General features: G+C 32.2%; 30 protein-coding genes, 2 long non-coding RNA genes and 1 pseudogene across 49 annotated transcripts; 15 read left to right on the top strand and 18 right to left on the bottom strand.

Moving 5' to 3' along the window:
* Nucleotides 1-23,056: 23,056 nt before the first annotated feature.
* Nucleotides 23,057-26,344, bottom strand: LOC112736630 (putative E3 ubiquitin-protein ligase XBAT31). The gene is made up of 8 exons (XM_025786163.3): nucleotides 25,885-26,344; nucleotides 25,718-25,777; nucleotides 25,507-25,578; nucleotides 25,293-25,414; nucleotides 25,037-25,177; nucleotides 24,820-24,927; nucleotides 24,307-24,562; nucleotides 23,057-23,821 (listed from the first exon to the last, which is right to left on the bottom strand). The coding sequence occupies exons 1-8, from the start codon at nucleotides 26,065-26,067 to the stop codon at nucleotides 23,408-23,410; spliced, it is 1,356 nt and encodes a 451-aa protein (XP_025641948.1). The 5' UTR covers nucleotides 26,068-26,344; the 3' UTR covers nucleotides 23,057-23,407.
* Nucleotides 26,345-32,255: 5,911 nt separating this feature from the next.
* LOC112736629 (U-box domain-containing protein 13) lies at nucleotides 32,256-35,877 on the top strand. The gene is made up of 4 exons (XM_025786162.3): nucleotides 32,256-33,172; nucleotides 33,268-33,384; nucleotides 33,481-33,936; nucleotides 34,538-35,877. Exons 1-4 carry the CDS (start codon nucleotides 32,894-32,896, stop codon nucleotides 35,651-35,653), a joined length of 1,968 nt encoding a protein of 655 aa, XP_025641947.1. The 5' UTR covers nucleotides 32,256-32,893; the 3' UTR covers nucleotides 35,654-35,877.
* Nucleotides 35,878-40,660: 4,783 nt separating this feature from the next.
* Nucleotides 40,661-42,536, bottom strand: LOC112736628 (dof zinc finger protein DOF3.6). The gene is made up of 2 exons (XM_025786161.3): nucleotides 42,224-42,536; nucleotides 40,661-41,959 (listed from the first exon to the last, which is right to left on the bottom strand). Exons 1-2 carry the CDS (start codon nucleotides 42,272-42,274, stop codon nucleotides 40,979-40,981), a joined length of 1,032 nt encoding a protein of 343 aa, XP_025641946.1. The 5' UTR covers nucleotides 42,275-42,536; the 3' UTR covers nucleotides 40,661-40,978.
* Nucleotides 42,537-56,120: 13,584 nt separating this feature from the next.
* LOC112736627 (uncharacterized) lies at nucleotides 56,121-57,719 on the bottom strand. The gene has a single exon (XM_025786160.3). The coding sequence runs from the start codon at nucleotides 57,440-57,442 to the stop codon at nucleotides 56,492-56,494; it is 951 nt and encodes a 316-aa protein (XP_025641945.1). The 5' UTR covers nucleotides 57,443-57,719; the 3' UTR covers nucleotides 56,121-56,491.
* A 6,547-nt stretch (nucleotides 57,720-64,266) lies between these two features.
* On the bottom strand, nucleotides 64,267-65,521 carry LOC112736626 (uncharacterized). Of its 2 annotated transcripts, none has more exons than XM_025786158.3 (2): nucleotides 64,928-65,521; nucleotides 64,267-64,844 (listed from the first exon to the last, which is right to left on the bottom strand). In XM_025786158.3, the coding sequence occupies exons 1-2, from the start codon at nucleotides 65,271-65,273 to the stop codon at nucleotides 64,498-64,500; spliced, it is 693 nt and encodes a 230-aa protein (XP_025641943.1). In that variant the 5' UTR covers nucleotides 65,274-65,521; the 3' UTR covers nucleotides 64,267-64,497. The 2 variants fall into 2 exon arrangements, with proteins under 2 accessions (XP_025641943.1, XP_025641944.1); XM_025786159.3 differs by having other exon boundaries at nucleotides 64,267-64,817; nucleotides 64,928-65,415.
* Nucleotides 65,522-70,997: 5,476 nt separating this feature from the next.
* On the bottom strand, nucleotides 70,998-74,003 carry LOC112736623 (heat shock cognate 70 kDa protein 2). Its single transcript, XM_025786156.2, has 2 exons — nucleotides 73,521-74,003; nucleotides 70,998-72,904 (listed from the first exon to the last, which is right to left on the bottom strand). Exons 1-2 carry the CDS (start codon nucleotides 73,732-73,734, stop codon nucleotides 71,169-71,171), a joined length of 1,950 nt encoding a protein of 649 aa, XP_025641941.1. The 5' UTR covers nucleotides 73,735-74,003; the 3' UTR covers nucleotides 70,998-71,168.
* Nucleotides 74,004-76,516: 2,513 nt separating this feature from the next.
* Nucleotides 76,517-81,918, top strand: LOC112736624 (inner membrane protein PPF-1, chloroplastic). The gene is made up of 12 exons (XM_025786157.3): nucleotides 76,517-77,107; nucleotides 77,732-77,842; nucleotides 78,095-78,169; nucleotides 78,301-78,361; nucleotides 78,614-78,687; nucleotides 78,794-78,898; nucleotides 79,185-79,292; nucleotides 79,376-79,479; nucleotides 79,819-79,968; nucleotides 80,096-80,219; nucleotides 80,956-81,068; nucleotides 81,254-81,918. The coding sequence occupies exons 1-11, from the start codon at nucleotides 76,775-76,777 to the stop codon at nucleotides 81,052-81,054; spliced, it is 1,344 nt and encodes a 447-aa protein (XP_025641942.1). The 5' UTR covers nucleotides 76,517-76,774; the 3' UTR covers nucleotides 81,055-81,068; nucleotides 81,254-81,918.
* On the bottom strand, nucleotides 81,785-82,562 carry LOC112736625 (uncharacterized). Its single transcript, XR_003168804.3, has 3 exons — nucleotides 82,366-82,562; nucleotides 82,203-82,261; nucleotides 81,785-82,113 (listed from the first exon to the last, which is right to left on the bottom strand). It is a non-coding gene; the product is annotated as an uncharacterized lncRNA (long non-coding RNA).
* Nucleotides 82,563-85,674: 3,112 nt separating this feature from the next.
* LOC112736622 (osmotin-like protein) lies at nucleotides 85,675-86,599 on the top strand. Its single transcript, XM_025786154.3, has one exon. It carries the CDS (start codon nucleotides 85,675-85,677, stop codon nucleotides 86,440-86,442), a length of 768 nt encoding a protein of 255 aa, XP_025641939.1. The 3' UTR covers nucleotides 86,443-86,599.
* Nucleotides 86,600-93,724: 7,125 nt separating this feature from the next.
* On the top strand, nucleotides 93,725-97,310 carry LOC112736620 (ubiquitin-conjugating enzyme E2 7). The gene is made up of 6 exons (XM_025786152.2): nucleotides 93,725-94,078; nucleotides 94,219-94,321; nucleotides 94,846-94,943; nucleotides 95,013-95,113; nucleotides 96,241-96,318; nucleotides 96,906-97,310. Exons 1-6 carry the CDS (start codon nucleotides 94,036-94,038, stop codon nucleotides 96,981-96,983), a joined length of 501 nt encoding a protein of 166 aa, XP_025641937.1. The 5' UTR covers nucleotides 93,725-94,035; the 3' UTR covers nucleotides 96,984-97,310.
* A 455-nt stretch (nucleotides 97,311-97,765) lies between these two features.
* On the bottom strand, nucleotides 97,766-98,655 carry LOC112736621 (uncharacterized). The gene is made up of 3 exons (XM_025786153.3): nucleotides 98,421-98,655; nucleotides 98,174-98,336; nucleotides 97,766-98,040 (listed from the first exon to the last, which is right to left on the bottom strand). The coding sequence occupies exons 1-3, from the start codon at nucleotides 98,543-98,545 to the stop codon at nucleotides 97,903-97,905; spliced, it is 426 nt and encodes a 141-aa protein (XP_025641938.1). The 5' UTR covers nucleotides 98,546-98,655; the 3' UTR covers nucleotides 97,766-97,902.
* Nucleotides 98,656-98,784: 129 nt separating this feature from the next.
* On the top strand, nucleotides 98,785-103,077 carry LOC112736618 (uncharacterized). 2 transcript variants are annotated; one of them, XM_025786150.3, is made up of 7 exons: nucleotides 98,785-99,151; nucleotides 99,773-100,136; nucleotides 100,587-100,738; nucleotides 101,160-101,255; nucleotides 101,763-102,019; nucleotides 102,166-102,386; nucleotides 102,530-103,077. In XM_025786150.3, the coding sequence occupies exons 2-7, from the start codon at nucleotides 99,798-99,800 to the stop codon at nucleotides 102,896-102,898; spliced, it is 1,434 nt and encodes a 477-aa protein (XP_025641935.1). In that variant the 5' UTR covers nucleotides 98,785-99,151; nucleotides 99,773-99,797; the 3' UTR covers nucleotides 102,899-103,077. The 2 variants fall into 2 exon arrangements, with proteins under 2 accessions (XP_025641935.1, XP_025641936.1); XM_025786151.3 differs by having other exon boundaries at nucleotides 99,138-99,417.
* Nucleotides 103,078-108,608: 5,531 nt separating this feature from the next.
* Nucleotides 108,609-109,055, top strand: LOC114924944 (uncharacterized). Its single transcript, XM_029291162.1, has one exon. It carries the CDS (start codon nucleotides 108,609-108,611, stop codon nucleotides 109,053-109,055), a length of 447 nt encoding a protein of 148 aa, XP_029146995.1.
* A 1,833-nt stretch (nucleotides 109,056-110,888) lies between these two features.
* LOC140177409 (serine/threonine-protein phosphatase 7 long form homolog) lies at nucleotides 110,889-113,750 on the bottom strand. The gene is made up of 4 exons (XM_072210502.1): nucleotides 113,673-113,750; nucleotides 111,570-112,309; nucleotides 111,429-111,519; nucleotides 110,889-111,341 (listed from the first exon to the last, which is right to left on the bottom strand). Exons 1-4 carry the CDS (start codon nucleotides 113,748-113,750, stop codon nucleotides 110,889-110,891), a joined length of 1,362 nt encoding a protein of 453 aa, XP_072066603.1.
* A 7,896-nt stretch (nucleotides 113,751-121,646) lies between these two features.
* Nucleotides 121,647-125,010, top strand: LOC112736617 (uncharacterized). The gene is made up of 3 exons (XM_025786149.3): nucleotides 121,647-122,243; nucleotides 122,508-122,669; nucleotides 123,199-125,010. Exons 1-3 carry the CDS (start codon nucleotides 121,701-121,703, stop codon nucleotides 124,954-124,956), a joined length of 2,463 nt encoding a protein of 820 aa, XP_025641934.1. The 5' UTR covers nucleotides 121,647-121,700; the 3' UTR covers nucleotides 124,957-125,010.
* Nucleotides 125,011-125,461: 451 nt separating this feature from the next.
* LOC112736616 (UDP-glucuronic acid decarboxylase 6) lies at nucleotides 125,462-129,413 on the top strand. 7 transcript variants are annotated; one of them, XM_025786144.3, is made up of 14 exons: nucleotides 125,462-125,700; nucleotides 126,113-126,164; nucleotides 126,334-126,436; nucleotides 126,929-127,015; nucleotides 127,133-127,220; nucleotides 127,330-127,421; nucleotides 127,553-127,617; nucleotides 127,703-127,791; nucleotides 127,980-128,057; nucleotides 128,171-128,264; nucleotides 128,438-128,504; nucleotides 128,603-128,666; nucleotides 128,747-128,787; nucleotides 129,058-129,413. In XM_025786144.3, the coding sequence occupies exons 3-14, from the start codon at nucleotides 126,359-126,361 to the stop codon at nucleotides 129,241-129,243; spliced, it is 1,029 nt and encodes a 342-aa protein (XP_025641929.1). In that variant the 5' UTR covers nucleotides 125,462-125,700; nucleotides 126,113-126,164; nucleotides 126,334-126,358; the 3' UTR covers nucleotides 129,244-129,413. The 7 variants fall into 7 exon arrangements, with proteins under 7 accessions (XP_025641929.1, XP_025641930.1, XP_025641933.1 ...); XM_025786145.3 differs by having other exon boundaries at nucleotides 125,462-125,729; XM_072213039.1 differs by having other exon boundaries at nucleotides 125,468-125,700; nucleotides 126,100-126,164.
* Nucleotides 129,414-131,394: 1,981 nt separating this feature from the next.
* LOC112736615 (UDP-glucuronic acid decarboxylase 5) lies at nucleotides 131,395-134,658 on the top strand. 4 transcript variants are annotated; one of them, XM_025786141.3, is made up of 14 exons: nucleotides 131,425-131,532; nucleotides 131,782-131,834; nucleotides 131,950-132,061; nucleotides 132,453-132,539; nucleotides 132,621-132,708; nucleotides 132,844-132,935; nucleotides 133,046-133,110; nucleotides 133,190-133,278; nucleotides 133,371-133,448; nucleotides 133,539-133,632; nucleotides 133,831-133,897; nucleotides 133,988-134,051; nucleotides 134,138-134,178; nucleotides 134,284-134,658. In XM_025786141.3, the coding sequence occupies exons 3-14, from the start codon at nucleotides 131,975-131,977 to the stop codon at nucleotides 134,467-134,469; spliced, it is 1,038 nt and encodes a 345-aa protein (XP_025641926.1). In that variant the 5' UTR covers nucleotides 131,425-131,532; nucleotides 131,782-131,834; nucleotides 131,950-131,974; the 3' UTR covers nucleotides 134,470-134,658. The 4 variants fall into 4 exon arrangements, with proteins under 4 accessions (XP_025641927.1, XP_025641926.1, XP_025641928.1 ...); XM_025786143.3 differs by lacking the exon at nucleotides 131,425-131,532 and adding an exon at nucleotides 131,626-131,700; XM_025786142.3 differs by lacking the exon at nucleotides 131,782-131,834 and having other exon boundaries at nucleotides 131,395-131,532.
* An 8,695-nt stretch (nucleotides 134,659-143,353) lies between these two features.
* On the top strand, nucleotides 143,354-148,478 carry LOC112736614 (uncharacterized). Its single transcript, XM_072213038.1, has 11 exons — nucleotides 143,354-143,933; nucleotides 144,097-144,181; nucleotides 144,988-145,184; nucleotides 146,695-146,777; nucleotides 146,957-147,002; nucleotides 147,120-147,176; nucleotides 147,286-147,340; nucleotides 147,417-147,517; nucleotides 147,642-147,705; nucleotides 147,796-147,929; nucleotides 148,033-148,478. The coding sequence occupies exons 1-11, from the start codon at nucleotides 143,850-143,852 to the stop codon at nucleotides 148,204-148,206; spliced, it is 1,080 nt and encodes a 359-aa protein (XP_072069139.1). The 5' UTR covers nucleotides 143,354-143,849; the 3' UTR covers nucleotides 148,207-148,478.
* A 4,466-nt stretch (nucleotides 148,479-152,944) lies between these two features.
* LOC112736613 (histone H2A) lies at nucleotides 152,945-153,888 on the top strand. Its single transcript, XM_025786136.2, has 2 exons — nucleotides 152,945-153,305; nucleotides 153,425-153,888. The coding sequence occupies exons 1-2, from the start codon at nucleotides 153,093-153,095 to the stop codon at nucleotides 153,662-153,664; spliced, it is 453 nt and encodes a 150-aa protein (XP_025641921.1). The 5' UTR covers nucleotides 152,945-153,092; the 3' UTR covers nucleotides 153,665-153,888.
* Nucleotides 153,889-162,632: 8,744 nt separating this feature from the next.
* On the bottom strand, nucleotides 162,633-163,827 carry LOC112736612 (histone H2A). Its single transcript, XM_025786135.3, has 2 exons — nucleotides 163,274-163,827; nucleotides 162,633-163,095 (listed from the first exon to the last, which is right to left on the bottom strand). The coding sequence occupies exons 1-2, from the start codon at nucleotides 163,742-163,744 to the stop codon at nucleotides 162,853-162,855; spliced, it is 714 nt and encodes a 237-aa protein (XP_025641920.2). The 5' UTR covers nucleotides 163,745-163,827; the 3' UTR covers nucleotides 162,633-162,852.
* Nucleotides 163,828-169,953: 6,126 nt separating this feature from the next.
* Nucleotides 169,954-170,848, bottom strand: LOC112736608 (probable histone H2B.1). The gene has a single exon (XM_025786131.3). The coding sequence runs from the start codon at nucleotides 170,614-170,616 to the stop codon at nucleotides 170,167-170,169; it is 450 nt and encodes a 149-aa protein (XP_025641916.1). The 5' UTR covers nucleotides 170,617-170,848; the 3' UTR covers nucleotides 169,954-170,166.
* A 7,969-nt stretch (nucleotides 170,849-178,817) lies between these two features.
* Nucleotides 178,818-182,786, top strand: LOC112736610 (glycine-rich RNA-binding protein 4, mitochondrial). Of its 4 annotated transcripts, none has more exons than XR_011870161.1 (5): nucleotides 178,818-179,055; nucleotides 179,177-179,245; nucleotides 179,348-179,454; nucleotides 181,141-181,264; nucleotides 181,357-182,786. XR_011870161.1 is itself a non-coding variant. In XM_025786134.2 (4 exons), exons 1-4 carry the CDS (start codon nucleotides 178,944-178,946, stop codon nucleotides 179,587-179,589), a joined length of 339 nt encoding a protein of 112 aa, XP_025641919.1. In that variant the 5' UTR covers nucleotides 178,818-178,943; the 3' UTR covers nucleotides 179,590-180,076. The 4 variants fall into 4 exon arrangements, 2 of the variants coding, with proteins under 2 accessions (XP_025641919.1, XP_025641918.1); XR_011870162.1 differs by having other exon boundaries at nucleotides 181,354-182,786; XM_025786134.2 differs by lacking the exons at nucleotides 181,141-181,264; nucleotides 181,357-182,786 and adding an exon at nucleotides 179,539-180,076.
* On the bottom strand, nucleotides 180,953-184,461 carry LOC112736606 (UPF0481 protein At3g47200-like). The gene is made up of 2 exons (XM_025786130.3): nucleotides 184,236-184,461; nucleotides 180,953-182,460 (listed from the first exon to the last, which is right to left on the bottom strand). The coding sequence occupies exon 2, from the start codon at nucleotides 182,453-182,455 to the stop codon at nucleotides 181,115-181,117; it is 1,341 nt and encodes a 446-aa protein (XP_025641915.1). The 5' UTR covers nucleotides 182,456-182,460; nucleotides 184,236-184,461; the 3' UTR covers nucleotides 180,953-181,114.
* A 3,223-nt stretch (nucleotides 184,462-187,684) lies between these two features.
* LOC112736607 (monooxygenase 3-like) lies at nucleotides 187,685-189,293 on the bottom strand (annotated as a pseudogene).
* A 204-nt stretch (nucleotides 189,294-189,497) lies between these two features.
* LOC112736609 (probable histone H2B.1) lies at nucleotides 189,498-190,177 on the bottom strand. The gene has a single exon (XM_025786132.3). The coding sequence runs from the start codon at nucleotides 190,175-190,177 to the stop codon at nucleotides 189,731-189,733; it is 447 nt and encodes a 148-aa protein (XP_025641917.1). The 3' UTR covers nucleotides 189,498-189,730.
* A 14,060-nt stretch (nucleotides 190,178-204,237) lies between these two features.
* Nucleotides 204,238-206,862, top strand: LOC112736605 (ras-related protein RABE1c). Its single transcript, XM_025786129.3, has 8 exons — nucleotides 204,238-204,618; nucleotides 204,721-204,793; nucleotides 204,868-204,968; nucleotides 205,736-205,801; nucleotides 205,916-206,013; nucleotides 206,121-206,183; nucleotides 206,275-206,367; nucleotides 206,578-206,862. Exons 1-8 carry the CDS (start codon nucleotides 204,546-204,548, stop codon nucleotides 206,653-206,655), a joined length of 645 nt encoding a protein of 214 aa, XP_025641914.1. The 5' UTR covers nucleotides 204,238-204,545; the 3' UTR covers nucleotides 206,656-206,862.
* A 491-nt stretch (nucleotides 206,863-207,353) lies between these two features.
* On the bottom strand, nucleotides 207,354-210,627 carry LOC112736604 (uncharacterized). Of its 2 annotated transcripts, none has more exons than XM_025786128.3 (6): nucleotides 210,439-210,627; nucleotides 210,092-210,183; nucleotides 208,220-209,248; nucleotides 208,068-208,133; nucleotides 207,779-207,977; nucleotides 207,354-207,697 (listed from the first exon to the last, which is right to left on the bottom strand). In XM_025786128.3, exons 2-6 carry the CDS (start codon nucleotides 210,092-210,094, stop codon nucleotides 207,645-207,647), a joined length of 1,350 nt encoding a protein of 449 aa, XP_025641913.1. In that variant the 5' UTR covers nucleotides 210,095-210,183; nucleotides 210,439-210,627; the 3' UTR covers nucleotides 207,354-207,644. The 2 variants fall into 2 exon arrangements, with proteins under 2 accessions (XP_025641913.1, XP_072067196.1); XM_072211095.1 differs by having other exon boundaries at nucleotides 208,068-208,140; nucleotides 208,221-209,248.
* A 2,775-nt stretch (nucleotides 210,628-213,402) lies between these two features.
* LOC112736603 (zinc finger protein ZAT18-like) lies at nucleotides 213,403-213,855 on the bottom strand. Its single transcript, XM_025786125.3, has one exon. The coding sequence runs from the start codon at nucleotides 213,853-213,855 to the stop codon at nucleotides 213,403-213,405; it is 453 nt and encodes a 150-aa protein (XP_025641910.1).
* A 2,731-nt stretch (nucleotides 213,856-216,586) lies between these two features.
* On the bottom strand, nucleotides 216,587-221,064 carry LOC112736602 (protein ALP1-like). Of its 2 annotated transcripts, none has more exons than XM_025786124.3 (3): nucleotides 220,937-221,064; nucleotides 220,577-220,773; nucleotides 216,587-218,224 (listed from the first exon to the last, which is right to left on the bottom strand). In XM_025786124.3, exons 2-3 carry the CDS (start codon nucleotides 220,716-220,718, stop codon nucleotides 217,179-217,181), a joined length of 1,188 nt encoding a protein of 395 aa, XP_025641909.1. In that variant the 5' UTR covers nucleotides 220,719-220,773; nucleotides 220,937-221,064; the 3' UTR covers nucleotides 216,587-217,178. The 2 variants fall into 2 exon arrangements, with proteins under 2 accessions (XP_025641909.1, XP_025641908.1); XM_025786123.3 differs by having other exon boundaries at nucleotides 220,577-220,776; nucleotides 220,937-221,039.
* A 6,059-nt stretch (nucleotides 221,065-227,123) lies between these two features.
* On the bottom strand, nucleotides 227,124-227,735 carry LOC140177820 (uncharacterized). Its single transcript, XR_011869304.1, has 2 exons — nucleotides 227,680-227,735; nucleotides 227,124-227,531 (listed from the first exon to the last, which is right to left on the bottom strand). It is a non-coding gene; the product is annotated as an uncharacterized lncRNA (long non-coding RNA).
* Nucleotides 227,736-229,856: 2,121 nt separating this feature from the next.
* LOC112736601 (protein SOSEKI 5) lies at nucleotides 229,857-234,375 on the bottom strand. Its single transcript, XM_025786121.3, has 4 exons — nucleotides 233,628-234,375; nucleotides 233,474-233,543; nucleotides 232,501-233,382; nucleotides 229,857-230,544 (listed from the first exon to the last, which is right to left on the bottom strand). Exons 1-4 carry the CDS (start codon nucleotides 233,875-233,877, stop codon nucleotides 230,397-230,399), a joined length of 1,350 nt encoding a protein of 449 aa, XP_025641906.1. The 5' UTR covers nucleotides 233,878-234,375; the 3' UTR covers nucleotides 229,857-230,396.
* Nucleotides 234,376-250,623: 16,248 nt separating this feature from the next.
* LOC112736600 (uncharacterized) lies at nucleotides 250,624-252,420 on the top strand. Its single transcript, XM_025786120.3, has 3 exons — nucleotides 250,624-251,273; nucleotides 251,362-251,491; nucleotides 251,699-252,420. The coding sequence occupies exons 1-3, from the start codon at nucleotides 251,159-251,161 to the stop codon at nucleotides 252,180-252,182; spliced, it is 729 nt and encodes a 242-aa protein (XP_025641905.1). The 5' UTR covers nucleotides 250,624-251,158; the 3' UTR covers nucleotides 252,183-252,420.
* Nucleotides 252,421-252,873: 453 nt separating this feature from the next.
* LOC112736599 (uncharacterized) lies at nucleotides 252,874-255,894 on the top strand. Of its 2 annotated transcripts, XM_025786119.3 has the most exons (10): nucleotides 252,874-252,987; nucleotides 253,496-253,595; nucleotides 253,685-253,770; nucleotides 253,940-253,987; nucleotides 254,095-254,183; nucleotides 254,305-254,358; nucleotides 254,585-254,652; nucleotides 254,793-254,842; nucleotides 255,006-255,103; nucleotides 255,389-255,894. In XM_025786119.3, exons 1-10 carry the CDS (start codon nucleotides 252,906-252,908, stop codon nucleotides 255,491-255,493), a joined length of 780 nt encoding a protein of 259 aa, XP_025641904.2. In that variant the 5' UTR covers nucleotides 252,874-252,905; the 3' UTR covers nucleotides 255,494-255,894. The 2 variants fall into 2 exon arrangements, with proteins under 2 accessions (XP_025641904.2, XP_029147210.2); XM_029291377.2 differs by lacking the exon at nucleotides 253,940-253,987.
* The last annotated feature ends 8,627 nt before the right edge of the window (nucleotides 255,895-264,521 follow it).

The raw sequence follows: 264,521 nt of genomic DNA, 5'->3' as shown, positions 1-264,521 counted from the left end.
GTTCGATTTTGCGATAATTTTCGGTCTGGTTCGATAACTTACATCCCTAATTATACCATAATGTGATCCCAAATTTAGGGTTCATAGAACTAAAATAGTTACATAATATATAGCATGAATGTGATCGTTAGTTTTAATTAGGTGCATTGTACACATAAATCATGTTGGTAGATGTGATGAAACGCAAGCAACCCATACACATATGGGTCCTCCACTACTACTCTATCTTGACTACCAAAGAAAAGGATCCAAGTAGCTAAATTACAAATTAGACCAAACACATGTGGCGGTATCCCGTTTATGTTTTCTTATCACTCACTTTATTTGTGCCTCATCGATCATTAAAATTAGTATCCCCCCAAAAAACGAAACTTACCTAATCTCTTAACTTCCCTTGATGATGTTTCACATTCAAGTTTAGGGAATCCTAAGTTCAAGTGCCTCCCCAATTTTATATATCTACATTAGAAAATGGCCGGCAGTAGGACCATTTTTTTTGGGGGTGAACGAAATTCACCTGCTAAAACCCTTCGATACAACCAAGGCATACTTACTAATTAATAATATTAATGCTGGAATAATCAACAGTTTTTTTGTTGCATCTAAATTACATTCTAATTAATTAATATATACAGCTTTTTCAACTATTTAAATAACATTAATCATAGTAATTAATAATTTACATTGAACATTAATAAGTAAGATATGGCTCTTCACAGGAATAACGGTGCAAAACTACAAGCACTGTTTTAACATCAACATTCAACAGGGTGTACATGTATACAATGTATAATTCAACTGATGATGATTTGACGTTTGCTATCATTGTCAACCATTGTATTCAGCAATTTTTTAAACATGAAGGAATCTAACATTGAATTGTTTTCTCTCTCTCTTGGTGGTCTTTCTTATACAATTGAAATTCAGCAGTTAGCAACCCTACCCTCCTCTTTCTTTTTTTTTTTTTTTTTTTTTTTTTTTTTTACAAAATTAGGAATGAGACTCGAATCTTTTTAGATAAATATAAAAAAATTATATCATTTAAATTATAATTTATCAGTACAATTCTACCCTTCTATTCGCATAGAACGGAAAATATCATATCGTAATAAATTTAAGCTAAACAAATTGAAGAAGATTTAGTATTAGTTATTGTATAAAAATAAGCAATAATTAATGTAATTAACCAGGTCTAAGATGCCAATAAATTAAAAGAGATTTATTATTTGATCACATATTATTACCTAATCAAAAATGTTTGATAATTAAAATAAATTAACTAAAAATAAATAAAATTTATTTTATTTAATATTTATTAATTATTATAATAATTAATAAATATTAAATAAAATAAATTTTAACTGATTTTTTTTATATTTTTAGTATAACCGTTACTTAATAAGGAATATGTTAGTAGTTAAGAGAAAATATAAGTTAGTTACTAACAATATAATATGTGGCTATAATTAGTTGAATTAGTTACTAGAATGGTTGAAATTCTATAACCAAATAAAATTGTTGAAAGAAAGTAGTAACACATTTTAAAGGTGACTAGAGTCTTAATGTTTCAATCAAGCTTGTTAAAAGGTCTATGGAATTTCGCAGCAGCATATGTAATTTATATTATCAATCGAATATCAAATGAAGTGCTGTAAAATTTTACTCCATATTGTTAGGTATCAGAATTAATACGGACAAAATAACACAACTAAAATTTGTGAACGAGAAATAGATGAAACTGAACAAAAATTTAAACAATAATAAAAATGATATGATAAAGTATTAAAATTACAATCTCTTACAGTACATAAAGAAATCTATAATATTTTTTTACATATTATGGAAATTCATGCAAAATGATCGTACATACAAGAGACCTTACTACTTTTATATTTTATATAAAATATGGCATACATTAACAAATGTATGCCTTAACTCCTTATATATAGTATTTTGTGGAGGTGCATTTGGTTGACAAGTTCATCAAATTGTGCACAAATTGTACAAGTGTGTGTACCACAGTCTTTTATCACGTTCATTTTTATCAAGTTGTATGACAAGTTAATAAATATCAACTTATGTAACAACTCATTCTTTGACTAAGTTAAAAATTGCAACTAAGCTAACTTACCTTCAAGTTACAAATTTTGACTCGAACTTTGACTATGCAAGTTGGATAACTTATAAATAGTTTTATGAGTCTTCTAACTTGATAAAAACCATTTGCCTCATACTTGATTCTAGACCAAGCTTAAGTTCTATAATGTTCTTTAATTTTCTCAAAACTTCATTATGCACTACTATTATCGAATGTAACACCTAACTATTTTTATTGACTTCAAACCAAAAGAAGATTTTTATTTCTTTTTTTCACACATATCAGATTCTAAAAAAAAATTATCAAATATTAAGTATCTTAAAGTGTTTGGGTGCTTGACTTATGCTTTAACTTTATGTACACAAAGAAAAAAACTAAACAAAAGAACAAGAAAATGTGCATACATTGGCCATAAAGCAGACACCAAGGGATGTGTTTTGTATGATTTGGCAACTGAATATAAGAGCTTATTAGGAGACACCTCTACCTTATAAATACTAGACATGAGATATATTATGCTGTGGCCAGGTTGAGCCAGTTTTTTTATTACGCAACTGACAAGCATTTTGTAGCAGCATTGAAAAATCTGTAGTATCTTAAATGCACACTAGAAATATATAGGTTTATTTTTTTCTTTTACCACTAATCTAACACTATCTGGGTTTCGGACAGTGACTTGAATATTTGTCCAGATTATAGGAGGTCAATTACGGATTATTACTTCTTTCTTGGGATTTCTATCATCTCATGAAAAAGTAAAAAACTGAATATTATAACGGCATTTTCGTGTGAAGCAGAGTATTATCGTGCTCTAGCATCGGCAACAAGGAAAGCTCATTAAGTGACTTACATGTTAAAGGAGTTGAGAGATAAGTAATTGGAAAAGTATGAGGAGCCAATATATATTTTATATAATGTGTATAACGAGGGTTAAATTGAAATTAGAATTAAGTTAGAGGCAATTAATTAATTTTGAGTAGTTTCTAATTTAAAATTTGAATCAAATTGTAATTCTCATCAGTTATGGAGTCAAATTAGGATTACCTCCCTTTCTTAATACGGTGTGAATTTTTTCTCTCACTCTCTCCTCGAAGTAAAAGCTGGTATAGTGCCGCCACGGTTACCAGCCGCTGTCGGACATCGTGCCAACACTCTTCCGATTGGCGCTATCGTCAGCACAGACCACTGTACGTAGGAAGGACGCGCATATTGTGTGAGTCGAGCTCGCGGCACCGCAGCAACCCAGACGTCCAACGCCTCCGTCGCAGCCGGTTTGTGCCTTCTTCCCGTCGCCGGATGTTTACCTTCTCTGTGAACGTGGATGATTATTCTTGGGTGCTTAGTTGTAGACGATGATTGCTGGTTATGATTTATCTGACTATCACGATTTCAAAATGTTTTTTTACACGGTCATTTGGTTGGTAGCTAGTCGTTTTATAAAGTAATTACATTGTTATTTATACACGTTCACGTTGGATGTTCGTTTTGTATGATTTTGGATGTTCACTTTCTCAGTTTTCGTGGATGTTTATTCTTCGAGTAATTCAACAAGACCCAGGCAGCAGGCTGGCGCTGGGATGACGCGAGCGCGGGGGTTCAGGGCTGCAACTCACGTGACAGTTGCAGGTCACGGATGTTCGGCCGCGTGAGGAGTGACGAAAGTTCTTCTGGCGAGGGCGTTAGCGTGAGGAGGCGGAGCGCGACAGTTCCGGTCGGCAGGAACGGAGGCTACACGTCGCGCAGAAACAGAGCGGTGGGATGCAGGTTGCTGCGCACACGACGGGGCAGCGGAGAAAGGGGGTTTTTCTGTAGAACAAACAATGGGATTTTTTGGGGGTAGAGTAACGGTGGGTGATAAAGAGTTAATGTAAAAGAATTTGGGATAAATTGGGGGGTAGATATCACAAAACTGAACAGGCAACTAGAAATTAGGGATAATGATGTTTAATTTACATTATTAATATATATTAGGCCAAATAAACAGTCTATTGTACATATTGTATAGATACCTCATTGTCTCTCTAGCGGAATTTCAAGCAATTACGACCTATGACCATATATTGTAGTAGTAGTCAATTGACGATGTATATTGCAACCAATTTAGTATTTACTGAAAATATATGCCAAACACATTGAAGTTGATTGTCACGTTACAAAGAATAAGTGACAAGAGAATATTACAAAGTTGCTAATTCTTACTAAAGCATTGGCTCCCGTTCCATTTAAATGGTGCCATTCCAAATTAGAATTGCAAGATATAAGTGATCCTAATTTAAAAGAAGCTATTACCTAATAAAAAATCTGTTAGAGTTAGTTAAGAGAAAATAGTAGTTAGTAGCAGTAGAATATATGTAACTATAATTAGCTAAGTTAGTAGAGTGAAGAGAGCTTGTATGGTGTGATTCTCATTTTTCTGTTTGAATAACACAAAGCCAATTTCTCCTCATGCAAAATTCTCTCTTTTCCTTCTTCATTATTTCTTTTTCTCTTCATCTTTCAGCTTAGCATCTGAATTCACACCATAGAGTTGATGAGAGTTGTTTCACCTTCATACTTATCTTTTTTACACATATACCGATTGAAAAGGCAATCATTTTTGAGATTCTGCTTTTTCTCAATACAGTTTGTTTTTTGCCAACCACCATCGACAAGAAAAAAAATTAACTCTTTATTTTAAAATAATATTAAAAAGATAATAAATACAAAATTATTTTATTTTATTTAATTTAATACTCATAATTATATATATATATATATATATAATAATTACATGTTTATTATATTTAAAATTATTTATTTATTTTAATATAATTAATAAATGTAAAATAAAAAAATTACACTATTTTAGATTATTTTTTATTTTTCAAATATTTTTGTATTATTTTATTATCTCATATATATTTTTGTATGTGTATAAGTTGAAGGGAAACGCTTAAATAAAATTTAAATAGGATCGTTATTAGTAGTTGTTTATTAAATATATTATCTACTAACTTTGTAGAATTCTTTTATAGCAAGCTAGCTAAATCTTCTTCTTCTTGCTAAGAAAATGATGTATTAGATTGTGAATGAATTGGAGAAATATTTTTTTTTTTCAAAAATGTTTGATAACTAAAAAAAATTAATAAAAAATAGTCAAAATTTATTTTATTATTTAATATTAATTAATTATTACAATAATTAATAAATATAAAAAAGAGTTCTAATTGATTTTTTGTCTTTTAGTATTATTGTTTTTTTTTTCTGAGAATGATTATTTTGTTGGATTAGAAGAAAAACTATGACTCCAATTGTATTATAATGTATGTTTCCAATAATAATGAAATGTAGAGTAAAAACGGCATATTCTTCTTTAACCAAGTATTGAAGACAATTTAAGTTTTGTATAAATTATCCTACCTATTTAAGATGGCGTTTGGAAGAGGGACTGAGATTGAGAGATAAAAATTAAAATAAATTTTAATTTGGTATAAAATAGGAGATATAGGCTGAAATAAGAATGAACTTCTAATTTAATTTGCACAAAAAAATAAAATTAGAATTAATTAATTAAAATTGGAGTATTTTAAGTATAACGTGTTATTAAAATTTCAGTCTCAGTCTTAAAAAATTTTAGTCCCTTGTGTCTCCACTTTTTAAAAATATTAAAATACTGAAATTTTGGAGATTGAGACTGAAATTCTCTGGGCCACCAAATATGATACTGAAGTCTCAGTCTTTCAATTTCCGTCTCAGTACCTCAAAACAAATACTACCTATAAGTGTTTACAAATTAATGAATAATATAATTAATTACTTTGAAGAATATATATCATAGTTAAAAAAATCAAATAAAATGAATAATGAACAAATTAAATTGAATATCATATGGGGGTAGGGAAAAGCAAGATGCATAGATATAGATGGTTATGTAATTATGTTTATTTATTTGCATGGTTAAGAAGAAAAGCACGTGAATATATATACAGAATAAAATGCATTGAAATGAAAGAGGATAGAGAGTTAAGAGAGATTTTATACTAGTTAGTTATTATTATATTTTTTAAAAACACATGGAAAACCATATATATATATATATATATATACATAGCTAGAGATTAGAGAGAGAGGTGCATGATGATATAGAATTTGTTAGCATTGGATCCTTGCTTTGGGCCTCTCTCTCTTTCTTTCTCTCTCTGCCTCCTTTTTCTCCTCCAAATTGAATCCATCGTCCTTCCTGCTTCATGGATCTATCTCTATCATCTCTTCATTTATTTCTTCATATTCAACACACTAAACCCCTTTCTTTCTTCTTCAATTCTCATATGGCAAAATCTTCATCCAATCTTTTACAAGTGTTTCTCCCTGAGAAACAACACCTCATGATCATGGAAACAGTAGAAGAAGAGGTGCATGGAGCTCTCAAACCCATCAAGATTGTTCCAGAAGAGGAGGACAAAGAAGAAGAAGAAGAAGGGTTCAAGACTCCAACATCAGAAGAACACAGAATCCCAGCCATGGTTGAGTGTCCACCTGCACCCGCAAAAAACAAGAACAAGAAACGCACCAAACAGTCTTGTTATTTTAGCCGCCATCATCATCATCGATTCCAATCTTCTGTTATTCATTACTCCCACCAAGACATCGACTCTTTGTTTCCCGCGCTTCATCATCTCCATGGCGGTAACAACAAGAAAATCAAGCTCTCATAGATATCCATCTTCACTAATTATTAATTAATTTCTAGAAAATTCCTACCATCATTCAAATTAAAAACATATATACTTCTATATTGGTACGGTTTTAATTTTCATATTATAAGAATTAAGATGTGTATGCACTTAGTTATTGTTATTATCAGCATAGATTTCATTTCAATTTTATGAGTGCTGAGGATGATGATGATGATGAATTTAGGGTATTTTAATTTGGATGAACAATGCCTTTTACGTACATAAATTTCAGCGAACATAATAATGAATTGAAGCAGTTATTATGAATATTTTTGTGATTGGAATTTGGAAATGAACTTTGGATTCCGAGAATGATGAAGAGATGTTGGTGTGACAGTGACACTTGATGATAATTTATAGGCATTGACTTTCTTAGTTTATGAAATTAAATGAAAAATGGGAAGCATTGACTTCATCTCACAAACAGAAACCCATGCGGATGTTTCCCAATTCCCACCAAAAGTAGCAGGGTTTAATTAAAATTAATTATTAATCTACGTTACTATTTTATTATTTATTGCTCTACCGTTACATATAATAATCAACAAAAGTGGTTTCGCAACAAAAAGCTGCCCAAAACTTTATTCATGTAATTAGTAAGAAATGAACTCTAATGTTATAACGTTTGATTTTTCATCATGTCAATGTAAATAAAAACTAAAAAACATTTTAGTACATAATTCTATGAATAATTCTCTGTATATATGCATTTAAAAAAGAGAGAGAAGAGTTCTCTAACTAACTTATGCATTAACAAATTCATTTCAAAGAAAAATGCTGGTTCATACAAAAAATGATTGGTGGTATTATACAAACAGATTTTCGCCATTTTTCACAAACTCAAGTTGATCTGCTGCTATTTAATTTCATTGGATAAAGAGTTTATAGGAAAAGAATCCTTTAAAATAAGGAAACTGGTTGAGTAATAAAGCAACTATTAAATTTTTAACTTTTATCATATGTGAACCTACAACCTGAATTAATTTAAAAGTGATTAGATTCTAGATAAACTTGACATGAGTATATAACATGCACATTGGCTCTCAACTTGAATTACTACATTTTAACAAACAGCATGTGCAATTATATTTTTGTTTTTCTCTTCTTTTTTTTTTTTTTTTGGTGAACTGTTTTTCTCTTTTTACTCCTTTTTTTTTTGGTAAATCTCTTTTTACTTCTTTTACTCATGCCATGCTATTGTGTTGGTTCAATGGATAAATATCTTTGGGCCTAAGATTAGCCCATTGGAGATTTGATCGGCCCATTCCAAGAGAGATAAAGCAGAAAGACGCAAAATAATGGATCCAATCTGGGTACTATGATTTTTTGGTCTACAAAATAATGGACTGGACAAAATAAACAAAAAAGTAATTATCCATATTCTTTTTATTATAGTAGACTTTTTAGAACATAATTTGGAATGTAAAAAAAAAAAAACATAATTTGAAAAAATAATTATTAGTCCATTTAAATCTCGTGCATGCAACAATCTATTGGCTAATAACAAACCTTTAAATGAAACTTAGTATCAACGGATTAGTCATTGGCCTGTCGGGCTATGAGATACTGTGAAAAACTAAACAAAAAAATGAAAAAGAGAGAGATCAAATTACAATCCAACCCTTAACTTATATCCAATAAAAAACCTGTTCACATAATACAAAGGAGGAGTTGCTTAAGGGTTACAGATTATTGCTTAGATGTAATTGTTTATAGGGTGAGGTTTAATTTTTAATTATATTATAGTTATACAACAGGGATTTTCACAAAATAATTATGTAACTTAGCACTCAATTGAATGCATGCTAAAATTTCCATACTACTCTTCAACTAGAACAGTCAAACAAATTTATGAATCGTCTAATCACTGAATTATGCCTCCTTTAAATACGATAAAAACTTTAAACATTAGACATAGCATGGCAGGATTAATTTATAGATAATTTGAATTTTAGTTACTTGTAATTTTGTGTGCTGCTGACACAATAATTAATAAAAGGGAAGTAACCTGTAAATAATTTTGTTTACTAGGGCCCTTGGCTTGGAGCATTTTCAGTGTACAATACAATAATAGCGTTACGCTTTTTTTTTTTCCTTTAATAAAATAAATAAAAAATTGTCGGGCATTGAGCATGGTTGTTCTGAGAAAACGACTACACGTCTACACACATTACTTTTGGGGACACTCGTCGTCATCTTTCTAAATTCTAACACTTACTCAAAATAATTTCTCCTTCTAACACTTTTCACAGGATCCTTCCTTAATTAATTATTAATACAACACCACTTTATGACTTTAACAATCCCCTAATCATATGGTTTCTCCTATAATTAAGGTGATTACTCTATTCTCTAAGTCAAATGAATCCCACCTTTCTCTTATTTCGGGGAAGAGATAATTGCACTACTATATATATATATGGGACTTGATGACTGAAAAAATGAGATATATAATTTGACTTAACATTCATAATTTGATGTATATAATATTATAGTTATATATTTATTATATTTAATATTATTTATTAATTACAGAAATAATTAATGATAATTACTAAATACAAAATAAAATAATTTCAGATTTAAACTAATTTTTATTGTCTTCTAAAAATGTATATAAGTTTTAATTAATTAACATAAAAAATTTATATAAAATTTAATTATGATTATAAAATCGATATTTTTCTGTCAATTTATCAAAATTATAATGAAAATTGACCAATAATAAACAATTAAAAATTAATTTTCGATATTTCTTCTTATAAAAAATAGAAATTTATTTATCATTTCGGTAATATTAAAAAAAAATAGTCAGAATTTATCTTATTTAACATTTACTAATTCTAAGTTAAATAAGACAAGTTATAATTGTTTTTGACTAAACTTTTTTTATCAAATATTTTCGTTATCCTTTATTCTTTATCTTAATTAATCTTACCGGAATGAGTAAATACGAATGTAAAATCAAAATCAACAGTCTCACAAAATATATGTATGTATGTATATTTTAGGAAAGTGCTTACTACATTTGTGAAACTTCCAAAGTGGCCATATAGGGAATGGATCCTTTCTAGTCTCTACAACTATGCAACTGGAATTCATACCTTACTCTCTTCTTCTCTTCTTCTTGTGTTCATTTGAAGTACGGTTTTGCCAAGGACACCCTCATTTACATGAAAGCAAAGTTTTACCCTTTTTACCACTACCTACTAATCATGAAAACCAAAGCAAAAATTCATGATTCCTTCTTCTCAAATCTGACACCTCAGGTGTCGTACCCACCTTGCTTTTTTTCTAATATTTTTTTTAAGGAAATTATTTTTATTCTTTTATGGGACTTTAATAAAATTGAGACCCTTAATTAATAATTGAGGTGTGTGTGCCAATAATATCAACATCCTTGTTTATTTCACTGAAATACATACATAACATTATCATTATTCAATTGATTGATGTTTAAGAAAATCCATGTCATTATTCAGCACGTTACATTCTGCTTCATCTGATGAGAGGTCGGTGAAAAGTTGCATAGATAAAATGACTTTTTAAATAATAATTAAAAAAAAAAGGAATGGTATGGTACGGTAGGTGAATGTGTGTTCCCATATCCGTAGTAATTGCTGAGAGAATTCATGTGGCTAGACTGACATTGATTTGAATAGAATATGCCACAAAATTTCTCTAATTTTTGCACTGCAATTGCATGCTTGTGTGTGTGGATCAGGTTGAGGACCCTGCATCAATAGTGTACAAATTTATCATCTTCTATTCTGCTTCTGTGCATGCCACTACTACTCATACTCCTACTGCCACAATTCAATTATCAAAATGCAGTTAATTTGCTATTCTTATTTACCCTTATAGCTTCAAGTAAATAATATAGTGTGCATATATAATATAGTTTTGGACTACGATTGGTTAGGTCTACTTGCATTGTCTGAACTATTAAAGTTGAAGGCTGTAGATTCTAGAGCACTAACTAGTTAAATAAATGAAAACAAAACAAAATTAGGATGACATAAATAAACCTTTTAATGGGATATATCATATAAAAAATTTGTGTATTCAATTTTAATTGTCATTGAAAGGTATCAAAAAGAAAGGAACTAGAAGAAGAAGAGAACAAAGAATGAATGAGAGTAGAAAAAGATATCTGAAGGCATTGTATTTATCACGGTCAAAATCACACCCTACATGAGTTTTCCTTATGTTATTTATAGACCTTACTAACATGCCATATCACACTCTCTAACAGAATCACTAACATAAATGTGCTAAGCCATGTGCTAACCCACTTGCAACTAACTTCTTTGCTGACTCAACTCAACTCTTCTAGAATTTGATGGTCTTCTGGATTCTTCTGATGATCTTCTGGACTCTTCTCACATAATATGCCAGCCATACTATTACTAGCTACACTATCATTTTCCCTCAAACTCAAGGTGGAAAGAGTTTGCACCTTGAATTTGTCTCTAAAGTGCAAGAAAGAATCAGAAGAAAGAGGCTTAGTAAGAACATCGGCAACCTGCACCTTTCCTGGAATATGCTAACCCGAACAAGCCCAGCTGTGACCAAATCACGGACAAAATGCATGTCCATCTCAAAATGCTTTGTTTTGGAATGCAGAATCGGGTTAGCAACAAGCAACACAACACTTAAATTGTCGTAATAGATCAGAGGAGGAGTAGCAAGAGAAAACCTGAGCTCACCAATCAGATTCTTGACCCAAATGAGCTCTACAACAAGGTTAACCATGCTCCGATACTCTGCCTCGGTACTGGAGCGAGCGATGGCAGATTTTTTTTTTGGACGACCAAGAGACAAGATTCTTCACAAGAAAAACACAATATCCTCCCTGAGACTTTTGATCGTCGGGATCACCTCCCCAGTCCGAATCACAGTAAGCAACAATCTCTAGAGACGGGTCCTTGTCCAATAATAAACCAAAAGTAAGAGTACCAGCTAGGTACCTCAAAATACGTTTTACAACCAGCAGTGAGTTTCTAAAGAATTTTGCATATACTGGGAGACCTTGCTGACACTGTATGCCAATTCAGGTCTATGGATAGTTATATATTGCAGACTCCCCACAACAGAGCGGTAGAGCCTGGGATCCGCAAAGGAGGCACCGCCAATGCCCGTAAGCTTCATGGTGGAAGGCAAGGGGGTTTGTCATGGTCTGCATTCCTCCATACCAGCCTTTTTCAACACATATCCAATGTACTTTTGTTGAGACAGCAGCAAGCCACCCATTCCTGTTCTTTTGACCTGTAGCCCAAGAAAGTACTGCAGCTCACCAAGATCCTTAAGAGCAAATCGCATATTTAGTTTTTGAATCACATCTGTAATGACACTAGCACTTTCACCAATTACAATAATATCATCAACATAGACAAGAATAAATGTTCGAACCCCATTTGAGAAATTAGTGAACACAGAGACATCGAATTTGATAGCTACAAAACTGAGCTCCCTGAGACCTCCTGCCAGCTTATGGTACCAAGCTTGAGGAACTTGTTTGAGGCCATAAAGGGCCTTGGTTAGCTTACAAACCAGAGTTTTATCACCCTGAGTATACCCCGGAGGCTTATGCATATAGACATCTTTTCCGAGATCACCGTGTAGAAATGCATTGTTCACATCAAGTTGCCATATGGGCCAAGCATTGGCAAGTGCTAAAGTTAAAACAACCCGAATGGAAGTTGGCTTAACCACCAAATTTGGAGGTTTCAGTAAAGTCAAATCCAGGGCGCTGAGCGAAACCCTGAGCAACAAGCCTTGCTTTATACTTTTGCAGGGAGCCATCTAAATTGAACTTGGCACGAAAGACCCACTTGCTGCCGATAGCCCTCTGGTAATGTCACTAGTTTCCAGGTATTATTCAGCATAAGCGTATTGTACTCAGCATCCATAGGTGCCTTCCACTGTGAATTGCTGAGGGCCTATCTAACAGTCCGAGGTTCAAGTTTGGCATGAAGAGCTCGAGATTTGCGGATGCCAGCTTTGGCATGAGTCACCATCGGGTGAGAGTTATAGGGTTGAGCATGCTGAGTATCAACAACTGGTAGGACAATTTCAAAGTCGGACATAGGAATAGGGACAGAAGTGGAAGACACTGAGTGTAAAGGAGAAGGATGAGAAGAAGGTGAGGTGCTAGGAGGATCCATTGGAATATAAGAAGGTGGTGTAGAGGTGTGATCATGATAAATTGGGACTCTAGGAACATGTGAAATTGTTGGCATTGTAGGTGCAGCCTCTGAAGGAGGATTAGGAACCAGCAACTTGGCAAAGGGAGAATTACTATCTTTGAAGAGAAAAATAGTTTCTGAAAACACCACATGTCTAGTGATAATAACCTTGCCAGCAGTGGTAAGACACTTGTAGCCGTTATGTTGAGAGCTGTAGCCAAGAAACACACAAGGAGCTGAGTGAAAATCCAACTTGTGTCTGTTATGAGCCCTCAGGTGTGGAAACATAAACACCCAAACACACGCAAACTATCATACTGAGGCTTTGTGCCATAAGCCTTCTGATGAGGAGAACAATGTTGTAGAGTTGGCGTTGGAAGATAGTTGATTATTCTTGTAGCTGAAGCGAATGCCTCTCCCCAAAATCGGATGGGCATACCTGCTGCAACTAACAAGGTTAGGCCCATTTCAACAACCCGCCTATGCTTCCGCTCAGCATTTTCATTCTGTTGATGCACATGAGGACACGAAAACCTGTGAATAATACCCTTAGCCTGCAGATCTCTAGATAAAGACAAATATTCAACAGCATTATCGCTTTGGAAACCTTTCAATTTTTTATTGAATTACAATTCAACTATAGCAAGAAAGTAATTAAAAACTGATTTGAGTTGACTTCGGGCTCGAATTAAGTACAACCATGTATACTTGGTACAAGCATCAATGAAATTAACAAAAGACCTATTACCACAACTATCATGGATAGGAGCTGGCCCCCATATATCTGAATAAACCAACTCCAAAGGTTCTTTATATACTGACTTAGAACTAGCAAATGGCAGTTGATGTGATTTGCCAATACAGCAAGCATCACATACTGTCTTATTTACAACAAAAGAAACATTACAACTCCTAAGAACAGTAGCTATTACATGATTATTGGCATGTCCTAGTCTTGCATACCACAGTAAGAACTTATCTGCATTAACTACTGAAATCAATGATTGAGGACTGTTGTAAGTAGTTGACACATTGAGAAACTTATAAAGGTCACTTTACACTTTTCCTTGGATGATTAACTCATTGGTTTCCTGTGATTTCACACAGCAGCTATCAGCATAAAATTCGAAATAAACTCCATTATCACAACAAAATTGATACATACTTAAGAAATTCTTAGTGATTTTAGGAACATGTAACAGTTTGCTTAGCAAGAAAGCTCGAGCACTCAAATCAGATTTTAAAACAGACTTTCCTACATGATGAATATGCAAACCTGAACTATCACCGACTATGACTTTCTCTGAGCCTCCATACTCTTGCTGTTCCAAGAGATTATGAGAGTTTGATGTCATGTGATGTGTTGCACCACTATCTGGATACCAGCTAGGATCATCAAGTGTTGCTAGTGTAGCATCAATCACATTATTCAGATTCGCACTTACTTGCGGCATAGCTCTATGATTATTGTTGTTGTGGTGGTAACTGTTGTAACTATTGCTCTCAGCACCTCTAAAATTGTCATTGAATCTATGTCAGCAGTTTAGAGCACTATGACCATATTTTCCACAGACCTGACACTGAATCCTCTCATGTGAGCCATTTTCTCTTCCTCTGAATTGAAATCGAGAGTCAACAACATCTCTGCCTCCACTAAAGTTATTATCCTCATGAAAATTATCTCTAGCTGCACTGAAGTTGCCTCTTCCTGCATTAAAGCCTCCTCTACTAGAACCTGCTTCACCAAAAATTCCTCTATCAGTGCCTTTAATACTAGATCTGTTGTCAAACATTGCAGATCTGTCATAGCTTGACTGAGTTCTTCCAACACGTCCTATTCTTTCTCCTCTATTCTGATAGCCTCCTTTGAAATTTCCTTGTGTATGCTGTGTTATATTTGCCTGAATAAACTGATCCGGTTTTCTAAACCTTTCTAACATACTTTTATGTGCCATTAAAACTGCTTCTAGCTCACCAACACTGATACTCTGAGGTCGTGTCATCAGAGATGTAATCAGAGAAGCATATTCTTCAGTTAATCCATGAAGAATAGTATTTACATGATCGCTTTCACGAACAGGTTCTCCCACTGACGCTAGCGCATCTATCGTACTCTTGATTGCTAGTACATAGTCACTTACGGAGGATCCAATTTGAATATTGCTCAATCTATTTCTCAATTGCATCACCTTAGCCTTTATCTATGATGTGAAATAATTCTCGAGTCTCTGCCATACTTCATGAGTAAACACACATCCAACCATCCTTGTGGTGAACAGTTTTGACATAGACGTAAGGAGCCATGACTTCAATAATGCATCCTGCTTTTTCCACGTCTTGTACTCAGGATTTATTGATCTTGTAGCTGCATCCGCTGTTGTGAAGTATTTTTTTCGAAAAATTTTCGCCCATAAGTTGATTCAGCAAATCATTGCCTTCAATGGTTGATTCAGCTTGATCCTTGTATTGTAGATCATTCTCATCGTCAAGTTTCATTGAGATTGGAGTAGACATGAAGCTTGATTGCATTTGAGCTGCAAAACCTAGATCATTGAACCAAAGCTCTGATAGCATGAAAGGTATCAGATCCAGGTTCTAATTAAAGAAGAAGAAAGGAACTAGGAGAAGAAGAGAACGAAAAATGAATGAGAGTAGAAAGAGAGATTTGAAGGCATTGTATTCATCATTGTCAAAATCACACCCTACATGAGCTTCTTTTATGCTATTTATAGACCTTACTAACATGCCATATCACACTCTCTAACAAAAATGTGCTAACCCATGTGCTAACCCACTTGCAACTAACTTCTCTGCCGACTCAACTCAGCTCCTCTAGAACTTGATGGTCTTCTGGATTTTTCTGATGATCTTTTGGACTCTTCTCACATAATATACCAGCCACACTATAAATAGCTACACTATCAGTCACTACATACATAAACTTTTTCCAATATATTACATGCCTATAGCATGTGTAGCTATGGTGTGTTCTATTAATTCTCAACATACCATGATATATTTGAAAGGTTTTTTCATGCTTCTTCTATGGACAAGGACACCCTATATCCATCGCTAATTAACTAATTAGTCTCATAATAATAAGTAATAAGAATAATACTATACATCCAAGTCCAACTAAATTAAACAATAAGATTTAGAATAATGATAGCTGTAACTGATTTTTGTTATGCTATATCAATTTGGTTGGACTTGATTAACAAAAAGACTTAGATATATAGTATTATTCAATTAAAAAATATCAGGAAGTCGTCACTTTTAATAAAAAAAAAATTAGTAAGTGTTAACTTAAATGTGAGAAAAAATATTAATTATCTAACATTTGTGATGATAATATCTTAAATAATCATCAATTTTGCTATTCCATTTTTTTAAAATGCTAAAAGTAAATAGGGTGTAGGTCTAAATTACTATGGCCATTTTGAAAAAAAAAAAAACGTTTTTTTTTTCTTTTTGTGTTCCTCTATCAGAGGTTGATCATTTTTCTTTTAATTACTATCTTTTTATGTAGTATCATTTGAGATCTTATATTCCCTCAATATTCAACATTACATTGATGCACCCAAATTTTTAAAGTTAGTAAAAATAAATATTAAATAGCAACATTAAATTTCAATACTATCCTTCTGAAAGAAATGTACAATAAGGGTATCCAAAAATTGTAAGATTCAATAAAAAAATAAATTAATAAATTTATTCGACCCAAAATGTAAAGATAGTACTGTACTAATTAAAAGAAAAAATTCTATACATCTTGGTATAAACTCTACTTTTCATTCTCGATCCAAACATATTGATGTGAGGTATTATTGGATACGTGATGTTTTGGATGCTGAATTGTTGAAACTTAAAAAGGTTCATAATGATAAGAATAGTTCTGATATGATGACTAAGGCATTACCAAGATGGAAGTTTGAAGTTTGTTGCTTAATCGCCAGATTGGCGGTTACCTCCACATAGTCGTGAGGGGAAGATTTGTTGGGTTTTTTTTGGGCTCCCTTCCTATGTGGAGAAAAAGTCCAAATATTAGTATCCAATCCCATGAATAGTTGAAGTGGCTGAGGTGAGTTAGGGTTGAGTTAGAGAGGTCTCATTTTGCAAGAAGAACACCAAACAATAGAGAGAAGAGAGAAAGTCATTTTTGCACCTATACAAATCTATCTCTGTAAATTGGTCGCTGCAAATTCGTTAACCGTTGGATCGATCTCAAATTTAGATAGTGTGTTCTACACACCTGATTCTTTGTTTTTACTGTTCGGATCTTCAGTTAGATGTCTGTAATTGGAGATATTGACCACGCACAACAACTCTATTTTGTGGTATTTTTCATCTTTTTGTTCTTGTTTTGTAAGTTTTGAAGCTTGGATTATTTGGCTTGTTGTATGCACGTTTTGTGCAGTAATTTGTGACTCTCTTGTACCCTATTTTCATCATAGTGAAGCTATTTTCTGATCTTGGTGACTCGTGATTTTTACTTCTCTCATTGAGAAAATTTTCCACGTTAAAAATATTGGTGTGTTAACTTGACTCTAATTTCTGGTTTATGTGATTTTTTCGTTGCTATTGGGTATTATTGTGCTGGTGTTAATACTTGTTGTGAGTGGATATTGTTGCTCCTCTAATTCTTGCAAGTAGAAAATTGTGTATTTTATTCCTATCAATTGGTATCAGAGCTCAGTTTTGGGTATTTGGTTATAACTTATTTGAAAGATGGAGACAAATAATTCTACTAGGATGATAAGTTTGAATAGCACTAATTATCATCTATGGAAGGGCAAAATGAAAGATTTGTTGTTTGTCAAAAATTTACATTTACTTGTATTTTCTACACAAAAATTAGAATCTAAAACAGATGAAGAATGAGAATTTAAACACCAACAAATTTGTGGTTTTATTAGGCAATGAATGGATGATAATGTTTACAATCACATTGCTAATGAGACTCACGCTAGGGCTTTGTGGAATCAAATTGAATCCTTGTATACTTTCAAGTCTAACAATAATAAATTGTACTTGTTGAATATGTTGATGAATTTGAGATACAAGAAGGGGTCACAAGTATTAGATCACTTGAATGAATTTTAAGGGGTTCTGGATCAGTTGTTAAGCATGGGAATCAAGTTTGAAGATGAGGTTCAAAGATTGTGGTTGCTAAATACTCTACCAAATTTTTGGAAGACATTTCGTATCTCTCTTACTAATTCTGCTCCGAATGGTAAAGTGAGCATGCAACTTGTCAAAGGTGGCATTTTAAATGAAGAGATGAGAAGAAAGATGTAAAATTCTTCGTCACACTCTGAAATGTTAGTCATTGAAAACAGGAGAAAAAATCATAACAGAGTTCAAAAGAATAGAGGTAAAAGCAGGAGTAAATCCAAGTCAAGAAACAAGAATGTTGAGTGTCATTATTGTCACATAATAGGTCACAAAGGTTAAGGGCTTTTTTATTGAAATAAATAATCAAAAAACATTATTTCCCTAAATACGCATCCCTGAAAATTATTATCTAAATACGCAGCACCACCTCTTGATCATCAGCCACAAAATGGGTTTAGCCTCCATTTCATAAATGCCATCCACGAAATGAAACCAAGACTCACATGAGAAGCATTGACCACCATCTCAATTCTGTCACCCACGAAATGGAGAACTGCACATCATTGGAGGCAGCAGCGAAATGGCGACATCAAGGGCGGCGCATGCGAAATGGAGCATCGAAATGGCGACATCAAGGGCGGCGCATGCGAAATGGAGCATCCCGCTCCTGACATACTCGAGTTGGTGTAGTTCTACCATTACCGTAGCATATTATATCATTTTAGGAAAATGCTAATTGTAGAACAAAATTTAGTGTTTGGTCAGTCTTTAATATTATTTAATTAAAACATATTCCTATTTTTTAGGATACACATTTATAATTAAAATTAATTTAAATTTTAAAAATTAAAATTTCTCTAACTTCTTACCTACTTCATAATTAGTTATTATTTTCTTTTTTTACGTTTTTTCTTTCGTCTGTTCTGCTACAATATTCTAATTTGTATCTGCAGAAAAAAAGAATTCAAAGTCAGTGCATTTAGAAAAAAAATTAATCCCTTACTTATTGTACCTTTGATAAAATGCAGGATCTGTTTTACGATTTTGTAGTGATGAATGATCGAATACAATTATTTATACAAACTAAAATATTTTCAATTGTAATTTTTTTTTAATTGTAACACATCTAAAATTATTAAATTATACAAAAAATATTTTTAAAACACATCCAAAATCATAAATCTAAAATTATGAAGTTATATAGAAATTATTTTTAAAACACATCCAAAATCATAAATCTAAAATTTAAACTTAAACATTAAAAAATAATTGTAACACATCTAAAATTATAAAGTTATACAAAAAATATTTTTGAAACACTTCCAAAATATAGAAATTACACAGTAAATTTAAAATTTCAGTTTTAAATCTGAAATAGAAATTTAAAATTTAAATTTTAAATTTCAGTTTTATTTAGTTTGTATTTTGAATGTGTATTAATTTTAAAAAGATAGTAAATCTATTCATAATTTTTCGATGTGTTTATTTTAATTTTTTTAATTATTGTAATAAAAGGCTGAATATTGTGTCATTTTTAAAGGATACCTAGTTGAAAAAACATATTATTTTTTAAAAAAATATCTATTAACAAAAGTTTTATTTTTCTTCATTAAATTTTGCTTACTAAAATACTTCTTAATAAATTATCCTTTTATTGATTAAATTATATTTTTAAAAAAATTTAATAATTATATTATTTTTTTTCTAAAATATCCTTCTATAATGTTTTAATTATTAAATTATAATTTTACTAAAATACCCTTTAAATTTTTTTTTATATTTTACTATTAACTTTTGATATCTATATATATTATTTTAACATTAAATAAAAAATTTTAATAAGATTATTTTTTAATATCAATATATATTAATTGTTATACATATTAATAATAATAAAAAAACTTTTATTTAATGTTAAAATAATATATATTGATATCGAAAATTAATAGTAAAATATAAAAATAATTATTAACAAAAATTTTAGTAAAATCATAATTTAATAATTAAAAAATTATTAAAAAATAGGTATTTTAAAAAAAATAATTTAATTATTAATTTTTTAAAAATATTTTATTATGAAGTCTGGTGATAAAAATATTTATGTGCAAGGGGGTAAAATGGTGAAACTAAATGGAATGGGAGTGAAAAAATAATTGTGTGGTGGGAGAAAAAGGACACTTGGCTCATGTCAGCTTTGGCTCCATTTCGCGGGTTGCAGGATTGAGATGGTGGTCAACACTTCTTATATCAGTTTTGGCTCCATTTCGTGGGTGGCATATATGAAATAGAGACTAAATTCATTTCGTGGGTGGTGACCAAGAAATGGTAGTGCTTATTTAAGTAATAATTTTCAGAGGTGCGTATTTAGAGAAATAATATTTTTTGTTTATTTATTTCAATAAAAAAGCCAAGGTTAAGCATGCAACATACCATGATATATTTCAAAGGGTTTTTCATGCTTCTTTTATGGACAAGGACAACCTATATAACCGTCGCTAATTAACTGATTAGTCTCATATATAATAGTAATTAAAAAGAATAATACTACACATCTAAGTCCAACAAAGTTAAACAATAAAATTTAGAATAATATTAGTTGTAACTGAATTTTGTTATGTTATATCAATTTAATTGGACTTGATTAAAAACAAAAAAAACTTAAATATATAATATTATTCAATTAAAAAATATCAGGAAGTTGACACTTTTAATAAAAAAAAAATAGTAAGTATTAACTTAAATACGAAGTGAAAATATTAATTATCTAACATTTGTGATGATAATATCTTAAATAATCATCGGTTTTGCTACTCCAACTTTTTTAAAAGCTAAAAGTAAATATAGTTTAAATCTAAATTACTATGACCATCTTGAAAAGAAAAAGATTTTTTTTTTCTATTAGAAATTGATCTTATTTTTTAATTATTATCTTTTTAGGTAGTATCACTTAAGATCTTATATTCTCTCAATATTTAACATTACATTGATGCACTCAAATTTTTTAAGTTAGTAAAATAAATATTAAATAATAACATTAAATTTGGAAACTATCTTTCTGAAAGAAATGTATAATAAGAGTATTCAGAAATTTTAAGATTCAGTAAAGAAAATAAATTAATAAATTTATTCGACCTAAAATGTAAAGATAGTACTGTACTAATCAAAAGGAAAAAAAAAATGATGCTGCGTGACAATTATAATACAGGCATTGACATTTTATTGTGTACTACTCCTACCAGTCCACTATTCATTCTCAAAATGTCACCATGCATGATAAACTAAGAAGCATGGGCAGCGACACAGACTTAATTTTTTATAAAACAAGAAGACAAAGCATATATATATAATATAAAATATTTTTTAAATAAATTATAATAATATTTAATATTTTTTAATTATATAAAATATCTAAAATAATTTTATGTATTAATAAATAATAATATATATGATCTTTAAATTAATTTCAAAAATATAGATTACCAATAAAATTAGACACAACAATTAATTTATAATAGTATTTAAATATGGTCAAACATATTTTAAAAAATATTTTGTATTTTTTATTAAGATCAGTTGAACACAAAAAATATAAATATTAGATAAATAATGAATAAATATTGTGTTTAAAATATATTAGATACATGCCAATGAGTTATAACTCAAATGACATAGTCTCTCCATACTCAATTAAGAGGTTGCGAATTTGAATCTCCTATCTTTGGTAAAAAAATATATATATATATATTAGATACACAGATATAATAATTCAACAAAGTATTGGTGTTTCATATACGGTAAAGCTTGTAATATTTAAAAAATAAAAAACAAAAATAAAAATTTACAGTATGGGAAGCAGATAAATAAATAAATAGTACTGTTGTACTATGTATAAATAAATAAAGTAACCTGATCTCATGTGTTGGCTAGTGTGACGCTCGCTTACTCAAAATTTTCCAAATCTGTGAAAGTTGAAAACGTCAATGTTCAGGGACAAGAGAAAACGATGCTTTTATTTTTCAGACCCTTTTTTCTTTTTCTTTTTTTTATCTTGTAAAATTTCGAGAAAAAGAAATTGATTGATTTGATGGATATTCATATCCACTGACTTCTGAATTCGTTTAATCATCATACATACATATATACATACAAAGATACACGTATGCACCTTTTTTCTTTTCTTTTTAGTGTTTAGCATTATTGCATTATATCGTACATTGTACGCTCCTACTTTGATTTTTGAATATACAACCACTTTGATTTGGATTCTAATGGCTAGATTACCAAATTCTTAATTATTTCATCTGTGACAAGGTCCCATGTGTGACCCACTTATCTAGATATTTTTGCATCTTACTAGTAATATATCTTGATTTGAGTGTGCAAATTCATTCATATTTTATGTATGCAGCAGACACATAGACAAAGACCAATGCAACTAAGTAAAACCCATTTTATATTATATTGATTGATGTTGGTTTGAACTGAAAACTGAAAACTGAAAAGTACTAGTAGAATATTAGTTATTCTCTCAGCTTCAATTTATTGGTTAATTAGACATTAACTTTTGATATTTTGAGTGAGAAAAAGAAAAGTGTGATCTTGAATAGGCAAGGCCCTGGATGACAGAAGTGAGTATGTATTATCCTTTTCAGTTTTCAGATTATTGATGTCTGATAGGAACAGTGTCACTTGGCATTCAACCCAAAATTATTATTGATCCTATTCTGTATTCTGTTCATTCATTCATTCAGTATTGACAGTTATGGGATCAATGATGCTAGTTGTGCATGTATATCAACATGCATGTTAGATCAGATGACTTTTTCTCTGCCACCTGACACATTAACTTGTCCTCATTCTTTCTCTGTTAATTCAATTCATCACATCACACCCAGCCCCTTTTCTGCTTTTCCTCTCAAAATTGTATTGAAGGAAAACAATAAAACAATTGCCACGTGATATTATTGAATATTTTGATACACAGAAACAAATAAGAAGCAAATACAATACATTTTCATATGATCTTAGACTTTCTGGCTACTTTGCCGAGAAAAAGAATTTCTCACTTCACTTGAATACTTAATTATACACAATATCCATTTGATTTGATCATGCCCAAAATCATCGATGCAGTTGATGCTTCTTCATTCTCAAGTAACTTTGCTTACTTCCCAATATATTACATTATACAGTATATCATTCTTTCCATGCTTTTCATTTTTTCTTCTTCATCAAGCAACTTGTTACTTCAACATTTATCAATTTGGTGAAATATTGATATCAACAATGCATCACTGTTGCTTGTTATCAACCCACTCGTTTTCAGCAACAACCCTTCCGGAGCTTCGGCTGCCCACCTTTCCGAATGAACCGACTGCAGCAGCAGGTAATCCCTTGTTGAAGCTGCTGCTACTGCACTCATTGAAGTTCCAGGACTTCCTTGACTTGCTGTGCTTGGAACAACTGATTTCGACACTGTCTGGATCAAAGTCGTCGTAGCAATCTATCTTGATAACTGCCAGCCTGGCTATGGTGCTTCGGCAGAAGGGACAAACTGGCGCGGTAAGGGAAGCCGTGACAGGGTTCGGCTTATTGTGGCAGCAGAGTGCTAGTGTGCATTGTGCACACATTTGGTGGCAACAATCTTGGACTTCAATTGTGCAAACTTGCTCAAAGCAGATGCAGCACAATTCTGTCTCACTCATCTGAAAAACATTACAATATCCCACAAGAGTGGTTCAAACCAAAAGCTATAACAAGTTTCTCTCTCACTAGAGTGTAAAAAATGATTGTTGCTGTTAGAAAAGTGTGTCGACTTGGTATACGAGGTAAAATGCATACACAAAAACATTTGCTTTATTTGAATTTCATAATTGGGACATTAAATAGGACATCTAAGTGTAGATGCAGAGTATAATGGTGTGGGACAGCACAAAACACAATGTCTAGAAAGGCTTTGATTTTTCTAAGGTGTCTCCTTTGGTTTGTTTTTATGGTCAAAAAGCAAATCTCACATTGAAAATCCCCCATAATGGCCTTATGCATGATTGAACAACTTAGTAAAGAAATAAAACTTAAACCTTAAATATTTGGTGTATTTGCAAACTATCCATATCATTAGCTACCTGGTTTGACTCAATTCAAATGAATATCTAAGAACTTGACATAGATTTAAAGGGTGTAAAGTTACCTCTGAGATATTATCATCTGCTCCATCAGAGTCCGAAGGAGATGGAAGAGAGTACTCACTTCCCTTCAAGATGTTTTTCTCCCTTTCTCTGTTTGCATCCATCAGTGCCTGCTCTAATAGCGCTTTGGCCTCCGGATTAAGCTCACTTATTACCTTCAAGGGTGATGGCCAAACTAGAGGCTCTGCAGATGCAGGGTTTAACAATGCTGCACATGCACCATGTTTGTGTTTCAGAGCAACCACATGAGGTATTCGCCTGCATCAACATGCCGTACCGCATGAAAATATGAAGGCAATTCTATTCACTTTGAGAAGAACTAAAACTTATAAGAACATGGACCGTTAGATTATGAATCCATTCTAGTAGTCTATTTATGAATGCCAACATTTTTTAAATGAAAGTATAAGTTTAATTGGGCAAACCCGTCAAAATAAACAACATTCGCTTTGACGAGACATTTTCACACACACATCTCTAATAGTAACATTTATGTTAAAGAAATGAAAAAGTACCCAGATGCATCGCGCTGAAGACGATCTGCACCCCATGCCAAGAGTTTCCGGACACAATCAAGGGACCCTGCTCTAGCTGCCAGATGAAGAGGAGTGCTACCAGGACAGCTGCAAGTATAGCAAACGCCAATTCATCATCGATTTCTTGCGAAACAAGCGAATTGATCGAATTCAAGCCAATAATCACAAAAAAAACTTTGTGAACACCAAGTCATACCTATATCTTCCAGTTGCAGCACAAACAAGAGCTCCACTATTCAATAGAATATGTACACATTCAGCTCGTCTTTGACGTGCTGCTAAGTGCAATGGTGTTGCACCTCTACCATCTCTAATATTCACAAACCGTGCAAACCCCCTACAAAGTTAAATGAAATTAGTGTCAACTTTTCGATTTCAAATTCTTTGAAGCATCATGAGAAGTTCCCAATTGAGGAAGAAATTGATGCCTAATAGAGGAAAAAGAGACCAACCAAGATGCAGCCACTGGACTTGTTTGAGCAGCAGAAAGAATTGCCTTGAGGCAAGAAGAATGACCATAGTAAGCAGCATAGTGCAAGCATGTTCTGCCATAATGAGTATCAAACAATAACACCTGAAATTCAAAAATTACCATTTAGTTTTTTCCTTTTCATCATAATTAAAAAAAAAATCAAAATCAAGAGAAATTTGGGAAATTTCACACACATTAGCACCAGCTTCAAGGAGCTTTTCCACACAGGCGATCTTGCCGTGCATCGCTGCCAACATAAGTGGAGTCTGAAGCGGAGTTCAAATGCACAATGCAACAAAAAACAAGTAAGACAACATTAAAAAAAAAAAAAGAAAAACCTACATGATGAGAGAACCAAAAATAAATAAATAAATAAAATTGAGAATAGCATTTATAGAAAGGTACCTGCTTTTGGCGATTCAACACATCTGGATTCACAGATCCATCTAAAAGCCTAGACAAAATCTGAAACTCAAAAACAGAAACGAAACATTGTGAGCAGAAACTTAGAAAAGGAGGAATTTTGAGAGAGAGGCAGAAAAGAAGATCGAAAAGGGTAGGTGAATCTAGACCTGAAAGTGGCCATTGGCAGCAGCAATGTGAAGGGGAGAGTGGCGGTCATAGACAGTGGTGTGGTGCATGAGAGTAGGGTGTGTTTGAAGCAGAGAAGAAACGGTTCCAATGTCACCATGCTGAACTGCACGGAAGAGACCATGTTCATTGCCACTAGCTCTGCAACTCATCCCCTGACCCATGGCAGAGAAGAGAAGGTGGTGGGTGGGTGGTGGAGTTGGGTTTAAATCTAAGAGGTGGAAGAAAGTTTTCACATTTATGGAGGTTGGGGGTTGTGAGTGAGTTTGAGTTTGAGTTAGAGTTGGAGACAAGAGAGAGAGAAAGAGGGGTAAGTGTGTCAGAGCAGTGAGTTGGCTTTGGAGATCCCTCAGAAATTATTACATCCTCGTAGCTCTTAGCTCACTCATAGGGTAAGCTCTTTCTTCCTATCTCAAAATATCACTACTAACTTACCACTCCGATCATTGCCCAATCAAACTCATCATATTTTTCTACTCTCTTCAAATATTATTTTACAATCAATTATTCTCAGTAGAAATTTAAATATAGTTGCCAATGAATTATAGTTCAAATAATATAGTCTTTTTATATTCATTTAAGAAATTATAGGTTCGCCAATGAATAATAACTCAAATGATATAGTCTCACCATATTCAATTAAGAGATTGCGGATTCGAGTCTCCTATCTTTAGTAAATAAAAAAAAATGATGGGTTCAAGTCTCCCTATCTTTAATAAAAAAAATTTAAATACACTTATCTTCACCTGAATTTCTATAAGATAATTTGATATATTAATAAATTTTAACTATTAATTTTAATAAAAATAATTAAAGCATACTTAATAAGACTTTTGTATACTTTGTTTTTTTTTTTGAATTTGTTGTTTTTAAATTTAAGTTTTATATATATGAAAAAAATAAAAGTAATGTTAAGAGGATTAATTTTTAAAATTGGCTGTACCTCAATTTTTATCTAAATTTATTAATAAATAATTTTTTATACACTTAATTTTGACGTTAAAAAGAGGGGTTATGGTTAATTAGAGTATGTAATAAGATCTGAGTTATAATAATCAAGTAGAAGGTTAATCAAGTACTTATAAAAATAGATAGAAAATGACATAAGCATTATTATGTAATAGATTAAAAGGGTGAAACATAAAGCAAGTGAACATGTAAAAAAGGAGACCCAAAAATGGGGTTTGAACTTAAAATTCAAAATACGCGTCTTTCATTTAGTTATTTTGAATGGGTCTTGGTATTTCTTTCAATTTGTAATAGTCTTGGAAAATTCTTGAGTATCCATTCAAGTTGTAGTCAAAACAGCAACCTTCGTTGATGGATCACATCATATTACGAATGTCTTCCGTAGACCATTGAATTCAATTATACTATTAATCCCTTTCTTGGATATATAAATAGAAAATGAAAAAATAATTCATTCATTTTATAATAATTCTACCAGCCATTAGCCACTTGAAGTGTTCAATTGAGCCCATATTCATTAGTTTTAGTGTTCTGTACGATGTTACATGTCGCATACACATCAAATTATGCAAATTTCTTAATAATAATAATACAAAAAAAAAAAAGACTTTTGTTCAGCTTTTTAGTTAACCTAAAGCGTTACTATATCAAACAATAATTAGTTTATATTGTATACTAACTATAATTACAATGAGTAATGCTATAGGTACACTAAAATCAGTTACCAAAATCAGCCATCAGTATAAAATATATGTTAAAATATAAATACACATTAAAAATAAATTAAATCACACATATATTTATACATAAATATATTGATGACTGATTTTAGTGACTAATTTAATATACAAATAGTATTTTTGTTACAATAATATAACATTATTATTTCTGAACTGAGATTTCAACTTTATGTCAAAGTTATTGCTTCAAGGTACAAATTAAGTGCCCTTGAAATCAATTATCTTCTTGAAGAAAGCTTATTAGCTAGTTAATTACTCACCCTACTATCACCTCATGAGAGAAATCATTTTTATGCTTCAAGAAACAGTAGTTTGCTTGATAATAGATCAGATCATCGAATAACTAAAAAAGAGAAAAGGATAAATAGGTGCTTGACTTTTTGTCTTGTGGACATTTTTGTCTTTGACCATTGAAAAATACTTTTAAGTCTCTGACCTTCATAAAATTTGGACGGATCAGTCCCTTCGTCTAAGTGCCTCCGTCAGGGACTGATCCGTCCAAATGTCTCCGTCAGGAACTGATCTGTCCAAATTTTGTGAAGGTTAGGAATTTAAAAGTATTTTTCAATGATTAAAGATAAAAAAGTCCGCAGAACAAAAGGTCATAAACCTATTTATCCTTTTCTCAAAAAACAATTAACTAATAGGCTTAAAATGTAATATATTTAAGCTATGAATTTCTTTCGATCCATCCAATATAACCGACCCCACTCTCTCATTCGATCGATCGACAAAGCTACTATCTCTAATTCTCTATATGTCTTTAACTTTCTTTTCCTTTTTCTCTTTGTATGTGTATGTTTTCTATCTATCATATTCATATGCTTGCGTTCCATAACTTTCACTGTTGTATAACAAGAGGCAACTGTGGATAATGGAACACAAAGATGTGCAAGCAATGTCATTCATGTTTCTATGCTTCGCAATCCATTACAACAGTTCTAATGCTTCATTGGTTGGTCAAATTTATAATTGCTTCATCACTGAGCTGTCTACGTTGGGAAAACAGAATGTTCTAAACACATATACATACAGGCATATCCACATTATTGTTTCTTAATAATTTTAGTTCAACCGGTTTGGTTTAGTGATCCGTCCGGTTCAATTGTGGAACCGAACAAGTAGCACAAGTTAGGCACCAACATTTAAGATTACACACTTTTTCCTAACCGGCTATATTTTCGGATATTCCAACTTGTATCTTTATCTTTGCAGAAAATCAAGCTGCTTACCGCTCGTCCAACATCTTATTGGTATTAAGGCTTGGTACAAAGTTGGTTAGTTGGATTCCAATAATATATATTTCTCTTAACTAATAATTAATTTCAGTTATTATTATTGTTTAGTTGAAAAATACAATGCACATATATGGAGTGTGTTCTGAAATATTTCTATAAATTCAATGCTAAAAACGGTTCGAGTCTGAAATTTTTTATGGAGTGTGTTCCAAAGAGTATACTAACTCCTCATAACTCATTCTAATGCTTAATAACTCAATTTTATGAGATTAATTATTATATTGTAACTGTCATTCTACTATTAACAGAAAATGTTATAATATTTACTATATATACTAAGAGCCATCATATGAGAAGAAATTACAATAAAGCATCAAGCATGATAAAGAAATAAATGATAAACAAGAAGATAAGAATTCAAACTTAATAAAAAAATTATTTGAATTCTCTAAATTTTAAATTTTACTTTAAAAAGTAAAGTGTGATCTCTCACCATCTATTTTATAAGTGGGACCAAGAGTAAATATGAGAGAAAAATTATTCAATGGTAGAAGATTACACTTTACCATCTAAAGTAAAAATTCACAATTTAAAGGATCCAAATTCTAAAAAAATACATTAAAATTGAAATAAAAACAAAAAGGATAAGTTGAAATTAATATAAAGAGAATCACTCTACTTTCTATCTAATCTCTTAACGCACCAAGAAATGGACTCTTCAACCTAACTTATCGACGCCATAGTTTGGGAATTGAATCGAAGGGACTCCTCAACCTTCTACTCAATTCCCCAATGCAATGAGAGAGGGACTCCTCAACCTCAATTGTACGCATCATGGTTTCATCACGAAACCAAAAAAGGGGTTTTCAAAACTTCTAAATAATTCTATGCTACAACTACAATAACTAAGGAGGTATTTATAACCTCTTATTAGGTTAAAACAAAGAAAACCCTAAAGCACATACACATAAGGCCCAATCTAGTAATTAAATAAACAAAATCAAAATACATTAAATTAAAACATTCTAAAAATGTAAACTAATATCTTCTAAATAACATTTGAACTTTTCATATCACGAACATTTGAAGCGTGTATCATTCTCCTCCTCTTTAAAAAATATTCGTCCTCGAATCTTGTAGGTAAATAAAATAATATATAAAAAGGACAATAATTACAAAGAAGATAATTTTTTATTTTTTTTTGTTTTTTTTTTCTTTTTTTGTAAATTTTTTTTTTTTTTTTGCATTTTATGCTTTTTTTTTTATTTTTTTAAACAATAATGGAATGCAAACAAAAAATAAGAACACAATAACTTAAAGAAGGACTAGACAAATATTGGACTCTTTTTTTATGATAAAAAAAGAACAAATATAGATTAATAAAAATTAAGCTAATACTTGAACTCTGATACCAAATGATAAAGAAATAAATGATAAATAAAAAGATAAGGATTCAAACTTAATAAAAAATACATTAAAATTGAAATAAAAATAAAAAAGGATAAGTTGAAATTGAGTACAAAGAGAATCACTCTACTTTCTACTCAATTCCCCAATGCAATAAGAGAGTGACTCCTCAACCTCAATTGTACGCATCATGGTTTCATCACGAAACCAAAAAAGGGGTTTTCAAAACCTTTAAATAATTCTATGCTACAACTACAATAACTAAGGAGGTATTTATAACCTCTTATTAGGTTAAAACAAAGAAAACCCTAAAGCACATACACATAAGACCCAATCTAGTAATTAAATAAACAAAATCAAAATACATTAAATTAAAACATTCTAAAAATGTAAACTAATATCTTCTAAATAACACTTGAACTTTTCATATCACGAACATTTTAAGCGTGTATCATTCTCCTCATCTTCAAAAAATATTCGTCCTCGAATCTTGTAGGTAAAAAAAATAATATATAAAAAGGACAATAATTACAAAGAAGATAATTTTTTGTTTTTTTTGTTTTTTTTTTTTGTATTTTTTTCTTTTTCTTTTTTTTGTATTTTATACTTTTTTTTTTTAATTTTTTTAAACAATAATGGAATGCAAACAAAAAATAAGAACACAATAACTTAAAGAAGGACTAGACAAATATTGGACTCTTTTTTTATGATAAAAAAAGAACAAATATAGATTAATAAAAATTAAGCTAACACTTGAGCTCTAATACCAAATGATAAAGAAATAAATGATAAACAAGAAGATAAGGATTTAAACTTAATAAAAAAATACATTAAAATTGAAATAAAAATAAAAAAGGATAAGTTGAAATTGAGTACAAAGAGAATCACTCTACTTTCTACCCAATATCTTGACGCACCAAGAAAGGGACTCCTCAACCTAACTTATCAACACCATAGTTTGGGAATTGAATCGAAGGGACTTCTCAACCTTCTACCCAATTCCCCGATGCAACAAGAGAGGGACTCCTCAACCTCAATTGTCCACATCATGGTTTCATCACGAAACCAAAAAAAGGGTTTTTAAATCTCTAAATCATTCTATACTACGACTACAATAATTAATGAGGTATTTATAACCTTTTATTAGGTTAAAACAAAGAAAATCCTAAAACACATACACATAAGGCCCAATCTAGTAATTAAATAAATAAAATTAAAATATATTAAATTAAAACATTCTAAAAATGTAAACTAATATATTTTAAATAATATTTAAATTCTTCCTATCACGAACATTTGAAACGCGTGTCAAAGCATCTTATAGTAAAAGTAGCTTATGAAAAGAGCAACGCACGTAGGAAAAACTTGCAATATCATCACCTCATAATATATACACTGTTTTAAATACGTGCACCTAGGTATGATTTCTATCAAAGTTTCTCTTGCAACTCATGCTAACTTGAGCGTTAAAGTCCTTGCAGGTATACCTCGTTATTGGAAATGATGAATTCGGGACATTAAAAACTTGAAATAGGAGAATGACAGCAATATAGCAACATCGTATTTCTAATTTATTCTCTGAAATTTTGTTCAAGTAACTTCTAAACTTGAACGAGCAAAAATATTCTTGAATCGAATGGCAGTACTTAACTATTTATGTTCTTTTTATTTTCTTTCTTTTTTTGGCTGTTACCTGCTAAGGATTTTTGTTACAAGCCCAATGGGATAATCCACAATGAATTTCAAAAAACGTCTTATTTATCCTGGTTCCTAGAAATATCTATTTTTGTTTCAGCCCAATAGTAATCCAGAACCCAAGAGTGAATTCAAAGTTCAAAATTAAAACATTTGATGATTTCACTTATTGCAATACCCCAAAAATAAGATCATAGGCCCGAAGTTAAGTTTCATACGAGTTGTCCGATTCCAAGACAGAAGGAAGAAAAAGAAAATTTGTGGAGACCTAAAACAGAAAAGAAAAAGAAAAATTGTTGATACAAATTAGTTGTGGATGAGGATGAGGCATAGTGTTAAAACTTGAAAGTTTTCAACTTTTCATATCCTATGGAATATTTTGAATTAAATATTTCAATTGCATTAGTAGTGCAAAAGAGGTTTTAACCAAAAAGTTATATGCTACTATTTCATTAAGCATATACTACTCATGATAGTGTGTGTGTTGTGTGGATGTGTGAAACATGGATGTACTGCTTAAGATTGGACTGTCTAATCCGCTTGACAAAAAAAAAAAAAAAAGCCATTTCCACAGGCTTCACTAAGCAGCGATGAATGAAAAACGGTGGAGGGTGGTTTCACATGGAGACTAAATGAGTGTGGTTCAGTCTCCTCTTTTACATTTGCAATTAGTGCGGGCCCCACAAACTTGCTTGGTCTATTTCTGTCCTACTAAACTACTTTCACTACTACTCATCTCAATGCCTTATTGTTTGTTATTATTAGGCACACTATGTGGAATTTCACATTTCTTCCATTATTAAAGATAACAAATAAATTAATATTTTATTCTTTTAATAATTTGGAAAAAGTCATTGAGCATGTTTTGTTTTTCCTTTTCCAATTTGCACTAATTCTTATTATTAAGCAAACTTAATCATCATCATCATCATCAGAACGCCATGGGGGAGGGGCAGCAAGACGATGGAGTAGTCGACAGCTTGATTGACTTGGTCAACGAGATTCGTTCCATCTCTGATTTCAGGCCTATGCTCAAGAAGCACTTGTGCAACTTAGCCAGAAGGCTCAATCTTCTCACCCCTTTCTTCCAAGAAATCAGGGACTTCAACCCTGCTCTTCTCCCTCCCAACACTTTCAAAGCCATGCTTAGCTTAAGGGACGCTCTTCAAGCCGCCAGGGATTTCCTCACCTTCGCTGCTCATTGCAGTAAGATTTTCATGGTTTGTTATTCTCATCTCCCCTTTTATTCAATTCTTTATTTTTATTTTTTTCCAATAATCCAGCAATTTTGAGAAAAAGGTTTAATCTTTTGCAGGTTCTTGAGAGGGACCAAATTATGACTAAGTTCTATGAGGTCTCGGCTAGGTTGGAGCAGTCTTTGGCGGCGGTTTCATGTGATCAACTCGACATTTCAGATGAAGTTAAGGAGCAGGTTTGTTTATATTTGCATCATACTGATCTTACTCATTATTCAACTCAATCAATGCCACTTTTTGCTCATGTTGTTTAATTCTACCTATGAATCAAGGTTGAGCTAGTTCTTGCTCAGTTCAGAAGAGCAAAAGGGAGGGTTGATGAACCTGATACCAAGTTGTATGAGGATGTGTTGTCCCTCTATAACAATAACACTGATGTAGCTACCAATCCAGATGTTTTTCGGCAGTTAGCAGAGAAGTTGGAATTGATGGGAATAACTGATCTCACACAAGAGTCACTTGCGCTGCACGAGATGGTGGCCGCAAGTGGTGGCGATCCGGCCGGACGCATTGAGAAGATGTCCATGCTATTGAAGAAGATAAAAGATTTTGTTCAAACTGAAAATCTAGTTGTGTATGATACTGTAGGAGGAAAGGACCATTCTTCAAAAACCAGCAAACAAGTCACAAATGAAAGGAATCATCAGACGCCTGTTATCCCTGATGATTTTCGATGTCCTGTTTCTCTTGAATTGATGAAGGATCCTGTCATTGTTTCAACAGGACAGGTATGTCTGTATTCTATCATTCTCTGTAGGGATATTTATAGTTTGTTTCTGAAATCTGAACTGTGCCTATGATGTGCTTTATTGTTAGATACACAATGCCAGCTTGGTCCCTAAAAGATCAAAATGATGAGAAATTAGTTTTTATAAGATATTTTTTTTCCAGCTTGTGGTACCTAAATGATGAATTCTATACTTGCCACTGAGATCTTGTAGTGTTAACAAAAGATGTATTAGGAACTAATCTGTCAGTGCAATGATTATTGGGATATCTTAAGAGAATATAATATCTTTTGGAGGCTTGTTACCATTTTAATCTTTCGGGAATCAAATTGGTGGTTTTCTTGTAAAGCTTATTGGGATTCGTAGTTATTTGCAGATGAGGATACTCTTGTTTTACTCAGTACTCACTACCATTTGAGCATCATGTTATCAGCAAAATTGTTGGATATTACCTTGCTTCCTTTGTTTTCTAAAATCAAATGCTATTGAGCTTCATATGTTTTGAAGTTTGCAAGTTATGCATAATGGATTTCTGTAATTTTGAATACTTTAGAAACCAGTCCTTAATGCAATACAATTGGCATTTTATGATTGTGTGCAGACTTATGACCGTTCTTCTATTGAGAAGTGGTTAGAAGCAGGGCATGGTACATGCCCAAAAACACAGCAGAGCCTCACTAGTACCGTCCTCACACCCAACTATGTCTTGCGAAGCCTCATAGAACAATGGTGCGAAGCAAATGGCATGGAACCACCGAGACGACCAAGCAATTCCGAACCTAGTAAATCAGTGTCGGCTTATGCCCCGGCCGAGCGAAGCAAGATTGAAACTCTTCTCCAAAGGCTGACTTGTGGCAGTCCAGAAGAGCGAAGAACAGCTGCAGGGGAGATCCGGCTTCTTGCAAAGCGCAATGCAGATAACCGTGTAGCCATTGCAGAAGCCGGTGCAATACCTCTCCTTGTTGGTCTCCTCTCTGTGCCTGATTCCCGCACTCAAGAGAATGCTGTTACCGCACTTCTGAATCTTTCCATATATGAAAACAACAAAGGAAGCATTGTATCTTCAGGGGCAATTCCAGGCATAGTTCATGTGCTCAAGAAGGGAAGCATGGAAGCTCGAGAAAATGCAGCAGCAACACTTTTCAGCCTATCAGTTATTGATGAAAACAAGGTTACAATTGGTGCTTCAGGAGCCATACCTCCATTAGTAACACTTCTAAGTGAGGGTACTCAGAGGGGTAAGAAAGATGCTGCAACAGCACTCTTTAATCTATGCATTTATCAAGGGAACAAGGGAAAGGCAATCAGGGCCGGTGCCATTCCCACATTGATGAAACTTGTAACAGAACCCAATGGAAGCATGGTGGATGAAGCGTTGGCCATTTTGGCAATATTGTCTAGCCATCCAGATGGAAAAGCTGCCATTGGTGCTGCAGAGGCAGTGCCCTTTTTGGTACAGTTTATTGCAAATGGTTCACCCAGGAACAAAGAAAATGCGGCTGCTGTCTTGGTTCATCTTTCTTCTGGAGATCAACAATATCTGGCTCAGGCCCGAGAGCTCGGTGTGATGGATCCTTTGTTGGATTTGGCTCAAAATGGCACAGATAGAGGAAAAAGGAAGGCAGCACAATTGCTAGAACGCATGAGCAGGTTCCTTGAGCAGCAGACTCAAACTGAACTGCACCATGTTGCACATACCAGCATTGATAATACCTGATATGTTTTTGTTCTATGCTTTTTGATCATTTGACATTTTGTCCCCTTTCTTTTTAAGTGTTAGAGGAAAGGGTGGAAGATCACCAAGCTACTCCATTAATTCATTTGTTTTGTGTAATATAATACCGAAAATAACAATGGCAACAACTCTGAAAAGGGAGAAGAAACATATATACAAGAAATGGACCAGGTGTGCCTGACCTATAAGAGTGTCAAATTATAACATATATTATCCTCATCATCCTCAATGTTCATGTAAATAGGCCTTTGAACTTGCAATCAGATTTATGGATGCTTTTAATTAGAAGCAACGCCATATTAAAAAATAAAATAAAAAGTGGTCAAACATTGACCACTTTTAAATATTGTTGAGTATGAACAAGTATAGTCTTTTTATATACCTGGATTTTATTATAGCTGCTCCAATTGACTTCTGGTTCCCATATGATTTATCTAAATCTAAAAGATGTGACACTTCAATTTGGTGTTACACATAAAAATGTGTTTCCTATCAAAACACCCAAATCGGCTTTCTTGAGTTTTATGTTTTAACCTACTTGTCGTTTTCCTATAACTGACATTTATAGTCCTTTCTAATTTTGAGGTGTTTGGCCTGCATCATTCATGGTGGTTGTTTCTCCCAAATGGTGATGTATGCTATTCTAATATAATTAACTTTCATATCTTTGTAGCTTACAAGTGTTTATATTGTAGAACTCCCATATTTGATATTATACAGCTCAAGATCTCCATCATGCATTAAGAATGTATAGTATTAATCTTGATTAATTAGTCTTGTCATCCTTGTAGACAATTATTTTTACTAATCTTATTCCATATATTGTAAAATGAAACCACAAATTAAATAATTTACTTCAGATATTTTTTCTTTAATTTTGGTACATATAACTCTACTAGGAACTTTTTTTTTTTTTTTTGGTTGCTCACGGTATCCTTCAGCCCGACAGACTAAGCTCTATTTAAGGGTCTGCCCCTGGCCAATGGGTTGCTGCTTGCACAAAGCGAGATTCGAACCCCCGACACTTATTTAAGCGGACGAGTGAGCTGATCACTCGGCCAACCCAAGTTGGTTCTCTACTGGGAACTTTATTAGAAGAAGTACATTCATATATATTTGCATGCATGTACCTTATTATTGTTGGTAACGGCCTGCGCCATTGACGGGTGGATTAGGTCCCCAACCTACTATGGAAAAAGAAAAAGAACAAGAACATGCATGCAAATAAAAGAGGGCAGCGAAGAAGGGTAAAGCAAAATATATAAGACAAACCAAGCATATTACTGTGTGTGTTACAAGATTGAAAAATCTAATATTTATTTTATGTTTGTTGTAATAACTTTTATTAACAAATACTAAGAGTAGTAATAACCAATGTCTTTGAAAATCCTTTTATATTTGGAGAATAAAAAAAAAAGAGAGACTAATGATTAGAGGCACTAATGTTTTGTGGATTAATCATGGTTGAAATCAGTGTCCAAATACAGACAGTCACAAAAGCGAAGTTCATGAAGCATGCATGAGTTTCTGAGCCCTCTTTCATTTCTTTCATTCATTCGTACCATGCCACTAGTAACTGCACATTTACTCATCACACTTTTCTTTTTCTGTACTCTATTTTCATTACTACAATCTAAATTAAATCTTATGCTTATTAGTCCTAACCTAACTAAATCAATTCCAAGTTTGTGAGGGTATGTCTTTTTAAACACAATTTTCTCATTATGAATCTAAAAAAATAAAATAAAAATAAGACGTCAATTAAAATTTGATTAGTTACTACGACTCTTAATCTTATCGTTGCATTTTATTTTTATTTATATAATTATTTTGAAAACTTTGAACAAACTATTAAAAAAATTAATTGTTTATTGTTTATATATATATATATGAAGTAATTTTTCACTCAACAAATTAAGAATTATTTTATCATGAATTTAAATTTTATTTAAAAATATCGTTAATCAATAAATTACAGTATACACAATATAAAATTCGAATTCTCAATCTTACTTAAGCGAATGAACAAATTTACCACTTATCAATTCACTATCAACTCAAGTTAGTTATCAAATCTTTGTTTTTTTTTTTTAAAACTAGTGTCTTGAATATTTGTTGTTTGAGACCCACAGGAACCGACATTTTAGGAATCTTGGTGCCCATTATAGTGCCTACGTCCAAAGACACAGAGAGAAAGAGCTTTATTCGTTCTTCAAAGGCAGCATTGGTCCTTACAAAAGTTATCATCTTCTCAATCATCACTATTCTTTTCCATGACATAATAAATTCATAATAATAATTCTTCAATTCCCCTACTGTACCTTTAGATTATTACAATGACTACTTAATAAAGTTTCTAATTATTATTGTAATTTAATATTTAATTTGAACGGCACTATCACTCGCTTCAACCTACAAATAATAGGCTAATAGAGATAATGAGAAATGACCACATGCATATATGTTTAAGAGAGAAAAAAAAAAACATAACAAAAGGTTGCTTATTTTGACCACTGAACCTTTTTCTTTCCCATTCAAAATTCAAGTGCGCAGTTAATAATATACATATGGTCCAAAAGGATTTATATTATATTATATTATATTAATTAAGTAATATTTTTTATTTGTTCTGCTGAATAACTTCTAGAAACACTTTCACACGCAGCAGTAGTTTTTGGTCCAACATAGAATTGCATGATTTCGAGTGGGATTTTGGCGTCTTCTTAGAATTGGTTACACTTTGTTTCTCCACTTTCATTCTCATATCCAACAAACACTAACGTCCCATCTTTTGAATCTAATATCATAATAATAATAATATAACTACAACATCGTAAGTTTGACCACTCTTGACTGATGATGTATGTCCAATATATTTATATATCAAAATCTCTCACCTTTATTTGTTGTCAAAATTTTGTTTGTGAAACATTTCTTTTCAAAGTATGTATAAACTTTTTAAGTAATGACAATTAAAATATATCCAACATGGATAATGTTCATATCCCTTGCATATTTTATACTAAAATAAATTGATTATTAAAATGTTCTTAATTTGGGGGTAATATAATTAAGAAGGAAATTATAGTAAATCACAATAATAGAAACTCACTTTAGGTCTTTATTTTCTTTAAAGTAATAACCAACTCTTTCTAGGTCTTTACCATATTTTTACCCTGCTGATGATTTAGAGATTCCAACAATTACCTTCTTCAGAATTTAAATCTTGTTACTTTTTTTTGGGACTACAACTCGCTTACCAATATTGCATCCAACTTTACATGGTCATATCATAGTCACTTTAATAATATTTTAGCAACTCTTTTTCTCATTAAAATTTGAAGCTACTAATTAGTAGTCAAAACCATGAATGCATGATATATTAAATGTCTCCCAAGAGTTTTGGATGGCGGAAACTCAATTGCAGATATAACTTTACGTGAAGTTGATAGGTGAGAGTCGTTAAATGATTTGACAAATTTAACTAAATTGTCGTCAAACAACTCTCAACTATCAACTTCACACGAATTAACTGAAGAATGAGTTTTTACCGTTTTGGACACTAGTTTGCAATATGTTATTATCATCACTATAAGTTCTTTTTATGGAAACTACGAATGTGTTGCGCTTGGTTATGGATTCCTGGGATGTTAGACCAATGTGTGAGGCAGTTTTTTTTAACTGCAATGTGAAGAACTCGGATCATGCGAGTTGTGTGTATAGAAAAGGTGATGATCAAGTCGGAAGGTCCGAGTTGTAAGTAGAGAAATTTTGAATCTTCGACAAAGTAAATCGGACCGTCCGTGTTTTATGTATAGTTAATTTTTTTTAGAAATCCGTGTTGTTGGAGCAAATCGGACCGTCCGACAAGGCCCCTCCCACTTGCACTGTCCGATTTCTCTTCTGCTGACACCACATGCATATAAAGTACACCTAAACTCCATAACGGAGTCCCACCCCATCCTCACCTCCATAATAAAATTAAAAAGTGCTAATATTCCTATGTAAAAGTACTATATATATGAGCCAATGAGTTATAACTCAAATGGCATAGTCTCTCCATACTCAATTAAGAGGTTGTGGGTTCGAGTCTCCGGTAAAAAAAAAAAAGTACTATATATATGAAATCAAGGAGCTTCCTTGGAATGCAAAATTTTCCAAACATTATTCAATTAAGTTTCCAAGAAATTGATGACATTATTATGGTAAAGAAAATAAAGGTTGGAGGCAAAGCTTATTTAACTCCAGCTTCTAGGTCTCAAAGCAAAGGCTGGTGAAAATTGAAGTACTCATCACAGTGACTGAAGTGAAAGAGAAAGATCCGCAGAAAAAGAAAAAGTACATGTATAATTATAGATAGAAGATAATAACGAAGAAGAAGATGGAAGGAGTGAGTTACAACAAGTTAAGGCTTCTTTGGCCTCCGAAAAATGTGTGTCAGATTTGTCACCTCCTTTACCTTCAAATTTGTCCAACTTGTGTATCATCCTATCGTACTAATAATTTATAACTGTCTATCATAGATTCATTATTAATTTAATTTTAATTATTTATTTATAATTAACAATAGCATTTGTATCACATGCAAACCAAATTCATGCCATGCATGCATTATAATAAGATGAAGTAATTTAAGAGGGTGTCACAAACTAATAAAATTAAGATGATTTAAACTTAATTAAAGTAGAGAAGCTAAGGTTGAGGTAGATCTATCTAAACAAAAAATGAAACATGTTATTTCCGACAAACACACTGGCTTGTTCAAAAGCTAACGTGGAGTGGCACATTCTTTAGTACCATATCAATGTCACTTTTCTTCTTTCCTAGTAACCCTGCTTTATCGTGTTATAGCAGAATCTCTTAATCTCATGTGAGCCAAAAAAAGAAAAAAAAAAAAAAACGGTGCAAGCAGTAGACAATAGTGTGATCTAGCTAGCATGAATTGAAGAAGATATATCATCAGAGTGTGAATGAAACTAAACTTAGAAATTAAGAAATGAGAGACAATAATATATATATATATAGCATACACACAAAATATTACATGCACACACACACACACAAACAGAGTTAATAATAATAATAATTATACAAAATAAAAACACATCAAGCCCCATATATATGTAGTACAGAAATTACTCGACTGAATTAAATTAAAAAGAGAAAAAAAAAAACATAAAATAAACAAAATGAATAATGCCCAGAATATGGAGTTCTACCATTTGTTTGCATTAATTTTCTTGGTTGATTCATCAGCATTTTGGCGAATTAAGGGTGAAGAGGTAGGTTTACATATGAAATCCAAAGTTATAAGAGATTATGAGGAGTGGAAGAAGAAGCAGCTAGAGCTGACATATCAGTGTTCCAAGAATAGTATTGATGATTTTGATGATGATGAGAGACATTCAAGTTGGTTGTTGTTGTTCTTGATGACAAATTCATGGCTCCGTTTTCTTCCATTTTCACTGGTGGTTGCATCTGATTATTATTAACCCTAGAATTTCCAGCTATGTCAACACCAACAACCAAGCCTGAAGAACCTACTGCTTCACCACCACCAATACCTTGATGATGATCATTTTCATGATGAAAAGTGTTAGGGTATGATATCGACGATGCTACTGCAGCTGAAGAAGAATTCGAATCAAAACCGTTTAAGAACGGAAACTGCTGCAGCCGCCACTGATCCACTACTCCTCCATTACCAACAAACCCCATGTGAGGATGATGATCCGTTAAGCTCAGACCCATGTTTGAAGCAACTCCTCCTCCCCCACCATAGCGGCTAAGATGATTCTGGAGAGAAGCCATGAAAGGAAGGTTTGGTGGTGGTTGATGAGATAACTGATGATGACCAATCAGCTCATGAGGAGGGATGTTGTTTGAAGGAATTGCACTCGATGATTGTTGCTTTTCATTGTTATTGTTTGGTGGAGATTTCGACCGGCTACTACTCCTCTTGTTCTTCTTGTTACGGCGGCAACCACCGCCCACCGGAACGTTCCTCAGAGTGCCACCTTTTGTCCAGTAGCGCCTACAGGCCTTGCAGAAGTGGCGGGGCTGAGACAGGCTGTAATTGTTGAAGTAACAGAACTTGGTGTTCGTGGAATCGCAACGAGGACACTTGAGGGCAGCCTCTGGAGGTGGTATCTTTGCTAGCCTGGCTCGATCAGCCATTGACCCAGGTCTGATCGAGCCAGCAATTGCGCCGCCTCCTCCCACAGGTCCTGCCTGAACCTGTGGGGGTAGCGGCGGAAGTAGGTGAGGGTTATCATTGACATTCCCTTGCTGAAAATCAATAAATCAAAGAGAAAAAAGAAAGGTGAAAAATAAAGAAGAAATTATCATTGAGTTATATATACATGATCTTGGTATATTCAAGAAGATATTACAAAGTTAGGAATAGGAATAATTTTTATCTTTTGCATAAAATTAAAGAAGGAAAAAAAAAAAGGAAAAATTGCTTTATTTATCTTTAGGGTTGAGAAGCTGTGGCTGAAAATAGAGGAAAATAATAATAAAAATTAAAAAAAAAATGGTTGAATTACTTACCTGCTGCCAATTGGGAGGATCTACATAGACTGGAATAGAAGAGAAAACCATGGTGGTTGAAATCCTTTTTATGATATTTCTTTTTATAAAGTTTGATGGTGGAGAATCACACTAAGGGAATACCAGAGGCAAGAAAGAAAGAAAGGGAAAAAGGAGCATTGAATTGAAGAGAGAGGGAGAGAAGCTTAGGAGGAATGAAGAGATGAGGTCTTCTTTGCTTTAATTTCTTTTACTTTGTGCTTATATTCCCTTATTCATTCTCATCTCTTTTTGTTTTATTATATTTTTAGGGTTTTTGGGTGGACGAAGTTTCTTAACCTATAAGCTTCTTTATTTTATATATGCCTTCTTATAATTATTATTTAAATTTCATCCATCCATCCATCACCATATCATATATCATACCTAAGCTTGCTAGTGGCTCCCATGCATGGAATAATAATAATACACACAAAATTAAAATTAAAGCAGATTATGATTACACTGTATTTGTCTACCTACAATTACTAATTAATTATCACTGTCTATTCAAACATGTTGGTGGAATGAGCTCACGTAATCAAAAAGATTTATGCTTAACCATGTAGCTGATAGAATCACCTGCTTTGTAGGGTTACAAACGTACTTATATAGTATTTGGTTTTTATCCATACCTTCATAAATGCTTAATTAATTAATTAAAGTGTGTACCACCTCACATGTATATATGGGAGTGGGATAGAATAAAATGATCTCTTCTATTCTTATTCTTGTTTATGCTGTATTTTTGTTTTCTTACTTTCTCAATTTGACAAATTTTGGGTCTTTTGATTTGATTTTTTTTTTTTGATAATTATGTATGAACGTTTAACTTCTTAAATCAAATATTATATATATACATAGTGTTTAATTTATTTTTAATATGTATTTTATATTTTATATAAGAATAATTTATTTAGTAACTGATTTATAATATAAGCATAGTATAATTGTAAAAAAAATATTAAAAATTATATTGCCCTTAATGTAAGGTAAAGATATATACTTTAAAGCTAAATAAAATAAACGCACAAACCATCCAAATTTTTAAAGGTTTAATATTGTTAGTAATATAACTATTTATATACTTTTTTTATTAATTTAAATTTAAAAAAAAATCATAACATAATATTAGAATTTCTACGTCTAAAAGATCTAGACTCCAAAAGAAAAAAAATCAATATAAGACAAATAAAAAAAAAGTTAATACAAAAATTTAATTAAATCTAAAGGAAACTCTTGTTAGAGAAATAATTATTTACGCGTGTCTCTTTAATTTATATTAGTTTAAATTTTTGGAAGAATTAATTTTATGATAAAAATATAAAATAGTAAAATGATGATAACATATCTAAAAAATGGAACTAATTTGATTTTTAAGAAATTTTAATTGATTTTTAATTTCTAAAACTTTTATTGAAGACTACTAAACAGCATATAAATTATGTCTCTCAGGTAAATATTGACAATTATATAAAAAGTTATCCTTTTTTTAATCTTAAAAGAGAGCATAATTTATTTTCTAGTTGTCAGTTTATTTTCCTAAATTGCAAACATAATTATTTAAAAAAAGGACGAGGAAGGACCATTAATACTACTATTATTGACTAGAGACTACTGCTACTTGAGAAGGAAAAGATAAAGGTTAAAATTAATTACCCGACCCATTTAAGAAAAAAAAGCATAGGCAAAATGGAAATGCGTTCAAATTTTCAAGCACATGACACAAATGTTGGTCTTCTTCCAATTATTGAAACAATGTTGACAGTGTCTTTCAAACTTTGTAAGTTTATGCTTCCTGAACGTGAAATCCTTCTTTAACCTTTTCCATTTGTTTTTTCCTTCCAATTTTCCATTTACGTAGTCTATATGAAAAGCACCCAGGTAGTGGTCACCATGCAATAATTAAAAATAATAATAATTATTATTATACATAAGATTTATTTTGAAGAAAAAAAATTCTTCAAGGATGCGGCAAGTTGAGCCAGAAATTATAGAAAAGATCATGAGACAAGTAATCCAGGAGGAAAAACATTAAAGGGAAAAGGAAAGTTTGCAAAATTGTCATATATCATATGTATTATATATTAATAATAATAATTGGTACTATAGTCTTTAATTGCCTTACCTTTATTATTTTATTATTATTTATTATAGTGATGAAGACTAGTAAATATTGAAGGCCTAAAGTTATGGTCAGATCCTTTTTGGGCACAACACCATCACTTGTGACATGAGTGCATGAAATTGCTATGTTTATCTAACTTTATCATGAGTATCTTTTTAAGTAGCTAGACAAAATCTTCTAGTTGCCTCTTAACTTTAATGGCTCAATAATTAATATACTTCAACATTGAGGGCGCCATATTAAATAACTTGTTTCTTTTGTCTATTTTTGCTTTCCCTTTTTCTTTAAATGTGGTAGAGAGAAAAACAAATAATTAACACATATATTAACATTAAAATTAACATATTCTTTTTGTTAGTGGGTCGGAGTCACACTCAGGCTTCATTCTATTGGGGTGAGTAGTAAATGGAGGGAATGATATGATATAAGCTAAGCTAGCATCGTCATTTGATTGAGATCAATCTTCTCATTTCTTCATGGATAAGTAATTTTGGTCTTCTACATTATTATGTGCCACATCTATGCACTTTTTGTGTATATACATAATTAGCTTTGCAATGTTAGAAAACTCTTTCTTTTTTTGTGATTTCACTTCATCAACGTGTAAATTGTATTTATGTTTTCAAAGAGAACTGTTATATATATATATATATATATATATATATATATATATATATATATATATATATATATATATATAAAAGATGAATGCTATTTTACCCTCTCTAAAGTAACATGTAAGTTATCTTCTCTGACGTGTCATATTTTAATTGGATGTTTATTTTAACCTGAGTTACTTTAATTTCATGAAAATTAATAATATATTGGAAGACGGTGACGGCCTGATAAAAGAAGAAAATTGAACACCCAATAAGACAGTGATACTTAGAAAGCACAAGACGACGACAAAGGAGTGGGGTGGAGTAAACGCAATTAGAGAGAGCTTGAGTACCTTTTCTAAAAGAATGATTTAAAAAGAGAAAACAAGACACCAATGAGACGGTGATGCTTGGGAGGCGTAATGACGACGAAGGAGTGAGGATGAGTAAATGCAATTAGAGAGAGTTGGAGTACATTTTCTAGAAGAATGATTTAGGAAGAGAAAACAAAATACCAATGAGACAGTGATGTTTGAGAGGCGCAACAACGACGAAAGAGCGGAGAAAGTAACTCATGTTAAAATAAATACCCAATTAAGATATGAGGATAACTTATATGTTACTTTAGAGAATGTAGGATAGCATTCACCATATTATAAACATGACTTATTTTTCTATATACATGTGTTTGATCTCAATGTCTCCTTAATCCTATTTTCAGAGTTACTTACGAAAAATAAAATTGAAATTAAAACAAAATACAGCATGTTATTTATTAGATATTGACGCATTTTTAATCGGTGATAAATTTTCTCCAAAAATTTCAAACGTTACCAACAAAATTATTGACAAATTTTCGTGTCCATCGATAAATTTCGTGAAAGTATATTTTCACTCCCATAGTATAGAATATAGTTTCTATTTTTTATTCAGATTTGCACTTTATTTTATGAGTTCAAAATGAGTATATAAAAAATAATGATCCTATCGCTACTCCATAACAAATAATTATTTTGAGACTCTGTGTCTGTAACTATTTATTACTTGCTTTTTGACTTAATTGCTTTTGTGTCTATTGTAAAGTAGGGAGTAAGATTTGATAAATAGAAACAGACAACATGGGGGGAGCTCCTGACATTATATATATATTAGTTTCTACTGCCAACGAAATTATTCTTCTCATTTTCATTTTTATATATTTGTCTTAAAGTAAGATAATTATTGTATGAATCTTTATTTATTAGTTTAAATTTTGAGATAAAAATAGTTTTATATAATATTGTAATTTTTATAATCTAAACTTCTAAAATTTAATTATTATTGGTTCTGGAAAAAAATCAGTGTAAAATAAATTAAAAGAGAAAAATAGTTATATAAAAAATTTTACATAAACCTTAAAAAAAATATTTGTATAAAAAAAATAGGTTAAAAATATAATTAATGTATAAAAAGTATATTTTGAAAATTTATATTTAAAAAAAGAAAGGTAAATATAGTATTATTATTTGGTGTCATTCCAATTTTATTTTGGACCCTCATCCAAACCAACAATTTCAAAACAAGTAGAATTTAATTAACAAAACAACGAAAACAAAAGAATCTAAACCTGGGAAAATGATGAGGATATATATAGGAAAAAACATCAGAAGTGGAGAATGGAGGAGCTGGTCATGATAATGATGCAGAGCAAATAGAAGCTTAGAAGTGTGGCCATCGACAAATTAAATTCATAAAATAAAGGAAGGGTTATGCTTCTTCTGCATGGGAGTGGAGTCGTGGGGCCCAAGTCAAACATTGTCATCTAATTAATGTACCTTAATATCTCACACTTATATATATATTACCCTTCAAAATTAAAATATGAATCTATTATTGATATGTTATGTTGGAGTCACAGATTTGTTTTTTATTTTGCTAATAACTCGTCTTAATTAAATTCGTGTCGTAGCTACGTGTAAGAAATATCGGGGTTAAAACAACTTATTATTGTTCCCCTTTCCTCAAAATTTAAATACATGAAAAAGCATCACTTATAAAAATTAAAAATGAGTTTGGTTAATTGCTTCTATAATAATTTTTTAAAAAACGAATCTTAAAAATAAAACTATATTTTATAATATTTTTCCTTAAATATCTTAATAAGTGTACTTAAAAAATTAGAAATTTTATGATTTTCGTATTTTTAAAATTAATGTATTTCTATTTTAAATTATGAATGAAAAAATCATTTTAATACATTATCACTATAAAATAAATTTATATATATATTTAGTTATGTAATGTCATGTTAATAAAATATAGTTAATAATTTTAATAGCTAATAAGTTATTATAACTCAAATGATATAATTTTTTTATGTTTATCTAAAAATTGTGAGTTTGAATTTTTCTATCTTAAAAAAACAATAATTAAAAAATTATATAAAATATTTTATATTATCAGTGTTTAAAATTAAATTCTTATAAATATACTAAAATTTTAACATTACAAATATTTTGAATAGAAAATATATTTTGCTCATTATTGAGAATACAAACTAAAAATATATATATATAAAAAACAATACTTTTAAAATATTATATTATTAATTAGTGTAGTCATAATGAAGAAATTTCAAATGAAGAAAGGAAGGAAAAAAAAAAAGGCATAGCTAGAGGGAGGGAATCAAAGGCAATGATTTTTGGGATGAGATGCTTGCGGTCGACAATGGAATCCTGGGTGCCAACTCACCACTTTGTGGGTCCCACGAATGCACCACTTTCCTTACATTTGCCTGCTTCGGAATATATGCCCTATTTTAGTGGATATCATGGAAATTTAAATTTTTTTTGGAAATAAAGATAACTATGCCATTGCTATATTGCTATTGCTACAAATCCAACACCAATTAATACTTCTCAATCCCCACTATCTCATCATTTCATTTCCATGCATCTTCCTTACATACTTCTCTCTATCTTCTTCCTCTTTTCTTTTCTTTCTTTCCCCATTCCTATCAAGTTTGTTCTATCATTTTCTAGCTTTTAAATTCCAAAATATTTTTTTTAAATCTAATTTTGATACACTAATAACATAAAATATTTTATACAATCATATAATTATAATTATCTTTTTAATAATTATTCATGCGGTTAATGTAAAAAATTATTATTATTGCTAATGTGAAATTATATAATTAGACTAATGGAGCAGAATTAATTTTTTTTAATTCTTATATTTTAACTTGATTATTATTAGGTAAAAAGGATGATATATATGGTTTTATTCGAAATAAGGGAACCGGGGAAGTACATAAAATGAGGACTAGTTATTATATGGAAAATGAAAATAAATATATAAATAAATGGGCCAACTTTTGTTCTTTTCAAGAAAAATCCGTTCATGTCCTTTTTTCTTTCTTTAGTTCCGTTGATATAAGTTATTTTTTAGCAGTGAATAAATATTAAAAAGAGCGTATAAATTAATTTTTAATTAGTTAATATTAATTAATTTTTTCTTAGAAAATTTAACATTTACGATTATAATTTAAAATAAAAAATTAATTAAAATGACCGAATTGAACTCAATATTAAAATATTTCGGATTATGGTATGTCATCCAATCCGTAGAGTTTGCTTGGTTTATTGGTATCTATTGTAGAAAAATCCGTAAACGTACTGTTTTTTTTTTTTTTTTTTTTGCATGAAGTTTACTTGAATCACGAGTCTCTTTCAAATCAAAATGTCTTAAAGTGGTTTAAAAATATTGCGACTAAAAGAGAATTAAACTATAGCATAGGATACCCTTACAAATATTATTACTCGCGTATATATCAAGATATACTATAGTTACAAATACACGTTATTTTTCTTTAATTTATTCCTATGCTATTTTTTATCAATAAAAATTGAACTTTAATTATATTTTTTTATCATAAAAATTATGATACTAACTCATAATAAGATTTTTCTTAATAAAAACTTTAAGTTAATAGAAAAAAATATATAAATAATTATGTTTATAAATTACACATTTAAAATAACATTATTATGCGTATTGTTTAACTTTTAGTAATAAACTCTACTGATCGAATTTTGTTACCGGAACTATGAGCAAGGGAAAAAAAGATTAGAAAATAAAATCCAAACCCTAGTAGAATGGATAATATTGCTATAATAATTATAAAATTCAATCGTGCAATAATCACTTTAGACGCAACTCATCACTGATTAGAAATTCCGTCCACTCAATTTCTCCCCTAAAATGTCAAGTAGACGTAATTACGTAAAGCATTTAAATTGTCATTCTTTTGCAAAGGTAGTGTGCTTAATTATAATAACTTTTGTGCAAAACAAACTCTTACATCATTATTTAAAAATTATGAAATCGATATATGTTGACCATGCATGAATATCTATCTATGTATAATTAAAATTGTTATTTATATATTAAAATCAGTTATCGTAAATTCGTGTATGAATATATATATTATCTAATTTATTTTTAGTATATATTTTATATTTTAATATATATTTTATACCCATAATATAATTGATATATAATTGAAGATGCAACTCCACCCCACGATTAATTTGAAAACAAAAGCTAACAATATTTTCCCGGGCAATATATATATGCACACACCTACACACAACACACGATGGAAATTCGTTCACATAAAATTAAGGAAATATATTGATCAGTTAATAATCCTAAAAATAAAAAAATAAAAAGAAAAAGGAGAAGAAGAAAGAAATCAGCTAATAATTGCTTGAAATGAGCCTTCTAAGGGAGCAAAAAAAAAAAAAACGCTACACCGATCGAGGCATCTAATATATTTTCTCGTTAATATAATTATTCAATTCGTTAGTTTGTTAAACATATATATTATATAATTTTTAATTAATATTGTCACGTCTCAAAATTATTTAGCATTCTCAATATCTCTTCATGTATACAGCTTAAATTTATTAGTCATTTCTCATTTGATCCTAAATTAGGTTTAGACAGGGTGGACACGTTTAATTTGTGATGTGTTAGGCCTAATGGTGTAGTGTAAACATCACTTAAGAGTTAAATGTAGATATTAAATAAGAGTAGGTGCCACTAATTACGTTCAAAATTTTAGTAGTTCAAATAGAAAGATATTTCTATTATCTTTCTATTTTGAGTGCAGATTTTTGTCAATAAAATGTTTGTCTTTTGAAAAAAAAAGACAGTCTTAATAAGTTAGACCTATATTTCGAGTTATTTTATGCTACAAATAAATTCTAACACTTAAGAAATTTGTAGGACATAACAGATTTACACTTCTTACAACTGACAAATCCTTTGTTTTTTGGGTAGAAGTTATTTGTTTAGTTTTACACCCATCCCAAAATATCATTTATAATATTCAAGTAATTCGATTAAGTAAGTATTGAGAGATTGAAATTTTACTTTCTGCATACATTAATCTATTGGCTAACAACAGGCCGATAATTTTTTAAATGAAACTCCGATAATTATTGACTTGTTAAGTTGAGAAATACAATAGAAATAAAATTTAAAAAATATATATGTGATATAAGTTTTAGTTTTGGCCACACATTTTATTATGAATTGATTTAGTAGATAAAAAAAGGATTATCTCACCAAAAGTGGAAGTGTATGCAACTTTTATTAACGGTTGAAGAAGAAGATTGGGTGAGAGAGGGGTTGGTGGTGTTGGAATCTAATTCCCTATCTGTTTTTGACAGGTTCCTGCTTTTTTGCTCATTTTTCCTGGAAGAAAAAGAGAAAAAGCTTACCACTTATTAATTAATTTAGCGAAATTATAGTTGTAAAGCCACCAAAATTGCAGCCTTAATCCTGAGTCCATTTGTCCTCTCTCAGTCTCTTGCAATTTAGAAGTGTAAGAGAGAAATGGAAAGTTAGAAACTAGAAAGAGAGCCATGCACGTGCATGAGATATACAGATCAGAGTGTATGGGACCAACCTCTCTTCTCTACTTGCATCAACCAAAGTGGGGGCGTCAAAAAGCATTCCCCTACCTACTTTATTTTTGTCTCCTCCCTTAATTATATTAGTGTTAATTATTCCCATCATTTGTGTAATGTCACATTTATATAGTATAAATTACACACTTTTGTGCTTACTACATTCCAAGCCATCTAATTATTTGAGTTGGATTACAATTATTTATTTTTGACGTTAATAATTCTTTTTCAATAGTATTTTTCAGTTGCTAACTATAAATAGAATTTAAACCCCTAACCCTTCATTATTTAAACAAAAGAATAAGTTGAATATTCGATCAATTTAAATTTATTTTTAAAAAAAAATTATATTTTAATTTTAAGACTCAATTTAAAATTTTATTTTTAAAATATATATATAAAATGAATTAAATTTGAAGTTATGTATTAAATATTTGTCATAAATTAAAACTATTTAATCCAAAAGTTTAAAAAGATAAATAAAGGGGCCATGTATATGAACGCTTTTTAATTTGATTATGGAGGTAAAGATGGTGCTGGACTTGGATATGGGGAGGAGTGGTGCTTAACATTGGTGTGGTGTCAGGTACAACTTGCACCCAGCGACTTTTTGAACTTAATTCAAAAAGCAAATTAACAGAGAAAACGGACCATCCGATTTCATATAAATTGTCAAAAAAAATTTTGATCATGGAAAAATCGCAGAGTCCGATTTACTTTATGTAAATTTCAGATCCTCCCTCCATACAAAACGGACCCTCCGATTTACTTCCAAAAACTTAAAAACAATGAACTCGGAGGGTCTGATTTCTTAACACCAAATCTGAACAAAAAATTGTCCCACAAATTAGTATAGCACCTCCATCATCCATAACCCGGCACAACACCTTCACCTCTTCCATAACAAAAAAAATCAACCGTATATGAATGGCCCCTCAATATTTTTGAATTTGTCGTGTGAATTCTATATATAGATAATTTTTTTATGTTGTAATTTTTGTTTTTCTGCCAAGATAAAAAGATGGAATTCTAAATTTTTGATTACTTAATCTACAAATTTAAATCAATACATAAAAATACATAAATATATCTTTAAGAATATTGTAAGGATAATATATAAGTGGATTACTTTCCGAGACGGAGACTGAAAAATGGAAAAGGGGTATTACGTAGCAGTGTTCCATGAATTGAATTTGCCACAATATGTGGCCTCATGGGCTGCAATCACTTGAATTGTATATCTAATTAAATATAATAAATAATGCAGCAATCACACATCCACCACACTCCACTCTCCATTCTCAACCATACATACATATTTCATATTTCCTTCCCATACCTCTCCACCACCGTATGTATAATTGCACATTATTCATATTTCACGTTAATATAATTAGATTCCCTTATATCTATCTATCTATCACTACCTTCAACCTTTATTTTTTCAAAAAGAATATTCATGATGTATACAACGTAACACTTAGCTTATAGAGGAGAAGTTGAACAACTTTCTTCGGTTTCTGAGTTCATTTTGGATGAGCATAATAATTCTCTCTCTAATCAAGTCTTAACTTCATAAAATACAAGAAGACAAGTCAACCAGTCACGTTGTGTAGAGCCCAAATTGGGCCCAAGATTTATATTTTTAAAATTCAACGATGATGAAAGGCTAACCAACACGTATTTACAAGCAGGTCCGGGTCGTTCTGTCTTATCAAGCGTGAATATATGGGCCACCAATCCAACATCTGAGCCCATTTTAAAAGAAAGCAATTGGACAGGCCCATACATGTACTTACCGAGGGATCAAATCAAAATAAAAATAAAACAGTGCCCGACCAAAAAAATAAAAAATAAAAAATAAAACAGTGCTGCTATACACGATTGATTTAGGAACAGAATCATATGTATTTCCATTGGCGTGACATGATCATTTTGCTTTGAAATCATGCAAGATATCATCATCACATGCGTGCTTACTTCATTATATATATATATATATTTGTGGAATAGCACGTAAGATATATAGTTACATACACCTCAAGTGTCATCAAGAGAGCATGAAATGCATGCGTTTAGTGACTTGTTTGTGTTTTCTAATTAATAGATAAAGAGTTGAGAAGTTATAGGTTGTTGGGAATTTAATAATCCCGAAAAGGGGTAGTGGCAATGTGTAGTAGGGCAAGAGAATATTAATGAGGATGCAGAGTAAGGTGCATGGAATGGGAATGGAGGTTGAGAGTAGGTATTATTAATGATGAAACTATATATCCTGCAAGCAATGCAAGAAGTTGAATAGATGAACAACTAACACATATTGATGCATGGTAGTAGACATTAAATTTAGCTGCTACTCATAGTTAGTAGTTACTAGTTAGTATCAAGGAAGAGCCTGACATCATGCACATGCCTACTTTATAGTCTATGCAAAAGAGACCTCTAAATAATTAAGTATCCCAACCTATTCAAAGTAAGTCTTAACTATATATAGTTGATAGAACCGAACCGATAATTAAATCGGTTAGATTATTAGTTTATTAATTTATTAATTCAATCGGTAAATTACTAGTTGAATTATTTAAATAATATATAATTAATAAATATAAATTTAAAAAAATATAATATAATTGATATATTATATATTTTTAAAAAAATAACAAACGCAATGAAAAGCAACTTGATCTAGTGGTAGTCGCACATGATGCAAGAGCATCCAAGTTTGAATATAAAGAAGGGCTTTCTTTCGTTAATTGTTGATATGCAATTCTAATCAATTCTATCCCATTTTAATTCTTTTTTATTTGAATGGTCAAAATATTAGACTGAATCGATTTATAGTTCAAATTATTGATTTTCCAGTTAAACCGGTCAGTCTAATCAATTTTAACAACTATGGCTCTAGCATTCTTCTTTTCTTTCCCCTTTGACACATGCAAGTTTAATAAGACTGAGATGTAGCAACATTTTTAAATTAAACCTATTATCATGATATCCTTATTTTATCAATTTTCAATCATTAATTCACACCCGAAATAATCTCCCAAAAAAATAATAAATGAATCAATTTGGATTTTAAAAGATACATAGTGAATTATATATATTGGTCCTTTTTGTCATTTCGAACGTTACTGATAAAAAAAGTTGTTAATAGGGATTATCATGCATCAAATTGACTCACAAGTTACATTGTCAATAACGTTATGTGTATACCATAAAGTGTTCATTAACAAATTACATTAGTATATATACACAAATTATTTGTTAAGTAGAAAAGTTAAAAAAGAATATTTTTGTTACATCTATAAATATTTTGAAAATTTGTTTACCGTTTATACTTTCTCGAATTATTTTTATCAGTAACGTGAACTTTTAGATACCATTTTATGGTTTACTCAATCGAAATTAATACATTATATGTAAAATTTTTATACAAAGCAATTCAGTGTAATATTTATGTGGATGAACATTAGAACGGATAACACGGAACATGTAAAATATATAATAAGACAAGATTGAAGTGGACCATTCTACATTTCTACTAGCTATTAGTTATTACATCTCAAAAGTACAACATGTGGGGAAACAAAGAATAAATGGGAAAATTACAAGAGAATAACATACAACAAAATACCTGGCCCAGCAAATTTGTTATTTCTAATGTCGTTTGGTTTTTGTGGTTCCTTGAACCCAAAATAGCCAGTTTGAATCCCAAGCCAAGTTAATACAGTGGACCCAATAAAAATTGACTCCAATATACAGGACCACATGGAATCATGCTCAATTTCTCAATTTAGTGCTATCTTTAATTTGTTTTTGTTGAAAATCTTAAGAACGTTATGCTAGCACTCACTTAGAAAATCAACTTCATTTTTTACCTACGTGTAAGGTTGTAATGCAATGACAATTGTGGATTCGGTAACCTTGCATTTTGTTTTTCTTTCAAGTTTGAAAAGGTGGAGCTATACTTTGTAGATCTAATCTTATAACTTTCCGCCAAATCGCGTGATTAACAACGACATAACTTGTTTGTGGGGGGTAGAAAGTTCACTTGCTCCACGCGCCGTTTTCTACTTTGTCACTTATATGCTTCATTAATCATTAAGTGATTATTCTAACTTGAATGCTAGAATTTATTCATTAGATGAAGGTTTAATTTATTCATCTATTCAAGTAAATATGTAACAATTCATTAACTATCCGATAAATTTTACAATAGAATATAGATTTATAACACATTAGTCCTTGACATGTTAGATTAGAAAAATAATACGAAAAAAGTTATGATGCATAGACACAGACACTGACACGAACACGTCGACACGCAAATTTTAAAATCTTGCATGATACGAGAACACGCATACATATAAAATATAAACTATTTTTTAGATAAATTGTAATGATATTTTGATATTTTATTGATATTAAAATATAAATTAAAATTTTTAATTATTTTTAATATCTTATTTTAATTATATCAAGTATTTAAAATATTTTTTTGTTTTAATAAATAATAATATATACTATATCTAAATTTATTTTAAGAATATATGTTAAGAATAAGACTGGATACGCTGACACGTGATGGTATTTAGGTGTGTCCAGGTGTGGCCGGAGAAGAATTTTTTATTTTTTATTAAGACACGGTTGAACATAACAAACACGCGTGTCGGACGAGTGTCGGTGAGTATCGAGTCCGAAATGTGTCTGATACGCGGATACGACAACTCAGCATAGTAAAAAAAAGAAAGGGCTACAACTTTGAGGTAAAGAAAAAGGTGAAATTCTTTGCAAAAAAGTCTTGGCAGAGCCAGAAATTTCGAGATTCTACAAGAAATTCCAAAGTACTTATCTGTACACCACTTTGCTGTTTGCTAATATAAGCAATGGCGTTTAAAAGTCTTAGGTACATAATAAGTACATAAGACAAGTTCAATATTACAACTGTCATTTGAAATTTGGACATGGTTTGATATTTGCACATGAACATTTAAATTTGAAAGGAAACTGTTCGAAATTGGTGTCCAATAATTAATGGAGATGCTCAATTTTTAGCCTTGGGAAAAAAAAAAAAAAAAAACAAAGGGCCACAGTTAGGTTCAGATGAGCAGTGTGTGCATATCAAGAGTAGTAATTACTAATTAGTATATCCTATCCTTAAATATGCATAAATAAATGCATCGATCAAACCACCATCATTCACATGAATCATTAACTGTTTTAACAGCATGCTAATTTGCACATTTTGCAGCACATTGTTGTCCATCACAATCATTTCAAAAGTACACAAATTATTAGAGAACAGAAAAAGAGAGAAGCATAATTACCACACTGTCAATTAAGACAATTAACTTAACATATGGAGGGAAATTAAAATTAAAATTAAAAAAATTAAAACTAAAGACTAGTAGTATTTTTACCAAGGGTGTTGGTGAAATAATAACAGCACACTACAACCCTAGAGAGAATTCAAGTTCAGAATATTAATTAGTCTAAACTACACTCTAAAATGGATTAATCACATTCTTGAAAAAATCCCGGGAAAAAAAAAAGACTAGTATTTGGAGATCTAATAATGTACCATGGATGGCTTGTGAACTGGTGTGAGTGTTGTAGGAGAAGATTCCAATGGAAGAATCTGTGATGAACTTGAAGGGAAGTGTGGTAGATTCTTCTGATGAAGCTGTTTCTGTTCTCTTTCTCTGTTGTTGTTAATGACACTAAGCATTGTTGTTGAATTAGGGGAATCTTTAACTTTAACCTCAGTAGTTTCAGCTACAAGATTCTGATTCTGATTCTGTTGTGCCTTCCTCTGAGCTTCTTCCATCAATCTTCTGTACAACTTCTCCTCAGCATCTCTTAAGAACTTGAACTTTGGAGGAGGTGATGATGAAGGCCTAATAAACCTGTTATTGAACTCTGAAGAAGATGGTGGTGAAGATGATTCAAAGAGAGGGTTGTTGAATCCTTCAAGGTTCTCCAAAGAGTTCCTCAATGGTGAAGAAACCATTGAATTAAGAAAAGGTGTGTCAATTGCAACCATCAAATCACTCAAACTCCTTGTTCTTGAACCTCTTCTGCTCCTACCATCACCACCACACCTTGATTTCCCATCTTCAGATTCCAAATCTTCCTTTGTTTCCTCCTTGATTGTGAACAAGAATCTTGGTGGACCAGCCAGATTGTGAAGCCTCATCAACTCAAGTTCCACACTTTCTTCCACCCCATTATTACTAACACCATTGTTCTTCAAAACCACATCTTTGGTCTCCAAATCCAAATCAGCTTCACCCTTGTTGTTCCCTTCTTCTTCAGATGCAACAACAACACTCAGAGAATTGTTGTTGCTGCAACACACACCATAAAGCACACCCTTTTCAAGCTCTTCAACCTCAGTATTCTCCTTCTCCTTCTTCTTCTTCTTCTTCCAAAGCAGCAAGTAGCAGAGTTCAGCAACCAGAGCCAACAAGAGGAAACCAAACACAACGCTTAAAGCAACACCTAACCCAATAAAAGACATGATGATACCCTTCTTCTTCTTCTTCTTTTTTCTTCACATCCTTTTAACAAAAGGCATATACTTTCTCTCTATTTATGAAACTCACGGTTATGTGAAAGAGAGAGTGTAATTTATAGTATAGCCTCAACCACACACATAAGATAGTTCAAGTAGTGGAACACAACACAACACTGCTTTGGGTAAAGTCTTACCTTCTAAGCTCAACATAACACAAAACAGCTTAGCTTATATTGTCTAAGGAACTATAATGGAATTTGTGTTTGGATTTCAACTTTTGAACAATGAGGTTTGGAAAACGATGTCAAACCTGTTTTTATACTCTTAAATTTTTTTTGATATTATAATTTTAGTTTAATTACTTTGTTTGTTAGTCTCTATAGTTTTGCAAAATTTTTAATTAGGTTCCTATACTTTTTTTTCTTTTAATTAGGTACCTGCACTAATTTTTTTTTCAATTGAGTTCCTACACTATTTTTTTCTTTTATTTAAGTCACTGTACCAATTTTTTTTTTAGTTGGCTATACAATTAAGCTAATTACTACCAAGAGGGACCTAATTGAAAAAAAATTTGGTACAAGGGCCAATTAAAAGAAAAAAAAGTATAGAGACTTAATTAAAAATTTTATGAAACTATAAGGACCAACAGAGTATTTAAACCTGTAATTTTTTATAATTTAATCAATTCTAAAAATTTTACTAGATCAAAACGTTTTTACAATTCAAATCTTGTTATTATTCTACATGCTAAATTTATTCTTTTAATTTTATGTAAAATCTCAATTTAATCAGAAATATGATGTGGTTTATATGGTGCTAATAAAACAATTTACTCATAATGGAACCTGTTTTTATACTCTTGAATATTTTTTATAGGATAATCTTTAATGATTTAATCAAATCTAAAAAAATTTAACTAGATTGAATGTTTTTACAATTTAAATCTTGTTATTAATCCACGTGCTAAATTTATTCTTCTAATTTTACATAAAATCTCAATTTTTATTACAATGAATATGGTGCCAATAAAACACCTTTGTCATGTTATAAATATCAGGAATGAATAATATGTTGTGGAAATTTCACTATCACTAATTAAAAATAAGATCCCAAAATATCTAACTAAGGAAAACAATTTACCATAATAAAATTATGTAAGATTTGGACATAATTTTCATATATTGTCAGAGATATTCAATTAGATATTGTAAAATCAGTAAAATAACTAATTTTGAGGGGTAATGCTAGGTAGACAAAAAAAAACAGCCAGAATTTTGTCTTATTTAGCATTAATTAATTGTCGCAACAATTAATGAATGCTAAATAAAGCAAGTTATGGCTGTTTTTGACTGATTTTCTTTGGTTACCAAACATTTCCGAATTTTGAGATAGGAAGATTATTTATGGCAAATATCTTGATGTATTTTTGTGGGTAAAGTGTGTGTGAGAATGGTTGGAAAGCACCTCACATGGGTGTCATATGTTACTATGATTTATCATCAAAGCCAAAAACATAAACAACAATTTCACTTGACCAATCCGGAAAGAAGATTTGGAAGGAAACAAATAAAAGAAAATAAAATAGATGCTTGATTTATGGGACGGGTTAAAGGGAAGAGTTATTTTATACCAAATTCAATTAATGGGGTCACCAGAGCACACGCAATCTGATGTGGTTAGAACTTAGAACATAATAAAAACAGCCGTCATCCACAAAGATTTAGCTGGTTAAAGCATCTAACTTTTCATTTTTAAAAGATATGTTGTATTCTTTTTTTTTTAAAGAAATAATAATTAAATTTGATTAAAAATTGTTTGTGATTTGTGATAAGAGTTTCATTGCTTAATCGCGTGATTCGCGTCTTATTTGATCAATATCCAAATCTATAAGATCTCGTTTACTTGATTCTCCAATAAATTGAATTTAGCCTATACATGAGAAGTTGAACATTTTTGCATTTAATGTGGGTTATATTGCTATCTTAAATGTCTCTTTTTTTATTATGTATAATTATTAAATTTTATTAAAATTAAATAATTAAAAGAAAATAAAAATAATAGCATTTTAATATTATTTTATCTCTCTATTAATTTCATATTTTATAACTTTAATTTTCGTTGTCACTGTTACAACTTTCAAGTAGTGTAACATTTCTTTTTTTGTATATAATTTATCTGGATAGTTTTTTTTTTTTTTTTTTTTTTCTTTTACACATCAGACACCTACACACTCACACACACCATTATTGCTATGGGTTTCATTATTTCGCGAGCTTACTCAAAATTTGAACCCTTGTCCAATTCTTTTTGAGACGTAGATTCTACCAATGGTTCTAAGATTTGGCCATATTTGAGTAGTATTAAAAATACCTGGATAAATTTGTTTTTAAGAGATTATTTATTTTTTAAATTTTGGTTATTAAATTTTTTAAATAAATTCATTTTTTTAGATATTTTAAATTAGTCGAATTAGTTTTTCTATTATTATTCACGTTTTTCATGCCATCAGAATTTACTTATATGACACCTTAAGTTATACTACATTACATATTTAACAATTTTAATTGAAAACTAACATGATAAGTTTATAAAATTATATCAACTTAATTCTAAATTGAAAAATTTTAATACCTGGAAGTCTTTTAATTTGATATAATTTCATAAACTTATGACATTATCAATTAATTAGGACTATTAGATGTGTACTGTAGTCAGTGTTGTGTCAATATTAGTAATTTTTGACACCGTAAATAACGGAAGTGATAAAATGACTAATTTGATCAATTTAAAATATTTGAAAAACGAATTTGATTAAAAAAAATTTTGAAACAATTTTTTAGAGACGAATTTGATCATCTATTTAATTCTTTTTATCTTCACGGTATTCTCCAATTCAGTAGGCCAAAACTTAATCCACAACGTAGATTGAAACTCTATTTAAGAGTTTGTCACTAGTTAATAAATTATTATATCACATATGACATATATACACAAAATTAAATTCAAACCATTTATTCAATTCCTAATATCTATAATAAAGCCCAAAATCTTATCTTAAAGCCCAACCTTAGAGCTTGAATAGGGGCCCACATGGGAGCACTCAGCTGTCAGCTTGTGTGTCGAACACAAAATGGCACTGGGCTGAAACAGTAAATATCATTTAAAATATGTCTATTTTTGGATTGAGAAATATTTAAATCAAGTGCAATCAAAGGAACATGAATGACCCGTTTGGTACGATAAATGGGCCCCTTATTGTGACGTTTAACCTCTGATGTGTATCCTTAGATCCATCACTGCTCAATTGGTTATCATTGCCCAATTGAACTTAATCACTTAGCATTTGTTTTATTATTGTTTTATAAAAAAAATTGCACAAACGACTAATTGTATATTGTCAGTAAATATAACTAACTTTTAATTTTATTACGTCAAAAACCATCTAAATGATTAGATGACCTAAATTTTTTTTACATGTTATTTGTACATCAAAATATAACATAGTAATATCAGAATATGTTTTAGTGAAAGTGATACTATTGAAATGTGACTAGGAAGCAGGAACTACCAGTGAAGATAAATACTAGATATAATGGATCATTAATTGCAATGTATTTGGTTACTTTGGTTTGACTTTAGAAAACTTCTTTTGGCATTTGAATCAAACTAATTAATTCAACTAATATTGTCGCAAATAGAAATTCTGAACTATTTTTCCCACTTTAAGTTTAATTATCCAACCAAATATAATTAAGTCATGAGTAACAACCACTAAGAAATAATGGGTTGAAAAGATAAATATCACTTAAATATGTATGGAGAAAAAATTGTGATTAAATTACAAAAGTTTAAGAGCAATCAAAAGCTTAAACATAAAATTTCACATACAGTTTATCTATATATATATAAGAGCTATTTTCCCTTTTAATCCACAACTAAATATACCAAAAATCAACTATCAAACCAATTTAATTTGGTGGAACACCATTAATCCGTTTATTTTATTTTTAAAGAAATACAAATATTGAAGAGTGTTTAAAGTTTAAACCAATTTTATTTGCTTCAAAAAACAAAATTCCAGAGGTTGTAGGATAGGGTACTGTTGAAAGTTGAAGCTATTCTGAGCACCCTGACAAAAAGAGAGCATTATATTAGAGCAATACTAGGGAGCAAGATAAGTTCGAGGAGTTACTTGTTTTGTAAGAGAAGCCCCGTTAAACCTTTTTTTTTTTTTTTTTAAAGATATAGCATAGCTATCAATCATATATATGCAATTGTAAAGAAAGAAAAGGTTTGGAATGGGATTGGACAAAATAAAGGAATCGATCACCATCCAATATATAGAATTATATATTTAGATATGTTGTGTATAGTTAGGGGGATATACATGACACCTCAGCATTTGTCCATGGATATATAGGGTTAGGAGTTTGGAGTTTAGAACGATGTGGGGCTTTGCAATTGTTCGACCTCAAATTAGGGGTTGCTTTTGTTTTTATTCTTTTTGCTAGAAAATTTTTGGGTTGAGAACTGGATTTTTTGGACACAAGATCAAAAGCAAGATTGAAGTAACTTTAAGCGGATTAATAGCAACAACATGGCAAGTCACCTGTGTAGTCACTATCATTGGGCTAATTAAATTCATAAACTAATATATATAGTTGGAAAAAGTTTGGAATGTACTTTATAACGATGCTTATGATGAAGTTCTTTTAGTAGAAAAACCTAATTAGCCATATAATTGTAAAATCCCCCTAGCATTATTCAACACGCTTTATATGACTATGAGTATGATTAACTCTCAACATACATCTTTCCACCGCGTACTTCCTTGGCTTAAAATTTTGCAACTTAAGTAAAAGTGGGCAATTTTAAGAAAATAAAAAGTTTTCAGCAGACAAGATAAGTGTAGCTAAGGCAGAGATGCTATGAGTGATTTTATTTTTGAGAAAGGATATGGAATTAATTTTTTGTTAATTAATATTATATTAGTTAATTTTTATTTTCAAATTTTTATTTTTTTAAAAGATTGAGATTAAGATTTATAATTTAGAATTTATAATAAATGGTTAATAATTTACTGTTTAAAATTTAAGATATATAAAATAATTTTAAAAAATTAATTCACGTCGGTTAACAAAAAATTTATTTTTTTTAACATTATTCTTAAATATTATTTTAATTTTTGTATTCTATTTTTATTTTTAAAAATATTAGACAACTAATTTTTTTTAATCAAGCTTAACCAAATCAAATTTATGTATGTGCTTTTTACGGTTTTTTTTTTTCATTTTTTTCTTCCTCATACCCCTTTTTTTTTTTCTTCTTCATTTTTTTTTCCTTCTCCTCATAATCACCTCATCATTTATCATCATATTCTTCTTTTTAATTTAATATCATACAATTAATTTAACGTTAATAAAAGTGGCACATGAATTTTTAATTAATGACACAAGAAATTTATTGAAAATAACACCAAAATATCTGATAAATGACAAAAAAAAATTTAAAAAATCACAAATCTAAAATGTTAACTCACTCAACCAACAAATATATTTTGAAACAAAAAAAAATATATCAATTTATTATAAATGACATAAAAATAGTTAGACCACTTATATATGAGGTTTAATACCATTCAATTAGTTCAATTAATAATAAAACCAAATCATTCAATTGGAAATGACAAAAGAAATTTTGTGAATGACACAATAAAATTTTAAAAGATCACAAATTAAGAAATTTTTTATAACTTCTAATTGGTTAAGAGGTTTTTTATGTTAGGGTTAAAAAATTTTGATGTGAAACTTAAGAAATTTAATGTGTCATAATTAAAAAATAATTAAGAAACTTAACTAATGTGTCATGATTAAAAAATTTTGATACTATTTTTTTATATAATTCAAAAAAATTTTTCTTCGTCTTCTTAACAAGAACTTGTATGACAGTTAAAATTTTTCAATGTCAAATTTAAGAAATATTTTATTTTACCATTAAAAAATTTTGGTATTATTTTTCTAGTAAATTATGTACCATTTAAATTCTTTCTCCTCCTCTTCCTCTTTTTCATCATCGTCTTATTCTTCTTCTTTTTTTGTTATCTTCTCCTTTTTGCTGCATCTTTTCATAATTTTTATTGTTTCACTTTCTTATAAAAGATAAAACTAAGAAAAAAGAGGAAAAAAATTACATAAAAAAAAAAATAAAAAATACTACGATAACTAATAAAAGGAGAAGAATAAAAAAATATAACAACAACAATAATAAAAAAAATGTGAATAAGGAGAAAATACGCAAAAGAAGAGAAGCTAAAACAATGTGAAAAAGAAGTGTGATTCATCATGTGCAATCGTGTAAGTGATTTTTGTTGTGTTTAGAAAAAAAGTTGTTTAAATTTATAATAAGACCGTTTTTTTTTTGTTTGTAAATACTTTATCTTATATATTTCCAATGTGTTGATTTATGTACTTTTTAAAAAATTAAGAAAAATATATAAAATTTATTTGTGTCATTATTATTATCAATAAAAGTAATTGTGCAAAAAATTTAAATTAACGAAAAAAATAATTAACTAATTCTTTACATAAAAGTTTATTTTGAGCTTGAAGTATATGATTGTAAATTTTTTATATAGTCCATCTTATACTGAATTCTTTTTTTTGCGAATAACAAAAAAGAAAAGTTTAAGCATAGAGGTGGAAGCATGTTTATATTTTAAAATTATAGATGATAAAATAATAAAATATTGTAAGATTTGATGGTTGCTGAAGCTATAAATCACGAATAAAATAAAGTAATAGTAGGTAGTAATATAAGAACATAGATGGTGTCATGGAATTCCTCATCTAAAATTCCTCGCCCTTCTTTTCCAACAAGCTAAGGTGATAGCTAGCTCACAAAATGTTATGATCAATCTCATCAGTTTTCAATGAATAATGGATGCGATATGCATAACACCGACCAACTTAAAATATATATATAAAAGTGTTAATAATTAAAAACTACATTAATTATTATACACGACATTGCATGCATGTTAGTTTGTTTGACTAATAAGATTAGGATCCTTGTCCATGTCCAGAAGTGACGAAGAAATCAAAGAAGGGTAGTTGTTGTTGTTGTTGGTGCCTATAGCCATGTCCATCATCAGTGGAAAGTGATGACGATGATGAAGAAGAAGGCGCCATGAAAGAGCACATCATGGTCATCATGTTGTTGTTGTTGTTGTTATCTTGTGTTTCCTTCTTCCCTTCCAAGATGCCAGTTGGGTGAAGAGGGAAAAGATCCAACGTTCTATCTTGTTGCTTATCATCATCATCATAATCAAACATTGTTTCTTCTTCACTATGATTATTATCGGGGATTCTCCTCATCATACCTACCATGCAATACGGACCACACATAACTGAAAAAATAAAGCTATTCAATTTGTTTTATTTATATATCAAATAATTAAGAATGAAGAAGAAGGAGAAGGTGAGTAGTGACCTGCAGGTTGATGATGATGATGATGGAGAAAAGAGCGATTGAAGTAAGCAAGAGTGTGTTGCTTCTGCTTCTGCCTCTGTCTGGCTTTGTGATTCTGAAACCAGTAGAAGACGTTCTTGCCTTCGATGTGACCATAGGCTCTCAACCTGGCTGTTATTTGCTGAATCTCTTCAGCGCTTGGGGTTCTTATTCCCTGCTTATAAAGATTCTCCAACATGCTTATCTGCTCCTTCGTAGGGTTCCACCTTGAACTCCCTCCGTCCTCCATTATAATCTGAATGTGATGGATGTTGTCTTTTAATTTATGGTGGATACTACAATGAAGATGGCAAAAATATCTTCTCATGAAGATGCTTTGGTTAAAAGTGTGGTTTATTTATTTAGCCACACTTTAAACAAAAACAACACTTTTATAAATATCAAAATCTAACCATACAATCCATCATCCAAAGGTCAAAAAAAAATATACTCATATGAAGACAATTATGCCATCTTCATTGTAGTATCCACCTTAATTTATACTAGTAGAGTTTTGAAAGAGAGGATTAACATGCGTATTGTTTTTGGTGCACAACATCTCTGAAAACATGGCTTGTATTATAGGGTTTCGTCTTCTTTCAATTATTATTTGTGTTTCCCATAAGGCCCCCCCGGTTGCTGCAACATAATCTCGGGAATGAGAGTGAAGGAAGGGCACAAGAGTCATTGAGAAAAGACAGGCGGTTGGGTTGTAAGGTTATATAGTATAGGTAGTGAGGGCTATGCTTTGGGAATTGAAGTCATAACACAGCTATATATACAAGATGGAAAGGAAAGAGGAGTCAATCGAATATTTGTGCAATGTTTACAATGAAAGTTTATGAAGTATTAGAGATATAATTATTAGTGTTATTTTTTTCATTAGTTAAAGATTTTGTAATGAGTGGTATTATGACATAGTATTAAAGCTCTAGATCCAAAAGCTCAAGAGTTCAATTTTTGGTGAATCCAAAATCAATTTAAACTTTTAGGAGGATGTTTATTATCCCTACTACTTTTGGGAGGATGTTTATATATAATGTGCACGGTTTCTATGATGATGATCATGATCACGTTCACTACCTTGGTGAATACAGCTCATTATTTAATTCAGGGGAATAGTAGAATGTGTGGCAAGTGCCAAGATTAGAGAAACATGTTGGATGGACTGTGTGTTGGTGGCTTCATTGTTTGTTACAGCGAGCTATGATGAGGACCACCCTCGCTCCTTCCTGGACAACCACTTGTGGTCCTATGTATTATTCCTCAATGTCTTCAATTGATATGACTCAATCAAAAAACATATCTCATGCATGCTTTTTGTGTATACCACATTACTTATTCAAATTGGAATAGTTCCCTGCGTGATCATTTTTTGTCATCTTCCATGCATGCATTATGCATACTCCTCCAACAAATAAATACAAACCAAAAAACATATCATATTAGTAATGGTCAATTTAGTCACTCAATTTTAAAATTATCAACCGATTTTAGTTTTCCATTAACATGATCAATTAACGGAAGAATTAATATGGTTGATAGTTTAAAATGAAGAGATCAATTTAATCACTTTAAAAATTGAAAGTTCATTTTAAATATGAGAAAGTCTAGGCGGCCAGCAACTTTTGTGTTTTGTGACCAGCATTTAACCATCAAAAGAAAAGTGAGTGATTTTCCACCATTGAATGTAATCTCACATCATTAAAAATATTATTGATGACTAATTAATGGTTACAAAACACAAAAGTTGCTGACCCAGCACTCCTCTTTAATTATTGCATGAAAACTAAGATACCATACAATTAGTAACTATTACATATGTAATATCATTTATGTACGTGCCTTCTCTTATTAGCTTTAAAAAAAGAGCCACTCAAATAAAGATGCATAGAACGTCTTTTTTTAAAGATTTTTTTCAGTAATTAAAATTTAACATATATAATCGATTAAATCATGTTATTTTTGTCAAAATTAGACTAGACAAATTGATTTAATCGAAAAAATGGTGAATCAAATCTTGAACTAGTCTAAATTAATATTATTTTTTATAAAAAATGACTACAATATCCTTATTATAGAGAATGATTAAAATACTCTTATATCATAATTTATATATATAACCAAAAAATATAAAATTTAATTTTTATTAGATTTAAAAAAATAGTTTAAGACAAATTAAAAAGAGAAAGAAATTTTATAAAAAAATTTAAGTAAATTCAAAAGAGATTTTATTTAATAAAATGTGTTAAAAATATAATTATGCATATATTTTTTTTATCAACTTAATTTTTTTTTTAAAAAAAAATAGCATTATTATGACAATATCTATATATCTGTATACAACAAGTTATTGCTTAATTAGCTGATTAGCTGATAATGAATATTTATTTTTCTAATTTCAATTAATCAACATTCAGAGACGTCTAAAGTGATTATAGTGATTTACTGTTTAGTGAATTGCTTTTTGCCTTTGCAACAATATTCACTTCCCAAGAAATATTACAATATATAATTCAAAATAGTTTTATATGTTCATTGAAAGATAGTAACTAGTCCAAGGAGGTCCGGACAGCATGAAAAGCATCACCATAAGTCTAGTGAATTACGAAACATCCTGCGGATTATATCGTAGAATTCTTAATCATGTCAACCTGTAATCTTTATTAGGTTAAAAGTTCTTGAAGAAAAAAAAAATAGAGTAAACATGGAACAAAGAAACAAAAGCTAAAGTTCTTTTTTTAATTTAAAAATGTTTAGATGGGAGGTATAACTAAAGTTTTGACTTGCCTTCAATTTCAATAATTAGTTGCGAGTTATTTATCAACGGAGCCCTCATAATATTCTTAAAAATATAAAATAACGAAAGATATGTATTTACTCAAATAAAAAAATCGCACAACATACTCTCTAAAAAAAAAGGTGTATACCTAGGAAAAAGGTTACTCGCTAAGATTTGATTTTATATAGTTGGCGGAATGTTCTCTTTGTAAGTTAAGTAGGTAGGGTGAAAAGCTGAAAGGCCCATCCTTAAAAGAAGGAAAACAAGAAAAGGAGAACCATGGCTACAGATAGAGTACAGACACAATGCACAACGTAACATACATACAGGATCAGAGAAGATCAAACATATGATACTACACAAAAATTGAAGCCGTAGGAGAGAACCCTACAAGTAACCAGTTACATAAAGGCTGCTTAATTAGCTTCAAACTTCAATACTTGAAAGAATGCTGCAATTCATTATCAATTAAGATGATAGGAACGCCAGATAGGGATCAGAAAGTAAATACACAAGGTTAGTAGAAATGTTTTTTTCCCTTCACCTAAAAATAATTTTTTTAACAATTTTTATAGTAGTGTTTTTTAATACTAAACAATCAATAAAAATATAATATATATCAAAGTTTAACACACACACACACAATATATATATATACATTAAAATTATCAATTAAAAATTTAACTAATATATATGTACAGTTAATTGATTGATACGAGGGAGCCAGTGAAATATTTGTATAGGAGGAATGTTAGGGAATTAGTAACTTTTGTGATTTATAGCCATCAAATAGTCATTAATAATGGTTTTAATTGTGTGAGATTGGTATGAGATTTTATCCAATGACTCACTTTTCTTTGTCATGCTGGTCAGAATTTAACAAAATTGCTGGTTCTCTAGACTTTGTATAATGTGTACAATTGAGGTTTAGAAAGTATTAGAGATATAACCATTAGTGTTACCTTTTTTCATTAGCTGAAATTTTTTGAATGAGTGGTATCATGACATGGTATTAGAGCTCTAAATCCGAAAGGTCAAGAATTCGATCCTTAGTGAACCCAAAAATCCTTGGGAAGATGTTTATTATCCCTAGTACTCGGATGTACAAATAGTTTATTGACTCCCTAGCAGGACTATTTTGTATATAACCAATTTAGATTGATTAATAATAAATTGAAAAATATAAGTAAATAAATGATAATTAATTAATATAAAATATAATTTAAAAATATTTATTAACTTATTATTGGTGCGAGCAGATATGAATATCGAAGTTGGTTGTTGGCGGTGACAGACGGTCAACGTGGTTGACCCCGGATATGAATGCGGAAGAAGGGGCTTTAAGCGCTGCCGTTTTGTTTTGTTGTTAATGGAAATTAATGGAGTGCATGTTAGTAGTAGTATTGAAGTGGCGCCGCCTCGGGAAACAAAGAAGAAGCAGAGAGGGGCAGAGTGAGTGAATGGTTTTGGAGATGGACCAATCCCTTCGCCGTTTTCTTCTGCTACTGCGTGCTTTTCTTTTGCCTACGGAACTCGATGCATAGATTGGAAAAACCATGCATCTCTTCCTCCCTACACGACAAACCCATCCCCATGCATGCTCCTTATATTTTGCTTTCTAGTCATGTAACAAAAATCATATTTTGACTATTATATTATTTCTCTTTATGTTCATAGTCACAACTAAACTGTTTAGCTTAATCCATGATGAGAAATTAAGTTCTTGGCAAGAACTGAGTCCTAATTTAAAAAGGTTCCCTTCGCGGGCGAGTCGATCGTGTAGTCAAATAGTCGTTACACGTCCAGAACTGTTGATATAGTGACTACTAACATGAGCATTATTACACTTTTATCTCTTGTCTCAGAAAAAATGAAAAAGATAAAGGTAATTCGCTGATCAAGAAACGGCAAACCAGGATATAATGATTAATCAATAAAGAAAAGTTTCGTACATTAAATCTTAAAATAGAGCTTGTTGGATCCCCGCAGAGACATTTGGATCCAACAGTAAGATAAAGTGAAAGAGAAACCAACAAGGGCTATATAAAATAATAATAATAAAATATATACCTTTAATCTTTGATGCTGAAATTTATCAAATATTTTAATTTACATCGAAAATACTCCTTACAATTAATTTTAAAAAAAATTAACAATTTCACAAAACTTTTTAACGCAAGCAAATAAAACATTGACATAACTGTCATGCATTATGAAATTAGTCTTAAACCTTCTAAAAATTTAACTATTAAAAATATATTTAACACAAATCGAAAATTTTTAAAATAAAATTGTTCCGAAACTTACCTAGAACCGGATGGTTGGACTTGGATGAGAGGCCCAAATGCCAAAAGAAGGTGGTCTCCGACTTGCTTTACGTCTGAAAATCGCCATCCGAGTTGGGTATATGAAAGAATGAGAAATGGTACCTGCAAAGACACTCCGATACCTAAGTTAGCAAGCGAGTAAGCAAGTTTTAAATATATTAGAACTTAGTTTTACCTAAGTATGTCAGTGTATTTGTAGATGATGAACCACTAACCATCATTGAAGTAGTTTTACTTTTGATGGTAGATAACAATCCCTTTATTTTAATGTTGTTGAAATATCTCTTCTAAAAGTAGGTGAAAGATTTTAAGAGGCAGTTATTCACTTAGATAAATGTTGGCTACAATCTGGCGTTGACTCCGACCTCTTTAAGGAGCTCTGAACAATGAAGGTTAACTTTTTGGATTGGGCCTCTTAACTTAGTTTGGGCTTAACTTATTACTTGAACCAGAATATGAACAAAAATAAAATTTAAATGTGTTCTTAGAATTTTTAAAAAATTTTAAGAAAAAAAACAAGACCTTAGTCCACAAATAAAGAACAACCAATCAACCAAAATCACAAAGGGCCGAGTCCAACCTCAATCAACAGTCCAGCGCTAGCTTTCTTCAATGAAGGACATGCAAATATTTTGGCACCAAATGGGAAAATGGTATAGCCTAATTTAAACCCAGATTCTTGATGTATGATATGACCAAAAACCAAAAGCCCTAAATTTTTTGGTTGACCAGAAACTACTGTATTCCTAATGGCATCTTTATTCAAAACAGTTGCCATCGTATTAAGACCCAAAATACACGTTAGATTCGTATTTGAAGCATCGTATACTTGTTCGAAATGTCATACATAACTGTCACCAAAAGTCCATGAAATATACGTTCATACGTCTTTGCCCAATTTGGAGAAAATTGTGAAAACCGAAACATCACGGACATATTCGGATAAACCGAAAAACACTATATTATATTCATCAAATAAAAAAGTAAATAGTACACTACTAGACTTCAGAAAAGTAAGTCTCAAATTTTTAAAACACAAACATAAACATCAATGTAATAAACACCAAAAAAGTCTTTTGACAAAATCCAGGACCACCATGGCAGTGTTTGTTGCTTAATCGACTTCCTCAATTTTGGGGCCTGCGCCGCTTCCGCTGCCCGCGGCAGGACCATCCTCATCCATAGAACCACCAGGTTCACCTCCGGCACCTTGGTACATCCTAGCAATGATGGGGTTGCAAAGGTTCTCCAACTCCTTCATCTTGTCCTCAAACTCATCAGCCTCAGCAAGTTGGTTTCCTTCGAGCCACTGGATAGCTTCCTCAACTGCATCTTCAATTTTCTTCTTGTCATCAGCAGAAAGCTTGGAAGCAATCTTGTCATCTTTGATAGTGTTCCTCATGTTGTAGGCATAATTCTCTAGCGCATTCTTGGCCTCCACTTTCTTCTTGTGTTCCTCATCCTCTGCCTTGTACTTCTCTGCTTCCTGCACCATCTTCTCAATCTCTTCCTTGGATAGCCTACCCTTGTCATTTGTAATTGTGATCTTATTCTTCTGCCCGGTAGTCTTGTCCTCCGCAGACACATTCAGAATGCCATTGGCATCGATGTCAAAGCAGACGTTAATCTGTGGGACACCCCTAGGAGCAGGAGGTATACCAGACAACTCAAACTTGCCAAGCAAATTGTTATCACGGGTCCTTGTTCTTTCACCCTCGTAAACCTGAATCAGAACACCAGGTTGGTTATCAGAGTAAGTTGAGAACACCTGTTCCTTCTTGGTGGGAATGGTGGTGTTCCTGGGAATTAACACCGTCATGACACCTCCTGCAGTCTCTAAACCAAGGGAGAGAGGGGTGACATCCAACAACAAGAGATCCTGCACTTTCTCGTTGCCTTCGCCACTGAGAATGGCAGCCTGAACGGCAGCACCATATGCAACGGCCTCATCTGGGTTGATGCTCTTGCAAAGCTCCTTCCCGTTGAAGAAGTCCTGCAACAATTGCTGAACTTTCGGAATTCTAGTAGAGCCACCCACAAGAACAACATCATGGACGCTACTCTTATCCATCTTAGCATCCCTCAGACACTTCTCAACAGGTTCCATGCACTTCCTGAAGAGATCCATGTTCAGCTCCTCAAACCTAGCACGGGTGATGGTGGTGTAAAAATCAATACCCTCGTACAAAGAATCAATCTCAATGGTAGTTTGGGCAGTGGAAGAAAGTGTCCTCTTTGCCCTCTCACAAGCAGTTCTCAATCTCCTAAGAGCCCTGGCATTCCCACTAATGTCTTTCTTGTTCTTTCTCTTGAACTCTTGGACAAAATGGTTCACCATCCTGTTATCAAAATCCTCACCACCCAAGTGAGTATCTCCAGCTGTAGCCTTAACCTCAAAAATACCCTCTTCAATTGTAAGCAACGAAACATCAAAAGTACCGCCACCAAGATCAAAGATTAAAACATTCTTCTCGCCGCTGCTTCCAGCTTTCTTGTCGAGGCCATAAGCAATGGCGGCAGCAGTAGGCTCATTGATGATACGCATGACATTGAGGCCAGAGATGACGCCGGCATCTTTTGTAGCTTGACGTTGGGAGTCATTGAAGTAAGCAGGGACAGTGACCACGGCATTCTTGATGGTGGAGCCTAGGTAAGCTTCTGCAATCTCCTTCATCTTCATGAGAACCATGGAGGAGATTTCCTCAGCTGAGAATTGCTTTTCCTCTCCCTTGTAGTTCACCACGATCATGGGCTTGTCGCCTGGACCTGGAATCACCTTGAACGGCCACAGTTTCATGTCGCTCTGCACCGATGCATCGCTAAATCTTCTTCCAATCAAACGCTTCGCATCTGCACCCGTGGCAAATCCAAATCAGCAAATACAATTTTCCATTAAGAAGGTGACTAACTTAATTGCATGAATCATGATAAAGATTTTTGTGAGAGAATTGTGAGAAGGGAGAGCAGAGAGAAAAGAAATTGGAATGGTGACTCAGTTCCTGAGAAATGGCAAGAATTGTTGTCATACATGCACACTGGCTAATAACTAACTCTGAGATAACCAACTAACTGATAACTAACTAATAGCAAACTCTAACGACTTAACTGCACGTGTGGAAATAACTTAGCTCAACAATACTCTACTCAAGCCAGGTGATAATAATACTAAGATCCTATTTCTCGCGCATATTAGTAAAAATTCCTCTATCATTATATATATCTATGCGCGCGCACAAAAATTCTATAGCTGAAAACAAATCACCAATTTTCTTCTGTCTCGTACCTTGATAAACAATAAGTTACCAGCTCCTCTCAAAATTAACAACTACTAGCACAAACACAGCACTAACCAAATATTGATTTTAAAAAATCAAATTATGAACGCTACAAATCGCAAAATCACTGTAACAGAGCAAAACTAGATGGAATCAAGATGAAAGAAAGAACTGAAAAGAAGAATACTCACCGAAGACGGTGTTGGTAGGGTTCATGGCCACCTGGTTCTTGGCGGCATCTCCAATCAACCGCTCCGTGTCAGTGAAAGCCACATAGGAAGGTGTTGTCCTGTTACCCTGATCGTTGGCTATGATCTCAACACGATCATGCTGCCAAACACCGACGCATGAGTACGTCGTTCCCAGATCGATTCCAATCGCCGGACCTTCGCCTTTTCCAGCCATAATCTCACACAATATAGATTCCAAACGCCGAACGCTAAACACAAACGAGAATTACAGTTAAAATTTTTTTTTTTTCGTGTGTTTTGAAGCTAAACTGAGAAACAGAGAGGGAAGAGGGTCTTCGTTATAAAGAAAAGAATTCGAATTCTCGAAGGTTCGGACCTTTAAGTGTGAACCGTTGGATCTAAAAATTTGACCGCCCGATGTGGAGGAGTTGGGTGTGGGGTTTCAACAAAAATATTTTACTTTTTCCTTTTTTGGGGTTTACTGGATGATTCTTCAGAAGTCTAGGTGATTCGAGAATTTTCGGTTCACGAATCAACGGTTTCGGAGCGTGCGTTTGAGCTCCACGCGCTAAAGGTAAAGCATTAGTGACCGTTGATGTATAGCGGTTCTTTAATTCTTTTTAGTTAGTGTTGGCGGTTTCGATCCCGCGCGGCCGCGCCCCATTGGCCACTGGATTTATGGATTAGACGAGCTTCAACGACGTCGTTGGCGCGTTTATATAACTAACCAATTTCTAAGCGAGTTCGCGCTTCTTTCTTAGTCTTTTCCTTTTCTTTTACCAGCTTTTTTATCCAGCAAATGAAACGTGATTTAGCCGCAGAAATGAAATATCATTAGTTAGTTTAATTAACCAATTAAAATTTGTCCTTTTAATTTTGCGTATTACTTAATCTACAAGACCTGGTCTCAGTCAGGGGGGAAGGAATAAAAAATAGGAAGAATGCTAGGGGTCAGTAATTTTTGTGATTTATAGTCATCAAATAGCCATCAATGATAGTTTTAATGGTGTGAAATTGATGTGAAATTTCATTCAATAGCTCATTTTTCTTTGCTGGTTACATACTGGTTAGAATTGAACAAAGTTGCTGCCCCCTAGACTTTTCCTAAAAAATAGTAGTATATACTCTATACTATATATGTCCATGATTTTTCCTATTCATTCAGTTTGTTCTTGAAAAAGTAGAATGTTATTCTCTTTGGAAAGTTTGTACTATTTTTTACTAGATATTATGTAGACCTATTTATCATCAACCATTAAATAGTTTGTTGATATACACTATTGGGGATGAATAATGATATATGAATTGAAACAACATTTCAATACAAGAAAGCTTAATACAAGATCCCCCGCTCAAATATATATAAAAAAATGTCTACATACGTACTATAATGTGACATTGTCTGAATAGTGAATATATCCTTGATATTTTTAATGTAGTTAACTGAATTCGATTACATATACTCTAGGTCTAAACTAATCCAAAAAATTTGTGTGCTTTTGTTAATAAATTTTAGGGTAAAAAACTAAATTAAACCAAATGAAAGAAGATTTTATATGATTCTACCCATGCTAAAAATGTGATATGATCACTCAAAAATATACTTTAATATAATTTGAATTAAGTTAATTTGAACTAGTAAAAGTAAGAGTAATTCGAATCATCTAAATTTGAACAAGCTTATTTACCTTTATTCGTTCACGAAAACGTGGGAACTCTTACTCATTTAACACTATATTCGGATACCGATGCAGCGGCTCTTACTCATTTGACACCGTATTCGAGCTTTACAATGCGTTGTTTCCGGACAACGACCTAATTTTAGCGCAATAATGTCTTTGATTCATGTTATGGAGATTCGACTATGTTTTTATGTTAGTATATAAATATATGTATTATTTAATATATTTATATATAAATATATGTATTTTTTTAATATATGTGTATCTTTTATTTCAATATGTATACATGTAGTTATTTTCTATGTACATATAATACGATTAATCTTTAAAATATCTAATTTACAAATTAAAACACTAAAATAATAATTTAAATAATAACACATAAATCAAAATTTTACTATTTAGATTTTATATCTTAAAAAAATTGAGTAATATTTTTTTTAACAATACAATCGAAATATCTCTCTTTTTATATAGAATAATACTACACATTTAAATTTTTTTGTTAAACAAAGTCAACCAAATCAATCTAAAATAACAAAAATCAGTTATGACTAGCATTATTCTAAGTCTTATTATTTAACTTAATTAGACTTAGTTCATAAAAAAATTTAAATATATAGTATTACTCTTTTAGAGATATATATATATATATATATAAATTTACTTTTCATACAATTAGAAGCTAATTCTTATTGAGATTTATAGTTAAAAAAATTCTTTTAATTTATAAAGTTGTAACAAAAAAATTAAAATTAATATAAAAAAAGATAAATAATATTTTTCGAGTCGATTTCTAAAAAAAAAATAAATTTTATTTAAATTGAGAATTAATCATTTTAATGACATCTAATATAAAAATTTTAAATTGATTATAAAATTCAAAAAATTAAATAAAAAATTAGTGTGGATCAAATTTAATAATTTAATAAAAATAAATAAATATTATTATTATATATTACCCAAAAAAATTTTAAATTATAGGGAAAACATTTGCCTCCACAAGCACACACACGTACATCCGTTCCTGGATCCAGTGATTATTTATTGATTGTATTTAAATAAAAAAATATATGCTAGTCGGTTTAAATTTGTGTATTTGACGTGTCTTGAGCAAATATATGAACATATTTCTTATCAAAATTACAAATATATTAAAATATATTAAAATTTTGATAACAAACATTATATTGATACCTTTTCAATAAAAATATTAAAAACTTAAGATTTAAATCCGTAGGAAAATCTAAGGAAAACTACCATTAGTTGACGTATCTACCAACCCTTAATGATAGTACGTGTCATTCACTGGCTGGCCCAATTACAAAAAGAAAATCAATCACTACCCATTGCGATTTCTGCTGATCTGCTGGTGCGTATTTCATTTCGCATTTTCGCTCGCACAATAAAGAATAAAATAATTATTATTTATTTATTTTTTAAAAAAATACGGATAATTGGGAAATATTCTTTCATCTCAATATTTCTCTTCATCTCAAATCGGAGTCTATCATGAGAAGCTGAGAAAGTAGTGTCTCTCAGAAGCTCAAAGCTTCTCATCAATAATCCTCCATGGCTAAGACACTCATCTCCTCTCCCTCCTTCATCGGAACTCCACTCCCCTCCCTCCACCGCCACCGCTTCCCCCACCGCCCTGCCAGACTCAAAGTCAACTTCAGCCTCCACCAGATTCCACCAATCCACTCCCTCACCCACTCTTTCCACTTCGATGAAGTCGTCGCCAGAGCCGAAGGCCTTCTCTACACGCTCGCCGACGCTGCTGTCGCCACCGCCGACTCTGCTGCCACCGCCACCGGGACTTCCACCGATGCCGCCGCCGACACCGTGCAGAAGAACGGAGGCTGGTTCGGATTCATCTCCGAAGCCATGGAGTTTGTTCTCAAGGTAATATAATAATGTTCACTACTCTGTTAGAAAGAAAGTTGGTTAGTTAGTTAGTTAGTTAGTTATTCAGTTAGAGTTGGTTAAGAATCAGAGCTGAGTTAATTATTCAGTTAGAGTTGATTAAGTGTTTATTAGTATGCCTGTTATGCTTGTTTAGTGTTTAATGTAACTTTTCAGCTTCGAATTCGATTGGAAATTTTAAAGATTATGTAGGACTATTTACCGATTAATATTGACTATTCTATATCCGATTCCAAAGCTTGGTCACTCTATGACGATCCTTGAACCTTGGTTTTATGCTATATGGAAAGTGTTGCTGTGTTGGGAAGCTATAATTGGAGTTCAAAAGAGGAGTGCTCCTGCGCTCTGTAGTGGCTCCTTGTTCGCCAATTGCACAATGCGCTTGGTCCTCTGTGGTTTTGTTACACGGTTGAAATGTAAGAGGAGATTTTTTAAGGGAGGAGTAGAACTCAAACCAAGTGATGAATGGAAGCACATTTGTTCCATGTTATTTCTTCGTATCTTTCTGTCGAGTGAAAATTTCTTTGGACTTAGCAGCTTATAATTGGAAATGTACGTGTTTATTATTGTTCCAGATTTCATGCCATCATTTTTAAATTTCAGGTGTTAAAGGATGGTCTTTCTGCTGTGCATGTACCTTATGCATATGGATTTGCTATCATATTGCTCACAGTTGTGGTTAAGGCTGCTACACTTCCCTTGACAAAGCAACAGGTTGGGCAAGTTATAACAGTCTATAGTGGTTATTGAATGCAAATTTTTTGAAACCATTCAATTATGTGATTTCCCTAAAGGAAACTAAAATAGTATAACAGTTTGCTTCCTTCATGCTGAAGTAATTGTAATATTTTGTTATTCAAGGCTAGAGTAAGATACTTGTTATTCAAAACATTATAAACAAACTATGAATGAATTTGAGCTTTCAATTATATAAAATCAATTATTGATTTTATTTGATATTATTAGGTTGAATCAACACTAGCTATGCAAAATCTTCAACCAAAAATTAAGGCCATTCAAGAAAGATATGCCGGCAATCAGGTGAGGGATGTTTTTGGTTCTTACTTATTAATCATCTGAGATGATCCGGTAAATGTTGCTTTATTTTACCTTAAAATCATAATGTCACGGTTTTTCTAAACGATTTCCTTTTTCGTTTTTCTTCTTTTAAGGAAAGAATACAACTTGAGACATCAAGGCTATATAGACAGGCTGGGGTTAACCCATTGGCAGGTGCTTTTTGTCTTCCTCTTGCTTCTCTTTTTCTTGGTTCTGATGGTATGATGCCTTGACATGTGAAATGAATAGTACTTACTTTATCATGAATCAGTTGCACCACCATATGATGGCCAAATATTCAAATAATATAATTTTAAAAGAGAGATAGTTATACTGACAACAATGTTTTCACATGATTCATAAATTTTCTATATGCATACTGACATACAGTTCTTGCTTCAATTGCAATTTCACCATCTTGTGTAGGTTGTTTACCAACATTGGCTACAATTCCAGTATGGATTGGTCTTTACCAAGCTTTATCAAATGTTGCAAATGAGGTAATTAACGTTATAAACCTTTGTAAATTGAGTAGAAAATTTTATAGACAAATTATCCACATAACATGTGATTTTTGCTAATTATGGAAAATCCTTTGATTTGAAGGGATTGTTAACAGAAGGTTTCTTTTGGATCCCATCTCTTGGAGGTCCTACTACCATAGCTGCTAGACAAAGTGGAGCTGGAATTTCTTGGCTTTTCCCTTTTGTGGTAAGAAATCTATCTTGCACTTCAAAGGTGAAATGATAGCTTGCATTTGTTTATTTTTTTTGACATTATGGTTTGACAGTGGCACAAATTTCCGTCCTTACAGCCATTGTAGTCCTAGTTGTATATGACTGTAATACATATTTTGATAAAAGCTATTGTAGTAATTTGGAATTCATCATGTTTTTGGGTTTTCAGCGTTCTCCACATCATGTGCCAAGGATCATATCTTTTACATCCATTTGTTCCATTTTATTTCTTCCTATCATAATACACATTTGTTGTGCAGGATGGTCATCCACCATTGGGTTGGCAGGATACTGCAGCATATCTTGTTTTACCTATTCTTCTTGTTGTTTCTCAATACGTCTCCATGGAAGTCATGAAGCCACCTCAGGTAAACATATCAAATCTCCGTCATTTTTTTTTATTTTTTATTTTTTGGTTTGCAATGCATGCCTAGATGACTTCTTTTGACAGACGAATGATCCTACCCAAAAGAATACACTTCTTATTTTCAAGTTTCTTCCACTCATGATTGGTTACTTCTCTCTCTCTGTTCCATCCGGGCTAACAATTTACTGGTTAGTTTCTCACAAATATATGTTTGGAATTCTTTTTAGTTAATAATGTTAATTTTTCACGTATTTGCCATAAGTTAAACATTTTTTATCTGTTATATAGCATGGAAGGCAACTGCATCATTTTTCTATGCAAGTCCAACTTGGTTAAAAGTCATAATCGTAATATGCTTGCTGCAATTCTTCTTTCTGTAGGGAATAATATATTCATCAAGTAAATGCTTTATCATGATCAGTTTGTGGGTTATATTTTTAGATGGTTCTGAGTTATGACAACATTTTTGTTGCACTAAGACAGAAGAAAATTTTTCATTACTGGTTCATTTTCTAATTCTTTATTAGGTTTACAAACAATGTCCTGAGCACAGCTCAACAAGTATGGTTGCGCAAATTAGGAGGTGCAAAACCTGTTGTAGATGAAAATGCTGGTGGAATTATCACAGCAGGACGTGCTAAAAGATCAGCTTCCCAGCCAGCTAAAGCTGGTGAAAGGTCAGAACCCCCCCCCCCTCCTCTCTCTCTCTCTCTCTCTCTTCTCTTTTTCGCTTTTTTGGTACAAGATGCAGCTTAAGTGTTTACTCCTATTGGAATTTTCTTGTGACGAGATCATACTTTGCAGATTTAGGCAGTTAAAAGAAGAGGACAAAAAGAAAAAGTCAAGCAAGGCACTACCAGTGGAAGAAGTTCAACCTTTGGCATCTACTACTGATTCTGATGATGGCTCAGATGAAGAGAGTAACAAGGTAAACATTCAACATTCAGTTTCTTGGTCACAAATTCATGCAGTTAAGTTATCTTTTGGAGAGGAACAAATGAAATAAAGTAAAAATATCATATTGATATGATTTTTACAGAAACCTTCATAATAAGCTGACTGGTATTATACACAAGAATTTAATTTTGATGCACTGTCAGTGTAAAGTAATTTTACACGTGTATCTAATTACGTAATGTTACATCAGTAAAAATAACTACTTTTTACATTGATTGTTTGAATGGTCATCCAAAAGAACGGATATGATTGCACGACTGTGTAAAATGTTTTACATTGTCAGTGCATCAAAATTAAACTCTATACACAAAACAACGCTATCCTTAATTTCACTCGTGTCTAAGATGAAATGAAGAATGTCGGTGTCGGTGTCTTGCTTTGCAACTAACAAAGGACCATGATGTTTACATCATAGACTTTAGCAAAAGTGTTGTTACTTCCAGGCGAATTGAGGCAGTCCTTGTTGTATGACATAGATAGTTATTAGGTGTAGCATGATGTAAATGAAGGGTTTGTCGGCCAAATCTTTGTAAAGTCCTTCATCTTCCTCCCCCTTTTCCCATATTTTTGCATTTTTTTATTGTATATTTTTTCCCTCACTGCCATAACTATTAATGCTGCTTTGGTTATAATCCATACGTGTTGATTGGAACCTTCATTTGTACTCATTTACTAAAATTATTCAATCCCATGATGCGTTTATGTAGGGATCAGAAGCTGCACAAGAAGAAGCATATGCTTCTACAGTTGGCAAAGATTCTAGGGAAAGAAGAAGCAAGCGCTCGAAACGGAAGCGGGCTGTATAAAAGGACCACATAAGGTTGTTTGTAGCTTATAGTTAGTCTTGTATATTCAATAGATTGCATTGCACCATTTTTGGATTGGCCATTCAATTGAATATGTAATTTTAATCCTGCAAAATATCTGTTTTGTTTAAGTGATGTTTCACATTTTAGCTAAAGCAAATGTAGCTAGCCTTTTGAGAATTTGAATATTATCTTGCAGACAAAAACCTTATTGTTGGAAACGTGGGAGCTTCAAAACTAATACGATGGGGCATAGGCTACTATAACAGCATTTCTCAGTGGACAAAATATTTGTGGCTTGCTTTTCTTGTACTGATTGTTTACATATCACTTTATTACCATAATATACCATCAGAGATTTTCAAGTGTACCGTCGTACCGGTATATCAGTGATTTTTAACCGTGGATCTTAATTATATATATTATATATATTTTTTATAATTAAGATCAACGGTTAAAAATCACTGATACACCGGTATGACAGTACACTTAAAAATTTTCCTATACCATCCTCCCTATGGTGATTGAGTGATAAGTATCCGATGGGTACAAGAAAAAGTCTTATGGGTACTCATCGTCCCATCAAATAAAATGTATTGAGCAGAATGCGTTTTCTATTTGCAGCTCTTCTTATTTGAAGGATGACCGTATTTTATTATAAATTTAACATGAAACTGATTGTATAGTTTAGAACTAGTGGACGAAAGGAGTCCTGCAGATAGAAAGATCAGAGCTGTAAAATCAGGTAGAATAGCTTAAGTCCAATCCCTACTAGTAGTGCCTGGTACAATGGTGCTAATGGCACTGCCTATTTCCCAACATACACTAGTGGATATTTTACAGGCACAATGTTTCTAAAAGAAATTTCCAGTGTACATAAATGTTTTGATCCCCTCTTAGTCGAAACTCGGAAGTAAGAGCGAGCATTGATGTCTCTACTGAAAACTGATTCCAAAGGAGTGGCTCCAATTTACATCTCTATGGTTTAGTCGGTGGGAGGTGATTCCCTACTGGGTTAGGCCCTGATGGGTGCTTTCTGTGAGTCCTCTTTTCTTCACCCTGTGATATTTTTAACATGATTGTTGAGTAAAACGCCAGGTGTAAAATTATAACACGAAAATTAGTGATTCATGATTTTAGTTACTAACCCATGAAGTTATATGTTCACTACGTGGGATAGTCTGTAGGGTTTTTAGCTTGAACTGAACTGTGTGAGTATAAACAAAGATCAATGTGATTAGGGGAAAAGAATATATAAACTTACATTGAGCAAAATAATTGAGACCAATTTGCTTTGAGAATGTGAAATACCTGGCTGAATATCCTGAGCATTAGCAGTAACATGATTCAGTGCAGAATCTGAAATCATCATGAGTGTAAAGAGAATAAGGACAACGATTTGTCTTCTCATCTTTGACATGCTTCTCCTTCTAGTTATTGAATCTGAGTTTATGAATACAAGGTTTTCCCTGTTAATGGGGTTGCAGTTACCTGCTACATTTATTGTTATATATAATGATGACCGAACTTGAATTTTTATGTGAGAATGTTTGTTACAACATGTCTTGGAATCCTATGCCATTGCCACCTTCATTCTAACTATCCTTATCATTATGGAATTGACTTCTTATTTGCTATCATTTCATTGTTATCATTGCTTCCATAATTTTACCATTGACAAAGTAGCTGCTATTATTTTTCCTTGAGTGTTTTCCCAATCTATGACCATCCTGAACCTATTTATTAATTGATCATTACAGGACTTCCTCTGACACTTTTTCTCCCCATAACCGAAGATTCCATGTTTCCAACATATAGCATGATAAACAGCCTGACTTACGCGAAACATGATGAGAATCTTCAAAGCTGGTATGATTGCTTAAATTTAAAATTTTAAATCAAATCACCGAAAGACTCTAATGCTGAACAAAACAAACGTGCCAAAATGCGTGTCTTCTAATTAAACGATCAACTACGCGGCTCGTAAAACTTAAGAACACCATCAAATTCATTGATCTTGTTGATTGTTGGATATCTTAGCCTTGTATATTTGCTATTAATAAACCAATTTATGCTTTTAACTTACAACGTTAGGCTTTAGAGGAGGCAGAGTAGTTAGTGGGGATTGGGGAACAATTATTACTTGGTTTGACTTACAATGATAAAGCTGAAACTAAGGAGAGCTTCTTAATTAAAAAAAAAAAACCTCTGGAGATATTCTCCAATACTCTTCAATTAATAACTCTTTTTCTATGCATAATAATGATGATGATGAATAGAAAAAAAAACAAATAATTTCATTGGTGATAAAATAATAAAGTTTTTTTTTTCTTGATGATAATCAAGTTTATTTTTAGTAGTAGTTTTTTTTTTTTTTGGGTCAAATGAAAATAGTCAAGCTGTTTTAGCGCAATCCAAAAACACAGCCAAGTAAATATTTAAGAAGTTGAGCTACTCAATTCATTGGGCATAGAAAAGCCCCGTAAAAACAACGAGAAGAACTCACTTCATTCACTTGTATATGACCCAAAATAAACCATGGATTATAAGGAAAAGACCCGATCTAATATCTTGCCCAGATACCAAAAACATTGATTTCTCCTTCACCAGAAGTTAACTTAAGAGTCTTAGATACAAGAACTTTTTTTTTTAATGAAGATCATGATAATTGTTTTGGATGGTCCAATTCAAGATTTAGTACACAAATATTTTAATAGTGTTTTTTTTTTTTTTTATTTTGGTGATATATGACAATAAAATGTGATCAATTTTCCTGAAAGTATGGTTAACATGTCCAAATTAAAAATTGGCCGACATGGACCTCGTAAACAGAGCTTCTTACCTCTTCCCCTCTTGGAATACTTGGCCAACGTTTTTGTCGTGGCCTATCACTTTCTATTTTCTATGTACTAAATAAGAGTAGTACTGTGGTAAATACAGTATTTAAGAAATTTGTGGTTTAAATTATTTATACATTTATTGGTTATCAAATTGCAGTAAATAATTATTAAAAATTAAAATGTGAAAATAATATAGGCTTGGTAATATAGAAAATGCCATAAAATGGAAAGTCTATGAAAAATATTCACATATAAATTTTTTTAGCCTAAAACAATTACTATGAGAATGTTCCACTTTTTTGTCGACAACTTAGAGATATTGAAAATTGAAAAAAAATTATAAAAATTTACAGAATAATTTTAGGGAGCCACTTAGATAAAGATGTCTAAAACGTCTTTTTTTAAAGATATTTTTTAAAAATTAAAATTTAACACATATAATCAATTAAATTGTATTATTTTTATTAAAATTAAACTGGACAAATCAGTTTAGCAAAAAAACTAATAAGTTAAATTTTAAATCGGTATAAATTAATATTTTTTATAAAAAATTACTACAATATTCCTATTATAAAACACAACTAAAATATTCCTATTATATATATATATATATATATATATATATATATATATATTAATTTTGAAAACTTTAAATTCTAACCCTATAATAATAGAGAAGAAAATGGCTAGAATTTAGAAATTTCAAAATTAATATATATAATAAGAGTATTTTAGTCATTTTATATAATAGGGATATTATAGTCATTTTTTATAAAAAATAATATTAATTTAGACAAATTCAAAATTTGATTTACTATTTTTTGATCAAATTAATTTGTCTGACCTAATTTTGACAAAAATAACATAATTTAAATAATTATACGTGTTAAATTTTAATTATTAAAAAATATCTTTAAAAAAAGATGTTTTCTGCATCGGGAGCATCCCTCGTAATTTTAACTTAAAATTAAACAAACTTTATTTAAGGGAGAAGTTGGTTTAGTTTATAAACAAATTTTCCAACTCTGCACTTAAATTATAAGATCAACTTGAATAATTGGGTCAGATATAAGTAATGCATTCACATAGTTTTTTGCATTTTACATGGGAATTTAATTTTAGTGCATTATTACTACTATAAATTGTTTTATAAATTAATTATATTATGATTGTTGAAGGGTTTAGGGCTACCCTCTGTTTGGGCTGATCACGACTGACGAGTCTTGTGTGTGGGTTTTGGCAGCCTTTGCAGAAGTTGCTTCAAACGGCAAATATTATTGTGCACAGAGAAAGCCATTCACTACAAGTTTAGAATATTGTTCAATTAAATTAAATTAATAAAAAGTACTTTCAAGGTGAGGATAGATAAATACAATAGGAATAAACAAATATATTCAAGAGAGGATTAATATTGCTCAATTATCAAGCACACAGACAACAAGAGTAGGAAAACACAACTTGTCAATGCCAACTCCCAGAAAAATTAGTGAGAATGTGAGTGTGAGTGACCGAGTGGTATTTTCAATTACAATAATGTAAAGAAGATAATAATTTAAAATTATTTTATTTAATATTATATATTTATTTTAAAAATAATTCATATAAAATAATAGATTAATTTAGGCTAATTTTTTAATTTCTTGCAAACATCTCTTTCATTTATTAAAGCTTCAAATTTTATAACATTGCACTGTGCCTATAAATACCTTCAACCAAACACACCACAAACACCATTCTCTGCTTTGTCTTCCTCACAACCACAAACAAACAAAAAGCAGCAATGGCTCCTTCTTCTTCTTCTTCAACTCATTACTCACTTCTCATAATAATGCTTGCCACCACCTTCCTCCTGACACCCGCCAACTCCCTCATCCTCACTCTCGTCAACAACTGCAACTACACCGTCTGGCCCGCCATCCAACCTAACTCCGGCCACCCCGTCCTCGCAGCCGGCGGCGGCTTCCCCCTCCACCACTTCACCCACACTTCCATCCCCTTCCCGGACACCCACTGGTCCGGCCGCGTCTGGGCCCGCACCGGCTGCACCTCCTACCCCGGTAACCGCCTAACCTGCGCCACCGGCGACTGCTCCGGCCGCCTCCAGTGCAACGGAGCCGGAGGGTCCGCTCCCGCCACCTTAGCCCAGTTCGAGGTCCACCACGGCGCCGGCGACTACTCGTCGTACGGCGTGAGCGTGGTGGACGGTTTCAACGTCCCTTTCACCATCACGCCTCACGAGGGAAAAGGCGTTTGCCCCGTGGTAGGTTGTCGGAGCGATCTGGTTGCCACGTGTCCCGTGACGTTGCAACACCGTGTGCCTTCTGGTCATGGCCCCGTGGTTGCTTGCAAGAGTGGGTGCGAGGCTTTTCACACGGACGAGTTGTGTTGCCGGAACCATTTCAACAACCCTCAAACTTGCAAGCCTTCGGTGTATTCCACCTTCTTCAAGCACGCGTGCCCTCAGTCTTTTACCTTCGCACACGACACACCTTCTCTCATGCATCAGTGTTCTTCTCCGCGTGAACTCAAGGTCATCTTCTGTCATTAGAATATTCTGTGTTTTTAAGTGTATTTCAGTTTCAAGTTTAGTGCTTTGTTTAGGGTGTGAAGTGTGAACAATGTTGGAGTCAAAAATGTTATGTATGGAGTTTGTGCCTGAGCTTCATGTGATGAACTGATCAAGGGTACAGTGGTTACTATTTCTAGTACTTTCTGTCAAATTTACTGCTTAGAATCGAGTTTCAAACGGACCAATGCTTTTTCATTGTTTGGCTCTTGTATCGAGAATTCGAAATATTTTGAATTTCAAAAAAAAAAAAAGTATAATTATCTGTTAATTTATTGCTAATAATAATTAATTATTATATTTTAAATATACATGTAAAGAGACACATTTAAAAATTATATTTATAAAGATACTTTTATTAAACATAATTATAAAAAAATTATTTTTATTAAATACGTTCACAAAGACATTTTCATTAAACACAGTTATAAATAAGAGTTAATAGAAGTTGGCAGAAATTTTGTTGATAAGTTAGCGGGATTTAAAAATATTATGTTATATCCATGTTTTTTACTGTTTTTTTTTACCCGTAAATAATATTTCAAATTAGTTTTTCTTTATAAGAGAACCTTAAAAAACAAAAATTTTTAATTAAAAATAGAAAATACTACGTGGACACAAAATTGCATTATTAATTGCTGCATGCAGCACTGCTGAGTGCTGAGACTGTCACGTGTTTGCTCATTTGGCTTTCTCCGCTTTTGATGTAAAAATCCAAAGAAAATTATAGTTCTAGTAACTTTTTTGAAAAGGACAAAAGGTTAATTGCTGTTTATTAATACAAGTGGCAAATGGCAATTTTTTTTCCTTATCTTCTTCTAAAGATAAAAAGAAAAGAGAGTTCAAAGTAGTAAAGCCCTAGCAGGATAATGAATGAGACCTACCTCCACCGTTTGATGAAACGATGAAAAGTAATAAGCTATATGGATGAATTCAGTGGTGTTATGTTATCTTCTTTTTGGGGAAATGAAAAGTCACGATAATCTTACACATAATGCAATGTGTCCAATTTATGTGTCTTTTAATACTCGTGTCATGAGTTAGCAAAACTTCCAATTATAATAAGAAAACGCTTTCTTAACAAGATTGAACTGAGTTACAATTTGAAGTGAATTTTTGGCTCTGACTTATCTAAAATTATATTATTATTTAAAAAAATATATTATTAATTATTTTTAAATTAAGATAGTAAAATTTATAAATATAAAAGAGTTGGTTTTAAAAGTTATATTATCAACAGAAAAGAAGTTAAAATTTTTTGACAAATGATTCCACACTTGAGAAGAATCTTTTTAAATGATTGATTTATACTTTAAAAATGCATATCAAATTAAAGATATCAATTCTGAAAATGTGGTTAAATTGATAAATGAGAAATATTTGAAACAATATCGGTGTATACAGAATCAAGATTAGGGATATGAATAAATATATAAGAGCACATGAAAAGTCTTTATACAAAGAAAATGTTTCAAGTAGGTGGAATAAGGGGTGCCAGAAATTCAGATCATTCGAAATAAAGTTGAATTCTCTCACTGTTCAAAGCGAAAAGTGCTTCGATTTGTTCATATTCTTTATTTTGAGCCTTGTCAAGTTGTTTATTGAGTTCTTTTAATTTACCTTTTGTAATGCAAAGTTCTTTGAAGATTGCTTGTTGCTTATATTGAACTGTGGTTAAAGGGATAGCTAAGTCAGCTTTTCTTTTTTGAATTTTAGCCAACTTTTGTTCGATTCGGGTTAATTATGCTTCAAGTTCTTCTTCTTGTTTGTCATAGTAGGCTTGAACATTGAAAGCTTGAGTGATCCTCAAATAATATTTTTCGCATGATGCTTTCATTGGTTAAAGAACCTTATCAATTTCTTCCGATTCACTCTTGAATTTTGCCACTTTTTTCTTGGCCTCTTGCAACTTGTCCAGGACAATGATACAGTCATTGGAAACTCTTATAAACTTTTTTACTATAGCAGAAAATTGGGGAGGAATTTGAAATTCGAGAAAAGAACTCAGAATATTAAAAATGAGAGAATTCAGATTTGATTGATTGGTCCATTCTGAGAGGGCATGTGTTAAAAGCCTCATAAGAGTGGTTAGTTGTTGGAGAGTGTGTCGGGTGAGTTCAGAAGGAAGGCTTGATGTTGAAGGGTCCTCAGGGGTTGAATTCAAAAGAGGCACTTCATCTTCCTAAACGATTTGTGTTAGAACTGCAACAAGTTCAACCAGATTAGCATCAGAAGATTCAGAGGTGATATCAGAAATCTCAGGTGATGGTTCAGGACCATGTGAAGAAGAAAGCTCAATGGTTCTGTCTGGGCTTAAGATTCTTCGAAGAGAGGGGACGTTCCCTGTATCTTGAGTAGGTAATTCGGGGCTCTGTGCAACAGGAGGGTTGTGAAGGGCATCAGTTTGAATTAGAGAAAAAGGATCTTCAATAGGTTGATCTTCTAATGGTAAGGATCGCTCTTGGGTGAAATCGACTAGAACTTATGTTTCAGGTAGGATGATTTGAATGGGTTCAGCAAAGATCACGGTTTAGGCAGAGGAGTGAGACTCTTGTTGTGTTTGTCTTGCTTAATCCCCTTGTGTTTCCGATTCAGGGTTAGATGAAGGAGCAGAAACAGACTGAGTAACTTTTTCGATCTGAAATAAGAAAGAAGTGTTTTATAAGTTATGGTTTTTTTTATGTGAAAATCTTGAAATTAACATAAAATTACCGGGATGGATTTTCTTCGAATGAGATGAGGGAATGCAACTTCTGAATAATTTTCCGAATCAGATTCTTGGGAATGAGCATAGATGTTTGGTTGTACTGGTTGCTCGCTTTCATCAGAGGAACTTTCACTTGATGATTGAATCTGATAATAATAAAAAGTTTAGAGTCGAGGTGCATTCGAATGAATATGATAAAAAAATGTTTAGAAAAGTTTGGTCGAAAATTTACCTTTTTAGAAGTTGTTGTTGGAATCTTTTGAATCTTCTTCTTTGGTTGTTGTTGCTGTGCTGTGACTTCGAGTTTTCTCAACAGTTAGAATGATTCTCAGTGATGGATTTTTTATCTGATCGAAAGTACGATCATACTGAGAATAGTACTTGTTCCACCACTCGGAGAAGGATTTAGTGATAAATGAGCTGCGTTTATAGAGAATATGGGTATAATTGTTTCGGTGCTGTCGGTTAATTACAAGGTAATGATCAATGTCATCTTTTGAAATGAATTCAATATGACATAGGGTGTGGTTATTCCAAGGAACAGGTACTGAAATGGCTTGAGAAAAATCTAGTTGTCTAGCAACGTAGTGAGGAGCATAGAAGGCCACTTTAAATTGTTCTTTCTTATATTGGGGCAATCCTATGGGGATTACTTGAACAACAAGAATATGTGCCCAGGTCGAGTTGATCATTTCATTCTCTCCGTCATCTGAAGGAAAGAGAAGGTGTTCGAACCATGCAGGGCCGCAGTTTCAACGCAGAAAAGGGGTAGAGTTTAAATTATTGCTGATGAAGTTGTTACAAGAAAGAAACAGAGAAAAAACAGTTCAAAAAAGGTCTTCAGCTGTCTTGGCATTTTCAAATTTTGGTTGGAGAGGGGTTAAACGAAATTATTTGATGTGCTGTTTTTCGAAAGTACTGTCTCCATCTTTTTGCATGTACTTCTCAAATACAATATTTAGTCAGAGTTAAAGGAGTCAAAGAGGACCTCCCACACTGGATGAAGAGTTAGTTTGAAGACAGGTGACTAGATGGCCAAGTTCCTCGAACAGGTGTCTTAAGATTAACTTGGCCAAATTCAATTAGTAGCCTTCATGTAACAAAGCCGCTAGAGGAACAATTTTTGCATCTGGACGCTTCTTTAACAAAAAACTATGGCATTTAGCTAGCAGTACAAAAAACTATGGCATTTAACTAGAGGAACAATTTTTGCATCTGGACGCTTCTTTAACAATTCATGGCCCATGTGATGATCGATGAAGTCACTATGAGAGGTTTTCATAGACATTTTGTATATTTGATCTGGTTGTATATTGGAAGGTGCTTCAGGGAGGTTTACTGGAAGGCCAGTGATAGCAGCTACATCGAGTAGTGTAGGCCCTACCATTCCATAAGGAAGGTGGAAGTTATTTGTGGTTTTGTTCCATAAGCATAATACGGCCCCGATCATCCAATTGTGAGTGGTAGGAGAGAAATGAGAAAGAAGAAGGAGATCATAGATACACACATCTTTCTAGACATCTTTCTTTACTGTTTCGAGGCGTTGATGCCAAGTTCGAAAATCCACTCCTCGAGAAGTGATTTTGGGGTTGTTCCTAAAAGATTTGTTGTGGTGAATAAAAGGAGCAATAAGGAGATCCCGTTTGATGAGTAAATCCTTTTCTCTGGCATTAGAAAAGAAGTCGAGCTTTTTATTGGCACATTCTAAGGTTTGAATGAGGCCAATAAAGCAACATGTTTCATCATCAATAGTGAAAGAAATCAGGATCCTTTATCATCCAGTAAAAGTTGTGGGTCTTCAATAATTTCATCATTTGATGGGTTTAAAACTCGTAAAATTGGTGGTACCTGAACCTAAGTTGTAGGACCTTTGCTTTTGTCTTGGACAGTAGGAGTGTTGTGAGATGAAGAAGTAGCCATTTTTGGGTAAAAATCAAGAAGTTGATGATGGTGAAGTATGGATGCAGGTAGGTTGAACGAGAGATTTGGAAGAGAAGAAGAAATTGGAGTTTTAGAGAACAAGGATGGAATGATGGTAAGAAAATTTAATTTTTTAAATAGAGTTGTTTTTAGCATTTTAGAAGAGGAAGTTCAAAATTTGAAAATGAAATAACTTTCTGGAGAAGGTGAAGTGGTGGAGAAAGAAATTGAAGGATTATGAGAATCGTGAAGGACAGATGTAAGTAAATGAAGGGAAAGTAAATTTCATTTATGGATAATTAATGCCTTGAGTTAATTGCATATTTAGGATTAAGTGTTTTTTGTCCTCAAAATGCTATCGAGAATAACACATTAATCCTATAGGGCAATTTGTTAGTCGAAAATGATCAATTTCGAGGAAGAGAGTTATTCGAAGATTAGTAAGTGGGTCCTTTGAAAGAACTTTACATCGAGAAGGTTTTTTGATGGCTGGAAATGATGAGTGAGAGTCCGATAAGTGTGACGGATCGATAAGTTAATTATTGAGGTAGATAAAAGACTCTGAGATTTGAGGATCGATCTTCAAATGTTACATGATTAAACTAAAGAAGCGGGAACGGTTACATATGTTTTCACGCACGTGGAGGTTACACTTTGATTCGATTGACTAGGAGCTGGCTATAAATAGAAGAAGGCTCGAAGATACAGAGGTTGAAACTTCGTTTCAGAAATTACTCACGCATATTCACATCCCAGTGACTTTTTGAGTCTGCTTCGAATCAATTTTCTGTAGGGTTCCTTTCACTTATTTTATTTTTCATTTATATTTTTTGCGAACTTTACTTTTCTTGCAAGTTTATCTTTCAAGCAACATTTACTTTTACTCGTTCAATCTTATGTTTTGAAACGGGTTAAGTACTGAAATCGTTCCTAAGGTTTGGGGTGAAAATCAAAATCGTCCTCGACCTTTTTTTGTTATTAAAATCATCCTCAACGTTACAAAACGTTATAAAATCGTCATTTTCTATTTTTTGACCAAATTACCCTTAACTATTAATAAAAATAATATTAAAAAAAAAAAACCCCACCCCCACCTACACCCACACCCAGATCTCTTCGTCTCTCCCTCCACCCCAAACCCCCTCCCTCACTCCCTCACCCCCTCACCCCAAACCTCCCTCACTCCCTCACTCTCTTCATCAGATCCCACTCCTTCACCCCCTCACCCCCTCACTCTACTGCCGCCGCCCCTGCGTCCAACCCGCGCCGCCGCCACCCTTCGTTCTTCCTATTTTTGTTTTTTCTTTTTTTAATTTTTGGAGAACATATACATGATTGGTGATTATTGAACTTCTGCTTCTTCCTCTGCTTTGCTTGAACTTCTGCTTCTGAAATTGTAACTTGATGATTATTGAACTTTTAGATCTGAAAACTAAAATTGTAGTTGATGATTATTGAATTATTGTTTATTGAAATTGATGTGATTATTGAAATTGTTATGCTTCTTCTGCTTCTGATTTGCTGTTAATTTGTTTTGTGGGGTGATTGGGTGGATAGGGTGATAGGTGAGGGATGAGGGATGAGGGATGAGGGGTGAGGGTTGAGGGGTGTGGGGTGAGGGAGTGGGCTGAGGGAGGGGGGAGGGCGGAGGGGGGAGGGTCGAGGGGTGGGAGGGGAGGGGGGTTTGTTTTGATTTTTTAATATTATTTTTAATTATTTTTATTAATAATGAAGGGTAATATGGTAAAAAAATAATATTGAAATGAAAAATGACGATTTTATAACGTTTTGTAACGTTGAGGATGATTTTAATAACAAAAAAAGGTTGGGGACGATTTTGATTTTCACCCCCAACCTTAGGGACGATTTCAATACTTAACCCTTTTGAAACCTTTATTTTCTATTTCAAAAGTCCTTCTATTCGATCGGAGGCATTTTATTGTCTCTCTTTAAATTCAATGCAATCTATTTTAATTTCAGTCAATTTATTTTCAAAGTCTTTATTTATGTCTTCAAATTTTCTCGAATCTTTTCTAATTAAAGGAATTTTAATGCACTTTTAGAAAACTGGTACTAGCAAAAAGGAGTAGATTTCACTCCCAAATTATTAAATATCAAATCACCATCAATTTGCTAAAAATCGATAAAATAAAGTGTTAATATATTTTAAAAATATTTAATAATAAAAAAATATTAGTTAAAAACTGCGAAAGTTACTATTTTTTATTTTATTTATGAAAGCTTATCTATGAATCATAACTAAAAATAAAAATATAAATAAAAAGGATCCTATGTATCACAATCATAGCTTCGAAAATAAAAAGAAATATACAAATGATATAGGTTCGTGAAGATATTATTGATTGCAAGGATCCACTTGATATAGTCTAAAAATCAAACACTATTTCCGATAACTATGATATGGCCGATTTTAAACCAATATTTTTAATTTTTAACCTTATTTTTTAAAATTTTATTTAAACATATATCTAATTGAATAATTATAAAAATTCTTCTAATTTAATTATATCAAATCCAAGTTCGAGATGAGCTAATGCCTAATAGAGATACTAAAATTTTTCAACGAATAATTTTTTTTCTTTTATGGGAACTAACCAGAATCTTAGAAACAAAAAGAGAAAAATAGCGGCCCGCTGGCATAGGAAGAGAAAGGGCCCTGAAACTGAAAAAAACAGTAATTATTTGAACCGTAAAACCCGAAAATCCGAACCCAAAATATCTTATCATATCGTTTTTGAGAAGAAAAGAAAGATATAAACTCAAAATAACAAGAACTCGCGTATTTTCTCTTCTAAATCCCACTTGTTCGCTCTCCTTATAAATATTCGTAAAGTGTCGGCTTTTCAAGTTCTCTGTTTTGTTTCGCAATCTCTCTCTCACTCCTTTCTTTGGCACCCTTCTCTCTCTCTCTCTAATCGTTTCTTTTGATGGCGTCTCAGGCTAGCCTTCTCCTTCAAAAACAGCTCAAAGGTTCAGAACCCTATCCACCCTTTTCTACAATCTTCGATTGTTTTGTGTGTATATATATAATTTTTAATTGATGCCGCGGTGGCTTTGTTATTGCGTGGTTTTTCCGCTATGTCTTGATTTGTTGTTCCTTTTGGTTGCAGATCTTTGCAAGAACCCTGTTGATGGGTTCTCCGCAGGTTTGGTCGATGAAAGCAACATCTTTGAATGGAGTGTAACCGTAATTGGACCTCCCGATACTCTCTAGTGAGCTCCTTTTAATCAAATTTAATGTTTTTATTTTGTTGTATGATTGTTGTAATCGATAATTGGATGCCCTGCTACTTTTGAAATATTTGTGATTTTCGATTGTAAGTTTGGGTTTTTTATTTTGGTTCTTGATGATTGGATTGCGAACTGTGTGTTTTCATGAGGGGTTTAGTCAAGGGCAGGGGTTTTTCCTTTTTTTTTTCTTTTGTTAAAGATCATGTATTCAATTTGATTGTTTTGGATTCTTCATTCATTCTTCTGGTTGATAAAGGTGTTTTATTTAACGAGCTTGTGTTTTGCCTGCCCTAGTTCTTAGACCCTTCCTTCATGATTGGGTTGTTTGATAGCACAACATTGTGCTTATCTTCATACCTCTCTTTTATTATTGGAATGATTGAAGATGCCCTTGATTGAAACCAATCTACTTTCCTTTCATTGCATGATTTGATTATTATTTGTTTTCTTTCTTTATTAGCATTGGGATTTTACTGACACTGCTGCTGTTTTGCATTGTTTGATAGTGAGGGGGGATTTTTCAATGCCATCATGAGCTTTCCATCCAATTACCCAAACAGCCCACCAACAGTGAAATTCACTTCCGAGATATGGCACCCCAATGGTTAGTTTTACTTGTGGTATCGTTTTGATTTGAACTACATGAGACTGAAGTTTGCTGTATAATTTGCAGTATATCCTGATGGTCGAGTTTGCATATCAATTCTTCACCCTCCCGGTGACGATCCAAATGGTTATGAGCTTGCAAGTGAGCGCTGGAATCCTGTTCATACGGTATGTGAGAATATAAACACCTCTTAGCTTAGTTGTTTTAATTTGCTTTGGCAAGAGTGGAGGATGTTCATTTTGAATTAATGGGAGTTCGAGCTTTCGTCATTAAAATTACAGCTTGGCTTTGATATGACCAATTAAATATCGTTTTAGATTTTTCTGGTTAAAACTTTAGTATCTCTCTTTCAAAAAAAAAAAAAAAAACTTGGTATCTCCCAACTCCTGCTTTTTCTTTTATCATATGAAGCAGTTGTCTTACTCATTTTTCTTCTTGTGGTTTGGCCCTATGCATGATATGCATACTATAAAGGGGTTTTGAATATCAATATTCTCGTGTAATATCTGCGTTTCATTTAAAGTTGGTTTAATAAGTTGTGGTAGTATGGAGATCTTTGCCGTTGTATCTTTCCTTCTCTTGTCCCTTTCCTTCTCTTGTCCCCGCTTCTCTTGTTACCCCCTTAAAAGAATAGGTAGATAATGTTCATATCTTACATTTCTTATCAAGAAAAGTGGAGCCTGAGATTGAAAATACAACAAGCATTGTAAAGCTCAATTTTTCCACAATGAGTAAACCTCATATAACACTATAACAGCTATAATATTGAAACCCAGCATTGTTTAACTTCAATAGCACTACACCACCACCTTGTGTTCTCCTAAAGAAGCTAATCTTATGCTGTGGTATTTTAGTTAGATTTACCTGTTTTTCTTCTCTATATTATATGTCATGTTGTGGATGTTTTGTTTGTTTGAATTTGCATTATCACCATTGCATTTGGGCTGATCAACTAGTAATGGAAAGATGGAGTTATTGATACTCTACACTGCTAAACAATAAGGGATATTGTCAAATTACTAGATTACAAATCCAGACTTTTCATGTTTTACAAGTGTAGTTAGTTTTTCAATGTGGGTAGATTGAAATGCAAGTTAGTAGTTCGATTTTGAGTTTGTGATGGATTTTAGAGCTTTAAAGTGAAAACATAGGTTGGTTTGCAATTCATAACTTTGATGGACTTCCTTGGAATTGTTATGCCACATCTTGTCTACAATCAATGATTTTATGTATTTGTGAAACTATCTGAAATCCCCACTTAAGAATAATTTTTTTTTTTTTTGTTATTTTGCAGGTAGAGAGTATAGTGCTGAGTATTATATCAATGCTTTCGAGCCCCAATGATGAATCTCCAGCAAACGTCGAAGCTGCCGTAAGTTTGACCGCTGTTGTTTTACCTTTTGCAGTGTTTTACTAATACCTTCTCCCTTCTCTCATTAGAGTTTTGTTTAATAAATATTGGATTGCCTTTGTAGTCTATTTTCTATGTTATAGAATGCAAGTCTTATGTTATTAGATGGTTTGGATCCTCTCCATATATGATCTGTTTGTTTTAGTAGTTATTTTCTCCTATTTAACAGTAGTGTTAGATTCTGCTGTATTGGATTTGCATCATGCAAAGGTTGTGTATGGCTACTAATTGAAGTGAAAGAGAAAGGGGGGGGGGGGTATTGAAAAAGAATGGTGGTTTGGCAGGTATTGGTGATTCCAACAAGCTACTAAACGGGCATAAAAATGAGGAAAATCAAGCATTTTAATGTTTTAACTACGAAGCATAAGAGTGACAAAATTGAGATTGTTACTTTATTGTATGGTTTAACATCCAATTCTGTAATTTTTCCAATCATGCATTCTTATATTGTCTTTATTAATGTTGGTTGGCCTCTTGTGCTGGTCATCCTTGATAATCTGAATGCCCTTTTTAGTCTGTTTTAAGTCATGTGATCTAATATTTTGCAGAAGGAATGGAGAGAGAGGAGAGATGATTTCAAGAAGAAGGTTAGTCGATGCGTAAGGAAGTCACAAGAAATGTTGTGATTGGTGGTGGCCTAAACCATGCCTCTTGCCTGCTTTTGTGAACCATGAAGGACATATAACTTAAAATGTGTAATGAATTGGCTTGGAAGTTATCAACATCCTTGTTTCTTCAGCTCCATGTCGTTCTTCACTACATGGCCCTTTGTTAGTCCTGACTTGGAAAACAAACTGTATTCTAAGTGTCTTGGCCGGTGTTTTGACTAGTTGATTGAAATTATACTTTGTTCAAGTCATAACCTTTTTATTTTTTGGATTAAAATTGGAGTTTAGGTGCCAAGTTTGGTCGTATACTCTTTTGAATATTACTATTATGATTGCGATTTCCAAGAGGTTGAGTTTTGCATTGGTTAAGAACATGGTCAATATGTGGTGCTGGCAATATTGAGTATTGAGAATCAGTTCTATTATCATTTGAAAAATTTTAAATGTGTAAATTTTTAACATATACAATTTTGGGTTAGCATACTGAATTCTCTGCACCAAAATTAAAACTGCAAAATAAGTGGCTTTATCTTTACTGATTTGATGCCATTTTATTTTTCATGTTAAGGTTGTCTCTCTATATATTAAACACATTGTCAGGTAGCAAATGTGCATTTAATCAAGTTTGCTATTCTTGCTAATTCGAGTATGAATGATTAAGTGAAAACTTGCGATTCTGCGGGTGCATTTGGTTCTAGTGATTGCATTGCAAGGCATCGATTTTTTATTACGAAGATGTGTTAATTACTGTGTCATTAAAGTTGGTTTTCTCTCTGGAGTCCTGACTACGAACACAAGTATACAAGCAAGTAGTAAATTCATTTATTATTGGCAGCTAATTAAGTTTAAGTGACGGTTGTATTTATGATCATACAATAGAGTCCTAAATGAAAAGCATATCATATATGGTGGGCATGGAGGTTGATGAATGATGTAATTAATCTTGTTTCGGTGGCTTGACATGACTACCCATTCTGATGACGATGCCGTCTCTGTCTCTGACGTACCCTACCTTCTGTCCCCATTCCTTCACCTCTGGCTTGCTCACCGCCTCCGCTCCGTTCTCCACCGCCCACTGCAACATCACTTCCATTATTTCCTAACTCTGTCTAAAGCTTTGTGTTCAATAAAATAGATTAACTACCATTCCTTATTGGAATAATAATAAATAAAATGAACATCACAATGCACGTAGTATATGTATGTACCTTGAAAGCGGCATCAACGTCAGAGTAAACAAAGCAAACCTCGAGAGGTGGCCTTTCATGGCCGGATCCAGAAGCATGGACGGATCCAGTCAAATCATCGGTCTCGTGTTGGTGCAGTGGCGTGAATGCTATTGTGGTGTTTCCACTCTCCAACTCTCCCCATCTAATTCAAAAAAGGTGTGTGTGGATCGCATGAACATGAACATGAAAATGAATAGAATACAACACTACAACACTCAACACATACCTGTGTGACTCGTCTAAGCGACGAACAGTGTAGCCGAATGCTTTCGAATAGAAGGCTACGGACTTTGCTACGTCTTTCACGTACAGAACCGTGTATGCGAACGCAGGACTCAGATTCGACGCCATTGATCGATCTTCTTGATCTTGATCTCCTCCTATTACACTAGATGCTTATGCTTACAACCGCTCCTTCCTCCTCTTCAACTTCGTCGCGGATTGCTCTCCATCAACGTGGCAATTCATCCTCTGCCCCCACCTGCCACGTGTTCTTCATGCAACCTTGTTGGCCTTTTTTGTTCACCAAAAACATATCAATTGGGCCACAAGCCCAACTGATAAATATACAGAATAATGACTTATTCGGAAGGAAACAAATTAAATGAGGAGTTCGGTAATTGTGTCATGTCATTAGTAGTAAGGGAAGGGTCCATGGGTGGGCCAAATCCAAGACTCGAAGATGAGTTGGATCCGTAAATAACAACGCTTGGATGCACGTTAACGTCTCAATCAAACGATCTCAACCGTCCACGTATCACGTTACGGTCCCTCCTCGCATTCCTCTTCCTCCTCCACCTCGTCCACCTCCTCCTCTTCCATTGTCAGTAACTAAAATGATCCGCGAATGTGATGTAACTTGGAAAGTTAACGAAACAAGCACCATTTTGTTTCCATCCCCCAACTACCACCAACAGCGATCCATTTCCAAGCTCATATCCACTTTTCACTTTTCAGGTCAATTTTTCCAGCTGATTCCGAATTCAGAATGTTTATTATTGTTTACTGTTTTCTCCCTTGTTTGCATCAACACCTTGCTCTTTTTTTTTTTGTCTTTTTCTTTCCAAATTTGTAACATTCTCATATCAATTTGGTGCCAGATTTAAAATCAGATGTTATAACTCAGCAATCGGCATCATACTGATTTTCTGCTTTTGTAGTTGCTTTTGTAGCTTACGAGTTGTGCCAGAATTGTCTTGTGTAGAGAAAATGATGGTTTATTGGTATTTTTCTATGTTCATTTTGATGTTCCTTATTGTAATTAAATAGAAAAAAAAATAGATGTTGAAGATGATGCACTTGCTAGTTGTTATATATATATATATTGCTAAATTGATGTGAAATTCATGCTTCTTGTCTCTTCGATTGTGCTTGAAACTGTTATTTATGTTTGTTTTATTTATTTGCTTCTTGGTTTTTGAAAATATTGAGCTGCTATTCCCAATTCATGGTTGCTTGATAGTAACAGATATCATTTTCAACTGTCAAGACATTTATTTGGATATATTTGATCTTAATCTTGTATATGATAGATAATCTTTTGCTTCTTTTTTTTTGTTGGGTTCTGCTGCTTTCCAGAGACATTGACTTGACATCGATTTACATGGGAGAGAGGGTGGAAGGTTCTAATTTGAGCGTGACTGCTAAACCGAACAATGCTACTTACAAAAAGCCTCTGGTGGCATCTCGCCCCAAAGATTTTGAACACAGAAATACTGAACACCTTCTTTCTTTGACCCGTGATGGATTTGGAAGCAGCCCTGTAGGCCGTCTCACATTTTTTCTAATCAAAGTTGCGGCACTAGAGGCCGTAAGAAGGGTATCCAAGAGTAGATGTCCATGTGTATGGCGAGGTTTACAGGGTCTACAAATCCTTGTCTATCCACCATTTAAATGGATTCAGAGATGGTCACCCTTCAAGGGTTTGGTCAGAAGTATGCAGGTTTGTAATTGACTCAATTCATCTATATTCGTGTGCTTCTAGGGAATCTTGTTTGAGATGCATTTCGTGAAATTTTTTCATATTTGTTTGATGCATTTCTCAAAAAATAATTCTTCCTTGTCTTATGAGCTTTGGTGCAATGTCGGTTTAAAATTGTTTTACATAGAAGGTGTATCAAAATTAAATTATTTTTGTTTTGTATAAAGAAAGATCAACATTGTTGTTTTGAGAAATCTATCCATGCTTATATTATTATTTCACCATTGGCAATCAGAGATATAGCATACAGTATTTCCTCGGGCCCCTTTGACTATTATGGTTAGCTTAGATGAAACTGATTTAGTATTTTCGATTTGCTTTTTCATGTGAAGTTGTCTTACCTCTTCCCTTAACTTACAAGTTTTACTATATTCACAAGAGTGAGTAGCTAATAAGTATCTCTGCAACCAGGTACTATCAAGACCATTATTAGTCCTTTCCATTGCAACTGTTTTTACAGACGAATCACAATGTAGTGATGGGACACCAGAGTATATTACTGATCCCCATGATTCAGAAGCATCTGCAGATCTGTCTTCAGTCCCAGCCAATTCAAGTATAGGGTATGATTTGGATCACTAATATGTATTTTATATTTAAGAATTGTGCTAATCGGTGCTATTTAACCCCGTTTCATGGCTGCATTGCTAATATATGTTTTTTCCATTTAAGAATTGTGGTGAGTGGATATATTTGCTCATTGACTTATTATTAACTATTTGGCTTATTCTTGCTAGAGGGTTATCAAACTTAGATGTTGGTATTTACTATTTACTTTGAAGATGTATGGTTCTCTGACATTAATCTGTCAGGGAATTGATAAATTGCAGTTTTTTTTGTACCTTCACAAATAAGTTATACAAAAACCAAACCAACTCTTGGAGGCACTTCTGATTCACCGGCTTTGCCATGCTACTTCTCTGTTCTTAATGTTATACATTTCGTTTCTTGAGCACTTAAGTTAGTTTTTTTATCGTTTTGCAGTCATAGCGAGAGCGATCCTGAAGTTTTAGAATATGAGAAATGGTTGACTCAGCTCAAGCAAGAGTTGGAAATTCAAGGGATTAGTTTGCCAGAAAGGTATTTGATGATTACTATGATGTGCGTAGTTCCAACAATATGTCAAGATGTTTCCATAATTCCATTTCAAACCTGGTTATTGGATGTTCATGCAGTTACAGTCATTCTGTGATTTATTGTGGCGGAGTAGATCTGCCCCTTTCTCCTGTCTTGGGGGAAAAGGAGCAGGACAAAGTATTAATTTATCAGCGGTTGCATTTTGTCTCTTTTCAAAGTGTTGAATATGTTAAAAAAAGTATAGAAAATTAAGTCTGGTGTACTCAGTTTTGATAGTCATCATTGACTTTTGAAGTTCATACTTCTACAATAGTGAAGTATTAGATATTCCATTTATATAGTTGGTAGCTTTAAGGCAATTGTTAGTTGTCATTTTGGTTTTAAATTGATTTTCTTGACACAAGTTCTGAAATCCTGGCTGGAGTTGCCTTAATAGCAATAGCATATTTACTTGCATATTTCTTGGTGTCTCATGTTGCAGCAGACCATGATTTAGTAGTGTTTATGCAGAATCGATGACGATGAGCTCCACAGATTTTACTCAGCTTGTAATAATGACGTTTCAAGCTTCTTTACAGCAATCAAGAAGACAATTCAATGGCGGGGGAGTTACAAAATTTTGTCAGAAGAAGAGCTAGAGAGTTGGTCAAGTTTGGTGTTCTGGCATGGGTTTGATGTGATGCAAAGACCTTGCCTTATTGTAAGGCTTGGCCTAGCTTGTAGATCATTGGTGTCTCGTGATAGACCTCAATTTGCTCAGGCAGTTAGTATGTTTTGATTGTTTTCTTTTTCCAAAAAATACCTTCTTCCTTCTTCTCTTACATTTGCGAATTCCTTCTGTATAACAAGTTTGGTTCTCTAGGTGTATTGCTTTCATGCTTCAGTTTAATGACTTGCAATGTCTTTATCTCAGTATCACAGGTTGAATATGGAGTCTTGCACTTGGTCAGTGCGGACAACCCTCAGATTACAGTATTGGTGGACTGTGAAGGGCTATCTCCGTTGAGAATTCCCATGAAAACCTTGAGATCTTGTTCTTCCCTTCTGCAAGATCACTTTCCTAATCGACTTGGTGGTTTGTTTGTCATACGACTACCATCTGTTGTTCGAGTCATTGCCCAGACATTTATTTCGGTAAACTGCCCTTACATTTCAACGAAAGATTGTTTGCTTGAGTACAATATTTTTAGCTCCAGAAATAGCCTCTGTAAATTCTCTTATGGTACATTTTGTATAATCATCTTTGTGAATTAGCTGATTTTCCTAAATGAATATAGGTTTTAAAGCCAACTACCAGGAAAAAGTTGAAAATAGGAGAGATTCATCAGAAATTTCTTCGTGATAATCTGCCGACACTACCAGCATACCTTGGAGGGTCCTGCACTTGCATTGTATGTTGTAGAATTGGCAAGAGGCATGTGCTCCAACCTGGTGCAACTGGAACCAGCAGCATACATAGGGAGATAAATATCAGTGACAATGAGGATTCTTCATCACTGCATTCATCATCTAATAGTGACTTGGATGAGCAGCAGAACAATAAATATGACCAGTGGTTGAAAACAGCCATCATAAGCATTCTAGTATTTTGGGTTTTGGTAGCTATTTCTGCTGGAATATACACTCCTGAAAATCGTTTGGTCTAAATTGCCTTCATTCATCTAGGTGAATAAAATCTTTAGAGAACCAAGTGTTTTTTGAAATAAAAGGTGGAGTCTTCAGATAGAAATATCTCCAATTAAGCTTGTACTATTTCCTTATAAAACACATTTTTGTGTTTTTTCTTTTAGAATAATATCAAAGGTTCCACGTTATAGTAGAAAAATGGATTCTTTGTTTTCATTGGTGAAAAGGATTTTGAATATACTAGATTGCATTAAGATGTTATTTCAATTTTGCATGGTATACTGTAGTTATCTTTAACCTGTACAGCCATTCCTTCATATCAATGGTATTCGGTATTGTTAGTAATTTAAAGGAGTATATATTAATGGATGATAAATAATTATTTCAACTGAAAAATTGTAAGACGCGTTTAAGATTCTTCCTTCCGCAAGAGGGTTTTGGATATCTTCTCATGATCTCAAATCTGAAAGTAATTTATTTTTATAACACATAATTGTTCTTCATTCTCTTTGGAGATTAAAACTCGTATGTTTGTATGCCTATATATATGAGACAACTCATCTTTGGTATAACAATACATTTTCCTCGCCTTATATTATATTAGAGTATTCATTAACATGTCGTTAATCTTTTACAAGAGTATACATAAGGTGACAAAATATGGACGAATGTTAATGTGCTTGGAAAAAAGTACAAGTGTAGGTTGTACAGCTTGTACTTTAAATTTTAAATTTTAAATTTTAAATCTCGATAATTGATATAAAATATAATAAATTGAGAATTAAGATTTGTTTAATTAACAAACAGTATAATATTCCTTACTTAACAAGTATTGTTCAAGGACGACCCTAAAATATGTTAGCACTTAGCACTATGTGATGTTCGATAGGCGCCGAGGTAGCATTCACTTTGCAGAAAAGAATGTTAGGTGCATGCTGCCAGTGCCACCTTTTGAAAACTAATTATAAGAAATTGAAACTGATCTAGAGCGGCGAAGCTAACCGAAAGATTAAAGATATAAGTAATATAACACACGAGTTGAAGAGTTGTAGTATTTTATGTAGTATACTACTTTCTTACGTAGGATCCCACAGCCTTTATGTGTTATTATTATTATTTCCAACATATTACACATATGGCCATATTGGAACACGAATGAATTCTTTAAATTTTTTATTAAGAGATGTTGTTAAAAGTGATTTTGTATTATATAATATTTTTATTATTCCACTTAAAAAAAATAAGATTAGAGACCACATATTACAATATTAATCATTAGAAAAAATTGAAGGATTCGGTTCGAATTCTTTGTTTCCAAAAAAAAAAAAAATTCAAAAACCTAATAAATCTCGTCAAATCTCGTCAATGTCAGCCATCTAACCCATAAAAGGCGATATTGGTGACTGCGTGGTGGCTGGGGCCTAGGTGGGTAGACGCATAGTATATCTACAAGTTTTTTAGTGGAGAGATCGTACCGCATGTATATCATCACAACAAATTTTCCAGTTAAATTCTAGAGACACAATGAAAAATCACAAATTTGACTTAATACAAGAAAAAAAAAAAGTAACAAATACTTCCTAAATTACTTAAATAAAAAAATTTACATAATTATTTTAAATAGTTAATCATCTCAAATCTTAATTTACCAAAACATTTCACTCAGACACTCTCTTCTCTCTAAACTGTTTGCCACTCTCTTACCTGTCGGACACCAACGACCTTGCGGCATCTAAAAAATTTGAGATAGATCTAAATCCAACAGACAACCATCTATATATAAATATATATAACTATTATCGTAAGAATTACAATAACTATCTGCTGAACATCCATCAATGGGCACGTAAGGGGAAGGCATAGGTGCGGCTGTGACTGCGGGTGGCGTCGGCACGGCTGGCGGAGGGGGGTGCAGTGGCAAAGGGAATTTATAGAGAGAGACCTTGCGTTTCTTATGAAATACAAAGCCAGAAAGATTGATGGCCATGGACTTCATTCCTAGATTTAAGATTGTGTATAAGTTGTCCACCATGCCAAGGTCAACATGATCATGATCATGAAAGCCAAAAAAGATGGTGGTGAAAACCTTGAATGCGAGCTTCCTCATCTCAATCAGGAACTCAAAGGGTCTGTCCTTACGCTCAACTCATGGAGAGTCTTGATAGAAATATCTTCTATGAGCCAATATACATGGACAAGGCGTCATGACCAGTCATCGGAGCAATGGTTAGACGGAGAAGCCGCTTGTACTCGACGCTTGTGATGAAGTCTGGACAGCGTCGGACCGGAGAACAAGAAAGTGAAGCAACGGCTGGACTCGCAGCGGCGAGTTTTGGGTTGCTATTCACGTTGCGACTTCAAGGACTACGGATGGGTAGCGACTTGCGGCCAGACAGTGACGGTATGGCGTGTGGGCGTCGGCACAGTCTCGGCCTCTCGGGGCTTAGGGGGCAGCGGCGAGTTGTGGAGAAAAAACAGAAGTTGGGGGATTATGGTAAAATTGGATGTAACCATACGTAATATGAATGTGCATAATTGCTAAACCTAATTTTTTAAATTTTAAATTCTAAAATTAAATAATTAATTAAAAATCTCATTTTTTATTTTATTTTTTTTAATTTATTATTCACATTGTTCACGCACATTATTATTTAGCTCATTTTTTTGGTTATGGAGGAGGGGCAGGTGTTGTGCCGGGATATGGAATGAGGGGGTGCTACACCGGAATGTGGGACAGGTTTTGGCTCAGATTTGGTAGGAAGAAATCGGACCCTCCGAGTTCTCTGTTTTGAAAATTTTGTAAGCAAATCGGAAGATCCGTTTTGCTTGTAACACATAGAAGAAATCGGACCGTGCGATATGACCATATCAAAACGGATGGTCCGTTTTCTTTGTTGGATTTGTTTTTTATTTCGTTATACTACTTGCTGGGTCCGATTTATGCTTGCCCAAATTTTTTTTTAATTTACAATAAAGGAAATCGGACCGTGAGTTTTCATTATTTTATAATTTTTTCGAATTAGGTTATACACAACTCGGTTGGTCCGAATTGTGTGTGTATATATATAGTTGCTAAGGTGTGCGAACCAAAGACAGCCGACCAGATCCAACTTTCTTCTTTTTGTTCGAGTTCTCTTCTTCTTTCTCTGGGTCTGGTGTGGGGTTATTTGGGTTGGAGAAAAAAGTTGATGGTGAAGTTGCTATTTTTGTTTAAGTGAGTGGGAAGAATAGATGATAGAGTTCTTTTGAAAGTGTATTATTTTGGTCAGATTTTGTTGCAGATACCTGAAGGAGTAAAATTTGTTTGTGAAGATCCATTAGATGTTGTTATTCCCTTCACAATTTTATTTGAAGAGCTTAAAAGCGTGATTTGTGAGAAGATAGATTCAGAGATGTCAAGAAAAATATCATGTATTTTATACAGATATTCTGTACCAGTATTTGGTGGATTCGTCCAATTTCAGACCAAATATGTAACGAACGAAGCAAGCATGCAAGAGATGTTTTCAATGTATATTGAAAGTCGTGCTCAAATTTCGTTCATCGAGTTGTACATTGAATTCGAACAATCTGAGGCCGACCGAAATATTTTATGAGAAGACTACAATAGTGACAGTGAGGAAGAGTTCGAAAGCAATTACGAAATCGTTGGTGAAGATGGAGATGTAGATCCACCCGACGGCAGTGTGGCTCCGAAGTGACAGATGTTGCAAATGCACTCGCGAACGAAGAGCCATTTGAGGAGCCATCTTTTATGCGAATTTTGGATTTGGAAGTCATGCATGCTCCGGAGTTTCCGGACTATATGAGTGCAAGTACTCGTTTAGCATTTGTAAAAAAATAGGTTATTTAGACAAGTTCAAAATAAAAAGACTGAGTTAATTAGTATTTAGGGTCCAGTATTCATTTAGTTAATATGTTAATTAGGCTTTATTAATAAGTATTTGTTAGAGTATTTACAAAGTTATTTAGGCGATTGTTACTTATTTTGAGTTATTTAGTTAATTTATATTTATTTATTATTTAGTTAATTATGGTTTATTTATTAGTTTATTTATTAATAAGTATTTATTATAGTCTTGATGAAGTTATGTAGGCGGTTAGTATTTATTTTTAGTTATTTAGTTACTTTGTATTTATTTAGCTAATTAGGATTTATTAATGAGCATTTGTTATAGTATTTATTTTTAGTTGTTTAGGTGATTAATAATTATTTTTAGTTATTTAGTTAATTTGTATTTATTTAGTTATTTAGTTAATTAGGATTTATAACTGATTGTTTATTATAGTATTTATGAAGTTATATGAAAGATTAGTATTTATTTTTAGTTATTGAGCATAATTTGTATTAATGTGTTTGTATTTTTATGTAATTGAGATTTAGATAATAACGTAATGTAAATCTTAGCTATATCATTATTGATGATGTGAGTGATGATTTAATATTTAATTTTGGTCATTAAACAATCATGTATTAAATACTTATGGTATGCCTGCCTTCCTGGCAGAAGTTCCTTTTGTCGCAGATGGTGAATTCGTCGTGGGGATGGAATTCAGTTTCAGGGAAGCTGTTATTAAGGCGATGAATGAGTATACCCTCCAAAGATCTGTAGACTACCGTGTGTATGAGTCGGAGCCGTTGACATTTTATGCGAAGTGTACACAGTACGGGTCAGGGTGTGATTGGCTTATCAGAGTTAGCATGATCAGCAGAAAGCACTGTTGGGTTATTAGGAGGTACAACGGTAGTCATACTTGTACCAGAGCAACCATTTCTCAGGATCATTCGAAGCTGGATTCAAATACGATTGCCGAAGCCATAAAGCCGTTGGTTGAAGCTGACCCCTCTTTAAAGGTAAAATCAGTTATTGCAGAAGTGCAGTCGAATTTCAACTACACCGTTAGCTATCGGAAAGCATGGTTGGCAAAACAGAAGTCCGTTGAGAAGATATTTGGAGGTTGGAAAGCATCCTACAAAGCGTTTCCCATATGGTTCGAGGCCATGTGTCATAAGGAGCCATCAGCTGTCGTACATTTTGAGACTATGCCTGCATATCAAGGAGATGACTTGGTAACTGATATCCGGGTATTGCATCGAGTCTTTTGGAGCTACTACCCGTGCATTAGAGCGTTCAGACACTGTAAGCCAGTTGTCCAGGTGGACGGGACTCACTTGTACGAAAAGTACATGGGTTGCTTGTTAGTGGCCGTTTCGCATGATGGTAACAACAATATCGTCCCGATTGCATTTGCTATTGTCGAGGGAGAGACCTCTGATGCTTGGCACTTTTTACTTAGTAACCTGCGTCAACATGTTGTGACTCGGGATGATGTGGGGCTTATATCGGACCGACATGAGTCCATAAATGCAGCTGTGGAACGTAGTCACGAAGCTTGGTCACCTCCTAGAACTTTTCACATGTTCTGCATCAGGCATATAGAATCAAACTTTCTGAGGAAATTCAAGGCACCCTACCTGCAAAAGCTTGTCGTCAATATAGGTAACATTGATTCCTTCAAAGTTTGTTATTAATGAAACTGTGAACAATCTATACATCCTGAAACTTATTTGTTGTTTGGTATATGATATTGTTTAGGATATTCGCAGACGGTTCGCAAGTATGAAGTGTGTTACCAGCATTTACGAGAGCGGGGCGAGGCGTACACTAATTGGTTAAACCATATTCCCTGTATGCGTTGGCCTTCGACGGTGGCTACCGATGGGGTCACATGACGACTAATCTAGTGGAATGCATCAACTCAGTCTTGAAGGGTGCACGCAATCTCCCCATCACTGCACTTGTGAAAGCAACGTTCTACAGACTTAATGAGTTGTTCACACGGAAAAGAGCAGAGGCGGAGGCAAGGATTAATGCAGGCCATGTTTTTACTGAGCATGTGACCTCCAAAATTCATGCAAATCAACTTGCATCAGGAAACATTCAGGTTAATTGCTTTGACAGGCAGAATGAGGTATTTGAAGTGCGTGAGATGCCAAGTGGAGTGGAGTATGCTGTTGACCTCCGTCATCAAAGATGTGACTGTGGTGAGTTCCAGGTGGACCAGATTCCTTGCCGGCATGTGTTTGCATGTTGTGCAAATCAACGACTAGATTGGCAGGTGTATGTGCATGAGGTTTATAAGATGGACCAGGTCAAACGCATTTATCGGGGCTAGGTTTAGGCCATTAGGGAATCCTACTACGTGGCCTTCTTACAATGGTCCCCGATTCGTACCAAACCCGTACCTGATACGCGTTTCCAAAGGTTGGCCTAGGATGACGTGCTTCTTGAATGAGATGGACACACGTATGTTACGCCGTCCGAGGCGATGTAGGCAATGTGGAGCTGAGGGACACAGTCGTAGTAGATGTCATCAGGGAGGTCCTCCAGGTACCGACAATAATGCCCAGTAGATGTTTATGATATTTGAAGCATTGTAACCTCTGTGAATGCCTTGTATGATAAATGAATCATTGCTACCTGTGTCATTGTACTTTATGGTAATTGAACCATCGTAACCTGTTTTAGTGTACTTTATGATAATTGAACCGGTGTAACATTTGTGAATGTACTTTATGGTGATCGAATCATTATAACCTGTGTCAGTGTACTTTATTATATCTGAACCATCGTACATAGTTGTCATAATCGAACCAGTGATCAAACCGGTCAGAATACCTGCATCACTGGATTTTCAACGGTTCATGCCTAGTTTTATGGGTTCGAATCGGTTTTCTTCCTTGCATGGTCCAAATGCCGGACCGGACCGATATAGGATCCGGTTCATCGGTTTTCCAGTCGAACTGGACCGGCCCGGTCTGATTTTCATAACACTGCCATCGTAACCTGCTTCATTGTACTTTAATGAACATAAGGAACATCAACTGAAACATACAATACAATACTTAGTTGGTACTTAGGAGACTTTAGTCATACATAAATAGTTAAAGTGTACATTAAGAAAGATAACTGATACATAGATAAAACTAACTACACCACAACTACTTTCTCACTGTCCACTTTCCAAAGTTCACAATGTTCTTGCATTTCTTCGCAGCCTTTTTGAACACAGACGGAGTGTATTGACTCGCGCTACGACGCGGTAGATCAATCCTGATATTGTAGCATTTGCCTGTCTCACCTGGAGTACAGGTGTCACCTGTATATACAACCATCAAACCAAGCAAGTATATAGTATAATCAACCGAAACCAACATACCATACATGAACATAATATTATCAATTGAGAAAGCAGGAATATAGTATAATAAACCTTACAAAAACATACCATACATAAACATACTATCATCGATTGACCAATCAGTTATATAGTAACATCAACCTTAACCAATGTACCATACATGAGCATAATATCATCAATTGACCAAACAGTTATATAGTTTAATCAACCCTACACAACACCCCATACAATACTATGATAACATCAATTGACGGGAAAAGCTTATATGATAATTGTACTTGCATCATTACGGGATTCTTCATCCTAGTCCATGTCCTCATCATCTTCCTCCTCCATGTCCTCATCCTCATCCTCTTCGTCTTCCTCGTCATATGGCTCATCCACTAAGTACTCAGCAGTCTCATGCTCAAAAGTCTTAGTATTTTCTTCAATCATAGTCATTGAAACACGGTTCGGGTTTTGACTATTAAGAACTCCTCGACCACCGTCACTCCTATTAGAATCACCAGATACAAACCCTCCAGAAGCACCCGAGTAGGTATAAAATGGAAACCTCGCGTCAAACGAATACCTTCCCGCCATGAAGTCGGCCTGGTGGCTATATTGTGCTTGGCCGGCATCTGAGGCCATGAACCCAAGCAACTGGCTAAAAGAACCTCCCTCTCCTGAGTCAAAATGTGGCTGATGTATCGGGAACGACGTAGGAAATTGTGTCTGAGGTACATACTGACTTGTGGAATGAGGTTGTTTTTCTGCCGCTGGAGGTGGAGGTGGAGGTGGAGTTGGAGGCGGTGGTGACTGTGGTTCCTACTCTTCATTATCATCATCCATAACCTGGTCACCCTCAACATCCTCTTGGACCACAAGATCTGACAAGTTCAGGTGATTACCATACTTTGAACGGTACCAGTACATATAAGTATCTAATGGCTGCTGCGGAGTCATGGGTTCCTCAGTAAGAACGTGATTATACCTGTTTGTCCACTGCATCACCCAAAATGAATGAGTCGTGGCTGTGGCCCAGTTCAGATTCTTAGGACCAGTTAACACTTCTCCGTGTGCACGGTCTAGATTCCGTTTCTGATGAGGAACTCCCTGAACGAAACCGAACTGACGTCTAAACCTGTCGGTAGCATGCCATTCAATACACTCAAAAGATACCAGTGGCACCGTTGCACTCCAAATCACCGAGTGCATGTAGATGTCAGCAGGAATTATGTCCGGATCAACACGATCACTATAATATGCAACCCACAAAAACTGGTAAAAGTAAAGCAAGCAAATAATTAAAATCCAAATAAGTAAATCACTAGACCTGACCCACATACAATGTCAATTCAAACACACCTGGCCTTCCTGAAGTTCATCCAAGGCCTTCCTAAAATGAGCAAGCTTAAGATATTTATAGACTCGGTCTCCACGCTCCCAGTTTCGCCACCTAATATAACGCATCTCATTAACACAATTGGTTTCTAAACATGAAGATACCAGGTAAATGTAAGATAGTCTAACCTATTTGCAAGCAGAAAACTGCGAGGTTCCCTAGGAACCGGTGCTAGATATGGTAGTCGCATCCATGCCCAACACAGTAGAAGTGTCAGCGGACCATCGATTTCCTTACAATCAAAATGTGAGGCCCTGCATAAACTCCTGTACAGGTGCGCTAGGCAGGCTGATCCCCAGCTATACTGTCCAATACTAGCAAAATCACTCAGCAGAGGCAGAAACTTCCAGTGGACAGATGCCCCAGACTTGTCTCCAAACAAGATCGTACCAATCAACAACATGATGTGGCACTTAATGTACACCTGTATACTATTCTCATCAGTCAACTGTGATCGTTCTTTTAAATCCCGTAGCCACGTCATTTTTATGCCACTTCCTCGACAATCCGACTTTCTCGGCGCCACCCCAAATTGATGCAGACATTCCGCCTCTAAGGCCTCAAAACTACTCAAAGTCATGCCAGTCACTGGAAGGCCTTCGGTCGGAAGACCAAATATCATAGCCACGTCTTCCAGTGACACGGCACATTCACCAACTGGAAGGTGGAAGGTATGTGTGTCCGGGTGCCACCTTTCCACTAAAGCATTTACCAGTGCTTTCTGACATTGAACTACTCCAATTTGACTAACATGGTAAAACCCAGTTGATCGTAAATGCTCCTCCACTCTCTCATCGTACTGATCCGGAGGGACAGGATGATCACATGTCATCATCCGTGAAGCCTACAAAAACATAGCAAAAGCACGATTCAAATTACACAACTATCATACATAATTTTAAAAAGCTAATTAAAAAATATAATTATATTGAATCCGATTTACTAAATAATAACATTTTCATCTCTAATTTTAATTAATGTACATAGAGCCTATATCCAAGTTGCTGCAGATAATAATTACTAATATATAGTTTCACTTTCTATGTAACTAATAATGTTCTAATGTAATAATAATAAAATCTCAACTAAAATAACATACTTCTATACATTAAAAGGCTAACAGGAAACAACTTGTTACTACCAAAACCGCAAATAAATTATACTTTACAGATCCTAATTTAATATTTAAAATTATCAACATTGTTCCAGAAAAATATACACCGAAAGTATCCTAAAATTATAATTTTTATAATTAATTATAACAGTTAACTAATTAATTATTAAATCTAAAACTATTATAAAAAATTATAAACAAGTCATTCTTAATACTAATCTATTATATTGAAAAAACGTCTAAACAACAATTACTTTTTTTTAAACACACATATTGCTAACCATTATTTAAATAAACATATAACCATAAATTCTTAAAATTAAACATAATAGTTAACTTCTTAACTCTAATTACAAAAATTTATAAACAAGTCCTATTTAATATTGAACTATTCATAACAAGTCCTATTTAATACCGAACTATTCATACGCTCAAAAAATTTCTAAATAAGAATTAATTATATTTAAACCCACTTATCTAACTATTATTTAAATACATATTTCTAAATTTTTGAATTTAATTACAACAGTTAACAACTATAATATCTAATATTATTACAAAAAAATTATAATATTAATTTTTTTATTTCTAATCTGTTATTAAAAAAGAATCTAAACAACAATTAACCACATTTAAACATATATATATTTCTAACTATTATTTAAACATATATTCCTAAATTTCTATAATTAATCATAACTTCTAAAATTATTCCAAAATTTTTTAAAAATTATTTTTTTATAATTTATTATATTACAAATTACTGTGAACAAGATGGAACTACTACACTTACATACACCTTATTTATTTAAACATTTATTTTTAAATTTCTATCAATAAATCTATACACTAATTCATATATATGTTCTTTAGATCAAATCCTAACAACCATAAACTGCTACACTTACACCTTATTTATTTAAACATTTATTTTTAAATTTCTATCAATAAATCTATACACTAATACATATATATGTCTTCATATCAACTCCTAACAACTGTAAATATCCTAACAACCAACCATAAATATAACTAAATTTAAAAAAAAATTACAAATCTGCAAAAAATAAAAAAGATTTAAAAAAAAACTTACATAATCAGAGTAGCTCAAGTATTTTACAATGTGAAGTTTCGGACAATCAACATTTCTAGGTTTTGATTTTTTCGACATTTTAACTTTTTTTTTCCTCACACAGCAGAAGCCCAGAACGTTGAGGGAGGAAGAAGATGGAGTTGTGTGTGTTGGGTGGGAAAGGAAAGGAAAGTGAACTCGGTTGATACGCATGCAAGGCTCGGTTGGGTTGTGTTAAAGGGGCACCGAATATGGGGAGCAAGCATCCAGTGACGCATGACTTGAACATACACAACTCGGATGGTCCACTTTTGCACACAGAAATCGGAGAGTCCGAGTTCCCCTCATCTACTCGCTGGGTCCGATTTCTTTTTCTACTGACACCACAGAAACGTAAAACTCCCCCCTTCTCTATGACTAAGCCCAACTCAACTTTACCCTCCATATAGAAATTAAAAAGCATTATTATTTTTCCATGCTTTCTCATTTCCATAATATACATTGCACAAGGAAAGTAATTTAACTTATTTATGTTTTAACCTTTAAGATATGAATATATGATATACTTTGCTCAATATTTTTGTCACTTAAAATGTTCAAAAGTTATTAATTACATACTACAAAAAGACTATTACACTCCGCATGTCAAATACATATATATGATTGAAATTAATTATAAGTTTGATGTATTTGCTATCTTGATACCCTATTGTTATGGCCAATCTTTAAAATTGGGTTAGGTCCATAAATAATCAATCTATTTAGAGATGTAGTCTTACATATGCTCAAATCAATAATACATTTTATGAATAAGGAGAAAATTAGATAGAGATTCTCTCTTCAGATCTTCAACCATCAAAGATTATATATTTTTTAATATATTTTTTCTAACCCTAATTTTTGTATTTCTTAGACTTTAAATTGAATTGATCGTCGAATTCTTACAGATACCTACTTCTGATCTCATTCGATTTTGAAGCAACGACTAACTGGTAGCTTTCTTTCATTCTCAATCCCCCTTAACACAATGAGTAATTGTAGACTAAAATATTAGCATGGTATATTGGAAAAAAATTACTCAGTTGAATTGAAGCCTTTCGAAATCCTCAACCGAAAGTATTAAGACGATCATAGCTGGAATCTCTATCAACCCCATGCCAAAACTCTTATGGGCAGGTAAAAACTGAAAACCCCCTCCATCGAAACCTTAGACAAAGAAGTAATCGATCAATCCGAAAGAGTATATAGACTAGAAGAATTACTTAAGGCAGTGCTGGAAAAGCAACAAAAGGAGGCCGAAAAAAACGGCCAGAAAGGATGGAAGAGAATGCTAGAAAGCAGGCACAAGTGCCGGCAGAGGCTGAGAAGAGAGAGAAAGAACGATAATGCACGGAGACAGAAAATAAAAGAGGTGGATTCTAAAGTGTCTTTCATTATGGTGCTTAAATTGTCTAACTTGCTTTTGCAAGTAAAAAATAAAATGTATAAAATAAAAATAAAATATTTAAAATTTATTAAATATTATTTTTTTACCTTTTTTAGTAAGTTAGACACTATATTTTAGGCACCATAGCATTTACCTATAAAAGAAATAAAGAAATAAGAATGCACCGAAAAAGATAAAGCGAAGACTAAACACTCTACCGCTAGACCGAAATGGACAACTAAAAATATTATTGCCGTCATAGCGGAATTGAGAGATTGCAAAACTCCAATTACAAGTCAGGCATGACCTAGTGCCCTTCAAAAACTACAAGGTTACATTTGTTTATAGATAAAAAAATTTGTTTTAATTTATTAATAAACAAAATATAAGAACAATTACTTTTATTTTTTATATTTTATTTTTAATGTCTTATTTTATTTTATTCTCATAATCAAGCGCATTCTAAGAGATTTCGCGAACGGAAAAGGACGAGACCATGGTTTAACATGACCGATCTTAACCTAATAAAACTTAAATGAGAGCACGGTTATGGCCTCTATTCGGTCAGCACAAAAAGCTTCTTAGTGTAATATAAGCAAAGACACCGCTTTTTGTTTTTTATATGGTAGTTCAGGTAATATTTTTTAATAATGTAAAAATGTTGTGTATTTTTTTATATAAACATCATAAATTTAAATATTAGATTTGTGATTAAAAAAAATTTAAAAATTTAAGGATCAGACTTATGTTTTAACATCAAAAATAAATATACAAATCGAATTTTTTAATTTACTTTACATTAAAAAAAATTTACCCACAAATTAAAATTTTTTTTACTACAAATGAGATTCTAAATTTTGTATTCCAAATAAATATGAGCCTTCGATTTGTGAATTTTAATTAAAAAAAATTATTTTTATATTCATAAAAAATACGCCACTTTTTTATAATTAGACATAACACATCGTGAATTTTTATAACTAAAAAAATTAGCCCAAAAGACACATCTTAGAATTTTATATCTTTTGCTGATAATTATGAAATGAATCTGTTAGGGAGTCAATGGAGTATTTGTACAATGTGTACAATAGATTATTTATTTGGTCCAATATGAGTTAAAAAATGAACATTCAGGATAAAATACTACTAATTTCTCAAACACAATACACTCATATTATCCAGAATAACCATCCAGGTAACAGAGATAATAAACATCTGATATCCTACTGAATTGAACATTCCTAAACCCCCATTATACACATTGTACAGATACTCAATGGCTCTCTATACTTTTTCTTATAAAATTGCACCCAAAAAAAGAAAAAGATTGTTTAAGACATATGGCAATGTAGGAGCACTGTATTTGATAAGTGCACTAAATGTTTGCGTCACCCTTCTTGACCCTTACTTTAAGTCTTCTCAAGGGAAACATTTCAGTACAAATGTTGAAGGAAGAAATTAAGTGGAGATCCAGGGAAATCCCACTTTTGATTCCATTATGAATTCTTTACCCTTAATTGCATTTTTTTAGGTTAAGGAAAACGAGAGGTTATCACATTTTTTTAAGGTTTGAGTCTATTATATATTATAGCTCTTAATTATCAAAGTGTCTATCCAAAAAATTAAATATATAAACTGTTTGGTCAAATTTGGCCAACTTGTTGAAGGTTTAACAAATAAGCTAAATTTGGTTAAACAATAAAATCTGTTCGTGTATATATATATTTTTTACCAAAGATATAGAGACTCGAACCCACAACCTCTAAATGAGTATGAAAAGACTATACCATTTAAGTTATAATACGTTAGCAAATCTTTTCGTATATTGCCCAATTATACTATTTCATTAAAAAGTTTTTTTGCTTCACTTTATTAGAGAAGTTATCCTTAATTAATAATCAGCAAGCCAATTTGTTTGCTCAGTTTCATTATTATTATTATTATTATTATTATTATTATTATTATTATTATTATTATTATTATTATTATTATTATTATTATTATTATTATTATTATTAAGACAGTGCTTGTTTATAAAAATTGAGAAATTTTGGTGTCTAAAGAGCAAAATGTTTTAGTTAAAATGTCATACATACCGCTAATAAGGCCTTAATGCTATGCAAAAGTAATTATACTTATAAAAATTAAAATGAGCAAAATGTTGAATATTACGAAACCAGTTATATGTACAAATTTATGTGCATGAATAGGGGTGTTAAAAATCTCCAGGAGGTGGGGATCCTCGCGGGGACCATTTCGAATAGGGCTCCAATGGTGGGAAATTTTTCTCGTGGGGATGGGGATGGGGAGCGAAATTCTCCCAAGACAGCGGGGACCCGAGCGGAGATCCCCGTTTCATCCCCGATAATTTTCTGAATTTTTGAACTTATTTAATAACTCTTACTTTATTTCTAATATAGGGATTCTTTTAGTAATTTCACTCATTGAAAAACCGTAACTCTATTGTTCAAGATTTTATTTTATGAACTATAATTTGTTATGTTATATTTCTGGACTTATAATCTTGGATAAAATATGTTTGTGTGTTTGTAATAATATTTTGTAATTTATTTTTTGGTATTTTTATATTTTTTTATTATAATTTCTATATGAATATTAAATATAGGGAGATGAGAAATGAACCCGCAAAAAATGTGAGGAACACGGAAAAGGGAGATGGGGACAATTATTCTCCTATGACGAGAAACGAAAATAGGGACGGAGATTAATTTTGGGGGAGGCATCCTCCGCCCCGCTCCGCCCCATTGACATTCCTACGCATGAAGCATCTAGATGTAGATTATATTTTGATATTCACTTTGTATTACCCCCACCCCCCGGGCGAACAAAAAATCTTAATAGGTAACAAATTAAAATGGGGTTTGATCTAAACGGCACCAATAACGCGCACAAGAACGCACTTTGAGGTTTATGTGAAACATTATATATTGTTGTGATTTGACTTAATTAGGTAAAGCTTAATAGTGTTCATATTTCATGGAATCCAAATATACGACAAGACAAATTAAAGGGTGGACTCAATAAAATAAATTAAAGTGTACTTGGTTTCAGTTTTAATAACAAACTACAACTTGTTATAGAGTAGTATATTATCTTAATTAGTTAACTAAAGTTAGATCATTCTTTTAATTTAATTAAAAACATTATTAAAGGTTGCCTTCTTATACTCTCTTATTACCCCGTATATGGGGTTATTTATCAACTATACTAGACATCCGAAATTAAAAGCAAGGTTACTTATCATTAGCTAAATTACCTAACCTAATCCAATAGTAAAAGTATTTGATGTGATTAATGATTGTAATTAATTGTTTGTGGTAATGAGAAAAAGAAATGTCACAAGCAATAATATATGCATGTGATGAAGAAGTTTCCAAATAAGTCATTTATGGTGTGTCGTGGCATTCTCCAAGGAACCTTTCAAATCGTTCACATCAGAAACACGAATATAATTGATTGCTGATGTAATTCCATTAACCCCAGTGTGTTTTCACACTCACACAGGGACTTCCATTGCAACATGCATGATGCGTCGATCTCAAAAATGTAAACAAAATTCTCGGTTGTGTATTTGCATGCAAATGCAAACAACATCCTCATTTAAATTGTTTTCTCAATGAATCTGTTTTCGGAGTTTACAGAAATTTTGTTTGATAAATCTTTTAAAGAGTGAAGAAATTAAAGAGAATAGTGGCAATTTGAATAACAATTTTAAATAAAGACCATAAAATCCTAATATGAACATGATTTGCATATTATATATATGTATACATATACACTAGTGTATTAATAGATACTAATATATTTATGTAATGAGTAAAATGAGCCCAAGACCCTAATTAGGAAAATTCCACTAGGAGTAAAATTTATTTTAAATATAATAGTTGTGATAGAGTCAAAAAATTATGAATTGAACGATTTATATCTTTTTTTCTTAAATTCTATTAATAAAAGTATTTTTTTTTCCTCTTGATTTTCTCTATTTTTTCTTTGATTGATTATTTTTTTTATTTTAAATTCGCATTGTTACCATTTATTAATATATTTTTTTAAAGTCAATAGAAAAGCAATTGAACATATTAGAGATGTACATAAATCGGATAATACTCGTATATCTGCAGTATTTATCTGCATCTAATTTGCATTTTGCGAATATTATTCGATCTGTAGAGTCATCGGATCGGATAGCAGATATTGTCATGATATCTATGGATCTATACCCATAATATAAATACTATAGTTAAGAAATGAAAACTCTAATTCCCTAACCCAGACTATCAAGTAAATGGCACTGCTCTTCCTCTCCCCTCTCACCCAGACCCAGTCCCATTCCCTGTCATCTATCACCGCCGTTCACCTCATCCATCACTGCTATTCACCTCCGTCACCGTGTCTCCATCATCGTCATCTTAGTCTTCAATCACTGAGACCACGTCTACTTCTCCGTCTCCATTGTTGCGTCGTTGTCTCTTCCTTGCGCACGGTGGTCGTCTCCAACATCGGAACGGCTGTCATCTCGGTTCGTTGTCTCCACCATCGGCACAGTCTTCGACTCTGTTCGTCGTCTCAGCTCGCCGTTGTATCCTCCTCGTTTTGTAGTTATTTCTTTCTGCTTGTGCTTCTCCAATGTATATCTGTTTCTGCTCAATTAGGGTTTTAATATCTTTTTTTATTTTGTTGATCTTCGTATTTTGAAATGCATATCTGTTTATGCTTGATTCTTGATCTGATTTTATTTTTTGTTTCTATTGTTAGAACAAATGTAATTTTAATTTTTGAAATGTATACCTTTGTTATTGTTGTAGTGGCCATAATTTGTGTAAACATTGATACCAAATTAGGGATTTAGGGTTTCAATTTTTTTATTTTGTTAATTCTTTTAAAATTAAAATATTTGTTATTTTTGAAGATATATCCGAAATCTGATTTAATCACAAAAGGTATGGATATTGAATTCGATCTGATATGATAAAATAAGTACGGATCGAATTGAGATTTTGGTCATATTCGATTCGATCTGATCCGTGTGCAATCTTAAAAAACTAGAACAGATAGTGTCCGTTGAACTACAAGTATAAATAATATGATGAGTAATAAATTTAAAATTAGATAAGATACTAAACATATTATAGTAAAACTAAAAGATCATGGGTTGAATACTTAAATTAATAAAATAATTTTAATTAGATTATATAATATGTTTTTTTTTTAAATTATACACCACTTGTGTCCCATATATATTATACACCACTTGTGTCCCATATATATTTTCATCATCTATAGTGTAAAAAAAAAAAAAACAAAATCGTTATATCTATGTCCTATTATATTATACTCACTTCTATAATAAAATATATAACCTTTACATTTTAACACCATAAATAATTAGTTAATTATGAAATTAAATTTTGATTTTTTTTTAAATAATTATTAGTAATTTTGTTTCAAAAAGTGTGTGTGTGTGAATTGGTCATTTTATATTTGTGTATAAATGCACATAATATTTAGCATATTTGTAGTGTATATTTTATATTTTGATATATATTTTATATAGATTATTGATTTAGTTATTACTTTTTTATATATATAATAGAGAAAATGATATTTTTTTCTCATATCAAAAGTCTAAATGACACTTTTTACTCTTATAAGAGTTAAATAACATATATTTTAATCTGTTTAATTAAAAAATAAAAATATAAAATATATATTTATTATTATTGTAATAGTTTTATTTATTTTTAATATTTTAACTTGTTACAAAAATATTTAATTAAAAAACTTTTATATATTTTATGATTAGTAAAAAAGATATTAAAATTAATTAAAATTTATTACATTAATAGTGATATATATATTTTATTATTAATATTGAAATATATAAAAAATTATAAATTAAATATTTGTAACAAGTTAAAATATTAAAAATAAATTGAATTTATTATATTAATAAAAGTATATGTTTTATATTATTATAAAAAAAATTGTACATTTTAAAAATAAAAGAGATGAAAGTGTTATTTAAATATCAAAGAAATATTATTTTTTCTATAAAATTATAAAAATATAAATTCGTAAAACTACTTTTCTAAAAAATAAAACCAATAGGAGGAAATAAAAAATATTATTTATACACTAAAATTAACTATTAAAATTAGTTACTAGTATATTTGTGTATAAATACATGTGTGATTTAGTTTATTTTCAAAATATATTTTTATTTCAACGTATATTTTATAATCGTGTCACTTTTAATGACTAATTTAGTGTATAATCCAAAGAAAATATAGTATCTTATTTTTCTCATAGTTGTGTTAGGAAAAGTTTAAGAGTCCATCAACTTTATTAAATTCTTACCGACATGTAATCAACAAAAAAAAATGAATAATTCTATATCATTAAATGAAATCTCACACTATTAAAAATATCATTAATAACTACTTAATAACTACAAATCATAAAAGTTACTGGTATTCCAGCATTATGCTGGTGCGGGTTCTTTTCTCACATTATATAAAACCCAAGCATGGCTCCAAACTCTCGCCATCACCATAGTCACTACTACTACATACACTATTATTATACTTAATTACCTTAGCTTCATGGCAGCAGCCACTAATGGAGGCAAATCCATGTGGCAAGCATGCCTAGCCTCAGCCTTCCGTACAGCTCTAGCCACCACCATAGTGGGCTGTGTAACTCTCTTGGGCCCCCATTCCCTAAAAAAGCTTATCGAGCTGCCTTCATTCTCGTATGTCACGGTGGGAATAATCATCCTCAACGATGCCACCTTCGGAGACTCCTTGAGAGGCTCGTGGTATGCTCTTTATGCAACAATTCAGAGCATGGGCCCAGCCATGCTCAGCTTCTGGATCATTGGGCCCAGCCGCTTTACTAAGGAGACGATAGCGGTGGCGGTGGCCCTGGCCGCCTTCGTTGTGGCGCTACCTGGAGAGATTACGCATTTCATAGCTAAGAGGATAGCGCTTGGTCAGATAGTTCTTCTCTATGTCACAGCTTACATCAATGGTGCTCGTACTCAGCCTCTCATGCACCCTCTCGGCGTGGTCGCTAGCACCGCCCTCGGAGTGGCGGCCTGCATTCTCGCCTTGTTGTTTCCCTCTCCGCGTCTTGCATGCCGTCAGGTAATATTCATCCACCAAACATGCTTTAAATATTATCTTAAAAATCTAATTAAATAAATTAGTTAAGTTGGTCAAGTGGTCAACTTATCCGTCGATTTAAATAAGTATCAGAAATTTAAATATTATATTTCATTAAACACCAGCAGACTTTTAAATAAAACTTAGATTTAAAATAGATTAATATTTGATCTGTGATAGAATGTATCATGAAAAAAAAAAAGGGTTAAGTATTGTATTTGTTAATATATTCTTCCAACGGTGCAGGTGAAAAAGAATTACAAGCTACTAACACAGAATACGATTAAGAGGGTGAAGCTTTTGATGAAGGCAATATGTGAAGATGACAAGGCCTCTGTATTGACGTCAGTTTCTCAAGCCAAGTGTTTCTCAACTACCAAGCTTCTCCAAATCATCACACACTACCAAGTATGCCTCACTAAATAACTCAATCCAAGAAAATTAACATTATTTAATATATTTATTAGAAATGGAGAATGATATATAAAATTAAATGTGGACACTATATATAAAGAGAGACATATAGATTTGGTATATATATCATCATTGGCCTCTATGTTATGTTTTGTATTGTTAGAAATGTGTGTTAGTTAGATAATTAAAAATGGTTAATTACTACTTAGCTTGTTGTTAGTTATATTTAGTATTCTATATTTTCTCTTGATTCTCATTTCTCTAATCGATCATCATGTCTCTCTGCAATATTCATCTTTTGTGTCATGATTTAGCGTCATTATTGTTTTAGAATTTAATTTTTATATATTATAAAAAAAATTATACAAACAATTAATTATGTATATATTATCATCACATCAATATTCATTACCTAAAAAATCATTTAAACATATAAATTTATTGAATGATGTTATAAAACTCTTGACAGTCCGTCAAAATTAAACTAATTATGTTAACACACTTTTTCTTTCTATTTGAACAGAAAGGCATGAGGTGGGAGAGACCTCAAACCAAAATCTTCAGATCCAATTGCTTATATGCTGTAGAGAAGCTTAAAGAAGTGGATACCACACTAAGAGGAATGGAACTGGCTCTAAGAAGCATCAATTCATTTCCAATAAGCATGATCAATGAAGACATGAAACATGGTCTTAATAGCCTCATGCAACAAATTAGCTTAACCATAAAAGAAACCAAACACAATTTGCATGGTGCTTCGCTAACTGTCCCTGAACCAAGTGAAAAAACCATAACCAATTTTCTCCATTCCCTTCAAACTATTCCAACAACCCTCCAAGATTTACCCTTTTATTTTTACTTGTTTTGCACTAAACTCCTTTACATGAAATCTTTAGCCGAACCTACTCCTACTCCACCTACTATTCAAGACCAACCTACTGAAAAAAATGGAAATCCAAATTTAAATTCTCCTGAGGGTAACAAAGAAAATTGGGCTAAGTCTTTGGTGACAACATTAACAAGCCCAAAACTCATGGCATCATACAAGTGCTCTCTCTCTTTGGGCCTTGCTGTTTACTTGGGCTTAGTATACAGCAAAAAGGATGGATTTTGGGCTGGGCTTCCTGTGGCTGTAACCTATGCATCTGACAGGGAAGCCACATTTAGGGAAACAAATCTCAAAGCCCAAGGAACAGTGTTGGGAACAGTGTATGGAGTTCTCATTAGCTTTGTCTTTGAGAGGTTCTTGGTGCTCAGATTCTTGTCTCTTTTTCCATGGTTCCTTTTCACAAGTTTCCTCCAAAGAAGTCAAATGTATGGGCCTGCTGGTGGAGTATCTGCAGCTATTGGGGCCCTTTTAATATTGGGTAGGGAAAATTTTGGCCCACCAAAAGAGTTTGCTATTACAAGAATTGTTGAAACGTTTATTGGGCTTTCTTGTTCAATTTTTGTGGATATTCTTTTCAGGCCCAAGAGGGCCTCAACATGTGCAAAAGTTGAGTTGTCCAATAGTATTGCCACACTAGTTGAGTCCATTGGATCCTTGTCCATGCTTCATGATTCATCAAAAACCAAGTTAGAACAAAACCAAAAGAAGCTAAAGGGTCATGTTAATAAGCTAAAGAAATTTGTTGTTGAAGCAGAAGCTGAGCCAAATTTTTGGTTCTTGCCATTTCATGGTGCTTGCTATAACAAACTCTTAGGATCTTTGTCAAGATTGGATGATGTATTGCAACTTGGTTCTCAAGCATTGAAGTTCCTCCAACAAGAGGTACAAAGATGTGAGGCATGTTGGAAAGAGCATGTGAATTTGATAGAAGGTGACATTGGACATTTGAAGGAACTCATTTGCAATTCAATGAAGAGTTTTGAGGAGATCTCTAAATTGAAATCTCTTGGGTTTCTTGAGAAGGAGCTTGAGAAGAAGAAGAAGAACACCACTAGTGATGTTGAAGTGGGAAAGTCAACACCGAAGTCAAGTATATGCATGGTTTCTGGCTTAGGAGAAGATGACCTTGAGAAAACTTTAGGATCTTATCTCCAACATTCAAGAAATGCTGTTGACCATTTATATGATGATGATGATGATGTTGATGATGAGAAAGAGTTGAAGAGCCAAGTTGTTTTGAGTTTGAGTGCTTTGGGGTTTTGTTTGAGTGCAATCATGAAAGAGACAATGAAAATTGAAGAAGCAATCAAGGAATTGGTTCAATGGGAAAATCCATCTAGTGTGATTAATTTGTATGAAATATCTTGCAAGCTACATTCCTTGCACAAATGAAATACTCAATGGTTAATTTCATAAATGGAAAAATTTAAAAGAAATTGAATAGTATATATGCATGTGTGATTTTTTTTTTTCTGTTGACTTGGAATAGTTAGTGTGTACTTGCATGTTTGATTTGTGGGTTACACTTTTCAAAATCTAAATAAATGGAAAAGTGTGATAATGAGTTTTATATATATCAAAATTAATAAATATCTTATACCAAAAATGCTCTTAACATATTAAAAATTAGTCACTAAATCAATTAATATTTGTGTATAAATATTATAATATTATAGATTATAGATACATACATGTATATCATTATATTATATTTATTGAGACAGATCTTATAGGAAATAAATGATTGCTAGACAAAATGCTGGAGAAAAACATTGAACGTTTTTAACTCAATAAAATCCAACAATCAATGGTGAAAAAAGAATGGTAAAATCATGAAACGGTGACGTGGAAACTACGGAATTGGAGCATAATGTTAATGTTAGTGCAGTGACAGCTCATCCTTGTTCAGTAGTCAGCGTGTTGTTTGTGACTTTTTGTGTTTATCAACAAAACATGCACCCAAAATCAAGCTCACATTACATCCCATAACTTCTTCCTTTCTTTCGCATTATTACTAATTAATTTCACTGATTTACAAATTCCAGATTTTACATCTCTGAAGCTCTGACATTCATTCATACCCTGAATATCACCGCTCCCTGAAAACGCCTGTTGCTGTGTTCCTCTATCCTACCGGTAGTTCACTATTCAGTAGTAATAAAAAGGTTCAATTTTGGTACTTGGGTCTGTTCTCTGTAGTTACCTCTTACAGTATTCAGTAGGTGATTAAAAAAAGATTAAATTTTGGTTTTTGGGTACTTTGTTTTTCTTATTTTTTTCCTTTTTTTAGTTTGGTATGATGCCAGCCTTTTCGGTTTCCATGTAGTTGCCTAGGAGCTTTCATGATTGTTATTCAACTTAACTTTCCGTGAGTTTGAAGGTTCCAAAAATTACTTTTTTTTTTCTTTCTTTCCTCACCTATTGCTATGTAATTAAGTAATTTAAAAAGAAAATTGTGGTTTAGTGTTTGGTAGTAGGAGAAACCTCAATTTCTGGATCTGCTCTTCTTACTATAAAACGGTGTTCTGATCATAGATCTTTGTGCCAGGCTTGTGATTTGGGGTTGTGGATTGATCTCTCTCTTTCTCTGCTTAAGTCAGGTCCATTTTCTCTTTCCCTCTCTCTTTCTCTTACTTAAGTGTCTGTCACTATCTCCTGGTCCATTTGATTGGTTTCAGTTTGATTTGGTTCATGAAGTTTTGATGTTTTCAACTAATTAATGTGTGCAAAGGCTCATAATATGTGTTGACCCTTTGGAAATTGGTTCAGGATTTGAACTTGAAAGATTTTGACAATGGCAGCCAATGCTTCTAATGGAGCAGCAAAGCAACCTCCTCAGCCATCTCCCTTGCGCTTCTCCAAGTTCTTTCAGGTCATCCCTCACATGGCATTCTGTTTTTCTGATTATGTTCTACTGTTTTTGTTGCTTTGGATCCAGTTATGTCAAGGAATTGGTAATCTACTATTGATGGTCTCTCATAGAGTCCTGTATTTGCATATACTCCCCTTCTCTTATAAATGAATCTTTGATTGTTGGATCTGGTAAATGTTACTACTTTGGTTTCAAAATAACTGTGAATGTGGATAATGTAACAAAGTGGTACATGAGAAAATTAAATTTTAGCACATGTGGGTCAGTTATACTACTTTCCCATGTCACTATCACATTAGCATGGTTTATATCACGTGGCAGATGTGTATGCAGAAGCAGAATCATATTACATCTCATGATTGAGAAGTGAGAACTCATTTATTACCTGGATAATGTTTTTGCCAGGAAACCTTTCTTTTTATTCATGGCCATTTCTTTTTCTCCCTCTTTACACAAATTATTGGTTCCCTAACTCTTTCTCATTGAAAACAGTCCAATATGAGAATTTTGGTTACTGGAGGAGCTGGATTTATTGGCTCTCACCTAGTTGACAGATTGATGGAAAATGAGAAGAATGAGGTCAGTGCAGTTGAGATCTTTCTGTACTGCTATGCATAGATCTGAAGTGTATTTGTGATTCAACAAGTGCTATATACAACTTCGGTACAGCATCTCACCGTGTGTTTGTCTAATCAGGTCATAGTCGTTGATAACTTCTTCACTGGATCTAAAGACAACCTTAGAAAGTGGATTGGTCATCCTAGATTTGAGTTAATTCGTCACGGTATAGTCTTCGCATTTTGTTTCTGTTGCAAGAAGCTTGGTAGTTAGATAAGATATGAAAATCACTTTTCTTTATTTCCATGTGCTTACTTCTCTTTTACTATTTGTAGATGTCACGGAGCAATTACTGGTGGAGGTTGATCAAATTTACCACCTTGCTTGCCCTGCTTCTCCGATTTTCTACAAATACAATCCTGTAAAGGTAGGATTTTTTAGAGTCTGATCTATTTCTTTACAAAAATCTTTCCATTTGTCACTGTCAATGGTAAATTGTTCTATCTGTTAAGTAAGTTTTTGTTAAACTATCTGATAGTTGATGGAATAACTTTGCAGACCATAAAGACAAATGTGATTGGAACACTGAACATGCTCGGACTTGCTAAGCGAGTGGGAGCAAGGTTGGGGATCTATGTTTATTGTTTATTTTATAATCTAAACTGCTTGTGGAAATTGCTTTTACTAATTTGTAATTTTGTTCAACAGGATTTTACTTACATCTACTTCAGAGGTATATGGAGATCCCCTTGTGCATCCACAACCAGAAACCTATTGGGGAAATGTTAACCCTATTGGTATGTAGTTAATCAAAGTTTTTTATCTATGGAAATCTTAAACAGGGCAATCCACTGTTTAGTTTTAGCATGTCACAGTGGTTTATCATATATGTTGTTTGAATTGTATCTTGACACTTGACATTCATATATATTCCAAAGCTTGTTATATTATAAGGTCATACTCTAAACATAAAATGTGGATGCAGGAGTTCGAAGTTGTTATGATGAGGGCAAGCGAGTTGCAGAAACTTTGATGTTTGATTATCATAGGCAACATGGAATTGGTAATTCCTTATCCTCTTTTCCTTGTGATGTCTTCTCATTGATAGAGGGTATGGCAGTACATGTTTTCTTCTGCTACTAACTCAATGTGATGTTTATTTCCATCTGTCCACAGAAATCCGAATTGCAAGAATCTTTAATACATATGGACCTCGAATGAACATTGATGACGGCCGTGTTGTCAGCAATTTCATTGCTCAAGCACTCCGGTAAGACGAATATGCCGATAAATATTCATGAATTGTTGATTGCTAGTATCTCATTTATTTGCTAGGCCTTCATGAAATGATTTAAATACCTCCATTGAGCTGATTAGTCTCGGATCCAATTCGAGCTGGATTCTTCAGTTGCTACTTCTCATGTAGTTTTTTGTATGTGACAGTGGTGAACCCCTAACGGTCCAACTTCCAGGAACTCAAACTCGCAGCTTCTGCTATGTCTCTGACATGGTATATATACGAGGCATTTCTCGTTCATGCTTTGTCATATTTTATTTTACATACTAAAATAGCTATCTCATTCTGCTTGTGTGTTTGCAATGTACCAGGTTGATGGCCTTATCCGTCTAATGGAAGGCGAAAACACAGGTCCAATCAACATTGGGAACCCAGGTTATAGTTTAAACTGAAACCTTTGTATAATGATCTTTCAGACAAGTACTAACTTTTAGTCCATGGCTTTATTCTTTCAGGCGAGTTTACTATGACTGAACTTGCTGAGACTGTGAAAGAGGTTAGTAATTTGCTTTCTTCTCTAACATTGACACAACAGTAGAGGAGACTCACATGCAGTTGTTTTCACGTGAAGTTTAGGGTTGAGAACCGTTAGATGAATTAACATATTTGACTAAATTGTCATGTAACGATTCTCAACTATCAACTTTACAAGAAAACAATTGCATGTGAGTTAGGGCATGTGTGTGTAATAGAATAGATCTACATTCATTAAGGAAGTAACTAATTTAATGTTGCTTATTGCATCAACTATGGTTTGTTTATGCAGCTTATTAATCCAGATGTGGAAATCAAGATGGTTGAGAACACACCAGATGATCCAAGACAGAGAAAACCAGACATAACAAAAGCAAAGGAATTGCTTGGTTGGGAACCAAAGGTCAAGTTGAGGGATGGCCTTCCTCTTATGGAAGAGGATTTCCGTTTGAGGCTTGGTGTTCCCAAAAAGAACTAAGATTGTTCTTCCTTTTTGTTGTTACACCTTTATCACTTCATGTCATTATGGATTTTTATTTTTCGAATCATGACTTTGTGTCAATGTTAGATATTTCATAATAATGGATATTTTGGCTTGGAAGTGGATAATATTAGAAAGGGCAATATGGATCTTGCCATGTTGAATTATATGAGATGTTCAGCTTAATTTGTTCTTTTCTTTTCTTAAAAAAAAAAAAATTAAAATACAAATGAGTTAAAAGATGGTTAATGATCCGCTTGTTAATTTAATTTTGTTCACCATCCCGACAAGCTATGGGTTCAACTGTTGACGGAGAAATACCATTCTTCTAAAGATGATTGTTTTAGTCGGTCTCGAGGAAGGGGATCTTATGTTTGGAAGAGTATATGTCGAGCTTGAGATATCCTGAACGAAGGTTTTAGTTGGTGCATTGGGGATTTGGAACAGAACTTTTGATTTTTTAAATGGAGAAGAGAGGGGCGACTGTGTCAGGAGATGGATTATGTTCACATTTCTGATTCGGATCTCAGGATCTTGGACCTTTGGTCATCTGGACAGTGGAACCTTGAGAATATCTATTCTCCTCTGAATCAGTCTCTGCAGAGCAACATTAACTCTTACAATCCAGATATTCAAGCTGGTTCAGAGGTCGGTTGGTGTTGGACTGGTGCGACCTCAAAGGTTTATGATGCTCATAGTAGTTATTTGTGACTCAGTAAGAAGATGTTTAGTTGGGAGGATAGGGGTAATTGGCTTTGGCTTTGGCGTCAACATGTTCCGGAAAAGCACAAATTTTTGGCCTGGCTATGTCTTTGGGAGGCTCTTCCTACTGCTGCATTTCGTTTTAGGAGGGGCATTTCGCACACGGATAGCTGTCCACGATGTTTCTCAGGTCAGGAATCGGTTTTACATTGTATTCGGGATTGTCCAAAAGCCTAACTTGTTTGGCAAGTTTTAGGGATCTTCGATCAACCAGTGGATTTGATGAGTTGGTTCTTACATAATAGCAAACAGCGCCCTTTTAGATTCTTTTCTGGTCTCTGGTGGATTTGGTGTTCGAGAAATAACGAGATCTTTCATCCTCACGAATATTGGACCACAGACAAGGTGATTGGTATGGCTTTGTCCTTAGAAAAGGAGCTCCGAAATATTTTTGAGTTGCAACGACTATCTATCCCCTCAACCATTAGTGGCTCTTGGATTCCCCCCTCAGTGGGTACCTTTAAGATTAATTGTGATGCTAGCTATCCTGGCAGTGGTGCTCGAGTTGGTTTTGCTTGTGTTAGCAGAGATTGGAAGGGAAGGTGGCAACGAGGCTGTCTGGGAACAATTGAGGGTCGTAGCATTTTGTAAGGAGAGTTGTTTGCTATTTGGAGAGGTTTTCTTTTAGCATGGGACTCGGGACAAAGAGACATTATATGTGAGACAGACTGTGTGGAGGCTTTTACTATTGTCAATAATTTACAAGATTGCTCTAGGTTTATTGATCCTTTGGTGTTAAAAATCCGATATATCATGTCTTGCAAATGGCGTGCTGATCTTCGGTTGATCTTGAGAGATGCAAATACAGTAGCAGACATTATGACAAAGACTGCAATGAGGACTATTTCTCCCCAAATGGAGCTTCCATTGTCTTGGAATGAGTTTGACAGTAGTATTCAGCGGGACTGGACTGCCTTTCTTAAGCAGTTTTTTTTCTTAGTTTTTGTTTATTTTCTTTTAAGTCACCCAAAAAAAATTTGATATACATTTTATACATATATTTAATTATGAAATTATTGTCTAAAAAACAAATGTAATTGTGAATAAAATTAAATATTTTATCCTATCAATGTATTAAATTAAATTTATAAAAAATTCAGGTAAATAATACTCAAGAAATATGTAAAAAGTAAAAACCCAACAACTATATTAAATGCTTTAATTGCTCATCATGTTTATAACAAAAGGGTTGACTAAGGAAATTAAGATTTGAGATTGAGAATGTTAAGTGAGGGGAAAAAGACAACCTCAGAAGTCAGCAGTTAAGTGGGGAACATGACACGTGGCAGCAGATGTTGGTGCATGAAGTGTAACTCACAGCAGCATTTTCTGCATCTAACCGAACTTTTCTCGCCTCCTCTTAATCACAGAAAAAAGAGTGTGAACGTGTGATAGTTGTTGCATTTGCATCTATATTTGGATCCTTCACTCACCTTCTTCTTTCGGCACGATCCCATTTATTTCCATCATTTCTTCCTTCACTTCCAATCTCACGTCAAATACTCTTCCATTTACGTTCATTAGGTAGGCAAATTCAACTTGTCATATTCAATTATTTAAGATCATTACGCGTTCGGTGTGAATTCCATCACTATCTTCGTCACTTTGCTTTAAAAACAGCCTATTGAAAATTTGAATTTGGTTAATTGAAATTCTTTTTTAAAGTTTCCGTTTTTGTTCCAATTTTGAATGGTATAAATTTCAATCTCTTGATCTACTTCATCTTTCTCTCTCTCTCTCTGTGTATATATATAAACGGGTCTGTGATCATAGGTTACTTGGAATAGAAGCTAGTTTAGGATTGATCTTTGAAGCGCTTAGATCAGGTTTATTGCATGCTCTCTCAATTTCTGTCTCTCTGTTCTTTATTTGTTTGATGGATTTTAAGCCATATGATTTGCTCTATGAATTTTTTTTTACCTCCTTGATCTTGGTGTGTAGGAATTGAATTTTAGAGGACCTTGCAATGGCATCGAAATCTCCTAAGGATGATAACCAAGATGGAAAGCAACCTCCCTTGCCATCTCCATTGCGTTTTTCCAAGTTCTTCCAGGTGAATTTTGAGCTTAGCTTATCTATCTTGATTCGGAAATTTCTTGCTACATTGTTCTGCTTTCACTGGCTTCGTGTTAGATATGGTTTTTGCAATCTGTAAATTGTTTCATAGTTTCAAAATTAAGATCTTGTAGCTACTCTTTCTTATTGATTCTGCATTTGTTGGAGAATTCATTTAGGTCTTTTCCATTTAACTTCATCTTACATAGCTATGGTTCACATGTCTGTCTATTCAAATGTACATACATCTTATAATTGTTGAGTGAAGTTTGTGAATTCGTCATGTGATTATGAAGAGGACTTCTATTAGAAAGAAATCCGATAGTTCACGTGATATTTTTTGTGATGATACCTTGCTTAACCAACATTTCTTTCATTCTTAACTATAGCCCAACATGAGAATTTTGATCACGGGAGGAGCTGGATTCATTGGCTCACACCTCGTCGATAGACTCATGGAAAACGAAAAGAATGAGGTCAGTTTGTCATCCTTTCTTATAATATTGTGTTTTTTGTCACCTCCTATTTAATTCTACTAACTACCATCTTCTAATCAGGTCATTGTTGCTGATAACTACTTCACTGGATCCAAGGATAACATCAAACATTGGATCGGTCATCCAAGATTTGAGCTTATCCGTCATGGTACAGTCCATCTTTTTAACTAACCAACTGTCTTATATGCTGTATTATGTGCTTAGTATATTATGTTTTGCATTGCTTATAAATCTGCATAAATTAACTATGCTGATGCACATTATCACTCTTATCCCTTTCTAGATGTCACTGAAACTTTGCTGGTTGAGGTTGATCGGATTTACCATCTTGCTTGCCCTGCTTCTCCTATTTACTACAAATATAATCCTGTGAAGGTATTCTTGAGTTTTAATTTGTCTTCAATCATCTTCTTCTGTCATGCATCATTGGTTGAAAAATGAACCTTGAGAAACCAACTAATGTGCAAAGAAATAATATTCTTCAGACAATAAAGACAAATGTGATTGGCACACTGAACATGCTTGGGCTTGCAAAGCGAGTAGGAGCAAGGTTGGAAAACTTTCTATGTCAAGTAGTAACAATTTCAGCTTATACAATCAGTTGGTCTCAGTTCTTGTTTTATTTGCAGGATTTTGCTTACATCAACTTCAGAGGTGTATGGAGATCCTCTTGTGCATCCCCAACCTGAGACCTACTGGGGCAATGTCAACCCTAATGGTACATGCTTTTATATCAGTCTCAATCTGTGTATCTTGGCTTCTTGATGTAGTGTAAAACTGTATATGCACTGAATCATTGTGCTATAACAGGTGTGCGAAGTTGCTATGATGAGGGGAAGCGTGTGGCTGAGACTCTGATGTTTGATTATCATAGGCAACATGGCATAGGTAAAATGAATTTCTGCTCTTGTTTTCCTCAAACTTGGAAGCTTCTTTTCTTTGCAACTCAACTTTGTTGTTTACATGCTTTTAATGTAGAAATACGCGTTGCAAGAATCTTCAACACATATGGACCACGCATGAATATTGATGATGGCCGTGTTGTTAGCAACTTCATTGCTCAAGCAATTCGGTAACTGAACCTCTTTCTCTCCTTATCCGATGGTTTCGGCCATAATTACATGAATTCACCAATTAGCTGACATACTGTATACGAATTTACAATTTATCTGCATACCAGAACGTCATAAGTATACTTTCAACATAAAACATTTACATGTGACTAGCAATGATGCTTACAATTTCTCACATAATCATTGGTGTGTTGTAGTGGTGAGTCCTTGACAGTCCAATCCCCGGGATCACAAACCCGAAGCTTCTGCTATGTCTCTGATTTGGTATGCATGCATGCATATCCGTCTTTGCATCCTTGTTTCATTGAATTAGTATTTGTAAGCTGATTGATTGTGTTTATTGTGAAATCATAGGTTGATGGCCTGATCCGTCTCATGGAAGGATCAGACACTGGCCCAATCAACCTTGGAAACCCAGGTTAGACCTTATTCCAAACCTTGTAGTTGCTATCATTCCTTTCTTGCACTGTGCAAATTATATTGAATCACTCTTCTTTTTTGCAGGTGAATTTACAGTGCTTGAACTTGCACAGACAGTGAAGGAGGTTAGTTTAAGCTTCTACCCTTCTAAGTAGCATTAATCAGAAAACACCGAAAATGAAAACAGAAACCAATAAGATCCTAATAAAGTTTGTAATTTGTGTTTGCAGCTTATTAATCCAGCTGTGGAGATAAAGACAGTGGATAACACTCCTGATGATCCAAAACAGAGAAAACCAGACATTACAAAAGCAAAGGAAGTGCTTGGTTGGGAACCAAAGTTCGCATTGAAAGATGGTCTTCCTCTTATGGAAGATGATTTCCGAAAGAGGCTTGGTGTTGCCAAAGCCAAGTGATTTTATTCTCTCATTTTTTGATAACATGTCATGTTAAATTATAGATAATAAGCGAGGCCAAGCTAATAGTTTTCTTTTTCTTTATTCATCACTTTTTATAATTATAGTTATGATGTTAAAGAAGTTGTAGTGCCTCAAATTTTGCTTCCTCTACTATCACATCAAGAAATCAAAACTTTTGTTTGACAATGGAGTTGTTATTTAGTTGAAATAAGTGAAGTCCCTTCTTTCTGTTCTCTCTCCTCTTTTCTTCAGAATTAAGGCCGCACTGTCCTATTACATATCGATGATTTTTTATTCAATACTTGTTAAAATCAACGTTTAAACTGGTTTCTTTTATTTTAATCAACTGAGCATAAATTAGGATTTTAATGATTTAACAATTTTGATACTTGATTGTTAACCATTTTTTTCAGTAATTCTGAAAAAGACTTCACCACTGTGATCTAATTATAAAATATTTTTTTATATAATCATTTTATATATTTTAGCAATTTTATTAGATTTAGCAATTTTATTAGATAAAAATAACTTGTTCATACATTTTAAACATAACTACTTATTTAAAATAATTTTTCATTTAAAATATATAAATATAAATTAATTATTATAAATAAAATTATTAAAATAAATTTATATATATATTTAGTATTTTTAAGGATAAATATTCTATCCGGTCTTTAACTTTTTTTTCCCGTAAGACATAACGCTCCTTAATCATCATTAACCTTCGACTATACCATTGATGTGTCAGGTGGCAACTCCAAATAGTTACGGGGATTAAAATTTCCTTGTCTATCACCTCCTCTTCTTCCTTCTCCTCCTCCCCCTCTTCTTTTTTCTCTTCTTTAGACCCCTCATCATCACTACTCACCTCTACAGCCGTAAAATTTTTCTGCAAGAGGGTCATACCAGATTATGTCCCAAGTACTTCCTCTCAACCTACATTAAATTATGAGAATAGAGACAGTTTGATCAATTTTAGAGAAACTTGTCTCATGGCAGTTTGAGTCTTAGAATTTGACTCGAAACAATGAAGACCCAGTAGATTCGGGTGTTGTGGAGTGCGATTTCAAAAATCCTTCGACAAGGTTCGATCGTGGCTTCGATCAAAGGGGTGGTGCCACTGAGATGGGAGCCACGGAATGGGTTAGTGCGACGATAGAGAAACAGAACGAAAATACGGTTAACAGTGTGAATTTCATTCGCAAAAAGAGCTTTTTAGAGGACGATGATTCAATGTTGGTAGCGATGGAAGGTCTCTAGAACGTTTAGTAGTGTCAGAAGAAAGTAGGGGAGGACCATGTCCATGTGGTGGTGTTGGAGGAACCCGGATGGATGTCTGTGCAACCATTGATGATGGGTCTGAAAAAGAGGAGGAGGAGAAGGAAAAAAGAAGAGAAGAGGATAGAGAAGGAATTTTTAGTCCCCGCAATAATTTTTTTTTTTTTTGTGGAAAAGGGGGTAAAAGACCCAAAAAAATAGAAACTAACAAGAGCCTCTCAACCTTAGAGAACCATAACTATCTAACCAGAGAGAATTCCTAATGTCAGGAGACAGAGTATCAAACAGATGAAGATCAAGAGGAAGATGCTGTCCTTTCTTGGCAAAAGTGTCAGCTACAGTATTCGCTTCTCTCAGGGTATGCTTCCATTCAACCTTATGAATGCGGCTACTTAACAAGCTTATATCATCAAGGAGAGGTTTGCAAGGATGAGAATTAGTACAACCTTCTCTTATAAAATTAATAGCCATGGCCGAATCAGACTCAATGAGAACATGAGAGAATGCATTTGCTACCGCAATGTGCAGACTCTTTACAATGCCCCAGAGCTCAGCTTGTGTGATGGAGCAGCTACCTAAGTTGCAAGAGAAGCCAACAACAAATCTGCCAAGATGGTTACGAAACACTCCTGCACAAGCTGCATTGTTTTCTCGCTTGAAAAATGATCCATCCACGTTCAACTTCATGCAATTCTCTACAGGGGGATACCATTTTATCATGCTTATAGCTATAGTATGACTCCTTTTCAATTGAGAGCTTTTCCTCATAACGCTCAACATCTCTTTTCCACGGGATTTAATAACTTCAAAAGCTGTTGTTGGGTGCATCCTCTTACCTTCAAAAATATATTTATTACGGAAGAACCAGAGACATGAGCTTGCCACTCCAAAAATACATGACCAATCAGTTGCATTAGATAAATTGGCAAAAAGCCAATCTCTAATAGTCATGTCGAAGAAATCTGTAATAATGTTGTGAGCCTTGAAGAAGTTCCAAACCGCTTTGGCAAACGGACAATCTCTAAGCACGTGGAGAATATTTTCATCCGCTGCATTGCAAACCGGACATTGAGCAGAATTGGACATATGTCGTCTTCTCCGTTCTACATTTGTTAGAAGCACGTTGTGGGCCACTAACCAAAGAAATGATTTGATTCTTTCAGTTCCTTTCCATTTCCAAACCAATTTAAAGAGATCATCCGAGGGTGTTGCATCATCAATAATTGATTTGTATGCTGATTTGAGGGAGAAAGAACCATCTGATGTACCAGACCAAGAAATGCTATCCATTCCTTTCCATGGCGATGGAGGCGCCATTGCACTGATCCTCTTGATTACTGAGTCTGGGAGCCATTCACTGAGCTTCGTTAAGTCCCAGGACCCTGAAACAGTAAGGAAGTCCATCAAATTACAACAAGTATCTAAAGGACTGATTACCTGAGTTGCATGATGCTCAAGTTTTCCAAGTTCCGGCACCCAATTGTGCTTCCAAAAATTTATGTTTGTTCCCTCTTCAATATGCCAAATAGTATTTCTTTCCACCCCATTCCAGGTTGTGCATATGTCTTTCCACAAGTTGGAAGCCTTATTCTTCCTAGAGACCCTTGGGAACAAATCTTCTCCATAGTTATATTTAGATCTCAACACTCTGGCCCATAAAGAGTCCTTCTTTTCTATTAGACCCCATCCCATTTTCATCATGAACGCATGATTCAGATCCTTTGCATGTCTAATACCAAGGCCTCCTGATTCTTTGGGACTATTTATCTTCTTTCAACTAACAAGATGAACCTTTTTTGATTGATCAGTTTCACCCTAAAGGAAGGACCTGCATTTACGATCAATTATGTCACAAGTAGCAACTGGTAAAATAGCAGTTTGCATTGTATAACTAGGTAAAGAAGATAAAACAGATTTCACCAGTGTTGTCCTTCCGGCCAATGACAAAGATGAAGCCTTCCAATTGTTGAGCCTAGTATTCAGCTTATCAATAATCCCACTATAGGTATTCTTCGACAATCTAGAGTGAAGGCGAGGGACCCCTAAATATTTACCAAGATCATCAGTTCTTGAAAATTGGAGGGAGTTGCTGATTTCACTTCTGACATTATTACCCACATTAGCGGAAAAGAAGATATGAGTTTTCTCATTGCTGACTTTCTGTCCTGAGCTCGAGCAAAAAGCATCTAAGACTTTGTTAATAACCTCGGCCTGTTCGGCTGTTCCATGCTAGCTTCGGCAAAAAGAATGAGATCATCCGCAAAACATAGATGGAATAGCTTAGGACCATCTTTCTTGAGACAAATAGGCTTTCAAAACCCCAAATTCATTGCAGAGGTAATAAGCTGAGAAAGTCTTTCCATGCAAAGGACAAAAATATAGGGTGAGATGGGATCTCCTTGACAGATTCCTCTTGTAGGAGAGAATTCTTCTAAGGCTTCTCCATTCCATAGAATTCGCATCTTTAGAGTAGAAATACAGCAAACAACCAGATCAATGAAATTCTGAGGGAGACCAATATCTTGAAGAGTATCCTTGATAAAGCTCCATTTGAGTCTATCGTAAGCTTTTTCTAAATCAATCTTTATTGCCATCCAACCTTTAGAGCCCTTCTTGAGTCTCATGGAATGTATCACTTCTTGAGTAATGACAATGTTATCTGCGCTATGTCTTCCCGGGACAAAACTACACTGATTGGGTTGAACACGTTTTTCCATCACTTTTCTCAATCTGTTGGCAAGGATCTTTGTAACAGCTTTGTATGAGATATTACACAAACTAATTGGGCGCATTTGCTTCATGTGAGTAACCGGCTCCACCTTAGGAATAAGGGTAATAAGAGTTTCATTAATCTCCTTAATCTTGTGAGGATTAGAGAAGATATTCTGCACCAGCCGACATAAATCAGTTCCCACCACTTCCCATTGATGTTGGTAGAAGATGGCCTGAATGCCATCCTTACCTGGTGCTTTCAGGCTGCCCATTTGAAAGATGGAATCCTTAATTTCTTGATTAGTAACATTGCTGCCAAGAAGATTGATCTCATAATTATTCAGGGAAGGAAAAGCATGATTCAAAATAAAAGGATTTTTCGGAGTGTCATCCTGGTAAAGATTCACATAGAAGGTAGTAGCCATGACTTCAAGAGTGGAGTTGTCCGACACCCAATTCCCATTATCATCCATAAGGGAATTAATTTTATTTATGCGCCTTCTAGCCATAGTCGTGCCATGAAAATACTTAGTATTACGGTCTTCAAATTATATCCAATTGCATCTTGACTTTTGAAACCATAACAACTCTTCTTGAGAGAGGATCTGCTCATATTCTTCCCACAAATTTGCTTGCAAGTCTTCTAAAAAAGAGTTGCTATTCAAATTAAGACTGGTGGCAATACCATTTAATCTACGAAAGATCCTGTTCTTTTTGAAGAAGATATTCCCAAACACAGAAGAGTTCCAAATTCTAACAGCATCTTGAAAATTTGAAATACAATTAGACCAAGAATTTTGCCAACTCCAATTATTTTTAACATCACCGAAATCTTAATGAGTAAGCCATGCTGCAGTAAAACGAAAGGGTCTCCTTCTTCTGTTAAGGGGTTGAGGAAAAGCAAGCTGAAATAAGAGAGGAGTATGATCTAACTTCATCATAGCCAAGTGTTTGACTTTAACATCAGGGAAGGTAATCTGCCAGTCCAAGTTGCACAAGTCTCGATCAAGTCTCTCAAATAAATTTCCTCGCTTCCAAATAAACGGCCAGTCAGAAAAACCCAAATCCATCAACCCGTATTCAGACACGCAAGCTTGGAAATCAGTACAAGCTCCCTGAATCTGATTCAATGATCCTCCCTTCCTTTCATGAGCGTGGAGCATGGCATTAAAATTACCAACAATACACTATGGGGAAGAGATATTCTGACTAATAGAATTAAGACAACTCCATAACTCCTTTCTCTGACTTCTTTGAGGACTGCCATAGACAGCTGTAAAGAGCAAGAGAACAGAATTTTTACCAACAACCTGCATATGAACAAATTGAACATGGTAGTGGAGAACAATAACTTGCCAGAAATTAGTGTCCCAAAGACACCAAATACCTCCCGAGTGTCCTCTAAATTCCTCCACAAAGACGCCATCAAAACCCATATTTTTCTCGAATCTTATTGCCACGGTCCCCACTAACATGGGTTTCAAGAAGAAGTATGAAATTAGTTTCAAACTCTCTCCTCAAATCTCTAATCAGAGAATGAAAACCCTTTTCACCAACTCCACAACAATTCCATATAATAAAATTAATGAATAACATAAATGGAAGGAAAAAAAGTCACCAGAGACCTAAACTTAGGACAGGGCAATGCCCTTCCTCTACGCAACTATTTAAAATTGACATTTGACACTATTATTTGATACAGACAGCCATTTGTCATTGGATAACAGGGATTAATATGTTCATTTTTTGGTTAAGTACAATTTTGGTCCCTAAAATATAGCTGAAAAATTTTTTTCGTCCCGAACCTTTTTTTGTATACAAAATCGTCTCTAAAATTTAACTTGGTTTTAAAATCATCCTTACCTTAGGGACCAAAACTGTACGGAGGTGGCGACGAAAGCGGAGGCAGAGGCGGATCATGGACAGCTTCTTCTTCTTCTTCTTCTTCTCTTCCCCTTTATTCTTCTTCTTCTTCCATAACAGAAACACTTTCTTTTTTTTATTTTGTAATTTTTTTATTACGAGTAATTTAGTCCAAAATGTTAATATTTAAATAAAAAAGACAATTTTAAAATTTGATTTTAAACATTAGGAACGATTTTGTATGCAAAAAATGGTTAGAAACAAAATTTTTTTTAGCATATACTTTAAAAACCAAAATAGTACTTAACCCTTTATTTTTCTTAATGAATAGAGGTCTGATTGAAATTTAAGAATAATTAGAGTGCATTATAACTCACAGAAAAAAAAGCTACGGACCAGATAAAATATTTATTATATTTTTAAATATATTCCAATAAAATAAAATAAAAATTTATAAAGAACTATTTTATATAAAATTAATAATTAAAAATTATTAAATAATTTAATTTAATATATTTAACTAAATTCAAATATTTAGTTTCTATCTTCTACCGTAAAGTGGACCTATCGCCACATCAGCTCCCTCCTTATTCTTTATCCAAACTTGTCGAAATTCCAAAATACCCCACCGTGCCACCGCGTCCATGGTCCAATAAACACACAATGCACAGAATGACAGAAAAACGAGAACATGCCACAGAAACTGAGAAACAAGACAACTGCAGAACTCAGAAGTTTGGGGTTTTTACTCTATTATGCACATCTTCATGACAATGAATTGGTACAAATTTTTTTAAAAGAATATTCTAAAATGAAAAAACAAATAAAATAAAGAAGTGAATAATTAAATATTATTGATTTTGTAATTTATATTGTATATTTGTATCTAAGTTTTATTAATTCAACTGTAATTGAATTTTTATTTTTTATTTTATTGTTTTTTATTTTATTTTAGAAGAATTTGATGTTACATTTTGCCTTATAACTTGTGCCATCGTATACATCAAACCGTACTAATTGATCACTTTTCATATAATTCAATAAATATAAAAAGAATTATAATAATTTAATAGTTAAAAAATACATAAAAAGAACCTCAAGGAATTTGGCTCGATTGTACACGCTAACTATTTTAAAAAATACGAGAGATGAAAAAAAAAATTAGAGAACCATTTAAATTTAAATAGAGTGAATACCCTATCCAATGAGGCCCTCAAGGAAAAAAAAAAAAAAAACACCAAATTCGGTTCCTGATATTTTTTTTTTGGGACTGATTAGCTCCTGTGCAAAAAAAAAATATTGATTTTTTTTTTGCACAGGGACCTCGTTGTCCTTTCGAGGTAATTGTCAGGGACCGGATTTGAATTTTTTTTGTCAAGGATCTTGTTGTCTTTCAAGATAATTGTCAGGGACTATTTTGGATTTCTCTCATTTAAATAACGATATCTAAAACATTTTTAAAAAAATATTTTTTAATAATTAAAATTTAATACATATAATTAATTAAATTGTGTTATTTTTATCAAAATTAGACTAAATAAATTAATTTAATTAAAAAATAGTAAATCAAATCTACAATTGATTTAAATTAATATTATTTTTTATAAAAAATAGCTATAATATCTTTATTATAGAATTAGTTAAAATATTTTTATTATATATATTAATTTTGAGAATTTTAAATTCTAACTCTTTACTTCTCTACCATAGGATTAGATTTAGAGTTTTTAATATATATATATATATATATATATATATATATATATATATATATATATATATATATATATGAGTAATACCCCAAATAGGTCCCCAAAGAATTTACTGTCGGACAGATTTGTCCCTAACAAAATTTAATCCCTGACATTTTTAGTTATACATCATATACGTCCCATGGCAGTTTGACCCGGTCAGGACGTCCTACCTGGAGGTTAACGGGCTGACGTGTCAGGTTAACTGTCACGTGTCACCTTTAGGATAATTTGGCCCCATCTAAACTGGACAAATCGACGTCGTATTGGATCATGAGGCAAACGACGTCGTTTCGTGGAGGACAAATTCGTCCCACCATGGAAAACAGAGTTGCGAAACGACAACGTTTTAAATGGAGGACCTACCTGACCTGTTCGAAGGGACCTATGTGCCTGATGATTATGCTTCTGTAGGCACAAAATAGGTCCCTACAAAAGCATAATCATCAGGCAGATAGGTCCCTTCGAACAGGTCAGATAGGTCCCCCATTTAAAACGTTGTCGTTTCGTAACTCTGTCTTCCATGGTGGGACGAATTTGTCCTCCACGAAACGACGTCGTTTGCCTCATGATCCAATACGACGTCGTTTTGTCCAACTTGGATGGGGACCAAATTGTCCTGAAGGTGACACGTGACAGTTAACCTGACACGTCAACGCGTTAACCTTCACGTAGGACGTCCTGACCGCGTCAAACTGCCATGGGAACGTATTTGGTGTATAACTAAAAACGTCAGGGACAAGATTTTAGTTAAATTTTGTTGGGGACAAATCTGTCTGACGGTGAATTCTTGGGAACCTATTTGGGGTATGAGTATTTTAGTCATTTTCTATAATAGAGGTATTGTAATTATTTTTTATACAAAAAATATAAATTTAGACCGGTTCAATATTTAATTCATTATTTTTGGTCAAATTAATTTGTCTGGTCTAATTTTGACAAAAATAATACGATTAATCGATTATATATGTTAAATTTTAATTACTAAAAAATATATTTAAAAAAATATTTTAGACGTCTTTATCTAAATCTCTTCTAAAAATTAAATAAAAGACACCAAGAAAAAGCAAAGCTGTTTTTCAAAGTACTTTACTTTCAACACTCACTGTAAATATACATGAAATAAAAACAGAATACAAAATAAAATACAGATGAAACAAGTCTAATAATTTTATTTGATGAAAAAATGTATTTGAGAGTCCTATTTAAAGATCTACAGTGAATACAAATAAGATTTGGCTAATAAATAACTGAACACATAAATGTATAGAAATAAGAATATCCAAAAGAAAATAGTTGATACATGATTGACACTTATATATGACACCTTTCTTTGTGTCTGTGTATGAAACGGCCACGCTTCACCTCAACGTCAATTCAACAAAGAACTAACACATCCTTTTCTTCCCTCTCTTCCACGTTATTCATTCATTTCATTAAGCTTCTCCATTCAACACTCCAATCTTCAACTGCATTATATATAGAACGAACCAACGATAACAAGGTAAAAAGAAAAGGGCAAATGTTGACACACCACAAACAAACCAAACTCTGTGTTACCAAATAAATCTGCGTTATTTCCGATTTTATTTTATTTTATTTTTTCTTCTTTTTTCTATTACTGTTGTTGCCGGAAGGAAGGAAGGAAAATGTTGATGCCGTGTTTGGATCGAAGATTAAATTAGGGATTTCTAGGGTTTTCTTTTTTGCGCGCTATTGCTTCCGCTCCAAGGTTGCTTTAACCAGTTTCAGATTCCGATTCCATCGGAGATGTCCGAAGCTCATTCCACGCAGAATCGAAGCTCCGCGTACCTCGACGCGCTCTCTCAAGCGATCCACAAGAAGCTCCAGCGGGTTCGGTTTTCCTATTCCATTTTTTTTTAACTTTTGGGGAAATTTGTTATTTTGAATGCCGGGAAAATGCTGTGAAATTGAAATTGGAGCTAGGAATCCTTGATATGCTTGCTGTGTTGCGTTGCTTTTTGTTTTGGCTGAAGAGAATTTTTATGTGGTGCAGGCGCTAGCTAATTCCTCGCAGAGGCGCAATTTGTTGCAGGAGCTGTTTGCAGACGTTGCTTTAGAAGTTGATGACCGAGCTAAAGGTGAATTGAGAGTCGAAACCATTGATTATCTTCAGAACATAGCCTTAATTTTCCTTTTGAAAAAGTTTGCAGTCTAATGTCTTTGATGGTGTTGCTACCGTTTGACATGGGGTTATTGTTTATGGTTCACTCTGTTTGCATGATCACGGTTTATGGATTTTTTATTTTATTTTTTTCTGGAAGAAGGTTCTTATGCTTAAAATGAAAGATTGCATGTAAGGTTGTCGTCTATCCTATGTCTGCCAAGAAAATTCTGTCTGAAAAACATGTGTTGTGTGACATAAAGCCAATTTTGTGGCATTGAATAGTCAAACGTATTAATGTGGGTAGTTTACAGTGGTGGGAAGCACGAGGTGATTTTTTTTTTTTTTTTGGTGGTAACACAAATTTTCTCATCCTAGCTATGCATATGTCCGGAGCTAAAGGAAAAGTGTTCTAGGAGGCAGTTGATGCAAAGTTTTATTTTCATGATTTTGAGGTTCTTCTAGACAGACATCTCCCAACAGCAACTTCTAAAGAACTATATGGTGTTTTTTGAGGTTCTTTCAATATAAGATTTTATCATCCTTTCCACATATTGAAGTCTTTTTTCTTGCTCTTGATTTATCAGAACTATATTATAGTTGTATGATACTTTTTGTAACTCTTACCTAGGATTCGTAGGACTATATTAGTATGCCCAGCTAACACTAAAAGTTGGTCTATTATGTTGCTGTACTAACACATGGATATTTGAATCTAAAACTGCCGAGAGCCCTTTTTCAAACAAGAATTACCAACTGCAATTTTCCCCCCTACAATAACAGAAGTAATTGTCAACAAGGAAGAAGATGCCATTGGTCCTGCAGAGGATGTCCTTGATGGTCCATTATGTTTCTATGATGTGCTTGCTGATTATTTTGTACGAGTACCTGGGAGTGGAAAGCCTATCCTTGACTTGATTGTCCAACTATGGAGTCAATCTTTTTCTTCGCATATCTTTGCCCTCCTTTTTCACAAATGGGTATGTGAGCTTGTGTATTTCACAATTCATGGTCTTGTTGCTTGCTTGAAAATATTTGAATATCGGATTAATTTTATCTGAAGTGAGCTTGTCTTAAAGTTCAAAAGTAAATGTATTAGTTCTTAGGCTAATAAAGTAGAGTGTACTTATAACCTAGTAAATTATATAAGCTAGCTATTTTAGAGATAAATTCACGTCCATAGAACGTTTACCGGAATTTATTGCACTTGATTTGAATGATTTCGAACATTACATCACATTCAAGAGAAAATCGAGCAAGATACTGAAGAAGCGTTATCAATTTCTATTCTGTTAAAGGTTATATATTTGAAGTGACTAGATTTGTTTCCGTCATGATTGCCATGCCTTTAACACACCTAGAAGCCAACTACGGAAACATTTTTTTAGTAATATTATGGTTAAAATACATGAAAATATCTCATATTATCCTAATCATATCTTAGAATACCAGTGTGTCCTACAAGAATATATGATATCATCATACGAATAATTTTCTATATTTCCCTTATATTTCATGATTTAATTCTCTAACTAATTTGTTTTCATTAGAAGTCTAGTATTATTATAAATAAATAGGAAATAATGTTTCATCTTATGGCATCACAAGGTATCCTATCAAATTGTCATTACTACTGGATTAATATTAATCTACCCTTTTATTAATTAAATGTGTAATAGTAACAAATGTCGGATTAGTCAACATTGTAAGTATGTTCTATTAGGGTATTTTAAAGAGAGGGAGGGAGGGAGAGAAAAGGAGGGGGGGGGGGGATTAAAACCAAACCCCTCCCAATCACTATTTTATATCTACATGCTGTCCTACAAGAATCTCGGTTCGTTCTTATCATTATTCACTGTCCATATTCTCAACACTTAATTTGGGTGACATGATCATCAAAAGCTGAGGTTTTGTGATGTTCAGTCTTGTTTGTCTGAAAGTGTTGGCATACTGGTTCGCAATTCCCTTTTTAAGTTAGTTCTATACCATAAGGCGGTTCATACTATCTGATGTACTATGATTTATTCTCTGTTATCTTAATTTTTTAATAATTCGTCATTGGTTTCTAAAGTTAATGCAACGCCTGAATCAGTATCAAATTAATATATCAGTGAGCAGTTGATAGAAAGTTAGTAACTATTTTTCAAACCCCTAACATGAGCAGGTTTCCCCTTTGATGTTTAGGAACTTAATACATATCATGTCTAATATATGATGAATATTTATAGAGAATACCTGGAATGAGTTGTAGCTAATGACAATTCTGAGAAGCAAAACAACAAAATATGTAATGTGACAATAGAATATGATATAACTTGTAAACTATGTCAGAAGTATGAGGGATCCTAACTTTTACACACCATATATAATCCAAAACTAATTCATATTATTTGTTCTTGTTTATATCCTGAAAATCTTCTCTTTTTTGGGTCTCTATGTTTCCCTTTGGCTGCCTGTTGTGTTTCACTATAAGTTCAAACCTTTTTGCAGTTATTTGAAGCTCAAATTGATAAGCCAGAAGTGCTCCTCCGCTATTCATCTGCTCTAGTTCAAGGAGCCACAGATGTGTTCTGGTAAGAGTGCAATACAAGCTGTTAAACGGAAACAATTAACATTAGTTTATTGGCTATAACTGCAAAGTTTGAACATGGATTTGGATTGTTTGATATTGAAATTTTACATTGTTTGGAAATTGATGTTCCTTATCAAACCAAGATGATAATGAAATTATATTTGTTGGTGCTGTGTGCAGGATTGACATTCAAACAAATACAAGGCGTTTCCAGTCTCTATTTCTTGTAAGAGTCCCAAACGAGAATCTAATATTTGCATGATGTCTACTTTCTGATGGTGATGTCATTATTGCTTCTTTTTTCTAATTCCTTTGCCTGTTCTTTTTATTTCCCTCAAACCAGTACCTTCTGGAAGATGTTGCATTAGACCATAATCGATTGAATAAAATTCCTGTCCAGGTTAGATTAATCAGATTGAGTTTCTAATATTAGACAAGTTTTTATTGGATCCTTTAGTTTAGTTGCTAGTGATGGCATTTTAAAACTGTAACTTTCATTTAACTCTCAGGCTCAGCGAGACATGTATCTTTTGCTCTCAAGGTTCATTTTATTTTACAATTCAGGTAGACATTTGGAGGAATGGATTAGCATATGAATTACATTGCACTAGAGTTTGAAATACATACATTTTCTTTGCAGCTGACAAAGTGGATAACTTCTTGAAACAATGTCCAAATTTTCCAACTGCTTTTCTAATTGGTGGTCCAGCGGATATATTTGTTACTGAACTTACTGATCAGGTACATTCGGATTAACTTTTCAACTTCAATAGTTAGGAGCCATATCATCTAATGCCATGCAAAGTAATATGAAGGAAAGAAGATGCTAGCCATAATATATTTTGAAAAACTTTTTTCTTGGCAGCTTCAAAAGTTGAAGGTGGAACCGGTGCTGTTGCATTACCTTTCAGAAATTAAGGTCCTCCAGGGTACTACATCAACCATATCCAGTATTTGGAGTATTCTTATCTCAACCTAACATAGCTATGCCATTTCATTTGTTTATGCTAATGGCACAGGTATGGAATTAAGAATGACTACAAGCACGAGATTGAAGACGTGTTTATATAGTTTTACATCTCCTGGTGGTCCAATGTATCCAACCAGAGCTGTTCGTCATGCTGCCTGGGAAGCATTAGATTTGCTCTTTCCAGTTAGTATTTTTATTTTGGTCTACAAGCTACTTCTTGTTCATGGCAAATCATTATAAATTGCAAGAACCTCCTCTTGTCTAACATTGTCATGTCATGTTACAGGTTGGAAGATACCCTCGGCATCTTATAAGTTTGTTCTTCAGGTTGCTCTATCCATGGTATTGGCCGTCCTCGTGTTGGAACTTCGTGATGGCATGTCTTCAGGCGTTATATTACTCATTAATAGGGTTTATATATTCTACGTGGGACAACTTTACTAAACCAAAATCGCAGTAGTTTCCCACTTCCCCTTGCCACTGCTCTGCGTGATTTCTACATGCGCAGAAGTTGCGCCATCGCTTTGAAAGCCGAGGGAAAAATTGTTATAGATGAATGCGTGGCACCACGATCCTGTGATTTTTGCTCGGGGTCAATGGGATAATAGGTGTAAAACAAGTGAACCTTTGTTAATGATATGTATGATTTGTTCACTGTAGATACAATAAGTTCACGGTACAAGGTCTTATAGCATCAGAAAATGATAAGACGGTTAAATTGATGAACTGCAATTCGTTTCACACAAATATGAACAAGGATTTGTTCACCACAGTACATTACATTAAACGCATAATGACTTGCCCTGTTGATAAAGATTCCTCATTGACTACAATACAACATTACTGCATCTAAAACAGAGTAACCCCAAATGTAGTAGTAGCTTGTGATGGATCGTTAGCCTCAACTGCAATACAATGACATAAAATTGTCTTGCAGTTGTACGGTCCAGTAGAAGAGATTAATTTTCATGCAGTAAAGGAATCGACCCCAAGAAGGCAATAAAGATTCCAAGTAGTGCAGATAGAAGGAAATTAAGGTCAACATGCATACCAAATTCACTGCACAAACAATAACCTGAATATAGCCAACCATATCTATAGAGTATCCCCAGCCTGAATATGTAGATAACGAAGATTACATCTTACTAGATCTAATGCAAAGTTACCACAAAATCAATAAAGAAGTACTCCCCTGAAACCATGAAAATTTCTGGTGAACAACCCTTGTACAAAACAAGACGACTTATGACAACTATGCGATCGCATGAACCTCTTGTTTTCCTTTTAATTCTTTGCCGGGGAGGGGAAAGAGGATAGTTGGAGCCGGAAAACCGCCTCAACCGAAGATTCCTCCGTAATGGTTTGACCAAAGCAAAAGCGACTATCGCTAAACTCTGCAGCTTCCCACATTATGCAGCCACAGAATATCGCCGTTGAAAAGCCATAATCCAAATTAGAAAATAAAGTAATGAACGAGAATTGATCAAATTCAAGGTGCCTTAGCAGTGGCTAGGGAGCGGCGCGGCTGATGGCACGGTTTCCGGATCCAGGCTTGTTGCTGATGATGTCATGAGAGCCATGTCGAGAACCGCGGACATGCTTTCGCGTTGAGATTTGAAAATTTCAAGGCGTCGACATCAAACTGAGAGTGCGAAATTAGCACTGAGCGGGAGTGCCAACGGCTTCTCAGAGAAAATATAGAGGGAGAAAAAGGAACAGGACGTGTTACTGATTAGCCATGCTTCATGCAGCGTGATTAAATTGAAGAAATCTTTAGAAATATGCAAGCAAGGTAGTTTCGGGATGTAAGGTCCCCGGTTCGAATCTTTCAAGGAATAGAATAAAACTTATTTCAATGTGTGCAATATAGATTAACAGCGAATAATTTTGGCAAACTACAAAGCATGACAAAATAAGTAATTACGAAAATGTCAAAATTGAATGAAATGAACATAGCCTATGACTCTGTCCAGGGTGCCAGTGCGCGAAGGAAGCAGGTAGAAGCAGCAACCACCAAAGCAGCAAACAACGTTGGCAAGAAGAAATCGATGTGGAAGCTGGTGGTGACAGCTTGCTGAGGCAAGTGCACCATATCTCTAGGAAAATCCAAAGGGATTGTGACGAAATGTGAAGATTGAGATATCGCTAACATGAAGGCCAAGGTTGGGGGTAAGGATGCAAGAACCACCGTAGCAATCAACAGAATCATCCATGTTGAGGCGTACAGTAACGTTGATACCACTCGCCGGGAACGAGTAGTAGGAAGAGGCATGACCAAATTAAATTAGTTTCAGGATTTCAGTAACAAGACTTGCATTCATTTGTGGAACTTATGATCAGCAGCTTTAATTTTTGTTTGCTGCTGAGTAAGAACCAAACGTGGAGGCACGTTTTTCTAACTTTTCAACATAGTGTTTATGATTACTTAAAAGTTTGAAAATTATTACCGATCGGATAAAAAATAATAATATTTTCTGATAATATAGTATTATTTTTTATATATATTTGGCTAATTTTTTATTATAAAAAATTTAACGATAAAAATAAAAATAAAATTTATTTTAAAAACTAAAAAATAATTTTTAAAAATTAAAAAAAATACATATTTTATCATACTTACTAAAAATATATATACCTACCTGCCTCATCCTCTTTTGTAACTCTCTTATTTCAATTCACAAAATTTAAAATTTTTCATTAGATTCATCCACTTATTCGCTATTTTAATTAGAATATATATAATGGTAATCAGTAGCTAAGAAAAGTGAGGTGTTGAATCTTATATTCTTTTTTCGCAGAATATTATTTTCATTTTTATCTCGTAATAAGTTGAGAGACATTTTTCATTTTGTCTCCTGAAAACCAGAAATAGAGAAGAAACAGAGAAGAAGAATTGACACCAGATATATCCTGGTTCAGCTACTAGGTGCAATGTAGCCTACATTCAGTCTCCATCACAACAATGATGAAATTTCACTATCTTTTTCAACATTACAAACACCAATTCTTTTCTTAGTATCTACCCCAATCTTATCTGGGACAAATCCAGATTCTAACCCCAATCTGAATTTGACTTGGACTCAAACCAAACTTTCAACAACAAAGTGCTAACCCAACAGAAAAGAAGAATTGACACTAGATATATCCTGGTTCAGCTACTAGGTGCAATGTAGCCTACATTTAGTCTCCATCACAACAATGATGAAATTTCACTATCTTTTTCAAGATTACAAACACCAATTCTTTTCTTAGTATCTACCCCAATCTTATCTAGGACAAATCCAAATTCTAACCCTAATCTGAATTTGACTTGGACTCAAACCAAACTTTCAACAGCAAAGTGTTAACCCAACTTGTAAGGAAATCCCACAAGATCATAAAACACAACAGAAAGATATACAAAAAAATTCTGAGACATCTATGATTTTTTTCTAATATTGTTCATTGTCTTTTACCTCTCACTAACTTTTTCTTACAAGCCTCACCATGTTTACCTTTTACCATGAGACTCAAACAGACAATACTAAGAAAAAGAAAACAAAATGAACACCATTGAAGGAGAAGAACTTAGGAAGCTCGGGTACCTATGAGAATTCTGTGCTTTTTCACTTTCTCTCCTTGATCTCAACCATTGGCCGTTCACCCTTAATATAGAAGGGGAAACTTCCAAAATTGAAATATGGTTTAACCAACCCAGCACCTTCTTCTCATACTTAAGAGTAGCATCGGCTTCATCAGAGAGAATTAAGAGGACCGAGGGTGATGCATGCAAGCTTACCTCATCTCTCTCATCCTTTTTCATCCATCTTCTTCAATCTGGACCTTTGATCTTGACTTTGGCTCCAAGAATTGTCTGATCTAGGACAGCTTCATGATTTTCATTTTTGCTTCTTCCTTCTTGAGACTCAGAGGCTATCTTCTTCTTGGTGGAACAAAAACGAAAATAAACTTTTTACCAAGATAGATTTGCTTTCTGACCGAAACTGATCTTTTCTTTTCTTGGCAACAAATCTTTAAGTCTTTTTTCAAATCTTTTCTTTTGTGGTAAAGAACTTTCTTAGCCTTTTTTTATAGGATTTTTTTTTTCCGTGGCTTCTAATTTTTTCTTTCTTTTTCTTTGAATGATGAATGTGACCGAAAGAGAGAGAGAGAGAAGAGAGAAGAGAAAACTTTCAATGGAAGTGCAAATTAAATTGAATTGAATTTGGAGTTACGATTACTAAGAGAGTAATTAATTGAATTAAAATTTGAGTTCCGCAACCAAGGGGAGTAGGTAACCAAAGAGTGATACTTTTTTCTTTCTTCTTCTATTTCATATCAAGGAAGATGTTGGACCAAGAGATGTGATAACTTGGACTTTACATTAGTTTCTTGGGCCAATTAGTTTTACTATCTTTTCAAAATTCAGCCACTTGTTATGAAATGATTTTTGCATAAGACTTAGGCCCAGTTTGGGTAACCAACTTAATTAAGTTCTTTTTTATAAAATAACTTAAACAATAAATGACTCTGTTAAAAGTAACTTATAAATAAGTTATTTTGTGTTTAGATTTTTAACTCTAAAAGTGTTTATTTTATAGAAATGTGATGAAAAGTAGAAGTATTATGAGAGAAGTCATTTTTTTTAACTTCTCTATAAGCTCCTAAATAACTTATTAGAAAGTTGCAATTTGGTTTTGAAAATTGCACCAAACATTAATACTACTACTTTTCATAAGTCAAAAATTAAAAAAAGTTACTTCTAGAGTTTTCCAAACGGGCCCTTAATTAATTCAAAGATCAGATTGTGTTTAATTAGCTTTGACCCAATAGAAAATTAATTGAAAGTATTTTGAACACTTAATAATATTTTAAAAAATTTTTAATTTATATTTTAATAATATTTTAATATTTTAAAAAGTTTGACAGAAATCTTTATAATAAAACTTGAAATATTTAAAACAAAGTTATCATAATATTAATTCAATTTATTATGATACCTAATAATACAGAAAATTAAAAACAAAGTTATCATAATATAAATTAAATTTATTATGATACATAACAAATTAATAATACAGAAAATAATGAATTCTGATATAAAAGTAAAAATATAAAAGATACAAAGAATACTGGAATTCCATTGGTCCATTCAGGAGTGACACAGATCATAAATTTAAAAAGGCCATAACCGTTGATTAAGATATAATCTAACGTTCAGAATCCATCCACGTAGTTGATCCTCGTAGTCACCTGGCCCCTGCCAAACCTCAATAAATCCAAACCCGACATCAATCGCTTCCACCATCTTCATCATCATCACTCTCTTCACACCCAAAAAACTCATCCTTTCCGTAAACTTTCTTCATGGACAGCCCCGCCGGAAAAACCAAGAAAGGAGCCGCCGGTAGGAGAGGCGGTGGTCCCAAGAGGAAGCCAGTCTCAAGGTCCGTCAAAGCCGGTCTCCAATTCCCCGTCGGAAGAATCGGACGCTTCCTGAAGAAAGGCCGTTACTCTCAGCGCGTCGGAACCGGTGCTCCGGTTTACCTCGCCGCCGTTTTGGAATACCTAGCCGCGGAGGTATCTGTTGATGACAATAATGAGCTATAATTACTTCTTAGATCTTCGATTATTATTACTACATTGCGTATCAATTTTAGGGTTTGGAATTTAATTTGGGAAATTTAACATTATTGTAGGTGTTGGAGTTGGCTGGGAATGCTGCTAGAGACAACAAGAAGAATAGGATTATTCCAAGGCATGTGTTGTTAGCTGTGAGGAACGATGAGGAGCTTGGAAAATTGCTTGCTGGTGTTACCATTGCTCATGGTGGTGTCCTTCCTAACATAAACCCTGTTCTGTTGCCCAAGAAATCTCAAACTGCTACCAAGGAACCAAAGTCTCCATCTAAGGGCACTAAGTCTCCTAAGAAGGCTTGATCTTATAGTTGATGATGCTAAGTTGTTGTTATTAGTTTGTTTTGGAACTTTTATTTTTCATGTATATGTATGTTGTTAGATTTTTCTCTTAGATCAGTCCCTTGGAAAAGAATGTAATGCTTTTATGGTTTAAAGTTATCTCAATGATGTAGGGTTCCAAAACGAATTGAAAGCAGCTCGTTTCAATTCATTCTTGTAGCTTTAATACCAATGCATTTTGTCCATGTTTTTTTAGCCTAGTAACTTAGTCCCATTTTCTTCAAACATTTGACTAGACACTTGAAAATGATATTTTTCGAGACCGAAAAACCGTTGAAACAAATCAAACTAACATAAGGATAATGTTTGTTTTGGTTATTCCTGTGTCCCCATCAAGAAAAAGGTTAGATCTATGTTTTATAGATTGTTATACATTGATTTATGTATTTTGTTTCTGATTCTTGAAAGACTTAGATTAGACCTATATAAAACAGGAAAAGTAAACACAAAGTTTGCAACTTTATATAGGGCACATTCACATCCACCATATCTGCTATGAAAAGGTGTAGATGAACAAGGGTTCGAAGGATTTGTCCAAATATTATTATGGCCCTTGATTTTGTTTTTTGATTAAATTATAAAAGAAATAAATGCCAAAGTTGTATTCAATCTTAAATGTTTAATATGATGGTAAGACTTGCTTATCAAATATGATGGAAAAAATATATATATTTTTCACACAAACTTAAGAACAAAAAAATAGGATAGATATTTCAGCTGTGTAGATTTTAAGTTACCTGTATTCAACCTCGAATTGCGGTGTTTCTAATTTTTTTTAGGTTACAATATGTTCTTTGATTAAAATCAAAGTCAGAATTTACATACAATAGATAATACTTACAAGTTAGGCTAACCATTGTGTATTTTTGGTTTAGCTCTTATAAATTAGGATTTGAGTTCAACTTGATTTTATTAAGATTGAGTTTGTTTTAATGGAGTTTATGTTTAGATATTTTGATTTAAAAAGTAATTATAATTGATAAAATATTTGGATAACAATAACCAACTGGTGCCTCTGGTGTCTGGCTATGGATAAACAAATTATCAGATGCTGGAGATCTGGGAGGAAAAGACTATTGCTTGACTTACTTATCACTTTCAAAGTAATTTATTTGTTATCGTAATCTTGTTAATTTTAACAACATTAAATTATTATTATTTTTTTGTTAGAATCCATTTTCTTTTTAATTTTCAACAAAAAGTTATTCCACATGTAAAAAGAAAAAAAAATATTTTAATAGAAGGATTTTTTTTTTGTTAGAGCGAATTTGTTGTACCCCGATGAACTTCACTTAAATTTTTCAAAATTTCAATTTTTAAGTCATTATCATCGTCTCCAACAGTATAGATAGGAATACACACAAGTACACAAACAACAAGTATGGGTTCTTCAATATCGTTAGCACCAATGACAACTATTATCATCGTCTCAAAAAATACACAGTTACACAGAAATATGATTTTTTTTTTTCGTTATAAATTATTGAAAATATTTATTTTCACGGAACCCAGTTTTGATCTTTATTTATAGAAATGTACGTTTTTTTTTTCTGTAACTAGGGGAAGTTCGCCGTACCCCGGTGAACTCTATGCAAAGTTCGACGTATTATAAATTCGAAGTGGGACCATTGTCTCTTGTCCTTTTCTTTCCAAACTTTCTCCCAATTTTTATTCTATTAGAACTTTCTGTATTCTGGCGTTGAAGAGATTCATTATTCACAACATCAACAGTTTGAGGTTAGTAATTACTATGTTAGTTTGAGTAATTTTTCTCCGACTAGTTAGAGTTACCTATTATTTCTTAGCTAGTGGTTGCATGCTAATTATAATTAGAGTTACTGTTTACGTATTTCATGTTATTCGGTGGTTGTTGATTGTTTTTAACATGTGAATTAGTATAAGCTGTTAGTCTATTTCTTAGTTAGTTTAGTAAGAAAAATTGGTTTAAGTTGTTAGTCAAATCTTAATAAAATTAAGTTAGAATGTAGGGTTAAGTGAGTAATAGGTTAGGGTTGCTAAGGATTTTAGTGAAGGTGAGGTAGATAACTAGTATTTATCAAATACGTTTGTTTACAAATTTCGTTAATGTGAAACAAATGCTGATAAGTACATGTTATTTTGTTTAAATTGGTTGTGGTTAGATGGAGTAGTAGTTATTGGGATACGAGGGGACCCTTTACAGATTAGATCAGGCTGAGCACGTTGCTGGCAGACTTGATTGACTGGTATGATGATATCGTTGTCGTTTATCTTCCTTTAATTATGAAATAGTGAACTTGTGCTATTTAGAGTTGACGCTGTTTTTTTTTTTTTGTTTTGTTTTTAATTTTATCTTTCCGTTTGGTAGGCGCCTCGAATCTTGCGCACCAGGTGGAATTTGATGACGAGGCTACCGGAGGCGATTAGGCCATATCTCAGACGAGCTGGGTTTGAGTATGTGGCATACATGGTTGAGTTCGAGCATGACTGGCCACTTGCCTCGGCGTTATTAGAGAGGTGGAGACCTGAGTCCCACACCTTTCATCTAGCATTCGGGGAGATGACCATCACGCTGCAGGACGTGGCGTATCAGTTGAGACTCAAGATCGATGGTGATCCTGTGAGCGGGTGCATAGGTAGTTAGGAGCAGCACCATCAGAGACGGACCATTGAAGACTTTTGTCAGCAATTCCTGGGTGTTGTGCCTAGTGCGGATGACAGACAATCACAGATGAAATGGACTGTCAAGCTAACTTGGTTCCTTAACACTGTCTGCGAAGAGTTGGAGCTAGACGCCACTGAGGAGCGCCTCCTGAGGTGCACAAGAGGCTACATTATGTAGCTGATAGGGGGTATTCTATTCCCAGATGCATCTGACTCTCGGGTGCACATCAGGTGGCTCCCCCTTCTGGAGGACCTCGATGCTTGTGGTAGGTTGTCGTGGGGATCGACTGTATTGGCTTGGATGTACCACTAGATGTGCTGCGCCACGGAGCATGATGCACAACCTAGGTTGTTGCGTTAGCCATAGTCTTGGGCCTACCACCGTATTCCCCTACTACGTCCGGATGGATTTGATACCTGTCGGTTTCCGCTTGTTAAGAGGTATATTTTTTTTATTTTCTGCAATAGTCCTTTGTTTATTTACTATATTAAGTGCTTAATATAACTGAGTTGTGAGGTTACCTTTACCGTGGAATTGTAGGTGGGTTCAGTACCGAGCGGACAACGCCAGAAGCGAGGGGCGCCTTAGACATTACAGGCGTGTCCTGAACGGGATTGGCATACTCGCCGTAAGTCATAAGTATTTATGCATACCGAGTTTACTTTATGTTATGTGTTTTGCATATGAAAATTCAATAAAAACACCAATTTGCTTCTTGGAAACAAGATGAATGGACACCGTATGCAGACTCACAGCTGGAGGGTCTTGTTCCGCATGCGATTGCTGAGGCTGACCACACGGAGGCTGTTGTCTGCCCGCAGCTCTACTTTGCTATTGTAGAGTGGCATCAGCTGGACCGAGTGGTGCAGCAGTTCGGTGGCCTGCAGCACATCCCGACCAGGCCATTAGACATCCTGATATTTATTATTGGATCCGCTTTTACCATTGTGAAAATATGTTGCGCAATCACCGTCAAATCCAGTCGACGATGATCTTGCCCCATCGAAGTCAATATTGGTTGGTTCGATCCAAAAAACGATAGATCTTCTTTAACATCTCTAAACAATTGATTTCTTCTGTCAGATGGGTAAATATTGGTTAGTTCGATCTAAAAACGATAGAACCTTCCTCATCGTACACCATTTCTCCATCGTAATAAATGGATAACAATAGATTTCTTGCCATTGTAAAAAAATGTGATAATAAACAACCAAAATGATTGTCGAGAACAAAGTTCGGTGCTCAATTTCGTTGTGTTAGGGCCATTTATGGGGAAACTTCACATAGAGTTTGCTGGGGGTACGGCGAACTTTCCCTAGTTACAAAAAAAACGTTCATTCCTGTAAATAAAGATCAAAACTGGATTCCATGAAAATAAATATTTTTAATAATTTATAACAAAAAAAATTCCACAGGAATAAGTCATATTTAACAAGGATTTTTTTATTTACAAATTTAAAAAATCACTATTTCCCAAAAAAAAAAATACTACTTATTTCTGTGTACTCTTGTGTATTCCTATGTACTATGAAGACGCTGATAATGGTTGTCATGATTAACTTTTCAACTTTTTTTTTCTCACACAATCTGATATTTATGAATAAGTGTATTGAAGTTCGCCGGATATAAGGCGAACTTTATAAAAATATAGAAGTTCGTCGGGGATCAGGCAAACTCTATATATATATTATGAAGTTTGCTGGGCAGTAGAGGTGGCAAGTGGGGAAGCCTCCCCCGCCCCGCCTCGCCTAGTGAGACGATTCTAAAATTCCACTCTACCCGGCCTAATTGCGGGCTAGCGAGTTGGCAGGCTTATCTTTTTTTTTTTTCTACTTTTAACTATTAAATAATATATATAATTTCAGAATCATTTTAATAAATTTATAATTTCTAAAGGCATAAAAAATTATAATTTTTATATTCACAAACATTAAAGTCTTTGTAATTATAAATATCTAATAAACATAATTATAAACCAAGTTCTCATCCTAAACATAATGATAAATATTATCTTCAAAGCAAAATAAACATAATCTAAAACCCTCAATTTTCATCTTCATTCTCTTGTAATTTGGGTTGGGGGAAGTTGGGTTTTAAGCAGTGCGAATTAGGGGGCTTGTAATATTTGACGGTCCCAATTTTTCATCCCGACCCGCCTTTTTGACGGGTTTCGCGTGCCAAGTCGGCGGGTTTAGACCCGTTTGCCACCCCTACCAAGAAGTACGGCGAACATGTAAAAAAAAAAAATCATATTTAAAAAATTAAAATTGAAAAATCAAATTTAAAAAAATAATTATTTTTTATTTTATTTTAGAAAAAAAAATCCTTTTAATAGAACAAACAAAAGAAGTTACATCAAGAAATCAACATATCCAAGCCAACAACTCAGGAGACAACAGTTCGATTCCGTACCGTCACTCAATCAAGGAACGGAGACGTACAATGGAGTATGTGGAAGCGGGGGGTATTGCTAACAACTTCTCCGTGGTGGCGGAGTAGATAGGGATACGATCAGAAATTGCGGTTTAAAGGCTCGAGAATGGGTATGCGACGCTATGGTTGTTAAAGCCAACGTTTTTGCGTCCTATGAATGAAGACGGACTGACATGGCAACCATGGAGATCAGTTCAGAAGATGCTACGAAAAAAAACTGGACAACGTTGCTGTTTTGGAGGGTACGACAACATTGAAGAGTAAGCTTTGTAACTCGAGACAGCAGCGACATTGTCAAGTCAAATGGCCAGACGCTGCACCAGCAGCAAACGGCGGAACCTCAGGCTCCCTAAGATCCATTAGCCACCATTATATTATATAATATATTATCTTAAATATTATATACATATTATAATAAATTACACATAATATTAAATACTTGTTTTGGTGCTATTAAATTAATAAAAATTTTTTATTTGTTAGCATGTTTAGTAAATTTTTAGTAGTAAAAGTAGTAAAAAAATAAAAAAGGATAAAGTATTAAATTGATCTCCTGCGTTTGGGTTTAGGCCTAATTTGGCTAATTAATTTAAATAAGCTCTTTTGAAAAAAGAGTTTAACGTATAGGAACTTTTTTTAATAGCAGCTTATAAATAAGTTATTTTGTGTTTGGATTTTCAGTTATGAAAGTACTTATTTTAAAGTTGTAGCATTTGGATAAATAACTCAAGAATTTGTTATAACTAACTATAAAAATAATAGTAAATTATATAAAAATAAAATCACATGTGAAAAAAATAAAATTAAAACTGAGATTTCATATCACACACAATGTTAAATATAAATTTAATAATAAAAATAGAATGATAAAATGATAAAAAAATAACTGGAAGAAATATATGAAATAGGTAATTCAGATGAAACATTATTTTAAAATAGTAATGGAAGGACAATATTTTCAACAGATGCATCATTACGTAAAAATGGTGGTGGAGGGTCAATACTTTCTGCAGCAGATAGAATATTGCGTAAAAATAATGGTGGAAGGTGAGTGCTTCTAACAGATGGAACCTTATATAAAAATGGTGGTGGATGGCTAATATTTTCATAGAGCCAAAAATGAAAGTAAATTTTTTTGTTTTAAAGCCAATTTGTTTATGGTGTGTTTGTTTGGAGTGAAAATGGGAGGAAGGAAAAGGAAGGGAAAGAAATTGAAAGGAAAATAGTTATTTTCCTTTGTTTGGTTGAGGGGAGAAATGGAAGAGGAAAGAAAATGGGATAGAAAAATATTGGTGGGACCCACCAATTTTCTTTCCCTCCAACAATGGAGAGAAAATTAACTCTCTCTCTCTCTACTTCCAATATTACCCTTTTACTTTTTTTAATATATTTTATAACATAAGGGTAAAATTGTCTTTTTATACTATTTCTTTCCTTCTTATTTTCCTTTCATCCAAACACATCTAAAGAAAATAAAAATCCACTCAATTTCTTTCCTTTCCTTTCTTTCCTTTCTATTTCTTTCCTCTCTATTTCTTTCCTTCCAACCAAACATAACCTTAGAGAAATGATAGAATGACTTATCGAGAAGAAGAGAAGAAGAAGTCATATATTTCTACTTCTTCAAAAGTTGTGAATTAAATTTTCGAAAAATTAAAAGTTTTTTTTTAAATGATGCCAAACACACATATTGTGACTTTTCATAATTCAAAAGTCAGAAAAAGTAGCTTCGACTGTTTCCCAAACGGGCTCTTAATCTTGTTTTGATCCTTAAGGTTTTAAGTGTCCTATTTAAATCCAAAAAAGTTTCATTTAGCTTTAATATAATCCCACCCTCAGTTCAAAGTTAAATAATTAACAGAATATCCTACGTGACAGCAGTACAAGAACGAGGTTGATAATTTAAAGAACAAATTTCGTACCTCGGTAGCTTGTACTTACTCTCTAAATTATCGACCTTGTTCTGTCTCCTAAGACATTTCGTTAATTATTTAATTTTGGCCTCAGGATAGCACTCTATTGAAGCTAAATAAATCTTTTGTTGGATTCAAATAGGACACTTTAAACCTTAAGGATCAAACAGGATTACGTCCAAACATAGGTGATCAATTTAGTACTTTACTCAATAAAAAAAATATCTTTTTTGAGAAACTACAATTTACATTTTTTTTAAAGAATTTTTTCTTAAAAAAATATTTTTCACATAATAAATAAATAAAAAGAAATTATATTATTATACTCAAATATAATTAATAAATAAAAAAAATTTTTATGCAATATTTAAACATAAAATTAGTTTTATTTTTTTTATAAGATCTGGTAAACTAGAATAATTATATATGTACATAATTGATAATGTTTAATAATTATAAACTATAATAATAAAAAGCAAACTGACAAACAAATTTATAAAACTAAACAAAAATAACAATAAGGTGCATAAAATACAAAAATACATTACAAAATATAAATATGACTCTAAGAAAGAGATAAGCCACAAGGAAGATGAAATAAAATAAAGATGAAAGATGAAAAAGGTAAAAAAAAAAATAGTTGTAAAATAAAATGAACATGATGGTACATGTAGAAAAGATGAGAAAAATGAAGAATAGTTGAGAGAATAAATTTTACAGTCAATTTTTAATAGTAAGAACTGAAAGCAAAAGTTACAATACTGCTTCAAGTAATATGATATTTAAAAAAATTATCTAAACAAATTTGATCCAACGTTTAGGACTTTTTAAATACCTTTATGCTTTCGAATAATAAACCAAATTTATGTTTTAAAGATTGTGTTAGACTGTTAGCTCTAACAAATTTGAATTGAAAATCATAGATTGTTACATTGATTTATGAATTTTGTTTCTAATTTCTGAAAGACTTAGATTAGACCTCTATAAAACAGGAAAAGTAAACACAAAGTTTGCAACTTTATCGCTTAAAAAAAATGAGAAAAAACAAAAGCAGCGTGAGCTTGCCGGATATCTATATCTAGCGTTGGATCTTTACTTTATTGCACATTTATCAAATAGAGAAGAGAACTGGTGCCTAGATTAAGCTATAAATTAAATTAAAACATCACAAGCATAAACATAATTTCAAATGAGCTTTGAATCTGAGGCCTGGGACCAAAAAAATAAAAAGATCTGAGGCCAATCACATTAACAGGCTAAATGCTACGTAAATAACCACAAAAAAAAAAAAAATATATATATATATATATATAAACTCTAAAAGAACGGTAACATTTTTACATTAACAAATATTTCTGAATGAATAAGAGTTTAGCACCAAAATATACCTAGTGAATAAATGTGCAAAACCACAAAAAATATGGTTAAGATTCTTTATAGCTTTTTTCTCTTGATTACACAGGTTATCATTCATTTGAACTTAGAGCAACAGGAGAAGTGTTTTAAGAGTAACACGAGTTTGATATGAACCAATAAACATGATGAATGGACGAGTAAATAAAATAGGATCAAATTGACCACAATCCTATTTCATATCATAAGTGACTTTCTGTCAAGCAGCTATATTACAGCGAATAAAAGGTGCTTTCCCTCAAAATTCAGTTCTTCCACGGCTTTGATGTTTCCCGCCATCAAGTTTTCATAAAAAAATAATTAATATTATATTATTTCAGTACATACTGAATTACTCTCTAATCCCTAGATTCACCAGAGAGAAGAGTGAAGTTGGTACTTAAAATTAATTGCAAAAAAAAAAAAAAAAAAAAAAAAAAAAAAAAAAACAATTGTAAATTTGTAATTGCATCCAAAAATCTAGTCCAACAATATCATTTGCGCTTTATGACATCTTTACTAAATAGAAAATTACATAATAGAAATATATCATAAGCCAATTTGCATTAACATTCAAATTCTAATCTTTGCTACATGAAAAAGAGCTATTTCGAATAATCCATTCACCATAAATTCCAAATGAGGATACCATGACAAGCATCACATATTCCTGCCAGCCTAAAAAAGACTAAAGGTACCTAACAACAGATATACATTAAAATCAAAGAGAAACCAAAAGTAACCTAACACCAAAATATCATAATCAATTAAGCTTTCTTAGGAGACTTTGTGCCCTTAGATGGAGACTTCGGTTCCTTAGCAGCAGCAGCTTGACTCTTCTTAGGCAAAAGCACAGGGTTAATGTTAGGAAGAACACCACCATGAGCAATGGTAACACCAGCAAGCAGTTTTCCAAGCTCTTCATCGTTCCTCACAGCTAACAGGACATGCCTTGGAATAATCCTGTTCTTCTTGTTATCCCTAGCAGCATTCCCAGCCAATTCCAAAACCTACACGAACAAAAGAGAAGAACAATCAACAACCAGATTTAATGTAAGATTTCGCAAATCTAGCCTCAGCAATCAGTCGACACTGAGATCTAACTGTTAACCCTAAAATTAAATCTTAGTTCCAAAATTGAAATATAATAATTGAAGATCTACTAAGAACTCGTAATTGTGATTATACCTCAGCAACTAGGTATTCCAAAACGGCGGCAAGGTAAACCGGAGCGCCGCTTCCCAAACGCTGAGCATAACGGCCTTTCTTCAAGTAGCGTCCGATCCTTCCGACGGGGAATTGGAGACCGGCTTTGGCGGACCTTGACACTGACTTCTTCTTGGGACCACCGCCTCTCCTTCCGGCAGCTCCTTTCTTCCCTTTTACAGCGGGGCTGTCCATCAGAACCTTAATTAACTTTTTTTTTTCTTTCCTTTTCTTTTTCCGGTGATGGAAGAGGTGTGATTGCGGTGGCGGAGGGAGTGGAGTCTTGGCTTTTATTGAGCTTGGGACAGTGTGAGAGGAGTCTCGTGGGTGTGTAAGTGAGTGGGTTTGGGGCGTTTGATTGGATATTATCAACGGCTGTGATATGTTCCAAATGGATATCCGTGTGACTTGTATATGGACCAATGAGATTTCTGAATTATTTGCACAAAGCATTGTTGCCTTTTTTTTTTTTGCTTTTTGCTTAGATTCTCATCTGCTGAGTAACAATGCGCTGGTGGATTAGAGAACAAAGACACGAGGGAACAAATAAGGAAAAATAACTAATGCATAATTAAAGAGTTGAAATTTTTAGTAAATTTGAAATTAATTTTAAGATTTTGCTGACTTATGCCCTAAGGATAAAAATTAAACATATTATAAAAAAATATTTTATAAAAATTATTAAAAATATATTTAAAAAATTTTATTATTATATTTTTAAAATGTGCTTTTAGTTACATCCTTAATATTTGAAAAATAACAAATTAGTTCCTATTTTTTGTTAGATACTTAGATTTTTTCATAGCTCTCTCCATTTAGACTCGACATAAAAAGTTGACGTATAATGATGAGGTAGTGACTTAGCATAAATGCATCATATAAATTGATTAGGACTATTTAGACCCTGTCTAATTAGCAAAGCAACGTCGTTCTCAGTCAAACAGAAATGCGCATTTTAAAGAGTGTCTCATTCTCCCTCTTCTCGAATCCTAACACAAGCAGCAACTGAGTGTAATTCATATGGTTGTATGAGTTGATTTCTTGTCGTTTTGGGCATGAGAAAGATAGTAATATTGAAAGAAGAATGACAATGCTAGAGAACATATTGGATCAATTAAAACACAAGATTGATTTGGAAATCGAAAAAAAATCAAAGAAATAGAATAATTAGCTCATAGTCTCTCTTATGCTAGCCATATTAATTGCATTAGAGCACTGAAATATGTTGTAATATAGGCTATAGATTGTATTTTATTGCAACCTGTCATGTTTGGTTAGGGTTAATATATGAAACGTTGTTCCCTGTAATTGTATTTTCTATGTGAATAAATTGTGATTTTGTTGCATTATTGATAATATAATTTTGTATGAGAGTTATGGAACTATAAAATCCTGGACAATTTAAAATATATCTCTCTCCGTCTTTTTGTCACACATCTCGTTAATCTCTTTATTCTCTTTAAGAACATGCAATTTAGACTCTAAATTAGAGACTGTACCATCATACCAATAAATCTCTTTGTAACTTGCATACTCTAAACCTTAAACATTTTCACCAAATCTGTGAAATTAATATAATCTATGTTTAATGAAAAAATGTCTCAATTTGTCCATCAAAGTAGTACAATACTCCATAAAAATCCCTTTCGAACCAATCCCCAAGGAGAAAAACAAAGACAATTTCAAATGGCATCTGCTAGAAGAATAATGTGCAGCGAATAGGATCAAATAACTTCTTTAATCATCTTTCAATCATTACTAAACTATTTTTACTTGATCAAACAATTACTAAGGTATTAAAACAAGATTAATATATATGACAACCAACTCAGAAAACTGCTAAAAAGTAACACGATACTAACCTTAGTTGCGCCATCAGTAGTTTCGTCAAAACGTTCTCACTACCTCCTTACTAGAAATTTTCGTCAACTTGCCTTAAAGGAAAATATTTCACTTTTTTAGAGTTAAGGTGTAATTTAGTGTGTCAAGTGATGGTGATTTGGGGCTATTGAAGATAGATATAAGGGGAGAGGGGGAGACTCTTCAAAATGCGTGTTTTTCCTTGGTTGAGAACGACGTCGTTTTGCTGATTGGGCAGGGACTAAGTGGTCCTAACCAATTTATATGATGTGTTCCAATTGAGTTACCACCTCACTATTATATGTCAGTTTTTTCCGTCGAGTCTAAATAGAGAGAGCCACAGAAAGATCTAAGTGTCTAACAGAAAAAATGGACACGGATCGATTTATCATTTTTCAAATATTAGAGGGCGACTTGTCTATTTTAAAAAATGATAAGAGCCAAAAAGAGTATTTACTCTAAAAAAAATATTTTATAATTTTTTTTTTTTAATTTTCAATACATTGAATATATAAAAAATATTTAAAAAAATTATTATTATATTTTTAAAATGTGCTTTTAGGGCACAATTTAGTTAAATATTTAATTTTAATATATTATAACAAAATTGATAAGCAAACTTTTTATCTATATTTTTCACTCTCTTTTGATTAGGAATTTTCTAAAATAATTAAGAATGTACAAATTATGGATTTGGTGGGACTAAATCACCAAAGAGCACTGCAAACTTTAAATTAGATTGTCAATGTTTTTTTTTCCATTAGAGCTTAGAGGGCCCCTAGGCCCTAAAAAAAATATTTTGGGGCATACAAGGGTTTCTTAATTCCCTTGCCATTCGAATATGGCAATATCACACTTGGGCTTAGGTTCCTCCATATTACCTTAAAAAAAAAAGAAATGAAATATCACACTTGGATCTGAACTCTTTAAAGTAGCGATTGTTTCGAGGTACTGAGACAGAGACTGAGAGACGGAGATTTAATATCATGTTTGTTGGTTCAAAGACTGATATTAAAATTTCTGTCTCTGTCTCCAAAATTTCAGTATTTCAGTACCTCTAAAAAGTAGGGACACAGAAGACTGAAATTTTTAAAGACGAAGACTGAAACTTTAACAACATTTTATACCTAAAATATCCTCATTTCAATTAATTAATTTCAATTTTATCCTTTGTACAAATTAAATTAAATCTTCATTCTTATTTCAATTTATGTCTCCTACTTTGCACCAAGCAGAATACTGAGATTTATTTCAGTCTCTGTCTCTAAGTCTCTTTTTCTCAGTATCAATCTTTCAATCTCTGTCTCTCTACCAAACGCTACCTCAATAGACATGTCTTTACTCTTTAGAGATATAGGTTTAGTTTATGTTTCATTGATTATCTACTTTGAATGTTTTGAGCATGTACCGGCCTTACATGCTTAATTAATAGATGTTTCTCTGTGTGCGTTGTTTTGACTTAGCTGGTCATTGAATATATATGAACCCATTGGTGCGAGTGTGTAGTGTAGCTGTGTTGTGAGCAGCATAAGAATACTTAAAAAATTACTCTAGCACTCACGTTAGTATCAATTCAAGAGGTTGTGAATTGTATTGGGATTTTGATTGTACATTAGGGAGCAAGGTCTATATATTCTACTATTCTAGAGTTTTGTATTATGGGATCTATGGTGAGAGGTGTAACAATAACAGTAAAAATGTTGTGCTTATTTTCAAACTTATTTTCGTTGATTTGTGATTCATTTTTTATTAAAAAATACGTAAATTCTTTATAGATAAATCTTAATTATTATTGTAATTAGCACTGTCGTCAGCATCTTCAACTGATACTAATTCATGATGACTTGATTATTAAGTAGGTCAAACTAGATAAATTCAGCATTTAACCAACATATAAGTCTGAAAGAAAAAAAGTGTAGCAATAACAAGATGTTAAGAAATATTTCGGACAACTACATATTTCAAATAATGACACTACATTATTAATTTAAGCTTTTTCTTCTTTTGATATGATTATCCATATTTTATCGTTATTTGTTTTAGTTGTGGTCTTGTAGATGCATAATGTCTCTCATTTCTAATCTTGTACAGAAAATATTTGATTTAATACAGACTTGAGTTGATTCATTTATATCATAAAGAATTGGGGATAATAGTCAAATTCGTCTGTGAAAGATTACACATTCTTTAAATTAGTCCTCAACAGATTTTTTTAGTCGTATTAATCCTTGAAAGATAAAAACAAGTCAAATTGGTCCTTCCATTAGTTAGATGATGACGTGTCACATTAAATACCACATGGCATGATGCCGTGGTAGTTAACGCCACATGTCACAAGATGATTGGTTGACGTGTCAGGTCAGTGACACAGTTAGTACACCACGTGTCACTTGACATGTAAAAAAGTTATTTATAATCAAAATAGTCCCTAAAACTAAAAGTTCAGACGTAAGTCATTTTCATCCCTAAAATTTTAAAAATCAATCAAATTAGTCCTTATATAATTTTTTTTATTTTTTTAATAATATTAAATTTAAAATATTTTTTTATAGTACTAATTTAAATATTATTTTTTAGACCTTAATAAACAAAATTCTCTTTACATAAAATAATAAAGATAATTAAATTATTATAAAGTTATTTTGTCATTTGTATTTTAAAATTTTATATTTTTAAATTATAATTTTTTATAGTGAAATTTTTTATTTAAACGAGTTTATCAAATTATTGTTGATTATATATTTAAAAATTAAATAGTTTAAATCTCAGTAAATAATATAGTAGTTATTTTAAAATTTAAATCTTTTAAATCTTTTAAAATTATAATTTTTATTATTGTGTAATTTATATGGTAAAACTCAATAATTGAAAAATCAATTTGTGGGATCACTTGTTGAATCTTAATATTTTTATATAATTTTTTTTAAATAACTACTATATTTTTTAGTAAGATATAAAAGATTAAAATATTTAAAAGAACTACTATATTTAGTGAAATCCAAAATATTAAAACTTTTAGTATAAAATATTTAAAAGAACTACTATATTAAAACTTTTAAAATTATAATTTTTAAAATTTTAGAAATGAAAAATGACTTATGTCTGAACTTTCAGGGACTATTTTGCTTATAAATAATTTTTTTGCATGTCAAGTGATACGTGACGAACTAACTATCGTTGACCTGACACTCAATCAATCATCTTGTGACACATGACATTAACCTACTACGTCATCATCTAACTAATGGAATGAACAATTTCACTTACGTTTTATCTTTCAATGACTAATATAGCTAAAAAAATCTTTTAAGAACTAATTTGAAGAATAAGTGATCTTTCAGTGACGAATTTGACTATTAACCCTAAAGAATTGTATAATCAAATTTTAGTTGATTGCTCAATGTTGATATTAGTTTTTAGTTTAAAGAATTAGTTGGTTATAAATATATTCTTTTGGTTTTATGATAAAATTTAAAATTTTCAATTTCAATATGTATTGTTAGTTTATTCTATTAGGTATTCGGTATGTCAAAACAATTAAACGCTTAACATGGCATGACAATCTAAAATCATAAGAAAAATTGTATAGAGACAAGATTTGTTTAAGCTTTTATATTTTTTTTCAATATAATTCACCTTTAGTTGACTTAATATTGTATTTCTTTCATGTATAAATCAATAAAAAGTTAATCACCTTCGTTAACAAATGACAAGGAATAGGCCATCTGCAAACCAAAAAAATTATATTTATTCTCTTTGCTTTCGAACGGGTACATCAACTCACTCTTAAATTTATTCACTTATTGTCTTTGAAATAAAGAAAAATTTCCGGCACCAAAAGATGAAAATACTGACATATGTATCCATACTAGATCGAAACTAAACTTATACCCACACAAGATGTCTGCCGTGTGACAAGAGTACCTTACGTGGCACTCCAACCTTCCAAAGACAGGATACTTTTGTTACACAAAAAGCATTTTTCGTGGGTACAAGTTTAGTTTTGATTTAGTGTGGGTACATATGTCAGCGTTTTTATCTTTTATGTATACAAATGATCATTTATTCTAGAAAAATATATCACACTTCACTCACCAATTCTTTTTCTGAAATTACACACAACACAATCATTTTCAAAATTGGTTCAAGAGTTAAAGACTTAAAGTATGTAGTACTAGAATATAGTAGTTCATAAGTTCAATACAACTTTTCTCTTTATTAAAGCGCTTAATACTTATTAGAACTAGTTTGGTGGATTCGGTGATAGAGCAATAATGTGATGTTAGGACTTAGGAGAGGGAACATGCGAATGATACTAAAGGCAATTCACCACATTTGACGGCTACTTTGTTATGCACTTGTTAAGACTCATGCACCTGTGGCATAATCCTACCTAAACTTTAGAACTATTTTTTACATTAAAATATATAGGGTTCACATTCATTCCTGTGTGTGATTATTATTTATTGCCTAAAAGGAACTTCAAATTACTCAACTTTGCATAATTTAAACCAAACACTAAAACCAAGGTCAAAATTCTTGTGATAATGTAACAATAGAGCATAACAAAAGCAGTAGTTTTAGGAGGATAGGGAACAAAGTGACGGAGCAACCAGATTCCTTAGCATCAAATGAGGAGAAAGAAAGAAAAAAGTAAATCCAATAACGAAGATTAAAAGGTTCCATGGTGACTTTAAAGGTGAATTACTCAGTTACGAGGAAATAGAGCAAAAGCTTGTTTAGGCATTGCTAATTAATGCAATACAATTATACAAAGCAACGAATCCGAAAACCAGGCAAGATGCAAACAATAATCGATTCTATTGCATAAATCCTACTGTTTTTGTCCCTTTTTTTTCCCAGCAAACTACACAAAAAGGATCAAGCAGATCCCAGAACTTCACTTACAAGTTTCTTTTTTCTTCCACAAAATAAAAGCACTAATTAAGCAACTAAAGACATATAATTCTAATGGTAAAATAATTAGGCCAGACGAAACCACTAGAGGACATCGCTTAAGAACTGGTAAACTTGGTAACCGCCTTGGTACCCTCGGAAACAGCGTGCTTTGCCAACTCTCCGGGCAGGACTAGCCTGACTGCGGTTTGGATCTCCCTGGAGGTTATGGTTGGCTTCTTGTTGTAGCGGGCAAGTCTAGAAGATTCTTGAGCGAGCTTCTCAAAGATATCGTTGATGAAGCTGTTCATGATTCCCATGGCCTTGCTTGAGATACCGATGTCAGGGTGGACTTGCTTCAGGACCTTGAAGATGTAGATCTTGTAGGTCTCAACGCTCTTCTTGTTCCTCTTCTTCTTCTTGTCTCCGGCGGCAGCGGCGCCTTCCTTTGGAAGCTTCTTTCCTGCCTTCGGCTTCTTCTCTGCCGGTGGAGCCTTCTCAGCAACGGCGGATTTCTTCTCCTCCGCGGGCTTCTTCTCAGCTGGCTTCTTCTCTGCCTTAGGTGCCATCACGAAGCGAGGATTTTGAGATTCTGAGAGGAGTTAGGTATTTGGATTGGGAAAATTGGGATTCTGAAGAGAATGAATTGAGTCGAGTTGAGAATGAGAAAAATTGTGATTGCAGTTGATTGATATAGAAAAGGATTTCGCGCTATCATTCGTTAGCGGGGGTTCACGCGGATCGCTGACGTGGCAAGTGTCGATTCGTGGAGTAGCTTTCCAAAGACGACGAGATTTTTCATGACGTGTAACGCATACGGATCGGTGAGTTGGCAGTGTAAAGACCGTTGAGATTCATTTTTGGAACTTCGAGATTAGACGGTTAAGATGCACTTCACTTTTCTCTCCCTTATTAGAATTGGAAGCTCTCTGGTGGGATCCCATCAAATATAAAATTCAAATTTTAATTGCTTTTACAGTTTCGGTTGCGCGCCGAAATGTGCAACACATTTCATTTTATTCGCGGTTCGTGTTTATCAATCTAATTAGCTTCGCGGGTGTTTTATGAGCTTGGAAATATAGTTGATTTTTTGTTTGGTAATGATCAAGTAAAACTTTGAATACCTTATTATTTTTAAAATATTATATTTATTTAAATTTTTTTAAGTAATTAGAAAAATATTTAGAACTATGTATCTATTCTAGACAAATGAGAACATAACAGACGAGCAATTAAATATAAACCAATGTTACAAGATAACGTCGAGATCGTCATAACGGCTACATCACCAAAGTCTATAACCGTCGAATCCCAACAATAATGACACGACGTAAAGGCATTAGATGCTGGAAAAATAGTAGCTCCACGGGACAGAAATAAAAAGAAAAGGCAATCAACATGTAAAAACACGAAGCTCCATACCACCTAATACATTATCACTGACTTTAGCATCGAAGTGTCTTGTAGGTTACCCACTCGGCCTGGTTTTGTGCACACCAAAGTCAGGATCTCCGACCTTCACCCTTTCAGTTCATAAACTCGCCACCAGTACGAACATTTGGCGCCGTTTGTGGGTATCCTACTTCGCTAAGAATCATGGCCAAACATCGAATTCATTCTACAATCAATTTAGAGACTCCGTTGAAGGACCAAACCAGGAGAGTGGACATGAAACTGATGCGACTCCGAATCGCTAGGAAGCTCATCCTAGTTATGAGAATTAGGGAGCCCCAAACTTGGAGCTCTTCCACGCGGAAGCTCGTCATTTCGCTGGTTTAGGGGACGACTACCATCACGCCATGCAGGAGATGCGACATCGGGTACAAGAATTGGAGAGCCATCGTTTGGAACTTGAACGGCGATTGGCTGAATGCTCTTTGTCTAGGTAATCCCGTTCCCGAAGTCACCCGCCCAGAGAACATGGAGAGTGTAACCACGGGAACCCTGAAGCAGGCCATGACCCTAATTAGCAGGGTTTTGCATTCCCCCCAATGCCACCGAGAAGATAGGAGGTCACCACGACGACATGGCGATTCTCTGGAAGAGGATAGGAGGGTGGGAAAAGAATTGCGATCTGTTCAGTCTAAAATGGGGTGGACACCGTTGAGGAGTCCAAGTCCTAAAAGGCATAAGGAAGTTCGAGAACACGTGATAATGGGTCAAACCCCATTTGCTTCTCACGTCCTCCATGTACGTTTGTCAAAGCATTTTGACAAGCCTACTGATTTGAAATACGACAAAAGGACGGATCCTCCTTTGTTGACATCAAGGTGAAATTTTTGGCCCACTTTACCACTAGGAGGACCCAAGCAAAGCACCCAATTTCCCTACTGGAGGTGGAACAAAGGGTAGGTGAGAGCATCCGAGATTAAAATCGAACTATTTTTTTAATTTGATGAGGAAAGATGTGGAATTTGTCTGGACAGAGGATTGTGAGGCCGCCTTTCAACATTTTGAAAACTTGCTCTCATCTCCTCGTATCTTGGCAAAACCAAAATTCGGCCAACCTTTGTTCTTGTATTTATCTATAACCGAAGAAACGTTGGCTTCGGCCTTAGTTTTAAAGGATCAGGATAAACATCAGCGTCCAATATATCTTGTTAGCATGGTTCTTCAAGGACCTGAGCTACCATATTAAAAGATTGAAAAGCTTGCTTTTGAAATTGCTCATATCGGCACGTCGGTTACGCCAGTATTTCCAAAGCTACTTGGTAATAGTGCAAACCGATCAACCAATCAAAAAGGTTTTACAAAAACCCGACTTAGCAGGTCGGATGATGAGTTGGTCCATTGAGCTGTCTCAATTTGATGTGTGCTATGAACCACGCTTAGCCATTAAGGCTCAAGCAATGGTAGATTTCCTAACTGAAATGACGCACCCAGATTTTGGCATACCGATATGGGAACTTCATGTAGATGGAACTTCCAATGTTCGGTATGGAGGAGCTGGCCTCATCCTAACCAAGAGAGAGGACATGGTGGTCGAGGCCTCTATTAAATTTGACTTCCCTATTTCATATAATTAGGCTAAGTATGAGGCCTTGCTTGCAGGGTTTGCGTTGGCTCGAGATGTCGGAGCTACAGGAGTAACCATATTCAGTGATTTGCAGTTGGTGACATCCCAAGTTAATGGGGAATATCAGGTGCGGGATTAACTATTATAGCAGTACCTGAAAAAAGCACAACAAGAGGTACAGTCGTTTGATTCTTTTGTAATCCAGCATGTACCATGGAACAGAATACACGAGCTGGCGTGTTATCTAAACTCGCAAGCACTAAACCCGGAATAAGAAATCGTAGTTTCATACAAGAAGTGCTCACGAAGCCTACTGTAACCAAACCCCAAGTTCTGATTTTATGTTCTGGGAATCTCAATACATGGATGAACCCAGTTTGCTCATATTTAGAGCATGGGACTTTGCCTAGTGACCCCAAAGAAGCAAAGAAGTTACGACTTAAATCGGCCAAATATACCATGATAAATGAGAAATTATATAAAAGGAGCGTGCCCCCAACCATTGTTAAAATGTTTAAATGACCAACAGACAATGTATGTGTTATAGGAGGTCCACGAGGGCTACTGTGGACATCACCTGAATGGAAAGTCATTGGCTCAAAAGGTCATTCGAGCTAGGTACTATTGGCCCACCCTCATTAAAGATGCCATGGAATATGTAAGGAAATGTAGCAAATGCCAATTGCACGGCAACTTCTACCAGGCACCTCCTCACGAGCTCATATCCGTTATCCCGACAAGGCCATTTGCCAAATGGGGCTTGGATTTGTTGGGATCTTTTCCATAGGGACAGAGCCAGGTAAAATATCTTATAGTTGCTATAGATTATTTTACCAAGTGGATTGAAGTCGTGCCCTTACTTAGTATCAGCTCTGCTCAATGTCGGAAGTTCGTATGGAGAGAGATCATTGCAAGATTTGGGATTCCCAAATCTATTGTCACAGATAACATAACTCAATTCACTGACTCAAGGTTTCAAAAAATGTTGTTCGAATTGAAATTTTGGCAAATATTTGTCTCGGTGGAGCACCCGCATGCAAATGGACAAGTCGGAGCTACTAATAAGGTAATCTTAAAAGGGTAAAGAAAAGATTGGATGAGCGCTTGGGCTATTGGGCTGACAAGGTGTAGTCAGTACTATGGTCATACCAAACTACAGTGCAATCTACTACCAATGAAACACCCTTCACACTCACCTATGGCGAAAAAGTAGTAATCCCGGTAGAACCCAAGGAGCCAAGCCCAAGAATACTTTTGGAGACCTCGGCAACTCATGAAAGCTTGGACCTAATTGATGAAGTCAAATGTATGGCTAACTTAGCAAAGCAAGCTTTGAAGCAAAGTGTGGCCAAGAGGTACAATATGAAAGACTGACCTAGAAGTTTCCAAGCGGGAGATCTAGTTCTGAGTCAAGGTGATGCCAGGGTACCAGGAACACGAGGTAAGTTAGCTCCGACCTGGAGAGGACTTTTCAGGGTGAAAGAGGCAATGGGAAAGGGGCATATAAGTTAGAAACCTTGGATGGTTTTGAAGTGCCAAGAAGCTGGAATGCAACCCATTCGAAAAGGTATTATTCTTTGGAAATGCTGAAAATTTTCCTTTATTTTTCATCATTAAGTAGAATAAGTGCACTCTTTTCCTAGGCAACTACGTTTTTAATGAGGCCTCTCCTGTATTCGGCAAAAGGAACCTTCTTTGCAATTTTATACTTCAATTAAATATTTTGATTTCTTTTACAAACTCTATGTTCAAACTCATGTTATGGTTGGAATGCGTTAAATATCCCTTCATCCATGTAAAAGTCGAAATCAAGCTGAAATTAAAGTTCGAAATAAAACGATTTAAGAAAGAAGGATATGTAGCAAGCAGTGAAATGGCAAAACATCAACAATCATGAGTTAATCCTAACTATAACGGGAACATATAAAATTAAAATTCCAAAGAAAAAACGGGAGAAGGTACTGCAAAAGTCCCACAGATTCCAAATTATCAAGTTCAAAATACTGAAGAAAATAAGTTACAAATTATAATCATAATATTGAAACAACCTTTCCATCCACCACCTTGTTGAAGGCATCGACTTCAGATACATCCAAGTTAGGAGCCTTCAACATGATTTGGTCAAGGATGTTCTTCTCGGCATCAAACACACCATCGAGAACCGCCTGTTCATCCTTTCTAACCAAAAGATCAAGTTCTTCAATTTTCTTCATTATCTTGGAAAACTACTTTTTCAGAGCTCCTTCCCTTGAGTCAGAGGCAGCTTTGGCTTCCTTAAAACTTTTTACCTCGTTCTCCAAGGAAGTTTGTTTACCTTGAAGGTCAGTAACCGAGGTGTTCAGCTTCTGGACTTGGGTATTTGCCTCAGCAATCATTATGTCCTTTGAGAGGAACTCTAAGCGAATACTCGAGATCTCTACCTATGCGTCTCAGACATAATCGGATAGCGCAGGAGCATCCTCTGACCTCGGAGAAGTATATCTTTCAGAGACATCTTGGCAAGAACTGCCCTGGTATTGTCATCCATGAAATGTTGGTCCACAAATTCGGGAGCTCAAAACCCCTTATCCAATACATACCTGAACGAGGTAGGGATAGAAGCACCAATGTCAGCCTGACCAAAGATTTTAAGTTTTTTCCAAGTTGGAGAATTGTTCGGGGAGTCTTCCGAAATAATCTGTACCTCAAGACGTTGCCCTTCCCCGCTCTCTTCGACCCCCCGAGGTCGAGGCTAACGGCTGATAGTAGCAGACGAGGAAACCCTACTGACCACCCACGATGTTCGGAGGCTGGGATGATAACCTCCTCTTTATCTCGGCAATGGCGGCAAGTCCCCCGACCAATTTAACTGAAACGCGAAAGTTATAAGTAAGAGTGATCATAAGCATATAAGGTCAAGCATGTAGGAACGTCCAGAAGATAAGAACTCACTTATAGCTTTCCAAACAACTTGTTCATTTATCAGTATGTCCCTCAAAACAAGGGACCGTTTATTCCACAACATCATTAAAAGGTTAATACCCAAATGCACGGCATCATTGATGCCACTAATTGTAATCTTTGGGAAGAAACATTGTAGCTCCAATACAAGTTAAATTTTTTAGCACCCTCCAAAGTCATAAAAAATAAAGTCGTACCTTCCACCCCTTCGATCTTAAAAAACTTTTCTTAAAAGCCATGGTAGGATTTCTCAAACAAAATAAAAAATTTTCTATTCGGGACACCTCGGAAAACGATGAACCCGCGACATTAAGACCTAAAAGGAACTGTCAAAGTGAAAAAATAAAAGAAGACTCTAAGGGCAGGCTCCAGGAACGAGCACAAAAGCTTGAAACTACGGATAATGGCCCAAGAGTTAGGATGGAGTTGCGAAAGAGAATATCCGCTATGGGTCAGCATGCTCACTTGGAAGTCGAAAAAAGGTAAGCGGACCCCAATCCTGGGAAAACAATGTCTCATACATCCACAGCCAGTCTGAGACAGTACCGACATGCTCATTTATGTGGCACAATCGTTCTTCGGACCTTGGCATAGGGAAGACATACAAGTTACTAAGATTAGAATAAAAAGTAATGTGGGCTTCTCGTAGATTGTCAAGTTATTCTTGCGTAATCGTGATAAAAGTAGTCTTAACCTCCTTGGATACCCACGAATAGATGTCCACCTCAAGCAGACTATTCATCCCTTCGAGGGGAGCAGGCTGGGGTCTCGGCACACTCGCAACACGGCCACGCCCTCGGGTCGCGATAACCTTTTTCCTAGCCATCACGAGAAGACCTACAAGGACACTACCACTACGTCACCATCACTATATTACCAAAAAATAAAAATTTCTAAAGTTACAAATTCTACAGCTTCCTAAAATAAAACACAAGATAAGTCTCGAAAATACAGAAGTTCTGAAAAATGGAGGCAAATAAAAATCATCAATTATTTGAGAAAACTTAAAATAGTGGTCCCCCAAGTACATTAAACCTAATAAAAAATAGTAAATGAAGGGAAATGCAAGAAAAATTCAAACAACACCAATATCACAAATGATGTGCAAAACTTGCAAAGAAAAAAAAAAAAAAACTGCAAATCAAATACACAAGAGGAAAAAAAATAAAAAGCTTCACTAACCTTAAACAAAAGTGTTATGAGCGCTGACAGAAGGAGCGACTACAGTGAATAAGGCAATAGAAAGGGAAGACCAAACAGGAGAAGTTCATTGGGAAGAAGAAACTGATCGCGTTTGGAACTTTTTTTTAGAAAGTGAAATATGGGTGAGTGAAAGGTAGAGGTGGCAAAAGGCCTAAACTCACCGGGCTGGCTTGCGTAACCCGCCAAAAAAGGCGGGCTGGGCTGGAAAAGTAGGACCGCTAAATAGCAAAAGCCCGCCTAACCCGCACCATTTAAACCGCGGGTTTTGGCGGGGCGAGGCGGGCTTCCCCGCCAAGCTTAGTATTTTTTTGGTAAGGGGTATTTTTACAATTTTTTTTGCCAAAACCCAACTTACAAGAAAATGAAGATGAAAATTGAGTGTTTTGGATTATATTTATTTTGTTTTAGAGACAATATTTATAATTATATTTTGGATTATGTTTATTTTGTTTTGAGAACAATATTTATAGTTATGTTTTGGATGAAAACTTGGTTTATAATTATGTTTATTAGATATTTATAATTACAAAGACTTTAATGTTTGTGAATATAAAAATTATAATTTGTTTATGCTTTTAGAAATTATAATAGTTAAAAATAAAAAACAGAAGAGTTTTTTATGCCTTTATATATATTATTTAATAGTTAAAAGTTAAAAAAAAAAAAGAAAATATTTGGCGGTCTTAACCCGCCAGCCCGCCACTAGGCGGGGCGGGTTGGGATTATGAGACCGCCTCAGTGAAAGGTAAAGTGGAAGTAAAAGGTTGTTTAATTTTAAATTAATGTTGCATTTATTGTTAGAGAAAGAATTTGAAGGTGAAATTCACCGTTCATAAAACGAGAAAATTGTAACCGTTTCAAAAAAATTAAGAGAAACTGTTCAATTTCTTTAAGTAAACTCTTCAAAAATCTCAATTTAGAGGCGAATCCGACTTCCTGAACTCGGATGTCCGTGACCAAAAAGCCCAGATTCAAGAATTCGAGTTAGGGACACTATTCTAGACAAATAAAAACATAACGGACGAACAATTAAATAAAATCATAACATCGAGACCGCCATAACGGCTACATCACCAAAGTCTATAATCGTCGAATTCCGACAATAATAACATAATGTAAATGCATTAGATGCTGGGAAAACGATAACCCTAGAGGACAGAGATAAAAAAAAAAAAGACAATCAATAGATAAAAACACAACTCCATACCACCTAATATATTATTGACTTTAACATTAGAGTGTCTTAGAAGTTGTTCATTCAGTTTGGTTTTGTGCACGCCAAAGTCAAGATCTCTTACCTTCACCCCTTGGGTTCCTAAACTCGTTATCGGTACGAACAGTATCATTATTCTTTTGAAAGTGTTGTTTTATGGAAAGCAAATTTTAATTTTACTCTTCATAAATAATTTAGTGCGAATATTCAGTTGATTTATTTGTTTATGAACTCTGCGTCCCATGCAAAGTGAAAGACCACAATCAGTTTCGGACCGAGGTCAAGAACCCCTTTGGACATCTTGGGCCAGTGCCCAACTTATTTCCATCCAAGAAAAAACAAAATTATTGTATGTCAATTGAGGTTAACCCAATGCGCTTGGGCTTCGGCCCAGAGAAGACCCAAAAATATCCAATGCGCTGGTTTTGTGAAATGTTGAAAACGGCGCGTCGTATCTGTATTGTGTGCCATCTGCTACTGCTACCCAGAAAACTACACGTGTGTGTTCGAGTTCGAGTTCGAAGATGCGCCTAAACCCTACACTTACCAACGCCACCAATCTTCTATTCAAGAACTCTTGCCCTTTTTCTCCCTTGCTATTCCCGCGCCATTCATCTACCAATTTGTTAGTCACAGGTCTCACTCAACTTCTTCAATCGCTTTCATTAATCCTCCTTTTTCTGTTCAATTTAATAATAAAACTGCATTTTTTTGAGTTTGATTTATGGATTGCAATTTTAACTATTTTGGAACAAAGGACTATCCTATGATACGAACGAAACTGTTCTAAGAGATGCATTTGAACAACATGGCGAAATAATCGAAGGTAAAAATTAAACCATTTTTTTTTCCTTTTCGTTCTTCTATTTTGGATTCCTCCATATCGGATTGCGCTACTATATCATAGATGGAATTTATATTTCTACAGTTAAAGTAATATGTGATCATGTCACTGGCAAATCAAAAGGCTATGGATTCGTTCGCTTCACTACTGAAACTTCAGCTGCTACAGGTCGCAAAGAAATGCATAAAAAGGTCATCTATTTTTCTTGTTGAGAATTTTTTTTTTGATAATTTCTGTTACTATTGTCTTGAAAATTTTATTAGGGATTTTTGCAGATTATAGATGGGAGACGCATTCGAGTGTGTTATGCTCACAAACAAGCCTAGCTAGCTAGCTACGAAGTGATGCTGCTACTGTTGTCTGGAATTTTTGTTTTGAGCTGGTTAGGGGTTCCTACTTCCTTGGTGTGTAAGGAAAACAAAGAAAGATGAATTAGAGTGTTTTTGGAAATGAAATGATATTCCTTAATGGTGCGCACTTTCTTAAGGATTTCATGGGGTATGGTCATTTGTGTTCTTTCCCTCCCTCCATTTTTACAAATGGAACTGCAGTCCTTAAGGGACATGGGTTGGCATTAGCTAATTTGATCTACCTGAGGATATATTCCAGTGATCATAGGAGAATTATGTGTGCTGAGTTCATGCCTTAAAGTTTCTAAGCCACTCAAAAAGGATGGTGTTTGATTTGTGGTTTTTGTTAGTGATGAAATCCATTAGGCATTAGTTCATTGCTTTCATAGGTTGTCTTCATCATTACTTTGTAAAATTGTTGCAAACACATCTTATTCTTTATTCTATATATGTTTTTAGTTTATTTTCGTTGCATTAATAGACCACTACTCTACGGAGACATTATGATGTTCTCCACGCAGTAAGAATTTTTACTCCATAGAGTAACTTAACCTCTGATTAAGGAATCAATGTGTAAGGTTCTCAGATATCACAGAAGGTAGAATAGGATTAGGATAGAGATAGTATAGAGAAGCAGTAGTATGAACGATTAAGAATAACAAGAATAGAAGTAGTGTGTGAAATCACTAAAGAGGGAGAATCAGTGTGATAGTCCCAAACCAGTGAATGAGTATATTGAGTGTGTGTGAATGACGGTAACAAAAATGACGATTGGCATTCGAGAGCCCAATTCTCTCCACAATTCTCTCTTTAGTCTTTTCCTACTTGAAACCAATGCTCCTCACTTCCTATTTATATCTCTCTCACTCCCTAAATTCACGGTGCCTTCCTTGTTAATTAGTTGTTGTTTAGGAAAAGTATAGGTAGACAATGAGAATACTAAACAATGTAAATAATAGATATGTCAAATGTTTAATTCAATACAATGTAAACAATAGATATGTCAGATGTTTAATTCAATAGGTATGCAGATGATTATGTTCATTATTTTTAATTGGATGATTATTTTTTTTTATTCGATTTACTCATGTACAGTTAACAATGGCTGGATGTTCAATTCACTAGGTGTACAAATGGTTATTCTAATGTTAAGGTTTAGGAGGTAATTTGGAAGTAAAGTGTTTTTTTACTTTATTGGGTCAATTCTAGAGCTCATTATTCACATTGTTTACAAAAGTCATTGTTTACCTAGCAAAACCTATTTTTTTTTTATTCCTCTCCTCCTTCTTGGCTGTTGGGGTTTGTCACACAATGTGATACGACTAATGCCACATTGATAAACAACAACAACGACACAACAAGATTTCTTTATTGGATAAAATCAACACAAAAGTCAATTACAACATTATAACACATACAATACTAAGTAAAACAAAAGAGACAATATAGTAGCATTATTTTCTTTCTTTCTTGTAAAAATTTAAGGTGCAAACCTTATTTTTTAGTTGCTGATCCTGGGATGTACAGCATACCAAGCTTGAATAGAAGTGAGAAGCAATGCTGCAACGGCAGCCAGAAAGGCAATGAAAGACCATGGAGTGCTGAAATAAGTGCTGCGTGCTTCAGCCAACCAAGTCTTCCATTTCTTTTGGTAATGTTCATTGATTTGATGCTTCACTTGAATATATCCTTTGCTGTAGGCCACAACATTAGTTCTGATCATGTAATTGCACATTTTAGCAGGCAATTCATGGCCTAGTTCATTGAAGAGTTTGGCCACTTCTTTGTCACTTCCGAGCAAGTTTTGGAGGACACCGGCCAACCTGAGTTCCTTCACATCCTCGGCTTCGTCTATCAAGGAATCCATCAAGAAAAAATATGAACAGAATTCGAAGTTGTTGCGAAAATCCGGGCACATCTCAAATGCAATCAAGTTGTGATAGAAATAAGGAGTGACATCATTCACTATCATCATTGGAAGCTTCAATGCTCCGCTAAACAAGTTGGAGGTGAAAGACACGCTGTTCCATTTCCATTCTTCTCTCTTGTTAAGCTTCACATGAATCCCTGCATTCCTAAGATCCCTGATATTTTTGTACCTGTGCCAACGGCCTTCTTCTTGAAGAGGAGGATCCATACTTATTATGTATTCATCTCTGAATGTGTAAAAGGTGCGAACATAATCAAGAAGATGAACCGGTTTAGCTCCATTGCGGTTTATTACCGACCCCTCACTTCCCTTGAAAAGGCCCATGAATACGAAATTATACAGTATATTCTCTAAGTGATATACCGTCTTTTCATCACTTAGCAGCATCAGCAACGTCAATGGAAGCTGGTTCTCCAGCAACAAAATATCTCTCCAGGTATACATCAACTGATCAAGCTTTAGATTCAGTGCTTCTGGATGCTGATCATCAACATTGTCCAAGAAATACAGCAATGCACATCCATCCACAAGCAACAACCAACTCAGTTCGTCGTCATTGTAGCTTCCAATCACATCCTTGCTGAACATGTTCCTCAATTGCTTGATTTCAGCAACTATAATATTATGCTTCAACTTGGCTCCTTCTTCCGTGCTAACACGGACTTGTTTGCTGAATTTTCCAATGTAGAGGGATGCCCAAAGATGTTTGAATTCTTCTCCCAAGTTGAGATTTTGTTCACCATGATGGATGGGACCAAATGATATCATCTTGGGTGTGCAGTACTTGACAAAGTTTGGATTTTGACTCAATAAAACAGGAATCCTTTGTATCATTGAACGTGGAACTTCATTGTCTCTTGCACATGCTCGACCAAGAAGATGGGCGATCCTGCTGTTCAATCTCTCACCCATTGTCCCTAATAATATATATACCACCAAAATAGAATAACTCAATGAGAAATGTTAAAATCTAGCTTTTTGTATTATTATTAGCCAATATTTTGAGTTAACATCTTATTTTATTTAGCTAACACTATATTCTTTAAATATTATGTATAAAATACTGTAAAAGATAGTTAGGTAAATTCAGATGTTAAGCTCAGCTAAGATTAGTTATATATGAGATTGCATGGAAAGGAACCACTAATTTGTTAGGAATGGTTTGGATTTGACTGTATGTGATATAACATGGGCAAGATTGCAATTTTCCAATAAGTCTGAGATTAAATACAATTTCATCTAATCTAATTGCTGCAAATTTGTTTTATTTGCTCCTTAAGCAAACAATATTGAAGTTATAAAATGAGAAGGAAAGCCAATAACAACAGTGGAGAAAATAAACTATGATTACCGTGTACACACTCAGCTTATCATTATTAGCCAATATTTTATTTTTACATTATTAAAATTTAAGATTTAAAATTTAGTATCTAAGATTTAGAATTTAACTAGCACCGTATTTTTTAAATATTAAGTATATAAATACTATAAAGGATAATCAAGTAAATTCAGATGTTAAACTCATCAACTAAATATAGTATTATAGTTATAACTATATTTGATTAGAGACTGTTTTGTATGAGTAAAACAATAATAAAGAAAAATAATATTTCAACATACATTTTTTAGGAGATTTTAATTATAATCAATACATAATTACCAAAAATTTTATTTTTGCAATTATTTTTAAAAAGATTATATTCACTTGCATTGAAGGTTATCTATAGGGTGTACATGGCCCGGCCCGGTCCGAAGATCCGGCTCGATCCCGAACACTTTAGGAGCTAATTTAGTGTGATTTTATCGGGTCTAGGGTCGGGTAAGGGTCTCAAAGATAGACCCAGTCATTATTTCGGGTCGGGTCCGTGCCATAACTCGGGTCACCCGAACTCGGCCCGATGACCCGTCATCATACACAATTAATATTTTATGTTGGATGATGGCTATTCTTATGTGGAATTTAAATATTGTAAACATTAATATCGTGTGTTATTAGTCATTTATAAAATTATAAGTTAATGTTTTATGTTTAAAATGCATAAGACTTTACACTAATGCATAATATTGTGTTATTTGTATTGATTTAAATATTTGGTGTTAGACAATATTAGTATTGATTATGGTTATGCTTTAATTTTAGAGAAGGGTTAGTTCTTGTTATATTTTTTTAAGTGAATTTTACTATGTGAATTGTGAAATAAAAGTTGGAGATTAGGTGATTTTTACATGCTAAAGACCCAGTTTTTACCCGATTTTCACCGGGCCCGAATGTGCATAGGTTTCATCGGGTCTAAGATCGGATTAGGGTCCAAACATTAGGCCCGGTCTATATTTCGAATCGGGTCTAAGTTAAGCCAAACCCGGTGTGCCCGGCCCATATACATCCCCACTTATCTATATGAGCCCTAAACTGATTACAAAAGTCATAAATACACAACAAATGAAAAGTACAGAGAGAAATATACATATAAAAGATATTGCATGGAAAGGAACCACTAATTTGTTAGGAATAGTTCGGATTAATTCGACATATGTGATATAACATGGGCAAGATTGCAATCTTCAGATAAGTTTGAGATAAAATACAATTTCATCAAATTTAATTGCTGCAAATGTGTTTTATTTTGTTATAAAATTAGAACGAAATCTGATAATAACACCGGAGAAAATAAACTATGTTCATCGAACTCACCTTACTATGTGAACAGTGAACACACTCGAGTATTGTTCAGATTCTAATCAACTTGCACGTTGTACCCACGTACGTATATACTAAGTATGAAGTATAACACACTTGTTCTGACACAAAAGAATGTAATGCAAGATATTAAAGGGCCTGGGAATTTGAGATATATATATATATATATATATAGAACTATCGAAGATGGTTATGAACTAGCTAGTAACGAACTTAGATTCTGATAAAACGAATCAAATAAGAGTTGAAGAAGTATGCATCTTCTAATTGGAAAGTTCGCGTTAACATGGCTCCACAATCCACATTCACGCGCCTTTAAAGACCACGCCCTTATTAGCCTGCACCGTGGAAAAAACAAGAAAAGAAACGAGTCCTTAAATTTGAATATTGACTCAAATTTGGAGGAGCTTATCAAGTAAAAATAGATGGAAATTAATTAGCCCTTAAGGCCTTAACAATCTTTATTTTATTTTGCAATTTTCTAATAGGTAATTGGACATTCATAGTTAGTTTTTAAAATAATTTATTAAAACTATTTTTTTAAAAATATATTTTTTTTTTAAATTCCAGCAGTTATGTTTAATAAATGGAAAAATCAAAATAAAAGTTTATTTTCAATAAACACAAGTTATAATATTTGTATTTGTGGAGATGGAATCAATGCTTGATATCAATGATGATGAATCTAACTTATACATATTAATAGAAATAATTCTCAGTTTGATTTTTAAAATTTTTCAGATGTTCATTAAAATGGTCATTGACATCTCAAAATGATCAATTTAATTCTTGAATTTATAAATAGTAAATCCCATTATTCTCCAATTCAACTACTGCTAACATAGTGCTAATGCTAACATAGTGCTAATATAGTGTTAAAGTACAGTGTTAGTGGGATATTCTCCATGGCAGCGATAAAAGTGTTCTGTTGGCTAAGAAAGTTAAAACTTTTATAAATAAAAAAATTAAATAATAAAATTTTTAGTTATTATTTTTATGTGAAAATTTAATCTTTTACTAATAATTAATTTTAACATTTGTTATTTAAAATTTAAAAAAACTTAACGTATATACTCTTATATTTGATTAGATGTAAATCTATTACATAAACAGAAATAATTAATTTTTAATTTTTTATATTTATTATTTAAAAATAATATTTTTTTATGTATATAAAAATATAATTAGGTATTAGAATAAAAAAATTTATATCGATAGTTATAAAATTAACTCAAAATTATTATTTTTTTAAAACAATTGAATATTGATTTAACTTTTAATCACATTAGTATTTTTTTCAAATTATACGTAATAAATATTTGAAAATAGATTAGAAAGATAAACAATAAAAATTTAAAACTAATGAAAATTTAAAAAAATATGCATATAATAATAATATTTTTTATTTAAATTATATTATTTTGTTAATTTTATTTTTTGTAGAATAGAAAGAGAGAGAAAAATAGAGTGAGTTTGTTAATTTTAGAAAAAAAATTATTTTAATTGTAATAAAAATATTTTGTGACACATTTTGATTTATCAAATTACTAGTACAAAATATAAATTATATATAGAGTGGGAAGGATAGAGAGAAATAGAAAAAGAGAGAGAGTTAGATAAGAGAATGTAGGAAGAAAGTTTATTAATTTTGGAGAGAAATATTTTCTCTCAATTTTAATAAGAGAGTGTCATGTGACATATTTTAGTTATTAAATTAGTTAGTAATATATAATATATAATATAGCTATATTTCAATTTTTATTTCAATATTTTAATTTTAATTTAATTTGAATGCAATTAGAAAATATCATATTAAACATTTTAATTGTCAAATTTATAATTAGTTAATTATAATGATATATAAGAGAGATAAAGTGGGTGAAAGAATGAAAGAAATAGAGAAATAGAAAAAAAGAAAGGAGAACTCTTTAAATTTTAGAAGGAAAGATTTAATTTTAATTACAATAAAAATGTGACATGTAATATATTTTAATTGTAAACTTAATAATATATAATATTCAACAAATATAATAGATTCTCAACAGTAAGATGACACTACTAAATTTTAATATAATCAAATAAATATTTTAAATTAATTAATAAGACTCATTTTAATTAATTAATTTTATATTAGTATAGAGACTAAAATGAGTTGAATTAACGAATTTAGCACATATTTAATTAATTCTAAAATCTTAGCCATGTTATTTTACAGTTAGAATGCCACGCTTGTACCGAAACATTTTATATTACTACTGTGTTAACCATAATTGAATTAAGAATGAATGGATATTCACAATTTGTAAATTTTAGAATTAATTTGGTTGTTTTTAAAAACTAGAAATTTGAACAATTCAAAGATCCATTTGAACCAATTAACAGTGGAGTTTGTTCTGAGTTATGATCAAAGTATGTATGAGTAAGCTTAAGCTAACATCACTTGCATCCACATCGCGAGCGCCGGGTCAGAGGTGGCCCATTTGGCGATTAGTCTATGAGAAATGTAGACCGAATTCATTTTGTATGTGCTTAGTGCAAATCGGACCTGTGTATTTTTGTCCACAGTATACGAAATAATATCTTTTCGTTATTTATTGAAATAAAAAAAAAGGTCGTCTTTCAGTCTTTCACTCTTTCATCTAATGCATAAAGATTTAGTATTTTTCCTAAGTTTTTGAATATTATGTATATTTCTAAATTTGAGTATTATATCCGTACCCTCAAACTATTTAATTAGAGTCAACCTTTCTTAACAGTTTGTGAATTATACTTTTAAGCACATTTATTGATAAAATATTAAAATGTTATAGTTTTGGGAAACTATATTGTTGAATGCATGGCACCTTCGCAGAAAAGTTAGAGTATCGTATACAAAGGGTGAGAAGGTGCTATCTATGTATATCAAAAATTGCTACTTGTGGTCACTTCATGTTTTTGTTTATTTTTGTTTTTTTTTTTTTTGTAGCTTTAGAAAATGAGAATTTCACAAATTAATTATTCAAAGGAAATAAATATAAATTCAAAGTCAGTAAGTTCTTTAAAATGTTTTTTTCTGAAATTTCCATCTGCTACCGGCACGTGACAAGACTTTTAAGAATTTCCAGCTTTCACTTTATTTATCATTTCAACGCCAATATTTTTTATAGCTCGTGTTGACTAGAGGTTAATTCCTCTTAGCCAAATAGCAAACACATGAAATGACGACATCTAGCGGTATACAACCGGATTTTATATTGATGACATAATACAGTGAGAGTCTAGTATATCTATTTAGTGATATATATGGATGGTTAATTTTAGCCTATGGATAAAAGACATGGAGGTTCCCCAGTTTTGAGGATGTGGATTCAGGAAGAGACCAACCAAAGAAAGAAACTGGTGTCTCAGCACCGAAATCTAGATAGAAATTTTCTAAAATTTTAAGAGTGTATAGAAACCAAATAGAATGCTAATATGGTTCTTTATTCAGTGATATTAGTTTACAACAAAAGTATCTTTCCCCAAGCTTAATTAATGGGGATGAACAACAAATAATTAAGTGATAAAACTATGAATAATTCTATAGAAAATGATACAATTAGAACGAAACTAGTATACTTTAAACATCACCTTTCATTGCTTCTCTTCTTGTAGACTCTCACAAGTGAAATTTGTATGCTCAAGCATCGGTTTAAGGCTTGCTAGCTTTGGTATGATAATCTTGTTCCTAATAGAACACACCAATGGATTCTCCCACTGCAATATGGAACCCACAAGGTGTGCGCGTACGGTTAGTGGAAACACACGGCGCCATCTTTCTGAGCCATACGACCTGAAAGCTTCTTCAACAGAGTCTTGCTCTTTAGACTTGATGGCCCCTGCAAGCTTCTTAGCAAGAACCACTGCATCCTCAAGTGCACAACAAGCTCCTTGGCCAAGATTTGGGGTCATCGGGTGCCACGCATCTCCAACCAACACAATTCGACCCGTGGAAGCAGGTGGACTTATGCTTGGCCAAAGCCAGCGATCTGCCAGCGGATTCCTGGACTGTTGAAGCAGACAAACCAGTATACTTTAGTGGGAGAAACAGGAACATATGCTGCACGCACCCCTCTTCCGTAGAAGTAATTCACTCTTGGTTCATAAGGCTGACCATCTGAATAAGTAGCAAGTCCGCGGATAGCGCAATAGCCAACGGTGATCCAATCCCATCGCACCCTATTACACTCTACACATGAAATCAACTTACTTTCTGAGAACTAATTCAACTTTATCATCACACTCGGCTGAATGGAGAATTCGTAATCATGCAACTAATTGATACTTGATTAGTCCACAGTAACAAACCGTTGCATGCAGCTTAGAGCCATCTGCAAGTTCCAGCAAGATGTCTCCCTCTGAAGTTGGTTCAATCCTAGCTAGCTTTGAAGAAAATTGAATGGCACCTTTGGGGAGCTCAGCAGCCAATGTTTCCAATAGTATTCTCCTCTCCACACCACGTAACTCTTGGCTGTCGGTAAGAATATGATCATAAAACAATATAATAATTAGAAGAAAAAAAAGAAAAACAAGTTTGCTTCACTCTTGCCTTGGATCTTCTTCAAGCAAATTGAATGAGCGTAGTTGCTTTCCATCCTCGGATCTGATAACCAACCTGTGCAGCTGATATTATGAAAAATATGAACCACCTCACCAAAATTGATATTCATGAATCATCGTACCCTTCAATTTGCGAGAATTGAGATCTGAGACGATTCGCTACTCCAATAGCATCAAATACGCTCCAACCATTCTTGGAAAGCGTGAGGGAAGTTCCACCGCTACGGAGTGACTCCGCCTGCTCCAGTACGGTCGACTTCACTCCAAGCCTGTCAAGGGAGACAGCGGTTGCAACCCGGTGATCCCACCACCAACGATCACAACCTCTTCCTTTGGAACTTCACCATTCCCTAGATTTGAAGGTTTGAAGGAACCGCTGCGCATCAACATCTTTGTCGCATGAAAAATCGGTGATACAAGAGCTGAAGGAGATCTCAGGATCGTAAGACTCGAGGTTGCTGAAGCCATGGCCATCACCGTTAACTGCTACTTCGCACTTGCTAGCTAGCACGTTCGTGTTGACCAGTTGACTATATAAGAGGAGGAAATATCTTCGTGGTTTTTTTTTTTTAAAATCAGGAAGGCCCATATTACGCCTGCCCCACATGTTATGTTGAGTACTAGTTAATTATCATGTTATGATCCCAGCTTTACTACTCAAGCGAATATGTCAAACTCTTCTACTAATAATGCACTGTCATTAATAGGGAAACTATCAAGATACGATAACAGCAGTATGCGATCCTATCCTATACCATACCGTCAATTCTACATTTCCATCCACAAAAGGATCGAGCAGATCCAATTTCTTCAATTACAAGATATTAAAAATAAAAGGCACTACTTCAAATCTAAACATACTTCTAACAAATTCCTAACACGGAAAACCCTCAAAATACAAAGGACATCGTTTAAGAGCTGGTAAACTTAGTCACCGCCTTGGTACCCTCAGAAACGGCGTGCTTAGCCAACTCTCCGGGCAGCACAAGTCTGACCGCGGTCTGGATTTCCCTCGAGGTGATAGTTGGCTTCTTGTTGTATCGGGCAAGTCTAGAAGCTTCTTGGGCGAGCTTCTCGAAGATGTCGTTGATGAAGCTGTTCATGATTCCCATGGCCTTGCTGGAGATACCGATGTCAGGGTGGACTTGCTTCAGAACCTTGAAGATGTAGATCTTGTAGGTCTCAACGTTCTTCTTGTTCCTCTTCTTCTTCTTGTCCCCGGCGGCGGCACCTTCCTTCGGCAGCTTCTTTCCTGCCTTTGGCTTCTTCTCCGCCGGTGGAGCTTTCTCAGCCACGGCGGATTTCTTCTCCTCAGCCGGCTTCTTCTCAGCTGGTTTCTTCTCTGCCTTAGGTGCCATCACGAACCAAGATTTTGAGATTCTGAAGGATATTAGGGTATGGAATTTATTGGGACTTCTGTTTCAGGAAATTGAGAATGAGTTGAATTGTGTGTGTTTTGGATGAGTGGTTGCAGTTGCTTATATATAAAAACAATTTGGCGTTTTTATTGGCTACTGGGGTTTCACGCGGATCGCTGACGTGGAAAATTTTCTATCCGTGAAATAACGTTCTTAAAGTAAAACATGAATCGACGGTCACGATGTATTGATTTGAGAAGTATAGGATGCGGATTGTTGAGTTGGGCATTGCATCCAGCGTTGAAGCGCATTTGTGGACTCTGTAAATGGACGGCTGAGATGTGAATGAGAAAGTAGGGAATCTCCCTGCGCGCCTAAACCCAAATAGACAATTACCCTTCATCTTGAGCGGGTTAACTTTCAAATGAAGTTTTCCCAAATTTTTAGCCAAATCAAAATTGAATACTTTAATTTCTTTTACACAAGTTTATTTGTTTTTGCTAAAAGTAAGGTATGAATTTAAAAAAAATTAATCCATCATATTCAGAATTAAGATATTAAGCAGCTTTTATGTTTCAAAACTACTTTCATCTTCAAAATTCAAATAAACATACGATTAAAACGTTTTGAAAATATATATATATTTTTCTTTTAATCTAAATTGTTGTCTTTTTTTCCATAAATTAATTAATTAATGAAAGTAAAAATGGTGATCTTTAAGTATATTGTTGCATGGCGTGTAATTCACAAATGTGGATCTACTAAAGTTAGTAATTTGCAAAACGCAGCTTGTGTTTGGCAGGAAAGGAGAAGAAAGTCTTAAAACGTGTGCCTGTCTCTTGCATGCAGACTAGAACTGTTGTGTTGGAGAATTTCTAAAATAGAGGTTGCATTTAGTAGCTGTCAGAGACAAAATGCAGATTGTTTTTGGCAGGCTTGCAAGGGTTGTTCAGAGAGCTTGTGGGAAGAAGAAGAGTAGAAGGTTTAGAATTTCAGATAGTTTAAAACGAAAAATGATTCGTGATTTTATTAAACCTGAAAAATACATTATTGAATATTCGGATCTTCTTCAATGGATAAGTAATTTTCTTAAAAATTTTATGATATATATATATATATATATATATATATATATATATATATATATATTTGGATTTTATTTATTTCTGTTATAAACTTATAATTAGTAATTTATTATTATTATTATTATTATTATTATTATTATTATTATTATTATTATTATTATTATTATTAGTAGGGCTATTGTTATTGTTATATTATTATTATTATTATGATTAGTATATTATTATTTTTTACCAGTGGCTTGCAGTGTCTGAATGCTATAATACATGGATAGAAATTCTAAAAAATGTGATGGAGAATTTTTACACCTTGAACCTCCTCACTCTCACGGTAAATGGGGAGCGTTTTTATTTTAACACAAGACCTTGTCATCTTCGCAATCATTGCCTTCAACCATACTGGCAGAGTCTGGTAAAAATTTTTCCAATCATCGAAAATTTTTGTAACAGATTTCTACTTTGCCAACCAAGCCTTGCGGTAACTTATAGTGTAGTTGAACTTGGACTAAACTTCTACAATAATAGACTTCACATTCATCGACGGGTCTGCTTCAACCAATGGCATTATGGCATCTGCAATTGTGTCTGGTCCAACTTGGCATGATTTTGTGAAATCGTACCCATGGTGCACGTGTGTTTGTCATTGTATCCCCTGATCTCCCAACACCCCTTATTTCAAATCAAGCTAGCTCGGATAAGTCAATCGCACCCTGCACCATAACCCTTGCAGTTCACATATAATGTCCGCAGCTCAAACTCATAAACAGTGTAATAAACTCCTTTAGAGATTATGTAACTTTTGATTGCAGATTTCACCGTCTCTAGAACTAAATTCCATTTCGACACTCAACTCACCGTCTTCGGCCGCAACATTGCCTTCCCCTATGACATGCGAACCACCATCAGTTGGACAAGACAAATAAAATAAATGGAAGTGGCAACTTTAATTAATAATCATAAGATAACATACCGATATTCGCATACTCAGGAAATTTCAGGGTATGCATGGCTTCGAGATCCATAGTCCGCATAAAAGATGGAACGCCAAAGGGGTGCTGATTACAATCGCATGCGCCTCATTTTGTACCGCCGGATTGTCTGCCAAGTCTCTGTCATCGTTTTCGTCATCAACTTCATAGTTAGGTTTAAACTCCTCTTCACTGTCGTTGTCATCTTTTTCCCAATCTATATCCCCGAGTTGATCAACGTTGATATCATTGCCAACTGCATCCATCCCCGTTTGCCGCTCAAACTCATCGTACAACTCTACCATCCGCTTCATGCATGCGTCGTTAGTGGTAGACATTAGTTGAAACTGTATCAACCCACCAAATACTTGTACAAAATATTGCTCACTCTTTTCAAAATGTGACTTTCTATGTTCTCACAAAGACCATTTTGCAACTCTAAAAAACTCACGGTACATGGAATAGCAAATAAAAACGGACACTCACATACAAAAGTCACTCCTTCGTGTGTGTTTGGTATAATCTCATCATTATAATACACTCGCATATTTGTAATACCTTTCATAATCTCAATCTCACCTAATCCGACTTTTTTGATACTACTAAATGCCAAAAAAACTCACAAATATGAGATATATAAAAGAAAGAGTAATAAGAATAGAAGGGAGGTAAGAAAGTATGGATGTGTCTCCTTTCGTATTTATAGCTAAGACTCTCGTTTAAAATCATTTTTCTTACACAAAACGCAACCTGTTTTTGAGTTTCAAAAAGAAAATTAAACATTGTGCATCCATAAACGCAGGGTGCGTTTGGACCTAAAGAAAATAATAAAAAAAATTAAAAAATTCCAAAAAGCATAAAGCGTAGGCTGTGTTTTGATTATTTTTGATAAACAAAAAAAAAACAATAAAAAAGGGTAAAACACATGTTGCAATTTGAGTTGACACTATAGCAGCTTAATTTTTTTGCACACCTCAATTTCATTGGATTACACCATAATTATTTTCATATAGAAAAAAATGAATCTATTTTTTCTTGCAAGTTTAGTTAAAAATTTGGTATCAGCTATATAGGATAATTTGAAATTTTTATATCATTTTTTAGAATTTAGATAATTTTATCGTACATAAATCATCTTTATAGATATAATTTTAATTTGATTTTTTCGTAAATAAATTTATCAGCATTTAAAATTTTTATGAATAAAAATAATAGTTTACTCGCAAAAACTATTTTTAACTACAATTTTTTTAATTAGATTCAATGTTTGAATTAAGGAATAATTATATGCATATACCATTTAAACCAACTCCGTAGGCTAAAGTTACAAAACTAGTTGATCATAAAAATATTTTACTGACGTGATTTGTGGTACTATTAAATTGGAACTATTTTTAATGAATAATATCATATTGATTTGAGTTTGGCTAATATCGACCTAACTAGTAATAAGCAAGGTTGTGAAAATTGAACCGATCAATGAACTGATAAAGTGACTGGTTTATTGGTTTAGTGGTTCGACCGGTCTAATCGGGATTCAATCGGTTTAATTAAATATTAAATAAAATTATTAAAATTTAATATATAAATTTACATATTAAAATTCATTAATTTTTAAGTAAAAAAAATTAATAAAATTTAAGATATAATAAAAATTGAAGATGAAAAGTTCATTGATAATATTCAGAGTTAAATTTATTGATGACTTTAAAACAACTTACCGAGGCACTCAAACTGCAAAAAATTAAAGATCTTACAGGATACATTGTCAAGTCAAGGCTAATTATTCAACGTCAATTTTCTCATACAATTCAATTATCCCTTTTTGGGCTGCCAATATACAATTCAATTGAATAACACATTGATGAAATCTCATATTGTGCAACAAGCCTCTTATAACTAACCAAACCCTAACTAGGTTCAACAAATTCAATGCTTTTCAAAGAACGTGCTGCAGTTTCTTTTTCTTTGGCAGTTTCTTCCACTCTCTCCAAACTGACGCCGCTAAGATCACCACCGTCTGCTGCCTAGAACGCAACTCGACGCCGTCCAACTGTCCAAGAATGTCTGACGAAGACACCCCCTTTACGCACATTGCGTTCATCGTACAGTCCAAGACCGTCATGGCCGCCGCCGCCTTCAACGACGTCGCGGCCTAGATCCTTCTCGCCTTCGTCGTAGCACTCGCTGGAAAGGCCGACGGCAGCGGCGGCCACAAGTGCCCCCTGGTTCCGTGTGGGTTCTCCTCTCTGGCTTGGCTTTCGTCATTTGTTCGTATTGATGATTCCGAAGGAAGCATTTGGCGGAGAGGCCAATAGAGAGGATCGAGGATTTTGTGTCCGAGTTCGCTTCGAGTGGGTTGAAGACTGACGAATTTAGATACTAGATGTTTAATTTCCTAAATATGTAGATGGTTATTTTAACAAATGCTAGATTGTCATTTCACTAGATAGTCGGGTGATTAATTGTATGAGGGAGACGGAGTTTCTAACGTCGGAGAGGTGAGATGATTGATGAGAATGGGATAGCAGACAGTTGGAGAGGGGGGAGAAGAGAGTGTTTGAGTAAATTCTATTGGTAAACTAGAGTTGGAATGATTAATTTTTTGAAAAAATTGTTTGGATTTTTTTTTCCTTGTATTGGACCTCATTTAAAATTCATTGAACACATTGTCAAAATTTTTCATTGTCTTCCTAGTGAAATTAGGAGGGAGATAGAGGATGTTTAGGTAAATTCTATTAGTAAATTAGAATTGGAATGATTGATTTTTTGAAATAACTATTTGAATTTTTATTTTCTTGTATTAGACCAAATTTAAAATTTATTGTACACATTATGAAGATGTATCATTATCACCTTAACGCAGTTCAATAAATTTTTCTCTAAACTCGTTACGTAACTTCTGTTCTATAACCTTTTTTATTTGCTATTTATTTGTGTAGCTTACTATTGGTCATTGGATGATATGGGTAATTAAAGAAGGAGAAAGCTTAATTATCCCGTTTTAATTTGCCTGATAACATTTCAATGTATAAAATCATACTTAATAGTTAATTTAATATTGAGATCTCATATCTCCAATCCGCATACAATAATCCTCGAAAAGTAAGCTGAAGAATTCAGTATATGACTATATGCCAATAATTCTTCTCAAGATGAGACGGTTGACAACGAAATCAAATGACAATTATAATCACATACAACACGTTATTACCGAAGAAGAGGGTCATAGACTTAAGAATATGCCATATAAACACATTGTTTCCGGGGTTAGCTTTTCAAATGGCAAAAAATATAATTAGCCTAAAAAAAAAGAGAAAAAGGAACCGAAAGCAAAAATGATCATATCACTGCAAATTAAATTGGTGTCCAATATAACATGAAAGGCATAGAATAATATTAATAACTAGTACTAAGCAACCATAATAAACTTGCCTAATATAGAAAATATAAATAAACCTTGTATAGTATTATTTGTTGTGAAAATGAAAAGGGTATAGAGAGGAGCAAGGATGATGTATATGTATGTGTTTGGTGCCAAAGGATATTCAGTTGCCCAAATGATATTCAATAGTAATCATTGGTTACTTGATCAACAGAGAAGCAGAACTACTTCGTGTCTTCTTCATCATCATCATCACCATCGTTATGCTCCAAGTTGCAAGTGCTTGTTGCCATCATCATAACCCGAATTTCAATTGCAATTGATGAAGAACATACACCTTAAGCTGAAAGAGAAGATCGATGGGAGGGTGAGTTTTGTGAGCTATAAAGAATAGAAAAAGCATTCCTTTTTGGTTATGGTGGGGGCAAAGAACAAAGGATCTTCTTCGGCATATACCTTGAGCATTATTATTACTACATTATGCTCTGGCCCCATTCATTATGTTTTCACATATTATATATTATACCTTTAATTTTGGCATCTTTTTAATTATATTATACGAATTCTTAATTAATTAATTATTATATTGTTGAATGTGGATGAGCCTAAAGAATAAGGATCCTACTTTTCATCAAACTTTTTCTTTTTTAGAAGAATATACTTGGCCTAGCAATTTTACGACGTTATTAATCTTTGAAGAAGACCCTTGTTTGTTTTTACTGTTTTCTTTACAAAAACAAAATAATTAACTAATGCTATGTTCTAATATTATTATTAGAGACAAAAATGCTCTATCATTCGCACATGGCACGTGGCACACATCAGTTGGGTGAGCCTTTAATTGAGTCAATTGTACATACATACATAGGATAATCCGGTAATAGGAATAATATAATCTAAACTTTAATATGAATATGCACATCAGCATGTGGGAAGCACAAACGAAAATTTCATTTATTTGTTTGTAAAAAATAATTGCCAATAGATACGTGGCTTTCAATTCTAGTTACCTTTGCATTCAGAAGAACCACCATCATCACTCATCAGCTTATGAAAAAGTAAACAAATCACACATTTGCTACCAAAAATATGCTGCAAACAAAATCGACCCAATTCCAACAACGTTTGGAACATGCACGAACAAAGTAAATGCTGCGTGAACCAAATGAATACTTACCCCCTAAGTTTCCTCCTGCTAAAGGGCGTGGAACTCAAAAGAATATATACATTTTTGTCTTTTAATTTTAATTCCTCATGGTCCTCTAATTTGATAATATAAAGATCAGTTTATTCTAAATTTATATTTTATTTAAAAATTTGTTATTAATCAATAAATTAATATATATACAAAATAAAATTTAAAATTTTAATTATTGTTTAAATAAATAAATTAGCTAACTACTTTAATTTGACCCAAGTTGATTAAAATATATTCATTTGTGATTTTATCAATTTATTTTTTAGCTCCGAGTATATCAAATCGTCGTTTTTTATTTTTGTTATTGGACTCCTAATGTCGTTTTAAATAATGTGGACAGTTTTATGTATTTTTTTTATAAGGAGAACACAAATCTAAGAATCAGATTTGTGACTTTTATTTTTTTATTAAATACTCAAATTTGAGATTATTTTAAATTTTTTTAACTATACAAATCTAAGGATTTGTATTTTGATTTGTATTTTAATTTTAAAAAATTTTTAAAGGTTTAAATCGGACTTTTCGATTTGCTTCATCATAGAAAAAAAAATTTATTTTAACATAAATCGAACCTTTTGATTTGTGCACTATAAAATCTAACCCTTAGATTTCTCTATTTCTTTAAATATGAGGGTCCGATTTGTTACTTAAAATTAAAAAAAATAAATCCATATAAAAAAAACACACCAATTATTCATAATGATAAATTACACACAATTTTTTTCTATTTTTTTTTTAAATAGCCTCAAATCATAATTACCAAGTCTGGCTCAATTTTATCGAAATCGAACCTATATGTGTGCTTTTCTTGGATATGGAAGCATGGGGGACTAGACGTATATGTGGGACAGCTTTTTGGCAGTGTCACGGAGAAGAACTCGGACCGTGCGTTTTCTTTGTTTATGAATTTTGCATATCAAATCGCACGGTCCGATTTGTATGCTAATGAGAAATAAAATTTGGGGTGCTCTAAATCAGACCCTCCATGTTACCTTAACGTGGTTTTTTAATATGCAATGTAGTACAAGTCGCATGGTCTGAGTTCCATGCTTTGATTTTGAAAAGAACTCGGACCCTCCGTTTTGAGTGCATATGGAAATTGTTTTGGTGAACTGAGAGCTGAAATCGCATGGTCCGATTTCATTTCTTAATATTTTTTTAATCATGTTAACCTAGTCGAAGGGTGCGAGTTCGTTTAAGTGGTCTATATAAAAGTGGGAAGTGAACTCATCAATTATTCGCGTCTTCTTCCCGAACTTGAACGGCTGCGTCTTCTGTTTCTTCTTTCTCGTTTCTTTATTACTTGCTGTTTTAAAGTTGAAAATCTAGTAGCTATTTCTATGCTTTTTTTGGTGATTCACAGAAATGAGTGATAGAGTGTTACTAAAAGTGTATTATTTTGGTCAGATTTTACTACAAACATCTGAAGGAGTAAAATTTATTTGTGAAAATTCGCTAGATGTTGTTATTCCTTTTATCATCTCATTTGAAGAGCTCAAAAGTGTGATCTGTGAAAAGATTGATTCTGAGAGGGCAAGAAAGATATCCTGTATTCTCTACAGATATCCCGTACAGGTGTTTGGTGGATTCGTCCAGTTTCAAACCAAATATGTGACGGACGAAGCGAGCATGCAAGAGATGCTCTCAATGTATATTGAAAACCGGGCTCAGATCTCGTTCATCGAGTTGTATGTTGAGTTTGAACAATCTGAGGCCGACCGGAATATTCTACGGGAAGATTATAATAGTGACAGTGAAGAAGAGTTCGAAAGTAACTACGAGTTTGTTGGTCCAGATGGAGATGAAGATCAAGGTGATGGAAATACGGCTCCAGATGTGACAGAGGTGGCAAATGCACTTGCAAACGAAGTGCCGTTTGAGGAGCCATCATTCCTGCAAGTTTTGGACTTGGAAGACATGCATGTTCCGTAGTTTCCGGAATATATGACTGCAGGTACGTAAGACGTCGTATTTGTTTTTTTTTTTATTCGTCCACTATTTCATCCTCCTCATGATCGTCCTCGTCATCCGGGTCATCTACTAGATACGCATCGGTCTCTTTCTCAAGTGTGTTAGCATTTTTCTCAATGAGTCCCATGGAAATACGGTTAGGATTCTGACTATAAAAAGCTCCGCGTCCACCGTCACTCCTGCTAGAGTCAACCGATACAAACCCCCCAGAAGCAACCGATGAGGTATGGCCCAGGTACCTCGCATCCAACGAATACCTACCTGCCATGAACTCAGGCTGATGGCCATATTGTGATAGTCCGGCATATGCAGCCATGAACCCAAGCAACTGGCTAAAAGAACCTCCTTCTCCTGTTTCAAACTGTGAGGTACCCCAATATTGTTGACTTATTGGAAATGATGGGGGGAACTGTGTCTGAGTTACATACTGGCTTGAGGACTGAGGTTGTTCTTCTGGAATCGGGTTTGGAGGTAATATATGCGGCGAATGTGGCTCTTGTTCTTCATTGTCATCATCCATATCCTGATTACCCTCATCCATATCCTGATTACCTTCATCATTCTCTTGACCCACAAGATTTGACAAGTTCAAGTGGTCCCCAAATTTTGATCGGTACCAATACATGTAACTATCTAATGGATGCTGTGAAGGCATGAGAAGCTCAGATAGAACGTAGTTATACCTGTTTGACCAGTGCATCACCCAAATTGAATGACTCGGTGTCGTGGCCCAGTTAAGATTCTTGGGACCAGTCATGACTTCTCCATGCGCCTTGTCTAGATTCCGCTCCTGATTAGGTACTCCCTGAACAAAACCAAACTGTCGCCTAAACCTATCGGTAGCATGCCACTCGATACATTCAAATGATACCAACGGAACTGTAGCGCTCCAGACAACCGACTGCATATAGATTTCAGCAGGAATGATGTTCGGATCCACGCGATCCACAACATAAGCAACCCAAACAAACTGGAAAAAATAAACGAACCTCATGATCACAATCCACAATACCAATAACAATAACAATGCTTTATAATTATGTCTCAGACCCTAAACCGGAAACTAATACTTCTTTAATTAAAACACACCTGCCCTTCCCGAAGTTCATCAAGCCTTCCTAAAGTGAGCTAACTTCAGATATCTATATCGTCGGTCACCACGCTCCCAGTTACGCCACCTAATATGATATATTCAATTAGCTCAACTAGCATTAACTGAATCTTAAATATCAAGATACGAGTACATTGTAACAAATTATTACCTGTTTGCTAGCGAAAAACTGCGGGGTTCCCTAGGTAGCGGCGATAGATATGGCAGCCGGATCCAAGCCCAACCGAGTAGAAGTGTTAGTGGACCATCTATTTCCTTGCAGTTAAAACGAGATGCCCTGCATAACGCCCTGTAGAGGTGTGCTAGGCATGCCGCTCCCCAACTATACTGTCCAATACTAACAAAATCACGTAGCAAGGGTAGAAATTTCCAGTGCACACCTGTCCGAGACTTATCCCCAAACAAGATCGTCCCAACCAGCAACATAATATGGCACCTCACATACCTCTGTATACTGATATCATCAGTCAACTCTAAATTTTCTTTTAGATCCTGCAACCAGGTAAGTTTTATGCAGCTACGTCTACAGTCCGACTTACGCGGTACAACTCCAAATTGAATCAAACACTCCGCCTCCAATGCTTCAAAACTACTCATTGTCATCCCTGTGACTGGAAGACCATCTGTGGGAAGACCAAGAATTAGAGCCACATCTTCAAGAGTCATGGCACATTCACCAATGGGAAGGTGAAACGTATGTGTTTCTGGGTGCCAACATTCGATCAGAGCATTCACCAATGCTTTCTGACACTGCACTACCCCAATCTGCGATGCATGATAAAAACCGGTAAGTCGTAAAAGGTCCTCCACCCTATCGTTGTACCAATCCGGAGGAACTGGGTGATTACAAGTCAACATTCTTAATTTCTACAAAAAAGATAACAAATTCGTAGTCAGCTCATTAACAATTACTATATGACTATCATGAATCATTTTACTAAATCCTTTTAACTCTAATTATTCTTACTTCTAAAATTAATTATTAAACCTTAATTTTATCCATAACTAACAACTAATGAAAATAATTATCAATGCAAATATTCCTAATCAAAATTCTGAAGTTACAACATCTACCATAATATCTAATAGTAATTACTGATTTACTATCATTGAAACATTATTTCCTCAACTATCAAAAAATATTACTAACCGGTATCCTTTATTTTCTAACAACGGTAAGAACAATTAACTTGCTAATAATGATGATTACAATTAACAAAATTTAAATATCATCATAATAAAACCTAACGTGCTTTAATAAAAATAATTCCACTAATCATTCAGTAAGTACTAACAATTTCTCACGATAACAAAAACGTTTAACTTCATCCATAACAGTTATAGTAAAAAAAATTTAAAAATTTTTAAAAAGTTTACACGTTCTTTCCAATTATAATAATAATAAAATTTAATAAAAAATAAAAAAAAATTACATTCTCTCTAAAAAAAAATTAACTACCGTTCGGTTCTGTTTACATTTTTGAAATAAGAAACCAGCAAGCATAATAATAATAACAAATTTTCTAATATTAATATTTATAATAAAAAATTAGAAAAAAAATTTCAGAAAAATTTTCAAAAATATCTAACAAATACGGAGATATCCTAATAATCATTCTATTTATATTCCTAACTTGCATTTCTAACAATAATCATAATAAATTATATTTCTAACAATAATAATTATAAATATAAAAAATTTATAAAATTTAAAAATAACACTTACATAATCAGAATGACTAAGATAATGAATAATATGAAGCTCAGGTCGATCAACATCTTTAATTTTATTTTTTTTGGCATGTTCTTCTTTCTTCAAGCAAGTAGCTTTCAGAACTATGGTGAAAGGAAGAAGAAGAAGGTGGGAGTGATGTTGAAAGTGAAATGTGAGAATGAGTTAATTCGGATGGTGAGAATAGATAAATTGGTCTTCGTTTGGTTTCAGGGCACCGCTTCTCCGAGCCAACCCTGCGCGACGCGTGTCCAAGTGAGAGGAAATCGGACCGTGCGTTTGGTTAAACGCAAATTGGACGGTCCATGTGGCTTTCGCATATCGCAGGGTCCGAGTTGCTCCTCCATCCCAACTCGCAGGGTCCGATTAGTTCCTCCACTGACACCACAAAAATGTTTAGCACACCCCTCTCCCATATCAGCGTCTAGCACCTTTTATGCATCCATATGTAAATTAAAAAGCGACCAAGTCTAGGTACGAGTGAACAGCAAATTTTTTTAAATAAATAATTTAATTTTTTTATTTATTGAAATAGGTAATTTATAAATAATTTATAAATTTATGTATTTTTATATATCTCATTTATACTGTAAATGAGATAGGACATATTTTTTTAAATAAGTATCACGGATATAAACATGATACGTGAAAGACAGCGGACTACACATATATTATTTACACATTCAAAGTCAATTTGTTAACAGTGTAAAAGAGATAAAAGGATAATTATTTCGTTTATACTTTAAATGAAATATAGCACGATAAATTTCAACCAGCTACAAAAGAATATGTAAGTATTAGCCTTATTCGCAAACATATCACTTCTTTTTCTACGTTCTTTTGATAAGTTTAGTAAAAATGTCTAGTGGTAGTGAATATATTTTTGTAAGTGTATATCCTAGTTGTCACATGAGAAATAATGACGATGAGGTTGTGTTTGAGACGTGTGATAGTCCTATTCTTTTGCGCACTCGAAGATTAAGTTTTTGAGTTGAAGAGTTTAATATTGACGAGCATCGGTGTTAATGGGACAAATGAGGTTGGAAGAGTTGGGTATAGGTTGTTAGCACATATGAAAAATCAAGTATTTCGATTTCGTGTTTTTTGACTTGATGGCGATTAGGAGTGAAAATAGGTCAGGTGGCCTGCATTTGGCCTGTCATAAAATAGTTTCAGGTTCAAGCTGATTTTAAAAGCCTGATTCTATTAATAGGCATGTCTAGGTTCACAAAATAGCCTAATAGGCCTGTCTGAGTCTGTTAAAATATAAATAAATATAAAAAAAAAATTGTATAGTTAAAATAGTTATTAAAAATTTTATATTTGTTATACTTTATTATAGATATTTGTGTCATATTTTAAATACTTTAAAGTTTAGATATTATTATAAGAATTGAATTGAGTATATTGTATATAATTTTTTTAAAAAAATTAATTTTTTAAATATATTTTATTTTGATACAAAATTATATATATGAGACTTTTTATCAGGTTTTATGTCAAGCCAAGTTTAATAACAGACCAAACTTAATAAAATAAAGCCTATAATAGATTATAGGTTAGGCTCAAGCCAGTTAAATACATTACAGGTCTGACCTGTTAAGGGTGAAGTCTAGCCTGACTTGGCTTGTTTCCACCCGTATTGGCGATGAACATGTATGCCTAATGTTTGATGTCTACGGGATAATTATGGCCCAACAAGTGATGGAGTTTTCTGTAGAGGTTAGTGACGTGGGTCGTAGTGGTTATGGGTGCTTGAATTTTGTCCCAAGATGACCTCCACCTCTTATACCACTACTTATGCACTGCGCTAGTCCAATAAGAGACATGGACGTGGACAGTGAGGAGTCAGATAAAAAATATATTGTCGATAATAATGAAAGTGGTTCTTCTAAGGATGAAAAAGAGTTTATACCAAAGATTCTTGTAGATGGACCCGTTCGGAATCTTCTTCCTACTCATATATAAGTATATAACCAATTAAATCTATAAAAATACCCTAACTATAATTATATGCTTCTTTATTTAAAAGGAAAAATAACAACACTAACCTGACATTCTCGCGATATGCTACGTTGCGTTCAGGTGGTTGATATCGTCATCTTGTGCATATACGCGCGCAATAATGTCCAAGTTCCTCAATAATAATAAAAAAAACTAAGTATGAGAAAAAAAAGTGTAAAAAGCTATGAAAATGACATTTTAAGACACTGCTATCAAGTCTTTATATAGGTGACGCTTAAGTTTATCTCGTTTAAGTAACGTATCACAACACATTTACACATGTGATACGTGTAATTATATACGTGTCTTATCTCACTTAAAATCAATTCGTTTAAAGTATAAACGAAATAAGTAAAACCACACAAATTCGTAAATATTTTATAAATTATATATTTCAGTAAATAAAAGAATTAAGTTATTCATTTAAAAAAATCTGTGAGCAGTTAGTGTTACTGTGGTATTTTTCATGTGAAAATTTCATCTTATTATGCATTGATTTTATTATTATTGGTAAAAAAAAAAAAGAAGAAAATAAAGAGATGAGAAGAGAGAAATAGACGGAGGCAGGTTGAAAGTACAAGGTTGTAAACACAGCCACCTTGTCTGTTTGGTCAAAATCCTAAAAGCATGTTTTTTGGTTTTTTGTTTCCTAAAACAAAACAATAATAATAATGACACAAAAACAAAGCCACCTCTCCTTTTGTCTGTCTAAAAAAATCACCATCTGCCTTTGCTCACTCCACTCTCTCTCTCTCTCTCTCCGAAGGGACAAAACTTTCGCCACTGTTGCGTTGCAACTTGCAATAGATTCATTTCGGTTTTCCGATAATACTTATAATAAATTAGATTAATAACAATAATAATAATAACAATAATAATAATAATAATTAAAAAAGAAGAATTGAAATTATTATTAGATGGCTGCTCCACCGGCAAGGGCTCGTGCCGATTACGATTATCTCATAAAGCTTCTCTTGATCGGCGATAGTGGTAAGTTTATTTTCAATGCCTTGTTTTTCATGATTTATGTTATTAAATTCAGCTTCTCCTTCGAATTGTGTAAAATGTAGCTGGGGTTGGTGTTTATGGCAGGTGTTGGTAAAAGTTGCATCCTTCTACGATTCTCTGATGGTTCTTTCACCACTAGTTTCATCACAACCATAGGGTAAGTTTTTGCAATTTGAGTTTGCAAAGTGTTGCTCAGATCACAAATTCACAATGCCTACCCTTCAAATGCAGTATTGATTTTAAGATAAGAACGATTGAGCTCGATGGCAAACGGATCAAGCTCCAAATTTGGGATACTGCAGGTCAGGAGCGGTTTCGAACAATTACAACTGGTAAGCTTATTTAGCTACTATCATATTGATTTTATCATGCTTATATGTCACACATTCAAATTTTTTCGATCTCTTACATATGTTTGAGCAAATTATTGATGTAAATCGTAAAGCAAAAATGCTATGTGTAGGTAAAAAAATTAGCCATTGAATCAGATACTATGTATTTGTGTATAAATACATATGTTGTTTCACTTATTTTCAATGTATATTTTGTATTTCAACATGTTATTTATACAGGTGGCCACATGTAGTATTGTGCATCTTAAAGATATTAGTGATCCTTTATTTGATTACTGGAAGTTCCTTTAGGTAGCGTTTGGTGGAGAGATAGAGACAGAAAGACTGAGACGGAAAGACAAGAGAAATAAATATCAGTATTCTGTTTGGTGTAAAGTGGGAGACAGAAATTGAAATAATAATGAAATTCTAATTTAATTTGTACAAAAGGTAAAATTAGAATTAATTAATTGAAATGAAGGTATTTTAGGTATAAAATGTTATTAAAGTTTCAGTCTCCATTTCTAAAAATTTAAGTCCTCTGTGTCCCCACTTTTTGGAGGTACTGAAATACTGAAATTTTGGGGACAAAGACAGAAATTTTAGTATCAGTCTCTGAACCAACAAACATGATACTAAGTCTCAGTCTCTCAGTCTCTGTCTCAGTACCTCAAAACAAACGCTACCTTAGTTTTGGCGTACATGTAGTATTGTTGTTTTGTTCTTATATCTCTTCTTGAAATCATGTTTTTCTTTAATTTTCGCAGCTTACTATCGCGGTGCAATGGGAATATTACTAGTCTATGACGTTACAGACGAAGCATCATTTAACAGTAAAGTTCCCAGCTGTTGTTGCTTGAATTTGAAATAAGCATATCCATGCAAAATCTCTTTAAACTTGTTTGGCCTTTCCATCTGGAATGTTCACCAGCTTCTGCTGATTTCAGATATCAGGAATTGGATTCGCAACATTGAGCAACATGCTTCAGACAATGTTAACAAGATACTGGTAGGGAACAAAGCTGACATGGATGAAAGTAAAAGGGTAGGCAAGTTTCCTGTTTCTGTTTTGTTTAAATCTTAAATTCTTAGTAACACCCCGATGTATGTATATATGTGATTGATTATATATATCTACGCCTTTCATTTTAGGCCGTGCCGACATCCAAGGGCCAAGAACTTGCTGATGAGTATGGGATCAAATTCTTTGAAACTGTAAGTGATGTTATATACTATTAGAATGTGGAAATAAACTTCCCAAATGTTTTTTATCTTCTTGTGCTCATGGAAAATGTTCCTGTTGCAGAGTGCAAAGACAAATTTTAATGTGGAGGAAGTTTTCTTCTCAATAGCAAGGGATATAAAACAAAGGCTTGCTGATAGTGATAACAAGGCAGAGGTATTTGAACTTCTTCCCAAGAGCTCAATATGCGAGTTTTGGTACCTTATGCATTAAGATAATCCAAATCTAATGGTATTAGATCTTAGCACAACTTTACATCGATTACTTTTAACAAAGCTATACCGCTGGATTATCTTGGTGCATCATCTAACAAGTTAAACTCGGTATTCGACTGCCCTGAAACCTCTTCTGAATTGTTCATTGCAGCCTGCAGCGATCAAAATCAACACAGACCAGGGAGCCGGAGCTGGGGAGGCTGCACAAAAATCAGGTTGTTGTGGTTGAAGGCCTAATTTTACTGATTGGAAGCAAGTTTACTTGTCCAAGAGCAAGAAGGACGAAAGAAAAAGAAAAATATATGCATGATAAACATGAAGCTGATTAATGCTTAACATTTTCAAGGTGCCATTCTTTATAAATTTTGCGCGTGGTGTAGTTTCTGAATTTTTTAACAAGTTATATTAATCCAAAACTAGATTTGATTATGGTGAATTCATATCTAAGTGCCCATGTTTTTATTTATTCGGGACTTCAGATCAAATTGCAAATTAAGGGAATAAAAAAAAGCGCTTATAACATTTGGAAACGTAAAAGTAATACAGACAGAAGAACATGAAACCCAACGCAAAATTATATGAGAACTTGGAACCATGGCATGCCTAATATCTACAACTACTCAAAGTTGACAAAAAAAAGATGATAGAATTATATTTTGGTTTTAATGCTCAAGATCGGAGTTACTAATAATTTAAGATTTTGGATGCTTTGTTTAAAGGCCGAAAAGTGAGAAAAATACCACTTAAAATCATTTAAGTTTTTTGGTTTGTTTGATGTGTACATTTTCACTCCAAAGTTCAAACTATCAAAGGCACTCCACGGGCCAATTACATATTAATCTAAAAATTAACGTACTCAACTGAAATGACCTCTTTCTTGTACTGGCTCGAAGCAAAATGGCTTTACCTTGCGTAAAGAGATTAATCTGAAACATTAACGAGTCCAGAAGTCTTGCTCCTTTAAATTACTAATCAACATTAACCTTGGCTTTCACGATAATGCCACATATAATTCTGTCCAAAGCACCTAATTCTTTTGATCTGTTAAAATGCTAAAATGAAGCTTCCAATATACTAAGCAAGGCCACAAGGGTCCATAGTTTACTGAAGTTTGCCGAGTCATAGAATGAAAGATACTAAAAATGAAGACATTATTCTGCACACGAGTTCTAAACTAGGTTGCATTTTCACAAAGGCGTCGGGAGTTAGATTTGTACGTTATTCTTTTCCATAAATGCGCTGAAGCTCACGCGTTGCTGCTTGGTAAGATTCTGAAGCGGAGTTGAAAGAATTGGATGAGTGACATACCAAACAACCAGAAACAGTAAGACTTGAGAGAGAAATTCATTTACCTTTCCAATAGCGAAATGCTTTCTGATTAATTGGTGCACCAAAGACAGTTTGAATTGTATCAAACAACATACTTTCAGGGGTACTCTTCAATTCCTGTACTATTTGATAAATGGTCTTCCCATTATCAAAATAAATGTGATTGTTTGGATGTTTTGATTTGCAATTAGCATGTCTCTCAAACTCATATGCATTCAGAGCCTGATATGATAAAACATCAGCAGGTCAGTCAATGGCTTTTATGAAACGGAAAACGGTCACTGAGGTGCTTAATCAGGATGGATTACAAACCTTCGAATAGTTGCATTTCTTACACCCACAAAGATAGCCAGATCCTTTTATAATTCCACGAAGTTCCTTCATCCGTAATATTTAACCATAAACTTATTAGAAAGAACTTTAAACTAAAATGGTAAACATTAACAATAAATACTATCTTTTACCTCACGGGCCGCCGACACATACTTTACAGGAACACCATCCAGCATACCAGTAGATATCAAGCTCCTGACATTAGTTGGGAAGCTGTTTGGAGATTCTTTCTTGTTTGCTTTGGACTCTTGTTTATTCTTGGACACAGTTTCAGACTTTTGTTTTACTACTTGAGGAGTATTTGCAACTGCACCAGGATTTGATGCATCCAACTCTTTCTCATGACCTGCTCCTGGAATATGGACTGAAGATTGATTATATAATTGACCATAATCTGCAGCAGGCCTACCAGCAGGGATAATACCCCGTTCATCCGGGAACCCGCCAAATGGAATCACATTTGGGTTATCTTTGCTATAGGAATCAGTACCAAATGACATGCCTGTGTCACCTCCTTTGCCATAGGGGGCACCAGAAGATCTCACATGAACATCCCCTCCGTTATAGGCAAGACCCATTAAAGTTACATTACCATCCTTATCAATTTCCCCACCATAGACCTGATGTAGATCACCATTGCTTTGCATATTGTAATTAAGTCCCTCAGGATGATGTCGTACACCATCAATATCCTTAACCTGACTTACTTTAACTTTTTTAACTCCACCATAATTTAGAGGTGCTTCCGAATTTTCAACTGAATGAGAGATAGACAAGCCAATAGAGGAATTGTCCCCATACTGATTAGTCATTGCCCTTGATCTGACATTAGAGCTACCAGCTGGAACATAAACATTCTTTTCAATGACATTGACCTGCCTGGTTTCAGACCCAAATAACTGATCAACAATATTTGATACTGAAAAACCAGAGCTGTTGTCCCAAGGAGGATAATTGACATTTGAAAATCCTGAACTTGATTTTCCATTTACATCTTCTACTGCTTGCTTCTTGTTTGGAAAAAGATCCACTTCAGCAGAATCAACAAACCACTGATGAGGTCGTTTTGGTTCAACTTTGGAAGGATTATCAAAAGTTGTCTCTCTGTCATTAATGTGTCCTGAACCCTTTACCGTCCAAAACCCCTTATTTTGAAAAGACTGCAAAAAAAAAAGAAAAGAAAAAAAAAATACTCACTATAACTTTACATCTTAGCAATTTTCAGCCTTTCTTTGTTTCATTCAAATTCAATCAATAACATTTAAGCAGGATAAAGGTGGTTAATTACATCCCAGACTATGTCAGATGACCAGGTAGACAGTAATTTAGTGAAAAGTGTTGCTATTCACTAGAAATGTTACATGTATGCAAACTGACAAATGACATGGCAATAGAAAAAATGCTGCAGGTTTTAGCCTTTTATGTTTTGATTATATATTTGGTTTCATACAAAATAAAATTTTCACAAATCGTAATCAAACATATATAATTGAGTCTAAAAGTAAGACCGTATAGCGGTTTGAAACTTTTCTTTTAGATCATCCTCTTTGGCTTATCCCAATAATAGAGACTACCAATCTGGCTTATCCAGAAGTAACCTTTGATGTTAAGGTCTTCTATCATAAGCCCTTTACTCATTTAATCACATATATAAGACAATGATATCCCTATCACCCAGATTTTGTTGTGCTCCCCACATTCCATTTGTTTACAGATGCTTTATACTTTTACAGATCCTCAGTCTCAACTTTCAAACCAAAAGCAATGAGCCCAAAATATCATATGAAAGCATGAGAAGCTCCTTGATTTTCCAAACAATAGAAGCAACATGCAAGTGCAACATCTATCTACAAACCCAATGTGCATTCGCAAGAGGGACTAAATTAAGCTCCTTACGAATGAACAACAATTATAACAATACAGAATCTTCAGCAAAAAGGAAAAGCAGTGAACAATGCACAATTTACTCATCCTAGTAGAAAAAGTTGACAAATTATATATACCATTTGCTTCTGGGTTTGCAGGTGAATCCACTGTAAATTTGTTGCTGATTCCAAGTGAAAATTTTCTCAGTTCCCAATCACCAAAACAACTCCTGCAACAAGAGAAAAAACCCCCTTAATATACTGTAACATAGTTCACACTTCACACACATCCTTCAATGTTTCAAAAACAACCAATTGATAATGAATTTTAATTTTTACTGCCTCACATTACATTAATCTTTCTTTCAAGAAAAAAAAAAAAATCGAAACTGCATATCAAGCTGATTACAGAACGAAAATTCCCATAAATTCACCAGCGCCAAAATAAAATAACCGAGCTAAAGGAATTAGAAGAAAGCGATTACCTTTGCGAAATTGGAACAGTAAGAGGGAAGAAGCTTCGAGAAGGTTCCACGATCCGTGCCCGGAAACCTAATCGGAAGACCTTTACGACGGTATTAGAGAGAGAGAGAGAGAGAGAGAGAGAGAGAGAGAGAGAGAGAGGTTCGTATGATAGGACAGGGTGTGTGTGGAGCACTCGATTTCTTTCTCTTGGTAGGCTTGCAGGATAGGGTGAACCTGAACCGATCGCTACTCAGGGTTACGCCCATTCGTTTCTCGACACGTGTCTTCCTCAGATGGAATCTGGACCGTTGGATGGGCTGAGAAACTTTAACAACATACAATTGGTTCGGTGTATGAGGAAATGCAACGCATGCAAGTTGCAATGCCAAGAATAGAATAATGAGAATAATGGACCTTGCTTGACCAATCACCACATAAAAGTAGTGACAAATCATTCCACCTAAAAACTTTATTAATTTTTGTTACCCAAATTCCAAACATATTTTAGAGGTTAATGTACTTCAAAAATTTGTAATTTTTTTCTTTTAGTTTGAGTTTTTGAAAAAGAATTAAGAATAGAAGAACTAATTCATCTATTGCTCTACTCACATGAATATTTTTTACATTAACAGCCGGTAAAAAACGACTACAAATTAATAAAAATAAAAAATTAATTTTTAATTAGTTAATAATAATTAATTTTCTATTATAGTTTTTTTAAATTAATTTTTAAAAAATTTAAAATTTAAAACTTAAGATAAAAATAATTTAAAAAAATAAATTTTCTAAATGAATTGTTAAAAATTATACCATGGGCTAACCATTTTATTTCATTTGTTTTATTATTTTTTAAGTAAATAATTATTTTTTATTATAAAAGATTTAGACGCTCATAAATCTATCCACAAAAAATAAAATTAATAATTTAATATTATGTTCGTGAAAAATGAATTTAAATGATAAAATTATTTAAAATTTTTAAATGATACCTCTTAATCTAACCCCATATATTTTAGGGGATGCTCCCATAAAGACGCAGAAAACGTTTTTTTTTAAGATATTTTTTAATAATTAAAATTTAACACATATAATTACTTAAATTATGTTATTTTTGTCAAAATTAGATTAGACAAATTAATTTGACCGAAAAATAGTGAATCAAATTTTGAATCCGTCTAAATTAATATTATTTTTTATAAAAAATGACTACAATATCCCTATTATATAAAATGACTAAAATACTCTTATTATATATATATTAATTTTGAAAATTCTAAATTCTAACTCTTTTCTTCTCTATCGTTATAGGGTTAGAATTTAAAGTTTTCAAAATTATATATATATATATATATGATAAGGATATTTTAGTTGTGTTTTATAATAGGGATATTATAGTAATTTTTATAAAAAATATTAATTTATATCGGTTTAAAAATTTAATTTATTAATTTTTTTGCTAAACTGATTTGTTCAGTCTAATTTTAATAAAAATAATACAATTTAATTGATTATATGTGTTAAAATTTAATTTTTAAAAAAACATCTTTAAAAAAAGACGTTTTTAACATCTTTATCTAGGTGACTTCTTATATTTTAATGCTCAACCACTTTTTTTTATTTTTTTTTTTCTTTCTAGTATTACACAACTTCTAACCATAATTAAATTAAGCTCTCTCTTTATAATCGATCAAACTTAGTAGCTATGGTATTTCTCTTTCTCTCTCTCTCTCTTCAAAGGCTTCAATTATCTAAAGAATTAGTAAAACTAACATAGTAACATCAAGTCAAAGGAACAACGTAACAAACATTGTACAAAATTAGTGCTACAACATTCTAATATTAATATTGTCTTGTGATTTGAATAATTAAAACCTCTCCCACTAGAATTCCATCAGCAGCAGCCCCATCACCTGCCTTTGCTCTCTCCTTGTTTGTACCCGAATTCAAGACTTGTCCCTCATTTATTCAATAGTCTCTACGATCAAACCTGTGGAAGCTCGGAAAGCTTGCACCGAAGAATAAAAGGGACTTAATTATTATCATTGGAGGCGTACAAATGCGGAGATCGAAAACGTTAGATTTTTCTTCCACAACAGCGGTAGCATTCTCACCAGAAAATATGGTTGGCACTACGAGCTTCTTGTTGAAATCTGTGTTCCAGCATGAGTTAATGAAGAAGAGAGACAAAGATAAATTTGGAGAGGTTGTGGCGGCTAGTAGTGAGTTTACGAGGGTTCATAGCTAGCTATGGTAGTAGCTATAGAATTTGATGGATTCCTTCGTTACTATCTTTTATTATTGGAAAGGGTTGGGATGATTATAAGTTTGTAATTAAATAAAAATACACTACACCATAATTTAATATTATTAATTAAATTTATTCTTTTAATCTTATTAATTCATATTTCATACATTGTTTAAAAAAGTTATTGGTTACCTATACTTTTTTTAGAATTATTGGAGGTGGATAAAATTAGAGTTGAGATTAACATTAGATCAATTTAAAAAAAATAATTTAAAAATTTTGAATAGTTTTTCAAGAGTTCTATAATTTTGTCCATAAAAACTTATTTTTTATAGGAACAACATCAATTTTATTTTTTTATGGTTAGATTGTCACCACCTAAAACTTCATGCTTAATTAACTTGGGTTGGTTGAGGGTAAGCTCACTCGTCCGCTTAAGCAAATGTCGGAGATTCGAATCCCGTCTTATGCATGCAGCAACTCATTAGTCAGCAACAAACCCTTCAATGGAACTCAGATCCGCGACAAATTAGTCCTTAATTTGTTGGGTTGGGAGATACCGTGGAAACAAAAAAAAAAACCTTCATGCTTAGAAAAAAAAAACTTTAATAAGTGAGTGTGTGTTGTCAAAAAAAAAAAAAGTATGCTTAATAAGAAAATTAAATTCCAGAAAAAAATAAATAAATAAATAAAAGACTACAACTAGAAGTTGCCTCAAATTAAGAAAATACTCCAATAATCAAATAAAACAATCCAACATAGGAGTCTTTAGGTTAAGCTTGAGATCATTCTCAGAGGGCGTGAGGTTCAAGTCTAAGCACAAATTAAACCTTCTAGTTTTAATACTACCATCACTACTAGATTTGGTCATGGCACCATTTCTATGCTTTCTCATATGTCCTCCAAGGGCTTGTCCAACCGCAAACTCTAGCCCACAAATAGAACAGGAGTGCATCTTGTTCTTCGTCATCATGTTCCCCGATGATGACGAAGAACTTGATGGTAATTGACACGAAAGATCTGCACCCATCATGAGCTTAAGCTTCTTATGACTCGCTCTGTGTCCTCCAAGTGCTTGAAAAGATAGGAACCTCCTATGACATGTCTTGCACTTAAAGCCACCACCCTTCAATGGATTATTATTGGTTTTGGTCTCACCAACTTTTGTTAGTAACATCAAGCAATTAACCATGTCTAAGTAGACCAACGGGGTACTATTGCATGTATAATATAAGGTTAAGGAATGTAATGTTTTATGGTGATAGTTATGTGTGAATTTTGGTTTTGCACCGAGCTCTAATATATATATATATGACAGTAGCAACTGACTATAGACTATAGTTTTAGTTTAATTACTTGTATGTAATTAAGCAATGATTGGTAGTGGGAAACTAAGTAACGCGGTTGAAGTACAAGAATGGGACTAATTGCTTTTTCTTTGTAACGAAGGAATCGTGTCCGTGCCGGACACATTTCGGAGACGACACTCATCAACATTCATCCGACATGCGTGTCTACTGTGTCCAACCATGTCTTAATAAAAAATAAAAAATTCTTCTCCAGACACGCCTGAACATACCTAAATACCATCACGTGTCAACGTGTCCAGTCTTATTCTTAACATATATTCTTAAAATAAATTTAGATATAGTATATATTATTATTTATTAAAACAAAAAAATATTTTAAATACTTGATATAATTAAAATAAGACGACATTAAAAATAATAAAAAATTTTAATTTATATTTTATATGTATGCGTGTTTACGTGTCATGTAAAATTGTCAGTATCCGTATCCGTGCATCATAGGTTGTTTAAATCTAGATCAGAGGATATTTACGATCTTAATTAATTAATTATACCATTGGGGTATAATAATTTTATAAATTTATTTTCACAAATGATTATAGATATATAATTAAGATGACGTTGTTAAGAATAAGATTGCGTGAGCGTGTGTATATGACTACATACATGGGTTGTGTTTTGTCATTTATGGTTGTCCATGTTGAAGAATCCAACGAAAACCATTAGTGAGAGTGGAAATTACGATGGGAATGAGTATGAATGAGTAGAGAGGAAAATGGAAGGTAGAAGCTAAGAAGATTGTTACACCGCGTGGGTCCTAAGATAAAAAAGATTCTTAATTACATGTTCACAAAATAAGTAAGAGTTTAGCTACCAAAGAAACCAAAAAAGGTTGTTGTAACAGTGAATTGTGAATCAAGACGAAATTTATCTATCATATCCTATAATGTCATTGTTTAGAATCAATTATGTTATGTATATATAAATAAATCAATTATTTATAAAAAAATATATTAAAATATAAAATATATATTAAAAATAAATTAAATAATATATATTTATATATAAATATATAATATTTAATTTTAGCGTGTACATGATATTTTTTTATTTAGAATTAGAATTAGAATTTTTTTTATTTTTTGAAATTACTTTTGATATATTGGCAATTTAAGAGTTTTAAATGGTTATTCAATCGTATTCATTTGTTTAAATAATTTTTTTAGTAATAAATTTAAAAATTAATTATTTATACTATTGTGATAATACATAATTAATTATTTGTATAAAATATTTTTATACTACATAAAATTAAATTCTATTACTTACTATAAGTCTATCAAAAAAGCCTAGAAATAAATCTTTTTAACAACATTTAGCTCTCTTTTTTTATTGGCAAAAAAATTTAGTTCTTAATTAGGCCCTAAGATAGGTAGGTACTCAGTATATATTTGTTGGTTCAGAAATTGGTACTAAATTTTATGTTTTTATCTCTAAAATTTCAGTATTTTAGTACCTCCAAAAAATGGAGACACAGGAGACTAAAATTTTTAGAGATGAAGACTGAAACTTTAATAACAGTTTATACCTAAAATACTCTCATTTCAATTAATTAATTTCAATTTTACCCTTTGTGCAAATTAAATTAGAGTTTCATTCTTGTTTCAATTTCTGTCTCCCATTTTACACCAAATAGAATACTAAGATTTATTTCAATCTCTGTCTTTTAGTCTCTGTCTCTCGGTCTCGGTCTTTCCGTCTCTTTCTCTTCACCAAACGCTACCTAAAAATATTTAGGTAAAAGATAAAAATACAATTTTAAATTATTAAATCTCCTTGATATTTTAACTACTATGTAAACAGTTAGTATTGGAAATGGATTTTTTTATTTTTTTCTCAATTTTTTTGTAAAGTATAATTTTTTATATTATATTTTTTAAGTGAGACTAAAAAAACTATGTGAGAAAAGATGTTGAATGGTGAGAGATCACATTTTATAAAAAAATTGAAAAAAAATTAAAAGAATCTATTTTCGTAATATTTAAAATAAAAGATAAATGTGGAAATTCCTAAAGTTTAATTTGTGAGAATAAAGCAAGGAAACGAAGAAAGAAGTCAGCAGAAGCAAGACAAGTGTTCCAATGCAGAAGCTTCGTTAAGTCAAAGTAGTTACGATGAGTCAATTACTCAATTAAGTTATAGAAAGCTCTCCAACAAATACGTTTAGCGGTTTAGGATTTCCTTTTAAGTTTTAAATATATAAGAAAAATCTTTAAAGTCCCAAAAATAGGTAAAGAAAAAACCTTTGCTATAGAAACCTTGAAAATACTATGTGACTTGAACAGCTTATGCAAAAAAACTTGACTTAAGAAAATTACCTTTTTAACTACTATCAAGAAAATTTAAAGGTTATGCACTATTATGTTCCATTTTTTTTAATCAACAAATTGTACAAAAATAAAATTATTACACCGTTATTATTTAAACGCGCTTCATTTTCCTGATCTATCTTAAATAATAAAAAAAAACATAAGTTTCTCAGTCAAGAAACATTTGCGCCAAAAAAAAGGCCTAATAATTTATGAAAGATTATAAAGAGAGGGATCCAATGAGTTAGTTCAACAACAATAACCTCAAGTTCAGTAATAAATTTCCTAGTAAGGTTCATAACAAAAGCATCTGAAATCATAAGTATTTACACATGATTCTTCAAATAGCATCCACGAATGTAATGTGAAAATATTACTCAAATCCAAGTACAATTGACCTAGTTATGATCAACTCTGTTAATTCTACTAAGAAATTTAAGTTGACATGAGTTTACCACTATGTTGATCCTCAAAGAAATCAAAGAGAAAGATCATTATCACAAGCGAAGTGTATTTGTAAGCTGAGATTTTAGAGGGAAAAGGATGAAAGGAAAAAATTTAGCCGCGTTTCGTTCACATTTTCATTTTTTTTCCAGTTTGACTGTTTTCTGTTTTAGAATTTTGTAAAGAGAAAAAGAAAAATAGTGAAAACAATACAATTTTGTTTCCTGTTTTCATCTCCTATTTTCTTTTTCTTTCACGAAATTTTGAAAAATGAAAACAGAAAATGAAAATGCACGCAAGCAAGTAACCATGATTCCATTTTACTCTAAAATCCGTTTGCTCTAAAACCTCAACTTAGACTATGAATTTCAAAAAGTAACAGAGTATGATGATCATGGAGGCAGAATTCTAGTCAAGTAGAGAGAGAGCTTTTCTCTCAGTGATGCTCCCTTTGCATCTGAAGCTCCACATATCAGTTGATGGTAATCGGAGTCGTGATTGTGAGCCAAAGAAAGCTCATCCTGCACCTCGTCTTCCATATCGATAACAATGTTGTGAAGTAAGCAGCAAACCAGAATGATCCTCGGCAACCTGTGTTTGTCCGGCCGCCACATTGATCCTTGAATGATTTTCCACATCTCCTTTAGCCTCATCAGCGCCCTCTGCCCCAGCATCCGCGTCGCGAAATGCTGCCGGTTAAAATTCGCCTTTGGCTCAGCGAGCTCTTTTCCTTCATAGGGGACAAGGAGGTAAGGCAGTAGAGGATAGCCTAAATCGCCAATAATATATTCCCTTATTTCACATCCTTCAGAGACAAGTAATGTCTTACCATTCAACCTGTCTCCTTTATCACAAAGTTTGCAGAAGTTTGAACTCTCAAACACCAACCAATCCTTCATTTTACCTGGCCAGCCGGTGACTATGTCACGGAACCTCATGTCAGCATCCACTATCGCCTGCAAGACCATGCTGTGGTTCTTCTCGTGATCAAGCCACACGTTACTCGAAGGTTCTGAGGCAGGCAAACACATTGTAATGTGTGTAGCATCAATTACACCACAGCAGTTGGGAAGGCCACGTACTTGCTCGAATTTGGATTTGATTGCAACCATTTCTGATTCAGTAGGCCATTGCAAGTGGTGTAGCCCTCTTTCTTCCATGGATTCGACGAATCGCCAAGTGACTTGTGAGACTGTTGAGTGGTTTAGCCCGAACGAGTCACCAATTGTGACCAGCGAATCACCCGATCCCAGCCTTCGTAATGCCACGGCTACCTGATCGTATAAAGACATTGGCTTGCCACTTGTAAATATAAAATGTGCTGATTTTGTCTTCATATCTTCCTTAACAAGTGAGCATATGTACTCAAATGTGTTTCTTGAGATCTTGAAAACAGACTGAAAGCTATCCAAAGACTTTGATGGAGACTGCTGAAGACCTGCAAAGCAACACGTTAAGAACTCTAGAGTTTTCGATAACTATAATTCGTTCAAGGAAAAGCAATTCTCCTTCGCTATCTCTAAAAGAAATGGGTCACTTGAAGGATCTAACTGTTACTGACAGAGATCAAGAGCCATAAACTTTGTTATGAAATAAGGTAAGGTTCATATATATGTAAATTATGAAATATGTCTTAATTATAGATGTAAGTTGCCAAATAAACACAAACCTAACATAAAAATGTCTAAAGATTCATGGCAATTGATTTTGTTTTTAAGATAAAAGCAGCACGGGTTGTTTCTAGTTTCCCCAAAATTATGGAAAATCAATAAGCTATTCCTTTACGATAAATTTCGCAAAATGCTTATGCTTGTTACTTCCTATGCAAGCACTTGCTCACAATCTTCGATTGATTATTTACTAAAAACACAGATCTGCAAAAAACTATAGCATAATGTTATGACACAATCCTAGTATACTTCATAAAAACCTTTGAAAATTTGAGTTGAATAATTAACAGCATCTGTGGATCAATGTATCTCTGCTACTAAACCCACCGTTTGACGGACTATAAAAGCTGAGAATAAACAAATTACTTGTGAACATGATGGGTTTCTCGAAATCTGTTATTTTACGCGGACTTATCACTTTAAGCAATCAATCAAACAATCACTAGTAAGTGATTAACTAAAGGAGGATGCCAACTAGAAACATGATGCTGAATCGTCTGTTATAATTGGTACTAACATTACTTAATAAACTAAACAAAAAACTATTTTTTCCCTGATTCAATGCTGGTGGTAACTTCCTTCAGCAGCAGAAATTGAATTAAAATCAAGTAGCTGTACTAAAGAGTTTCAGAAAATGTGGTATATTATATCTTGGTAGCATTTGCTTAAATAGCTGCAGCCTGATCTACATCATAGAGATGAACCATTTCAAAAATAAAAAAAGCAAGGACAAACAGATATAATTTATCTAAGAGTAATGTAAAAGAAACAGATAAATAATTAGAGTAATTGTAAAATTTATCAGCAAACTTTTGAACACGTGAAGAGTATTTGTTCTCATTCTACAGCATATTATGTATTCAGCATCCCTGTTAGCATGGAATTGATTTCACGAAAACCAACAACTGAGAATATGCTCACCATCCATGTTTAAAATAGTATTAAAACATAGAAACTGCACTACACCTTGAAACTAACCAATAAAATGAGAGCTGTTCGACTTGAAACAAAAAGAAGGTCAATTGCTTCCCCCCCTTCTCAAAATTTATAAATAAAAATAACTATTTATAAACTGTTGAGGGCATGGATATAAAACTAAAATTTGCTCTGCCACTATGAATAAAACCTCTATCAAGGTTAGTTATGCCTTTTACTAGTTAATTGCTACTCTTTCTTCTTGCTACTAGTTATTTAGCAACAGGAATTGCAGAGACACAGTCTATTGAGTAATGAGCATAACAGTAGAGAAGTGCTACACAGCCAGAAACACATAAGCAAACCATATCATAGTTGATTAGTATTTTCCTTAAATGGTAATTTCCCTCTAGAAAAACAAAACTTTGAGTTACAAGAACCAATCACAAGTCACAACAATATAGTAATGGCAGTAAAGTTCTAAATTTCCATATACTTGTTCATAGGCATTTGATGAATTGGTAATTTATTGAGTAGTAACAGTCACATATACATGTATAGCCTGTAATTTCTTAGCATAAGCATTTAGACGATTCCAGAAACACGAAGCTTGATATTCCAGAAACACGAAGCTTGATATCACATTTCACATTAAACAGTTATCTTCCCTTCACATATTATAGGGCAACTTAAAGGGACATAGGTTACAAAGTTGCACTATGCCTATGGCGAGGTTAGAAACCTCGACACTACTTAAGGAAGGAGAAGGTCCTTCTCTGTTTGGATTTTCGTTACTCGACGCATAATGTACTATATCTACATGATACAATAACAAGTGTAGGCTTCGTTACATAGTTATCATACAATGTCACTGAACATTTCTTGATTGGTAAGCCAAATGGTTCGGAATAACAGTCAACTCGAGAGTCAAATTAGGGATCCATAGCTCATGCATCAAAACTCAAAATGCATTGGCATGATTCAATACAAGTCGAATTTCAATGAGAAAACAAGAAAAAACTGAAATCATGTAAAAATTAGAGATGTTAAGATACCAACACAAGACACCCCATGACAGCAAGATTCATCGAGAAACCAAAAAGCCATAACATCAAACATATGAAAACAAACACAAACATGAAAACACCAAAAAAAAAACATGACACGAATTAAGAAACAGTGAAAGTGAAGAAAGAGAACTAAACCATTAATCCTCTTTGAGAAGTCATGCCACCAATCTAGAGGACCCTCTTTATTTTGAGGGGACCCAGAAGCAGAAGAACCATTCTCATCATGCTTCTTGTCTTGCTTTTTTCTCTTCTTGTAACCTCTCACAGGACCCATCATCAGCCACAACAAACAAATTCGAATCCACACCACGAATTTGGGGTGAGGGAAAAACCTGCTGCAATTCACAGTAAAATAACAAATCAAACCAAAAGAATAATATATATACATATATATATATATACACACATACATACATACATATATTATATCATTATTATGGTGACAGAATAGATAACTAAATATATATAATATAATTAGAGTAAGAAAATACAAACCTTAGAGAGTGAAGAGTTGTGAGATGGTGGTGGGAATAGGAATGACAAGTTTCGGGGCAGTGTCAAATGTTAAATGGGGTGTTTTTGTGAGTGAGGCGTTCTTCAAAGTTTTAAAGCATGCAACAAAGGAGATAGCTTTGGTGAAAAAACTAAAAATAAAAGTTACAATTTTTTTTTTTCATAATCTATTTTATTACCTTTAAATTTCATTGTGATTCTCAATTTAATAATTTAAGATATAAAAAATTGTATTTATATCATTTAACACTTTTAGTTATAAAAAATAAAAAAGTTAGCTAGTACAAGTATAAGACAAAAATAAGATAAAAATGTTGACTACTAAACATTTTTTGTCTTATTTGTCATAAATTTTTATAAATATTATTTTTATTCTAAATATAAATTAAGTAGTATTATTTTTAAAATACTTGTTTTATAATTGTAGAATAATAGTTTTGGATAGTAGACTTTCGGCCATTATTTTTACAAATAAAACAACGGTCATAATTAATCTTTTCTACATCTACTTTTTTTTTTTAATTAATATAACTGTTCTTTGTCTCAATTATCAAATAATGGGGTGTCACCAAAAAAAAAAATAATGGGGTGAAAATTTGTGCAGTTAATTTCACATAAAATTGATAATTAAAAGTAATTAAATAATTTAATTAATTTGACTAAATTTTTATCTAATAATTTTTAATTATTAACTTCACATAAAATTAATTATACCTTTCATTACAGCATAAATATCAAAATTATTAAATATAGTTTAACTATTAGTTTTTACCTCTAAATTATATTCGGCGTTTATATCTTAAAGAAGAATCGTAAGTGTTTTAGTATTTAATCATTATTAGATATATATAATAAAATTAATTATTAATATAAAATTTATATTAAAAATAAATTAAACAATATATATATAGAAAGTAATTAATTTTGGTATATAAATATTATTTTTATTTAATATTTTAAGTATTTTAATAATTTTAATCATTAATTTTATTTGAAAAAATATATACATAATTAAAATCAATTATTAAAATAATTAAAACAACTAACATCGAATCACTTAATATGTTTACTATGTTTTATAGTTAATTTTTTATTATATAAAAGGTAGCAGTAGTAACTCCAAGTAGCACCAAAACATATGGGTTGGCTTTTGTTCTTTTTATTAAGTGTTTAAGATAATGTGTTGTGTGTCTGCACATGAAATGAATTTGAGCAACATATAACAAACCGACTCTGTGAATAAAAAGAAGAGATGTCAAAGAATATTATTACTATTTATATATACATTTTTGTTATATGCTTTCTACTTTTAACATTAAAAATGATTAATAAAAATAAAAATCTATTATAAATAAAAATTATTTAAAAAATACACACAAGAATTAGTATAAATATCATTTCTCATATCTTAGAATAACAATTAACAACCCAAATTTGCATGTATTAAGATTCAAAAATTGTGATAGAGTTGTGCAATAAATTTACTTTAAGGTATTTGAACTTTTTGTGCACTAATAAAAATTTCACAAACGTTGTTGTTTTTCCTTTAAAGAGGATTATTGGATATTTTTTCAATATGTTTAACTTTTGAAATGCTTTTAAGACTTGAAATACTTTTAGAATAACAAAAATACATGAAGAATCAAATATCGAATATAAAATCTTGAAAAACAATTTAACTGTACTAAAAAAGTAAGTTGTCTTCAAATTATTTACATCTAAGGAGTTAAGGAAAGGCTAATTTATTTAACTGAAGTAATTTTTTAAGATTTTTAAAATAATAAAAACATGTTTAAAAATAAATTTTTGGATATAAAAAATTTCTTAAAAAAATTTAACCGTTTACTATAAAAATATGTTCTCTACAAATTTTTTATAATAGATATAACCAGGGACGCATATTCAATAATATATATAATATTAAAAAATTATGCAAAAAATTATATAATGTAAAATACATTACAAAAATATACTGATAGAGAATATATTTTAAAGTACAAAAAATATATATGTACTTTTTATTAACGAAGTGGTCGATTCCTCATTTCATAAAATTCATCCATAATAGAATTTGTGTCAAATTTTTCTGCAATTTTCTTTTCAATATAATTAAAAGACAATTAGTAAGAAATTTATCTTTCATTTTGTTTCTGAATTATTCTTCACAATATTCATAGCTGAAAAAGAACTCTCAGTTGTAGTAGTTGAAACAGAGAAAATTAATACCAAATGAATCAAGAAGAACGCTCACAAGAAGAAAAAAATCTACTTTATGGAAATTGAAAAATTTTATTTAATTAAAAAATATTAGTAATAATATCTTTTCATATTTTTTTAATATTATTACTTATTTTTTAGATATTAGAAATCATTAATATTTAGATTAGACTAGATTTTTATTTATATTAGACTAAATACTAAATAAATTTTTTAAAAAAATTAAATCGTACTTAATAACTTATTACTATTAATCTTTTTTTTAAAAAGTTTGGAGCCGAGGCCTCACTCCCCGTAAGTCCGTCCGTGGATATAACTTTGTTTGATAGAGAATTGTAATTAATTTAGTTCTAACTTTGTTAATCTACATCTACAATTGCAAATTGTGATTTGCCTCCATCATTATATTTTAATATCCCGATAATATTAGATAGATAAAAAATAATATATTAAAATAGTCTAAATTTATCTTATTTAATATTTATTTATTATAAAATATATTAAATAAAACTAAAAATAATAAATTTTGACAACTTTTTTATTAATAATTCTTTTTGTTACTAAATATTTTCATTAATATTTTTGTCTTCTAATTCAACCTTACTTCTTTACCGCTATTATTTATGCAAACAGAAACAGCAGACAGAAAAGCCTCATTATTGAAGTTCTACCAACGAGAAATAATGACATTTCCTATCATTGTAAGGAGGAGAATCTTACATAGGTAGAATAAAATATCTAACTATTGGGCACTTTGGGATACTTCCCTTGATCATGAATTCATGATCGGTCAATTAGGTAGCTTTTTTAATTTTTTAAGACAATTTTTGACAAAAGTATCATGTAAAATGCATATAAATATTTAGAAAACACTATATTATAAGTTTATTATTGGTAGGGAAAAAAAAAACCTAAAGTCTTTTCTAATAGATATTTACTTTAGGTTGTGATCCTATAGACATGTGATTCGTTATAGTTGGATAAATATGCTACATAACCATCTTTAAAGAAAAAAGTAAAATTTTTGTTATCCACAATTATATCAAACAGTTAAACATTACATATTGTTTTCATAGATTTGACCAGAATGCTAATTGCTCCTGCTTTTTAAATTAAAGAAGCAAAAACGGTAATTGCCGAAATGCTATTTTTCACCTTTCAAAAGAGTTTTTAAAAGAATTCTTAAAATTTTTAGTTCTAAATTTAAGTGAAATTGATAAAGTAATTTTTTATACGAAGATTTTTTTATTTAAAAATAATAGTTAAAATTATTAGATAATTTAATATATTTAATTATACTACTTAATATAATATATGTTACTGTTTAATTATTATATTTACAGAAAATCTTTTTTACATAAATAACTACTTTAAAAATAAGTCAGATATTTAGTTAATTTTTTTTAATTTTAAGAAAAACGCGATAATAGATGAAAACATTTTTTCAGTCTATACCCGTGTCATTGTGTGGGGGCACACCGAATATATATATAAGATTAATGAAAGGTGTTTCTCTTATGATATCAATTTCGACCATGGATTTTTGAATTGAATTGTTATATGGTTGAATTATATCAATTCATTTTTTTTTACTAAAGATAGAAAACTCGAACTCGCAACCTCTTAATTGTGTATGAAAAAATTATATCATTTGAACCATAACTCATTGGCTATATCAATTCATTTACTCCGGTTTATTTAGTTATTTTAATTTTTATTTCAATGCATCATCAGTTGATAAATATATCCTGCCATTACCAACAAGAGAAAAAGGAATTAATAAATTTATAATTTGTCTTTCTTTGGGGTTTGTGCGTAAAGCTGGTTGTGGATAAATTATTTAATTTAATGTTTGTTTCCACAATACTCAGCCAATAATAATAGTTGATTGATAAAGAAATAAACTTCCCCCCTTTTCTAAGTGATGCTGTTAAATGTAAATTTTATTATATAAAATATTTCCACATGTTTTCTTGTTTTATTTAAAAAGTTTATAGTGAAAATTTTGTATTTTGCAGTGTTAATTAAAATAAAAAATAAAAAAATCCAATCATATCCAAAAAAAAAAAAAGAAAAGACATAGTGGTTTCAACTTAAATTCCATAGAGGGCATAATAATACATGGATTAAATAAGTTTTTAGTTATAGCAAAATATTTTTTATTTTGATTTTTATAAAAATTTTCTTTTGATTTTAGTCCAATAAAATTTTAAAAAATTTTAATTTTAGTTGCTAATAATAGTTGTTTCCATTATCTGCTAACGTAATAAGTTAATTTCTGAATATTTAATTGTCACATCATCATTTAACTTATTACGTCAACACTTGTCCTAACAAAAATTAAAGATAAAAAAAAAAAAAAAACATTTTATAGAGACGAAACTATATTTAAGCCAAGATAATAGTTTTTGACTGGATGAGGGAAATAATGAGGCCCAAAAAAGCTGCTCTTGACTTGGGTTCACTGTAGAGGCCTTTTTAGGCTAGTTTCCAGTTTGTAATTTGCATATTATTTTGGGCCTTTAGCCCTTTTATTTACCAATAACAACCAATACATTTTCCTGTTTTACATGTGCATCGCTAAGGGTCATTCACATTATTCACATTAACAAAGAGACAGAGAAATTGAATGCTTTTGGACATTAGAAGTTTATGTAGATGGTAAAATTTCATGAACTACCAAACGCAATGATAAATATATTGAGCAATGTTATATATCTAAATCTTTTTATGAATCAACTCCAATCAAATTAAACAATAGGACTTAAAATAATATTAATTATAACTGATTTTTATTATGTTAAACTAATTTGATTAAATTTAATTAACAAAAAAATTTAGTTGTGTAATATTATTCAAATAGAATTAAGTAGGTGAAAAATTCTTATTTACTAAATTTAAAATTTTAGCACGTAAATCAATGTTTGATATCTTTAAATTTAAAATAGAGAACATAAACTACTATTAGCTACATAATAATCTACACGTTGATCAAATGTTTATTCTTCTTGTTTTTTTTTTTGTTATGCAAAGTGGAAATTCAAACCTAATTAGAACTTGCTATGATTATAAATAAAAATAAGTATTTACAAATTGTTGACGCTATGGCTATAAAACTAAAATTTGCTTTGCCACTATGAATAGACCCTCTACCAAGGTTAGTTATGCCTTTTTACTAGTTAATTGCTACTCTTTCTTCTTGAACTCAATAACATGAACCATTTATTTAGCAACAAGAATTTGCAGACACAGTCTATTGAATAATGAGCATAACACTAGAGAAGTGTTACACAGCGAGAAACACATAAGCAAATCATATTATAGTTGATTAGTATTTTTCTTAAATGGTAATTTTCCTCTAAAAAACCGAAACTTTGAGTTACAAGAACCAATCACAAGTCACAACAATATAGTAATGGCAGTAAAGTTTTAAATTTCCATATACTTGTTCATCAGCATAAGCATTTAGACGATTCCAAAAACACGAAGCTTGATATCACATTTCACATTAAACAGTTATCTTCTCCAAGGACCAAGAACAAGAAAGTATAATTCTTTGGATTACTTTTTTCTTTTGGGGTTCCCAAGATATCAGCCACCAGACGCAGTAACAAATCCCTTCACATATTGTAGGGCAACTTTAAGGGATATAGGTTACAGAGTTGCACTATGCCTATGGCAAGGTTAGAAACCTCGACACTACTTAAAGAAGGAGAAAGTCATTCTCTATTTGGATTTTCGTTACTTGACGCATAATGTACTATATCTATATGATACAATAACAAGTGTAGGCTTCATTACATAGTTATCATACAATGTCTCTAAACATTTCTTAATTGGTAAGCCAAATGAATCGGAATAACAGTCAACTCGAGAGTCAAATTAGGGATCCATAGCTCATGCATCAAAACTCAAAATGCATTGGCATGATTCAATACAAGTAGAATTTCAATGAGAAAACAAGCAAAAACTGAAATCATATAAAAATTAGAGATGTTAAGATACCAACACAAGACACCCCATGACAGCAAGATTCATCAACAAACCAAAAAGCCATAACATCAAACATATGAAAATAAACACAAACATGAAAACACAAAAAAAAAAAAAAAACATGACACGAATTAAGAAACAGTGAAAGTGAAGAAAGAGAACCAAACTATTAATCCTCTTTGAGAAGTCATGCCACCAATCTAGAGGACCCTCTTTGTTTTGAGAGGACCCAGAAGCAGAAGAACCATTCTCATCATGCTTCTTGTCTTGCTTTTTTCTCTTCTTGTAACCTCTCATAGGACCCATCATCAGCCACAACAAACAAATTCGAATCCACACCACGAATTTGGAGTGAGGGAAAAATCTACTGTAATTCACGGTAAAATAACAAATCAAACCAAAAGAATAATATATATATATATATAGATACATACATACATATATTATATCATTATTATGGTGACAGAATAGATAAATAAATATATATAATATAATTAGAGTAAGAAAATACAAACCTTAGAGAGTGAAGAGCTGTGAGATGGTGGTGGGAATAGGAATGACAAGTTTCGGGCAGTGTCAAATATTAAATGGGATTTAAGTGAAATTGATGAAGTAATTTTTTTTACGAAGATATTTTTATTTAAAAATAATAGTTAAATTATTAGATAATTTAATATATTTAATTAAACTACTTAATATAATGTATGTTACTATTTAATTATTATATTTGAAAACCTCTTTTACATAAATAACTACTTTAAAAATAAGTCAGATATCTAGTTAATTTTTTTAATTTTTTGAGTAAAGTATCGTTTTTGTTCCTGATGTTTGGGATAAGTCCTAAAGTTGTTCCTAACGTTTCAATCGTCCTATTTAAGTCCCCATCGTTTTAAAATTGGCTCAATGTTATCTTGCCGTTAGGGATTCGTTAACAGAATTGACGGCGGAATAAAATTGAGACGATTTTGAAACGTTAGAGACTTAAATAGAATGAAAACGTGGGGACAAAATCGATACTTATAAATAAATTTTAATTTTATCCTTCAATAATATCAATTTTTTACTGTATATAATATTCAATTATTTTTTAATCACATCTAAGTAAATTACTCTTAATCACACTACTCTCATTCTAAATAATTTTTTTATATTTTTATATTCGGGTTCGAGTCTCCTATCTTTGGTAAAAAAAAAGTGTAAAATTATAAAAAATAAATTTATTTAGAATGAAAATAATGTGATTATGTGTAGTTTATTTAAATGTGATTAAAAAATAATTGAATATTATGTACAGTAAAAAATTGATATTATTAAAGGATAAAACTAAAATTTATTTCTATGTATCATTTTTATCTCCAACGTTTTCGTCCTATTTAAGTCGCTAACGTTTCAAAATCTTCTCAATTTTGTCCTGTCATCAATTCTGTTAATAGATCATTAACGACAGGATAACATTGAATTAATTTTGAAACGTTAAGGACTTAAATATGACGATTAAAATATTAAAAACAACTTTAAAATTTATCCAAACGTTAAAAACAAAAACGATACTTTCCTCAACATTTTTTCAATCTATACCTGTGTCACTGTGTGGGCGCACAATGAATCTATAAGATTAATGAAAGGTGTTTCTCTTATAATATTTCAAAAAATGTTCGTAGTCAATTTCGACCATGGATTTCTGAATTTTAGAATTGTTATATGGTTGAATTATATCAATTCATTTACTCCGGTTTATTTAGTTATTTTAATTTTTATTTCAATGCATCATCAGTTGATAAATATACCCTGCCAACAAAAGAAAAAGGAATTAATAAATTTATAATTTGTCTTTCTTTGGGGTTTGTGCGTAAAGCTGGCTGTGGATAAATTATTTAATTTAATGTTTGTTTCCACAATACTCAGCCAATATAATGATTTTTTTTTTTTTTTTTGGACAGTAGCCAATATAATGATTTTTGACTGGATGAGGGGAATAATATGAGGCCCTGAAAAGCTGCTCTTGACTTGGGTTCACTGTAGAGGCCTTTTTAGGCCTCCAGTTTGTGATTTGCTTATTCTTTTGGGCCTTTAGCCCTTTTATTTACCAATAAAAACTAATACATTTTGACCAAAAATATTCAATCACTAAAAGGGTTGTTGGGTCCTTTTCCCTATTTTACATGTGCATCGCTAAGGGTCATTCACATTATTTTCAGTTTATATGCAAAGATATTCAATCATCGACCGCTCCAAGTATGGGTTGTCATTTCTAGTACACCCCAATTTCAGCTTCAACAAAATAGCCTTAAAGTAGTTTGCATTGCATTATGGGGAACCATTTCTTTCTAAGATTTTTAGGTCGTGTTCAACCATTTATCACTCTTAAGTAGAGCCTTCCTCTTGCAATGTTGTCGGTACTTTCGATTTCAATATATGTAAAGTTCAACATGATGAGAAATATCCATAGCAGATGTTTGTAGCGATTCTTAAGTAAGTAGATACAAATACCTCATTTCAAAGCATACTTTACAATAACATTAAGTTTGATTTTTATTTGTTCAACACATTCATCTAGAAAGGAGGAGCCTCTTGTATTTATAAACTCTGTTTCCCCCCTTTATTTAAACCTATGCTCCCGATCCCTCACATCACGTGTACCTGAAAATAAGTGAAGCTGAAGTGGATCTATCATAGTAACCTAAGACTAAGATGCTGTAAATCTCCTCTGAGGAAAGAGTCCATTCCATTCGTTTGTCATTTCAAAGTCAACCAAATAACAAGGAACAATGCTACAAGCCTACAAGTACTTCTTTAACATTAAAATTTACTACCATCACAAATTTAAAAGCACAAAAACCACATAACGCCAGGAAAAGGAAACAGAGACCAGCGTTACAGCTTTACAAATGCTGACTTTTTCCCCCCACCAAAAACCTCCAAATTCCAAATTCCAAAATTAAATCGGCATTTTCATCACTTATCTAACTCTCCCTCAATGTATGTGCCCTCCCTGCTTTGACTTGCGAATTGCAATGCAATGCTCTATGCCATTAAACTACCACCTACAACTTGATTAGTCCTTATCCTAACCTTTGTCCACTTTTTACAGTCTTCAGTAATTTAATCTTTCAAACTTTTCACTTCTTTCATAATAAGCTATCTTCTCCTCTCAGATGTCACTACTAACTTCCATTCACATGTTTTTTTCTTTTTTGTTCCATTTCATTTCGTGTACATTCATTCATTCCTTTCAACTTGTGGCTTGTACCTCAAATCTTTTGCTACCATGTTGAGAAGAACCATCTTCTTTCTTTGTTGATAGTGTCTTGGACTTCCTTGGTATGCACTTTGCTCGCACCATGTCTCCCTCTTGCTCCATGATTTGCAACCGGGAACCACTGCAGAAGGGACAGCAAATCATACAAACATATGAATAAGAAGAACCACAATATTGATAATGCAATTTAACTCACACTCACTAACATAATCAATTTAAACAACAAAAGTCATTATTGCTAAAATGACAGTAAATACACAAAACTACTGAATATTTGAATGTGATCTTTGGCGTATTCATTTTCCCAATCACAATTTCATTCTTTTTCCCCGGTGTATTCGTACAACTTGTATAATTATAGGTGGCAAACTGGAAAGTTTATTTATTGAAAAGTTACCAATAACTCTTTGGATGCTTTAAATTTGACCCCACATGCTGCAGCTGACAATATTAAATGGGGCCAAAACAAGGAAGACAGATATATATCAATAATTGCATTAAATTAACTAGAATTTACAAGCATATCTCATTTATTCACCCTACATACAAGATGAAACAGGACAGGCAGAGGTATGCAGGCAACTGTCAACTATCAATCTACATGCCAATGATAGCTAGCTGCGTGCTAGTTTTCCCTTTGTGTAAATTTCAACAGATTTCACCATGTATATGAATTTACAAACGTTTCCCAGCTATAAGAATGTACCAAAAGTTTTATAATAACAGATAAAAAAGAAAGAATGACAGACTAATTAAGAAGATCATCAAAATAACAGTTAATCAAACGACTTAAAATTATTCTAAAATAAAAACACAAAATATACATTACCAATCAGTGCATATTTCATCAATCATAGTCGTTTGCATGTGCTGTGTTACTTTCCAAGAGGCAACACCATTCCAAAATGAGTTATTTTGTCTTTACTATTTAGAGGACATTGAGAATTTAGGATTGAATTCACTTTCGCTTTCAGCCAAAAAGATAATTAGGACGGGAAGAGGCAAGGCTACATGATGAACATGGAGAATGGACAACATTTCCGGAGACAAAGGAAGTGGGAATCCTACCTTGTTTTGACAGTGATTGATAAATTTGAACTCCAAAGTTACATGTGGTGTTTAGTTGTAAGAATTATGTTCAAAATGACATCTAAAGTACTACCAACTGTGGTCACCTTTATCCCCCTCTTGGTCTATCCAAAGGTAGACGTTTAATTTATTTACTCTTAAGAATGGGGAAAAAAAAAAAGGCAGAGTTAAAGTGATGGTAAAATAGTATTTGTACAAGAAGTTAGGTGTTAAAAATGTATTTTTCTATGCTTAATGATAAGGTATATGAAACAAGATTTGGATCCTCTAAAGTTTGAATTTCACTTTAGAGAGAAAAGTGTGATCTTTCACCATTGATTTTATAGGTGGGACCAATAATAAATATGAAAGAGAAACTATTCAAGGGTAGAAGATCACACTTTACTCTCTAAAGTGAAATTCAAACTTTAGAGGATACAAATCCGTCAGTATAATACTTGTTTGACAAAATAAAACAATAAAACTTGACAATATATACATTTTAAAATGAATACTATTGCATTATTTTTACTCTATGACCTATTGACCTTTATTGATATTACCGCTCCATAGTCTGACTTGGGAAATTAAATAAAGAAATATATGCAACTTTTGTCAATGACAAGGATACTTATACTAGTAATATTATTGTTTAATTTGTTTTACTCAACTAACATTTTCTACTGTCTTCAATCTCAAGATGCCTCTTCCTATGTGCAAGAAGCTTAACCTCAACTTCAACCTCATTTTCATTTCGATACTAGAACCTATGTAGCTGAAAACTGTATGAACGTCAATGGCTACAGTCTCCAACATTGCCAAAACCAATGCACACGTAAGCACGGATCTCAATTTCACAAAAACCTTAATCAGCGAACCAAATTAAAAATTCTTTTACAAGTAACAGAGGAAGAAAAGAGAAACTTATACCAAATAGCAAACTAAAGAGTGTTAATCTAATGATAAACTTGTTTAGGCAAAAGATTTGAAGGCATAACAATTAACGTACCTATCTGCATTGTAAGAAGAGGACCTCTTCAACGCAGGGAATTCAACTTTCTTGGTCTCAATCAAGCTCCCACTAAAATACTCCTTATCTTCCAATGTTACCCTGTTCAAATCTGGAATTTCCATCGATGTCCCTACCTCTTTTCCCACTTGATTAGAATTATTATTCCCTGCTCCGCGGGGTAACCGAGCTTTGTAGTGCCCAACCAATGAGAACCCTTGATCCTTATCAGACTCGGCCCCACACTCCTTAAACGACACCGCACCGCACGATAGTAACTGCAAGAGAACCGACGAAGCCCTCATCCTTCCGCTATGACCATTCTCAGCCGTCACATTATTATTGTTAATCTTCGCAGAACACAATCCCAGCCGTCCATCCGCCTTCATCAGCGTTTCAAGCGTCTCCGGACTCGAATCCGACGGCGGAGGCGAGATCTCGTCCCTGCTTAGCTCAATGCTCTGATTATGACACGTGGCATGCGGGACCCGCTCCGATTCCGTGATTTCTTCTCCTTTGTCTTCGACTCCTTTATTATTCTGACTCTTCTCCTCTTCCCTAGCCGCCCTCCTCCGCCGCCGCCTATCGTCCGTCGTTTGAGTCGACGCGTCAGCGGCGATTTTTCCGGCGGAGTCTCCGAACGAGTCCGACTTGTAAACAAGGTACTCGTTCATGTCAATGGAGCTCCACGACTGGTTGCGCCGTCGCGTCACTGCGACCGCCGGGAAATTAGCCTCTTCCTCCTCCGGTTTCTGCATCTCGGAAGCTCTCGCATCATGATCAACAATCTCAGATCCTTTGAGAATGTAGTCTTGCCCCTGCGTCGGGTAAATGAAATCGTTCTCCGATAAATCGTGCCACACGAAGCCATTTTTGTAGCTCCTGAAATCGAATAAAAAAAATCAAAACAATCATAATGAAAAAAAAAAAGCATGAAAATTAAAGCATTATGTAGAGCGAAAGGAAACAGTACCGTTTGGCGGACCAGGAATACATTGCAGCCATGCCTTTTCCTCGAAGCAGGTTCAAGCGATTGATTACATCTGAAAAACGACGACGTTTTGAGCTTCTTGATTTGTTGTGTTAGTAGATAATATATTAAGAAGGAAGATGCATAATGCATTTACCTTTGAGGTAGAGTCCTTGTGGTGAGGAGAGAGGAACCTCCATGAAGTGAGGGTGCTCGAGGTGGCCGCTTCGGGAGAGGTAGTAAACGACGGATACTTTTCTTGCCGTTTTGGGCTTGGGTTCAGTCCAAACCTTGGTCCTCTCTGGACTCGTTTCTCTCTCCGTCCATTTCTTCGGAACATGATGAAGCTCCGTCGTCGTTTTCCTTCCCTTGGAAGCGGAACTCGAAGTCACCGAGGGCGACGACATTTCTCCGTACTTTCTTAGCTGAACAAGACTGAGCAATAAAGCGTTGAAGAGTTGAATCAGAGTTGAAGTAAATAGAAAGAAAGCGATGCTAGCTAGCGGGAAAACAGAGAAAAAGGGTTCTTTCTTTTAAGGTATCGTTTGGAATTTGAAAAATGGGATTAATTAATTCATTAATTTAAGAAGCGCGGTAGGGTGGGTGAGTGTGAAATGAGAGAAGAAAGAAAGGTAAAAAAAAATAAAATAAAATTGTTTTGATGCTGAGGACAAACAGCTACCAAACAAGGAATGACTGTTTGGGTTTCAGATAGAAGCAGTCCTGTGAATGTGAGTGTGATAGTAGAATTTTTTTAAAAAAATTTGACATTAACTACAAGACAGGGAAAAAGCAGAACGTCGTCGTAACGGCTTTGTTTTGTTCTTTGTCATGTTTTATAAAACTCCAAATGGTAATTCTGATTCATGATTTATATTTGATTTCATTTTCCCTCTCTGATCTCTGCTAGTTACTAGTACACTGCTAGTATGTATATGAAGGTTCAAATTATTACAAATGGTACTACTAGTCTCCTGTGTCGTGCTACTTGTCGTGTTACCAAAAGCCTAACCCAATAAATTTTACGGATTGCATCTATATAGTCTAGTAGTATTTGGCAGTAAAATAGAATCCAAATCCAAATGATGGTACAACATATACAGACACTTGTTCCATATTTTTCAGAAGATTGAAACCGGGACTTGATCAATGAACTATGGCACCTTGTGTAGAGTTAACTGCACCTGGCAGATTTGGTGGCTCAAAAATTTGAATATGAATTTAAAATTAGTCAATTCTGCCAAAATGACCATGCAAGGTATTATTCGGATATAATTTACCCCTTTTCTGCAGATTGCAAATTCGCAATAAGGATGTATTTAGTTTGGGTTTTTGTTTTTTTATTTTTTTTAGTGTTTTTTGTTTTTTTTTTAATTTTGTAAAAAAATTAGGAAGTAAAAATAATTTATTTTTTATTCACAAAATTCAAATAACAAAAAATATTGAAAATAAAAACAAGAAATAAAAATATAAATCAAACGTACGTGACTGATATGACATGGGCTAAAAAATTTTGATATGAAAACAAAATGAGTGATATACTTTAACATGGTAATTTTTAGTGTTTTTTTTTAAATTGTGGGAGTACACAGATCGGACCATGCGGGTTGTTTGATTTTAAAATTTTGCTTAAGAAATCGCATGGTCCGACTTGCGGTTGGACAAATATGAATTTTGGAAGCTAGAAAACAGACCTCTGAGTTCTGTTATACTGACACCACATAGTTGTGAAACACCTGTATTTTCCATATCCGAATCCAACACCACTTTTGCTCCTATATTCAAATTAAAAAATGACATGAGAGACACTGTGTAAGTTACAAAAAATAACATGTTATACTTATTGTCTTTTTAAACTCTTTGTAAATTGTGAAAAATAGCATGCGTTTTTTCCTATGACACATAGGTGTTTTTGGATATTTTAGAGGTTATGAAAAATAAACTATTACATATTCTTTAACATCACTAAAAAGTTGTAAATAATTAAATTTGTCTTTAAAAAATTACTCATTTTTTAAATTAGTCTTTGATTTTTTTTTTGTTAATTTCGTTTTTAAAAATTTTAAGTTGATTACATTGGTCTTTTTACTACTTTTTTTGTTATAACCACAAAATTTGCTAATATAACACGTTAAGTGATGCTACAAGTCTGCAATATACACCTAAAAATTTTAATTGACTATTTATATAATAAATTTATAAAATTAATTCAAATCAAAATTTAATTGAGAGAAGATCTTAAAGTATTGGAATTTCTCAATTTAAAGTTAATTTAAATTAATTTTATAAATTTATCATATTAATTATCAATTAAAACTACTAAATATGTGTTGTGAAGCATGTTATATCAGCAAATTTTATGATGTTATTAACAGAAATAATAAAAATACTAACATAACTAACTTAAAATTTTTAAAAAATAAATTTAATTTAAAAAATATATAATCCTTTAAAAATTACTTAAAACTTAATTTGTGAGATTTGATTTATATGCACATTCAATCATATGAGAACGCTTAAAAAATTCAAATTGATTTGATGTGGGTTGACCGAGAGAAGACTAGTATGTAAAGCGGGTACTGTGTGCACCTAACTTTTGACTATAGGGCATTGAATTGAACGTGTAATGAGTTAATGTTATGACAGTTGGAGAGAGTAGGTATGTTTGAAGCTTTGAAGATAGAGAAGACCGGTGGGTTAATGAGGTTGGCGATTGAGGTATATTCAATTTCGTGGCATCGTGATCAAAGTCAGAAATCAGAAGTAGTCGCAGTGGGGGTCCAACATAATATACGTAGATGTGGGATTTTACTCGTTGACCATTCTGTCCCCAAATCTCTAACGTGTGAAATTGTGAATCCATCCACCTATGCGCCTATGCCATGTGCTACAAAGTTCAAACTTACTAAATCTACTATGGGCACAGAATACCAGATTACATCCAATACGACATTTAAAAATAATAACATTTTTAGATAAATTATACTTAGGACAATTTACATAAATAAATTGTTTGTTCTTTAAATTTACGTAATTGTATTGTTTTAAATATAAAAACGTAAATACATTATTTCATACATCTATAGAAATTATTACTGTCAGTAACTGTTTATTAAAACACATTATTTTTGTGTTTGTGTAAACCGCTATTGCCAATAGCAGTTTTTATAGATACATGAAACAATATATTTGCGTATTTATTTTAAAAACAATACATTTACATAATTTTAAAGATATAATAATTTATTTATGTAAATTGCCCTTATACTTATTATTCCTCTATTTACTTTTTTAAAAAATGCTAAAATTAAAGTTAGTCACACCAATATGAAATTATATTTAAGTGTGTTTATGTTAGAATAAATTAATTTTATAATCTAATTATTCATCTTAAATAATTTTAAAATATATCATATGCAAAAACATATTTAGATCTATGAAAGTAATTAAAGAATTGTCTGTTATTAACTTATGATAATTGAATTTTGATTGATAGTAAATCTTCGATCTTTTTTCGACCAAAATTTTTGTATTTCTAATAGAGTTGAATAACAACATAAAAAAAAATTAAAAAGACAACTTTAATATATTAGAAATTGAAATCCTTAAATTACTATTCATATTTGGAAGCAATTCTTATTAATTTATAAAGCTCAAATAAAATAGAATAATATTTAATTTTATTTTCATTTAAATTTAAATCAAAAGTAATATCCACTTATTCTATTTAATATTTATAACAATAAATAAGATCACTCGTATATGAGTTATATAATATGAAATAATTGATAATAATTAATTATATTATTGCTTACAAAATAGATTAAGAAATTGTAATTTTTTAATAGTTTATATATATTTAAAAAAATATTTTTTTATGTTTTACTGAAATAAGATATAGACAAAAACAAATAAGTGTCAAATAAATGTCATATATAAAATTCAAAATGTTATGGATAATTGGATATATAAAAATACTAAATCAGTTATCATAAATTTATGTATAAATATATGTATAATAGTATTTATTTTTAATATATATTTTATATTTTAATGTATATCTTGACACAACTAATTAATTTTATTAGTATATAATTAATATACATGGTTGATAACTTGATATGATATATATATGTATATATGAAATATGATAACTCATAGTAAAGTTCTTTATTTGTAATACTAGTTACCATACTAAGTCTAATGGAAAACTATATTTAATTGAGGAATGTTAGGGCAGTAATTTTTGTGTTTTTTAACTATCAATTGGTCATTAATAGTATTTTTAATGGTTAAGTGCTGTTTACAAAATACAAAAATTACTGATACCTAGATTTTTTCTATTTAATTATTTATATATTTAGCCTTTATTTTGTTATTGATATAAGAACGTGAATGGCAAGGTTAGAGTCGTTTTTTGACTAATGGTGACAGTGGGGAGGAGGAGGGGTGTAACAATGTCCCTTCTAATTTGCACAGCGGATATATGGGTGATTGCAGCATCGTCGTTTTCTCGAAGCTCCACATGTACAATATTATTATGCATGGATCAAAATAATATTTTGGATGCTAGTAAGGTGTGAACAAATCGGAAATGGTGGGTTAGTCTCAGTTATCGGCGCAACAGTCCAAGTGCTCCATGCAAGCCCACATGCATTTGCTAACGTCCACCATGCCCCCTCACCAGGTACAGGCCCCTCAAATCTCCATCATATTACTTCCATTTGGTACCAAATATGCAATATGTATAAATAAAATTAACTGTCGAATTTATCATTCGTATACAATATATATTAAAAATATATATTTATATATAAATATATGATAATTAATTAAATAATTAATTTTTTATTTATATATATTATTTTTGGTTTGGTAATTAGGTCATGGATATGTACATTTGTAATTAATATTAATATTATTATATAAAAACAGTTAATTAGTTTGAAGCATTATAGTACGACTTGATCGATTCATCATTTTTACACTTGATTGAATCAACTATGTTACCTTACGAGTTAAAAAAGCTAATTATTTATACAGAATATATATTAATGTATATATAAAATATCGATCTATTACTAATGAAAATTAAGATGGTAATTTAGGGTTTTTTTTTTTTTTTTAGATATGAAAATATTGGGCATGGTTTTGCTGGTGTAGGTAGGTGGTGAATATAATGCTACAGGGAGAGAAAGTATAATACGAAAATAGTGTGTTGAGCTAGTACATAAAATACGTGTTAGACACATGATAAGTTCTCATTTAACACGTAAATTATGTGTTAGACACGTGTTGATTCGATGTAATTTTAACATATAACTTATGTATTAAATCTTTATTTGTAAATATTATCAAGAGCATAGTGAATATTATTTTGCATTAGGCACATCAATAATAAATAATTAATAATATATTCTATCTCGACATATAATCACACTAAATAATTACTAAACACATGCTTATAATTTTTGTTATGTGTAAAACTCACTCTAAATATACTAAATACTAACTATTTCTTCCTTCAAGCTCATTAAACGCTCTCTGTTTCTCTTGCTCACCCTATTCTTTCTTTATATCCTCGCAACACTCTCTCTCTGCCTCTCTCCATATTCTCTTTCTTTTTCTATTCACGTTTATTAAGTTAGAGGAGTGTTTGAGTCGAATTTAATGGACCTTCATATTTATAACGTCTATTTTCGGAACATGTATTATCTCCTGTATCCAGGCAGACTAACAACACGTCTCCACGTGTTGAAAAAGTTGACGTGAATCTAAAAAGTCAGTAATTTTATTAAATTTTGACTAGCATGTAACCAGTAAAAAAAAGTGAGTCATTAGATGAAATCTCACACCAATTTCACACCATTAAAACCATCATTGATGACTATTTGATGGTTACAAATCACAAAAATTACTGACCCCTTAACACTCTTCTTCTTAAAAAAATTGGTAGGAATATTAATAATTTTTTATGAAATATTAATAATTTTTTCATATAATTTTTTTTGTGGTAATTTAGTGCCTAAATTTTATTTTTCTAAAATTAAATTTCATTATTTTTAAATTTAAAATGTTAGATGAAAATATTTATTATTTAACTAAATTTACATTTTTTTATTATTTTACATATTTAATAAATAAAAAGTAGACAAATAAATACATTAAATCTATGGCTTCAAAATTTCCCTCGATTTCTCAACAACTTATCTCTGCACACCGACATTATCGTATGTTCCCACCTAGTCACCTGCTGTTGACTCTACTTCATTAATGTAAGCGCAATTCTTTTATCATTTACCTTGATTGTTTTTAATTTTTTATAAAAGTCACGAGTTGCATAGTGCTACTTTCTTATAAATTATTATTAGTGATGTATGTAATAATGATTCACGTCTTAAAACCATGATTATTTATATTTATCATGTAAATTCATGTAATGTCAATATTCTCATTATATTTTGAAACAATGAAACTTGGTTTATTGGAGCAATATTCAATTTCAATGTAAGTCAATCTCTTTCATTGGTACTAATATAAGATGGTTCAAGTGATGAGAATCTTGATTCTTTAACTAAAATCTGTTATTCAAATTTTAGGGAAAAAAAAAATATACACATCAATAAGGCTTTATTTGTTTTTTGAAATTAGGACTAAAATTGAAAACTGAAATTGAGTATTATGTTTAATGGTAAGATATTTGAATTCAAATTTTAGTCTTAAGATATAAAATTTTAATTTTTTTAATATTTTTAGAAAAATAGAGATAGGAAATTAAAATTTTTAGAGATGGATCAAAAACTAAAATTTTTTAAATATTTTTTTATAAAAATACTCTCATTAAAGAGTAATGTTTATTTTTATTTAAAAGAAGAGTAACAAGATATTTATTTTTATTTGTGTTATTTTAATTTTATTAAGAATTTGATGATTTATATTATTTATAATTTTATGTTAGATTTTTTTAAGATTTTATTATTTTAATTTTTATTTTAATTTTTTTATTTTATTAATATGTATGAAACATGGAATGATTGAATTTTATATTTGTTTGAAAAATTTTGATTCAAGGTAGGATTGAGAACTTTAGAATATGGGTAGGACTAGGATTCTCAACCCTAAAGATAAAGTAGTATTGAATTAAAAAAAAAATCAAGCTCTAAAAATAGGATTATGGTAGAATCCAAATTCTATTATACTCTACCTATTACTAGTTTTAATCTTTCAATTTCAGTCTTTTTTTTCGAACGAAGTGTAACAGATTTTTTTGGTAGCATTTGTTTTGAGGTATTGAGACGGAGATTAAGAGACTAGGACTAAGTATCATGTTTGATGGTTTAGAAATTGATACTAAAATTTTAGTCTCTGTTCCTAAAATTTAAGTATTTCAGTACCTCCAAAAAGTGGAGACACATGAAACTAAAATTTTTGGGACGGAGATTAAAACTTTAATAACATTTTATACCTAAAATATCTCATTTCAATTAATTAATTTTAATTTTATCCTTTGTACAAATTAAATTATTAAAACTTTATTCTTATTTTAATCTCTATTTCTATTTCTTACTTTACACCAAATACAATACTAAAACTTATTTTAATTCCGGTCTCTCTTCCAAATACTATCTTCGTAATTAGTTGGACAAGACCAATTCAACGTGTGCGTTTGTTTTTTGTTTGTTTGGTTGGTGATTTATGCTTTTGTCTTTGCTATGGATTAGAGTATTAGACACATACTCAAATTTAATTTAGTCTACTGTTGAAGTATTTGGTACTGCTTTTTTTTTTTTTTTTTTTTGGGTCGTGTCTGATTATAGACAAAAGCCCATACTCCCACCCAAACTCATGAAGAGAGAATAATAAGTATTGCTAGTAAATATCTCAATGGCGAATACATTAATTAGAAAGTTCAAAATATATATATATATATATATATATATATATATATATATATAAATAATTTTTTAAGTTTTTATTCATTCATCGTAAAAAATAAAATTCAACGATTATTCTCTTAAAACAATCTATTTAAAATACTTTTTGCTAATTTTTTTTTTTATGGGCTTATTAGTGCAAGTGCTTCATTACGCACAAATGCACCATGTTACATGATTTTGATCCAACCAAAACCTTCTTACGTGAGAAGTGACATTTTACACGTCAAATCATGCACAAGCATTATTACTAATGGAGACTTAGTTAGATGGGCCCATTAATTAGGAGAAGATTAGGCTTAAATATCTGCCTCCAAAGAAACTAATGTTAATGATATCCCTTCTAGTTATTAGGCCCAAAGAAGGATTTAATTTGTTGAGAATCTCATTATTCCTATACCTTTCACACATAAGGACAAATATGTCCAATTGATGATTCTAATTAGTATATATGGATGGCCAAACAAGAGATAAATTTGCCAAATGTTAATCAATTATTTTTGTCTTGGAAACTTTAATTTGCTAGATTCCTTAGCTTTTGTTTTGTGAGGTTCATGTATGTTGGGTTATGAAAAGGGGTGGAGAGGAAAAAATGGTTTAGAAGAAGAATAAATCACTGTTTGGATGATGTCTAAGTTTTAGAAAATTGAAGAAAAAAAAAAGCTATCACCATATAGAAGGGAGAATAATTTTTTACAATTTCGCTGTGTTACCAACAACATTTCTGCCAACTTCTGTCAACTCTTATTTATAATTGTGTTTAATAGAAGTATTTTTGTAAATGTGTCTAATAAAAATATATTTTTTATAACTGTGTCTAATAGAAGTATTTTTATAAATATATTTTCTAGATGTATCTCTTTATATATGTGTTTAAAATATAATAATTAATTATTGTTGATAATAAATTGGTAGCTATATTTTTCCAATTTTTTAATACCATAGAAAAAGAGGGGTCTTTTATTCCCTTTAATAAACTATAAATTATGATGTTTCTCCTTCGATTTCCAATATCCATACTCACACATATTATAATCAATCAAATTAAACTAATAAATTAGTTTTAAATAGAATAAGATCTATCTTTTAAATTATTACAGGTTAGATGGTTAATTCAGAAAGAAACAGTGCTGTAGAAAAGCCTAATGTGTTGGACGCCCCACAAATTAAATTAGTTGTGTAAGTTAAGATTATCGCATCATTAGGCCAGGGTTGTGAAAGCAAGTATTTAATTAGTTATTTATTCTTGTAGTATGAAATAAAGTATATCTAATTGGTGAGATTATAATGACTAATAATGACAGCAGATATTCTCTACATATAATTAATATATCCATTAATCACTTATCACCAAGTCACATAGATCTTGATTATCATTGCATATTGATTTAAAAATTTAACTTTCATATATTTTTAGTATAAAAAAAATACAGATAATTAATAGTGTATTATTATATTAATAAAAGTAACTAATTTGTAAATTTATTAATTAAAAAAAGAAATATTAAGAGGTCAATACAGTTTATTAATATTATCCAATATTTTAGGCTAATATTTTATTTCAATACTATTAAAATTTATGGTTTAGAATATATAATTATGATTTTAGTATTTAGATTTTAGAATTAGCTAAATATTGACAAAAAATAATAAGTTTTGTTAATTATATAATATTATTCTTTAAAAATTATCTAAATATATAAATTTAATTAAATAACGGTGTAAAACTATTTATAGTATTAATACATCAATCTTGTTTAATGTGTATAGATTTTAATGTGAATGTTAGATTTAGAGTGTCCATATATAGTTACAAGGCAACATCTCTAGTTCTCTACTTATTGCAGCACAAGAAGAGCTTAGAGAGCATTATTTAATGATGTCCACGTTCCCCTAAACTTTGGATAACAGCAAAAAGTAAATTGCACTATATATAATCATTAACAACTTCAACTTTCTAGTATGATGATTGGTGAAACCAATTTGTATATGCATCTATATATCCCATTAAACCACGTACCCAACATGTGAATATGGGGGTACACGTTATTATAGGTCTCAGTCAGTGTCACTTTATTTCTGTTGCTTATTTAATTTTAGAGATTAACAATAATAATAATAAGCATGATAAGTTGCGGGTGCTATCCCTGCCACTAGGGATGGCAATATGTACCCTACCTGCAGGTATCTAATTCGATCGCATCCGATCAGGTAGTGTTGTCAATTCAATCCGCAACAAATAGGGTAGGATCGGGTAAGGTGCGAGTTGAGTTTCAATCATATTCGATTAACTCGCATTCTATATATGTTTATGTTATATATTTATATAAAAATATGTTTTAAGTGGATATTGAATCAAAGACTTCTCATTAAATACAAAAGATCCTTAACCATTAAAAAAAATCAGTTCTATTTTAAATTATCATCAAATTATATAATAATGTTGTATATTTTTTGTAACCCGCGGGTAGGATCGGGTACCCGCGGATTAAGAACGGGTAGGGTTAGAGTTTGGATATTCTCAATCCGCAAATAGGATAAGATTGAATTTAAATAAAAATCTCAACCCGCAGGTAGAATTAGGATTAGATCCAAACCCTACCCTATCCTACCCATTGTCACTCCTATTATCCACCACTAATTAATTTTGGTCGAAATAATATCCGTTTTTATCATAGACAATTATATTTGAACTATAATGTTAAATTTATACTTATTTATATGATATTCAGAACCGATAGAGCAATAACTAAATCTATTTGCATGATACATGATCATTGACATCAGAGTTATCTTGAGATTCACGGTGGTCCAATTTAATTCGTTGGCGCCATATAAAATGTACCTCTTGGGATGTTCCTTTTCCTAATCACTAGATATTCACATTGAAATCCGTACTAATTAATAAATCAAAAGTAGATCACACTATAATTTAAACTTTATAATAATAATAGTTCTTATTAGTAGTTGTTGCTTTAGGTTTGAAAACGGAATGACAAAATGAGTAATTCACTTTGCCTTCTTACTTCCAAGTTCCAAGTTATTATATGGTTGTTTCGTTTGGATTTTGATTTTTTTTTTTTTTTTTACGGAAAGTATTGATTAAATTTATATTAAAATTTTAATTTAAGGAGCAGATATAACTTTTTTAAAAGAGAGTTTAATTCAAAATTTATCAACTAAATGTTGAAATTAATTTTGCAAATAGTGAAAAATAAATAAACTGATATTATTGAATAGATTTACAAACAAATTTTTGACAAAGTTTGAATAAAAAGGTAAATCATGTTGGAAGTTTATTGTAATTTAACTTCTATTGTAACCTAATTGTAATTATTTATAAATTATTAATAACTTAATCTCATCCGTTAATGCTAATGTTTGATAGACGCATTAGATTTAAATATAATAACACATATAAAGATAGTTTGTCTCTACATACGACGTCTATACAGTTTTCACTCACTGAAAATACCGAAAAACTGTCATCAGACTCACTGAAAATACTCATTGAAAATCAGTTTTTACTCACTGAAAATACCAGAAAACTGTCATCCTGATGAACGTCTACAAAAAAGAAAAGGGAGAGAAATTTGTCTTGAAGTTCAACTCTACCGTAACCAAAACTCTTCTAAATCAATCTTAAAGTTCAACTCTACTGTAATCAAAACTTATTATGGTAACTAATCCAAGTATAAAAATCACAACTTTTAAGATCCTAATTAATACTTCCTGTAAAATAAGTTTACAAATCAAGCATGAATGTAAATGAATTTGAAACTAAAAGTGGAAGAATGACTTGAATGCTGGGAAATAAATTAAAAGAACATCAAAGAAAGAATTAAAAGGGAACTGAAATTGAACAAACTAGAACAAATGAAATTGACTCTTAATATTCATATATATTGGCACTGCATCTTTTTTCTTTTGCATCAGTGTGACTCAAAATTTCTCATAACTTATGTGTGTATGAATTGTCATATGGAAGTTCCTTCATCCATTTTTTATATTTTATTTGTAGACAATTGTCTTCAACTTAATCTTCATTTCTTGATTGCTACTACCTTGGTTCTCCCACGTTCGTATTTAACTTGATTTCTAAAGATTTGAACCCACATATTGCGTTTACTTGCATTCTCCTATTTCTATTTATAATATTAAAATATTTAAATATGTTATTATATACCAAAATCAGTTACTAAAATTATCTGTCAATATATTTGTGTATAAATATATATATAATTTAATTTATTTTAATATATATTTATATTTCAACATATATTTTATATTGGTGACTAACTTTAGTAGCTAATTTTAGTGTACATATACCATTATATAAAAAAAACATGAATATTACCAACATATATATCTATTAAATACTCTAATTATATATTAGTATTTTTCTTTGTGTTGCCATGCTTGTTGGCCATTTGCATAGAAGCAGAACACAAAAGTACAGCTAACAGTCTAACACCACTATAAAGAGTAATCTCATTAGGTATCTAACAGAGATTTAATCAATAATAAACTAATAAATATTTTTAAATTATACTTTACATTAATTAATGATGATTTAAATTTTATTTTTAAAAAAATATAAAATTAATAATTATTAATTACAGTTATTTAAAGTTGATTAATTAAAAATTATTCATCTATACTTTTTTATAAAGAGACAATTATATTGAAAAACAATTGAAATAAAGGCTGCTACATGGGATTCACCAGTCCCAAATTAGTAATGGGCAATCTAACAATGGCAATAAATTAATCAACACATGATAAAAAGCTCATACCACATGACACCATTATTTAAAGATGGAGTAAAGTATCATTTTTGTCTTTAACATTTGGGATAAGTCTTAAAGTTGTTTCTAACTTTTTAATCGTCCTATTTAAGTCCCTAAAGTTTCAAAACTGACTCAATGTTGTCCTGTCGTTAGGGGTCCGTTAACAGAATTGACGGCGGGACAAAATTGAGACGATTTTGAAATGGTATGGACTTAAATAAGACGAAAACGTTAGGGACGAAAATGATATATAGAAATAAATTTTAATTTTATCTTTCAATAATATCAATTTTTTATTATACATAGTATTCAATTATTTTTTAATCACATCTAAGTAAATTACACTTAATCATATTACTTTCATTTTAAATAAATTAATTTTTTTCATAATTTTACTCTTAAAAATTTTTAGTTATCATGAAATGTTTGTAGAATGACTAGTATATAAACTTGTAGAAAAAAATAATATATATACAATAAAATATAAATTATACCTTTTGTCTTTAATGTATCAAAATTCTTTAAAATTATAAAAAAATAAATTTATTTAAAATGAAAGTAATGTGATTAAGTGTAATTTATTTAGATGTAATTAAAAAATAATTAAATACTATGTACAATAAAAAATTAATATTATTAAAAGATAAAATTAAATTAAAATTTATTTTTATGTATCGTTTTTGTCTCTAACGTTTTCGTTCTATTTAAGTTCCTAACGTTTCAAAATCGTCTCAATTTTGTCCCGCCGTCAATTCTGTTAACGGATCCCTAACGGCAGGATAACATTGAGTCAGTTTTAAAACGTTAGGGACTTAAATAGGACGATTGAAACGTTAGGGACAACTTTGGGACTTACCCCAAACGTTGGAGACAAAAACGATACTTTACTTTTAAAGATGCACGATTATATATACAATAATTAACTAACTTACATCGGTTAAATGGTTAGTTAATTTATCTACTTAAATAAATATTATGAATTTAAATTTTATTTTTTGTATATAATAATAATTTATTGATCAATACTATATTTTAAATAAAATTTTAATATGTGATAAATTAATTTTTAGTCTGTCGAATTAGTATTATATATATATAGTGTGTGTGTTAATGTTTATCGGTAATTCACATAATTAACCTTTATCACTAGTTAGCTTCTAGTTCTAATAATTAAATCCTTTAAGATGGAAAGAAAGAGAAACCAATTAATAAGAAGATAATAAACCCTAGTGGTCAACCCACAATAATTTGGTGGCATCCACGCTACTACTCATCTTTGAAGAATATATTTTCCCACTCACAAACATCTTAACCTCATATTATCAAAGCATTCATATGCTACAATTTTTATAGTATTAATGGAGTTTAATTTTAATTCTAATTAAGGACTTAACTTGCATTTGCATTGTATGTAGTAATTAATTTACTAAGTGGTTTTTGTATATAATTAACATATACAGATTGCAGTGATGCCACATCCCACTACTCTAGATATCTAGTTTCTTCTTTCTTCTACTTATCACGTTGATTAATTAATTTATAATTCGTGATTAGTACCCCCTCAATCTGATAATTGCTGTAGTGCCCAATGAGAATCGCACGGGGAATTCAGGCCTGAATTTTGCATCCAATTATAATACATTGAGTGTCTTGTTGTGGTTTAGTTAATTATTATTATCTTAATTAATTATTCCCTCCTCCACTTAATTAGTTTCTGAATGAGATTTGTTTCAGATCTTTCTAGCGAACCAAAACCATGTTTAAATTGAAAAAAAATATATTATATGACTAATGAAATTATTATTTGTTCTATACTTATCCATTCTAAATACTAAATACTAAATATTTTTTAAATTTTAAATTTTATATTCTAAATTCTAATAATACAAAAATAAAATATTAGTCTAAAATATTGATTAACATTGATTAAAAATATTAATCTCGTAACATTTTTTTTTGAAATATATTAAAACTCAAACAGAAAAGCAATGCAAGTTTTACCGAAAATCCATAGTATAATATAGATGTTGATCTTATTAATTATTTTACGGAGATTCTATATATTTTTTTTCTGTTGAATACAAATTCTTATTTCACATTACTTTCTTTTACTTTTTTTTTTTAAATTAAGAGAAAAACTTGAATTATTTCTGGCCGGCCCTCCTTCATAAGAAATAGGAAAAGTATAGGTACCAATATATTATCTGCTAATTTATTGCTAACAATAATTAATTATTATATTTTAAACACATATATATAAAGAGATATATCTAAAAAATATATCTATAAAGACACTTTTATTAAATATAACTATAAAAAATATATTTTTATTAGACACATGCATAAAAACACTTATATTAAATACAGTTATAAATAAGAGTTAGCAGAAATTGACAAAAATACTGTTAGTAACGTAGCAAAATTGAATAAGAAAATCTCTGAACCCACTATCCCTAATCAAGTGTCAATTACCTTGTTTATATATACCCTAAAACTTGATATAATCAGCTTTGATATCTTATTTATAATCTAGAAAAAAAAATTAAATTTATTTTATTTAATATTTATTAATTTTAGTAATAATTAATGAACGATAAATAAAATAAGTTTTGACTATTTTTAGTTATTAATTTTATTATAAAATTTTTTGATAAAAAAATAATGATTACAATTTTAATTTTAGCCGCTAGTAATTATTGATCAAAGCTATTTTAATTTGTTAGTAGTAAGTAGTAACTAACTTTAATTTAACAAATCTATAAAGTTGATGACATATATATTCATCTAGCTAGTAGTAACTTCCCTTTTTTTTTAATCTCCTCTTGAAGAGGTGAAGTGGAATAACCAAAAGTAGTCATTCATGGTTCCAGCCTAAGCAAGCTAAGAATATAGGGAGGGCTAAAATTAAACTAAAAACCCATATCTATGTACATTTTAATATTGTGAGAATAGTAATTAAAGATTAATGATTTCATCCTACTCTCCACTTGTCTAAAGTATGATTTGTCCACTTCATCAATCATGACCTTTCTTCTTTTAGAAAGCTTCACCTTTCTAGTATCTTCATATATCTCTCAGCTACAAAAATATAATTAGTTAATTACTAATAATCAAGGCCCAAGGGACACAATAATCGATCAAATTGTGTATACAATGGTCAACTTGCATCATTGAGCCATTCCCCTCCACCCATTTCTTTTTTGAGATTTGTTCCATACTATTTAATTTCACGCACTACTATATATATTCACATTTTATTTTAGTTTTATAATAGCTAAATATCTCAAAATTAAACATACAATAATATGTGGTGGTCCATTGGATAATTACTTATTAGGTTTATATAGTAATTGTGTGTTTTACAAATATATGTTATGATTATTATTTGTAGAAGTTTTAATATTTTTTATTTTAATAAATGTAAAACAAATATATTATTAGAACATTAAAATTTGGTATGTTTATTATAAAAAGTATTTAAATTAGTGTCTTTAGTTGAAAACAAAAAAGACAAAAATCTCACACTAACTTTAAATAAAGATAAATCATATAATATAATTAAACACACTTAGATGAATACAACTTGATTCACCACTCACTAAACATTTTTTTTACAAACCCATCAAATTGTTTACACAATTATTATTATATATAATAATTTTTCTCATGAAATTGAGCAAGTTAATTTTGTATTAGCATTAATTGATTTCTTATTATTACATCTTTTCAGTTTTCATTGATCATATGCAATAAACAAACAAAATGGGAACAAGAAGTCAACAATGGGGAGGACGAATAATAAATAGTGGCACACACTGGCATTAGTGTTAGCTTGAATCATCTAGCTAGATTTCTAGATATAAATGATTAACATGACAAATCAGTGATGGCCCAAAAGCAAGGGGAAATTAAATAATAACCGAAAAAATAAAAATCTATCTGCTAAACTAAATAATGATCAAGACTTCAAAATCTACGCAATAACAATATAAAGTACTAATTCAGTACTCTTTTAATAATAAAAATTGAAGATATACCAAATTAATGTAATACTTTCTTATATAAATTAAATTATTATCACTGCATATATAAAGTTCCGAATAAGAAATTAAAGATACAAAATAAAATAATATTTTTTTGTTATTATCAGTTAATTTTTTTAAATATTATTTTTGGGTATAAATTTTTAATTTTAAATTTTAAATCCTCACAAGAAATTTATAATTAAAAAATAAATACCTAATATTAATTAACTAACAATTAATTTTTTATTTTTTTCTCAACAAATTAATAATTACGCAATTGATGATAATTAATCTATAGAGACCGAACTTTTGCTGTCTTGGATCCCTTTAATTTTCTTTATCAATTTAATTTTCTTAAGAAATATATAACATATTTAAAGTGTACTATTATTTACAAGTGAGTTGCAAAATAAATGATGAGTGAAGAGGAGCGGTGGATATGCAAACTTGCTCATATATTATGAATTAAGAATTCAAAATGAAAAAGTCCGGTGAAAGTATTTTTATTAAAATTTGATTAATTATTTAATCAGTAAATAAAAAATAAATAATTTTATATTATTAGATACAAATCATAAAATCTGTTGTTTCTATTATTTGGAAATAGATTTTTTCAATTGTTAAAAAAAATTGAGAGTGTAAAATGTGATTTTTAACTCTTCATTGTTCTCTCTTATATTTATTTTTGATCCCACTCATAAAATTAATAGTAAGAGATCATACTTTACTTGTTAATTGTTAAAAAAAAAAGTTGAAATCCCCTATCACTCCTCATTTAAAATAAAGCAGAGTTAAGTTGTGAGAGAGAGAGCAAGCACACACACATACATATATAGAGTGGGAGTGGCAGCATAACTCCCCACAATTCATCTCCAAGTTTCAATCATTCCCACACAGAAGAAATTAAAGAGGGTGTGTAGAGAGAGAGAGAGAGAGAAGATGGTTGAAGAGGAATTCCGAAAGGGTCCTTGGACCGAACAAGAGGACTTCAAACTTGTGTCATATGTTGGCTTATTTGGGGATCGTAGATGGGACTTTATAGCTAAGGTTTCAGGTTTGAAGGTGGCGGGCGATAAGATACAATATAAACATAATCAAAATACATACATATATATGATTTTGTACGTCCTTCTTCGTCGTAGGTTTGAATAGGACAGGTAAGAGTTGCAGGTTGCGATGGGTTAATTATCTCCATCCTGGTCTCAAACATGGTAAGATGTCTCCCCACGAACAACAACTTGTCATGCACCTTCACTCCAAATGGGGAAATAGGTTTGCTTTCATTACTCCCTATCTTTATTTTCGTGAAAATTCAGATGCAGTTAACTTGATAGTAAAATATGTTAAATAATTTGATAGATTTAACTAAAAAAAATGTTAGGATCAACAATTTTTGTGATTTATAACTATCAAATAATAATTTTATTATTATTTTAATAATAGATTAGAGTCGTACAATAATTGAATATATTAACGCAGGTGGTCAAGAATTGCAAGGAAGTTGCCAGGGCGAACAGACAATGAGATCAAGAACTTTTGGAGGACTCAGATGAGGAAGCAGAAGGCACAGGAGAAGAAGCGTGCACCTGCAACCACCCAATCATCTCCATCATCTTCGTCTACGAGTTACCAGTCCTCATCTTCTTCCAACAAGGATATTGGGGAAGAGAGCTTCTACGACACTGGAGGGCATAATGGTAATAACAACAACATCACTAACACGATGGTGAAAGAAGATGATGGAATAATAATTAATAGTGATAGTAACAATGTTGTTGATGATGATTACTCTATGGATGATATATGGAATGATATCGCCATGTCTGAACAACACAACAACTTTATTTCTTCTTCTTCTTCTTCTTCAGAACCACTGCCACTATGGATGATCATGGATAATCAAGAACAAGAACAAAGTAAAGTCTTATTCCCTTCTTCCTATGAACCACTCTTAACCACTTAATTAGGAGGATTCTTTTTTCTTTTTTCACAAAAATTAAGTTCATGTATGTATAAATACGCGCCACGTGTCAGTCTTATGGTGTGACACAGCTGTAATCTAATGGATGGATGATGGATCTGGATCATGCACCTTCACTACCTTAGTGTCGTGTCAGTGTTTGTATGTTAAATGTTCTTATCAATGTAAAATATCAACAGGCAATGCAAATTCAAGCTTTTAATTTTATAAGGTTTAATTATTTTGCTGTTTTCTGTTTTTTATAGTTTTGTAAAAATTTTAATTAGGTCTTTATATATTTTTGAATTGAATTTTTGTACTAATTTTTTTTAATTTGGTCCCTACATTTTTTTTCTTTTTCATTTAGGTCTCTATATCAATTATTTTTTTTAGTTAGATTTCTATAAAATTAAGCGAATTACTACTAAGAGGGACTTAATTGAAAAAAAAATTTGGTATAACTAATTAAAAAAAAAGGTATAAAAACTTAATTAAAAATTTTATGAAACAATAGAAGTAACAGAATAATTAAACTATTTTATAATAATGTGTTTACATATGGCGCAACTTTATTTAAAAATATTTGTAGCCACTAGGTAGCTAGTGCGTGAATAATTGTATAGATTTCCAATTAGAATAATGTAAGATGGCACCACGGATAAATAAAGAACAAGACCACACATATGAATAAAGTAATTAATTTATTGTGTGACCAATTAAGATAAGATGGGCCATAGATTAGGCCCAAGGTTATTGGTCCATCTCCTTAATGGTGCTGACGGAGTCTCCCTCCACAGCTCCACTGCAGGTAATGCAATTCTATCTGTGAGGGACTGCAATGAATGGCATACATCACACTTCACACATGTTTTTGAAAATATCAGTGTGCTTTTAATTGAGTTTTTCTTCTTTTGATCCTTTAATCTTGATTTCAGAAATAAATTTTGCAGTGGTGCTTTAATGAGTGTAATTCATCAATATATAAATTTTGCAGTGGTGCTTTAAAATAAAATTATCAATTTTAAATCCATATATAAAATTTATTTTGACCCTCTTGTTTTATAACAGTTATATATTTGAAAATAATTTCTGATCCAAAAGTAAAAATATTACATGGGTTGGACTTTGGAGTTAGACACAGTAACAAACTAATAGTTGACCACACCCTTAACGAACTTAACTAACTATTTCTAGTTATAGTAACTCTTTTTACTTAATAGTTACCACAACTGTGGACATATTTAATTCCAAGAAAATGATATTTGTTCATTTTATAAAAAAAAATTAAATATTTCATTTTCTTGAGTATGTGGCAGTGTTTGTGAGGCGCAGAGAAAGGAATAGCAAAAGAGGAAGAATGGGTGGCTTATCGAAATTGTATCTCCTCTCTTACAACTCTCTTCAGGCAATTGGCTGGTAACTTCATTTCTCCTTCCTTCACTTCCATAATTTTCAATTCCCTTTTTGTCCCTTTCTTCATTGCTCCCACTATGTTCCATCCACAGGGCTGTTTCGTCATTTCAGATTTTGTGCAACCTCCTATCCACTTCTTCTGTCGCCGGAGCTTACTCCTCCGCTGGAAAATTGATAAGTCAGTTTCATATTCCCAAACTACCCTTCCCACGTTCCTTTAAACCCTAGTCATGAGCAATTCACCACTGTTTATTCATAATTACTATCTTAACTGTATACAGATCCAATTTTACAAGTGTTTCTGATTTTATTTAGGGTTAATTTCTTAGCGTAACAATGCAATTTAGGTTTTCTGCAATGTGCTGCATTCTTGGAAGTTATACATGGAGCCATTGGTGGGTTTTACTCTACACTCGAAAATCAAAATCACATTCTTTGCAACCAATTTCATTTTATCAACATTTACATTGCAATGCAGAAATTAAATTGTGCAACTTTTCAGGGCTTGTGCCAAGTGGAGCATTGCTTCCTCTCATGCAATGGGGAGGGAGGACACATTTTCTGCTTGCTATTGTTAGCAAACTTGATGAGGTTCTTCACTTTCTTCTCTTTCACCATACAATTAATAATGTCATGTTTGGTTTAGATTTTGGTAAAAGAAAAAAACTTGTTCATTGTAATGTAGCTTTTGTGCAAATTATGCTTTCTGCAGGTCCAGCAGTTACCTTCAGTTTTTATCACCTTTTTCGCATGGAGCATAAGCGAGGTGATTTGATTTTTAATTATTCTATGGATTGGATTGGATTGGTTTGGTTTGGTTTCATTTAATTTTCTAGCATGACCTTGCCATGTGAACAGTCATAAGTTACTAAAACATTACCAAGTTCTGATGCACATAGTGTTATATATGCACATGCATGACATGGCCATTTTCCTAATAAGATTTATTAATAAGAAAGATGATTGTGCTGCAATAATCTTTGGAGATGCAGGTCATTAGATACTCACATTATGCTTTTAGCTGCATTGGAAATTGCCCTTATTGGATAACCTATCTCAGGTAAATCTTCTATTTTATCACAATTTCTCAGACTGTCACATAAATTAACTGAAATCTGAGTTTAAAGTGTTCTGTTATTAGCACAATACATTTCAACTTTTTCTCAAGTCTAAGCTTGACTTGTTTTATCTTTTAATTAGGTACACTGCGTTTATTGTGCTGTATCCTTTAGGAGTAGGTCCTGGTGAAAGTGAGTTCATATATTATATGGCTATCTGGTTTTCTGAATTTTGTTTCTGGTTGACTTTAAAATTCACCCTTTCCTTTCATATTGTAATGTCAAACTGTTTTCTTTTCTTTCTTTTTTTTTCATTATATTAAATATTGCAACTGATCAGTGAAATATCATGCAGTTTGGATCATGTACCGGGCACTTCCAATTGTAAAGAAGAAGAACCTCTATTCGGAAACCTTTTCAGGCCTCCCATTTAGCTACTATGATTTCCTTAAGGTATGTTTAACATTTTGTTTAGATATTTCAACAATTATCTACTCTTGTAACTAGTTTAGTTATGGCTATTATCCCTTCAAAAGAAAAAAGAAAAAAAGAAAAAAAAAAACGAAGGTAACTGCTATGATGTGTTTCCTATAAATGGAGCTGGTACTTTAATTTGCATTAAATAGAAATTAGAAAGAGTGGTTATATATAAATGGCCTGACTTATACTTTGCTATATATATTTCGTTCATAATTATCTTTGTGAAGTGTTAATTTATGCTTCATTTCTTTGAATCAGGTTGTACTTATCATTTATCCATTCCTTTGGCTCAAACTTTATCTGCATTTGTTCAGACAGCGGCGTTCAAAACTCTTTAAGCGCCAAGATAAGAAAAGAGCGTGAGGAGCCATTGATCTTGATTGTTATTGACACCTTGTTGAACTTCTGAATTTGTATTATTAGTTCCATATACACACATAGTTTCGTTTCAATCAAGCTGAGATAATAACTTTCTTTAATGGGGGCACTGCAGACACTGATTTGTATTTGCATATACGAATCTTTTTCTGACTTACTGACATTGTAATGATGCTAGCTAATGCAGTTCTTGCTTGCTAGAGAATGTGTAGTTCTGTAACCTCTGCTGATTTCTACCTTACGTGGATTCATATTGAGTTATTGACATATTCAATAAAGTAGCTTAGAAAGTTAGCTAGTTCAAACTAGTTCACTCTTTTGGAAGAATGCGTATGTTGCTTGTTAAACTACAGATTTTAGTATCAAGATTAATGGTTTTTGTCCAATGCTTTTAGTATCAAGATTAATGGTTTTTCTCTTTCAGTTGATCATATGTAAGAAGTGTAGAGTTTGACTAAAAGTTTGCCAAAACTTGAAACATATTACCCTTATAAAATGATATTTTCTTACAGAACATTGCAAAGTAAACAGGAATCAACATCTTGAGAAAAAGGAAATATTACAAGGTACACACAAAAACAACAGAGATCAAACACCTATATGGGAAGCCAAACAAACCATCCACCACACTTTTGATAAATAAATTCAAGTGTGTGGTTTTACTGTTTTACCCTTCATCAGGAGTTCAGGTCTTTCAATAATCTGTGGTTGGAAGCTGCTCATGAGTGTTTTGGTTGATGAAGAAAAGCTCATAGACAAGTGCAGCAATTCCTGCACCAATAAATGGGCCAACCCAATTGACCCAATGGTTGGCCCAGGTCCAGCTAACAACAGCAGGCCCAAATAACACTGCTGGGTTCATGGATGCACCATCAAAGGCACCACCAACTACCAAAAAAAAAAAAAAAGGCACCACCAGCCAAGATATTTGCACCAACAATGAAGCCAATTGCAATTGGTGCAATTATTCCAATGTTACCCTTCTTTGGGTCCCAAATGTCATCACTATCTCAAAGACCAAGGCATTTGCTGCTCCAACCCCAGATGAAAGTGCAAATGCAGATGTTTCCTGCAATAGCATGAATAAAAGGTTTCCTTAAATTTAGCACGAAAAGGGAAACATTAATGATCACTAGTCAGAAGGAAAAAAAATTGTTAGAATTACGGCTGAAAAATTTGCTTATCATTTTCAAAAAATGTAAATTTCTTTAAAATGGACTTAATTTTAAAAATATAGGTCTAAGTTTTTTTTACAGGTTGTGAAAAATAGTCTTTCATCCTCTTTTGCATTTCATAGGTTACAAAAAACAATATTTTTTTCTGCTTTTTAAATATTGAAAAGGTTCAACATATAAAGAGTTATGATAAATTAACTTGTATGCAATAAAAATAATAAAATTTATAATAAAAAATTATAAAAACTTAAATACATAGAAACAAAATAAAAAAAATAGATGAATGGAGTACAATAATTAATAATAATGTCTTATAGTTTATAAAAAAAATCAAATAGCAGAAATAGTGCATCATAGGAAGAAAAAAAATTACTCAATAAAAGAATAATTGATACAAAAAAATGAGATTCTTTTTTAGTATATATGAATTTTTATAATGAATAAGTTATGAAATGTAGAAATAGATAAAATAAAAAAGAAAGAATGAAATTGTGTTTTTTTTAATAAATTGAATAAATATTCATGACTACATAATTAATGGTAGAAATATAATTATAAGATAATAAATTACTTGAAAATATTAATAGAAATGTTAGATTTGATATTAAAATAAAAAATATAAACAATAAATACAAATATAAAATTTAAAATCAAAATATTTAAAATAAAAAAAAAGATAAAAAAGAATTTTTAGTAAATAACAACTCAAATATTAATGTGATAATAAATTAAATCAAACAACATATGTTTGAATGAGTTGAACTAAATAACCAATATAATAAATTAGCTATAATTATTTGGTTTAGTAGAATAAATTAAATAAATAAATAATATCTTATAGATATGCTATATAAAAATTATAACATTTTTTAAAATCATTAATCAATACTTTAGATGAAAAATTAAACAAAATTAATTTATTTATTTCAGTTAAATCAAATAATTAATATAATTAATTAGCCATAATTAATGTAATAAAATAAAATATTAAATAATTTAATATTTATCTATATTAAATCAAGTAAATGATTTATTATAATATTTTTAAAAATCATTAATCATAATACATAACATAAAAAATTAATGCGAATAAAAATAAAATAATTTATTTATTACAATTAAATCAAATAATTATTATAATAGATTAGTTATAATCTAGTCAAATCAAATAATTAGGATTAATTAGCTCTCACTTAAATTTGAGGAAAAATGTTAAAAATTTAGAGTATAATTAAAATTAATTAATATTAATTATAATTATTTAGCATATTTGTATATTTATTATAAAATATTACGTTTTTATTATTTTTTTTATTCTCATAAGCTTATAAATACTCTTTTTATATTATATTATTCCACACAACTTAATCAAAAACCTTTTTTTTTCTTACCTTTCTAACGGTTTATATAGAATTGCCTATGCCATTTATTAACTTAACTTATCAAAATGACATACGAGAATGAGAAAGAAAATGAAAAATATTACTCTATTTTAAATTATACAAGAGCATTAAATATTCTTATTCTAATAAATATAAATATATTCTACAATCTATATATATTAGAGTACTTAAAGAGTACTTAAAGAGTACTTAATTTACAAAATAAAATATATATTAAATTTAAATAATTATATATTCTAATTCTTGTAATACTATTTAATATATAACTTTAATTACAATTACCAAAGATTGAGGTAATATCTTTTTCAGTTATCTTTACGAAAGTTAAACACATCCAAATTCTCCTATATGAAAAACTTGATTCGAATCTAAATGTATAGTGACATTTGGAGAAAAGTGAAATTTTACAGTAGGAATTTTTTTTATTGTATCTTTGAACTTTACATATCACAATAATTCATAATCAAATTTTAAGGTAAATTTCATCCTATGTTTACTCTCTTCTTTTCTCTTTGACATATCTAGTATAATATTTTCGATGAAAATATTCTTAATATTAATGTAATAAGATGGATGACGTTGTGATACCAAGATAAAACCGTCAGAGAGCTCTACTCTATAATGACATGCGAATTTAAAATACTTATTTATTCCTCTAAATTTTACCTTTAATGAAGGATGTTCAATTCAATAGTTACAGTCAAAGATGATTTTTTTCTAATTCTAAAAGAGTATCTGTATTTATTATTTTAACCCAAACTTTATCATTAAAAAAAAAGTTATTTGTAACTAAGGTTATATACTAAATAATATTACAAGAGTATCCATACCTATTATAGCTAAGGTTATATACTAAATAGGATTATAAGAGTTAGAATATATAATTATTTAAATTTAATATATATTTTACCTTGTTAATTACCATAAAAAGGATTATAAGAGTTAGAATATATAATTATTTAAATTTAATATATATTTTATCTTGTTAATTAGGTACTCTTTAAGTACTCCTTAAGTACTTTGTGTATATAGATTGTTAAAGTATCTTTATTAGGATAAGAGTGTATAATACTCTTGTGTATATATGAATGATAATAATAATAAAGATAACGAATTTTTTTATTGTTCAACTGTCTCTTTTCATAGTCTCCTTCTCATATAGTGCTTGTTCCACTGTTTTACTACTTAACTCTACAGGTTTGAACAGAATTTTGTCAATATTATTAGAGTTAGTAGTTGGGAGTTAAGTTAGTATCGACTAATAGTTAGTAGATGAATATTTATGATGTTAGTTGGTAGGAAAAGTATATGGTACCAATATATTATCTGCCAACTTATTACCAATAATAATTAATTGGTGAATTCTACCAAACTCCCTCTAAAATAACATGTAAGTTACCCTTCATGATGTGTCACATTTTAATTGGTCATTACTTAACTGTAGTTGGGTTATTTTGTAATTTATTATTTGAGATGGGTAATTGTATAATTTTTTAAAATATTAAAATTCTACCTCATTAATTGAAGCACGTTCTCACACAATCTCTTTCTACAGTGCATCATTTATTAATGGGTCATTGAATTTCCATGGCTCGTAACTTCCTTGTTCTTCCCAGTATAGCCAACGCGGACTTCATTGCTATCTCTTGTCCTCTCACTCAATCCCCCCCCTTTTTTTTTTTTTTTTGCCATGAATCACTCTTTACCAACATCAACATCATTAATGGTTAGTTCGGTTATTAAATTTTTTCATTAAAAAAATATATATTTATTTAATTACAAGATGGAATATATATTCATATTTAAAATATAATATAATAAAATAAATCTATTTAAAATACTTAAAAGTATAATTAAAATCATGAATATATAAATATAATAATAAAATTTATACTATAAACAAGTAAACATATTTTTTATCATACATAAATTATTTAAAAAATAAATATATTATTAAAATTAATAATACAAATTTAAAATAATAAAATCCAATTTTTTACTGTATTTGTTATAATATTTTTATTCTTTTAATTTACAATTTATTAGTACTTTATTATTTAATTAATGATTAAACAAATTATTTTTATAAAAAATTATGTTTTGTATTATCTTATAGAAGAGACCAATATATTAGTTTAAAAAATAAAGTAAAAATAAAATTTTAAATAAAAAAAATTTAATATTAAAATTTTTAAATATAAAAATAATTTGTATAAATATTTAAAAGATAAATATAAAATATATGCATAAAATAAATAAAACAGATAAAATAGAAGTACTCATGAGAAATAAATAATTATTTTTGTCTCCTTTATTTATTTTAAACATGTATTTTATATTTATATCCTGAATATCTATATAATTTGCTTTTGTATTTAAAAATTTTAATATTAACTATTTTTTATTTAAAATATCATTTTTACATTAATTTTTAAATTGGTATATTGGTCTCTTCTTTAAGATTATACAAAAAATATTTCTCATAAAAATAATTTGTTTAATCATTAATTAAATAATAAAATATTAATAAATTAAAAATTAGAAGAATAAAAATACTATAAAAATTACTTGTAAGAAAATTGAATTTTATCATTTTAAATTTGTGTTATTAATTTTAACAATTTATATTTTTTTTAAATAATTTATGTATGATAAAAGATATATTTACTTGTTTAGAGTACAAATTTTATTATTATATTTGTATATTCCTGATTTTAATTATACTTTTAAGTACTCTTAATAGATTTATTTTATTATATTATATTATATTTTACATATGAATATATATTCCATATATTATTTTTAATGAAAAAAATTTAATAACCAAACTAACCATTAATTATATTGGTAAGGAATGATCCATGGTAAAAAAAAAAAAGAGATTGAGTGAGAGGACATGAGATAGCAATGAAGTCGGTGCTGACTATGGTGCTGACTATACTGGGAAGAACGAAGAAGTTATAAGCCATGGAAATTCAACGACTCGTTAAGGAATGATGCACTGTAAAAAGAGATTGCGTGAGAACGTGCTTCAATTAATGGGGTAGAATTTTAATATTTTAAGAAATTATACAATTACCCATCTCAAATAATAAATTACAAAATAATCCAACTATAGTTAAGTAATGACCAATTAAAATGTGACACATCATGAAGGGTAACTTACATGTTATTTTAGAGGGGGTTGGGTAGAATTCACCTAATTAATTACTATATTTTAAATATATGTATAAGGAGACACATCCAGAAAATTATATATATATAAAGACACTTCCATTAGACATAGCCTTAAAAAAGACATTTTTGTTAGACACATTCACAAAGACATTTCTGTTAAACACAATCATAAATAAGAGTTGGCAGAAGTTGACAAAAATACTGTTGGTAACGTAGCAAGATTGTAGTTGGTAATATCCTAGAGTGACTCTTGTATCATGTAACAACAATTTTAATACAACAACTTCAACACAACAACTTCATACATAATATTATCCAAAAATTAACATAGTATCGAAGCCGGAACCATGGTATCCTTTTTGAAGAGGATAAACTATTTGTCTTTCTAAAAAATCACCGTACTTCTTCGTCAAACCCAAATAATCAACATCTAGTGTCTTCTTTCTCTTTAATGGCAGAATTATCTTTGTATCAGAAAATTCCATTAGCCCTTTCTATATTAATCCTAGTAAAAATCCAACCTCTATCCTTGTCACTCCTGTCCTCAATGACAGTAATGATCACTCATGGTGTCGATCCTTTTCTATGGCCATCATCTCCAAAAACAAATATGGCTTTCTCACTAGTTCTATTCCTTCTCCTCTAAACTGATGATCCTCTATTTTTAATATGGGAGCATTGTAGTCTTGGCTATTTCATTCACTCTCTCCCTCTATTCCTTCTTCCTCTATCAAGAACCACCTCATGTCCACACTTTTTCTCCCCCTCTTTACCTATCTGTTCACTCTGCTAGCGGCCACCATGCACCGTTGCAGCGTCTCCGATATCCACTTTCTTCTCCCCTTTTTTTCTTCCTACTCTTTCATGGTAATCTCACTCTTGTCTCACTCTCACAGAACCAGAGCATAAGTCGTGTTCCTTCTTTTTGTCATGATCAGAATTGCAGCTCACGCCGCACCTCTCTCTTCCTTTATCTTTGTCTGCGTCTTGCACCACATGCCTCTTCCTCTGCGTTACCACGTTGCATGCCTCTTCCTCAACCATCTCATCGAAACTGGTCGAAGTTGGAGATTATTGACATATTCCATCTATCATCTTACGGCACATATATTAAAATATTTGTTGTTAGTAGTTGAGAGTTAAGTTAGTAATAGCTAATAATTTGTAGATAGATATTTATGAAATTAGTTGATAATATCTCTATAAATAGAGTGACTCTTGTATTATGGTAACAACAATTTTAATATAATAACTTCATATATAATATTATCTTTTTATTCTAATATTCTCCTATTACATTCAAATGATAAACTATGAAGTCGAATACTATGTTCTCAAGGAAATTTCTTTTAAAACTAAACTCAATATAGCACACAAGAAGGTTAGAAGTAATAATTAACTGTGGTAATTTTTTTTACTGAGATTTATTATTGCTTAATAGCAGAATTATAAGTGTGATATAACTTTTTAAACTTCCAAATCAAAGTTATTTGAACTAAGATATACCTTACTTCAAGTTTCAAGGCTATAATGGTAGAGGAGCGTAAAAATTTAATCACTTATTGTAAATAATCTTAAAATTAAGTCGAAAATCTGCATTTATTATCACTTATTTGGTTTAGAATTTTCTTATAGTTTATTTGAAACTAGTTTATTTTAATGGTTATAATCTTCAATTTTCTATGTGTTTGATTAACATACATTTGAACTTTGATTTAGGTCTTGCTATTGATTATGGTTGAATTTTAAATTATTATTTGGAGTAAGTTTGATTATAATTTGGAACAAATTATTTTTATTTTTATTATATAAAAGTTGATACAAATATATTATATATAGAATAAGTTTTTTTATAGGAAGATACATTTGCATAATATAATCAAATTCAAAGTTTCTACATTGAGAAAACTATAAGACACAAGCTTGTACATTTTGGTAGCTATAAATATAAGTATATAACATTATCTTTAAGTTGGTCTGATCAGCATTAAATGATACAATAGTCATGATTTTTTTTTTCAGCATAAAAATGAAGAAAAAAAATTATTGCTAACTTGTTGGTTCTTCAAATCACTTTTGTCCAGCCAAATAGTCAAGTTCAGCATAGCAGATTAGAAAATAACCTTAACGATTTATTCACTAGTTAAACAAAATATTATATTCCAATTTCTCAAAGCAACTTGAGCATTGGAACCAAAGCAAGTTGAATTTAGTATGGTTTCTATTATTAATATCATTAGATTAAGACCCACGCATGGTGGGAAAAACTAAATTACTTATATAATATAAATTTAAAAGTGTTGTATTATTTAAAAATTAATTAGATAATATATAAATCAATATTAAATATAAATTCGTTTGTAAAAAATATTTGTAACTTATATATAATTAAAAATATAATTATTCAAAAAGAAAAAACAAAGGAACTATACAACAATAATAAAATCTTGTGAAGTTACTCTCTTTTATAAAAATTGATTTGTGTCTTCTAGTATCTTTATATAATAAAAAACTTTTTTATATACTTTATCATATAATATAATTAATTTTAAGATGATAGATTCCTCTTCATTTATTGATGTGAATGTTTTTCCAAAATAAATCATATAGACTTTGAAAAACAAATTATATTTGTTTGCTGGTATTTTTCCATAGATAGTTATTTATAGTGTAATTTTGAGAATTTTATTTAGTATTTTTGGAGATAATTAAAAAAAGGGTTAGAAAACTAATTGAAAATAAAACTACAATAAATATAGTATAAAATTATAAATAAACTTTATTAATCATGATATATTAAAATGTATATCGAGTAAGAAGATGTTGTTTGTCAAAATTAAATGTGTTTAAAAATATTTTTGACAATTTATTTGAGAGATTAAAAAATAGAGTAATAGTAGCAAGAGATCGGAAGGATATTAAAATGTTTATTGTAGACCAAATAATATACACTTTAAATACTTGTAATTGAAAATTGTCAGTATTATAGTTTTAATGTAAATATTAATTACATTCGACCGCTACTTTTTAATTCAATTGAATAATAATACATATTAAATTTAACTTATTATTAAGAGGATTAAAGTTTTATATCGTAAAAGTTTATTATCTTTTATATTGCAAAATTGTAAAATTATCATCTATACAAAAATTGCTAGCGTGGCACGATTATAGGAACTAATATGACACAAATTTATTTTATATATAATAAATAAATTTGTATCAACTTGTATATAAAAAGTTTGATTATGTGTATTT

This window comes from Arachis hypogaea, chromosome 13, assembly GCF_003086295.3.
Source record: "Arachis hypogaea cultivar Tifrunner chromosome 13, arahy.Tifrunner.gnm2.J5K5, whole genome shotgun sequence".
Lineage (NCBI taxonomy): Eukaryota > Viridiplantae > Streptophyta > Magnoliopsida > Fabales > Fabaceae > Arachis > Arachis hypogaea.
This window is presented reverse-complemented; position numbering and strand designations above follow the sequence as displayed.

What these genes read in the sequence shown, in the direction of transcription:
- LOC112736606 (XM_025786130.3), bottom strand. Translation starts at nt 182,455, where the DNA reads ATGGGTGAGAGATTGAACAGCAGGATCGCCCATCTTCTTGGTCGAGCA.
- LOC112736615 (XM_025786142.3), top strand. Translation starts at nt 131,975, where the DNA reads ATGGCATCGAAATCTCCTAAGGATGATAACCAAGATGGAAAGCAACCT. An exon ending in GTTTTTCCAAGTTCTTCCAG is followed by an intron (nt 132,062 to 132,452) that starts GTGAATTTTGAG and finishes TCTTAACTATAG; the next exon opens with CCCAACATGAGAATTTTGAT. An exon ending in AATCAACCTTGGAAACCCAG is followed by an intron (nt 134,052 to 134,137) that starts GTTAGACCTTAT and finishes TCTTTTTTGCAG; the next exon opens with GTGAATTTACAGTGCTTGAA.
- LOC112736610 (XM_025786133.3), top strand. Translation starts at nt 178,944, where the DNA reads ATGCGCCTAAACCCTACACTTACCAACGCCACCAATCTTCTATTCAAG. An exon ending in TACCAATTTGTTAGTCACAG is followed by an intron (nt 179,056 to 179,176) that starts GTCTCACTCAAC and finishes TTTGGAACAAAG; the next exon opens with GACTATCCTATGATACGAAC. An exon ending in ACATGGCGAAATAATCGAAG is followed by an intron (nt 179,246 to 179,347) that starts GTAAAAATTAAA and finishes ATATTTCTACAG; the next exon opens with TTAAAGTAATATGTGATCAT.
- LOC112736626 (XM_025786158.3), bottom strand. Translation starts at nt 65,273, where the DNA reads ATGAGAAGATATTTTTGCCATCTTCATTGTAGTATCCACCATAAATTA. An exon ending in TCATCATCATCAACCTGCAG is followed by an intron (nt 64,845 to 64,927) that starts GTCACTACTCAC and finishes TTATTTTTTCAG; the next exon opens with TTATGTGTGGTCCGTATTGC.
- LOC112736627 (XM_025786160.3), bottom strand. Translation starts at nt 57,442, where the DNA reads ATGTCTTTTATTGGGTTAGGTGTTGCTTTAAGCGTTGTGTTTGGTTTC.
- LOC112736622 (XM_025786154.3), top strand. Translation starts at nt 85,675, where the DNA reads ATGGCTCCTTCTTCTTCTTCTTCAACTCATTACTCACTTCTCATAATA.
- LOC112736614 (XM_072213038.1), top strand. Translation starts at nt 143,850, where the DNA reads ATGTCCGAAGCTCATTCCACGCAGAATCGAAGCTCCGCGTACCTCGAC. An exon ending in AGTTGATGACCGAGCTAAAG is followed by an intron (nt 144,182 to 144,987) that starts GTGAATTGAGAG and finishes CTACAATAACAG; the next exon opens with AAGTAATTGTCAACAAGGAA. An exon ending in GTTTCCAGTCTCTATTTCTT is followed by an intron (nt 147,003 to 147,119) that starts GTAAGAGTCCCA and finishes CCCTCAAACCAG; the next exon opens with TACCTTCTGGAAGATGTTGC.
- LOC112736620 (XM_025786152.2), top strand. Translation starts at nt 94,036, where the DNA reads ATGGCGTCTCAGGCTAGCCTTCTCCTTCAAAAACAGCTCAAAG. An exon ending in GCTGGAATCCTGTTCATACG is followed by an intron (nt 95,114 to 96,240) that starts GTATGTGAGAAT and finishes GTTATTTTGCAG; the next exon opens with GTAGAGAGTATAGTGCTGAG. An exon ending in CAGCAAACGTCGAAGCTGCC is followed by an intron (nt 96,319 to 96,905) that starts GTAAGTTTGACC and finishes AATATTTTGCAG; the next exon opens with AAGGAATGGAGAGAGAGGAG.
- LOC112736630 (XM_025786163.3), bottom strand. Translation starts at nt 26,067, where the DNA reads ATGGGTCAGGGGATGAGTTGCAGAGCTAGTGGCAATGAACATGGTCTC. An exon ending in AGTCCAGTGGCTGCATCTTG is followed by an intron (nt 25,178 to 25,292) that starts GTTGGTCTCTTT and finishes TTAACTTTGTAG; the next exon opens with GGGGTTTGCACGGTTTGTGA. An exon ending in CAGATGATAATATCTCAGAG is followed by an intron (nt 23,822 to 24,306) that starts GTAACTTTACAC and finishes AATGTTTTTCAG; the next exon opens with ATGAGTGAGACAGAATTGTG.
- LOC112736621 (XM_025786153.3), bottom strand. Translation starts at nt 98,545, where the DNA reads ATGGCGTCGAATCTGAGTCCTGCGTTCGCATACACGGTTCTGTACGTG. An exon ending in CGCTTAGACGAGTCACACAG is followed by an intron (nt 98,337 to 98,420) that starts GTATGTGTTGAG and finishes TTTTTGAATTAG; the next exon opens with ATGGGGAGAGTTGGAGAGTG. An exon ending in ACGTTGATGCCGCTTTCAAG is followed by an intron (nt 98,041 to 98,173) that starts GTACATACATAT and finishes GTGATGTTGCAG; the next exon opens with TGGGCGGTGGAGAACGGAGC.
- LOC112736604 (XM_072211095.1), bottom strand. An exon ending in TATGTGTCGGCGGCCCGTGA is followed by an intron (nt 208,141 to 208,220) that starts GGTAAAAGATAG and finishes TTAAATATTACG; the next exon opens with GATGAAGGAACTTCGTGGAA. An exon ending in AGAAATGCAACTATTCGAAG is followed by an intron (nt 207,978 to 208,067) that starts GTTTGTAATCCA and finishes TTATCATATCAG; the next exon opens with GCTCTGAATGCATATGAGTT.
- LOC112736629 (XM_025786162.3), top strand. Translation starts at nt 32,894, where the DNA reads ATGGGGGAGGGGCAGCAAGACGATGGAGTAGTCGACAGCTTGATTGAC. An exon ending in ATTGCAGTAAGATTTTCATG is followed by an intron (nt 33,173 to 33,267) that starts GTTTGTTATTCT and finishes AATCTTTTGCAG; the next exon opens with GTTCTTGAGAGGGACCAAAT. An exon ending in TCATTGTTTCAACAGGACAG is followed by an intron (nt 33,937 to 34,537) that starts GTATGTCTGTAT and finishes GATTGTGTGCAG; the next exon opens with ACTTATGACCGTTCTTCTAT.
- LOC112736601 (XM_025786121.3), bottom strand. Translation starts at nt 233,877, where the DNA reads ATGTCGTCGCCCTCGGTGACTTCGAGTTCCGCTTCCAAGGGAAGGAAA. An exon ending in TATTCCTGGTCCGCCAAACG is followed by an intron (nt 233,383 to 233,473) that starts GTACTGTTTCCT and finishes ATTCGATTTCAG; the next exon opens with GAGCTACAAAAATGGCTTCG. An exon ending in TCTTCTTACAATGCAGATAG is followed by an intron (nt 230,545 to 232,500) that starts GTACGTTAATTG and finishes TCCCTTCTGCAG; the next exon opens with TGGTTCCCGGTTGCAAATCA.
- LOC112736600 (XM_025786120.3), top strand. Translation starts at nt 251,159, where the DNA reads ATGGTTGAAGAGGAATTCCGAAAGGGTCCTTGGACCGAACAAGAGGAC. An exon ending in CTTTATAGCTAAGGTTTCAG is followed by an intron (nt 251,274 to 251,361) that starts GTTTGAAGGTGG and finishes TCTTCGTCGTAG; the next exon opens with GTTTGAATAGGACAGGTAAG. An exon ending in CACTCCAAATGGGGAAATAG is followed by an intron (nt 251,492 to 251,698) that starts GTTTGCTTTCAT and finishes ATATTAACGCAG; the next exon opens with GTGGTCAAGAATTGCAAGGA.
- LOC112736608 (XM_025786131.3), bottom strand. Translation starts at nt 170,616, where the DNA reads ATGGCACCTAAGGCAGAGAAGAAGCCAGCTGAGAAGAAGCCCGCGGAG.
- LOC112736605 (XM_025786129.3), top strand. Translation starts at nt 204,546, where the DNA reads ATGGCTGCTCCACCGGCAAGGGCTCGTGCCGATTACGATTATCTCATA. An exon ending in AGTTTCATCACAACCATAGG is followed by an intron (nt 204,794 to 204,867) that starts GTAAGTTTTTGC and finishes CTTCAAATGCAG; the next exon opens with TATTGATTTTAAGATAAGAA. An exon ending in AGACGAAGCATCATTTAACA is followed by an intron (nt 205,802 to 205,915) that starts GTAAAGTTCCCA and finishes TGCTGATTTCAG; the next exon opens with ATATCAGGAATTGGATTCGC.
- LOC112736628 (XM_025786161.3), bottom strand. Translation starts at nt 42,274, where the DNA reads ATGGTTTTCTCTTCTATTCCAGTCTATGTAGATCCTCCCAATTGGCAG. An exon ending in ATCCTCCCAATTGGCAGCAG is followed by an intron (nt 41,960 to 42,223) that starts GTAAGTAATTCA and finishes ATTGATTTTCAG; the next exon opens with CAAGGGAATGTCAATGATAA.
- LOC112736618 (XM_025786150.3), top strand. Translation starts at nt 99,798, where the DNA reads ATGGGAGAGAGGGTGGAAGGTTCTAATTTGAGCGTGACTGCTAAACCG. An exon ending in CCAGCCAATTCAAGTATAGG is followed by an intron (nt 100,739 to 101,159) that starts GTATGATTTGGA and finishes ATCGTTTTGCAG; the next exon opens with TCATAGCGAGAGCGATCCTG. An exon ending in TTGCCCAGACATTTATTTCG is followed by an intron (nt 102,387 to 102,529) that starts GTAAACTGCCCT and finishes AAATGAATATAG; the next exon opens with GTTTTAAAGCCAACTACCAG.
- LOC112736599 (XM_025786119.3), top strand. Translation starts at nt 252,906, where the DNA reads ATGGGCCATAGATTAGGCCCAAGGTTATTGGTCCATCTCCTTAATGGT. An exon ending in CTCCGCTGGAAAATTGATAA is followed by an intron (nt 253,771 to 253,939) that starts GTCAGTTTCATA and finishes AATGCAATTTAG; the next exon opens with GTTTTCTGCAATGTGCTGCA. An exon ending in AGGAGTAGGTCCTGGTGAAA is followed by an intron (nt 254,843 to 255,005) that starts GTGAGTTCATAT and finishes AATATCATGCAG; the next exon opens with TTTGGATCATGTACCGGGCA.
- LOC112736623 (XM_025786156.2), bottom strand. Translation starts at nt 73,734, where the DNA reads ATGGCTGGAAAAGGCGAAGGTCCGGCGATTGGAATCGATCTGGGAACG. An exon ending in CCCTACCAACACCGTCTTCG is followed by an intron (nt 72,905 to 73,520) that starts GTGAGTATTCTT and finishes CCACGGGTGCAG; the next exon opens with ATGCGAAGCGTTTGATTGGA.
- LOC112736616 (XM_025786144.3), top strand. Translation starts at nt 126,359, where the DNA reads ATGGCAGCCAATGCTTCTAATGGAGCAGCAAAGCAACCTCCTCAGCCA. An exon ending in TGGAAAATGAGAAGAATGAG is followed by an intron (nt 127,016 to 127,132) that starts GTCAGTGCAGTT and finishes TTGTCTAATCAG; the next exon opens with GTCATAGTCGTTGATAACTT. An exon ending in GCTAAGCGAGTGGGAGCAAG is followed by an intron (nt 127,618 to 127,702) that starts GTTGGGGATCTA and finishes TTTGTTCAACAG; the next exon opens with GATTTTACTTACATCTACTT.
- LOC114924944 (XM_029291162.1), top strand. Translation starts at nt 108,609, where the DNA reads ATGACGACTAATCTAGTGGAATGCATCAACTCAGTCTTGAAGGGTGCA.
- LOC112736603 (XM_025786125.3), bottom strand. Translation starts at nt 213,855, where the DNA reads ATGGTTAATTGCTTGATGTTACTAACAAAAGTTGGTGAGACCAAAACC.
- LOC112736612 (XM_025786135.3), bottom strand. Translation starts at nt 163,744, where the DNA reads ATGCTTTGTGCAAATAATTCAGAAATCTCATTGGTCCATATACAAGTC. An exon ending in TGGAATACCTAGTTGCTGAG is followed by an intron (nt 163,096 to 163,273) that starts GTATAATCACAA and finishes TTGTTCGTGTAG; the next exon opens with GTTTTGGAATTGGCTGGGAA.
- LOC112736613 (XM_025786136.2), top strand. Translation starts at nt 153,093, where the DNA reads ATGGACAGCCCCGCCGGAAAAACCAAGAAAGGAGCCGCCGGTAGGAGA. An exon ending in TGGAATACCTAGCCGCGGAG is followed by an intron (nt 153,306 to 153,424) that starts GTATCTGTTGAT and finishes ACATTATTGTAG; the next exon opens with GTGTTGGAGTTGGCTGGGAA.
- LOC112736602 (XM_025786124.3), bottom strand. Translation starts at nt 220,718, where the DNA reads ATGATGGGTCCTGTGAGAGGTTACAAGAAGAGAAAAAAGCAAGACAAG. An exon ending in CTTCTCAAAGAGGATTAATG is followed by an intron (nt 218,225 to 220,576) that starts GTTTAGTTCTCT and finishes GTTGCTTTGCAG; the next exon opens with GTCTTCAGCAGTCTCCATCA.
- LOC112736609 (XM_025786132.3), bottom strand. Translation starts at nt 190,177, where the DNA reads ATGGCACCTAAGGCAGAGAAGAAACCAGCTGAGAAGAAGCCGGCTGAG.
- LOC112736617 (XM_025786149.3), top strand. Translation starts at nt 121,701, where the DNA reads ATGGCAGCAGCCACTAATGGAGGCAAATCCATGTGGCAAGCATGCCTA. An exon ending in CGCGTCTTGCATGCCGTCAG is followed by an intron (nt 122,244 to 122,507) that starts GTAATATTCATC and finishes CCAACGGTGCAG; the next exon opens with GTGAAAAAGAATTACAAGCT. An exon ending in AAATCATCACACACTACCAA is followed by an intron (nt 122,670 to 123,198) that starts GTATGCCTCACT and finishes CTATTTGAACAG; the next exon opens with AAAGGCATGAGGTGGGAGAG.
- LOC140177409 (XM_072210502.1), bottom strand. Translation starts at nt 113,750, where the DNA reads ATGTCGAAAAAATCAAAACCTAGAAATGTTGATTGTCCGAAACTTCAC. An exon ending in ACTTGAGCTACTCTGATTAT is followed by an intron (nt 112,310 to 113,672) that starts GTAAGTTTTTTT and finishes ATGTTTTTGTAG; the next exon opens with GCTTCACGGATGATGACATG. An exon ending in ATGAACTTCAGGAAGGCCAG is followed by an intron (nt 111,342 to 111,428) that starts GTGTGTTTGAAT and finishes TACTTTTACCAG; the next exon opens with TTTTTGTGGGTTGCATATTA.
- LOC112736624 (XM_025786157.3), top strand. Translation starts at nt 76,775, where the DNA reads ATGGCTAAGACACTCATCTCCTCTCCCTCCTTCATCGGAACTCCACTC. An exon ending in AAAGATATGCCGGCAATCAG is followed by an intron (nt 78,170 to 78,300) that starts GTGAGGGATGTT and finishes TCTTCTTTTAAG; the next exon opens with GAAAGAATACAACTTGAGAC. An exon ending in TGGGGTTAACCCATTGGCAG is followed by an intron (nt 78,362 to 78,613) that starts GTGCTTTTTGTC and finishes CATCTTGTGTAG; the next exon opens with GTTGTTTACCAACATTGGCT.